Raw genomic sequence first — 288,358 nt, forward strand, 5'->3', positions numbered from 1 at the left:
TTATCTGTACCACAGCCTTTTGTTCCCATGCATAGCTACTTTATGGGAGAGCTTTAAAAACATGCCTTCGACTTTCATTCTGCTTTAATGTTTTTCCCCTAAGAAAGTTATAGGCTGTGTGTGTGACACAATGAAAGTCAGTGAAGATGATCCATACACAAAGTGGTTCTCATTAACCAAAAGTTGGCCTTGTTCGTGATCTGCAGCATATGTGGTTAGATGCCAGCTGATCTCAAAATCATCATGTGTTGTAGGAACTGCTTCAGACTAGGGTCAGAGATTTATGAAGGTGGAGGTAGTAATCCTGAACTGAACAACATGAGACTATTCTCAGGATGTCCGACTCTTGGGTCCTAAGGGGGTTACAATTTATAACCTTGAATACTTGGGACCTGGGCTGGTCAAATTCCCAGAAGGTAGACTTTGGTGTGTGTTTCATGGAGGAGGGTATAGAGGCTTCTCAAATCAGGCTTTGCCTCAGTTCACAGTCTGGTTGTCGTGTGGGCAGCAGGTCAGTTTCCATTTTAATACTGTGATATTTGTTCAGCTCTCAGGTTTCCTTTCCTCCTCCGCGTATTTACCTCCTCTGACTTGGTCTGCGTGCTGCACATGACACAGGTCAGCCCAGCCTTCTGTCATTCAGCTGTGGCTGCTGGCGTTCCACTCATTTCATGTGCTGCCATTATATTAGAGAGTAAACTAGGAGAGTCTAGTCCATTAGACAGTAGAGGACAAGACAGTTTTGCTACTTAAAGCCACAAAAGCAATGCAAGCTTTGCTCTGATCACTGATTGACTGGCTGCTTTTGCTATGCAACTGGAGTTTTTCCTATTTCAAGTTCATTGCTTTGGTCCCTGCTGGTATGAGAATTTAATCCAGAATCCTTACATACTCCTATCATGGGACTTAGAACCTACCTTTCCCTCCTCACTATCCAGGCTGAACAGCAACTCCCATTTCCCCGGGCACGTGATGGGTTCTGTTCTGAAAGAATGATGGCTTGCAATCCTGACCCAGTCCCCTCACCCACCTCACCTTGGCCGTGTACTGAAAATGAACCTTGCCTGGATTCTTTTGCTGTTGTGCTTCACCTGCTCCAGCCATCATTACCTACAGGTGCTCATTTGAATGGTAAGTGAATTTGTCACACTCTCCTGGAGACTGATTTTACTGGGTTTTGTCCATTTTCTTCTTCTCTGAAGGTACCTCCTCCTAGTTCTTCTTTTTCGTGTCTTCTCTCCTCTCCTAATTAACCCCTTGTTTAATTAGCCTGAATGATGATACTCTTCTTCGGTCTTGACCTTTTCTTTGGCTTCTATAAGGCTTTCCATTATTCTCATCAATCCAAATAGAAGAACACAAGAGCTTTGCATTGCCATTTGAGAAGAGAAGAGGACAAATGCCTAAGTAAATTTTAAAGCCAGATGCTGTGGAGCCCAACAGGTGTGGAATAGAAAGGGAAATAATGGAAAAGCAGGTGTCCAGCATTGATCAGGAGAAGCTAACAAGAAATAGGATCCACAACACTGCTTACAGTCTCAAGGGGCCTATATATTCCACAATTTACAGAACTGGGCAGTAAACAATACAAGCTTAAAACCTAATCTAAGGGTGTAAACGTGGTCTCACAGGCATTATTGAAACTTTGTAGCCTGGAACCGTGGTCATGGAACAATGTCTCCACTGCAAGCCAGTCTTGGTTTGGGTGGTGTCCCTAACTACCAATGTGACCCCCTTGATTTTCTCCTGAGAAAATTGATGCAACTGAATTTCCTTTCTTGATTTTCTTTGAGTTCTGACATTCTGTGATCATTTCCCACGGCTCAGTCATCAACACTGGAGCCACACATGGTGGGCCCAAACAGCTATTTCAGGATCTTTAAAGGTGTACCAGTGTCCAAGAAATGGAAGAAATGTTATAGTGGTTAGAAGATGATGGTACATGATACTAGTTGTGACATATTGGTCATTGTTGTGTAGGATTTAATTTCTCATTTCATAAGGATCATGGCATTTTGACATTCAGCTTCGACAGTGATAACACTATCCAGTGAATTTGTGCTTTCAGTCTTCACTCTGGGGAATTCAATTTTCCACGTGATGCTCTAGAAGGTTCTTCTAAGAGATATCTGAGAGAAAATTTTATTTTGCACAGAGGATATTGGCGAGCCCAATTCATGAATACAGAAGCATCCAGGATAAGAAGTTTTTTGCATTTTCTAGAGATAGAAATAGGGACCTTATCTCACCAGGAGTATGAGAGCAAGAGGCGTCAAGGGAGGAGGGGATCATTCCGTGCTGACACCCTGATGTCTGTAAGGTAGAATGCACGGTGCAGTCAGGTTTGTATTTGAATCCCAATTCTGCCTTAATGATTTTAAGTAGCTTAATGTCTCGTAATCTCTGTTTTCTCCTATGTAAATAGGAACAATATTATATAGACTTATTTTAAGACCTAAAAAAGTAACATGGAGCATCTTTTGTTACACAGAAAATATTACATGTCACTTTTATCATTGTTATTTATTTGTGAAGCACCCCAAATAGAGATTCTCTGTAGAGAATATATTCTCTGTAGAGAACTGGAATGAGTTTTTCACTTAACATTATACCATGTAAGTTCTTTTCTTCATTTAGATTTCACTATTTAGTATTATAAAAGCTTTAAAATTTCTTAAAATTTGTTTAAGAGGCAGAAAGATATGGGGGCTGGGAGAGAGAGAGAAAAAGAGAGAAAGAAAGAGAGAAACAAGAGCATTCTAACTTTTGGCCTATTTCCTAAAGAGTCCTCAACAGCCATGGCTGGGCCAGGCCAAAGCAGAAATCTAGAAATTTATTCTGGTGACAGAGTCCCAATTACTTGATCCATTACCTGCTGCCTCCCGTGGTGTGTGCTAGGAAGAAGCTGGAATCCGTGATAGAGCCAGGATTTGAATCCCAGTCACTTCTATGTGGATGCAGGTTTAACCAACAACTGGTAGCTTAACTTCTAAGCCAAATGCCTGCCCCATAATATTCTAAAATTTGACTTCTGAAAAGTTACAACCTGTGTAGTTCACAAATAAAATACAAGACTATCTCAGCATTCAAAGAATAATAATATTCAAAGAACCAAATAACTTAAATCATGTAAAACAGGCTGTGAAAATAAAATATTTTCATACCTTACTAGTATGAGAACTTCTCCGTTGCATATTCCAGATGTGGTATTATTTGTAAGATAACAACTAAACAGTTTCAGGGACATTTCTATTTAAGACATTTATCAAACAGTAAGTCACCATCAGAGACCTGGATTGACTTGGTTCCTGGCTTTGACCTGGCCCTATCCTGGCCACAGTGTTCATTTGGAGTAACTACCCATTGTGAGCTGTTTCTTTGTCTCTGCCTGTCCACCTGTCTGTCTGTTTCCCTGCCTCTCAAATTTGATAGATTATTTTTATAAAGAAAGTGAGGAAAGCTAAGTGGCATATGTGGAGTATTAAGAACTTGATAACAAAATACTTGGGTAGATTTTGTAATCTAAAGGGAGGGGAGAATAATGAAAATAATGAATTGGAATTATATTTTATTTGTATGTATTGGAGGTCAATAAACATATGTTTGCAGCTGTTTTAAAAACCATGTTTTTAAATGAATGCATGTACTGCTATCGAGTTTTCTTTCCAGAAATGATAAAATTAAGTAAAGGAGTAATTTTTTTTCTTTAAATATGCAAGTGATTTTTAATCTATATTAGTTTTTACTGGAAAAAGTATGTTCTTCAACATTTATTGAGAATTATAACAGCATAAATTATTATTAATTTTTGGTAAAAGTTTTCTGTGACAATCTACATCTGTGTTAGGCAGCACATCTGCCTATTTCCATATTCATCTCTACTCTGTTCATTTCTGTCATACTGTTTGTCAAATATTCCTTTGTTTCTCAAATGTTTGTCCGAAGTTCCTTGAAGGCAGGGGCTTCAGCAGTCCTGAACCACACTGTTACACTGTCATATGCCCCATATATTGGGTGTGACGATCTGTTGAAAAAATGAACTGAGCCAGTGTCTTGGGTGTGGAGTGGGAGTGGCATGCATGCTCCCAGAGGGACCGTTTGTAACAGCCATGAGATTAGAATTCCCATTTTCATGGGACTTATTGGGAAAGGATATAATTAAGAACCCTATCAGGCCAGTGCCGTGGCTCGCTAGGCTAATCCTCCGCCTGTGGCGCCGGCATCCCATATGGGTGCTGGGTTCTAGTCCCGGTTGCTCCTCTTCCAGTCCAGCTCTCTGCTGTGGCCCAGGAGTGCAGTGGAGGATGGTGCAGGTCCTTGGGCCCTGCACCCACATGGGAGACCAGGAGGAGTCTGGCTCCTGGCTTCGGATCGGTGCAGCGTGCCGGCTGCAACGCGCTGGCTGTAGCAGCCACTTAGGGGGTGAACCAACGGAAAAAGGAAGACTTTTCTCTCTCTCTCTCTCTCATTGTCTAACTCTGCCTGGCCAAAAAACAAACAAAAAACAACAAAACAAAACAAAACAACAAAAAACACCCTATCAGAACAGCTTGGGTTGGTTAGGATTTATCTTCCAATCCTGTTGAGGTTGATGTGGTCTGAGACATAAATGAGTTCAGTGGTTCTCAGTAAGGGAAGCACTGCCCCCTGGGGGGCATTCTGGAAATTGTAGGCATAATTTTTGGTGGTTAAATGATTGGGTAAGTGGTTACTGGTGGGGTGTATTTCCACTGTCATTTAATCAAATTGGAAACAGGGATTTGGGATGTCTTGTCATGCATGGAAGGGCCTGTAGAGAAAATAGATATCTTATATCCTTGGAAGTTTTCATATTATCTTAGGCTAAAAATGAATTCCATCTGATATAAAACCACAATATATATATAGTTTTACTGCACACATTATTTTCTAGGAAGTGCAATGACATGTCAATTGAGGGAAAAGTACAATATTTGGTTTTCATTGAAAATTTACCAAAAGGTATTCATCAGTTCAGAACATTCTGTCACTGACTGCAATGTTGGTAATGCAATTGAGTAGTTGACATGACACACCCATGTCAGTGTGCATCTGTGACAGTTTTCGTGTTTATTGGTAGTTTTAAGTATGAGTTCAGTGGTTCTCAGCAAGCATCCATTCAATACATCTACTGTAAGTCAGGTTCAAGTGCTAATATAATGTAATGTATGTGGTGTATTAGTTTGCTTGGGCTCCCATCACAAAATGCTAAAGTCTTGATGGCTTAAACAAGAAGAATTTATTTTCTTGCAGTTCTGGAGGCTTGAAGGCCAAAGTCAAGGTGCCTGCAGGGCTAGTTTCTTCTAAGACTTCTTTCTTCAACTTGTTGATGGCCACATTTTTGCCAGGTTGCATGGTCATCTCTCTGTGTGCAAATGTCTGGTGTGTCTGTCTGGGTCATTACCTCTTTTTAGAGAACACCAATCATATTGGATCAGTGCCCATCACAAAGATCCCCCAAGTCCCAATCTACAAACAAAGTCATTTCCTGGGATACATTCAGCCCATAACATGTGGTTTCTTATAAATTAGTATCGCTTTATTTCTTCTTCAGGCTAGAATGAGGGTGCTATATTATATTTGTGTTTTCAGGTAGTTCCAAAATTTCTTTCTAGAATCTGTTATTCAGAAGTGTCTTCAGGTTCTTTCATATTTGAGCAGAGTGAAAAAGTTTGCAAACCTACCCCCATGGAACCTATCAGTAAAACACAGGAGCACCCTGTAATAACCAACACATTGATTCACAAGTAGTTGGTAAAAGTAGAATAAGTTGCTGTCGCTCCCCCTCTTCGTGGAGGAACGACACAGGACCCTGCGCTGTTCTTTTGTCTGCTCGGCCCTCCCCGGGTTTGCTGCTGGTTCTTCCCGGGTTGGCTACCGTCCTTCCCGGGTTGGGTGCTGGTCCTTCCCGGGTTGGCTACCGTCCCTTCCACCTCCGTGGAAGGGCGGTTCCCCCTGCCACATTCCCCACTTCCGCGGGGGAGCGGCACACCGCCGGCCGGCTCTCTCGGGGGCTGCACAGGTGTTCCTTCAGATAGATGTTCCCTTTAGATGTTCCTGGTGCATGTTGTCTCTCTCCTCCTTTATAGTCCTCTTCCACCAATCCCAACTCTGCTACCCACACGCCGAGTACGCTGCCCTCCTCCAATCAGGAGCAGGTCCTGCTGTTTATTGGTTGAACTGGAGGCAGCTGTGTAGAAGCTGTTTCCCTTCTTAGCGCCATATTGTGGGAAAGCAGATGCATAGAATAAGTCTTAATTCCAGTAACTTAGTCTAGTCCGAGTTGCTCCCAGTTGCTCCCCACAAGTTGCCTCTATCAGTTCAGTCAGGAGATGCAGTCACTTGAGGTTTGGCATCACACTTAGGTAATAGTTCTCAATTTTTAGAACTTTGGACATTACAGTTGTGGAGAATAAACTGTGGAATGAATGTATTGTCTCTATGTAGATGGAATACACTATCTGTGCCTTTTGTTTCATGATAGCAAAAGGGGCATTTGATATAAAGGGGGATTTTAGCTATGATACAGGTAGGGAACATTGATACAGTGTAAGAAACTCAGACTTTTAAATAACCGTATGCAGTGAGTCATTGATTGAGTTATGACCTAGACGTAGAGTCTGAAATGGTTCTCTGAGGCTAAGCCCATTCATAAAATATTGAAGTGGACAAGCCAGGTTATTTATCTCTGCCTGTTTTTACAACAAGGGATTGCTCTCAGGGTCACTGGTGCTTGGAAGATGTGAGCATGTTATTTAGTCCTCTAAAAAATGAAACATAAAACAACCATCAAAAAAGCCAGATGAGCTCTCCAGATTGTCAAAAAGCGGTTTCGTCCTTTTCCATTTCCATAAAAGCCCAGCTGTGCCACCTTCTAAAATTGGAACTTATTCATGTGCACACCAGGTGCCAGGGCATAAAAATCGAAAGTGGAGAAAGCTGAAACAAGATATTTCACAAACAGTGGAAATGGGAACAGGGAAAGAGGTAAATGAAAAGGTAGAAAGGAAAGAAAAAATAAATAGCCATATGGAAACACTTTGATTGGGAAAGTACATATAGAATTTTATTAACAGAGTGAATTTATTGGATAAGCAATAATCATTAATCCACCTGGCTGTTTTAGTTGGGTTGGCTGCTCTTGGTTCACTCATTCAGATTCTTTGGCTTGTGTTTCTACATTCAGAAACATAGGCCCCAAAGCCAGTTAGTGGGGAAGTTTGGAATAAAGCCAGAACAAGCCATTCTGAGGGCAGGTTTCTTTTTTTCATGGAGGAGTTGGGATTAAATGGAAACTCTGAGATTGAGGAGAAAGGTCATACCTGCATGTTTAGAAGGGAGCATAAAGAATGTGGGTTTGGTGCCCATGAAGAGAGGAGGAGGAGAGGCTGGAGAGCCGCTTAGAAAAGGAGTACTATTGGCAGCAGTGGAAGTGACTGCAAAGAGGATAATGAGGAAGAATGAAGTGCTAAATGTTTTAGAGTCAGCTCACAGAATTGTACACCACTGGTGGTGACTGGTGAGCACATAGAAATAGCTGAAAAATCTTAACATGTCATTGGACCATCAATATATATTTTCTTTCATTTTCCAAAATCCCATACAGGATTGCATACAGGGTGCATACAGGATGCAGACATATTACAATTTTGGTTTTGGGATTTTTGGGCCCCAGAGAATATTAATAGGGGGAAAGAGCAATTTCTTCAATGAATTGTCCTCCGTGACTCAGGGGTTGTTGGTTGTAAGTGGAAAGCTACTCAACTTTAAATAAGCAGGGGTATTAACTGGAGGTTTACAGGATGGAACATAATGTCAGGCCTTACATGGGGCCAAGGTTTTAACATTCCAAAGAACCAGAGTAGTTGCTTTCTGTACCTTGTTCTCTCTTAACAGCTTATAGAATTCCTGTACTCTAATTTGATGTAATCTGATTGGGTCAAAGGACAGGGTTGTATGACCCACTGCCCACCTGGGAGAGCTGCTGGATCAGACACTGTGAAGAGACATAGCTATGGCAAGCAACTTGCAGATGCACCTGATAAATGCTATCAATGAGACAAGCACTCTGCTGAGTTTGTAGAGGGTGCTTGATACAGAACAAGATGGCAAAAATATTTCAAGATAACAAATTGGTGAAAACATCTTGCTTTGTTATAATGTTGAAACATTTTAAGAAAAGACTAAACATAGGCTTAGTTGGCTATATTTAGTATTATTTCAGTATATTGTTAAAACAAATATTAATATTTAGAAGAGAAATTTGTCTTATTCCTTAATTTTTTAATTTATGCAACAAACGTTTTTGGTACATGTCCCATGTGCTATTCCAAATGCTATTCCAATGCATTTATCAAAATTGTTTACGTCTGCTCTAGTACAACTTCCATTCTAGTGGGAGAAGGCAGATCATAAGAGACAAATAAATGTGAAATATGAAGGATAATAAGCTAGGTTAATGGAAACAATGGCAGTGAAATGAGATTTTATGAGTTGTTAGGGAAGGCGGCCTGGATATGTGTGGTGACTATATAATTTATTATCTAATGGCGGTACCTTGTAATTTATTATCTAATGGCGGTACCTTGAGTATGGAAGCAAGCACTATTTAGGCACTTTTTTCTAGGACAAAAGGCATCAGATGAGATTGTTCGAAGAAACCTAAGATGTATGGTCACCCTGCAGACAATATAGCTTTTGAACAGAGACCAGGAGAAATTGGAGAACAAGTAACACGTTTATCTGAGGCAAATGGTCTGGGAATAGGAAATGTTTGAACCACTGCGAAGAGTGGGCACTGGGCATTTGTAGTTTTATGATTTTTAAGGATTGGGCTGACTGTGGCATTAAGGACTAGCTTTCTCAGACTTGGCTGGCCTCCTAGGTCAGAACTGACCTCAGATGCAGGCAATTGTGTGAGGAGTAGAATCGTTGTTGGCCATCTGGCAGCCTGCTCCAGAGTGAAGGTGTGAAATGAAGCTACTTTGTCAATGGCAGGACTAAGTTGTGCCTCTACTTTGAGAAACACTTTCCATCTAGAGGTGGCTACAGAGGAACACTTCTGCCTCTCTCTTCTGGGTGTGCCCTTTGTTTCCCTCAGGAGCCCTCAAAGAGCTTGTTGCTTATGGCTAGCCCCATCCAGTCCATGGAGCGCCTGAAACTGCTGTCTTGTTTCCACCTGTGTCCTGCTCAGCTCGGTGGGATCATGTTCTATCAAGAAATTCACTCAGGTGTTAGGTGGCTCAGGAGCCTAGCAACTTGGGGAGGTCAGACCTCTTCTGCCTTATTAACTCCTCTTTTTCCTTCACATTATAAAGGACCTTTCGGTACAAGGACATGATGCTGGGGATCAAGGGCAATAGTACCTTAAGACTGATAGTCATTACTTACTGAGTGTACTTTTGCCAGGGAGTTAAAAGATTTAACTTACTCCTTAATCACCTGTGAGAAAGGTGTGATGTAGTAGGTGAGTTTGTGTGAAGTTACTTGCTTTTTCTTTTTGACCTAATGAATGAGTTTCATATAATTAGATCTAATATTTTACAGGCAAAGAAAGGGATATTCAGGGAGAAACCTGGGAAAGTTACCCACACCTTTACTCAAAGGCTGTATTTTAACACGAGAGTTGGCTCCTGTGTTCGTGGTCCTTCCATTTTTGCCTCATTGACTGTTGGATGCTGCATAAAGGAGATGAATTGGTTCTTTGTTCAGGCAACTTTTGGGCTAGAATACAGATACAGAGAAAGTATAGAGTCTATGGAATCCCATAATCCTGCAAAACATTGACCCAGAGCTGGGATATCTGGAGCAGAGGGTGAGACCCTAATATCCAAGCTTGCATTGCAAAGTCAGAAATGGAAAACACAGATGAACAAAAATCAGTCACCGGAGAGGGAGTCTGGATAGGAGCACTTGCAAGGACATTGCCATGGTCTGGGTGTGAAATAGGAGCTTGCTGAAAGCCAGCCTCATTCCCCAATGGGGGTTTCATAATCCCAGGTCTGGAAGAAACCTGGTAAGTGAGAAACTGAATTCTACTACCGTGGGTCTGGAATCAGTCATAGGAATGAGACCAGGAACTGAGGGCTACCTCTTTATCCTGAAGCTGCCCCACCAAATTCTGCCTCTGTTTTACTCTGGTAATCTAGATTTTCTTTGCCCATCTTTACAAACAGGTTCTCAGTTCTGTGTACATGGTGGAAAATTATCACTCCAAGAATGTTTTAGATTTGAATGCCCACAAGGACTGATGACAATCACTGCATCACAATTAGAAATTCCCTAGAGAGGTGAACTGATTGATTGGATTTGGGTGAAAGGTTCCTTGAGGTTCTGTGACCTAATGCTATACAGCAGGTGGTGTCTGAACCCTCTGAGGAGATGTCATACATTAGGCAAATTTACCTGATTGCTACAGTTGCCATCCAATCCAGTGAGGAAGCCAGAGATGTTTGCTTTCTTTTCTCATCAGGTGTGTGATGTGTGTGTCTGTACGTGTATGTGCATGTGTGCACTCAGTCTGGACTCTCCCCAGTCTGCTTCAATGCTTGGGTCTGCCTTCCCTCTTCCAAGCTGTTCCAAGCCACTGAAGGCTGTGCTCCCTGGGGATATTGATTTCAGAGAAAGGCCTGTTCTGATCTTAGGCAATGTGAGAAGGAATGGTTATAATCTGTGTCATTTTTAAAATGATTATGTGCATATAAATTTTTAAAGTTCCTTAATATTTGTAAGAAACTAAATATCTGGAGAGCTATTGCAGACTCAGTCATCCCTGTCTGTCCAAGACTGTCCCATTTTAGCAGTGACAAGCCTTGGTCCTGGAAAATTCCTTAATCTATGACAAACAAGAGCTGTTAATCACCTTGAAAGTCTGATGGTTGCCTTATTTAGTTCTCTAGAGTAGTGACTGAAGGTAAAGGAGCCCATTTTCCTTCTCATAAAGCAATCATGTGAATCCACATTGGTTACCTCTGCAAATACACACTAGCTAAAAAATAATAATGTGTATTTCTTGGAACAGAGGTTCAATAAACACTCAAATGAGGCAAATGTGAATTTACTCCAGCTTGGATATGCATAACAAAATGTTCCACTGCTGCACTTGCTACAGGCCAGCACTTCTGAGACTCCGATGGCATCTTGTTAAAAGGCGACCTTGATTCAATACATCTGGGTGGGGTCTGAGAGTCTGGTTCTACAGTTTAACAAGCTCTCAAGCCATGTGATGTTGATTATCTGAGTACCACATGTTGACTTAGAAATATTCAAAACCATAAAATCTGTTACTGGAACCCCCACATCCAAGTGCTGGAAACCTCACTTGGAGTATCACCGTGAGGTGTGTCTCTCTGGGCTTGTATAAGAAGGACTCCTTTGGTGATTGGAGAATGGAGGCTTGAGTCTTGCTTACAGTTTCCTGAAGCAGTGAGGACAAAAGAGGGATTGAGATTTTCACAAATTTTCCTGAAACACAAATGGATCTTTTAGATATCAAAATTGTGGCTCACACAAATTGATTGTTTTAGTTTAACATTTATTGTTTGAGGATGGAGAGTGAGAGAGCTCCCATCTGCTGGTTCACTTTCTGAGATTTCTGCAACGGCCAGGGCTGTGCTAGTGCTGACGTCAGGAACTCAGACCAGATTTCTCACATGGGTGGCAGGAACTCAATTACTTGAGCCATCGCCACTGCCTCCTTGAGACTGTGTCAGCAAGAAGCGAGGGTCTGTATTAGCAGGAGTCAGGGACCAAGACTGGAAATCAAACTCAGGTACTCTGATGTGGGAGGTAGGCATTTCAACCAGCGTCTTAACCACTAGGCCAAATGCATGCCCCTGTTTTAATTTTTAGACCTTGAGTTTGCTGTGATATCTGAGTATTATAGAGCTAGCTATGTTTTATTCAGACAATTAATGGAATATCAGATCTGTCAACATTACCACTTGATTCAAAATTAAATTTTTCTCTCACAAAGAAACTCTTTGGGTGATCATTTTGAAAACTGGATTCTTTTGGTCTCAACTTTACCACCCATCACAGTATATGAGAGCTGTTTGGAAATTAAAGCAGCAAATGAATACAAAATCTTCCCTTCACATGTTTACAGTGAGTTAAGTGCCACCTGGATAGCATAACAGAAAAATACCTTTTATTATGTTCATCTTAACTGCCCTTGACCATCTTGTGAATTACAGAAACTCCCTTGATAATCTGCAAATTCCTGATAGGAGTAAGAATTCTGATGAGGGAATAAACTTAAAGGTGATGGTCCATTTCTCGGACCTCTAAATGATGCTGCTTGGGTGGGGAGTGTGAACTGTGCGGGCTGAGGGTGGGCAGGCTTTGGTCTATTTTAAACAGATGCCTGTAACAAAATGTTAGCTGGGCTTTAGGGACAGATAATGTCTCCACAGGCTGCAGAGTGTTATTAAAGCTTGATTGCAATCTCTCAACGAGATAGAACTGAATGAAAGAACAGGAGCTGCCTGTTTGGCACTCTGAGGTCCATTGGAACACTCAGAGAAGGCACAAGCGTTAAGGAAGAAAGAATGCTGACAGAAGCTGGGCAGGCAGACAGGGCTATTTAATTTAAAGGGGTGGGTGTTAATTAATTTATTTTGGGTGAGGGAGATCTGATTTCTAAGCGAGACTACAAGCTGTTGCCAGTGTAGTCAGGGACAATGTCGCAGCAGCTGCAGGAATACCATCCATCGTCTGAGTGTCTGACCTCATCTCAGATCCATCTTCTCGTGTCCAGACTAACTGTGCTGTGTCGTTTGGGCATCAGCAGCTCATTTTTCTTATGCTTCAATGTCACTCTCATTGAATATGCCTGTCCTGTTGCTTGTCTTCGCTTCCAGCTTCTCAAAAACTCCCTTAGAGTTTTAAAATTCTCCATAGCAGACAGAAAGCAGGGGGCCATGAATGAATTGGAAATTGCCATTCCTATTGGAATGACATTATTTTAAACATGTAAAGTCTTGGTTTCCTTGACTTTTAAGAGGGTCAAATGCTACCCAGAAAAAAGATTCATCATTAAAATTCACCAAGGGAAATATCAGGCACATGGTATCCTGATTTCCTGTCTGGGACTCAGCTCTCACTGCCAGGAATTATTTTTCCTCAATTATTTTGTTTCATACAACAAAGGATATGTCTAAGGATGTCCTCCCACTTGCAGATTTATAGAGGCATTTATTATAGCTATTAATTTTTCAAGGCAAAAATGGTATAGTGTATTGTGGAACACAAAAAGGAATGAAAAAACAGTTTGAGTAATCTTTTTTTAAAAATATTCAACACTATTTTTTTAGGATAGGATGCTTTTTATAGAAAGCTTTTATTTAATAAATATAAATTCCATAAGTACAACTTTTGGATTATAGTGGTTCTTCCCCCCATACCCGCCCTCCCACCCCCAAACCATCTCCTGCTCCCTTTCCCATCCCATTCTTCATTAAGATTCATTTTTAATTATATACAGAAGATCAACTCTATACTAAGATTTCAACAATTTGCACCCACACAGACACACAAAGTATAAAGTACTGTTTAAAGACTAGTTTTACTGTTAATTCTTTAAAAGTATTTTGAGGTCAACATTGTGGTCCAAGAAGTTAAGTTACTACCTTGCAACATTGGCATCCCATATGAGTACTGGTTAAAGTCCTCATTGCTCTGTTTCCAATCCAGGTTCCTGTTAATGTGCCTGGAAAAGTAGCATAAGATGGCCCAAGTGCTTGTGCTCCTGCTACACATGTGAGAGACTCGGATGGAATTCTGGGCTCCTGCTTGGTGCTAGCCCAGCCCTAGCTGTTGCAGCTATTTAGAGAGTGAACTAGTATATGGAGAATCTCTCTCTCTCTCTCTCTTTTACATTTGTCTTTTCAAATAAAATCATATAAATATTTAAAATAAATACACAAGTAAAAGTGTTTTGCTGTCATGGGAAGAGCATTGAGTTTGGTACAGATCTGGCTGAAACAAGTCACTCAAAAATCTAAGTGCTGGCCAGTGCCATGGCTCACTTGGCTAATCCTCCACCTGCGGCGCCAGCACCCCAGGTTCTAGTCCCTGTCAGGGCACCGGTTCTGTCCCGGTTGCTCCTCTTTCAGTCCAGCTGTCTGCTGTGGCCCAGGACGGCAGTGGAGGATGGCCCAAGTGCCTGGGCCCTGCACCCACATGGGAGACCAGGAGAAGCACCTGGCTCCTGGCTTTGGATCAGCACAGCGCGCCAGCCGTGGCGGCCATTTGAGGGGTGAACGGATGGAAGGAAGACCTTCCTCCCTGTCACTCTCTCTCTCACTTTCTAACTCTGCCTGTCAAAAACAACAACAACAACAACAAAACAAAACAAAAAAATCTAAGTGCTATGTTCCTAAGTCTTTGTATATTAAATGCATGGAATTTGTTTATCTTAAATACATAAAATTATTTTTAAAAATCTAAGTAATCCTGTACAGTTAATTAAAATTCATCAATCAGTAGAATTAAAAGAGAAATTTTTAATTTATCAATGTTGACATTTCTATTTATCTGAGAGGTAATGAGAGAGGGAGGGAGAGAGAGAGAGAGAGAGAGAGAGAGACTTCCCATCATGCAAGTACTTGAGTCATCACCTGCTTTCTCCCATGGTACACATTAGCAACAAGTTGGAATAGAGAGCAGAACCAGGTCTGAAACATAGGCAGTTTGATATGCCATGTGAATCTGTTCTCTTTCTGTAATATTTTCTCCAATACTAATACTATGTATTACAGATAAATCTGGGCTATGTGTGAATTTAGTTTATTGATTGCAATTTCAACATGGATTTGCTAGGACTATTCTTTCCTGCTTCTGACAGTCCCACACAATATTGAGATAACTTGCCTTATACCAGTCCCCTCAAGGTGCTGTGGGACAGCTTCTCTGGTTATATACCTAGAGTGAGACTGCTGGGTCCTGGGATCTAGCCTATCACCCTCAGTGTACACACTTGGCAGTAATTTTGGGGGACTCTCCATTTTCTACATGTCCTCCATCATCCCTGTATCCAATTAGTTTTTTCTCTATATTCTCTTACTATATAAAATTATTTTACCATGGGCATTTCTTTATGCTTTAAAATAGCATTCCAATGTTTGTATTTAAAGCTAGACACTCATTATTGGACAGTTATTATTTCTTTAAGTTTTTTGTGATACACAGTTATATATGCTTCTAAAACAGCATATATACAAGCCTATAGTTAAAGCAGCATAGTTATCAACTCAGTGAATTAAATAACCCACTGATATTCAGAAATTAGTTGGGATCTAGTTCTCATCAACCATGGAGTGTTCTTATGTATTACTCTTTGGGTAGAGGAAGCTAATGAAAATTTGATGGCATTAAGAAAAATGATTCAATAAATTTTAAAGGTGATAAACTGGAAATCAATGGAAACTTGACTTCCAGAGAAATTTTTTATACAGTATTATATACTCTAGCCATCATGTTGTTTCATATGTGTGTAGTCAGTGGAAATAAAACACCATTATGGGATAAGCTGTACTTTGGAAATTTATATTCATTAAATAAAAGTTAAAAATAAAAAAAAAATCCAAAACAACAACAACAACACCATTATGGGGGCCAGGCATTGTTGTGCAGTGGCTTAACTGTTGCTTGGGATGCCCTCATTCCATATTCAAATGTCTTGGTTAGAGTCCTGCCTCTGCTTCTGATTCCAGCTTCTTGCTAATGCACATCCCGAGAGGCAGCTCATTATGGCTCAAATACTTGGGTCCCTGCCATATGAGAGGCCTGGACGGAGTTCCTGTCTCCTGGCTTTGGCCTGGCCAAAGTCCTGGCTGCTAAGGGCATTTAGGGGAATGAACTACCAAATGAAAGAGCTGTCTCTCTCTTTCTCCCCTTCTCCCGGTTGTCCTTTCAAATATGCTATAAAGCTAACTATGAGATGTCACGTCTCTTGTGTAGAGGAAGAACAATTGCAAATGCTTAGATTCATTAGCCAGAATTACCTTGATAGAATGTGATTTTAAATAATTCCTCCAGTTTTAGCAATATTTATTTTTCATATGCTAAACTTTCTTACAGTTTTCTTTATGAAATTTATGTTACATTTATGTTACATTCTGTAGTGATTCAATGTTTTCTGTGCACATTGATTGTTTCTCTACTCAATCATTTCTGATATAAATCTTCAAGTGCTAGAATGATATTTTCAGATCATTGATGATTTGTTAAAAATTGTCTTTGGAGAATTCATTATCAACAGGTTGAGCAAGATATCTGGTGTGTATAAATATATATTTATATATATATATCTACAAAATTAAATCAATCCATAGATTTAGATTAAAAAATCTTCTTTGAAAGTCTTTAGCTTTGAAAGTCAAAATTTTCAATATACAAAATGACTTAAAGGGATTTCAGAAGCCCAAGTACAAAAAAGGGGACTGATTATGATTACGATTTTTTTCTAATACATTTCTCTCTGCCTTTGTCTGAAATTTAGACTTCCATGGAGAATAGAACTTCTGGAAAAAGTGAAACAACATCCCACAAATTTTTTTTTTATGACAGGATGTCATTTGCTTATATATTATATATTGCATCAGGATAATAAGAGTTATTTATGAAAGACAAATATACTCCTTAATAAGGGAGCTAAGGCACAGAAAAATTAGGAAATGTCTGACTCTTTTCCTATGTACTTACTTGGAATAAAGAGAATTACTTTTTGTGAAGTAATACTATTTTTACTGTGTCACCCCTTTAAACAGAAATGATTTCAGGTATCCTGGGAACTTTCAGAGATTAGACTGTTCATGTACAAATGGGTCTGTGTTGGTATTTGAGCTGGAGATGACTTGAAGGGGAAGAAACATTGCAGGCCACTTTCTGTATGTGCAAGGGTTGGCCTTGTTCATATTTAATCAGGCAAGGCCAAGGGCAATGCAGAATACATGAAATGCATCTAACAAGTGTCTGCTGGGTAAATGAGTGGGTTGAGAAATTAAGCAATTACATTTGTAAGGGGAATGTGAAAGAATAAAGTTAGGGATTGATTTTCTTACTTTCTGAAAGGTTACTGGTGTTCAACTTCAATTCAATTGCTTCATTTATATAGGACATATAATGGTGGAATGAACAATAAGTAGGAACAAATTTACCTCATTGTGCCTTACTTGCTTCAGTCTGGAAGATGAATATATTCATATTTAGCTACTGTCTTTATTTTTCCTAAGCTCCCTTATCCCTAATTGTTTTATAACATATAATTTAGTCCATATTGTCATATAAATTGTCTTGCATATGCATTTCTTTTTTAATTTTATTTATTTATTTATTTGCTAGGTAGAGTTACAGACAGTGAGAGAGAGAGAGACAGAGAGAAAGGTCTTCCTTCCATTGGTTCACCTCCCAAATGGCCGCCGTGGCCTGCGCCACGCCGATCCAAAGCCAGGAGCCAGGTGCTTCCTCCTGGTCTCCCATGCGAGTGCAGGTGCCCAAGCACTTGGGCCTTCCTCCACTGCACTCCCAGGCCACAGCAGACAGCTGGACTGGAAGAGGAGCGCCCGGGACTAGAACTGGTGCCCATATGGGATGGTGGCGCCGCAGGCAGAGGATTAACCACATGAGCCATGGTGCTGGCCCCTGGCAAATCTATTTCTGTAACCTTTTAATTCTTTTCAGAATTGAGTAGACTGAATATAAATAATGATAGTTGTTTTGTTTTAGATTAATTAAGATCCTCTTTAAGTAAACCTTCATGAAATCTTTGTAAGTAGACATTTGTAGGCATCTGCGAGGGATTGCTGTTATTACTCACTCTGCTCGTTATTAAGTAAAATATAATGTTATTTCTTTCCTATGTAAGTCATAGCTAATGTGCTCCTATGGCATCTCATTTTATTTGTACATTTAAGAGTTAGTGCATAACTCAACCAGTTAGTCATAGCTTAACTATTTGTAAGATGGGTGTTTCACAACCTCCTATTCTCAGCCATGATATGAGTTTAATAAAGTGACAGCAATGTTCTCTGTTCTATCCACTCATTCCTTCCCTCATAGGATAATTTTCCCCTTTCTGGTGGGGATAATAAAACATCTGATAACAAAACATTGCATTTATGCTGTGAGATATGATCAGTATTGGCAAGTGGACATCCTGATGGTGGCAAATATGTTCCATTTTGAAATATCTCCAAGATCTGAGTTACGTCCTTTACAGGAGTGAGAGTAGCTTGACTCAGTGTCTTGACCCCACAAAGCGACAGCCAAATGGAACTGAGGCCTCCAGGGGATGGGTAGAGAAGTAGAAAAACAGTATAAGGGTAGCATGGAGATGGGTGTGAGGGGAAGAAAATCCTGGATGCCTCTCCCAGGCTGACTTTATTAGAAGGAAAGGTGGCCCTGTGGAGATAGCAAAGACACAAATGGCCCATCCTCTGGATCCCAGTGTGTTCTCAACTTACGGCTGGTAGGAATGTGCCCTTTATAGTAATGAAGATCTTCCTACCTGTCCCTCTGGATGCTGCATGGTATTAAATACAGGCAGTGTGTATGTAACTATTGTGGCCTATGCCCATAGTCCATTCTATCTAAGATGCTGTGGACTAGAAGATGCATCCTTATTTTATAAACCACTAAGAAAGAAGAAAACAGCCCTGTTAATTTACCCACAAAACAACATTTTATTGTCACTCAAAGTTAAATTTTAAATATATGGAAAAAGCTTTTATAGATAGATTTATGCATATATTTCTCTCCTCAATCATTCTTGAGCATAACTATAGAGTCAAATAGATGTAAAATAAATTGTCAGTATTCCTAAATGTATTCCTACCCAGAGCCTGTGTTTCCTCAATTATTTTGCTGCTCAGTTACTGATGTGTGTTTTCATATGATGTAGTTGGTCCTTCCTGCAGTCAAGGATGTTGATGCTGCCTCTTTTCTGTGCTTTGTATCATCTTTGGAAATTTCTTGCAAGACAATGACACCCGATCTGCAAGTTTTGATGCATTATTGCAGGCAATGATAACTGTCATGACTGTCGCTAGCTAACCTGAGGGTTAGATGCACACTAATTTCACTGCTATTAAAGTATGGAAAAAAATGTGTGCCTTAGAATTGACAAAAGTTGGTGATTAATGCTCAACAATGCTCAGATTCTCAGACTTCCCCTTTTACTACATACAGCAAACTAAGTTGTCTTTTACATTATGCACTGGGGCACATATGTTGCAGGCTTTCATAGCCTGGGGAAACAAATGATCTCTAAAGCACAACATGTCTCAGGAGAGATATTTTAGCTCAGCTGTTAAGGTGCCCAATTCCCATAATGAAATACCTGGTTTCTTTCCCTGGCTAGGAAGCAGATGATGGCTCAAGTATTTGAATGCTTGCCACCCATGTAGAGACCTTGGCTATATTCCCAGCTCCTGGCTTCAGTCTTGACTATCATGTGCATTTGTTTGCAAGCCAGTGGATAGGAGCTTTCTCTCTATCTAAAAAATTTTATAATGACTCTTAAGCTTCAACTGGTGGATGGCAGGCCCTCAGGTCCCCCAACTCCAAAACGTTCATAATTATTTCAGGGAAGGGGAATGCTGTAAGTCTCATGAATAATCACACATCGATCTGTGAGCTCCACCCCACGGGGCATGCTTTCCCTCTTTGTCTCATACTTATCAATACCCACTGTAACTGAAGCTACCTAGCTGTGGATGTAGCTGCTGCCACTGCCCCTTGTCCTTGCCTACCAGGTGTATCCATTCAGTGCCCTTGCAGATGGTATTGCCTTTTAATGTTTCAAGAATTGCTTATCTCTAGAGAGTCATACATGTAGAAGTTTCCCTGCAGGAGTGAGGACACTGGTCTCCAACTTCTTGTCCCATATTATCTCTGGTCTGCAAAGCAGCAAACTTATTCCAGGGTACGTAGTATCTTATAAGAGACTCCCAGCTTCCTCTGTCACTCATGCAATCTAAGGGCCTTAACCCATTTCAACATTCTGAGAGGAAGACAGATGCTACGAAATCATCTTCATTAGTCTGCTGCATCTTCCATCTAAAGTCTCCCATGGCTTCCCTTACAAAAATACAAAGAGTCTTCAATATGTGAATAGAAAACGTATATTATGAAAATATATGATAGGCTTCAGAATAAATTTATTTTTTAATTCTAATTTTCATGAACTTGAAGTACCCTTTTATAATAAATAATGCTGTTTCTGCCCTCCCTTCATAATGCTGGCTGATGTGCACATTTGGGGCAGTGAACTAACGGAAGATTCTCCCCCCACCGTGTGTGTGTGTGTGTGTGTGTGTGTGCATGTGTCTTTGCCTTTCAAATAAAAATAAATTTAAAAATTAATAAAATACTTCTTTTATATAGGAACCAAGAGTGATATCTGTGCATAACGTTTGTGAAAAATCAAGAGGCAGCACTGAGATGTATTGATCTGGAATCCTATCAGGCCAAGTTTAGTCCAACAGGAATGATCTTTTACTTCATTCATAGCAAATTTAAGATTATAAACTTCTTGAATAATAACTGTCTTCATACTTTGTGAATATTTTCCACTAAATGTTAGTCTCTGTTATATTCATCCCAGAAACAGTTCTGTTTGTAAACAGACATCAAAACCAAGTCAGCCAGATTATTTTGGAGCTCCAAGTTTACATGTGCAAAAGCTTTGGAAATGGCATGAACTCATTTTTCAAGAGATACTGCAGGGCACCAATACATTATGTTAGTGTCCTGCAGAAGTGCCCTTTTCAGTACGTGATGGAGACTCGGGGCAAGCTGGTTGAGCTACGTGATCTCCTGGGTCTAGTGTTCTTCCAGCCGCAGAGCTTAGGATCCATATTCCATCGCTCTTTCTGGTCGTGGAAATTTTCCTCTCATTGGCCTTTTCTATGCTCAATTAAAAAAAAAAACTTCCTAGTTTATTTGTGGACTTGAAACTACAGTCACAGCAGAAAAGGAACAGCATCTGTAGATTTCCAAATGAACACAGGTTTTCTCTGGCTTGCTAGGTGCCTGTTTTCTCTCCTCTACTCAGCATTACACAAACTCCATCTCAGACAGCAGAATCATCAGTCCCTTGTTACCTTGGCAACGATGATAGGATAATAGAATTAGAATGTCCTGGGGCGCCATTCTAGCATCATGCTCTTGGAAGAAAAGATAAACAACACCATTATGAAATAGAAGTTATAATACTTTAAAGGCACAGTATCCACTAATTTTAAATTTATGGCATTTATTGGTAATAGATAATGTATGTGAAACTTTCAATATTTAAAAAAATTAACCATAACAATACTCATAAGATGAGCAGCCTCTCTTAGGGTAAAGATTTATCTAATATGTATTCTTCACTCAGCTTTGCATGTTTCTTTCACCATTGTTTTTCATCAATTTAAAAGTAATGAGTAAATGAAATTTGTTAGCAGAGTAGTTTCTGAGGGTATTTCCATGTTATTTCAATAGACTGGAACATTCTTGAGTCTCTTATACTTTTTACAAGCACATTCATGCCATAGAAAGACAAATTCCCAAGTTTCACGTCTGGCACTGATATTCTCTGAAATCTGCTGCTCAGCTGCAATGCTGCTTTCACATTCCTGGGATTTCTAATACTATGATTCTACTTCCCTGTTCTTTTGTTTGTATACTGATTCTACAAAAATCTCAAAGATAAACCCAGGGCTTCATGATATACAGTAGGATAATTTTGAATATCTCTGGATCTGACTCCGTGTTTGGGTGCTTTTTTCATTAATTTTTTTTTTTTTTAATTTGAGAAACAGAGGATATGGTGGAGGAGGAGAAAGAAGAGAAGAGGGAAAGGAAATCTCTTATCTGCAGGCTTACTCCCAAAATGCCAGCAACAGTCCATGCTGGACCAGAGCTCGAATTATAATCCAGGTCTCCCACATGTGTTGCACAGTTTGAATTATTTGAGCTATCACTATGGCTTCTCAGGATCTGCATTGACAGGAAGCTGGAGTCAGAAGCCAAAGCTGGGAATCGAATTCTGGTACTCTAGTGCAAGGAACAGGTGTTTTAACCACTGGGCTAAGTGCTAAATGCAATCCTGATTTTTTTAAGGCTTTGTTAATTCATTTTTTCCTTTTTGCCACCCCACGGCAACTGGATTTGCTTTAGGTAAAGTACAGACTTTAAAGAGATAAACTTCCCATGTGGAGGATAAACACGTCTGTAACTTTATCCATTGATAATATCTTTATTTGTAACTATGATACATTGGATCCATACACTAATATCCTACAGTAATAATATAGTTACCTAAAAATCTTTTATAATAATACATTTATACGTAATCTATATGGTGATAATCTGATTGAAGTGCATAAAAATAATCACTTTCTCCTCCAGTTTGAAGAATCTTAGCCACTAAATGCCTTAGAAACTATCTATTCAAGGGGAAAATAGCAAAATTCTTATTTGATGCTTGAGAACTATGCCTAGGCTTATAGTTACTTGGTGCTAAGAGTATTAGATATTTGATTCACTCAAGGTAAACTTGACTTTTTGCTTTTTTATTTCCTCTGGGAGTTGGATGTGTGAGCAGAGTGCACCATTTGCTTTCTGGCATTCAGCAGTTTCTATGTAGTGTAGGTAGTGCCTTTATTAAGGCCAAGAGAATTATATGACTCAGAGTTTTTGCATTCCAAGTAAAGAAACATTATTATTCAAGTTCTATATGGACTTGGTGCAGGAAAGGGAGAAACTAATGTAATTATTTTTCTTCCTCCTAGATGTGAAGTCAGTTTGATTCTGATGTTATAATCAAACTTGGCTCATTTTAATTCACCAAACATTTCTCTCAGCACTGCTCTTATGTAAAACATTCTACAAAATACATTGTGGGATTAAAGGTAAAAATTGAATTGTTCAAGTGTGTTTTGTGAAGCTGTCTTTCAGGGGACTATTTATTGATCCTTCCTCACCAGTGGTTGTGTGCATTTTTGAGAATTTACATAATTATCTAATGTAAATGCTATTTGTTTGAGCCCACAGTTGAGCCATCTGTGGAGCCTGAGACAGTCTGTGCCCACTCAGGATCTACAGTGACAACATATTATTCCCCACCCCAGTACAGCTCTTCATAGAGTAAACACTCAGTGCAGAGGGTGCAGAGGTGTGTAGCATGGGTGAGGCTGCTGCCAATGAGAGCTGTTTTCTGGGTTCAGAGAGATGACAGATTGGATCAACCTTAAAGTTCTAGAATAAGACCAGAAATCAGATGGGATTGCCTTATTTACTGTCAGAGTTAGTCATGTTCACATAACTCCATCCCATATTTAGCTAGTTTTAGTAATTGATAGGAAGTATAGCTCTAAACTCATATTAAGCATCTTATATTCATCATTCTATGTAGTCCTTCCAAACACAATGTGGTAGGAACTATTATAGGACAGATGAGGAAGATGACGCCCTGCGAGGGATAGGCAATTTGGAATTTGGTCAAAGTCATTCTGAGGATGCAAATCAAAGATTCATACCCAGAATTATGTCCATGAGCAGTCTCCAATCTTTACCTTGGATGTAGAGGTGAAGAAATCACTCTTTTTAAAAAAAGTTATATGACAAAGGTTTGTTTCAAAAGAATACGTTCTTGAGTGCACGTCTCTTCTCTTCTGTTTAGAAAGTCTCTGCACTTCAAATCAACAGTTGAGCTTGTCAGTTTCAGTGTATGAATTCATGTTGTTTAAGAAAGGGTGGGAAGTATTATTATGCTCTTAAAATGGTATGTACATGCGATACATAAAATTTGTTCACTTTATATAAATTTTAAAAGTAAAAAAAGAGAAAATTTCAATATTCTATAAGTCAAAAAGTTTCAAGGATAAATGATTTTCCCAATTCTGATGGTGAGCAAATCTTACTCCACACTGCAATCACCAGTGTCATTAGAAATAAAAATTGATAGATTCTCTCCATCCAGATAGAAAACCTGAGAGTAGCACTTGGGTACTGAGTCAAAGTTTATTGTTTCTCCAGTGACAAGTGATGCTGGGGAAAAAAACAATTACTTTGTTGACTGGAAAAGTTTCTGCATCACTTTCAATGATTAATTTTCACTGTTTTTTAAGAGCAAAAATAAAACACTGGATGTGAAATCTATACAGTAGCAATAAATGGTGTCATGTTACATGCATTTATTATGATTCATGGGTTTTGAAAAATTATGCTCCAAAGCCAGGAAGGTTAAAATTCTTTTTCACCATGCAGTCATGATCGCACAGAGAAAAGCATTGGGATAACACTTTGGAGACAGGATGAATAGAAGAATAATTATATTTCTCTTCTCTACAAATAAGGGAGTAATCAGATGGTAGATAAAAATGACACCAATAAGGATAGTAAGGCCAAAGTTGAAGCTGTTAGATTACTGTTTCTACTGGAAATTGAATAAAGTATATTTTTAAATTATTTAATCTTTGAATTCATGATATGTAGTATTTTAAAATGTAGTCCTAATTTTATTAGTACTACTCTACACTCTAGAAATTTTCTGGAATCTTTAATTTAGTATCTTAAATAAAATAGGTGCTCACTGGTGTTAAAGCTATGAATATTTGAAATATTTCTGTGTCACTAACATGACTTACTGGTTTTCTGTTTCATGTTTTGAGGGGTTATATAAATTAAAGATAAAGTTAGGAAGGAAATGTCTTATTGGTCTTGTATTCTTTTTTGATGAGCTATGTAGAATGGAAGTCATTTTGATTAGGCTAATATCCATGCCATTCTCCCTTGAGGCTATGTATTCAGAAAGACCTGGAAATTTGGATATAAAATTGCATTACTTTTAATCTGTCCCAAATAGAATGGCCTCAATTAAACTCTCTTGATACGTACTGACTCTTTACTTCACTGAGTTAAAGCCACTTTATATTGTCACTTAGATTTAGATATATTTGGATATATATATCCCTTGGTGATAAATCAATCTGTCTCTCCCATCTAATCCCCTACTTTCCCTTCTCAACTATCATCCTGACCTCTTCCCTCTTTTCCCCTCCTCTCTCTGCTTTGCTCCTCTACTTCTGCCTCTGCTTCTCTGGACATTACATAGCATTCTCTATTATTTGATTTCCCATTTTGATTAACTTTGAGGGAGAGGTCCTCTTCTTTCTCCATTGTTTTCTTCAATGTGTGTTATATATGAAGAAAATATTCAGATTGAAAGTCATATTCACAGTTGGGAAAACTAACTTTGGCAATGTAAAAAATTTTAAAAATTGATAATATTCATTGTGGCACTGGAAAGAGTACAGTAAAATAGGCACTCACACATACTAGTAGATATTTGGGTTACACAACTTCTCTGAAAAAAATGCTAATTTGTATCAGAAGATTTACATTTTTAAAAATCCTTATATCACCAATTTTTTTTTGTACAGAAAATGCAGTATTTTTAAAAAAACATTTTGTTACAATACAGTATGCAGTATACATTCCAAGAAATGTAGAAGTGTAGAGATCAGTCAGGTTTTTTGTCATCTGATCACCCTTATAAACAACAACCAAATTAAGAAGAAAGCATTACTAGCACCATGAATCCTATTTGCCCCTATTTCTTTTTTGTCATTACATGATAAAATTCAGGAAAGCAATATTTATAATTGCATATCAAATTATCTGACTATCCACACTATTTTTATTTTCTCTTTATATAGTAACTATCACAATTAAAAGAAGCATGTGACATTTTTCTTCTTAGGTCTGGCTTATTTCACTTAGCATAATGATCTGCAGTTGTATCCATTTTTTTTGTAAATGTTAGGATTTCATTAATTTTTATGGTTGGGTATTATCCCATCACACACACACATTCACACACACACACACATATTACATTTTCTTTACGCAGTCATCAATTGATGGATATCAAGATTAGTTCCATATCTTAGCTATAGTAAATTGAGATGCTGTAAACATGAGAGTTCAGGTAACTTTCATATGCTGCTATCAATCCCTTTGAATATATTTCCAAGAGGGGGATAGCTGGGTTATATGGTAGATCTATTTTTAGTTTTCTGAGGAATCTCCATATTGTTTTCATTAATGCTGTACTGGTTTGCATTCCCACCAACAGTGTATCAGGGTATGTTTTTGTCCACGTCCTTACCAGCATCATTTGTTATTATTTTGGGTTTTGGATGATAGCCATTCTAACTGGGGTGAAGCAAAACTTCATTGTAGATTTTATCTGCATTTCCCTGATGTTTGTGATCCTAAGTATTTTTCATGTATGTTGTACATTTATATTTGTTCCTTTGAAAAATGTTCATATGCTTTTCAATTTCTTAACTGGGTTTTTTGTTTTATTGTTGTTGAATTTCTTGAGCTTCTTATTTATTGTGAATGTTAATCCTTTATTGGATTCAAGTTTGGACATATTTTCTCCCAATCTGTAGGTTGCCTCTTCAGTTTGTTGATTGTTTCCTTTGCTGTGCAGAAGCTTCTTAACCTGATGTAATTCCAATGGTCTGTTTTTTTGCTTTAATGCCTATGCTTCTGGGATCTTATCCAAGAAGTCTGTCTAGGCCAATTTCTTGCAGTATTTCTGGTATTTTCCTCTAATAATATGATGATTTTATGTTTATATCCTTGATCTACTGTGAGTTGATACTTGTATAGCATTTAAGGAAGGGGTCTAATTTCAAACTTTTCCATGTGAAAAGCCAGTTTTCCCAACACCATTTGTTGAAGAATGTTGACCTTTTTTCAGGGAGAAATTTTAGCTTATTTGTCAAAGACTTGTTGTAGATGTGTGGTTTAATTTCTGGAAATTCTATTCTGCTCCATTTGGATTCCATGTCTATTTTTATGCCAGTACTAGGCCTTATTGATTATAATAGCCCTGTAGTATGTTTTGAAATCTGATATTGTGATGTATTTGGCTTTGTTTTTATGAAGATTGCTTTGGCTATTTATTATCTTTTGTGTTTTTTCTGTCTGTGAAGTATTAAAAAGGTAAGTAAAAAACTCCTTGAAATGAATTAAAATGAAAACACAACGTATCAAAATTTATGGACTAGTTTAGGTGGTAAGCTTATAGTAGTAAGTGCCAAGCCCCCAAAATTTGAAAGGTAGCATATAAATGATATAAAAATGTATCTCATCTAAAGACTTAGAAAAAAGAAGAATAAACTAAACCCAAAATTAGTAGGATGATAGAAGCAATAAAAATTATAAAAAATAAGCAAAATAGAAATTGAAAAACTATACAAAATATCTATGAGGTAGAAAGATTTTTTATTGAAAAAATAAACAAATTGATAAATCATTGGCCCAACTAACCAAAAAAACAAAGGTAGAAAACCCAAATTGACAAAATCAGAGATAAAAAGGGGATGTTACAACTGATACCACAGATATATAAATCATTAAGAATGATTACAAACAGCTATATGCCAACAAATTGGAAAATATAGAAGAAATTAATAGATTTCTGGCCATGTGTAATTTATCAAAATTGAAGTATGAAGACATAGAACACTTGAATGGTCCAATAACCAAGAATGAGATCAAATCAGTAATAAAGAGTCTCCCAATGAAGAAAAGCCCAGGACCAAACTGCTTGATTGCTGAATTCTACCAAGCTTTTTCCGTAAGAGCTAATCCAAATTCTGCTTAAGTTATTCAAAATAATTGAAAGGGAGGGAACCTTCCAAAATAAATCTGTGAGGCTAGCAGTACCATAATTCCAGAATCAAAGAAAGACATAACAAAAAAGAGAACTATAGAAGAATATCCCTGATAAAAATAGATGCAAAAATCCTCAACAAAATGCTAGCAAATAGAATACAACAACACATCAAGAAGATCATCCACATGGACCAAGAGGGATTTGTCCAGGGACACAAGGATGGTTTGATATATGCAAATTAATAAATATACATCATATCAACAAAATGAAGGATAAAAATCATATGGTTATCTCAAAAGTAAAAAAGAAAACATTTGATAAAATACAACATCCTTATATGATAAAAAAAAACCTTAAAATTGGGTATAGAAGGAACATAACTCAATACAGTCAAGGCAATATATGACAAACCCACAGTTGGCATCATATTGAATGGGTAAAAGCTGGAGAAATTTCCATCAAGAGCCAGATGCAGACTTTTGTCACCACTACCATTCAATATAGTTCTGGAGGTTTTAGCCAGAGCTATTAGGGAAGAAAAATAATTCAAAGAGAGATCTATTGGAAAAGAGGAGGTCAAATTATCCCTGTTTGCAGATGACATGGTACTTTATAGAGGGGAACGAAATAACTCCACTAAGAGACTATTGGAGAGCCCACACCATGGTGTAGTGGATAAAGCTGCCGCCTGCAATGCAGGCATGCCATATGGGTACCAGTTCAATTCTTGGCTTTTCCACTTGTGATCCAGCTCTCTGCTATGGCCTGGGAAAGCTCTGAAGATGTCCCAAGTGCTTGGGTCCTTGCACCCACATGTGAGACTTGGAAGAAGCTCGAGGCTTCTGGCTTCAGATCAGTTCAACTCTGGCCACTGCAGCCATTTGGGGAGTGAACCAGCAGATGGAAGACCTCTCTCTCTCTCTCTGCCGCTGCCTCTGCTTCTCTGCAAGCTTTGCCTTTAAAATAAATAAATAAATAAATAAATAAATCTTTAAAAAGAGACTATTGGAAATCATAAGGAAACTCAGCAAGTTTGCAGGATACAAAATTAATGCATAAAAAGCAACAACATTCTTATACACCAACAATTCTCTGGATGAAAAATGATTTTTAACATCAGTCCCATTCACAATAGCTACAGAAAAGTTTAATACTTTGGGATCAATTTATCCAAGATGAGGAAGATCTCTACAATAAAAATTGTAAAACATTAATGAAAGAATCAAAAGAACACACACAAAGATATGGAAAAACCTTCCATGTGTGTGAACTGGAAAAATTATATAATCATAAATGTCCATATTATCAAAGTCAATTTACAGATATAATACGATCCTAATAAAAACACATCATTAATTTTAGCAAAAGAATTTATGCTAAAGAACCAATCAAGGGGCCAGCGTTGTGGTTCAGTGGGTTAAGCCACAATCTGCAAGGCTGGCATGCCATATGAGCACCAGTTGGAGTTCTGGCTGCTCTACTTTCAATCCAGCTTCCTGCTAATCAATGCATGTGAGAAAACATTAGAAGATGGCCAAGTCCTTTGGCCCCTGCAATCCATGTGGGAGACCTGGATGGAGGTGGTTTAGCCTCCTGGCTTCAGTCTAGTCCAGCCTTAGCCGTTATGGCCATTTGAGTAGTGAATCAGCAGTTGGAACATTCATTCATTCTCTCTCTCTCTTTTTCTCTCTCTCTCCCTCTCCCCTTCTCCTTCCATCATACTTTGTAACTCTGCTTTTCAAATAATTGTATACTTTTTAAATGAAGAACCAGATGCATGTACACTTTTTTGAGCAAGAAATTTAGTATAGTATTATTTTACTAAATATTGTAACTAATTAAACTTCTAGCAGAACTTCTAGCAATCCAGAAAAAAAGAAAATAAAATATGGCATGGCTAGTAGGAGGAGTTCTAATATACAATGTTCATAATTTTCAGCAATAATGATATAGGAAGTGACTTGCTATATAATGTTGAATGAAAAAGTAAGATCCTAAATAAATGTAATGTGCTTTTCTGTATGAGAGCATATTAGTCAGGTTCAGTTAATCATTACTGCTCTAACAAACAACTCTAAATTCTAATCTCCATTGCTTAACACAATGAAGGATCGGTTCTTGCTCATGACATAGTACAATTCTGAGTGGTGGTGGTTATGAATTTCTCTGAGACTCTTCCAGACTTTTCCAGGCTTCGGGATTGCTCTGGGGTCGTTCAGCTAGCAGATGAAGAAGAAGAGAGAGAGAGTGTGGACAGTTCACTGTCTAAACTGCCTTGGTCCATAAATGATGCATCACTTTTGTTCACATCCCATGGGCAAAAGATAGGCACCTGTTTCTTGTCTCCTTAATGGAAGAGATGGGACTATGCATTATTGTGAACATGGGAGCCCCTCTGCCATATATCATGGAAGAAAATATACAACATTATTAACATCTTTGGTGTGATGATCTATCACTACCATTTTCCATTTTGTGCTGCTGAGTATTTTTAGAATTTTTTGAACTAAATATAAATTAATTTCATAATCAGATCAAAATTATAAACACGAATTTATATAGCAGTGTGTAGGTCAGCTGCTTATCCTTCCTCTAGAAATGCAGATATCTTGGGGCACTCCTGTAGTATAGGTTTCTGTATAATCTTTTAATTAAAGAGGTTCCTCACCAAAGTGATAGGAAATACACCAAGGCCAGCCTGACAATCCTTCTCTATGCATGGGTGATTTGGATGTAATATTTGCTAACACTATCTCCTGGATTGCTTTGGCTGATCTGGCTCACTGGGAGGATTTTTCCATTCTTACCTCACTGTTCCATGTTTCCCTTCCAAGGCTTTCCCTATATCAAATAGAACAATCATTTCTGTGAGCTGAAATGAAACTACAATGAAGCAAAAGTTCTCTTTTTGAAGTCTCTTAAAAAGCAAATTTTTAGTAAATGACAACATGAAGACAGAGGTTGAATATTCATTTTATACTGTGTAGATCAAATGTAAGTGAAGATTTAGTAGGAACTAATATTGTTAGCTTTGTGCAAACATTTAGTATGTTCACTGCTCTCATGAGAAATCTCCCTATAAAAATGAAAGAATTAAAAACTGTTGGGGGAAGGCTATGACCCATTGCATAGTTGGAGTCCACATTGTTTCTCTGACTTCAACCCTAGACAATGTATTGCAGAGACTTTGCTGCTGCAAAGATCCTTTGCAGCACTCATCATTGGCTTCAAAGTTTGATTTTTCATTTCCTTATCCCATACTTACTTTCTGTTTCATTGCATGCCACTTTCTTGCACTTGTCCTGTTAAAGCGTCCACCATGGCCATTTAATATTTAAAGGCCTGGATCATTTTGCAGGTTTTAGTTTAAAGGTAACCATAGCACACACACACACATTCATTATTAATTGCAGAGATGCACTGTGAGTTCTTGGGAATCTTCTTTCCTTTCAACATTAGTTTCATAGGAGTGCTGCTGTCAGCAGAAGTAAGAAGTAGTAAGCTCTGATATTGCTATAGGGCAAGTGGACTAGTGCAGTGACAACCGATCCAGAATGCTGTAAACTGCTCGTATGGGTGGAGGGGACCATGCTAAAAAGGGAGATGAAGCCGGAAAATGACAGACCGCGGAGAGTCCGGTTTCGGATCGCATCATCTCACAGTGGGCGAGTTCTGAAGGAAGTGTATGAAGATGGACAACCCTCAGGCTCCCTGGATTCGGAATGTGCCAGTATCTGTGGGATAGATGGACTGAGTGATTCTGATGGACATCAAAATGGCCACATAGGATCCGAAGGTGACGAGCATGAGAATGACCAGGATAACTTACTGGTGTTAGCAAGGGCTGCCAGTGAGAAGGGCTTTGGTACAAGAAGAGTCAACATTTTAAGTAAAAATGGCACAGTGAGAGGCGTCAAATACAAAGTGAGTGCTGGGCAAGCCCTGTTTAACAATTTGACCAAAGTACTACAGGTAAGTCATTATACCCTCTTCCTCCTAAGCTTTGTTCCTTATTCCATTTCTGAGCACATCTCAATTCTCAATTTAAAGAAAGCCTCTTTTAATCATGATTCCTATATACCTCACAAGACACTCCACCATCTAAGATATTGTCTCCACAGCTGTTGATGAAATACAGGGTCATTATCTTGACAAATCAGTGTAACTTCTCAAAGCTGCATTACTACCATGTACGTGGACTTTCCTTCCCATGTGATAATGACAGCTCCGAATCTATTTCTTAGCTCAGAAGGAAGATAGACTGTTGTGATCAAAGCATCTGAGCAAAACAGAAGTTAATTTGTTCCCTCTTTATTATCCTCAAACACCAGTTTAGCGTTCATCATCACTTGTGTGTGTAATTTCAAACAGCAAAGGTTGAGTGCTTACGCTCAGTGAAGCTGGAATCGTTTGGAATGTTATCAAACTATAAAGGCTGACTTTGACTTCCTCCCAATCCTGAAGAGGTTTCATCTGAGGTCCATTTCTCCATTAATTTGCCCATAATCACTCTAGAGCAGCACTTGAAAAATTATTACTCTATGAATATATAGACCAAGATCCAGATTTTAGAGTAAAAAATTATCCTGTAAAGTGTGCCAAATTACATAATATAGGTATGTATGCATTATTCATATTCAGATGCCTTAGACAGAAGATCTAATGTCAAGAGAAGTTTTTGAAACTGCCTGGAATCAGTGGTAAAATGATTTTTTTTTACATCTAGATATCATTATCTCAGGAATGTAATTCATAATCATTACCTTTAAGGTAGCAGACAAATAGTTTTCTATATAATTTCATTTTCTATTATCCTCAATATTTAACTACAATGGCACATTTGATAAATTATTCAATGTTTTTCATAATATGAGAAAATGAGAATGGTGGACAGAAAGAACTTCAAAAAGATTACTTAATGTTTTTTTATTCCAGAGGAAATAGTTGAAAAAGATCACATCATGAGATTGAAAAATAATTTTAGTTTTTGTTAAAGAAAAACAAATTAGTTAAGATTATGTTCACATACAGAATTTACCTATGAAGTAATTTACAGATTAGGAGTAGAGATAAAAACCCAAAGTCAGAAACTGATGACTCTATATTATTTAGATTGGAAAGAGGCGTGCATAGATTTCTAGAGCTGTGACTATTAGGTTAAGAAAATCTTAGTGGTCTTGGAATTTTACCAGTGCAGAAATTACTGCTAAGGTGTAGCCCCCGACTTATTGTAACAATTAAGTTCTAAAATGCTGGCATTTATTGTGGTTAACTTTGCTTGTCATTATTTGAATTGCTTTGCAATTTGGAGAGTTGTTTGCAAAACTGATATACTAATTTTGGTACTCTGATTTGCACTTGTTTACTTAAATATTCCAAAAAAGTATCATGCATGAGCAAATATCTTAAATCTTTGAAATCGACAAGAGAAAAACTATTCTCCTTCTTATGTCTTTACCCTGACAGTGAAATAAGCTCAGAGACACAAAATAAAAAACAATTCAAAGCCAGCCTTTTATACCAGATTAGGTTATAGTCCTTACTAACATGTTTTCTACACGTAATTCCACCACCTTTTTGGAGAAAAAGTCTAGCAAAACTGTCTTTTTCTAGTAATTTAAAATCATTCAGTTTATTCTCAGCTTTAAAAGGAAAATGATGTTACTAGCAGAGGGGCCTCAAAGTTTTTGATATTTAATTACTTATTTCCCATCTCATTCTTCCTTCTTGTTAATCTAAGTAATGTAGTTTGCATATGGTAGGGAATTTCAACTTCTGGCTATCATCTTAAGTTTCATCATCATCATGAACATCAAGTGAATGCTCTCTGATCTCTCCAGGGGAAACCTTTAGTTACAGGAGCTCCTGCTCTTGGAGCAGGCCTGCCAGTCACATATTGACATCGTTGTGTGAAAAGAACCCCTGGTTTGTGTCCTATAGTCTGTGCAACATCTCACAGAGACCTGATTTAGGTGCTTGCCCCTTACTCAGAAAGTATCATATGGGGTGACACATGTCTTAGGCATACGTCTCAGGATAACTGAGTAGGTTCCCACAGGTATCCCACAATGCAGTAGCAGAGAAGGGCCAAGCTAAGAATTTGCCATTCAATTTCTCCTATACCCATGACCAGACATGACTTTTTCCCTGGATCTCCACATATTTTCCATATTGCTTGAAAAGTAAGCAGCAAACTTACCTGGAAATAATGGTAACTTAGCAGTTTTTCTCAAGGAGGAGAGAGTGAGCTTTCAGTATCCCAGATATCTGATGAAGGTTCCAATGCTTGGCCAATCTTACTGAACAAGGAACAGTGAATGAAGAAACAGTAAGATTTCTCTTCCTGTTTTAAGTTATAAAATCTTGAAGCACTCACTTTGGATCTTGAGAGGAAATTTTAAATATAAACAACATGAAATATAAACAATTTGAAAGGCTCCTAAATTATTTTGCTTCCTCTTTATTAATTTTCTACTCTGCCATTCCTGTCTCACAAAACAGTCACAGATGTGTTGCCATTGCATAGAGAATAGTCATTGAGATGATTTGCTTTAACACATTTTTACTTAGCAGTATTTATTTGGAAAGTTTTCAAAGGAACATTAGAACTGATTTCTATATCATATAACAATTTATCCTGGATAATTCTGGATAATTGAGGATATGTGATATTAATCAAGGTCCTTAAGAGTGGTAATGTGACCAGGAAGCAAATAAAGTTCATCTGGCTGATTTAGTGACCAAAGGGGCGACTCATTGATGAATCACTCAAGGATCTCCAACTGGTATAGATTATGACTTTTCACATTTAGGTTGAATTTCCTATCTCTCCCAAAGATAACAAGAATACAATGCTAAAGAGAGGCCAGTTTGGAATTATGAAAACCTAGAATCTAGTCATAGCCTAGACATATGTATTTACTACAAGCTTTTTCGGTTATTCCTAGAAGCACCAAGGTTTGAAAATCATTGATTTACAATTTATATGTGAAAATCATCCAGCTCTATAGGATAAACGAAAACATTCCTTAATTTCTTATGTCCTCAAGCAGTTAATGAAGAAAATGAGAAAGATGTGCACTGACAGATGATTTGTTCTTTTGATCAAGTTATATAAGGATTTTTCCCAAGTTAATGATGAGTAGAGATTATCCTGACATGTTTCCTATTGATGGCCTCATTTATTAATTAGTTTATTTGGGAACAGGAAGGACCAGAAATTTTATTTATTATTTCTATTTAGATAAATAGTTTGATTCCTAATTACTAGAAATTTTTAGAAAACAATATTTTTATTTTCTTTTAAAAATTAACCGCTGTTCTTTCTGCAAAACGAATTATAAAACCATTAGATAACTTGTAGCTATCATTACTCAGTTTACATGGTAGGGTTTGGGATATACCTTAGCAGCAATATATTTCTAAAGTCTCAGGGTGGATCAGTGTTGCAGATAATAAAGGGCATTCATTTTTGTTAATTTATTTTTATGGGATTAAGTTTCAGATAGAAATATTTTCCTGAATTCATCCTCAAACTGTGTGAGTACAATGTTATAATCTTCCATAATTTTAATTCCCTCTCCTCCAAAGTGAAAAACGTGGTATTAGAGAAAAATAGATGCAAAGAAGGAAAATAAGTACACCATATATCATAATTTGGCAGCTTCTTTTCAGAACTCAAACATATAAACCCTGTGTATGTATGCACATGAATATCTCTGGTTAGTGTGCTATTTGTAAATTAAAATAAATAATTTGCTTGCATAAAAGTTGCATTTTGCTCAGGGCTTTCACATATATTACTTTACTTAATTGTACCCAAAGTTTTGTGAAAATTATTGTTATAATATCTGCTTTTATAATGATCAGAGAAATCAAGTGACTAGCTAATAATACAAGAACTCTCCATTTTGCTACTTGACTTTTTAATTTTCAAAGGTATAACATCAAAGACAAAAATCCCAGATTTACCTTATAGAATGTTAAAGTGACAAATATGAATATTTATGATACTACTTATATCATGTTGGATATAATCTTATTTTTGAAGCTTCGGTATTTAATTGGCAAGTTATAAAATGCCATTTAACATTCGTCTTCATCTAGAGAAGATTTTTCATCAGTTAAGTAGCTTTCACTCAGTTTTAAGCAGTGCTTTGCAAATTTATCAAAACCCATTATTTCCATAACATCATTTGATTAACTTTATTTTTTTTAAGGTTTATTTATTTATTTGAAAGTCTGAGATACACAGAGACAGAGATAGGAGAGGTAGAGAGAGAGAGAGGTCCTCCATCCGGTGGTCCACTCCCCAGTTGGCTGCAACAGCTGGAGCTGTGCTGATCCGAAGCCAGGAGCCAGGAACCTCTTCTGGAACTCCCACGCAGGTGCAGGGGCCCAAGGACTTGGGCCATCTTCCCAGGCTATAGCAGAGAGCTGGATTGGAAGTGGAGCAGCCAGGTCTCGAACCGGCGCCCATATGGGATGCCAGCACTTCAGGTCAGGGCATTAACCCACTGTGCCACAGCGCTGGCCCCTGATTAACTTTCAAGAGATTCAAAGGGCTGATACTGAAAGAGGAAAGCTTGGTTACCACAAGTAAGACTCCTGCTCAGCATTGCTCACTAACTCAGGATAGATGTTATTATCAGAAGTTTCTGGCAGTATTTCTTATCCATCTCTAGTTCATTGAATCTAGCGCTGGTAACAGAATAATATTCCAAGAAAACAAGACAATATTCTCAGTGACTCTTTGGTCCTGATGGTTTATTTGGACCACTCTGGAAATACAATGAGAACAAAAATAGTTAGCACTGATTGAGTACTTACTGAATGTCAGGCAGGCACTGTTCACATTATTTTTGTGCATTGTTGCAATGTCATTATTAATAATTTGAGCTCCTTGCCGGCGCCGCGGCTCACTAGGCTAATCCTCCGCCTAGCGGCGCCGGCACACCGGGTTCTAGTCCCGGTCGGGGCGCTGGATTCTGTCCCGGTTGCCCCTCTTCCAGGCCAGCCCTCTGCTGTGGCCAGGGAGTGCAGTGGAGGATGGCCCAGGTGCTTGGGCCCTGCACCCCATGGGAGACCAGGAAAAGCACCTGGCTCCTGGCTCCTGCCATCGGATCAGCGTGGTGCGCCGGCCGCAGCGCGCCGGCCGCGGCGGCCATTGGAGGGTGAACCAACGGCAAAGGAAGACCTTTCTCTCTGTCTCTCTCTCTCACTGTCCACTCTGTCAAAAAAATAAAAAAAAAAAAAAAAAAAAGAAAAAAAATAATTTGAGCTCCTTATTTGTGTAAGAAACATTAAGTTATAGAATTTTTAAATATAAATTATCCACAGAAGTTTTTATATAGTTTTATAGCAAAAGAAGCATCTATTAATAGACACATTTCTGTTTTACTTACTAGAAAGCAGGCAAGTAACTCTAGGATTTTTGATACAATTGTAAATGATGCAGAAAACTACTCTCTCTCTCTCTCTCTCTTTCTTTCTTTCTTTTTTTTTTTTTGGACAGGCAGAGTGGACAGTGAGAGAGACAGAGAGAAAGGTCGCCCTTTTCTGTTGGTTCACCCTCCAATGGCCGCTGCGACCGGCACACTGCACTGATCCAAAGCCAAGAGCCAGGTGCTTCTCCTGGTCTCCCATGTGGGTGCAGGGCTCAAGCACTTGGGCCATCTCCACTGCCTTCCTGCGCCACAGCAGAGAGCTGGACTGGAAGAGGAGCGATGGGGACAGAATCTGGCGCCCCGACCAGGACTAGAACCTGCTGTGCTGGCGCCGCAGGTGGAGGATTAGCCTAGTGAGCCGTGGCGCCGGCCAAGAAACTACTCTTAAAAAATTAGATGCTTGACCTCCAAAAGTTAGGAAAGAAAATCACAAAGTTGTGTTTGGGTCTACAGCTATATTATTTATGTATAATGAAAGAATTTTAGAGTCCTTTGACCTCCTTCTACACACCAATCCTTAGCTACTCTTTGTCACAGCATTAGACACCAATACCGAGTAGGTCCTTGATATATGTTCTTTATCAGAATTAATGAATTAAGTGAAATTCCTTAGGTAGTGTTTATTTTATTCCATTTCTTTCTCTTTTGGATCTGAAGATTTCTCATGTTGCATAGGACTAGAGTTTGCATGGTGAAGTGTTCTGGGTTCATTCCATTTCATTCTTTCTCTTGTGGTTCATCTTCAATACTACTTCAATCTTCATCAGCCATTTATGGCATATGTACTATGGAGTGGATGCTATATTAGACAGTATGAGGAATAAGACCCACCTCCTGCACTCATAGAAATTTCAGTGATGTATGGGAGTGATCATGTAGAGCGATTCCTTGAATAATTGGGATACAAACTTGACTTTACTTCCTATTTCCAGAGAGCTCTCTCTCTCTCTCTCTCTCTCCCTCTCCTTATTGTCCAATAGGCTTTACTACTCATTCTTCACTTCTCCAGTGCTTTTCTCCCTTTTATCTTTCTCTTATTAGATCATTGTTATTGTATCATTTTCTTCAGTTCTCACTTGCTTTCTTTCTAATTAGTTCTGTCTCAAGAACCAAAAACTGAAAATAATCTGTATAATTAATTACACGTCTCTTCATCCTTCAAGTCCCCAGAAGTGAATTATAGTAACTCTCATCATGAACTGACTTATCCAAGTTCAATGAATCTTATTAAAACTTCTTTTCTCTCTAATTCAGCAAATATATAAGTAATACAAGTAAGATGGACTTTCACTGTCCTCTACACATATATCATCACAACATTTTAATTTGTGTAAACTTGGTTTTGATTGCCTGAACTTAATCTGTCTGAACTTTGTCTTCAGGACAACATGCTGAGAAAATTAATGGAAATTCAAGTTTATATGAAATTGCCTGATAAATTGTTATAGACAGCCCATAGTTAATGTATACTTAGGTAATTAGTACCTTATGTTTCCAAACTTCAAGTAGTTAATGTAAAAATGAACAGTTTTATTGAGATGCAATTCACAACATACAATTCACTCATTGAAAGTGTACAAACCAATGATAGTTAATATGTTTGCAGAATTGTGCAAAAGAACATTTTATCATCCAAAAAAGAAATGCCATAACCATTTATAACCATTTCCTGTTTGTCTCCCGTCTCACCACCTATCTTCTCCCCACAAGACTCTTGGCCCTAGGCAATCACTTATTAATCTTCTGTCTCCACATATTTTCCTAGTTTGCACATTAAAAAATCATCCTAATTGTATGCATATATCTTTTGACTAACATTTTCCCATTCTACCTTCTTTTCAAGCAACTTAAGTCTCTGGAAACCAGCATTTTTCTCTCTCCTGTGAAATCAAGTTTTCCGTATTTTGCATGTGAGTGAGATCACATGGTATTTGTCTTTCTGTGCTTGGCTCACTTCAGTTAATATAATGTTCTCCATAATTATCCATGTTGTCATAAATGACAGGATTTCCTACTTTTTAATGCCTGAATAGTATTCCATTTTCTATATAGATAACACATATTCTTTATGCATACATCCCATGATGGGGTGATTATACTGATTCCACGTTTGTGGCTACTGTGAATAGTACCTAATAAACATGGGAGTATAGACCTTTCTTTGTCTGAAGAATGTTCAGTAGGAGGTATTGAAATCCCCTGTTAGTATTCTATTTTATCTTATCTCTCCTTGCAGATTTCTTAATACTTGATTTGTATACATAGGTACTCTGGTATTTGGTCTATATATATTTACAATTGCTGCATCCTTTTTACTGTATTAACCCTTTCATTATATATATACATATATTTAGCTTCTTTTTAGTGTTTTACTTAAAGTTATTATCTAATTATGATTGTTCCTGCTCCCTTTTGCTTTCTATTTGCCTGTACTATCTTTTTCCATTCCTGAACTTTAAGTCTATGTATCTTTACTTGTCAAGTGAGTCTATCATACTCAGAAAATAGTCTGTCTTGCTTTTTTCCACCCATTCAGCCACTCCTTGTCTTTTGATTGGATACTTTAATACATTTACATTCAATATAATTATTTATAGGTAAGGACTAACTAATACCATGTTTTTCATTGCATTCTAGTTGTTTTGATATTTTCTTTCTTCCTATCCTACTGTAAGTGATTTTCTATCACAGTTTATTTCATGTTTTGCTTTTTGATTTATAATAGGTTGATCCATAATAGGTTTTATCTTGATATTACTATGAGACTTTCAAAAAACATCTTATGGTTGAAACTAATTATTTTAAGCTGATAATAGTTACGAACACACACACACGCGCACACACACAGTACTTTATTCTTTCACTCCACTGCTTCCTCCACATTTCAAATTGTTGATGTGACAATTTAAACTTTTAATGTGATATATTGCTTTAGAAATTATTGCAGTTATTTATAATAGCTTTGGATTTTGACCTTCATATTAGATACATAAGTGACTCACAAATCACCATTTTAATCCACTGAATTTTATACTTCTATATTTTCATATTACTTATTAGTAGTCTATTATTTTTGAAGACCTATCTTAACAATTTACTGTGAAACAGATTTGGTGGTAAATAATTTCATCAGCTTTGTTTATCTGAACAAATTTTATCTTTCCTTCATTGCTGAAGGATAGCTTTTCTGTTGTACAGTAATTTTGATGAGAGTTTTATATCTTCTTCAGCACATTGAATATATCTTCACACTCCCTTATGGTCTATAAGTTTCTGCTAAGAAGTCTGTTGCTAAGTGTATTGAAATTCTCTTATATGTTATTTGCTTATTTTCTTTCTGCTTTCAGGATTCTCCCTTAGTGTTAGATCATTAACAGTTGTATTGTAATGTGACATAGGGTATTTTTTTTTTTTTTTGTATTTTAAGTATGATTTATGGCCTTTGACTTTTCTATACAGGACATTTGTATCTTTCTCCATGTTTCAGAATTTTTCTGCCATTATTCCTTTAAATAAGCTTTCTCTATCTTTTTCTTTCTCTATTCACTCTTAAGTGCTAATAATGATTTATATAGTAGCTGTTTTGATGCTGTCTCTTAAATCTGATGAAGTTTCTTCATTCTTTTTCTTTCTTTTTTCCTTTATCTCCTCTGATTGGATAATCCCAAATGTTTGGGGTTGTAAACAGCCGACCCATCCAGAATCACAGGCTAGACTAAATAGTAAAGGTCATTCAACACCAAAGAACACCTGCAAGTATCAGAAGAAATCCCCATCTCATCAAATGTACAGGTATCAACATAAGGACCAAAGGATTCTGAAAAATCAGAGAAATATGACATCATCAAAAGAATCTAATAAAGCTACAGTTATGGACTCAGAAGAAAAGAAAATATATGAAATGACTGAAAATGAATTTAGAATAATTCTCTTAAAGAAGTTCAAGGAATTACAAGAAAACACAGATAGAAAGTTAAATGAAATCTGGAAAACAATTTATGGAAAACATGAGAAATTCGAAGAACAAATAGAAATTAAAAAAGTTCAAATAAGAATCCTAGATCTCAAGAGTGCAATAACCGAAATTAAAAGATCAATAGAATGCTTTAATGGAAGACTTGGTACAGCAGAAGAAAGAATTTGTGAACTTGAAGATTGGACTTTTGTTTCCAAACTTTAAAAAACAACGTAACAGCAGCACCAGACCAAAATTCCTTTAGTGGCTTGCTTATGTTTGTATAGTTTTTGTTATTTTCTCTGAAATCCAGTAATATAAACATTCAATAGTCTATAAACTGATACGCTATACAAATATATCAATTTTTCAATCACTGTTGCCTATAAAGGAAATATAGAATTATAAACCAAAAAATATCACTCAAAACTTTTCAATTAAGGAGTTTTCATTCATGTGTTCAAATATACTCAACTCAGCTTTAACATTTTTTTTGTTTGATTTGATTCACCGTTTTGCTGACAAAATATGCCTTAGAACACTTGATCAATATGGAAAAAGGAGATGTACATTTTGTTCTTTGTAACTCTCCAAAACTGTTAATAAAGTAAATAATAGAAGTATGCCTTATTTTTGTTGTCATAAACAGCAAAGTTAGGACATAAAAACTAAGTTGTTTTTTTTTTTTTTTGTATCTTTAATGTAATTGATGGCACGGATTGAAGATCTTTTCTATATGAGAATTCGATACAAACTTGACCTGTCCACAAAGGGAGTACTGCAATAAAAGACAAGGTTTTGGCTTGCAAGAGAGTTTTTTAAAGAAGTTAAACCTCTTGGGAATTAAGTTCAGTGGAAAGAGAATAGAGATAGAGTCAGAGTATCAAACTGGAAGGGACTATATGAATGCCACATTAATTAAGGGAAAGAAGGTGGATGGATTATGACCTCAGGGGAAGTTGGTGCATCTGGAGGTCGCTGGGGAGAGGCTTCAATGATTACATCAGAGGCAGCCAGGGGCAGCATGCAGAGTGCTAGTCAGCCCTCCTGCTCATGAGTGCCTCAGAATGGGACCGTCACAACTCAGAGCAGCTGTTCTTAGATTTTACCTTTGGTGGGAAAACATGTTTATGTACTCTCATGACTATCTCATGGGTGTCTTACTTTGACAGCTGTCAGAATAATGCTTGTGGAGCATCTGGCCGATGTGCTGCCTTCCCATGTCCTGTGATCTTGCTAAATTTCTTCCAACCTGTCCCAAGTAGACTCTTCCCTTTCTAGTTGCCCAGGTTTCATTATTTATCCGCTGAGTAAAGATCACAGTGTTTAACATTCAGATCATTCATGCTGTTCCTGTGAAAAAATCTAACCGACCCTATATTTAGGAGGGAGTGAACAATGATTACTACTTACTTGGTATATTCATTTTCTATTGCTGTGAACATAAATTGCCACCAACTTTAGTGGTTTAAAGCAACACTGTATATCAACACCATATATCAGTATTTCTTAATAGTTATACAGGTCAGAAACCTGAAATGAGTATAATGAGGTTAAAACCAAGGTTTTGGCAGCACTGGTTTCCCTCTGGAGCTTTTGGGGGGAGAACTTACTCCTTGCAATTTTTAACTTCTAGGGTTGTCCACATACCTTGGCTTATGACCCTGCATCACTCTCACCTCTGCTTCCATTATTACTCCTTCTCTAACTCTCTCCCTATTTCCCTTTTAAAGATCTTTGTCATTACATTGAATTTACCCAAATAAGCAAGGATAATCTTCCTATCTTGAGAAAGGAGTGCATGTCTGCAAAGTCCCTTACACTATATAAAGTGACACATTCACAAGTTGTGTGTATTAGGATCTGGACATTTTGAAATAACTATTATTCTATCTACCATACTTGATATTAAGTTGATTCTGTCCATAAGACTAGGGCTGTATGACAGATAAATTATTACCTCCATGACTTTTTGTGCTCCCTTATGGTAGTACAATACATTGATGTGCTTTTGCCATGGCCACCTTAGGGAAGTGTATACTTATAGAGTCCTTATAGAAGTCTTATGACTTCCCCTGTGGCCAATGAAGTGACAATAGATTCAGCAATACAGAGGCTGAAATGTGTGTGCATAACTGCGCTTGCCCTCATACACTCCTCTATCACCATGAGAAGGATGCAGCATCAGGCCCACGGGTCCCAGAAGAATGAGAGACACAAAGAACAGATATAGATGAAGCTATGAGTTTAAACCAAGCCCTGCCTGGCTCAGCCCAGATCTGTTGAATGCCAGCTGACCCTCAGATTCATGTGTGTGCAATAAATGCTTAATGTTGTATTCTATTCAGTTTGTGGTGTTTACTAAGCATCAAAAGAAAACTGGTACAAGTTTCCAGATATTGAGTAACTTACCCAGTGGTAGCCAATCGGTAAGTCGTGAAACTATCCATTCGTTTGTCTTCAAAGATTGAGCTCCTATCCACAAAACAACTAGTATCTGTAATTCCTCATATTCCTGTTCTCTACAGTTTCTCTGCCAAGGTCTTATCTAATCTTTGATGGAGATTTCTCAGGACAAAGGATTCAGGGTCCTTGTCAGGACTGACTAGAAATCCTATTAAAACTTCCTATGTTTAATTTGATGAATACGCGAGTAATATAAATAAGATGGACCAGCTGTCCAGCTGTCATTCTTCTTTATGCATCATAACTCTTGTATAATCATGCCATTTTAATTTGTGCAACCCTGGTTTTAATTACCTGAGATTAATCTATCTGAACTATTGACTTCAGAAGAATATGCTGAGAAAATCCAGGGATTCCACAAAATGACATGAAACTGCTCACTAAACTCTCAGACAGCTCATGCTTACCACATAATTTGAGAGAAGGTACCTGATGTTTCCAAACCTTATTTATTTATTTAAAAAGCAGTTTTTATTTATATACAATTCACTCATTGAAAGTTCACAATCCAATGATACTTAACATTTTTCAGAGTTGTGAAAAAATCTCCAAAATTAATGTAAGAACATTTGATCATCCAAAAAAGAAACTCCATAATCATTTGTAGTCATTCGCTGTTTCTCTCCCCTTTCACCACCTACCTTCTACCCACAGGGCCTGTGGCCCCAGGAAATCACTTATCAACCTCCTATCTCTTCATATTTTCCTATTTTGCACGTTGAAATAATTCCTTCTATCTAACTCTAATTAAATATCTTTTAACTGTTTTCCCATTCTCTCCACCTTCCAAACAACTTAAACCTCTGGTAATCACCATTCTATCCTTTCTTTCTATGAGATTAAGTTTTCCATACTCTGCATGTAAATCAGATTACCTTGTGTTTGTCTTTCTTTGCCTCACTTATTTCACCTAATATAATCTTTTCCATACATATCCATGTTGTCACAAATGATAGCATTTCATACATTTTTGTGTCTGTATTATTCATTGTTTCTATATACCACATATTCTTTATATATACATCCCTTGATAGATACTCATGTTGATTCCATGTTTTCATTAATGTGAATACTGCTGTAATGAACATGGGAATGTAGATATTTCTTCATCTGGGGAATGTTCCATGTGAATGTAATTGGGAAAAATGTGTATTCTGTGTCTGTTGGATGGAATGTTTATAAGTTTGATGTTTCCTTGTTGCTTTTCTATCTAGGTGATATGTCCATTGCTGAAAGTGGGGTCTTGAAATTCTCTACTATTATGTATTGTATTCTATTACTCCTTCAGATTATTAATAGCTACTTTAGATACTTAGGTGCTCTGATGTTACATCCATATATATTTACAATTGCTACATCCTTTTGCCAAATTGATCCTTATTATCCTTATACAATAACCCTTTGGTCTCTTTCTAGAGTTTTTGACTTAAAATTGTTTTATCTAAGTTGCTTATTCCTTCTCTCTTTTGCTTTGCATTTTTTCATCCCTTACCTTTCAGACTATGTATATCCTTATCTGTGAAGTGAAACTATGGCACACAGTAAATAGTTCTGTCTTACTTTTTCTACCCATTCAGCTGCTCCAGGCCTTTTGACTATAGAAATTAATCTATTTGTATTCATGAGAATTACCTATAAGTAAGGACTTGCTACTGCCATTTTGTTCATTGTATTCTTGCTGTCTTGTGATTAAATGATTTTCTCTTTTGGTATATCTTAATGACTTATGTTTTATTATTAATGTATCTGCAATAGCTTTTGCTTTGATGTTACTGAGACAGAAAACACAGTCAAAGCAGGATATTTTATGCTGATAACAGCCTACTTTTGATCTCACACACACACTTTACACTGTACTCCACTGCTTCTCCCACATTTTGAATTTTTGATATCACAACTTCATAACTTTTAAAATTACATATCCCTTAACAAATTATCTTATTTTTAATAGTTTTGATTTTAACCTCCATACTACAGATAATATGTTCTACACAACACCATTACAATATTAGAAAATTCAGTTTGTGTGTTTATGTTTACCAGTGAAGTTTATGCTCTCAGGTTTTTATGTTACTCATTAGCATCTTTTTCTGTTTTGAAAACCTGCATTTACTGATTCCCGTAACACAGGTCTGGTGCTAATGTACTTCTCAGCTTTGTTTGTTGGGGAAAGTTTTCTATTTCCTTCATTGCCGAAGAACAGCTTTGCTGGTGTGGGTATGGTATTCTTGATGGGAGTTTTATTTTTTCCTTCAGCACTTTGAAAGTACCATCTTGTTCCCTCTTTACTTGTAAAGGTTACTGCGGAGACGCCTGTTGCTGGCTGTATTGAAACTCATTCATATGTTCTTTGCTTATTTTCACATTCCACTTTCAGCATCCTTTCTTAGTTTTTTTGATATTTAACAATTTTATTATAATATGGTTTAAGACAATTTTTATATTTTTAAAACATGATTAATGTCTTTGGCTTTCCTCTAGATATATATTTGTGTCTTTCTCCAGAAAAGTTTTCTGCTATTATTTCTTTAAATAAAGTTTCTACCTTTTTTTATTTTTCTACTTCCTCTTAAGTGCTAATAATGACATGTAAATTTCTGTTTTGGTGCTATCCCGTAAATCCCATAAGTTTTCTACAATCTTTTTCTTTCTTTTTTATTATTTCAAATGTGGGGTTGTAAGCAGCCAGCCTGTCCAGAGTCTCAGACTAGACTAAATAGTAGAGGTCTGTCACCACCAAAGAACACCTGCAAATATCGGAAGAGGTCACCATCTCATCAAATGGGCATGCGTCAACTTAAGGACACAAGAATTATGAAAAATCAGAGAAATACAGCATCAGCAAAGGAAAATAATAGAAATCCAATGATGGACTCAGAAGAAAAGATCTATGAGATGACTGACAAAGAATTTAGAATAATTCTCTTAAAGAAAGTTAAGGAATTACAAGAACATATGGATAGAAAATTAAATGAAATTTGGAAGTCAATTCTTGGACAGCACGAAAAGTTTGACAAAGAAATAGAATTAAAAAAAATTCAAATAAGAATTCTGGAGATCAAAAATACAATAGCTGAAATGAGATATTCAATGGAACACTATGGTGGAATACTTGGTTAAGGAAAAGAAAGATTCTATGAGCTTGAAGAGTGGACATCTGTTTCCAAACCTTAAAAAAGCAATATAACAACAGGATAAGACCTGTCTTCTTTTGGAGACTTGCTTATGCTGGTAGAGTTTCTAATATTTTTTCTGAAATCCTGTAATGTAAACATTTAATAGTCTATAAACTGACACATTATATAAATACATCAATTTCTCAATCAGTATTGTCTGTAAAGGATATATAAAATTATAAACCAAATAAAATGTCATCCAGAAATTTTCAATTAAGAGAATTTTATTTACGTGTTCAAATACTTAACTATGATTTAAATCTCTGATTTTTAAATAATTCATTATATCAACTAATTGATGACAAATTATGCTTTAGAACATTTTATCAAGAGGGAAAAAATAGATTATATTTTCATTTTACAATACTCCCTAACATTTAATAAAGTACATGTTCGGAGTATTTGTTGTTTTATTGATTCACAAAAAAAAAAGTTAGGACATGAAAAGAATTAGGTTGCTTTTTTTCTATAACTTGTGTATAACTAATGGAATGGAAATAAGAATAGGGATTAAAGAGTACCAAACTGGTGCAGACTCCTCAAGTGTCATCTTAGTTTGGATGAGAAAAGAGTTGGATAGGCTATTTCCTTAGGGGAACATGGTGGGTGCTGAGATTGGGGGGAGGGGCTTCCTGGGTTTCCGCAGGTGCAGCATGGAGCAAGTGCCATCAGAGTAATGGTTGTGTATCATCTGGCAGAGTTCTTCCTTCCTACAGCATAAGGTCCTGCTGAATTCTTTCCAAACCGTCCCAAGTAAACACCTCCTTTTCTTGTGGTACAGGTCTCATTAACTTTCCCTGAATAAAGAACACAGGCTTTGGCATTCAGATTATTCAGGCTGTTCCTGTGAAAAATAAAGCCCACAATCTCTTTAGGAGGGTGTAGACAATGATTACTACTCATCTGGTATATTCATTTTCTGTTGCTGTTGAGAAAAATTACCACCAACTTAGTGGCTTAAAGCAAAACAAATTTTTTATGGTTCTGGAAATCAGAAGCCTGAGATGAATGTAATGCGCTAAAATCAATGTTCTGGCTTGGCTGATTTCCCTCTGGAAGCTTTAGGGGGGAATTTACTCCTTGCAATTTCTAGTTGCTAGTTTGTCCACATTCCTTGGCTTATGGCCCTGTATCACTCTCACATCTGCTTCCATTATTTCTTCTTTAATTCTCTCTAGTTATTTTTTTCTTTTCTCATTACATTTTTTGTCATTATATTGGACCCAAATAACCCAGGCTGGTCTTCCTATCTTGAGATTGGAAAGCAATCATGTCTGTGAACTCCTTTCTACTGTGTAAAGTAACACATTCATATGGGGAGTATAAGATGAACTTTTTGGGATAGCTGTTGTTCTTCCTACAATACTTGATATTAAACTTATTTTGTCTATTGGAAGACTAAGCCTCAGTGGCAGATTACATTATAGACTCCATGTTTTTCCCTATTCCCCGGTAGTACTATAATGCTTTGGCATGCCTCTGCCATGGCCACCTGAGGGGAGAGTGTATTTCTACATCCATTGACTATAGTCTTGGCATCATGCCTTCCTCTGCGCAATGGAATTGTAATAGGCATTTCACAAGCTGTGGCTTGAAATTTGCATACCTGGCTGAGCCAACCCTCATACACTCCTTTTATCACCATGAGAAGGACATGCTACCTGAGGACCCTGAGTTCTAGAAGCATGAGAGACCCAAAGAATAGATTATGAACCAAAGAGTTTTAAACCAAGCCCCACATAACATAGACCAGATAAGCCAAATGCCAGCTGACAATCTGATTCTTTTTTTTTTTTTTTTGACAGAGTTAGACAGTGAGAGAGAGAGAGACAGAGAGAAAGGTCTTCCTTCCGTTGGTTCACCCCCCAAATAGCTGCTACGGCCGGCGCTGCGCCGATCCAAAGCCAGAAGCCAGATGCTTCCTCCTGGTCTCCCACACGGTGCAGGGGCCCAAGCACTCGGGCTGTTTTCCACTGCCTTCCCGGGCCACAGCAGACAGCTGGACTGAAAGAGGAGCAACCGGGACTAGAACCTGGCACCCTTATGGGATGCTGGTGCCGCAGGCGGAGGATTAAACAAGTGAGCCACGGCGCCAGCCCCAATCTGATTCTTGTGTGTGCAAGAAGGGCTTAATGTTGTATTCTTACTTAGTTTGTGGTGTTTGCTTGTTAAGCAGCAGAAGCAGGTAGGTATAAGCTCCCAAAATTACATAGATGGTAAGTGACATAACCTTCCATGCATTTGTTTAAAAGTTTAATTCCCATCCACTAAGTGACTAATAGCCACCACTCTTCATGTGTTTCATTCTTCTCTACAATATCTCTGTCAAGGTCTTATTAAGCTTTTGGTGGAGATTTCTTTCCTTTCTAAATGACCCATACTCAGGTATTTAATTATAATGACAGAAAATGAAATTAGGCAGAAAATTGATCCGGAGAAGAGGGATTATTGCTATACCAATACCTGAAGATGTGGAAGTGGATTTGGACTAGCTTATGAGTAAAGACTGGGACAATTTGAAGTAAATGCTGGAAAAAAGCCTAGAATGCCATAAATTGAGAATTAATGGCAATTCTGGTGTGGGCTCAGAAAAAGACAAAAAGACTAGGGCTAATCTGGAACTTTTAGAGATTGCTTCAGTGGTCATGATCAGAGCATTAATGGAAATTGAAGAATAAAGGTCATTCTGATGTGATCTTAGATGGGAATGAGGAAAATCTGATGGGAACTAAGTGGAATAAGGGCCATTTTCATCTTAAAGATGCCAGTGGTTTTGCAGAACTGTGTCTGTGCCTGAGGGCTTTAGGAAAGACCAAACTAGAGAAGGACAAAACAGCATAGCTGGCAGAAGGAGTATCTGTGCAGTAAAGCAGTCAAGGAGCTGCTTCATTACTTTGAACTGCAAAACAAGAAAGGAAAGGAACTAATTGAAGACTGAATCAATTAAAGGGGAAGCAGAGAGCACAATTTTGGAAAAGGCACAGTGAAGCCTTGTAAGGGAAAAAAGCACCTTTGAGAAAACAAAACAAGGGTGTGGCTAAGTAATAGAAACATGAATGGAAGAGAGCCAGGTGCTAGTCACCAAGGCAATGGGAAAACGGCACTGAGGTGTTTCAGAGATCTTCCAGGGTATCCCTCTCTCTCACAGCTCCAGAGCTCTTGGAGGGCAGAATGCTTTCAGGGGACATTCCATGAACTCAGGACTGCCTTTGACTCTGTTCCCTACATTCCAGTGCAACATTGCTTGTCATTGGCCATGGCTCAGGTGGTCCCAGGTGTGGCTTTGGTTGCCAGTTTGGAGGGCACAAGCCATAGCAGGGCATGGCCGTATGGTGGTCATACTATAGATATATAGAATGCAACAGCTATGGAAGAATTCCTTTTTCCATGGGATTTCAAAAGATGTCACAGATGTTGTGGATTCAGGTAGAAGCCTGCCACAGAGGCAGAATAACCACAGATGGTCCCTGGCAGGCCAATGCCAACTGGAGCCACTATAGTGGGACCATTGTCCCTGAGACCCCAGAACAGTAGATCCTGCAGCAGCATTCAGTGCCCACCTGGGAATCCTGCTGGGTGCAACCCCCATCTGAGAGAGCATCAGTTGAACCCAGCAAAGCCACAAGAGTGTGGTTGCCCTGCTGTGTTCTGGAGGCAGACGTGGAGTGAAAGATTATCCTCCAGCTTTAAGACTTAATGCCTGCCCCCTTGGATTTAAGACTTGCTTGGGACTTATTACTCCCTTAATTTTTGTCTTTCTCCACCTTTTGGAACATGACTATGTGTCCTGTGCTAGTACTACTATTGTATTTTGCGAGTGGATAAATTGTTTTGATTTTCAGGCTCACTGCTGGAAGGAATGTGTCTTGAGTCTCAGGTGAGACTTTGGTCTTTAAGCCTTTGAGTTGATGTTAGAATGAGTTAAGACTTTGGGATTATTGGGAGAGAATGGATGTATTATACATTTTAATAAGAACATGAATTATGAGTCTTGTGTAGCATGCTATGTCCCCCAGAAACTGTATCCCCTAAAAGTTCATGTGTAGGAATACTAATTACTCAACGTGTAGCATCGTGAGGTGGGTCTCAGTGGGATTTATTTGGATTGTGGAAGTAGAGCCCTCATAGTTGGAGCAATGCCTTTATTGCAAAAGAGTGACTTCTCTTCCTCTCTTATATACACATACTCTCTTCCTATCTGACTTCTCCAATATTAAGTCACTGTATGAGATCCTCACCAGATGTACTCATCCAGTCTTGGAATTCCCAGCTCCACAACTTCTTTCTGTTATAAATTTTCCAGTCTCTGGACTAAAATGGCGCCAATTTCTATAATATGAGGTCAGTTACAAGATCTTTGTGAAGTACTTCTCTTGTTCTCATGACACAGATGTGTTAATTGTCGATAACAGTATTATGCTTTTAGAACTCATGCAATTTCATTTTCAATTCAAAGGAAACTGCAGGCACTTGATGGCTACAAGATTTGTCTCACAGAGTGCCTGGTAATTCAGGTATAGAAATATAGCTGTACACATTTTTTAATTAAATGGAGTATTGTAAAACCTGCAAGGATAGCAAATATAAACCAATTTCCTTTCCTGAGGATACCATTTCTCTTTCTAACTATACTAAAAACCATCCAAGGAAATTTAGGATACAGCTTCATAGATTCTCCTAGTTAATCATGACTTTTTAGATTCCTACACTGATTACATACATACATATATATCCAAAAATTTATGAAAAATATATATTATGAAAAAATATATGGTTTTCTTATATGTTTTTGCACCAGGATAAATTCATTCTATAAACTTGCTATGTCTGAACAGGATATAGTTTGAGGAATTCAGAATTTAAGATACCAGTTTAAAAAGAGGCCCTATCAGAGCAACATGAATTCTGCCAAAATTGAAGCAAGAGCAAACATCCAATTTGTGGTGAATCTTCAGTGGAAGAATGATACAATCATTGATGAATTATGAAATGTTATGATAACTATGCCTCCAATGAAATAAGCAATTTAAAAATGGATAATTTGTTTTAAGAGAGGTTGAGATGCTGTTTAAGATGTTGTTTGCAATAGAAGGCCATCCCAAACCATTTTCAAGGAAAAAGTTGATCTTGTACATCCTCTAATTGAAAAGGATCAACAATTAACATTGGAAACAATAACCAACACCATAGACATCTCAATGGTTCAGCTTACACAATTCTGGCCAAAAAATAAAAATGGAGCAAACTTTCTTCCTGATGGGTGCCAAAACGGTTTCATCCACATCAGCTACAGGCAAGAGCAAAGCTTTCAATGGAAATGCATAGGAAGTAGGATCAACATCCCTAGGCATTTCTTCCAGGAATTGGAGCAGGAGATGGAACATGACTTTACCAATATGATCATGAAGACAAAACACAATCAAAACAATGGCAACCAAGAGGTAGAAGTGGTCCAGGGAGAGCAAAAGATTGTTCAAGAGCAAAAGCCATGGTAGCAGTGTTTATGCTCAAAAAGTTTTTCTTCAGCTAATAAAATACAACAGGCTGCACTAACATGGTTAGATTCCTTGGACCCTCTGTTCGGAAGAGGCAGAATGAATGGCAGGTATCACTTACAAAATTATCTTGAACTTGATAGTGCTATGTTGAGAAATAAAGTTTATATTTTCAAATTCATCTTTTAATTCCCTTTATATGAAATTCTTGATGTCTTCTTGTATACATATACACACACACGTGTATGTATTTTACTCTAAATTGACGCTTACTTCAGCATTTACCAAGGACAATGATTTCTGCCTCAGTAACTTAGTTACAAGTTGATTTTCTCAGGTAGTGATTTTTGTTTTATATGATGGATTTCTGGAGATGAAATTATACCCCTCAACAAATGATGTTGTGGTGGGAGCTTCTGAGAACAGACCTGGAACCTGTGTTGGACATTAGATAGCTGCCTACTCAGCCTGAATCAGAATCCTTATCTTTTTCCTCTTTGTGTTGGAGGTGCTAATGTGACCTCCATCCAACTACTGCAGGAAATATCATTTGACTTGATTTTCTAAGGAAGATTAGAAGTGGCTTTTGTCTCCTAATTCAGAGTGGCCTGGAAAGTCTGTTTTAGTCAGCTTTCATGATCATTTACCTACTGATTGCTAACAGCAAGATACACAGGTAAGAGAGAGCCAGAAAAATCTATGGGCGGTCTTGGTCCGTGGATACATCTTCATCCCTGCTTTTCAGCTCCATGCGGCAGCACCGATGCTGCAGGCAACCCCTGAGACCCATCATCCTAGCCCTCTCCCAGGATGCCTGGCTTTTGCTTCGTACACCTCTTGAGACTATCCAACTCTATTACCTTTATTTCCACAAATGAGGGTATTTCAAAAATTCATGGGAAATGGAATTAAAAGGTAAGTTTTTTTTGGTTCCAAAGATATTTGACATCCATTCATATGAGGGTCTTCAAAAAGTTTGAACATGTATTATGAAAAAATTGTACAAAAATGTAAAGATTTTTTGAACCAAAATGCATTTATTTCATTTATTTTAAATTTTTTTAATTTATTTATTTGAAAGTCAGATTTACAAAGAGAGAGGGAGAGACAGAGAGACGAGATCTTTCATCTACTGATTCACTTCCCAGGTGGCTACAATGTCCAGGGCTGGGCCAGGCCAAAGCCAGGACCCAAAGATTTTCTTCGGGGCTTCCCATGAACACTTGGGTCTTCCTCTGCTGCTTTTTCTAGGCCATTAACAGGGACCTGAACTGGAAGTAGAACAGCTGGAACATGAACTGGCATCCATACGGATGCTGGTGTTGCAGGTGGTGGCTTTACCTGTTCTGCCACAAAACCAGCCCCCCAAATACATTTATTTTTAGTTTTGTTTTTCTGTGAACTTTTTGAAGTATCTTCAAGGCTGTATCAATGATTACAAGGAGCACCAGAAGACCCAATTCTTGGAATCAAAGCCCCACTTTCTTTGTGAGAGAAGGAAGAGAAAAATACAGTTTTTCTTTAGTAGTGTCTTAAATAGTGTGCTCACCTTCCCTCCATTGTTGGGTGAAAGATCTATTCTCTGGGAAGAGATGGCCTGGTTTCAAATTTAGTGTGCTCTTTCCTAGTTGTGTATGCCAGGAAAATAAATTTAATTCTGCAAACCTCATTTTCTTCATTAGTAAAGAGGCAATAATGACAGTGAATATCTCCTATGAAATAAATGTGCTCTTTATTGAGCATTTTGCCCAGTGCCTGGCACATTGTACATACTTAGTAAATACTGTTATTGTTTTCATTATCCATCTCCCAAGCAAATTGTGAGTCCTACTACTAAGTACTCCATTAGGCAATGAGGATATAAAGGCAAATGTATTATGATTTCTGTACTTAGAAAATTCTTATGCAAAACATATAAAATATGGTACATATTCAGGAGCTTATTGGGAAAAGATGAAGGGTATCTAACTCAATTCTGGAAATCTTAAAGAGGTTTTGTTCTCAAATATTGTCATTTAGATCTAAAACTGCTGCGGTGTCTTGAGCCACTCCTTGGAAGGCATTGTGATAATTGTGATACAGTAAGCTTCCTGCAAGCACTCATTTCACTTTAGTACATCTCAACTGCTGCTTCTAAACTTGGCTCAGGCCTTGGCACACAAACCCGTTTTCCTGAGGTCACTCTCTCTGTTGGAAATCCTTTCTTGGCTCCAGCTCCTATGTGAGCCTTTCTCTGGAATTCACCTATTTTAACCTCCCATGTCCACTTGGCCAAATATTCTCCAGCCTACCTCTCTTAACCCGGCTGCATACCCGTAAGCTCAGCCAGCCACCACCTGTCTTTGTGTCTGAGTGTCCCTAACATCAGTAATCCCGAAAGCCTTGCCTGCTATATCTGAGCAGAGGCCATCTTAATATCTTCTTTAGTATTGGCCTGGGTTGATTATCAAGCTTTTCAATACCAGTACTGGGAATTATTTGTCAGTGTGGGATGTGTTCTGCTACAAGTCATGGGGTGGACTAATTGGCATGGCTTAAAATACACAGTTATATACTATATCATTTAAGAAGAAGTTCTGAGAAGGCAGTTGCTGAGATTGGTGGCTTGATGATGTGAAAAAAGACCCAGACTTCTCCAATACCTTCTTTAGCTTGTTGGTGATGTCCCCTCTTGAAGTCAAAATGGCTGCTATAGCTTTATGACAGACCATAGTCAAACACAGGAAGGGAGGAACGGTTCCAGAAAACATGCCTTATGGATATGTCTCTTCTATCAAAAAGTAGTGATAGTTCCAGAATCTTCCCAGCAGCATTCTCCTATACTTTATATGGCCACTGCTTATTAAAATAAGAAGTCAGAAACATGTGTATGTGGTATTACCTCTTTGGTAGAAGATAGCATGGAAGGGTGCAGTTGGAAATAGTTGTTGGATAGGCAAGTTCCAGTGCCTGCCACATTATTAATCAATGACTTAGTAATGACTTAATTTGGTTCAAAGGGGATAATGTTACTTGAGCTACAAAATAATTTTAATAGTGATCTTGTTTTACAAGCTGTGTGTATTTCTTTGCCCCCCCCCTTTGGCTATCTTTTCATTTCTTCTTAAAATTTTTGCAGTATTTATTTTGATATCTGGTTTCCACCATTTTTCCCCCGGCACAGAGCTTTTATTCTGATGGCCTTAATTATTCTAACACTACAACTTCAACAATTTTTAAATGAACAAACAGCAGTGAAGGTGTTAGATAATGGTTATCTATTCTATTGATAGCTTTGGTTCTATTTATCTTTTACTATATTAGCCATCTCGTCTAGGTATTGTAGGGGGTTAATGGTGCAGTTTTAAAAAGGCACACAACACATTCTACCCAAGCTGAGTAATATAAAACAGAAAGGAACTTCCTCAAAACAGCACACATGGCTTTATCCTCCCCCTGCTTGCCTATAATAAATCAAAAGGAAAATAAAATACAAAATGAAATGACTGTAGAGTCACAGCGATCATTCCCATAGCTCATCCTTACTCTTCCTCTGCCTCAGGAGCCAGTCACCATAGGGGCTCTGCAGTCAGCCGGCTGGAACTCACTCATTTCACATTTGAGGAGCAGGATGATGGAATAGCTCTCCGTGTGCAGAGCAGGGCACACTCCCTCTCAGCAAGCCCTTGAGCAATGCCGCCTGGCTTTCCTGGTTCCGCTAGGCATAAGCAAACTTGTTTTTACTTCCCAATTGCTTAAAATTCCTAATTGCTTAGTGTTAGTAAAAAAAGCAATCCTTTATGGAATCTCTACTTGTGATGGAAATTAGTACATCCTTTATGGTTTTGTTCCTTTAATCCACACAGTAAATTTTCAAAGTGCATATTAATTCACTTTATATGGAATATGCTGACAACATGTCAAAGTAAGTTAAAAGAGAATGAAAAGATGTTTGTCCCCCAATATTTTGGCCTTTGTTTTGTTCTGCCACCTAAAATTCTTGTTATGGTTTTCCCTACTTCTCCATTACAGAGAACTCCTTTACCTTGAATTGAGTTCCTTAGAATCAAAAACAGACTGGATTCTTGAGAAAAGTGATTTATTAAGGGAGCACTCAGAAAAAAAGGGGTGAAGGCAGCAGGTCAGGACAGCGAGGACTGCTAAATGAGGTGGTCATGTTGCAGAAGCCACTGTCAGTCCCGCACTTAGGATGTGCGGGAATACAAGCTGCACCCAGATTTGGTCTCCCCTGAGGCAAGGGGCTATGCCAGGCTGTCATTGGCCACTGGCCGGGAGCTTTTAGCAGCCGATGTCCACCGAAGGGGACAGGGTCCACTGAAGTTGCCTGCTCGTGCTGTTCAGATTTACTGGCTTCCTTCCATTAAGTCCATCCCATCCAGCTCAGCCTTGTCAGTTGGTAAAAGAGTTATCAAAATAAAGTACAGTTCCTACACTGAAGCTGGCTTTAACGTGGTAACTGTTGCTTATTTTCTTCCTTTTTTATTACCCATTTTAGACCTCCCTCCTTTGAGCTAGCACTTCTGCTCATCTACATGGTTTATACATATGATTGGGAAACCAATCTCCTCAGATTCTGCAGAATTTGAGCTCTGCTCACCATATCCTTATCAGACAGTGGTTACTATATGTGTCCATTTACAGTTACACTCCTCTGAGCACCTAGGGAAACACCTGAGCTCCAAATATATTTCTCTCTGCACTATTTTGGAGGGGCAGTTCTACCTCTTTCAGACAACCAGAATCAATTACCCCTGCCAGTATGGTAACTCCAATAACTAGATTATTATCATGATGAGTCCAAAATGACCAGGTGTCAACAATGGCTGTAAGTAAGTTTATGGGGACTCTTTTTTTTTTAACTTTTATTTAATGAATATAAATTTCCAAAGTACAGAATATTGATTACAGTGGCTTCCCCCCCATAACGTCCCTCCAACCCGCAACCCTCCCCTTATCCACTCCCTCTCCCCTTCCATTCACATCAAGATTCACTTTCGATTCTCTTTATATACAGAAGATCAGTTTAGCATACATGAAGTAAAGATTTCAACAGTTTGCTCCTGCACAGAAACACAAAGTGAAAAATACTGTTTGAGTACTAGTTATAGCATTAAATCTCAATGTACAGCACACTAAGGACAAAGATCCTACATGAGGAGTAAGTGCACAGTGACTCCTGTTGTTGACTTAACAAATTGACACTCTTGTTTATGGCATCAGTAATCACCCTAGGCTCTTGTCATGAGCTGCCAAGGCTATGGAAGCCCCCTGAGTTCACTGACTCTGATCATATTTAGACCAGGCCATGGTCAAAGTGGAAGTTCTCTCCTCCCTTCAGAGAAAGGTACCTCCTTCTTTGATGACCCATTCTTTCCACTGGGATCTCACTCGTGGAGATCTTTCATTTAGGTTTTTTTTTTTTCCCCAGAGTGTCTTGGCTTTCCATGCCTGAAATACTCTCATGGGCATTTCAGCCAGATCCACATGCCTTAAGGGCTGATTCTGAGGCCAGAGTGCTGTTAGGACATTTGCCATTCTATGGGTCTGCTGTGTATCTCACTTTCCATGTTGGATCATTCTCTCTATGGGGACTCTTATTGAGTTCCTGGGAAGAGCTCTTTTCTGGTATCAAGGACTTAGACTAATAATGATTAAGATTGCTGGCTGGTGCCGTGGCTCAATAGGCTAATCCTCTGCCTGTGGCGCCGGCACCCAGGGTTCTAGTCCCGGTCAGGGCGCTGGATTCTGTCCCGGTTGCGCCTCTTCCATTCCTGCTCTCTGCTGTGGCCCAGGAGTGCAGTGGAGGATGGCGCAGGTGCTTGGGCCCTGCACCCGCATGGGAGACCAGGAGGAAGCACTTGGCTTCTGGCTTCGGATCAGTGCGGTGTGCCAGCTGCAGCGGCCATTGGGGGGGTGAACCAATGGAAAAAGGAAGACCTTTCTCTCTGTCTCTCTCTCTCTCACTGTCCACTCTGCCTGTCAAAAAAAAATTGTCCAACTGGAAGACTGCAAGTTATGGTGGATGGGCCATTCATACATCTTCCCACTCGTTCCTGTACATATGAATTCTAGCTATTGGCAACATAGCTCCATGTCGGCAGCATCCGAAGAATGATGCTCCCTTCTCACAGGTTATCATCTCCACACAGAATTATCAGCTTTACCTTAAGGATGTTACTCTAAAGTTCTCTCAAGTGGCAGATCCGGTTTTATTATGATGATGATATTAGTCTTAGAGGACCAATGTGAGGTGCTGGTGGTTGTCAGTTACTCACCGCCCCTCCTCTACTCTAATCTCCAGGATGAAGTGACTCTCATTTATTGGAGGAAGCCAGTACCTGTGTGGGGGTAAGGGCCACCGGAGGATGTTTAGCAGCTAACACAACAGCTGGGGGTGGTGCATCAGCCTGGTGAAGGGAAGAGGTGAGGAACTCGCCCCATCAAACCAAGACCCACTGTGAACATAAAATTACATTATATGGAGACAAGGGAGGAGGGATGGCAAGTGGAGAAGAGATCACCATTCAGGACACCAGGATCCCTCATTAGCACATTGCTTTGAGAAGTGGTGAAAGGCAGGTGCATTTTGATATAAAGGAGAGGAGAATATTGATTACCAGCAGTTCTGAGTACCCAGGGACATTTACTTGGGAGGAGGCAGTGGTGTGCTGGAGAGACACTGTTACATATTCCTTTATTAAACCCTTGGCAGTTTGAAATTGGCCATGTGGCAATGACATTCCATTGACATGTGTAAGTGCTATAAATTAGGGAATATTTCTCTAAGAGTAGTTTACTTTCACAGGATAGTGTTTTATTATAATTCCTCTGGAATTGAGGCTACCAACAAATTTCTGAAGAGAATGTCAAAACAGGAAGAGGTGACAAAACAAATGATATTAAAAACCCAGCAAATAAAGAAAACAAAACTTGAACAAACTCTACCTTATCTTTTATCCTAGGTCTAGAGCTGGTGCCTTTTCCTAAAATGCAATCAGAAAGTACCATCTGAATAGCCAAGTTTTAGAATCATCACTGGTATTTTCTCATTAAGAAATCCATTTACCCCTTGGGTTTGGTTAGTAACTTTATGATTCTGTTGCAGTAGATAAGGGAAAACTTCTGATTTCCTTCTCTAACCTATAGCCTTGCCTTTGACCTATTTCTCATACAATTGAAAATCTAATATTATTTCTCTGCTGAAAACAAACCAAGATTTCTCTGTAGCATTTACATATAAATCCAAACTTCACACTCTGGAGTATTAGCCTGAGTTCTTCTCAAAAGCAGAGTGTGAAATAAGGACTCGTGAATAGGTATTGGATCCGGGAGGTTACCTGGGGTAGGAGGGCATGATGGAGGAATGTGGCGGAGAGGAGGAAAAACCAATACAAAGGTGCACTGATGACTGTTACAGACAGCTAAGGTCTGATCCTGGATCCCACTGGGGCCTTCTGGAAGTATATAGAATGCCTATAAAACATGTACCACCAGAAATACCAAGGGGCAGCATTTATGGACTTTTTCTTCAATTTTCTTGAGAGTCACCCCAACAGATCTAAATCTGCTGCTTTTCTCTGCTACATATACCTCTAGGCTGAGCGGGCTTCCAGCAGTGCCCACATCAAGGAGTTGGAGAAAGCCTAGGGCAGAAAGCAAATGACACTGGGCACAAGCTCTCAGGGAGTTTCTGTCAGTTCCAGGTGATTTGAAGCTCACATGAGACTTCATTGAAATTGGGGCTGGAATACAACATAAAGCCTGGAAGGTGTGATGTGGAACAAAAAAGACAGCACACACACAAACACACACACATACAAACACACACACACACACAGCGTATAAAGTTCCCCTGGTTTTTCCATTCTGATCCCTTCAGTCTCATCTCTAGAAAAGTCCCCCTTACAGCCTGCATGTACCCACACAACCATCCCAACCTTACAAAGCCATTGTATATAGCTTGTTTAGTTTTTTAAAAAAATCTTTTTACATATGGATATCTTTTCTTGAAATTTACTCTTTTAAAGTTAATTCAATCTTTTACAGTAATCTCAGAAATGACTCAGCTGCAAGAGTCCATGGCTTGTCATGTTTAGTGTTCAATGTCTCCCTAGCTCCTATAATACCCATATTGGGGCTCTCCTAAAGCCCTTGTTACAATAGTCTGTGACTCTAACACATAAATCTGTTTACTACCCAGCCTTCTCATGTATGGTAGAGGTGTTTTATTTATTTTTTCTTTCTATATCCTTAGTGCCTAGCTTAGTGCTTGACTACCTAATGAATGTTCTATATATACCTGTAGAACAAATGAATCTATAAATTTGATACCACAATGGATGGCTAAGTATACTGTCAAAAGAAATCCAGTTTAATTTAAGGCCATTTCAAAGCAATTGAAGCACAGATATATTTTGAAAGACTGCTAGATGTTCAAATATACTTATGATACATGTAATCAACAAACCAATAATAACAGATGGGTAAGAAAATCAAGCAAAATTGATATTAACAAAGGACTCCTGCTAACATTAGATAGAAAGATATTAACATAAAATGATGATCAATAATAATAAAAGAGGGGGAAACAGACCAATTTATAAAAAATTACAAGATAGTATGGGAGAACAAGGAAATAATGAGCAGAAGCTGTGTTTGTTGTGTTTACTGTGTTATCAGAGGTTCTGAGATCTTCTGAGGATAAGAGGACTCAATGTGGGGCTGGCACTGTGGCTTAGAAGGTTAAGCCTTGGCTGGCATTCTATTTGGGTGCTGGCATCCCATATGGGAACCAGTTCAAGTCCTAGCTGCTTCATTTCCAGATTCCTGCTAATGCAATTGGGAAAGCAGCAGGGGATGACCAAGTCCTTGGGTCCCTGCACCCATGTGGGAGACCCTGAAGAAGCTCTTGGCCTTGGCCTGGCCCAGCCTTGGTCACTGTGGCCATTTGGGGAATGAACCAATGGATGGAAGATCTGTCTGTCTCTCCTCTCTCTGTGTAACTGTCTTTTAAGTAGATAAATAAATATTTTTTAAAGGTCTGGAGGTTTCTGAGCATTAGGTACCATCTGAATTAAGCAGCGCATATAGTAACTTACAGCAGTGACTGAAAAAAACTCCAAAGTTCAAATTTCTATGTTATATGTCATCCATTGACTGTGAAAAACTGGTTAAATTGTATTTGCCTCATCTATGAGTTGGAGATAGTACAGATACCTAATTCATGTGGTTATTGTGGGGATTTAATTTATTTTTCAGAGATTTATTTATTTATGTGAAAAGCAGAATGACAGAAAGGGAAAGGGAGAAGGAGACGTAAAGAGATATCTTCTGTCCTGTGGTTCATTCCCCCAACTGGCTACAATGGCTGGGGCTGGTTCTGGTATAAAACAGAAGCCAGGAACTCCATCTGGGTCTCCCACATGGGTGACAAAGGCCTAAGAACCTGGACCAATTTTTGCTGCCTTTCCAGGCACATTAGCAAGGAGCTGGATCAGAAGCAGAACAGCTGGAACTTGAACCAGCTCTCCAATATAGATTTCTGCGTTGTAGGCCATGGCACTGGCTCTGATTGTGAGGAAATTAGTTAATACACATAGGAAGGTTACATCATTTGGCATAGAGCATGGCTATTACATGTGATATAACTTAGATTAAAAAATGATTTGAGGGGTCCAGCACTGTGGCACAGCAGGTTAAGCCCCCTTCTGCAGCACTGGCATCCAACATGGGTGCCAGTTTGAATCCTGGCTGCTCCACTTCTGATCCAGCTCCTTGCTAATGATCCTGGGAAAGCAGAGGAGGATGGCCCAAGTGCTTGGGTCCCTGCATCCATGTGGGAGACTTGGAAGAAGCTCCTGACTTTCCCTCTCTTTCTCTTTCTCTGTAATTCTGACTTATAAATAAATAAAATAAATCTTAAAAAATGATTTGAGGCTATGAGGATGTGAAGTGGTATGGGAAGGTGTCTGATTCAGTCTTCTTTAGATTGTGCTAGCTTTTTTGTTTCACTTGTACTATTTCTATTGGAATTTATTTTCCTCATATATTTATACTTAGAATGTGCAGGGTTGTCTTGAATGGAAGGAGATTTCTCTCTTTCTCTTTTTAAAAATGTATTTGAGAGGTAGAGAGGAAGAGAGAGCCCTCATCCATGCATTCACTACCCCAAATGCTTGCAGTGGTTGACACTGAGCTGGGGCTAAAGCCTGGAGCTGGAAGCTCAACCCAAGACTCTCACATGGGTGACAGATCTCAACCATTTGAGCCATCACCATTGCCTCCCCAGGTCTGCATAAGAAGGAAGCTGGAACAAGGAGCTGGAGCTGGGAATTTTACACAAGTACTGTGATGTGGAACATGGTATTTTAATTGCTAGTTGAAACACCTGCCACCCTCTCTCTCTTTACCTCCTGTTTAGTAGCTTTCAGGGTCTCCACTCTGTCTGGAGCCAAATGTTAAATGGTGACTTAAGAGTTTCCTTCTGTGGTAATATTGGGTATGTTTTAGATCCAATTACAAGCATCTGAAAAGCTTGGCTCAGGTCCTGTTTAAAAGATTCTGTATCTTAACACATCTCATGTAAGCTGTATTTTTTTTTTCAGTAGCCACTGAGTTTATTTTCTTTGTTTCTGTAATAATTTGAGGAGTTCTAGCCTACTTGCATTTTAAACAATGAGTCTGGCTTCAGTCCATTGCGGTGGGAGCAATGTGGCTTCATCCTTGCCTACTATTTTGTTTCCATTCCATTTCTTGTCCTTGGCTTAAATATCATACTTTGATTTTTTGTAAAAATACAAAAATGCTTTATTTATTTGAGAAGGGGAGAGAGAGAGAGAGAATAAGAGAGAGGGATAACTCCCCCATACCCTATTTTTTTTTTTTTTTTTTTTTTTTTTACTCTCAGATTCCCACAAAATCCAGGGCTGGGTCAGGCTGAAGCAAGGAACCAGGAACTCAATCCAGATCTCTCATGCAGATGGCAGGAACTTGATTACTTGAGTCATTACCTGCTGCCTCCCAGTTCATGGATTATCTGAAATCTGGAAGCAGGATTCCAACCCAGTCACTGGTGTGAGATGCTGGCATCTCAAGTATTGGCTCAACCTGCTGGCATCCCAAGTGTGGGCAAATGCCTGCTTCCATATTTTTATTTTTTTAAGATTTTACTCTTATATTTTCATCTTTCACATGTACAACAGACTTGGAAATTAAGTTTGTTACATTAACTTTATAAAATTAATTTATAAAGTTTAATTTATAAATTAACTTTATTACATTAAAGTTGCAATGGCATTTAACTGGACATCTCTTGGAAAAGTGACATTGTATGGTTAATTCTACTCCTACCCAAACTACTAGTCAAGTATATGCATAAAAGATCAAAACTTTCCATATGGGCCAAGATCCAAGAGAAATCACATCATTTCAGGAGAAAAAAAATTATGCCTGCATGTACTTTTGTAACACTGAAAGTTTATGCCTCTGTGTACTTTTGCAACACAGAAAGTAACAAACCAGAAGATAGGATATGGAACTCAAGAATCGTGAGACTGGCTCTGGTAACTTTCTGACATGCCAACATCAGTTTTGAAAAATTATTTATTCATTTAAGAGAGAGGGGCACTGAGAGAGAGAGGGAGAAAGAGCAAGAGAGAGCGAGAGCGAGCGAGTGAGCTGATTGACTCCCCAAGTGCATGCAATGGCTGGGACTTGGCCAAAATTGGGATACAATGCAGGTCTCCCACATGGGAGTGGGGACACAATTACTTAAGGCATTGCCTCCTAGGGTCTACATCATCAGTATGTTGGAATCAGGAACCTGAGCTGAAAGTTGAATGCATGTGTTCTATTGTGTGATGTGGGTATCATAATTGCTAGGACAAACACTCCCTTCCCATCAGTCTTGAAAATCACATCTATACTTTTGAGACTACTTTGCTTATTTCCTGTGCATCCCAGCAACTGTACCTTTCTCCAAGTGTGGAATGATATTAGAAACCCAAATTCTGCATGAAAGGCTTACTCATCACTGGGGAGTAGCATTACTTGTGGGTCTTTGCAGTGTACAAAGCTAATGATGGTGGTACAGGGAGCTGGACATATGTGTTTTTTTCCTCTGCTCATTGTTGATCTTATGCTTATTTAGAATGATCTAGATTCAGAAGCCACCACTACTCTACAGCTGACCAGTACCTCTGAGATCCCAGGCCTTCTGCTGTCTTCTTTATCCAGGCTACCCTCTCCAGGAGAGTTAAAATTTAAATGGTGATTTTAAAGTAATTAATGTATGCATTGATGAAATATTTGATAATAGAAATTTATGTCCTCTCTCCCATCAATATTTCATTCTAATAGCATGTGGTTGCTTTAGGTGTAAAGAGGCAATCTGAGAGGAAACAACCAAGAACAGTCCCTCTGAAGGAAGGCTGATTGGAAGGATGGCATCTGTAATTTGCTTTTATTCATCATCTTCAGAGGTTACTGATGTTTTCCCAATACACTTGCAGTCATGTATCTCCAAATGTTCAGTCCTTGGCAGAAATGGAAATCTAATCTGAATTTATTGCTGAAAGCAGAAATATATGGAAGCAAAAAAAGTGTCCCATTTTTTCCAGTATTGCAAGCATAAATGAGAGCTAGTGTTTCATTCCAATGAAATTGTGGCTTTCATTAATCTCACACTCACAGCTGATGAATGAAAATTGTTTTGTCGTGCTAGGCAGACTGCTCCTGCCGGGTAATTAATCCCAGATGAAAGCTTGGAAAAACTGCGAATGTAAACGTTGTATATCTGCAGCTCAGCTGAGACTCAGCCGCGAGGGCTAAACTGGCAGCAGCTCATGACTTCATGATTACTCTCCCTTACACAGGGAGGGTGACAAATGGAGCCACTGATCCTGGTTTTAATTAAGTAGTCTCTGAAACAGGTGGCCAGTCAGGATGGAGGCACCGTTAGACGAAGGTTTCTTTGAGTGAATAAATTTCAGTGCAAAAAGAAGGAACTTTAGCGTTTTTGAGTGGAATAGGACCAACTGGAATTATTAAGAATAAACCATAGTTCATTGATTGGGAAACAAGATGAATCTTAGACACTTAATGTGACAGGAGGGAAGCCCTTGAAATATTCACCCCACTCTTTCATTTCTCAGTATCATGAGGTTTAACACAGAGCCTTACTGGTGGACAGGCATTTTAAGATTCCTCAACAGCAGTACCTACTGTAGCTGAGGTACTCACTATTATATGCACATAATACTTCTCAAAGCTTACCCTGGTGGATGCTGTCCTTGCTACACTTCAGGAAGGATCACACTCATGTATTTCTTGAGTTTTATTCCTAATGAGTATACAACAATTCTAGTTCTAGCAAAGTTTTGATTTTCCCCTGGAGCAGAATTCCTAGAATGAGGCAGGGCCTTGCTTCTCAGCAAGTCACAGGATCAGCATCACCAGAGAGCTCGTTAGCAATAGAAAATATTGACTCCACTTGGACCTACTGAGTTAGAATCTGCATTTTACAAGGTCCCTGAGTAATTACTCTGCAAATAAAAGTTTGAGAAGCACTGCTTGTGAGGACTAGACAGCTCCTTTGAGATTATAGTCCAATTTGAGCTGCCATAGCAGAATATCTGAGACAGGATAATTAACAGTCGGAATCTATCCTCACAGGTCCAGAGGCTGGGATGCCCGTGAACAAGGCGCAGGTAGTTTTGGTGCCTGGTGAGGGCCTGATCTGTGTTTCCAAGGTGGCACCTTGGACGATGCACCCTTCAGAAGACAGGAACGTTATTTTTCACATGGCAGAAGAGCAGAAGAGAGAGAACTCTCTGCCCAAAGCTATTCATGAGGTCTCATTAGATGCTGCATCTCAACACTGCTGCACTGGTGACGAAGTTTTCAACACAAGAGTTTTGGAGGGGATAAATATTAAAACCATAGCACTTAGTTTCATGGCATTCCTTCATTTTCTCCTCTCTGTTCCACCTCCGTATTCTGCCTCCCACTGTGGCTGATGCAAATCCTGCTGAACACCCACTACTGCTGCTTAATGTGCTGTCCTTGCAGGTGGCCATGTATTCCATGCTGAGGCTCCTTGTGCTTTGCTTTGAAGGAGCAGTGACAACACCAGAAATATTTGCTTCCATCTCTGCTGCCCTCCATTATCTTTGTAACACATTCTTGTGCTTTGACCATTTCCTTTTTAATACATGAGTTCTTTCCAAATAAGTGACTGGACCTACTCACAAGAATAAAGCTCTAGAAGAATCCCTGTGTTTTTCCATACTTGCTAATTCTTAGTGTGAAATCATCTTAGGCCCAAACTGAGAGTTCTCGCAGCTGTCATTTTATTATTTTTTTTTTACATTGTCTTTTTCCCCCCAGAAACTTTTTACTTAAAGTATATAAACTTCATGCATTTCATAATACAAATTTAGGCTAGCTTTCATTTTAATAATAGCTGGCAAAACAATTTAATAATAGGTTGGGTTAAATTTAGCCAGTATTTATTTTAAGGTAAAATATTTATATGATCTGAAGAGAAACCAGAATATATTGTGAATATTTTAAAATCAAGAAATCTTACATAGAATCTGGGTTAGTGGCATCTCTTGAAAAAATTAGCTAGCATGAGAAGTTGGGGCTGCCTTTCCTCGTACGATACCAACTGGATCTGCATATGGGCTGGCCCATCAAACGGGGTTCCACCACCACTGGCCCTACCCTTTTGTGGTTTCCCTAACTCCAAGTCTAAGGATCCATGGTGATTATTCTCACATATATATATTTTATTTTCTTATGCCTGGCCTACTTTTCTCCTGCATCAGTTGATTGTTTATCTCCTGTTGGCATTTGACTGTGAGGCCATGGGATATCTACCTTCCTGGATGTGGTATTTTTAAAGTGTGACATTTGCTTTGTTTTTCACTTTATAGTAGTGTGCTATAACATTTAATTCCTTCCAGGATAAATCTAGGGTGTTGTGATTTCAAACTGATAGTCTGAAGTCTTTCAGTTCAGTGACTTCATAGTTGAGAGCTCAACAGAACATGGAAGGAATATGTTTGGATGATAGAGAAACACACCGAGGCAAATTTTCTTAGTTGTTCTTGCTGTATACATTAGAATGCAATGTCTTCCAGTGGGTCAGTAGGAACAATGCCATTTCCAACAACATGTTACATGTTGGGGAAAAATATCAATTCCTGTATTCATTCTTTATTTTACATCTAGAGATGAAAATCTTAATTTCTAGAGAGGTAGATTTTTGTCATGGTCTTCTCCATTTATAGTATTTATTTGAAAATCTATCAATTTCTATTGTCTCTCAGTGTCCAGTGCATCTTCCTTTGTGGTTTACTGGGAAAAATGGAATATGTAGATTTGTTGTGTGTGTTTTCTGCGTGCCTGTGGAGGGTTTGCACTGTGTAAAGCATCGGGGCCTTTTTGGTTTATGGTGATAGGCCCCAGATCTCCAGGAGGGGAGCAGTAAGTTATGCTGCTGTCTCAGGAGCAGGCAGGGGATTTGACATTGCTGACTGTCCTTTGCAGAGCTTTCCTGCTTTGTGCTTCTTCAGCATCTCTGGCAGACAAGGTTTATTAAAGGGCAAGGGCCATACTGACCAATGGCTTCTACAACTGGCTGCCTCATTTGGAGTCAGCGTTTGTCTAGGTGAAAGGGGAGAGGAGGAGCAGCTCTGAGAACAGGCAGTGAGTCTGTATCAGTGAGCAATTACCTCTACTAAAGAGAACATTTTAACATTTTCAGTGATGTGCCTGCTCATTTAGTCAAGAAGGCTTTTATCTCACCGATTATGATGAACCAACATGAGCTATAATTTGCTACCCCTGCTACTATATCTAATGCACACATCAGGAAAAGCGGTGTTCAAAGCCAAATATGAATGTTATGATATATATGTTGGGACAGGTATCATGCAGAAAGATCAGGTAATACCATAATCTGTGATAAATATGCCAAGAGGAGGGGCAAGCTTGGAGAAATGTGTTGATGTGTTATGTGCAGAGCAACTCTGAGCAGGTGCAGAGGTCCTTCCATAGATCCTAGACCTGTGCAGTACATGCCAAGGGTCCCTTCTCCCATCTCAGGGATAAACCCTGCAGGGTATAAGCTTTCCTGCCCTCCATTCCTTCATTCCTTTTATTTCTTTTTATACAATTTCTTGAAAATAATTTTACATAAGTCCAATATGTTTCCTCTCCTCTCATTTCCCACAGACATGACATGAGCCCTGGTTAAATCCTTATTCTGGGGGCTGGCACCGTGGCTTACTTGGTTAATCCTCTGCCTGCGGTGCTGGCATCCCACATGGGTGCCAGGTTCTAGTCCCGGTTGCTCCTCTTCCAGTCCAGCTCTCTGTTGTGGCCCTGGAGGGCAGTGGAGGATGGCCCAAGTGCTTGGGCCCATGCACCCGCATGGGAGACTGGGAGGAAGCACCTGGCTCCTGGCTTCAGATTGGCATAGTCCTCTCTCAGCTGACATGGATTGACAACTGTGCAGATGCCTTTCCATTGCTTAGTCCTAATACCTAGGCCCTGAGTAAAAAAGAGGCTTAGCTTCCATATGTTTAAACATGAAGAAGTTACATACCAAGCTAAGAAAGTATTAAATAAGAGATATTCTCCACCCTAATCTGGTTGGATACATGCTTGTCATGACCTGCAAGGTCAGGTTGGAATTTAGAATTCTTGAACTCCTGGGAACTTTGTATGTTAACACAGTGGTATGAGATGAACTGTCTGCCCTGCCTTCTTCCTCACTGGGGATTCAAGGCCTACTTCTATACGTCCAGTCCTGGATCTGTCTCACTCTGGTGGCATCCTACACCAGTGTATAGTCATCCCAGCCAATAGGTTCAAACCTTTTTTTACTTACTGCCACTTGCTGCCAACAGCTACTCTTTGGCCACTCTTTGGTCCTGAAAGTTGTGCTCTTCAGGAGAATGCATCCAGGGAAGAAGCCCATGTAGACTGTGGAAGCAGATTGGGGCCATGTGGACAGAGAATTCTGGGGTACTGAGGACAAAGAATTATCTAGAAAAACAAGCATGCTTCAATGGACATGTCCACTTGTCTTGGTAGGGACAGTGACAGGCATGGCTGTTGGAGGGTAAGAAGTGGCTCCTCCAGAGAGAAGGGTAAGAGCAGCAGCCCCTTGTGCTCAGTTGTGAGGGACAGTACTACTGGTAAAAGTGAGTTCTTGAGATCCCACTAAATGGCTTCTGACTGTGAGGAATCCATTCTACCTTGCTGTTTTATTATCATGCTTAATATCTGTGCTAGGGAAGTCTCATCATGGGCCCTGACTGCCGGAATTCTCTCATGTGAAGACAAGTACTCTGAGAAGTGGTATCACCAAGATATCTGTGTGATGTTCACTTCATTTGTGAGATGCCCCCATGGTTCCCCCAGAGCTAAAAAGGAGGAGATCAGGCTGCTTTACTCCACCCATCCTTCACCCACGTTAGTTTTCAACTTGTCTGAAAGGGTCACTGAAGTCAGATCAGCTCATCAGTTGCCTAAGTGGATACCCAATCCCAAACCAGCTGCTAGTCTGCTTTCTCTTAAGTACCTCTCAATCCTGGTGAAGGATTCTCTTGAACCTCTGCTCGCTTGACTTGACCTTCCTCACCTCTTCATTAGGAGCAAAAGGAATAGACAAAGTCTAGCTCCCCCCTTGTGGGCTAACAGCTGCCTACCCCAATGGCCATCTGTGCCTCTATCTTCAATGATGTGAAGTAAGGATTGGCAGTAGAGTGGGCAGGTGGTCGGAAGAAAACTGATCTCATTTCCTAGTAGACCTGATGGGGGTGGGAGGCTGTTGGTCCACAATTATTAGGTAATTTATGCTCCTATGTTCTTAGCATACAGTCTCAGTAATCCATTCTAAAGTCAGTAAGAAAATTTCTTAATATCACAATAAGCATGCAAACAAAAATCTCTCTCCTACTAGAATAGGTAAATTTGCCAATAAATTAAACTATTTAGCCAAATATTTACCTTGACTTTTGCTTTTGTGGACAGAAATTTTTCTTTTACTTCACAGTTATACAAATAGCATACTTGCAATTTGGCTTTAAAATGTGCTTTGGCTTAAACATGCAAGTTACGAATTTATTCCCTTCCCTTCCTAGCCTCGCCCCATATTTCTATGCTTCCATCTGTCACAAGACAAGGAAGCATGCACACACACTATTCTCACAAACAAGTCCTCAATAATCTAAAAATGCTTCCATGTGTGTGTTTCCTTTTCTTCAGACAGAGGTTCACTTGCCATACATACATTATTTTTTTTGCCACACTGAAAGTGATACACAGATTCCAGTGTGGCCCCTTCACACCTTTCTCTCTCATGCCTGTGAGCGTGAATGTGAGTGAGCATGAAGAGATTAAAGGGATAACCTTGAGTTCCCTCTAGTTTCTATTAAAAGGTAAGCAACTCAAAAACATCATTGCTGTTATCAGTGAAGAATTACAGGCCACAGATTGCACAGACTGTGATGCTGAAATTGACAAGAAATTCCCTTTATGAACTAAAGTGGCAGAAACAAGACAGCAGGCTACTGCAGTGAGCAGAAAGGATCTGACTCCTGACAGTCCCCTAAGAGGGACTCTAAATGGTAGTGGCCCCAGACCAAGCCCTATAATTCACTTTAAAATGCAATAGGCACTTGTTAACTACTGTGTCTTTACATATTTATCATATTTACAAAAGTATTTATGTGAAATGAAGAATTGTATAATAAGCATGTGTGTGTGTTTGTATGATTATGGAAGTATGCATAATATACCAGGAATGATGACTGATAATTTAACCAATATTATCATTTTTCATATTCAGAACCATTCTGAAAGAGAGGTAACAGTAATTCTGATTCTAGAAAAGGAAACAGAGGATCAGAGAATTGACATAATCTGCCCAAATTTATACACTCAAGAATCAATGAGGCTGTTGTAAGTCAAAACCTAACTCTAACATTAGTTTTCCTAACCACTATTTCTTGCTCTCTGTTTTTTCTTTATTTCTTTTCTTTACTTAACAAACATGGCCAGTACACATGTTATATCTCTGGTATGTTTCTAGGTGCTATCTACACAGTTGGAAAATTTCAAAGTTCCTGTCTTGCTAGAGCTTGTATTCTATTTGAATAGGTAGTAGCAAGCAAGCAGATGTGTAACTACCTAAATACATAACAAACTGTCGGGTAGTGAAAAAAATTTGTGAAGGAAATTTTCAAAAAAGTGTCGCTCCCCCTCTTCGTGGAGGAACGACACAGGACCCTGCGCTGTTCTTTCGTCTGCTCGGCCCTCCCCGGGTTTGCTGCTGGTTCTTCCCGGGTTGGCTACTATCCCTTCCACCTCCGTGGAAGGGCAGTTCCCCCTGGCCGCATTCCCCACTTCCGCAGGGGAGCGGCACACCGCCGGCCGGTTCTCTCGGGGCTGCACGGGTTCCCTTAGATGTTCCCCATAGATGTTCCTGGTGCATGCCGTCTCTCTCCTCCTTTATAGTCCTCCTCCGCCAATCCCAACTCGGCTGAGTACGCTGCTCTCCAATCAGGAGCAAGTCCTACAGTTAATTGGTTGAACTGGAGGCAGCTGTGCGGAAGCTGTTTACTTCTCTCCCAGCGCCATATTGTGGGAGAGCAGATGCATAGAATAAGTCCTAATTCGAGCAACTTAGTCTAGTCCGGATTGCTCCCCACAGATCCCCCTTTCTTTTTATTTTTTGGCGTTGATACGCGCCTGTCTTCGGTGTCCCGCAGCACACACTCTGCTGTACTTGCTAGAGTTGCCACAGGCTCTTACAAGTCCTATCAATCAGGAAAACCGAATCCGGGTCCTCTCTTCGCCATGTTGTGAGGAGGTTTTTAGGCGCTGATGCGTGCCTGTGTTCGGTGCCCTGCAGCGCATGCTCTGCTCTGCTAGAACTGCCTGCAGGTGTTTACAAAACCTATCAGGCAAACCGAATCCAAGCCTTCTCATTGCCGTATTGTGGGGGAGACTTATTAGTGTTGGTTTGTGCCTATCTTCGGTGACCTGCAGCTCATACTCTGGTCGAGCTTTGCTGGCGCTTACCGCCTTAAATCAGGCAGACCGAATCCAAGCCTCCTAATTGTTGCATTGTGGGGAAGCTTTACTGATGTTAATTCGTGCCTGTCTTCGGTGACCTGCGGCTAGCCGCCCAGGTGCTCATCGCCTCACTAATCGGGCAGACCGAATCCAAGCCTTCTAATTGGCATGTTGAGGGGAGGCCTTATTTCTCTCTATTTCTCTATCTCCGGGCATTCCTACCTCTCCCATTTCACTTCTATCTTCCAACATTCCTATTTTTCTCACTTTACTTCTAAAACTTCTGTTTCTCTTATCCCTGCGGCTTTCCGGCACCTCGCCCCGCCGGCGGGTTCCCGGCTCTGCGCCGCTTCAGCCCGCGCGCCTCTCTCATCTGCGCAGCTTCCCGGCTTTGCGCGGCTCGACTTTGCGCGCTCCGCGGTCTCCACGCTTAACCCTTTCGCGTCTGAACCACGGCCTACGCCAGCGTTCCCTATCTATTCACGCCCCGTGCTCTCTCTGCACGCGGCGGCTTCCGCGAGTAACACAGCGTAGCTTGCGTCTCCGCCACTAGGATTCAATCTAAGTTCCCCGGGCTAGCCTGGCGAATTCAACCCAGCGTACGTCTCCGCCCCACGATTTGGCTTCCCGTCCTTTGCTCCCCGGGCTAATCAGACGGATCCCAATCTGGCTTACGTCTCAGCTTCTGGTTTCAACTTTTCGCCCCCTATTCCCGGGCTAACTTGAGAATCCCAAAGTGGCTTTCGTTTCCGCCTTGGCCTGCCCCCCGCGGCTTCAATTTCCCTAACAGTTTTCTCTACCCGGTATGTTTCCCCAAGCTTTCTTCCAACAATACTCCTCCCTCATTTCTCCTGGCCTCTCCCCACAGTCTGCATCCGAGTCTGTTTGTTCTAGCTTTCACTTTCGCTTTCGACCTTAGAGATTTCTCCCAGCTTCCCCCCGTAGTCCGTATCTGAGTCTATGCCTAGGCTTTCAATAGCTTCTTCCGGCACCCTTTTCGTCCGGCTTTTCCCTAGGCTGTTTGCTAGTCTCTCTCTCCGATATTTTCCCAATTCTTCCCGTTTCTTCCCTCCTAAGTTTGCTATCCGTCCTAGGTTTCCTATCCGAGCTAGGTTTCCTATCCGTCCTAAGTTTCCTATCCGAGTCACGGCACCATTATGTCGCTCCCCCTCTTCGTGGAGGAACGACACAGGACCCTGCGCTGTTCTTTCGTCTGCTCGGCCCTCCCCGGGTTTGCTGCTGGTTCTTCCCGGGTTGGCTACTATCCCTTCCACCTCCGTGGAAGGGCAGTTCCCCCTGGCCGCATTCCCCACTTCCGCAGGGGAGCGGCACACCGCCGGCCGGTTCTCTCGGGGCTGCACGGGTTCCCTTAGATGTTCCCCATAGATGTTCCTGGTGCATGCCGTCTCTCTCCTCCTTTATAGTCCTCCTCCGCCAATCCCAACTCGGCTGAGTACGCTGCTCTCCAATCAGGAGCAAGTCCTACAGTTAATTGGTTGAACTGGAGGCAGCTGTGCGGAAGCTGTTTACTTCTCTCCCAGCGCCATATTGTGGGAGAGCAGATGCATAGAATAAGTCCTAATTCGAGCAACTTAGTCTAGTCCGGATTGCTCCCCACAAAAAGGAAGTAGATTGAGAATGAGGGATGGGATGATTGGAAGGAGTAAAGGCAAGATGCTATTTTAGCTATGGGGGTCAGGGAAATCAAAAAACTGATGTGATTCCCAAGGCATTGGCAGCTTTACTGAAGTATCCAGGATCTACCATTGCTGTCTAAATAATTAACAGAAATTAGTTAACAGAAACCCTTAGCAGTTTTCTGTAATTTGTTTAAAGCTATGTCTTTGTTATATTGCAATGTACACACTATCTCTGAGTATCCGTATTTGGGGTGGGGGAGATTGTGAGATATTTAAAAAAAATCAGAAGATGTTTGAGTATATTTAAAGAAAATTTTAAGTCCATATGTTTCAAGTAGGTACAGAACCAATATTTAGTTGAATTATGCCTTAACCAGGACAAAGATGACATGTTTTAGAAGGAGGGACAAAATCAGCTGAAGAGAACATATCAGGGGGATTAGTAGAAACATTGCTAGTGGTCCCAGAATGTGAAACTCACAAATCCCCAAATGGAAGAACCCTCAACTTTGTTTTACCTAGAGCTCTAAAAATCTTAGAATAATTCAATTCTTGATGTAAATAAAATGTCCAGGTTCTTTACAAAGTACATGAAAACCTTGAGTCAGAGGCTGCATCCTTAGAATTGTATCTACAAACTATGTTGAATCTGTTCTCTTTGCATTAGAATTACATTAACATGAAAAAAATAAAAAAGAATAAATTGCAATAGACCAAGTAATGGGATTTTCCTAATTTAAAAGCCTGTTATTTTTCCAGTAGTTTAGTTATCATTGTGATTTATTTACTCAATTCCCTTCATAAACTTCTCAGAAAGACATTCTCAGTGAAAACTGTCTTTAAAAATATGCTGACTCTGTGTAGGTAAAGCATTTGTAGTATATTTTATCCTTTGCAGTTATAAATGATGTGGAAAGAAATGTGCCAGGGGATTCTAATACAATCCCATCAAGGTGGCATGTACCAATGCCATCACACTAGTCCAAGGGATCAATTTCAGTTCACAATTCATCACACTGATAGGTCTAAGAGTCAAAGGGATCACACAAACAAGACTAGTGTCTGCTAATACTAACTGATAGAATCAAAAAGGGAGAGAACAATCCGTCATGGGAAGCGGGATACACAGCAGACTCATAGAATGGCAGATGTCCTAAATAGCACTCTGGCCTCAGAATCAGCTCTTAAGGCATTCGGATATGGCTGAAGAGCCCATGAGAGTATTTAGGCATGGAAAGCCAAGACTCTCTGGAAAAAAAAAAAAAAAGAAGACCTAAATGAAAGATCTCTGTGAGATCCCAGTGAAAAGAATGGGGCCATCAAAGAAGGAGGTACCTTTCTCTGAAGGGAGGAGAGAACTTCCACTTGACTATGACTCTGTCGGAATAAGGTCGAAGTCGGCGAACTCAAAAGGCTTCTATGTCCTTGGCAACTCATGACTAGAGCCTAGGGAGATTACTGATGCCATAAACAAGAGTGTCAAATTGCTAAGTCAACAACAGGAGTCACCGTGTACTTACTCCTCATGTGGGATCTGTCCTTAGTGTGTTGTCCAATGTGAAGTAATGCTATAACTAGTACTGAAACAGTATTTTACACTTTGTGTTTCTGTGTGGGTGCAAACTGATGAAATCTTTACTTAATATATACTAAATTGATCTTATGTATATAAAGAGAATTGAAAATGAATCTTGATGTGAATGGAATGGGAGAGGGAGTGGGAGACGGGAGGGGTGTGAGTGGGAGGGAAATTATGGGGGGAAAGCCATTGTAATCCATAAACTGTACTTTGGAAATTTATATTTACTAAATAAAATATAAAAATAAAAAAAAATAAATAAATGATGTGGAATGACTTAGATTTATGGCCTTCCACTATCTTTGCAGGGGTAGAGAAAAAAGCAGAGTGGAGAGAAAGTGCTGACACGGATAGGGCCCAGATGTAGAGGAGCAGGGACTGAGAAATAGCTGATTCACTGAGTCCCACCCACCATTTTCACCTCCTCTGAAAGTCAGACCCTAAAGCTTAGTTCAACACCTCCTGGAAGTAAATGAGCAAGAATTTCAGTGGGTAGGAAGAGTTTGAGGTCTTCTGATTCATTAAAGACTTCGGTAAATACCACCAAGGTATAAACTCTTTGAGCATTTCAAATCTCTTTGAGAGAAGTGTTTTCATAAATTCAACTCATGCTTATTATTATTATTCAAACCTGCTAAGTTTTGCCTCACAGCCATCATGGCTGCCAGTGTAAAAGTGCAGTGGACTGGAATGTAGTTCATGGGAGACAGAAAAGAAAAACCATTCTTCAAATTACTATTAGTATTCTATGATTTTTTTTTCTTTATTTGTGTTCTGTTGACCATACCCTGGCATGGAATGGGACTTCTTAAAGAGTATTCATTAGTTCCAGGAAAGGCCAATTTTAATTTGCAGGGTAGGGGTAGTCTAGTCAGTAGTTTCATATCAGAACTCTGTGCAGTTGCCTAGGTTTTGTAGTAAATACACTGTGGTATATTTTGGGGATTTTTTTTTGCTGTGATCTGAGTACCAACACTAAGATAACCAAGACAAAGCCATAATGGCACCAAGATCTTGGGGCCAAATTTGAGGACAAAGAATTCTAAATCTCTTCCTAGACCTGGGCTTCTGCAAATATCTCTGAGGTTACCTCTTGAGAGTATTAATTTGCACATAAGAATTCGCTAAACATTTGTATAAAGATACTGAATTTTATATGCTAAATACTATGCAAAGTATTTCATGGAGGTAGGAAGATATTTAAAACTCAGTTCTAGAGGCAGGCTTTGTGGCACAGAGGGATAAACTACTACTTGGGATCCCTTAATTATCTATGGGAATGCCTGTGTCCCAATCCTGTCTTTGCCTCCATTTCAGCTTCCTGCTAATATGCTTAGGAGGCAGCAGATGATGGCTGAAGTGCTTGAGTCCCTGCCATCCACATTGGAGACATGGGTTGAGTTCCTGGCTCCTGGTTTTGGCCTGATTGAGCCCTGGCTGTTGTAGGTATTTGGAGAGTAAACTAGAATGTGGAAGATGTCTCCTTCTATTTCTCTGTGTCTCTCACTCTCTCTCTCCCTCTTTCCCTCCCTCTAACTTTGTTGTTCTACCTCTCAGATTAAGAAAAAAATTGAATAAATAGGGGCTGGTGTTGATATTGCAGGTAAAGCCATCGCCTGTGATGCCAGCATCTGATAATGGGCACCAATTCAGGTCTCAGCTACTCCACTTCCTGTCCAAATCCTCACTGATGGCCTGGGAAAAGAAACAGATCACCAAGTGCTAGGGCCCCTGTAACCCATGTGGGAGACATGGAAGAAGCTCATGGCTTCAGCCTGGCCCAGCACTGACCATTGTAGCCATTTAAGGAATGAGTCAGCAGATGAAGATCTCTCATCTTTCTCTGTCTCACCCTCTTTCCCTGTAACTGACTTTCAAATAAGTAAATAAATCTTTGAAAAATGAATACCAAAACACTGAATGCATCAAATTGCTTCTTCCAAATTCTTCACCTGGGAAAGACAGATAAATACATGTGAAACATGGCAATAGCAAAGTTGGTTTAAATGTCAGGACTCAAAGAAGAAAAGATGCTAGCAAACAAAGAAAGAGCAATTCTACTAAGATCTTTGGAAAGCTGTGGAGTTCTAAGATAACCTTACTTTGAAATTGAATAAATAGAAAATACACTAGAAATGTAGAGTTGGGAGGTGGGGATGGAAATTTTCCTCACTAAGGATAAATTAGGTTGGGTTCCTGGGACAGACTTGAGTGTTTGGGAACTGATCCAAGGAAGCCACAGTAGGAAAGCAGGGTTAGGCAGAGGGGAAGGAAACCAGCAGAGGGGGCTGTTGGGCAAGGTGCTGTCCTACAGTTTAGCATACATTTCTGAGGGACAAAGGACCTAATATTTGACATTTTACCTCCAACTCTCATTTGGCTGGAGCTTGCTCCCCAAGAACTTCCCAGTGTGAAGAAAGAGAGCTCCAGGTGCAGTTGCAATAGGATCACAGCACATCCTGTAACTCTGGACACCAGTGGGATACAAGCAGCTCCTACTTGTGGAAAGCATGCGTGGGTAAGGAGAAGCAACCTATAGAAGCCTCCAAGTTTGGCATAAATGCAGTATGACATTGAATTTATAAGAAGTTAGAGTTCACTATAACACATGGAAAGGATGCACACTCAACAGATGGCCCCAGAAGACATTAAGCCTGGGGGTGTTGAGCAAGAGCAGATCCTTCTGTCTTCATTTTCTCTGGAGAGATGTGAACATATGAGCAGTGATGGTCTTCTCTCTCCCTCGACTGAGGACCTGGTGTGCAGGGGCTCAATACAACCTTTATGCAAGCAATTACATTTATCATGCATAGGTATTCACCTTGCCACCCATCTGTGAGCAAGAGCCACTGTTTATCTCCTGGATGGTAAGGCCTGACAAGAATCCACCCCAGCAGCCAACACCTTCACAGATTTTCACAGTAGCCTACAACCATGTGTAGGGGACAGGGAAGACAGAGATCACGAAAGAGAAGAGCAGTTTCCTTTGGCATCAGTGAGTTTCAGCATCAGGGCCTTTGGTAACAGTAATCTCTTGGAGGTTTCTCAATAGAAACCCTGACAGCAGATAGGAGAGACAGAGAGGAAAGAAGAGAGGAGAAATGAAGCATATTCAGAGCAGTTACAGAGAAAATAGTTTTCACTAGCATTTGTGAGTTCTTAGAAGGGTGAGTTCCCTTCTCAAATTTAAATTAGTTTTGTGAGGATTTGAAGGATTTGTATTTTGGTTTGCTGGGGGGAGGTATTAGGTAGGTGTCACAAGGTAAAAGGCAGAGAAATACTATTTTTAGAGTATCATGTAGGCTATGTTTTCATGTAATATTCAAATAGTATGACTCAAATCCACATCCAGTGAACTGTGGGAGACCCAGTATTTCTCAAAAATAATCCTCAATATAATAATCATGAAAAAGCACCACTAACAACAAAAAGGTTCCATGCATTTTTGTAAGCTCTCTACATCTATTATCCTATAAATCTCACAATGAATCTCTCAAGCCAGTTCTATTACTATTTTCATTTTAGAGGCCAAGAACTAAAGTATAAAGAGGTCAAGTACTCTTCTAAGACATTAGTGTTTGTAGATGGTGGGACTGAGATATGAACCCAATAAATCTCTGCAGCCAGAACCTCTGTGCTCTGATTTTTGGCTTCCAGTTGCTCTCTCTGTCCATTCTAGAGTAACTTCTGTTCATCTGTTTGCTGTTCCTCATGTCGGCCATTACCCTTACAGATGCCATTAGCATCATATGCCGTTATGTGTAGGAGAACTGGGGAAGGTGTTTCCATGCTAATGTAGCAATGTGGAAGCACCAACTCAAGACTTATATTAGATACCACTGCACTAAAATCCATCAGCAGCTTTCCATCACAGGGAATTTCTCTAGACTATTTCCCTGAGTCAAGTTCTTTCCCCCTCTTTCTTTCTCTAGATTCTTCCTTGTAACAGATTAGCTCCTAACTTCTACTCCAAATCAAGCAGTGGACCCATCTTTACATAGCCAGAAGTTTAATTCAGGCATGTTGATTTTGAGGTAGTCTCATTACATTATATTCAAATTCTTTGTGTTTCCCATCTTTCCTCTGCTCTTACCTATCTTTAGAATTGTGTAGCCTGTGATTACATGCAGGTCATAGTGCTAATATTGATTCTCACTGATTAAACACGGAACCTAGTGGCTAAAATAGAGATTCATGTGTTTCATAGTCAGCTTTCTCTAATTGAAATATAATGGAGTCAGTGAAGTCTAAGTTAAAATTCCAGTTCTTCCATGTATTGGCCAGATAAGTGATTTATTACTTCTCTGGACCACAGACCCCTCCCTCTACATTGGACATAGGAATCAGAAAATATATGGGGAAATGTCTAACACAGCCCATGGCACATGGAAAAGCATCCCAGAATGTTAATTCTTCCCTTCCATTCTTCCATTTCTTTTCTTTTATCACAGCAATAATTAGAGGTTGATTAGGACAGCAGTTGCTCATGAATGGAAGATGTAAAGTTTGTCAGGTATAAAGCTTCAGGTAAACGGTCAACAGAAACAGTGACAAGTGTTTCATTTGAGAGCATATAGGCAAGGATAAAATTGCATGTTTACCAATATTTCTGAAAGACAAACTTTTTAAAATTTTTTTAGAAATGAAGCTTGAATCCCAGTACTCTTAACTATTATTTTTAAATGCAACGAGTACTTGACAGAGCTGGTGGAAGGCTGGTTTTCTAGGCTAGGAAAATTCATGACTGAATTTTCCAGCACCATCCCTTATCCTTGAGGATGTTTTTGAATCCAATAGAGTCTAAATATGGATTTTTTTCCAAAGATACTTCAGTATGCTCTTGGAGACTGCAATTAACACTCTCACCAATGTGCAGGCAATGTTCCGGGGAACTTTAAACTACAAATCTTTGAATCCATTATTGCGTCCATAATGGCCTGGAATACTCAAGAGGCAGGGGAAGCATCAGGAAGGCCTCATTCTGTTTCTTTCTTTTTAGCTTCTAGGCAAAGTTAAGACTTGCAGACAGCAGCTCGGGAAAGGTGAAAATGAGATGATGTCTGATTTCTTTTCCTCAGCACTCTCCTTGTCTATGTAACAAATGAATTGAATGAACTGCACTTGTTATAACGTGAGTCAGAAAATCCATACTCCTTTTCTCTGCTATTTTTCAAATTTATGGATTGTTTCTTCTGAAACTTAGAAACATTTTCAGGCAGGTTATACTGCTTATAACCTTTTAGAAAATAAAAATGCTTTTGTTTAGGTCCAAGCCAAACAATAAAATGTATTATCCAATATAATAAAAACTTGAACTTCAGTTAATTTCTTCTATCCCCCACTGGGGGTCTCTCCAGTTTGGAAGGCCTGAAGTGGGGAATGAAATGTGAGGGTTTTCCTTTCTATTTCCCCATCTTGTTCTTCTTCCCCCATTAGATTCCCTCTGTCTGCTTTGGGATTTTTGTTATTCAAGAGCACAAGTCTCTCATGGCTAGTCAAAGATAGTCTTGTGATGGTGTTTTCTGGGACTTTCACCTTCCCAAGACCAGTTCTTCTTCCCTTAGGACACATTTGTGAGTTTGTCTTTGAAACTTCATTGGGGTCTTTTTGTCTGCTGTCCTCTTTTTTTTTTTTTAATATATTTTTAATTGACAATTTAAAATTGTATATGTATATATATGGAGTAAACATGTTGTTTAGAAATATGTATACATTTAAAAAAAGCTAAATATGTTCAATCAACAAGTTTTTTTTAATCACTTTTTGTGTGATGAGAACACAAAATCTATTCTAACAGTTTTTAAGAATTCATCACACCGTCACTAACTACAGTCACTGTAACGTGCAGTGGGTGACGTGGACTTGTTGCTCCCATCTGGAGCTCCGATATCCTTCCGCCACCATCAGCGGCTGTCTTCTCGGTGTGTGGAATGCTGGTCTTCCTGCCAGGCCTCTGCAGACTCCGTCTTTGGCCCCTGGCATCAGGCTGTTTATGCCCCTTGCCTTGAGTGTGTTTTGCTAAAGCGGCACCTTGGACAGGATTCACAGCATCGTGTGGCGTCTCCTTGCCTCATGGGTCACATTTGGTGCCCAGAGAGAAAATACATTATCCCCCCAGAATTGGCTGATGTGCGGTTTGCTCTCCAATGCCATTTCTTTATTTTGCAGCCATGTTCTCTTAGCCAGCCTCTTTTCTGTGGACTTTTTCATAAATTACAAAAGAAATAATTCAGGCCAAACTCTCTCTTAGTGTTTCTTTTACAGCTTCTGTCTTGTCTCTAACTAGGTGAAGAACTGGAAAACATTTCTCTCCGACAACACATTGCAGAGAAATTCCCTCTTTTCCTTTCTGGCTTTAACCTATTATGCATTTCAGGCTGTAGTGGTTAGTGATGAAGCTAGCTCTCCCCCTTTTGCATATGCTATGCATGCAAACCTCTCAGGGATGCTGTTAACATGCAAGATCTGATTCAGTCAGTGTGTGCTGTGGTGTGAAAACGATCGTTTCTAACAAGCCCTCACAAGATGCTCTTGTTGCTGGTTCACGCATCACACTAGAGAACATCCTTTTAGGACATGAGGTCCTTCAGCACCTATTCATTTATTTTCACCTTTAAGTTACAGTCAAAACTAAGACAGAAAAATTCCTATCTCAATGTCCTGTCAAATGTCAAATGGTGGGACAAGGATGAGGAAACCCTTATAAGTAGGTTACTGTATTGGGTTTTAGTTTCTTGTTAAGTTACATTATCAGTCTGTCAGATAAATTTTACTGCATACATATTCTGAGTCAGCAAATCTTCTGGAAGGTAGGGGTACCTTTGTGTTTGAGACATCTACACAGGATTCTATTCTAACTATTCTTACTCTCTATTCCTTTTTGGAAACTCATTAGCAAATCCTAGGGCCTGGTGATCAACATCCTTCCTGATTCTGTATCACTAAATGTGGTTAAGGACAAAATTCATAATGCGAATTTAAACATGGTCCAAAAATAACTCACTGGCCTAAAAAGCATATACGGAAAGTTTATTGACATTTTCAGTAGGTGAGAATCCTCATGATGGCAAATACTGGGCTGCATTATATTACAGATCCGTGATAGAATGGCAGAACGGCAACCTATATAGAACCTGGTGCCCAGCAAGTCCTCAAAAAATATGAAACATCTCTGTCCTCATAGTGTTTATAGCTTGTTTATTGAAAGAAAATGCACTTCTTTTTTTCCCTTGGAATTACAGACAAGATCAAGGCTAAGTATAAAAGGAGTTGAATGTTTCTGAGTTTAGCAGAGTTCACAGTGGTTGGAGCTAACCACTCACCAAGATTTTATTGGGAGAATGGACTTACTGATCAACATCCTGTCCACTGAGATAGAGAGGGCATAGAGGATTTGGTACTGCTCTTTCCTATTTTAAGGAGGTAAGTAAGGGGCAATGCAGAAAGTGGTGAGAGAATCATCTATGATTCTACAGAGATGCAAAGGAGAGCATAAAGAAAGCTGTACTCAACCATTGGATTGCACTGCAAGAGAGAATCTGTGGATTTGTCAATATATCATTAAAACATAGGAAGAAAGCATCAGGGTGAGATGGCCTATTGGGAAATTACTAGGCACAGAGGAAGCCCAGACACAACCAATGTTCAGTTCTTAGTGTAAACAGGCAGGGAGGAGGTAGTCCCCACCCTTATATGCCAGGCTGTTGAGGGTAGTGATATAGGAGACAGTTTAGCATATACAAAGTGCTGTTTGAATTACAGACACAAATAAGAAATAAAAAACTGCAGAATAGATTCACTGAAAAATTTTACAATGAGAAAATGAAAATTCAGTTTAAAGCCTCTACACCCTCGCCACCACATACAAGACTCAGTCTCTTTAATTTCTGAACACATGGTCTAGCACTTCTTTTCATAGAGTTAATATAATTTCATGAGGATGCCAATTATCTATAGAAAAGATTTTGGATTGCATATAAAGGAACAAACTCTTTGTACATCTTAGCTAACAGGATACTAAATGCTTTTCCTTTCTTGTCCTTGCTCTGTTTTGCGATGGTTCTTTTTGTTTTAATTTGACTTCTATTTTACTTTTTACAATATATTTTCACTTTTCTGTTCCCCATGTTTGTTTAAATCTGATGTGTGAATAGACTTTTTAATAATAAGGGCCACATATATAACAGCTAAAATTATGCCTCATACAAATTTGTCCACAAGCAGGGGCTTAATCACAGCTGATTGGTGAGAATAAGACCACATTAGTGAGCTCAGAGAACTTTTTTTCCCCGGGTTTTTAGTCTGGGAGTGGGATTTTTGGATGGAGTCTTCAGTGAGGCCCTCAATAAGTCCTGGATTCTGATGAAGAGAGAATGATTCTTAAATAATTTTCTTGAATAACCAGATTATTTTCAGAATGCCTGAAATCCTGATTGCTCAGGATAATTTCATAGCAACAAGTTTAAGCAAGTACCATATGTTAAACATCAAGTGAAAGGTTTTCTGCTTTCAAAAAATTATAGACAAAGAGGAAAAGATCCTCACAGGCATTCACTGAGAGATGCAAACAATGAAAAATTATTAGGTTTCCCACTGAAATACCTTGAGTTCTACTACTAAAAGAAGGTCAGGAAAAAACAAAACCAAATAAAAGCTGAGTGGTCATGGAGTACAATTTGAAAAATATTGAGCAAAGTTTTTCAAGTAAGTATCATAAACAGAACTACAAGTAGGTGAGAGAATTATGGTCAGGAGATACCAAGGAAGGCTTGGTGTAATAGATATGGTTCATGCAACAATTAGAAAGATAGGTGAGATTTGGAGAGGAGGGAGGATAGAAAGAATGTCGAATGGTCTGATAGGCACAAAGTTTTAAGTAAGTCTCAGAAATGAAAGCGAGATCCAAATATGTAGAGAGAAATGTTGTAAGCATGGAGGTTCATGGTGAAGTCGTCCAAAATGTGGGCTGGGCAATGTCACAAAGGATCAATAGATTGTGTAATAGAGGAAGAAGTATCTAGCACAGTGAAGATGTACATTTTAAATTATTTACATTGAAGTTCTTCTTCTAATGATCTGAATGCACTATGTTCCTGGTGTTCCTTTAGACGTTAGTATGTGCCTTGTGAAATATTGCATAGTAGTCATAAAAAGTATGATCACTTCTCTTTACTCTAGGATGTCGCAATCTGCTACACTAAAGTCCTTCAAGGGGGAATGCAAATGAGATATTTTATAAAAGAGTCCCCATCCTACTTTCTCCCTCTGTGAAATACTCATTAGCATATGACATTTTATGAAATTCAATGTGGGAAATACCCTACCAGATATTTACCCGTTCTTCTTGGAGTTTGCAGACCTGACCAATCTTAATTTAGCCAAGGTAGAGGAACAGGTGAGAATTATCCTTCCTTGAAGTGACTTCATTTCTTTCTCAAATGACAGTAAAGTCAAAAAATAAGATATTCATTTAACTTTAAATATCAGTTGAATAAATGTTACATCAGACCTTAATTTGCTGATATTGGAGCCCATGTAGCAAATTGAAAAATTTGTCCTTCATGAAAAAACAACCTCTAATTCTCTAAATTTAATTAAAATTATCTGAGTTACATAACTCTATTGAGATTTTTATATTAATTTTTGAAATTTTCAAATAGTATTGGACTTTGTCACGTTTATTGGCCATTTGCTTTTAAAAAGTAAATGTTTTATTTTAGAACAGTTTCAGAGTTACAGAAAAATTGTAATGATGATACAAGGAGTCCCCTTTCCAGCAGTCAATATTCCCTTTTACTAAGATAGTAAAATTAGTGTGGTGTGTTTGTCACAGTTAGTTAATGAGCCGATATTTATACATTATTATTAATCAAGGTCATGATTTATGTAATATCTATTTAATTATTCCAGAATGTTCTAAAGTGTCATTTAGGACAGAATCCATTGGGGGATCTTCATACTTTTGTGGAGTCTAAAATAAAACATTCTCTGCTTGTGGTGTTCCCAATCCAGCTCTCGAAGTCCTCTTGACTATTATACCCACTCAGACAAGGCAGAAATATTAGAATGCCTGCAGCAGGTGCAGTGTGCTTTCTTTCATGGGACTAGAGCTCTGACAGTTTTTCCCCCGGCCTGAGAGCAGGCTTCCAGTGCATTGCACGGTAGTTACTCAACCCCTTCCCCTGCCAGAGCCACAGGAGGAGTCTTCCTGGTTTTCACTGTGAGAATCTGCTGAGATTTCTGCAGCTAGAACTTATGAAAACGTGGAGAACCTTCTAAGACACTTACCGCTTGTAGTTTCTCCATCTGATGCTGAGGTTTGATTTCCAGTAATTTTTCAAAATTGCTGCTTAAGTGTTACTAGCTGTTTCTGGCTTCAGTGACTTCTGCTACACATAGGCAGTTCTCAGGGGCATCTCTCTGAAAACAACTCTGTGGATTTTAGGGTGGCAATTTACTCTGCAGCCTCAGTGCTTTCATGGTCTCCAGGAAAGCTTTATGTTTCTGTTTGGTCCTGCTTTTCTAGTAAGGATGGGAGCAACACTCCCAAACTCTTTCATGTTGGAGCTGAAGGTGCAAATCCAGACAATTAAATGTTAATGATCGTGGGTTCTTTTGATATTTTGGATAAAAACAGTTGTCAATTTCTATGATTAGATTGCAACTATACTGTATTCCAATCAATGGATCAAGGAATGGTAGTAATTGACTTCTAGTAACCTCTTCTGGTTTTATTATTCTGATTCTATACTATATTAGCATTCAAATGACATTAATGACACTCTGATACTTTTAAATTTAAAAAACTATCAACTTTTGGACAATTAACTATAAAATGTATAAACCTCACTATTATTGCAATCCTCTAAGCATTCAACACTCCCTCAGTTATATGAAGACATCGAAGTAACTTTTATTATTTATAACTGTCAATGTAGAACATGAGATAATGTTGTTATATAAAATATTTATTAACTTTTCAGTATTACTATTATCTTGCATTAAATTTTTGATTAATGTTTATATTATGAATATATAATCAATAATGGAATTGTGTATTTTAATTTTAATTTTTTACAAAGATTTGTTTATTTATTTGAGAGGTAGGGTTGCAGAGAGGAAGAGACAGAGGCAGAGACAGAGAAGTCTTCCGTCTTCTGGTTTACTCCCCAAATGGCCACCATTGCCGGGTCTGGGCCAGAATGAAGGCAGGAGCCAAGAGCTTCATCTGAGTCTCCCATATGGGTGCAGGGCCCCAAGCTTCTTTCCTAGGCCATTAGCAGGGAGCTGGATTGAAATAGGAGCCACTGAGATTCAAACTGGCACCCATGTGGGATGCCAGCACTACAGGTGGTGGTTTACCCACTACACTATGATGCCAGTCCCTAATTACAGCTCTTATATGCACATAAATTTAAATGTCTGGACAATTATTAAATTGTCTATGCTCAATTTTTCCTCTGAGAAAGAGGAATTACTACAGCAAACATATCTCAGTGAGTTGTTGTAAGGATTAAAATGAATTACTGCAAGTCTAGATCAGAGGCCAGCATATAGTAAGTATTAAATAAATTAACCATTATTCTTATTTATTGTTACCTTTGGTGGTTTTAATTAGTACTATTTTGCTATTTGAGAAAAATAAATGTTCAAAACTAGAAGGTACTTGGTAAGGTATTAATTTGGGAATAATAAGTAGCCTGAAGGCTGAATTTGACTTTGGTTATAATCATGTTTTAAGATTATTTTTAATTCCAATCCTTTTAAAAGGCCTCAAATCCAGTTTCTTGTAGTCTCCATTACTCTGTTGAATTCTATTCTCATTTTGCTTCCTACCTTTGCTTTCTCTGCTTAGCTCCTGAAAGATCCACTCCTCTCATTTAGTAAAGAGGCACATGAGTACCAGAGGGATTATGTAGACGACCAAAGTTGTGACCAAACAAGAAGTAAGACCTGGGACTTCCGATTCCTGGGCCAACAGTATCCCCATTACACCATGGTGTCTGCTTTAGCTGGACTTGCTTAAATCAGGTTTCCTTTAATAAAAACAGACCCAAGGGCCTAAAATTGACCAATTGTCATTGGTGATAGCCTGTAAATCGTCATTGACCAATCGTCATTGGTGTCATTGGTGACAACCTGTAAACCCTTGAGGACAACTATCCTGTTGTGAAAACACAACAAACATACTGAGGTATGTGGAATATCTACCTCTCTCATTTTAAAAATAATATAAATAGGTCAAATTAGGAAATTAGTAAGAGGTTTTTCCTTATTAACTTGATATGTACTCATAACTAAACAACTTGAGAATATAATTTCGAAATCTTTTCAGGAGGGTTTCATTTCACAGCTTGTTCTTCTGCTGTCTTGAAGAGAAGGATTTAGACTAAAATCAGTTGTGTGGGACTCGAGCATTGTAATAGGATACTATTCTGGTAGTAGGCATGGTAACGCCAATGAAATAATTTCTACATATAATAAGAGGGAAAGAAATGATGTGATGAATTTTAATACTAGAACTGTGGTAAACTGAATGCAAGGTGAGGCATTTGCAGCTAGAAAAGATGTGGAAGTGAAGTTATTAAAAATGAATTTCTGTTTTAAAGATGAATTGGATTTTTAAAATAAGATTTCAATGTATTTCCTTCACAGGATCAAGAAAGGCAAAAAGACAATACAAATGCCCAAACCTGACTCCCCTTCAGGTTGGTCGGAGATTTTAAATAGGAACTTTTTTCTTAATAATGAGAAAATATTAAATGAAGGTGACAGTCATCCCTTGACACACAAATAGGCAAACTTCCTGTACCAGACTTGTTTACTCTCGACGTGGCACAAATAGAGCCTCCTAGAAAACTTTTGTCAATGACAACCGGGAAGCCAGGAGCAAGATTAGTTTAGGCAATCAAGTAGATATGTATTTCTGGGGAGTAAATTCATAGAATAAATATTGAAAGCTCAAAGATCAAGCCTTGGGAATGGCAATCATTAAGAAAATCACATATATACCTTTACAAAAAATATATTCATGTCATCCACTTATTTAGGGGCAGGGTAACATGGCTGTAGAGGTAGGTTTTACTTATTTTATGCATTTGGGAATTAGTTGGTTATAAATAAAGCCGTCTTACTACAGAGAACCAGAAATGGAATTCACAGCTTAGGTTGCCTCCCTCTGAGTTAGAATTCTTAATATCATGAGCAGCAGAAGTCAAGAGGGAGGAGAGCAGCCAGTCATCTGTGATATCCCTACTAATTGTAGTCAAGCCCAGGTGATATGTGAGTACAGAGATAGGCATGGGTCCAGACAAGTGAAAATAGCTACCTCTTTCCCTCCAGGCTGTTTCTGGAAAGGTTTTTATTTTTGGAAAACAAGAACTTAAGCAGTAAAGTTCACAGAATTTTCTGGAGTGCTGAGTATTGTATCAGTCTTGGTTAACACCATGGTCTGAATATGTGTATCCCTTCAAAATTCATTTGTTGAAAACTAATTCCCATGAAACTGCATTAGGAGTTGGGAATCTTCAGTAGGTGAGTATGTCACCTCCACTCTGCCCTCATGAATGAGATTAGTGTATTTTCAAAAGAGGCCAGTGGCAACTTCCACCTGTGAAGACATAGCAAGAAGGTGCCAGCTGTGAGGTGTGGCCCTCACCAGACACAGAATCCATCAGTGGTTTGATCTTGGACTTCCCAGCCTCCAAGACCATAAGAAATAAATTTCTGTTGTCACGAGCTACCCAGTCTATGGTATTTTGTTATATTGGGCCAAAAATCTGAAACAGTTGCTCATAACATAAATAGGGAAAACAAACAAAGCATGAAAAGGAATTTGTTCATCAATGCTTGTAAATAAGTCATGGTCATGGAAAGGAAGAAGTTGAATGAGTGTAGGAGTAATGTCAAGATCCCTTTTCACTATTGTCTTTGCCTCTTTCTTCCTTCTTCACTTTTGTGGGTGGTAAGAACGCCGTCTGGCATTTTGTATGCTTACACTCTCATAGCTTTGGAACCAGAGGAAAAGATGCTTTCTCCCTCCTAGGGCTGGCTTGAGAGGTGACTGTGGCAAACGGGTTTGGATTATAAATTGACCTCTACAGAGAGTACTTATTTTCTCAGAGACTTTTTATGTACCATTACAGCAGGTGCCACCAGATGGGTGATGATGAGAAAGGACACCAAGCTAGGATTTCCTGAGGCATGGTGAACATCTGCATGAGCATTAACCACACTTTATTGGAGAATAAAGGCTCCCCATTCTTCTGGAGAGGTGGCTAGCCTGTTTCTATCCCTGCTTATCCTGCTCACAGATACACATTTGTGAGCATCACCGCAGTCTTACTCTGTAGTATTTCTAAACTCATTGACTTGAATAACAATACAGATTTCATTTTAATTGTCAACATGTCTTTTGGCCTTTTTATTCTCTCTATATTATTAAAAGTGGTAAACTGAAGCCGAGGTAGAATCCCTTTTGAAGTCTATTTGAATGCACCGTGTTATCCGGGGTAAGCAGTTGGCTACCAAGCAATACTCAGCCTGCAGTGTTCTATCTGGTAATGTGATTTCAGCTCCATGAGGAGCAGGTCGCACAAAATCATCATGTTCAGAGCACTGTACACCTGCTGAATAGCCAGGCACAGCACCGGCTGCATGTGCTTCTCAGTATTTTTCTCAGAGCAAAGTTCTACGAACATTTTATTAATGAGAGAGGAAGAGAGAAATACCTACAACAAATGTTTCCTTAAGTGATCATTACTTCATGTTACACTTGTGAGGTGTCATTGGATAAAAAAACATGTTGAGAATTTTTCCTTTTTTCTTGAATTTTCATGACACCATGCCATATTGTGTTTTATACTGCGGTGGAACACGTATAACCTTTGGGATCAGGCAAACTCAGACTCAAATTTTGGTTTGTTCTTCCTTCAGTAAACACTGGCCTAGTGTCTGTCTTAGTGCATCAGGCTGCTATATCAAAATGCTTTCAACTGAATCATTTATAAACAACAGTAATTTATTTTTCACAGTTCTGTGGTTAGAAAGTCCAGGTTTAAGGTGACAGCAAACTTGGTGTCTAGAGAAAGCTTGTTTCTCATAGATGATGCCTTTGTGCTGTATTCTCACATGGTGGAAGGGACACACCAACTCCCCCTGTCTTTTTTCATAAGGGCACAGATCCAACCCATGCTACTTACTCCTCATCATCTAATCACCTTTTACTGCAGTTGCATTGTGGATTAGGTTTCTGCCTGTTAATTCTGCAGGGGACACACTAAGGAGAAAACAATGTGTGTGATCATATTATAGATATTGTATCAAGTCTAGAAGATGCAAAAATAAGTAACAGAAGTATTTGGTCACAGAATGTTCACAGTGGTGCAGAGTACAGAGTGGAAGATGGGCAGTACATCTCCACTGAAGGGAGGGGTGGGAAAGGCTACCTGAGGGGATGGATAGCTCCCTGTGATTCATTTTCTGTATCAGTGGAGAAGGCATAGTTATAATATCTTTGGCTTTGAGTATGAACAGATTTTAAAATGTTTACGGAAAATTGGAATTAAATTATTAAATTAATTTATTTAACTGCATAGCTTTTTCATAACATATTTTCATGAACTTTATGAAGGCCTCTTGTATGTTATTGTGAGGATAACAACAATAAATACATTCAATTTTTTAATGCCTGTGATATATGATTCATTCAATGGCTATTCCCTTTTTTTTTCATTGTTGATTAAATTATTAATAGAATTGTTAATCCACCTGCCACGTAATGAGTCTTACTATTTCACTCAATAATTAGTTAGATTCCTTTCTTAATCCCTGACTGTCCAGAATCTAATAATCAGCTCCAGTAAGAAGTTCTGACAACAAATCAAGTTGTCCAATAATTTTGTTTTCTTCTGTTTGGCAATGATACTGTGATCAATCTTGTTTGAAAACATTTACCTTCCTTTTCTATTTGAATATATGATCAATAGTAAGTATTAAACAGTAAATGATACAATTTTATTAAAAATACAACTTTTACTGTTTTGACCATTATTCTGCACATCTGCATGGAAAAGCTTCATGTACCTTATAACTTTGGTGTCTTCATTAAAGCAATCTAGCTAGGGACCAATGTTGTGGCTCACTGGGTAAAGTCACAGCTTGGAATGCTAGTCTGAGTCCCAACTGCTCTGCTTCTGGCCCAAATTCCTGCTAATGTGCCTGGGAAAGCAACACAAGATGGGCTAACTACCTGGATCCCTGTTGCTCATGTGGAAGACATGGATGGAATTCTAAGGTTCTGACTTGTGCCTGGCTGAGCCCTAGCCATTTCAGCTATTTGGGGAGTGAACCTGTGGATGAAATTCTCTCTCTCTTTCCTTCTGCTGTTCAAATAAATAAATCTTTTTTTTAAAAAAAACCCTAATTTGGGGGAAATTTCAGAAGAGATGGAAAGACAACATTTTCCTCCTTTGAAAATCCTACAGTTATTTGTTTTTTCTTAAAGCTGAGCTAAAAAATTACTTAGATTTCTTTGTGGAAAATATAGACAAATTCAACTTCTGACTTTATGCAGAAATTGCAACCATTTCATTCTTGTTTTTCTTTACGTTTAATGTAAATGCCTCCCTCATTTGGTCATGCTTAGTAACAGGTTTTCTCATAAATTTCTAAGGTTTATTGGAGCATTGGAGGCAAAGCACATTGTAACATCAGAGATAAAAAGAGAGGAAAAGGGAAATGAGAGATAAAAAGAGAGGAAAAGGGAAATGAGACATACCAAAAATGATTGAGAACAGGCAAATCCTTTCCCTCTAATGCACTTCTTCCTCTTAAAATCTTTCCATTTCGTGAGTAGCAACTTAGAGAAAATTCCTCCGCACAAGAAATGACAGGAAGGACATTGGAAGAGCAATGTGCTTCATGCTTACCTTACTAGAACTGCCCTCAGGTTGTCTTTCTGGAACAACCTGGTAAGCACACTGAAGATCTAGTCTGATAAGCAAGTTGCCATGTGTCTGTTCGAGTTGTAATGGATGATACCCAAGTGTCCTTTCTGTCTTAAGACTCTGTGACTTGATGTCCTTTTTTTCCTATGCCTATAATCCAGTCCTTTAAATCTATCTGTCTCTTTACTGGGCTGCTGAATACTAGCCAGCCTCCTACCCCTCACAACCTGCCCCACTGTCCCAAGCTGTCAATTTTGGGGCAAGCTTCGGCAAATTAGTTAACAAGCTGCTTGGGATGCCGGCGTCCCATATCAGAATGCAAGTCTGAGTCCTCATTCTGGTCCAGATTTCAGCTTCCTGTTATTACCTACCCTTGAAGGCATTAGGTATTGGCTCATGTGGTTAGGTGCCTGCCACCCAAATGAGAGACCTGGACTGAGTTCCTGGCAGCTGGCTTTGGCTTGACCCAACCCTGCCTATTATAGGCATTTGCAGAATGAACCAGCAAATGGGAGATCTCTGTGTGTTTGTCTCTGTCTCTGTTTCTGTGCCTTTCAAATAAATAAAATAAAAAATAAAATTGAATGAAACAGATGAAAGCAGACAAAATCTCCTAAGCCTGGGAGCCCTTGAGTTGTTTACCTCAGTAAAAAGGACTTTGTAGATGTAATTAAATTCAGGATCTTGAGATGGGAAAATTATTCTGGACTATTGGATGAGTCCAATGTAGTCACAAGGTTCATTGTGAAAGGGAGGCAGGCAGGGATTAGAACTGTGAGCTTTGAAAGCAGAGCGACCATCATCCAAGGAATGTAGGTAACCTCCGGAAGCTGAGCAAGCCAGGGAATGGAATCTTTCCTGAGCCTTGATTGGCAGTCTGGCCCTAAGTGCACTTCGATTGCTGCCCACTGAACCTCTTTTGGGACTTTGACCTCCAGAATTACTAGAATAAATTTGTATTGTTTTAAGCTGCCAAATTTTTGTAAATTTGCTTTTATTTAGAAATTTATTTAGAATTTCTTTATATTTATAAAACTTTAGGATTCAGAAATCCTGCATCAGTGTGTGTAACCTTGTACTTTCCCAAGTGAGGTAGAGTCAGGACATGACTAATAAAGTCATATAAAGATTGGAGTTCTGTAATATACTAAAATTAAATGTGAGTACTAGCTCCATCATCCCATCATTTGCGAGTTGTCAGTCTTCAGTATTGTCACATATTTTTGTGTCAGTTTTTTCATTTGTAAAGTTAATAAAGTCACAATACCTCTCTTATAGAATTAAAGTGCTCACCACTCACCAAAAACATCTTAGCTTCTTACCCCAACGTCCAGTCCAAGCATCCCATAAATGCTCTCCCGAAGTTACTTCTCCTGACTGCTCTGTTTAGAATCTGGGGAAGAGCATGTTTAAGCTGTCAAGGAACCATGATCAATAGTCTATTCAGAGGGAGATAAGATTACCTGCAGTTTGAGAAAGAGACAGGCATAAGGAATTTGCCTGAGGCTAGGTCCAATTTTCTCAACTTCTGACTTTTCATGGTTTTGTTCCTGTGGTATCAATTCTATTCTGGGAATCCCACAGGGACTGAGATCACTTCTCTTCATCACACTGAAGTTTATGAAAGCACCAAGCTGAAATGAGAAATGGATATTTCAGCCCATAAAGTAGATTTTTATCACATCCAAATCTACCCAAAGGGACTGGCTTCAGTTAGCTGATTATTCAGGCGTTTTCCTTGATGTAGAAAATCAAGGACAGTTGTAGTCTTTTATTGTTTGATATTTATTCATGATATGTATACATTTGGGAGAGGGGAAGAGAAAGGGCACTTTTCCTTTAAGAAGGAGCACCAGGGTTTTTGTGAAGCAGAAAGATGAAGGGTATTACAAAAATGGCTAATGCAGTGCTATCTAACCACTTATTATTCTGATGCTACTTTCAGTGTTTTAGCTCCTTTCTTCTGAATATTTCACAGGATGAGATGAAAAAACATATATATATTTTAAATATTTCCATTTGCAAGATTTTCCTGATTTCATTTGGTGCCTGGCTTTTCAATATTGTAAACCCATCACTTTGGGAATGGATGCTCCAGAGTATGCTGTTGGTAGCATTCACCTCAATATCAGTTTTATTTGCAAAGATGAATGGAATCTAACTTGTAAATAAATAATGCCTGTGGCAATTTCTATGAAAACCAAGGCATTCCTATTGGCAGAGAGTCACTTGTTTGGTGGGAAGGCAGTTTCCAGAAGTGATTTCTAACTCTGAGCCTTGTCCTGATTCTCCCAGCCATGTGACTTTGGTCAATAATCATAGCTGGCATGTGTGACTAAGCCAAGAAGATGTAAAGCCTTTCCATTTTCCAATTGACAAGATGTGGTATAACCATTCCCTCATTAAAGAGGAGAAAATATGATCCCATAAAAGCAACCTGATTTCCATACATGCATGCAGTTTCTGGGTCTGTGAGTTTCTCAGAGAAATGGCAACAATACTATATCTATATCTGCATCGCTCAACTGAGAGAGAGATCTATATCCAGGAAGAGATCTGTTATATGGTATCGGCCCCTGGGTTGATGGAGACTGAGAAGTCCCACCATGATCTGTACTTTGAAAGCTGGAAGTGCAGCAAGGCAGTGGTGTAGTTGGAAGAAGGTAAGGCTGGAAAGCTGATGCTGTAGATTCAAGTCCAGGCCTAAGGGCCTGAGAACCAGAAGCACTGAAGTCAGGAGAGCAATGTCTTTGCTCAAGGAGTCTTGCAGAGAGAGGGTCAATCCAAACTTCTTCTGCCCTTTATTCTATTCAACACCCACCCCTCCTCCCCAGTCCCCATCACCACCAGATTGGGTGGTCCTCCTTGAACTAGGGTGGGCTATCTGCTCTCAAATGTAAATTTCAATTCAAATGCTATTGTCTTTTAGAAACATCTTCCCAGACACACACAGAAATAATGTTCAATGAGATTATCTGGGCATCCCTTGGCCCAGTCAAATTGACAAATAAAATTAACCATCCTAGTAACTAAGTGTTAAAGCAATGGCTCAAGCTGGATTTTTCTTTCCATTGACTATGTTGTTTCCTAGAGAAAAGTTTAATTCAAATAATTAAACTCTGTGGATCTCAGCTTTTTCCCCTATAATGTGTTGACATGGGCACACCAGTCTATATGCCACATCACAAACATGAATCTAATAAGTGATGCAGATGGTGTTGGTGAATGAAATGTGGCATCAAGAGCCTTGTGCCACTCGGAGCTGCCAAGCTCTAATTGTTGATTCTGTTGAGGCATGAAAAAAATTAGTTTTGCTAGATTTCTTGCTGTTGAAAAGAAGATGAAAATCTAGATTTTTTCATGTAAAGTCTTCCTTTTAATTACATAATGCTGAACTGGCAGAACTGACACCCCCTTCTATGGTCTGCATGGTGAGAGGAGACAGATTAACTTCTGCTAACTCAGGTATACATAAAAGCATCATTGTCTCAAGTTAATTTTATTAAGAAAAAAGCAAACTTGTTTTTGGTGTGGAGGATTCATTAGGCTCATTGATGTTTCAGTTTATGTCTAGGCCAATTCATAACTAATTTGGACAAATAGGTAACCCCTAAATAAATAACTGAGATTAAAGCTCTCTCTGCAGAAATCCTTGCAGGCGAAGATGATGATCGTGCATTTTGTTTTCATGCCACAAAGGGAGCAACTATTGTTTTTACTCTCAGAATTGGTGTGTATACCAAACAAAGATAAATGGCAATTCATTTCAAAAGAGATTTCCTTTATGATATTTGTGAGGTTAAACTTTTTCATTCAAGTTTATGAGTGATGACAGTATGGATCTGGACATTTTCCTAGTAATAATAGTGGTGTTGGTACCACGTATCAATAACAATTGATAATGATAAATATGTTCCAAATAAAAAATACCATTCCCTGAATGTTACTTGTTCATCAGTACATGTTAAGGTGTTTCCATTCATTAAATCATTTAATTTTTGTGAATTCCCATGACGTAGGCATTAGTGTTCCTATTTTACAGATAAGAATTGAAACTTACAGAGGTTAAGTAACTGGTTCAAGACTATTCAGTCACTAATAGGGCAATTCAAACAAGGTTCTAATCAAATGTATGGGGGGAAAGGGCCAGACAATTTTAATAATTTTAATTGAGTACCTATTACATGTTAAGTTGTATTCTGGGTTCTTAGACTGAGTGACGTAAACTAAGCCTCTGCTTTAGTGGGGTTATATTTTATTGATAGGGTTAGACAGTGAATCAGTAAACATAATTTAATGTCCAGCAGTACCAGATACTGAACAGGAAAGACTCGGGTGAGAGGGTTGGGAAACTGTTTTACAGGGGTAATGCTGGAAGGTCTGCAGAGGGGAGTGGGTGACGTTTAATCAGAGATAAGAAAGCAGCAGAGGGGTGAGCAATGGAGTTTCTAGAATTGTCCATGTGACAGCTCCTTTCATGAAGGGACACACTGCTCAGTTCCAGAACAATGTGGGCCTTGGTTGTTTGTATCTAAGAGGGTTATACAATATCTTCCTGGGGAAAGAGCATAGAGTTAGGCAGGACCACATTCAGGTTCTACTGTTACTCAGTTTTCCAGAGTTATTTGAGCACCTTAAGTTTATATTCAAGCCATGATTTCCTCATCTTTAAAATCTAGATAGTGATTCTTATTGGCAATGATAATGAAAGTTGTTTTTAGTCCCTAGAGCTGCATATAAGTATGCAGTAATCATTCAATAAACATTATAATTATTTTGATCATTTGGTTTTACGGAGGGAATGGAGAAATTCCCCTCAAAGTTCCACACTTTCAGGTTGAAACAAACAATGTTTTGTGGTCAAAGTGTGAGAAGGAAACTGCTCATGGAGAATCACCATTCACCTTCAGGACCAAAAAGAGGTGTAGTGTGTGATTAGAATGGAAATAGAAGGGAAATAAGCTAAAGAAGAAAGCTGGGATGGATACAGTGCAAGAATGAGAATTCAAGAGGTGATCTGAGACCAAGGCAGACGCCTGTGCTCTGCAAAGGCCCACAGCCCTGCTTCTGCTGGCTTGTGCCTGCAATTAAAATCACTGTTCCTCGAGCCAGGTCGGCCTGTTGCTTAATCATCCAGTAATCTGGGCCTTGCCCCAGTGTGTCTCCTGACTTGGAGCCAATTGCTTTGTTTCTGCCTTTTGGGACAATTAAAAGAATCTCTATATCTTGCCCACCCCAAAAGAATCTTTTTTAGACTAAAAAAAAAAAAATAAAGTGTAAAGTGGCCCTTGTGTGAGGCAGCTTATTGCTAAGTGTGGGAGTGTAACTTGGTAAAGAGGCAAGCTTCTGAAATCACAGCGCTGTCTCAGTGGCAGTGAGTGTGGTCTATGGCTCTTTGTGATTTACCAACAACTTGATCCTGGGGATGGCGCAGCAAGACAACATTGTGCTTCAGAGTCTCAGCTTGGCTAAGGAGAGGGTAGACCGGAAGGGTGTGCTCCTGGGCTCTTGTTTTCTAGCTTTGTTGAATTTCAGCTCTGTCATCTTGTTGATGGCCCTGATCCTCTTGGAGCCTGGTTTCCCTGTCTGTACATACAGCAGGAATATCATGGAAGCTATGTGACAATTAAATGAATGTAAACTATTATGCAGCAGTATGTCTACTATGGACTGTTAAAAGTGTTTCTTTTTATTTATTTCACTAAAATTTTTGCTTAAAACAGGGATTCCTGGAGTTATTTGGTTCCTGATGATTTAGGAATACACCTGGGCCAGGGCACCATTTGAGGAGCCTCTGTCAAACCAGCGCCAGGCTGAACAATGAAGGGCCCGAATGGAAGCTGAGTAACTCACTGGCTTTGCTCCTGCTCAAGCGACTAAGCCTGCGCCGTGCTGACCCCGTGAGGGGACCAGTTTTTGGACTAATTCCAGGAATAGTTCCAGTGGCTGCACAGGCTCCAGAATTGTCCCAAGATGGGCAGGTGACTCAAGTGCTTACTGTTTCACTGCAGGGCCAGCCAGGACACAGGTTGGCTCTTTGTTGACCTGCTAGTCTCCTTTACAGCCACTCCCATCCCTTTCAAGAGCATTTGCATTTGCCACAGGCTGTTATGAGCCTTCCAGGCATCCCTAAGATGCACCTGTTAGTGCTCAGAGAGGAAAAATGGCCTTATTACTATCAAGGCCAGCACATAGGACCAGCTAGCAACAGATCCCAGTGGCTTCTCTGGGCTATCTGTGATGCTTCCATCCTTCATGACGTTATCCCCATGGTAACCCACAGGAAGGGAGAAGAGGGACAGTGAGACTGAGAGTCTATTTTTAGATTTCTGGCTGGATGCTTTAACAAATCTGTTGAAAGAAATAAATGAAGCAAATGTAGATTTTTTTTTTTTTTTTGCCAAGGGTAATACAATTTAGCATTCATAGTATAAAACTGGAAAACCCCTTGGAAAATAATCCTGCCTATCAGTACCTCTAGGAAGACCTACTTCCAAACCATAGCAAAAAATTGTGCAATCACATCTATTTTTTAAAGAATATTTTACTTAATAGCTTATTCTAATATATAACCAAATTTCCCATTATAAATTTGCCCTCAGTGAAATCTCAGGCCTCAGACCAAGGAAGCTGGCAATGATTCGGAGTATTATTGCTCAAAATATGAACTACATAACCCTGGGGGAACCATTTATTTAGACTGTACTACTAATGGCACTCCCTAGGCTTGTACAGTGTACATCTTGGACAAGTATGTGAACTGGCCTTTCGCCACCCATTTTTTTAAAGTGCAAAACTGATTCAGTAAAACTCCTCTCATCCTCCTTAAAAGCCTTGAGAGATTTCCCATTGCTCTTAGGTTAAAGGCCCTAGATCTTTGAAGTGGCTATAAAATACAACATGTATCAACCCTGCATACCTGTCCAGAATAATTTAGTACTGTTCTATGTTTCCCTCTTTGTATTTGAGGAAATGACCTTCAAAGACTTTCAAACATGCCCTCTTCCTCCCATCTCAAGGTCGTGGCACTTACATGTAATACTTCTATCATCTTTCTCTACCTAGTTAATTTTTTATTAACTCCTGCTTATCCTTTTAAATTGAACTCTAATTTCAGAAAATTCTTTCTTGACTTCTAAGACAAGAAGAAAAGATTCCTCTTAAACATGTTCTCCTAACTACTTGTACGTTTCTTCATAGTACCTAACAGTAATGCTATCCTTATTAAAATTTTTTGTTTTTTATTACTTCAAGCTATGAGCTCCATGTTGATAGAGAATTGTATTGTTTATACATTATTATAGTCCTATTGCCTTGTGTTGTGCTTGGCAAACATTCTAACGACTGAATGAATGACTAGCACTTATTTTGAAAAAAACATAAACCCTGTTTATCTTTCAAGCTGTCTATGCGATTACAATGGAGTTTCTCAAAATATAGTGTGCATACAGTACAACATCCTTTCATATAAAAATCTTTACAAGATACAATACCAAAGGAAATTTCTTAAGAATAATAAAGGCCATTCATGAAAAGCCCACAGCTAATATCATAGCTGGTATAAGCTGTCCACTGTTACAACTTTTAATATAACACAGTATTGGAAATCTTAGCCAGGACAATATATGAGAATGGAAAATAAAAGGTATCATACTTGTAAAGGAAGAAATAAAATTATCCCTGTTTGTAGATTACATAATCCTATATGTACAAAACTCTAAACACATAACTAAAAACATAACAACTAATAAACGTATTCATTACAACGACAATATATAAAATCAACAACAAAAATTGATTGTATTTCATTATGTTAATAATGGTTGATCAGTAAAAGAAATCAAGAAAGCAATTTCATTTATTATAGCATCAAAAAACCCTCAGAATTCTTAGGAGTAATTTAACTAAAGATATGAAAAATCTTCAGATGAAAAACTATAAAACATTGATGAAATAAATTAAACTTATAAATAAATAGGAAGATATGCCATGTTTGTGCAAAGGAAGAATCATTATTATTAAAATGTTCTTATTACCCAAAGCTATATATAGATATCTCTATCAAAATTCCAATGACAATTTTCACAGAAATAGAAAAACATTCTAAAAAATTCAAGTGGCACCACAACAGACTGTGAGCAGCCAAAACAACCTTTGAAAAACAAAACCTATTTGGAAACATTGCACTTCATTATTATTTCAAATTGTATCAGAAAACAGTACTGATCAAAACAGTGTGGTACTGGTAGAAGAACAGACACACAGGCCAACAGAATAGAATAGAGAGTAAAGACAAAGAAATCCTATATAGAACCATATGTGGCTGCTTTATTTTTGACAAGGACACTGAGAAGACGCAAAAGAGAATAGTAGTCTTCATAAAATGATTGGACCCTTATCTTATTAATATGCAATAACCAAATGAAAATGGGGGCCGGCACCGTGGCTCACTAGGCTAATCCTCCGCCTGAGCGCCGGAACCCGGGGTTCTAGTCCCAGTTGGGGCGCCGGGTACTAGTCCCATTTGCTCCTCTTCTAGTCCAGCTCTCTGCTGTGGCCTGGGAGGGCAGTGGAGGATGGCCCAAGTGCCTTGCACCCACATGGGAGACTGGGAGGAAGTACCCGGCTCCTAGCTTCGGATTGGCACAGTGCTGGCTGTAGCAGCCATTAGGGGAGTGAACCAATGGAAGGAAGACCTTTCTCTCTGTCTCTCTCTCACTGTCTATAACTCTCTCTGTCTCTCTCACTGTCTAACTCTGCCTGGCAAAAAACAAAACAAAACAAAACAAAACAAAAAAAACAAACAAACAAAAAAAACAAAAAAACAAAAAAACCCAAAAAAAAACAAAATGGGATAAAGCCTAAATTGAACACCAGAAATTGTAAAACTTCTTTTTTTTTTTTTTTTTTTGGCCAGGCAGAGTTAGACAGTGAGAGAGAGAGACAGAGAGAGTTATAGACAGTGAGAGAGAGACAGAGAGAAAGGTCTTCCTTCCATTGGTTCACCCTCCAAATGGCCACTACAGCTGGTGCACTGCGCCTATCGGAAGCCAGGAGCCAGGTGCTTCTTCCCGGTCTCCCATGTGGGTGCGGGGCCCAAGCACTTGGGCCATCCTCCACTGCCTTCCCGGGCCACAGCAGAGAGCTGGACTGGAAGAGGAGCAACTGGGACAGAATCCGACACCCCGACCGGGACTAGAACCTGGGGTGCCGGAGCCGCAGGCAGAGGATTAGCCTAGTGAGCTGAGGCACCGCCCCAAGAAATTGTAAAACTTCTAGAAAAAAATATAGGGGGAATGTCCTTGATATTGACCTTGCTTAACAAGGAATTTTTGGATAACTCACTGAAAGGTCAGCCAACAAAAGGAAAATTCAAAAAATTGGGTTATACCAAACTAAAAAGCTTTTGCACAGAAAAAGAAACAATCAACAAAATGTAGAAGCAGTCAGTGTATTGGGAGAAAATATTTATGAATCATATATTGGACGAAGGGTTAATATCCTAAGTACATAAAGAGCTCTCATAAATCAATGGCAAAGAAATTTGAATAACCCAATTGAAAAATGGTCAAAGAACCTGAATGGACATTTCTCCAAAGAAGACATATGAATAGCTCACAGGTATACAAAATAACACTAAAATCACTAATTATCAGGGAAATGAATATCAAAACCATAGTGAGATCATAAACATGCTAGAATCTCTACTATCAAAAAGATGAACAATTGGGGCAGTGCTATGGTAAAGTGCTATGGTTAAGCTGTCATCTGCAGCGCCGGCATCCCATGTGAGCACCGGCTTCAGTCCTGGTTGCTCCACTTCTCATCCAGCTCCCTTCTGATGTACCTGGGAAAGCAGCAGAATACTACCCAAGTGCTTAGGCCATTGCACCTTGCTCCTGGCTTCATCCTGGCCCAGCTCCAGCCATTGTGGCCATTTGGGGAGTGAACCAGTAGATGGAAGATATCTCTTCCTGTGTCTCCTTCTTTTTCTGTAATCCTGACTTTCAAATAAATAAATATTTTTTAAAAAGATGAAAGATAGCAGATCAGCAAGGATGTGAAGAAAAGGGAATGCTTATGCACAGTTTCTAGGATTGTAGATTGGTGCAGCCTTTATGGAAAACAGTATGTATGTCTCTAAAGTCTTGAAAAATTGAACAGCCATGATTTAATAATCACTCTTCTGGGAAATACCCAAAGGAAATGAAATAACCATTTTTTAAATAAATCTGCATCTGTATATTTATTAAGCATTATTCACATAGCCAAGATAAGGATGCAACCTAAGTGTCCGTTGACACATAAATGGGAAAGACATTATGGTATATAAAATAGAATATTACTCATCCCTAAAAAGGAAAGTAGCCTAAAAACACTACTTGTTATAACATGAATGAAGTTAGAGGGCATCATGCTAACTAAAATAATTGGAAATGCAAATAAAAATATGGTATGATCTCATATGTGGAATATAAAAAAACTTGAATATACAGAAATAAAGTAGAATGGTGGTTTCCAGTGGCAAGAGTGGTTGTTGGCGGGGATAGGGAGATCTTGGTCAAAGGGTGCAAAGTTACAGCTATATAGGATGAATATATTCAGATATCTAATGCACAGCATGAGGTTTAAATTAATAATATTGTGTTGCATACTAGAAATTTGCTAACAAGTAGGTTTTAGATGCTTTTATTACAAAAATATTAGCTGTGTGAAATGAATATGTTAATTTGCTTCACTGTAGTAATCATTTTACTAAATATATGTAAATGAAAACATTATATTGTATACCTTAAATATATATAATTAAAAATATATAGTGTGTATCCAAATTCCTGAGGGAATTTGATAAACTTGTTAAAATGCGAATTCTGCATCAGTGAATCTGATGAGGCCTAGGATTTTGCATTTCCAATCAGTAGCACAACTTGGCTGCACAATAGAATCATCATAGGAGCTTTAAAAAAAAATCCTAATTCTGAGGTCCTACCTCTGCTGATTCTCATTTAATTGGTAAACCCTTGCCATGGAATTTGGGAATTTTCAAAGGCTCTCGAATATATTTTAATACGCAGCATTCTCAGAGATCAGCTCATTCCAGGTAAAGCTCCTCTTCAAGAACAGATAAAGGGATGTCTTTGTTATGATACCTGAGATGGCATCCAGCAGGGCCACCTGATAGGAGTGTATCTTATTACTATGCTTTAAATGCATATGGCTTATAGACTTAGGGAAGTGGTGATAGGGTTGTTCTGTGATCAGAGAGAATCCCAAGTGAGGTGGTTAATGTGGCAACAGACTAGTCCAATAAAACTTTCCTATTTCTATGCAATGGGGAAGAAGTATTTTTATCAAATATTTCAAAAGTAAATGTAGCTGTTGAAAGAAGTAGAACATTCTGGTAGAACTAACTATGGCTAAAACAGCTTTTGCAGCCAAAGGAACTATATATAATTACACAGATAATATGATTAGAGAAAGGAGAACTCTGGCACTCTTCCAAAAGCTGTCACATCTGCAGTGAGTTGCTATGCCTTGCTGTGAACATGAAGAAGAGCCAGACTCCTGCAAATGTAGTTATTCCTCTAAAGATGAATTCTTATGAATCTAAAGCACAGTAAAAATTCTCTCTTCTGTCATTAATTACCCCAATTTTCTGACTTATATTTGTAGTTTTATCTTAAAAAATTCCATGATGTAAAGTGTAATATTTTTCTCTGTGTAAGTTAGAATAGTATTATGTTGTCAGTCTTACACTAACTGTTTTCACATTCACTCTTGCTTATTATCCTCAGTACACCATAAGGTAGCTATTATTATCACCTTTTACAGATGAGAAAACTGAAGTTTAGTAGCTTATTAACTTTCCAAAGATACCACATGTGGCCCTGGCAGAGGTCGGATATATCTGATATCCAAGCGCAGCTTCTCTCTATTTTAGTGGTGGTAAATTCGCAAGTTTATGTTATAATTAGCTTTCAGGACACATTGGTCCACTCTTTTAAAACATTTATAATGAGGTGCTACCATATAGAAATCAGAAACTCACCTATAAAAATACAGATCTTAGTCTGCTACATAAAATAATCATGTCTGACAACAATGGAGTCATATGCCTGCAAGCCAACCATTGCCTAAAGCTCTGTGAGGCTTTCCTCTCAGAGATGCTACTTTTGTTGCCTTTCCCAATATCTCCTTTACTCCTGACCTGCCTTAACATTTTTTGTACCTCTTGGTCATGCTAGGCCTCTTGTTTTCAAAAATCAACCTTTACACTGTGTTGAAGGAAGAATGATTCTTCCAACTGTTTCTTATTTTATCAAGGAACAATCACCCTCTCTTTGGAGAGGAGGCCATGCTCTTGACATGTTCATGGTGTATGTATTTCTCTCTATCTATTTGGCTTGCAACACAGTGGGCTGATTTCAATATAAAGCAATGAAGCTTAGTGCCCTACTCACTGTTTTTAACATTTACTTGCCTGGAATGGTTTCCAATCAGGGTTTGATGTCACAGGGAATTTAAAAATTGTGTGGTTGTGTTTTTAACTTCTACAACCCTTTGAAGAGCTTTGTCTTATGGTATTGTTGTGTCCCGTTCAATCTCCTTCAGGTAAGACTGGGATAAGGAAGAAGAGGAGCTTTCCTGTTGATGTCAGGACCTGTCTGGTGTGGTCTTTCATGCACACCTGTAGTGTTGGCCAGGACTTTCCAGGAAACCAGCGACTGATTTTGGATTTAGCAGAAAACATAGGAAAAGATTCTCACCACTTTCACCTTGGTTTTGACACTTCCCCAGTGTCTGATTTCTTGTTTCCTTTTTATGCTCACTTGGATGTTGGCTTCCATGAACTGCCATTCTAGGACAGTCCACCTTTTATTCCTTGTGGCAGAACCTACTCAGGGTATGCTGGATCTCTGTCATTCAACAATATACGTTGTGCTATCTGGAGCTCAGAAAAATCCTATGCTCTAGAGTTTGCTATTCCTGGGAAACTGTGGCTCTGAAGACATATTATTTGCTAAACTTATAAGTAGAAGAATTTTCAACTGGTTAAATACTCACCTTTACTATTGTACAGCTTATTTTACTTTGTGTTTAAGAGGCAGATACAGTAACTGAACAATGTCCACAAAATCAAAGAAAATATTTCAAACATTCATTATTTTACCACATGGCGTCCCATTTGAGACATCATTGATTTAAAGATATACCATTATTTGATATGCTACTGTGAAGGGAAAAAAATGCCATTTCAATTATACTGACTGTTAGCCTTATCCCAATTGCAGATGTTTTAACTTTAAAAAGACACATATTAGAATTGATAAATGAAGTGCTCATTCAACTTTCATTGCATGCATTTAATATATGACATTTGCTAAAACTCATTAGTTGCCTTAAAATAATGAGTAAAAAGGTAAAAGCAAATGTATTAACACTACAATGTTTTCTTTTCAGCAACCTTCGGCTGACCTAGAGTTTGACCGTGTAGTGATTTATACCACTTGCCTGCGTGTGGTAAGGACAACCTTCGAAAGATGTGAACTTGTTAGAAAGATCTTCCAAAACCATCGGGTAAAATTTGAAGAGAAAAACATTGCTCTGAATGGTGAATATGGAAAAGAGTTAGATGAGCGATGCCGTCGAGTCTCTGAAGCTCCTTCTCTCCCTGTTGTGTTCATTGATGGCCATTATCTCGGGGTGAGTACTCTGCTGTGGACGGCCTCCTCTTTCGTGAAACCTAACCGTTGCTGGCATAAATCTATAAGCCGTTATGATGTGGTAACTTGTACCATAACTACTGAGACACTATTTTTGGAGGCCAAATTAAAGAGAATGAAGCATTGATTCTTATCCCAAACAATGCCCTTCCGTAGGCCTCATCCTTGCTGAAGTGCAGTGGAGCATATTGGCATGAAACTCCTTTTCAAATACGAATCCCTTTTAAACATGTTCAGTTGACTTGAGTTTTGCCTAGTGAAGCTTGACACACAGAATAAAAACTGCTCTTTTTAGTACAAGGAAGAAAAATGGAATATTTATAAGACATACATTTGCGAATTCTTTTATAGCCCATTATCGAACAGTTTGTTTCCTACCTAATGAACCTAAGATGACAGTCTTGAAATGAAATCAATAAGACATGGGACCTGGAGCCAGCATTTTATCTATCTGTTGTTGAAAAGTTTTCTTGATTTTGGTAATGCAGCAGTATGAGACATAAATTCAGGCCAGAGTAAGCAGAGAGAAACCCCAGAACAGCAACAAAGCATGCCTGTTTCATGTCTCTTTGAATGATACTTTTGGTGTAATTAACCCCCATTGATCTATGCACATGCTTGGGAAAAAAGCCCAAGGAGAGGGCTCTGGAGAGTACACTTGGAAAGGGTGAGAGACAGGAGCCAAGGGGTCCCCTCAACCTGTTGATCTCTGGAGCTGCCCGCTTGATCACTTGCCACAGAACAAAGAGGCTGTCAAACAGCAGATAGATACTTGGAATTGTTTTGTTTAACCTTGGCCTTAACCGTCAGCTTTCAGGGGATGTTAGAAAAATCCATAGCATGAGATTCTCATGTTTTCTTTCAGGGGATCTGTGTTCTAATATCATATCTACAGCCATAGCTATTAGAGGAAGCCTGTCATCTCATGGAAAGATAAATGTGGAGAAGCTGTAAATTCAGTATCTATGTTGTTATGCAATCTTACATTTTGCCAGAGTTGGGCATAAGACTACATCCTGAAGTAAAGAAATTTGCAAATATTGATCCTCTTTTTACAGTATAGTTCAACATATACTCTGCATCTCACATCAGGGTGCCTGGGTTCCACCACAAGTTCCATCTCCTAATTGAAGCTTCTTGCTTGTGCAGATTCTGGGAGGGATTGGTGATGGCTTGAGTAATTGGGTTCCTGCCACTGACATGGGGGACTTGGATTGAATTCCGAGCCCCCTTCGTTGTCCATGCCCAGCCCAGACCATTGCTGGCATTAGCGAGTGAATCAGTAGATGGGCTTGTTCTTTTTGTTTCTTTGTTTTTTCTGTCTCTCTCTCAAAAGATCTACTTAAATACTCTTGGTTCTCAGAAAAGGACCACAACGACAGTATTAATAGAGATAACAATAATAATTGTAGTACTACTGTAGTGTGCTCTTAGCTTTACACTTGATGTCTCATCCTACACTCAGAATACCCATAGACATCAACTCTTGTAGGGCATACCAGTTGAGGCAAGCACTGGAGTCAGGTGGCCTTGTTTCAACCCCCTACTCTGGTAATTGTCATGTGCCTCTATGACTTGGTTTCCTTATTTGTAAAATAAGAATGAGACTGGAACTTAGCTCATAGGCTAACTGTGAGGATTTTACATAATAATACATGTTCCTGTGCCTGGAACAAGTCTTTTTTTAATAAATAGTAGCAATTATTATCTCTGTATTTCAAAACAGAAACTTTCATTTCTTTGCTCCAAGTGACAAAACTGGCTATTACAGAGGCAGGAGTCAAAGTTATGTCTGTTCCGACACCCCTGACCCTTGTTTTCTGGCACATCATCTTGAAGGGAGAGATCTTTTACTGTTTGCTGATGCAGTCTTTGCATTAAGAACAGGGCTTGGGACAAAGAATGTGCTCAAATAAATATGCATTGACTGGATATATGAGTTATGCTGTATTGCTTCATCTTCTTTGTCCCTCTCTTTCTAAAGAAAGGATCTGTGAAAGTCAACTACATTAAGGAGAACATGACTTGAATGACCATGCACATTTAGTTTTTAATTTGGAGAAAATTCTAACAATGTGAGATATTTCCCATTGTGAACTACCAATTTCTGTGAAACTGACAATTAAAATTATTGGGCCATTGCTTGCTCACAGAGGTATACGGTTAGCACCACATGACACATTTCTTTTAACCATGCTTTTCCCCATCCGTAAGCCAAACTGCTTATCTTCTTCCTACTTCTGAGACAATACAACAGGCTATGATACCTGTCCTATTATTTGTCTTTCAGTTGGAGGGATAGAAAGAGAGGACAACAGATAAATGAAGTAGGAGGCATGCTTCTTTCTCAATTGCTTCTTCTCTGTGATCACTTTCTTGGTAGCTTAGAAATGGTAGCTTAGGGAAGGAAGCATTGCACAGGTGCTGCCTTGCTGCTTCTGTAATTTGAAGGTAATGCTCCAAACTTGGAGAGAATCCAGAAAAAAGAATTTTCCCTTCTCTTTTTTTCTTATAGAATGAGAGTTACTTCTGAATCTGTAATTGAAAATGGCAAACACTCCAGAACAACTTATGTAACAAATTCCTCTCCCACTACAATAGCTCCTTTATTTAAATTCCAATCCACAATTATAAATGGAATACATTGTGGGAATTGTAGAGCCTTTTTCATGAACTATTCATGCATCTGAAATGGAAGGATGCCCTCTGCTGGGTTTTGGCACATGGTGAAACAATTTTTTAAGGCAGGAAAGAAGCTGATGTGGATAATTTCCTTAACATCTGTGGTATTTTAAAACAGTTGCATGAAAGCGATAGATTTAGTTTAAATTTAGATGGGTGAGAAACAAATCAAGATACACAAATCATCTGTGAAATACAGCTTTCTTTAAGAGGGAGACAGAGGAATAGAGAAACAGAATTGCTAGAAAATACAGTGGATGGAGACAGAAAGAGAGGCATATGGAGGCAGACTGGGGGAGACAAGGATATAGGGCAGGCACCAGCTGGAAGAATTCAGTTGTCTTCATTTAAGTGAAATAGAGTTTAACTGGCAAGACAGAAGAATTGAGAAGGAGATGATGCTCTGTTTCTTCATAATATCCTTCTCCAACCATGCGAAAGACTGAAGATGGAAGCAATGAAACAGTCAATGGAAAGAACTTACTTGAGAAGGCAATTCTATGTTACCCTGAGATGTTCCATTAGGTGGGAAAAAGATAAAATTCAGCGTGGGACTTAATGAAGGCAACTGTTCTTTTGACTTCAAAATTTTTATTCAGAAATATTGTGTTTTAATAATTTGGACATGAATGATTTTAGAAATTATAATAGGAAATAGGTTAGAAATATAATTTATCTACACCAACCATAAAACTCTACAGTGGGACTCCACAAACCACATTGGACTTGAGCTATGAAACATGGAAGGAATCTAAATGGAGTCTCTCACAAAGAGAGAGAATTAGAAGGACCGTAGATCTGGGTGGACTCAAACTAGCTGACTAGCTTGTATGGAGGTAAAACTGGTTGACAATTCAATATCTATTTAAAGTACTGTATTGTCCTTTTATTATTGAGCTCAGTTAGCTTATAGAAATACAGACGTTACGCACATCTCTAAGTTCTGCTCACAAAACTTCCCAGCAGAAATGGGCCCACAGGGGAGCTTCTGTCACAACCATGAAGCAGGTGACTCCAGACTCGCTGCTGTCTGTGTTCATACCATCAGGCAGCATCCTCTGTCCTTGGCCCTTCTTTCACCTTAATTCTGTTCCTAAGTAACATCTCAAGTGAGCGTCTATGATGAGTTATTACTTTAACCATGGGGAAGTGTGGAAAATGGACTTTTTCATTGTGTAGCATTTACAGTACAGGAAAACATTCTGGAAGGAAATTGGATTGCTGATTGTCTGAGCCCAATTACAGTAACCGTGGGATATGCTCTTTTTATTTTTTTCTTCAATCAAGGTATAATTGTACTCATTTGAATGATACTATTGAATGAGATTTGACAGTCATGAAAACATCAGCACATTCAACACATTTGGAATTTCCATAACCTCTAAAAGATGCTCAGCCATTTGGCAGTTAGCCACTTTCTCTATCCCAAGTCCCAACCGTTGATCTTTCTGCTACTACAGTTTTCTATTCTTGTACTTTTTGGTCTGATTTTGGTAGAAGGCTGATTTTTACTTCATACAATGAGTTTGGAAGTATTATATCCTCTGGAATTTTAATTTCTGGAGGTCTTTATTCCTTGGTTTATATCTCTATGTCTATATTATTTTTCTTTCATCTGAAAGTCTTCTTATACTTTATTTTGCAGTATAAGTTTGCTGTACATGAATTCTCTCATCTTCTATTTCTGAAAATTGTTTTACTTCATTTTTTTAAAATATATTTTTGATGGGTATAGAATGTTATGTTGAAAGTTTTTTCCTTTCAATAATTTAGAGCTACTCTTCTGTCTTCTTTCTTGCATTATTTCTGGTGAAAAATCTGCTGTCATTTTTTTTTATTAAAGATTTAATTATTTATTTGAAAGGCATAGTTTCAGAGAGGCAGAAAAGAGAGAGAGGTCTTCCATCTTCTGGTTTACTCCCCAAATGGCCATAATAGGCTAGAGTTGGGCCAATCTGAAGCCAGGAGCCAGGAACCTCCTCTGGAACTCCCATACAGGTGCAGAGGCCAAAGGACCTGGGATTTCCTCACTGCCCTCCCAGGCCACAGCAGAGAGTTGGATCTCAGGTGGAGCAGCCGGGATGGAATTGGTGCCCACATGGAACACTGGCACTGCAGATGCTGGCCTCACCCACTACACCACAGCTCAGACCCCTGCCCTCATCTTTATCTTTGTCCTACTGTATACAATGTCTCTTATATATGCCCCGTTGACTTGCTTTTAATAATTTTCTCTTTATTACTGGATTGGATTATCTTAAGTCTTGGTTTAGTTCTTTTTGTTTCTTGTGCTTAGTGTTCATTGAAGTTCTTGGATCAGTCGGTCTACAGTTTTTAATCAATTTTGGAAGCCTGTGTTTAATGTTACAAGCAACTGATAAACTTTCTCCCAAAGTTCCTGCAATGAATGAGATTTCCTGTTGTTCCACATCCCTAGTGATGTATGATGTTGTCAGTGTGCTGGATTTTCATCATCCTCATAGATGTGTGGTGGTTTCTCTTTGTTGTTTTAATTCACATTTCCCTAATAGCATACAATACAGAGCATCTTTTCATGTGCTTATTTGCCATGTGTGTATCCTATTTGATGAGATGTCTTTTAAGGGCTTTGGTCTAAATTTTAGAGGGGAGTTGTTTGTATTATTGTTAAATTTTAAAAGTTCTTTGTGTATTTTGGTTAGTAGTCTTTTATCAGATATTCTTGCATTCTGAACATCGGAATGATGCTGGCATAACAACTGTTTTTATGTCCTTAACTGACAGTTCTAATGTCTGTGTCAGTTGTAGGTTAGTTTTAATTCATTGGTTTTTCTTCATAATTATGAGTCATATTTTTCTATTTTTATTACTTACTTGGCAATTTTTTTATTGGTTGCTACTGTTTAAAATTTTACCTTTTTGGGAAAAAATGTTACCCTTAACCCTGAGGAACCAAACAGAGCTCTCTGGCCACACCCATCTCAAGCTTCTAAGGTGCCATCAAAAGCAGACAGTCCACTTAATACAGTCATATTATATCAAGAAACACCACAGCGAGGGAAGAAGAATCCAAAGAATATCTCCACAATGCCAAGCAACAAACACAGAAACCGAGGAAACAAGAACAAGGAAGACATTATGATGCCCCCAAATGAACAAGACACCCCAAGCCACGATTATGAGGATGATGAGATGGGAGAAATGCAAGATATGGATTTCAAAAAATTTATGATAAGAACATTTAGAAGTTTTCAAAAACAAATGCTTGAGCTATGGAAATCCTTACTGGATAGGATAGAAAATCTCTCTCGTGAAAATGAAATCTTAAGGAGGAATCAAAATGAAACGCAGAAACTAGTAGAACAGAAAAGTGTGATAGTGAAGAGAAACTGAAGTGAAGAACTCAATAGATCAAATGACAAACACATTAGAGAGCCTTAAAAACAGAGTCAGTGAAGCAGAAGAGAGAATATCGGACTTAGAAGACAGAGCACAGGAAAGGATACAGTCAAACCAAAGAAGAGAAGAGGAAATAAGAAATTTAAAAAATATTGTTGGGAATCTATAGGATACTATTAAAAAACCCAACGTTTGGGTTCTAGGAGTTCCTGAAGGCATGGGAGAGAGAAAGGATTAGAAGGCCTTGTTAGTGAGATACTAGCAAAGAACTTCCCGGGTTTGGAGAAGGACAGAGACATCCTAGTACAGGAAGCTCATAGAACCCCTAGTAAACATGACCAAAAGAGATCCTCACCACGACACGTTGTAATCAAACTCACTTGTTGGTTATTTTTGTAGTCCTGTAGGTATTCTTTTGACTTTTGATTAGATAAAATTATCTTGAAACAGTTTGATCTGTTTTTTTTTTTTAATTTTTTAAAATTTTTGACAGGCAGAGTGGACAGTGAGAGAGAGAGACAGAGAGAAAGGTCTTCCTTTGCCATTGGTTCACCCTCCAATGGCCGCCGCGGCGGGTGTGATGCAGCTGGTGCACCGTGCTGTTCCGAAGGCAGGAGCCGGGTACTTACCCTGGTCTCCCATGGGGTGCAGGGCCCAAGCACTTGGGCCATCCTCCACTGCACTCCCTGGCCACAGCAGAGAGCTGGCCTGGAAGAGGGGCAACCGGGACAGAATCCGGCACCCTGACCGGGACTAGAACCTGGTGTGCCAGCGCCGCAAGGTGGAGGATTAGCCTAGTGAGCCGCGGCACTGGCCCACAGGTTTTAAGATATTATAAACAGTGCCAGAGCAATGTTTAGTTTAATGCTAGTTGCTTTTCAGTTCAGTATCAAGAACTTGGGAGCACTTTATCCAGTACCCCAATAATTATAAATGTTTCAAGTCTTGTTGGTGCAGACAGGCACAATTTCAGGCCCTCTTCAGATACTGTCCTTTTTAATCCGTTCGGGTAGTTATTTTCTTGGTCTGGAGTAGCTTTCTCACATGAATGTACTCATCAGTGTTCTGCCGAGTGTCCATGCTTAGCCGTCTGCTTAGCTCTATGAGTTATCTCTGAAGCTCTTTCCTCTCTTGTACCCTGCTCTATGATCTCCAGCCATCTTGGCCTCCTGCTTGAAAGTTAGACCAGTTGTATTTCACCTTGATTAACAATCATTTTTAAATAAGTGTTTCCATAGTAATAGACAACAGTGAATTATAACCTCTGTGAGGCAAGGGAGAGATAAGGTGTGCTCTGTGGGTACCCATGCCTATTGTCATGAAAACTTTTCCAAGCTGCCTACTCCAAAATGGAACCCGAGCAGAGGCTGATAGACTCCATGAGTTGAGGAGCTAGATATGAGAGTCAGGGAGACCAAAAGGCTAGAGTTTACATAAATAATAAAAGTTAATTTTTTTTAGATTTTGAAACTATTATTTTAAATATCTTAAAAATATGTATTACTTACATGCCAAGAAGTGATTTTGAAGTTTTGGGGTCATATGGTTTGAAAATCTGATAAAAGGAATAGGCCATTTCATCATATATATGTATATTTCATTAAATATCAGAATGTTCTAAAAGTTTATCCCTAGATAACTCTCTCCCATTAAAAAGCTTACTTTGGAGATATTTCTAATGTAGTTACTCCCACTTAGTTGTCTTTGAAGATTTCATCCAGTATTGTGACCTACTTCATCATAAGTACTATCATAGCTAATTTTGAATTTTCTGCATTTAATTATGGATTTTATAAACTTTAGATTTTTCTCCTTTCTTCTTTTCTTCTTTGAACATTATCTTTGTTCTTTTTTGATTATTTCCTTGATCATTAGCAATTTGATCAGAGGTCCGGGTGGGAGGAGGGTACTCTGAACATTCAAATCTACCTCTAGAGTATTGATCTTATCTAATAATAGACCAGCTAAGTGTGTGACTGTAAGTGAAGTGGAGGCAGACAGGTCTCAGTTCAAGGGTTTTCTTTCTCTTACTGGTTATAGTCACTGAAGAAGTTTAATTTCTCTAGAGGAGAATAATATAATTCATATGACATTGGATACTTTGCAAATTAAATATGAAGTATAAAAACTCACAGCATCTACTCAGTAAACTTTTGTTGGTATAAAGATACAGCTAAATCTAGCTTGCTTGTAAGGGTTTTTGGATAGAAAGAGATGGAGAGTATAAAGAGAATTAGGAGGGGCTGCATCAATGAGTCAAGAGAGCATAAAAGGTATAGAGTAGGATTTTGAGCCCACCTTTAACCCCTAATGTCCATGTGATCTATTTCTGGGGCAGAATGATGTGCAGCATCTTAGCTTCTGGGTGATGGTAGTAATCTTAGTATCAAGCAGTAATGTAGGTAAAATTTCATTCAGTTTTATGTGAGCTGATATATGGATTATTAGAGATACTGTATCTCCAATCTTGCTAATTTGCCATGAATATTAAACCAGATTATTTTAATAGGGTTTTACTTTTTCATTTAAATGCTAGACACATTATTAATATTTCAGTTAATAATGCTAACATGTATTAATGAGAGCTTATAACAAATGAAATTTTAAAATAATTGACAAAAATACATATTTTCTTTTAACATGAAATAGCAGACTTAATTATAAGAAACTACACATTGACCAATTTTCCTTATAATTTAAAATCTTGATGCTTTTCTTTCCCAGTGATTCCAATTTTGCCTTTCAACCTTAGATGTAGTCTTTTATAACATTCCTCTAGGAACATGAATCCTTTCTACCACATTCCTGGCCGTGGATGAACAATCTTTGAACATATCTAGTTGCACCTATTTCACTACTGTTTAAACCATTTTATTGCCATACCCCTTTTAATATTGGAGAGGCCTGTCTTAAATTGAGAAAAAAAAAATCTCTAACTTCCTCTACGCATTAATATTATTTGTTCTGCTTGGAGAAATACAAGTGAAAAGCTGTTCCCTCATTCTTAGAACTAAAACTGCATATACAAAAACGTTGGCATGCTTCTTCATGATTTTCTTAAATCTTATGTTGCGGCTTTCTGGACCTCTATATTCTAATCATTTTCCTTAGGCCATGCAGACTCCAGAGCCAATCTGTCTGAAGAGCACCTCCATTCCTCTAATAATGGAGCATATATTTACTGTAAACATCTATATCATAATGGATTGAAGACCAGGTGAAGTTCTCATGTAATGTTCACACAAACTATTTTTTGAGTTAAATTCTTTATCGCCTTGATTTTCGATCCATTTTACTAGGATCTTACTTCATTGGTTACTGAGCATTAATTAAGACTTCAAATTAATAATTTTTTTTGCATGTGAAATACAGACTGTAACTCTTTCTGTAAGCAGTCTAATCTGGTGCTAGAATCATCCCTCAAGAAATAAAAAATATATTAGATGTCTCAAACTTCCATCTCCAAGGAAAGGTTGCCATGAACTTGAACAAACCTAGTCAAAGTTTGAGGTTTATGCTGGAAGTAGCTATATCAGCTAACTTTTTCTATATGACAAGCTCTCCCCACCACCACCACAAGGTTTAGTGGCTTAAAACAACAATTATTTAATAGATTGCAGTGTTGTCAGAGCTTGGCTGTTCTTTATGGTATTCTGGGGTCTTAACAAGAGCTGATACAGGATGACCTCAGAGACATATGTGCTGATTGGCTCCTCAGAGTTCTTCCAATGCTTCTATAGCAAGCTTTCTGGCACACTTTAAATATGGCAAAGGGGTTTATGGTAGCAAAACATGGTAAGCCTCAATGCCCAGATTTTTTAGCCTATGATTGTATCACATTTGCTTTTGTCCCCTTGACTAGAAGTCACATGATCAGATCCAGATTCAACTTGGAGAGAAACACACTCCACACTCTTGATGAGAGAACCAGTGATATCATGCTCTAGGGGTGGGTATACAACAATACACACATGGGTTATTGATGCCTGAAATAATCTAGCAAAGTGTAGAACTTTCAACTCATTGAATCATTACTTTTTACTTGAGTTAAATGGGCTCACTGATCTATAGCATTTTCATGTGGGATGATTGATATATTTTTCTTAGGAAAAATTAGAATTTTTAAAATTAATTTTTTTCTTTTTAATTTTTCAAATTATAATTTTAAGCATTTTATCACATTTACTTCAAATGTAGACTTATATACATACACACACGTATATATACACATGTGTATATATATACAAACTATTTTTTCTGGAAAATAAAAGCTTAATATTATAGGATGAGGGATTTATGAGAATGATAATAATATGATGAAAGAAGAGTGCATTGTCACTTATATGATAATTCAGAAGCAATATTTATAACTAAATGCCAAATGATAAGACATCTACATATTTTTTATACTTTGTATATTAACTTCTTTTTTTTTTTTTTTTTGACAGGCAGAGTGGACAGTGAGAGAGAGAGACAGAGAGAAAGGTCTTCCTTTTGCCGTTGGTTCACTCTCCAATGGCCACCGCGGCCGGCGCGCTGCGGCCGGCGCACCGCGCTGATCCGAAGGCAGGAGCCAGGTGCTTCTCCTGGTCTCCCATGGGGTGCAGGGCCCAAGCACTTGGGCCATCCTCCACTGTACTCCCAGGCCACAGCAGAGAGCTGGCCTGGAAGAGGGGCAACCGGGACAGAACCCGGCGCCCCGACCGGGACTAGAACCCGGTGTGCCAGCGCCGCAAGGCGGAGGATTAGCCTAGTGAGCCGCGGCGCTGGCTGTATATTAACTTCTACAAATAAGAAAAAGAAATGGTATTTGTCTTTCTCGATTTGGCTTATCCCAGCAAAATGATTTCCAGTTTTATCCATTTGGTTGCAAATGTCAGGATTTCACTCTTTTACAGTTGAGTAATATTCCATTGTGTATATATACAACATTTTTTTCCAGTCATCAGTTAATGAACTTATCAGTTGATTCCATATCTTAGCTATAGTAAGTTGTTTGTTATAAATGTGGGAGTTCAGATACCTCTTATGATGATTTCATTTCCTTTGGAATATGTTCCCAGGAGAGGGTTAGCTGAATTTTAGGATAGATCTATTTTTAGTTTTCTGAGGAATCTGCATCAGTATTTTCTTTCTTTTTTTTTTAACTTTTATTTAATGAATATAAATTTCCATAGTACAGTTTATGGATTACAATGGCTTCCCCCCCCCATAACTTCCCTCCCACCTGCAACCCTCCCCTCTGCCGCTCCCTCTCCCCTTCCATAAACATCAAGATTCATTTTCAATTATCTTTATATACAGAAGATCAATTTAGCATATGTTAAGTAAAGATTTATTTTTTTTATTTTTTTAATTTTTTTTTATTTTTTGACAGGCAGAGTGGACAGTGAGAGAGAGAGACAGAGAGAAAGGTCTTCCTTTGCCATTGGTTCACCCTCCAATGGCCACCGCGGCCAGCGTGGTGCCGCCGGCGCACCACGCTGATCCGATGGCAGGAGCCAGGTACTTATCCTGGTCTCCCATGGGGTGCAGGGCCCAAGCACTTGGGCCATCCTCCACTGCACTCCTGGCCACAGCAGAGAGCTGGCCTGGAAGAGGGGCAACCGGGACAGAACCCGGCGCCCTGACCGGGACTAGAACCCGGTGTGCCGGCGCTGCAAGGTGGAGGATTAGCCTAGTGAGCCGCGGTGCAGCTCTTTTTTTTTTTTTTTTTTTTTTTAAGTAAAGCTTTCAAGAGTTTGCACCCACACAGAAACACAAAGTGAAAAATACTGTTTGAGTACTAGTTATAGCATTAAATAACAATGTACAGCACATTAAGGACAGAGATCCTACATGAGGAGTAAGTGCACAGTGACTCCTGTTGTTGACTTAACAAATTGACATTCTTGTTTATGGCATCAGTAATCACCCTAGGCTCTTGTCATGAGTTGTCAAGGCTATGGAAGCATTTAGAGTTTGCCAACTCTGATCTTATTTAGACTAGGTCATAGTCAATGTGGAAGTTCTCTCCTCTCTTCAGAGAAAGGGGAGGTACCTCCTTTGATGGCCTGTTCTTTTCACTGGGATCTCACTTGCAGAGATCTTTCATTTAGGTAATTTTTTTTTTTTTTTTTGTCAGAGTGTCTTGGCTTTCCATGCTTGAAATACTCTCATGGGCTTTTCAGCCGGATCCACATGCCTCAAGGGCTGATTCTGAGGCCAGAGTGCTGTTTAGGACATCTGTCATTCTATGAGTCTGCTGTGTATCCCGCTTCCCATGTTGGATCATTCTCTCCCTTTTTTATTCTATCAGTTAGTATTAGCAGACACTAGTCTTGTTTATGTGATCCCTTTGACTCTTAGTCCTATCATTATGATCAGTTATGAACAGAAATTGATCACTTGGACCAGTGAGATGGCATTGGTAGATACACCTTGATGTGACTGAATTGGAATCCCATTGCACATTTCTAACTCTACCGTTTGGGGCAAGTCCAATTGAGCATGTCCCAAATTTTACATCTCTTCCTTTTCTTATTCCCACTCTTATGTTTAACAGGGATCACTTTTCAGTTAAGTTTCAACACTTAAGAATAATTCCATCAGTATTTTCCATATGGTTATACCAGTTTACATTCTCACCAACAGTGTATTAGTGTGGCTTTTTCTCCACAATCTCACAAGCATTTATGATTTTTTTTATTTTTATAATAGCTATTTAATAGCCATTCTAACTGGAGTGAGGTGATACCTCATTTTGGGATTTTTTCAACTTTTATTTAATAAATACAAATTTTCAAAGTATAACTTTTGAATTATAGTGGCTTTTGCCCCCATAACCTCCCTCCCACCCACAACCATCCCAAATACCACTCCCTCTCCCATCCTATTCTTCATCAAGATTCATTTTCAATTATCTTTATTTACAGAAGATCAACTTAGTATATACTAAGTAAAGATTTCAACAGACTGCACCCACAAAGACACACAAAGTATAGAGCACTGTTTGAGTAGTAGTTTTACAGTTAATTCACATAGTACAACACATTAAGGACAGAGATCCTACATGAGGAGTAAGTGCACCATGACTTCTGTTGTTGATTTAACAATTGACACTCTTATTTATGCCATCAGTAATCACTCGAGGCTCTAGTCATGAGCTGCCAAGGCTATGGAAGCCATCCCACTCCTTGGAATTTACCCAAAGGAATTTACCCAAAGGAAATTAAATTGGCAAATAAAAGAGCTGTCTACACCTCAATTTTTATTGCAGCTCAATTCACAATAGCTAAGACATGGAATCAACCTAAATGCCCATCAACAGAAGACTGGATAAATAAATTATGGGATATGTACTCTATAGAATACTATACAGCAATAAAAAATTAAATCCAGTCATTTGCAACAAAATGGAGGAATCTGGAAAACTTGCTGAGTGAAATAAGCCAGTCCCAGAGACAAATATCATATGTTCTCCCTGATCGGTGACAACTAACTGAGCACCTAAAAGGAAACCTGTTGAAGTGAAATGGACACTATGAGAAACAATGTCTTGATTAGCCCTTGTCCTTCTCTTCCTTTCAGAACTTCTAAGACTTGTACATTTGTTTTTTTTGATGGTATCCCATAAATCCTGAACACTATTTTCACTCTTTTTAATTTTTCTTTTTTTGTCTGATTGCAATATTTCAAAATACCTCTCTTCGAAATCATATTTTTTCTTCTTATTTACCAAGTTTATTGTTTAGACTTTCCACTGTATTTTTATTTGACTTATTTAATACTCCATTTCTGATATTTCTGTTTGGTTCTTTTTCAATATCTCTATCTCTTTGTTGAGTTTCTCATCCATGTCTTATGCTGATTTCCTAATTTCACTTAACTGTTTCTCTGTATTTTTGAGTAAACTTAAATCATTTTTTTTTTTGGACAGGCAGAGTTAGACAGTGAGAAAGAGAGACAGACAGAAAGGTCTTCCTTCTGTTGGTTCACCCTCCAAGTGGCCGCCACGGCCTGCGCGCTGCGCCTATCGGAAGCCAGGAGCCAGGTGCTTCCTCCTGGTCTCCCATGCGGGTGCAGTGCCCAAGCACCTGGGCCATCCTCCACTGCACTTCTGGGCCACAGCAGAGAGCTGGACTGGAAGAGGAGCAACTGGGACAGAATCTGGCGCTCTGACTGGGACTAGAACCTGGTGTGCCAGCGCTGCAGGCAGAGGATTAGCCTAGTGAGCCATAAATCATTCTTTTGAAATCTGATTCAGGCATTTCGCCAATCTTCCTTTGTTCATAGTACAACATTAATGTGTTACAGTGTTCCTTTCAGGGAGTAATATTGCCTTCCTTGTTCATGTTTCTTGTGTTTCTGTGTTGATTTCTGCACACCTGGTGAACCTCTTGTGTCTATCTCTTTTGGAGGATTTTTTTTTAATTGAAGGCTTTATTCCTGGAGATGTGCCTCTAGGGCTTGGTGGTGTGCCTAGGAATTACACTTTAGCTCCAGGGCTGTATAGAGGGTGGGGCCAGGGAGCTCAGGCCACCATTTGTGGGTGGGGCTAGAGTGCAGAGATATTTCTAAGATGGGTGTGATGGAGCACCTCTGGTTACAATGAGTATAGGGAAAGGATGTTGGAACTGACTGGTGTGCCCACAACCCCACCTTTCTTTGTGCCACGGTGAACCAGCTGCCTCAGCCCATAGTGAGCCCATGATGTCAGCACAGCCCACCCAGGAATATGCATTATCCAGTGCACTAGCTCACTCTGCTCTGTGTCCCCTCTCCTACTGTGAGATCCATCCTCAGTGTGCGGTGAGTGCCAAGTCTCCCCATTCAGGTCAGGTGTGTACATGGGAACCTGGCTTATGCCCAGAGCTCTCACAGTCACAGGATTTACGTGGTCTACTCTCTGTCCTGTACAGTGCCGTGGCTCCAGAGGCCTCTGGCAGCAGCAGGACTGCTTGTGGTTCCTCAAGTCAGAGCAGAGTCCTGTAGTGACTCAACCACAGCAAACTGAGACTGGTGCTTTGGTGAGGGGCCAGGAGTGGCAATGTGCTTCTGTTGTTAGAGAGAAGTATCAGTTCAGACCCCTGTCAACTCCCCAGGCTCTACTTGAAGTCACTGGGGACTGTGGAACTCTCCCTCAGTTAAAGCTGCTGGTGACAGGAGCTGAGGCACTTTCTTCCTACCTTATCTTGGCAAGATGTTTCCCAGCTGGGAGTGAGTTGCATAGATGCAGAAGTGTATGCCAGCAATGGCCAGTGGCAGTGGTATATAGCTTATTGTAGAATTTGATTAACTAAAGACATTGAATTTTTTAAATTACTTTTTATTTTATTTATCATTTATTTATTTATTTGACAGGTATATTTATAGAGAGTGAAAGGGAGAGACAGAGAGAAAGGTCTTCCATCTGCTGGTTCACTCCCCAAATGGCTGCAATGGCTGGTGCTAGGCCAATCCGAAGCCAGGAGCCAGGAGTCAGGAGCCAGGAGCTTCTTCTGGGTTCACACGCGGGTGCAGGGGTCCAAGAACATGGGCCATCTTCCACTGCTTTCCCAGGCTATAGCAGATGGATGGGAAGAAGAGCAGCCAGGAATAGAATAGGCTCCCATATGGTATGCTGGTACCACAAGAAGAGGATTAACCTACTGAGCCACAGCACTGGCCCCAAATTATTTTTTGACAACTCGTGTGCACCAATTTGTGACACACTTTGACTTTCAAACCACAGCAGTGTGGAACTAAATAAAAGCACCAAATACCTCTAAAATTTCCACTGTCATGCACTATCTTTTTATTTCTTCAGTAATCCTACAGCACACCGAGCAGTATCCTGTTATATTCTTGATTTCACTGAACACATCTTCACCAGCAGCTCCATATTTGTCACTCAAGTCTTGTCCTCAAGTCTTCACATAGATACAACACAGAATACTATAATTATAATTTTTCTCTTGTATTTTGAGTGCTATAGTTCCTTTTAAATTTAAAAGATTATTTGAAAGGCAGAGAGATGTGGGCGGAGGGGAGAGGGAGAGAGAAAGAGAGAGAGAGACAGAGAGCAATATCTCAAGTTTACTCTCCAAATGCTTGCAACAGCTGGGACTGAAGCCGAGAGTTAGGAAGCCAATTCAGGGCTCAACATGGGTGGCAGGGACCCCACTACTTGGGCCATCATCTACTTCCTCCCAGGAAGTAGGAACAGAAACCTGGCATGGTGAGTGGTGCTGGGACTTGACCCCAGGCACTTGGATTTGGGATGTGGACATCCCAAGTATATCTTAACCACTACACCAAATGCCTGCACCACACTGCAGCTAATTCAGTTATATGGATAATTATATAGCAGTAAGTACTTTAAAACCTATCAACACACAAATCAATTTTCACTCCAAAAACTTAGAACCAATTGAAGAGAGAGGACTTTTGAGGCATGCAGCAATGAAATATTCCTAAATTATATGTCCCGGGAAAAGCCTCACCCACAGTCTTTCATTAGTGTATTTTCTATCTTTATCATTTCACAGATTTAAATCCATTGTCATTTTGCTATTCTTAGTTTTGCTTGCTACAAATCTCTGTATAGCATGATACTTGTAAAGTGTCTGGATAGTATATTTTATAATGATTTTTCACAATCATTTTGCAAGTTGGCTGAAAGGACATAGGGCACAGTGCCAACAAAGTCTCAAGGAGCCTGTTTACCTATTTTTCAATTAAATGTGAGGGTAGCCCTTCTCAATCTGGCTGAAGAGAAGATGTGTTTCTAAATAGCCAGTGTTTCCTTATTAGGACTGAAAAAAATATGAAAGATGACTTTTTTTAAATCATAGAAAGTAAACAAAATAAGTAATACATCCAAATAAATAATGTGAAAGTTACTAAGCTTTACTAAATATCAATTGTCAAGTCAGTATGAAGTCAGTATCTTGGTAAGAAGAGTAGAGTTTTGGTTGGTAATGAACCCTTTCTGTTCTTAGGAGCATGGAGATTTTGTGTCTTTTCAACCACCAGAGGGCTCTCAGAATGTAAAGAGAAATCATTTGTGATGTGCCTTTCTTTAGAACTCAATTACAGTTAAATATCTTGAATATATCAATTATAAAAAAATTTCAAATCTGAATTTACTTTTAAGGAAAAAAATAAATGAGCAGAAACCATTTTAAATTGATTCTTCAAAAACTTGACACAAATATAATAATAAACATTTTATAGTTCAGAATCTGAATCAAACATTTATACTATTAATTTACCTTTTAAATGGAAAAGAAGCAAAGAAAAGTGCATATATTTTCTCCTAGGGCTTCTGTTCCCTAGGACCTATTTTCCATAACATCTAGTTTGTTACAGTAATGTTCCATATGATTACAACTGAGCAGACATCTCACACAGGGATTTCACAGAGTAGATAGCCTCTGAGCCAAGCTGTAGGCTTCCTTATGCCAAGGTAGTATTATGATACATTGTGCTGTGGTTTTGTTCTGTTTTTAATCACTCCTCAGACTCCCAGTTTGGTTGAGCTCAGCCCAAGGAGCCTCTCTCTCCAAAAACAAAAATTAAGCTGCAGACCTGACCATATGTTTGGTCCTGATGGTGTTTATTCTCTGGGTTAGATTCAAAGAATGAGTATAATGAATAAAATGGAGCAAACCACCTGCCCAGCAGCGAGCCCTGAAATGCTAAGTTCTCTTCCATTTGTTTCAACTTGCAGCACCTCTCTCTGACTCTTGTTGCCTGTCTGAAGCATGGAGGAGTCTGGGTTAGAATATGCAGTTTTCAGATTAATCTCAGTGCTGCCCTTTGACCTTTCTTTGAGGCCACCTTGTGGGTGATGAGTGGAATTTGAACCTCTCCTCTGAATGCATGTGATGCTACTCACTTTATTGTGTCCCACATGACTTCCCTTAGAAGAGTTACAATAAACAGAAAAATTCAGCTGAACGATTTGGGAAGCACTAAAAGATAGATGTCTAAAGTTCCTTTCATAATTTTATTTCATTTGGGTCTCCATGGAAATTGGACCATACCCTAATCTGGTGTGGGGAGTGGTGATCTGCTATCAGGCGGGGCAAGTCTCAATATGACTGTGCCCAGCTTAGGGGCTGTTGTAAAATGAGTTACCTTGAAAAGCCGAGAAGGAACTAACTGACGGGTTATTGGGCAAACATTGAGCACTCTCTGCTTATAAAAATACTGCAACATTTTGGAGAGTCAAATATTTTAAACACACAGTCCCTTCCATATCGGCTCAAATCTTAAAGTATATGTGTGTGTGTGTGTGTGTGTGTGTGCACTAGCTCTGAGGGACTTTCAGTGTACGCACCCATTACCTCACTCTGTGCTGTGCTAGTTGTACTGTGGGCTAAATTAATGGTAAAAGAATTATTTAGCAGCCTGTGCTGTGGCATAGCAGGTAAAGCCGCTGCCTGTGGTGCCAGCATCCCATATGGACACTGGTTTGAGTCCCAGCTGCTCCACTTCCAATCCAGCTCTCTGCTATGGCTTGGGAGAGCAACAGAAGATGACCCAAGTTTTTGGGCCTCTGTACCCACATGGGAGACCCAGAAGAATCTCCTGGCTCCTGGATTCAGATCGGCCCAACTGCAGCTGTTGTGGCCATTTGTGGAGTGAACCGGCGAATGGAAGACCTCTCTCTCTTTCTCACTCTCTGTGTGTGTGTGTGTGTGTGTGTGTGTCTACCATTCTCTGTAACTAGGTCTTTCAAACAGATAAATAAATATTTAAAAAAAAATTTAGAAGGAGGAGGGGAGAAAAACATACTTTGGCTAGAGCAATGAAAGTGAATTCTAACAAGAAAGTGGTGTGTGAGCTGTGCCTTGCAAAACACAAATATGAAACAAATCTTTGCTATAATAGACTTGTTTTTTTATTTTATTTTATTTTTTGACTTTTATTTAATGAATATAATTTCCAAAGTACAGCTTATGGATTACAATGGCTTCCCCCTCATAATGTCCCTCCCACCCCCTGCTCTCTCCCCTTCCATTCACATCAAGATTCATTTTCAATTCTCTTTATATACAGTAGATCAGTTTAGTATAGATTAAGTAAAGATTTCAACAGTTTGCACCCACACAGAAACACAAAGTGAAAAATACTGTTTGAGTACTAGTTATAGCATTAAATCTCAATGTACAGCACATTAAGGACAGAGATCCTACATGAGGAGTAAGTGCACAGTGACTCCTGTTGTTGACTTAACAAATTGACACTCTTGTTTATGGTGTCAGTAATTACCCTAGGCTCTTGTCATGATTTGCCAAGGCTATGGAAGCATTTAGAGTTTGCCAACTCTGATCATATTTAGACAAGGTCATAGTCAAAGTGGAGGTTCTCTCCTCCCTTCAGAGAAAGGTACCTCCTTCTTTGATGACCTGTTCTTTCCACTGGGATCTCACTCACAGAGATCTTTCATTTAAGTAATTTTATTTATTTATTTATTTATTTTGCCAGAGTGTCTTGGCTTTCCATGCCTGAAATACTCTCATGGGCTTTTCAGCCAGATCCAAAGGCCTCAAGGACTGATTCTGAGGCCAGAGTGCTGTTTAGGGCATCTGCCATTCTATGAGTCTGCTGTGTATCCTACTTCCCATGTTGGATCATTCTCCCCTTCTTAATTCTATCAGTTAGTATTAGCAGACACTAGTCTTGTTTATGTGATCCCTTTGACTCTTAATCCTATCATTATGATCAATTATGAACTGAAACTGATCACTTGGACTAGTGAGATGGCATTGGTACATGCCACCTTGCTGGGATTGAATTGGAATCCCCTGGTATGTTTCTAAGCTATAATAGACTTGTAAAGATTTTTGATTCTCTCTAATGTGGTATGATCCAGTTCAGTTTTGGGAAGGATCTAGGACAGGTGATGAATTAGAAGAGAGAAGAACTCTAGGGACTCAATGGGATTTTCCTGGAGAATTTTCAGATCTCTACAAGATATGAGTGCCAAAAGACAAAATTGTAAAAGGTTTTCCTGGTCTATAGCTCAACTGATTGTGACCAATACTTGCTATCTGCCTTTCCTTGTGGCTGCTGAATCAAAGGCTCAGAGGCGTTAGAGCAGACGGGACAGGGGAGTCCCTCCCTGGTCTCTTCACTGGGGCTCTCCTGGGTCATACACTTCCTGAGGGGCACCGCATACTGGAGCTGGTGATTGCCTATACTTGAGCTTTAATCTTTTTTTTCCTTTAGTGATTCAAGCAAGGTTGTACATACATTGTTCAGAATAGGCAGACCCATAGAGAGATAAAGTAGACAAGTAGTCAATGGGAGAGAGGGAAAGAAAATATGAGTGAAGAAGGGTAAAAAGGGAATGGTGACTAATTTTAAAAATATGTGATAATGTTCTGAAATCAGCTGTGGTGATGGTTGCACAACTCTGTGATTGCGCTGAGAACTGTTGAATTGCATACTTTAGACGGGTGAATTGCACGATATGTGATTTATGCTTATATAAAGCTGTTCATAAAGAAAGAGAGAAAGGATATGAGGAGGTGACCTGGAGGTCTGAGAGATGATTGCTGAGAATCCTGCCTCCTCCCTGTCTACTGTGTGTGTGTGTTGTCTCTGGGGAAAATAGGGCAAGACCTACATTTTGAGAGTTTTACAAGTCAAAATGAGAAATAAATAAATTCCCTTCTGTCACTGGCTGAGAGCATTGAGGCAGAATGACCCCAAATCACAGTCATTTCTAAGGCAAAAGGTGCAATAAAAATAAAAATGTGATCTGCCCTGAAGACTGCCACGTTCAGCGTGCTCTTTCTCTTTGGGCAGTACAGATCACTGTACCAAGGGTGGTTGTTTACAATAAATAATTTTTCAAGGTCACTCTTCTTACTAGATTCAAAAAACATATTTGAAAATGCACTCAATTAGTGCCATAAGAAATTATTAGTTCAGGATTCAAAATAGAATTAAATGTTTAGTTACAAACGCATCTTTCTTGTGTAGAAGAAATCTTGGTACATTTTGCTGAACTTCTCGCCATTGGATATTTTAATATCTTTGAAGTTATTGATGAAGGAAAGCCTGTTTTGGGCTGTGCTGCCTGGGCCATATAAGCTGTGCTCTTTACCACCAGAACCATGCACTAAACCGGGGAGATGAGACACATATATATATATGTGGTTTGTCAGTGTGCGATATAGTTTTTTTTCAGATATTATGTGGTATTATTCAAGGAGAAAGGAAATCAATGATTGATGAAATTATCAGGAAAGGCTTCTTGTAGGTAGTAGAATTCATTCTTTCCACTTCCACCTCTCCATAAATCTGATTTTCTGACTGTGATCTGTAGAATGTTAGTTAAGCCCCCTTTACGTCAGCTTTCGCATCTGCAACTGGGGAACAGTCAACAATCATAGGCTCTGCTCTTGTACATGAAGCTGGTCGGCTTGGCTTATGGGTTTCCTAAGTCAGACTGCAGTGGAAAAACATCAGAAAACATTACTTGTTTTTCCCACCAACGCTATCAATTGCCCTAAGAGGATTTTAGGGTCACCCTAAGAGTAAAATATTTATAATGATTCTATAATTTTGGGGGGGGGGATATGCACCATGTTTTTTCACCACTCTTTAAAGAGTTTAAGGCCATTGTTTTAGAAAATGTTGCAATAAACTTTTTGTGAATGCAATTTCTGTATTGTTAGACTGCATTTTTGCAGGAATTTTCAGGTGAGATACTTGAAGTCAAGAGCACAGGCATCTTCATGCAGTCCAGATGGGGAGGAGAGCATGAACGCTGTTGTGTAATGAGGACTTGAACTGTCGCTGTTCTCTGCCTTATCTTGGCTCTTTGATTTAGCTGAACTCATCTCTACTTTTTTGTATGTTATGTGTTTGTCATATAGGGATGCTATAACCAGCCTCTATAGACTGGGCGGCTTAAACCGCACCTGCAGATGCAGGTGTCAGAAGTTTGGGTTTCCCCCGAGGCCTCTCTCCTTGATTTGAAAATGGCCATCTTCCTTCTGCATTCTCCTCTGGACCTGGTACCTCTTCCTTCTTTTATAGAAACACCAACTCTTTGAAATGGAATGAAGGACCACACATGGCTTGTTCTGCTTCAGCCTCTGTAACAGGAAAGGAAGTTGTGCAAGTGAATTATCTCATTGAATGTGTGGCATTCACAATAAATGGACAGATTTTATTCTGATTTGTTCAACCTAATATCTTATCAAAACATTTCTCGTTAGTAGTTACAATTAAACTGAAGAATTTTTTATTATGTATCATCATGGTGACTCTTTTGAATTTGTTAAATCATTTTCATTTTTTGGAAATTAATAAATGTTTCCAGAGATGGGTTTGCTTTATAAATAATTTTGTGTATAGATATTTTTTTCCTGTTTAGTTGTGTTCCAAGAACAAAATCCCAGAAAGGTAAGTATGATGCCATGGTTATATTTTAGCAATATTCATCAATGCATTTTAGAATTTTTGCTTTGGACAATCTACAATGTACTTGCTTATTATAGTTTTAAACCTGTTTGTTTATGCATGTGTTTTCATTTGATGTGTGGGAGTGGTCAATTTAAAAACATTTCTAGGGGAAATTACTCTTATTTGGAAAGGAAAAAACAGTATATTATGTTTTTCTTCCCATTCTTTTGGACTTTGCTGGAAATAGATATTTGCACACTTACACATCAACCACTAGGAGTCACTAGTTTCCCACATCCTCGCAGCAGGGAGCTTATGCCTTTGCACATAGTTGAATTGGTTGGTGTTGCAGAAAGCCACATGTGTTGCAAGCTTATTAAAATGCCAACATATTTGCTGCCTTCTTGAACATGGAGAATATATGTGCCATTCTTTATGTCAATAAAATGAATTTGTAAATTAGACATTGACATTTAAAATTTTTAATGCTTCTTCCTTTTTAAGGAATGAACAATATGTCACATTCGTGTGGATTACCTTTACCATAACACATCATCAGAGCACCATCTCTGAAGAATTGCAAGCCCACATAACTCAGTAGAAGGTCTCACTGAGTCTGAGGTCTTAGAAATTTTTAAAAAGCAAAAACAGTGGTGTACTTTCTCAGGTCTAGTGTCAGGCAAAGGGCTGGCTTTCTACCCACTACCATGCGTCTTCACAGAGAACAACTCACATAGAAACATCCTCATGCTTTCAGACTCCGTTACTGTATGGCATCATAGGTAGCATTTAATCAGTAGAGTGATTTTTTTTTCAGATTTGTTACTGTAGAACCATGCAGAAAAAATATTTTTCAGTATGATTTAAAGATGAAATTTAGTCATCAACACGATTTTATTAGAAGCAAAATTATGTGAGTGAAGTCAAAATTTAATTTGACAAATCCTTCTTTCTATGTAGTTCCATAGGAATCTATCTCAAACATAAATAGAGCTGCAGTCATTTGCCCTTGTGACTTGTGGTTTGTTCTGCTATGGCTAATACTGTCTGATTAAAAATACACATCATGGCAGGGTAGCAATAGATTTGGTTACAAAATGACAGGGAACAGAGCAATGACAAAATTTACTGCACCCAGTGCTATTTTATGACCCTAATAAGTCATCTTTAATTTTGACCTAAAGTTACATAGGGAATACATCATCCCATTTAACCAAATTGTGCTTTTTGAGATTTGAAAGTTTTCATTTACACAATGAAGAATCTTGACTAAAAATCACTTTGAAGATGTATTATGTAATTCAAGTAAAACAATAGATTTGCCTGAGACCAAGTTTTATTTCAGAATGAATTTATACAACAATAGCAGAAATCTTGCAAGTTGAGATTTATTATAGAGTTTCATCTTTAATGATCGTGGTTTGAAGGTGACACTCATGTATCTTCAAAATTGCAACTATAAAATATGGTAAAAATTACAGGATAAGCATACAAACTCATAAATACTGTAAATCATTAGATTAATATTTTATGTCAATAAAACAAACATATTAATCAAATAAAATAGCTTAAAATATGTCTGCACATTCCTATGTGTCTCATCCCTCATAATGGAAAAGGCACCCTTGGTTATAATCCCCTTTGTCACCAAGTACTTTATATGGTACTTTGAGTATTGTTTACTTTTGTTCCTTTTCCCTTAATCTCCACTAACTTAATTTGAAATTGTTTTGTGGCATGTTTGTTGTAGCCATTTTGATAACTTGTTGAACAAATGAATTCATGTCTTTCTACATCACTTACAGATATTATAGTTGGTATGTTTGTATACTACATTGATATTCTATGTTAACAGGAGATTATTACCAATAGGTATGATATGTTTTGGGTAGCTAATGTCTTCAAATGGCTCATTTAAAATTGAAATTTGGATTATCTATATGCTTTATTTTCCATTTTAATTTTACCATCAGTGAGAAATTTCAAATATTCATTTGAGGTTATTATTGATCACAGAATAGATTGGCAAATTATGATTTTAATGAGCAGAAATATTATGTGTCTATTTACATAGGTGGTGTACTGGCTAATGTTCAAATGTTCAAATCTGTGTCAGAGAGAAAAATAAAAATGTGTAGCTGGATACTTATTAATCATGTCTTTTAAAATTTTCTGTGTGTTCTGATGCTTTCACATGGGAGCCTTTCAACACTAGAGAACTGCCCATCCCAAGGTTAGCTAATTCCTAGAACTGATATTGGAATTTGACCACTAAAATTGTATCAGAATGTGACCTCTTAAAGTTCTCCAGAAGTCGAGTCTCAACTAAGTCCTCTTAGCTTTAGAAGGTCAGTAATTTCTGATTCTGTTTTTCAATAAAGGGATGGCGGTTATGACAGGTTGAGGATTCTCCTATTTCCACAGCCAGGAAGTGCCTGAGCAAATTTAGAACAGAGTTCTCTGAGCTTAAGTCTCTACTCTCAGTTGCCAAGCTTGAATAGCCTTCCTAGTACATGGCTGTACTCCACCTGAAGTTAGCAAATTCATCCCCTTCATTGCCATTCGTACTTCTCATCTGCTGGCTGGTTGTTTTCATAGTATAAAAATAAACCTGAAGCTCCTATCCCATAAGTAGGGAGTTTCACATCTTTATTTTATGAGGGCAGCTCAAAAATTCATGGAAAATAAGCAATATGCAAAAACTATGCATGGATTTCAAAATTGTTTTTCACTAAAAAAATTGTTTTTTGAATTCCATTTTTCATGCTTTTTGGCATCCCTACATATAACAGTATGCTCTATTTACATGTAATTAAGTACATCTTTCAGAATCTCAACAATCTGCAAAAACTGAAAAATATGGAGATCATAATTTCTAAAGACAATGTTACTAAAAAACAAGTGAGTGATAAATTGAAAAACTGTAATGATCAAATAAAGGGAGAAAAGACTGTTGTTCGTGGCTCCTGATAAGACAAGTAGAAAATAGCAGGATTTGCCTTAGGGCAGACAAGCTTGAATTTCACATTTGTAGCATTTCCCAAGAGGGAATCATCTGTCCACACATTTGATGTGTCTGACTTCCCAGTAAAGCAGAGGCTCTTGTTTTAAGGAGCAATGACCTCTGAAAATGGAAAGTTAAACAAAAGAAGTGTTTTTCACTTTTTCATCTTTCTTTTTGACTATAATTATTTGTTGAAATTTTCTATGTCATAAATAAATTTTTATAACTGGTTTAAAAATGATAATTACTAGTAGATTTGACTTTCTCAATATGAAATACAGCTCATGTTATTGAACTGATTTGTGGTATCTACATTCTTGACTCTCAAAAAAACTATTTTAAATAACCATAAATTAGGAATAACTGACTTAATAGGAGAACAATGTAGGTGATAGCTGGGGCATGTGACTCTTGAGGATATGGGCAACATTAAACTGAGCCTTCAAACTGCATTCTTGCTTCATGTCCAAAATCCTTACCAAGATTTTCATAAATTCTTGAGAGGAAGAGATGATGAGGGTCACAAGACTTGCATTCATAGGGTCATTTCTACCTGGGTCTATTTCTTGTTTGTGCAGTTTTTCTCTGTACATGAAACCTACAAAGCACCTGTGATTGGAATTTACTTTACTTGAGACCTGAAGGCATGTGTGAGGGCAGACTTGCACTGTGTTAACAGGAACAACTTCTGATAAGACACGATGTGCTTCAGAGTCCTCTGGGATACACAGCTTCTCAGGTTGTGTCATCACTCTCTCACCCTCTTTGACCCACCAGCCTCTACTGCCTACGCCCTTTCTTTGGAAGAAAAAGCAAGGAATATTTTGGTCTTCTATAGAGCCTTGAGGCCATTCTCCTTTGAGGTCTTTGGGTTCCTAACTCTCTCCCAACCTTGGGCTCACTCTTCCCCCAAATAAGGGCATTACCCTCAAGTAGGTTTTCCATTAAAGATATTTTGTCTGGGGCAACTATTTAGGGTTTTTAAAAAATAATTTAAAGTTTATCATGTACTGTCTTAAGGAATAAAGAAAACAGCTTTAATTTACTAAGAACTCCTAAAAAGTAGACAAACCAAAGCACCCTAAAAAATGTCGTTGTCTGAATTGTTTATATGCATCAGTAAGCAGACAATAAGCCCATTAAATTATTAAGAAGGTTCCTTTTCAGATGGTTGCTGGAGTTTAGTTTCTTTTTTTTCAACATTTATTTAATAAATATAAATTTCCAAAGTACAACTTTTAGATTATAGTGGTCCCCCCCAATAACTTCCCTCCCACCCTCCCATCTCCCGCTCCCTCTCCCATTCCATTCACATCAAGATTCATTTTCAGTTATCTTTATATACAGAAGATTGATTTAGTATATATTAAGTAAAGATTTTAACATTTTGTACCCACACTGGAACACAAAGTGTAAAATACTGTTTGAGTACTAGTTATAGCATTAATTCACATTGTACAACACATTAAGGACAGAGATCCTACATGTGGAGTAAGTGCACAGTGACTCCTGTTGTGGACTTAGCAAATTCACACTCTTGTTTATGGCATCAGTAATCACCCTAGACTCTTGTCATGAGTTGCCAAAGCTATGGAAGCATTTTGAGTTCGCCAACTCCTAACTTATTTAAACGAGATCATAGTCAAGGTGAAAGTTCTCTCCTCCCTTCAGAGAAAGGTACCTCTGTCTTTGATGGACCGTTCTTTCACCTGGGATCTCACTCATGGAGATCTTTCATTTAGTTTTTTTTTTTTTTTTCCAGAGTGTTTTGGCTTTCCATGCCTGAAATACTCTCATGGGCTCTTCAGCCAGATCTGAATGCCTTAAGGGCTGATTCTGAGGCCAGAGTGCTGTTTAGGGCATCTGCCATTCTATGAGTCTGCTGTGTATCCTACTTCCCATGTTGGATCATTCTCCCCTTCTTAATTCTATCAGTTATTATTAGCAGACACTAGTCTTGTTTATGTGATCCCTTTGACTCTTAATCCTATCATTATGATCAATTATGAACTGAAACTGATCACTTGGACTAGTGAGATGGCATTGGTACATGCCATGTTGATGGGATTGAATTGGAATCCCCGGCAGGTTTCTAGCTCTACCAATAAGGGTAAGTCCGAGTGAGCATGTGCCAAACTGTACATCTCTTCCCTCTCTTATTCCCACCCTTATATTTAACAGAGATCACTTTTCAGTTAAATGTAAACACCTAAGAATAATTGTGTGTTAATTAAAGTGTTCAACCAATGGTATTAAGTAAAATAAAAAAATACTAAAAGGAATAAAGTAGTAAGTTATTCCTCGACAAGGGCTGATCAAGACATTGTTCTCATAGTGTCCATTTCACTTCAACAGGTTTCCTTTTAGGCGCACAGTTGGTTGTCACAGATCAGGGAGAATATATGATATTTGTCCCTTTGCGACTGGCTTATTTCACTCAGCATGATGTGTTCCAGATTCCTCCATTTTGTTACAGATGACCGGGTTTCATTTTTTTATTGCTATATAGTATTCTATACAGTACATATCCCATAATTTCTTTATCCAGTCTTCTGTTGATGGGCATTTAGGTTGATTCCATGTCTTAGCTATTGTGAATTGAGCTGCAATAAACATTGAGGTGCACAGAGCTCTTTTATTTGCCAATTAATTTCCACTGGGTAAATTCCAACTGTGGGATGGTTGGGTCATTTGGTAGGGCTATATTCAGGTTTCTGAGGACTCTCCAAACTGTCTTCCATAGTGGCTTTACCAGTTTGCATTCCTACCAACAGAGGATTAGTGTCCCTTTTTCCCCACATCCTTGCCATCATCTATTGTTAGTTGATTTCTGTATGTGAGCCATTCTAACCAGGGTGAGGTGGAACCTCATTGTGGTTTTGATTTGCATTTCCCTGATGGCTAGTGATCCAGCACATTTTTTCATGTGTCTGTTGGCCATTTGGATTTCCTCTTTTAAAAAATGTCTATTGAGGTCCTTGGCCCATCTCTTAAGTGGGTTGTTGGTTTTGTTGTTGTGGAGTTTCTTGATCTCTTTGTAGATTCTAGTTATTAACCCTTTATCGCTTGCATAGTTTGCTAATATTTTTTCCCATTCTGTTGGTTGCCTCTTCACTTTCCTGACTTAGTTTCTATTTAATGTGACACTTGCTATCCTTTGTGATAAATAAGAGAGGTTAAAAAATTCATGGAAAATCCATGTCATAAAAAACTATGCATTTGAAATTTCTTTTGCACAAAATAAACTTGTTCTTTAAGTCCATTTTGTGATTAGCTTTTAAAGTGCTCTTATATAAACCTACTTTATTTTTATTATTACTAAGTCATATGGGGAGGAGTAGTGAGGACTGTGTTACCAGTTCATCATCTTTTTATCATAAACTTGTACTATATGTATAGCTAATGGACTTTCCTGTTCATTCAATTAAACTTCTTCCTCTTTCTAAGAAATTATTGAATGCTTTTTAACTACAGCTACATTTTCCACCCCTGGTTAAAATTAGTTGGCTATGTTTACAGCAAAATTTGTTTTCAGTTGTCTCTACTTTTTTTTTGCTTATCTTAAATATGGTTGTATTATTATTTGCTAAATCACCTTGAGTAGTCCCTAAAACCTGTTAAACCTCGGTAGGTGGCAACTTGACATTCAGCTTGATACTAGACTTTGCAAAGGGTCAAGTTTGCTCTCTTGAGTTTTTAATTATTGGGAAATATCCAATTTAAAATGCTGAATCAGTAACAGCTATATATTTCTCCATTGTGAGGAACACTATCTGAATTTATGTGGTATTTTCCTGGAGGAATAATGTTTTTATTTGTACTCTTAATGTAAGTCTGTGGGGATGGGTTGTAAGCATAGCAGGTTAAGTTGCCGCCTGCAATGCCAGCATCACATATGGATGCTAGTTCAAGACCCGGTTTCTCTACTTCTAATCCAGTACCCTGCTAATGGCCCAGGAAAAGCAGTGGAAGATGGCCCAAATGCTTGGACCCTTCACCCATGTGGGAGACTTGGATGAAGCTCCTGGCTCCTGGCCCAGCACTGGCCATTGTGGCTGTTTAGGGAGTGACCCAGCAGATGGAAGATTATCTCTATCTCTCTCTCTCCCTCCCTCACTCACTGTTTCTATAACTCTGACTTTCAAATAATAAAATAATATCTAAAAATACATTCTCAGCAGTATATATATAGACATATATATGTGTGTGTGTTTATGTATGTATATACATATAATTTTTCAATTGTCTTGCTGTGGTTAGATGTGTGTGTGATATTTTCCCTGTATTTCAGTTGGTTTATGCCTGAATTCTGAACTGGATATCCAAATTACATGCTTTTTCCTGCTTCCTGACCCAGTAGGAAAGGGATGATACTTGATTTTGGAATCATAGACAAAGGAAGTAGTAAAAGTCCTGATATAGAAAGACTTGTATTGAACCAGAGTTTAGTTTCTAAGGTGTTTTCCATTTTAATGTCAAACTATCACTGTATGTTGAAGTAGCCTTTGAGAGGCTGGTTATGTTTTATTATTATTATTTTTAGCACATTTTTAGCTTTATTTTTTCTCAACTGATGTGTATTTATAAGTTTAATTATAACAAATTGCTGATGCTTGATCATCTTTGACAATGATAGCAATGCCATATTGTTCAGCCTTATGTTGTTCAAGAACAAAGTGCTACTGCAGCAAGGGAGACTGTGACCAGATTGCAGACTATAGCTATCAAGGGGCCAGCAGACAGACTGTACTCGCTTTACTGGGTTATAAGGTAGACAGATTACCTGAGTGGGGGGGCTGGATGTTGGTGAAGGACAGGGAGACCCAGCTTCCAGTGTCTATTCCTTAGGGCTGACTCCTAAACATTCTTGTCTGTTGGGGAAGCCAAACCTATAGCCTGTTATTTCGCTCATCAAATATTTAGAGAAACTGATGAGTCCAATCCTGTGCTAGGTGGAGTTATATTCAGTGTTAAATTAAATAGATGTTGTTTATGCTGTCATGAAGCTTACATTCTGGTGCTGACGGAGGGCAGCGGAGAAACAAGCAAATAGGTGCTCAGTTTCAGATTGAAGACTGCAATGAAGTTAGGTAAACCCATCTAAGATTGAGAACAATTAGGAAGATATATTAATTAATTTGGCGGTAAGAAAAGGTTTTATGAGGAACTGAGACTTGAAGGCAAGATTTGAAGCATCACAATGAGAGCATCCAAAGAGAACGGGGGATCCAGGCATTCTGACTGTAGAAATTTTGGACAGTGCTCTCAGGCAGCAAAGAGCTGGGCATAAAACTAAAAGACGTGGAAAGCAAGCCTGGTGAGAAGTTCATGAGAATGTGACAGAGAGGATGCTGTGAAGTGGGGTTAGAAACCTAGGGCCATGCCACATGGGATTCTGTAGACATATTTGGTTCTGATAGAAGTGAAAAGCAAAGGTATTCAGTGTTTTCTATCAGGAGAATAGCAAGTGAAGTATCAGTTATAAGTTTATCAACAGATCATCTGGCCTCTGCTTGAGGAAGAGACAGAAGCAAACAAGAATAAAACCAGGGAAAGGGTAGTCTTTTTTAGAAACTTTTTAAAAATTTATATAAAGGTAACAATTTTATGTATTTCATATATACTTTTTAAATTTATTTGACGGATAAGTTAGACAGTGAGAGAGGGAGAGAGAGAGAGAGAGAGACAGAGAGAAAGGTCTTCCTTCATTGGTTCACTCCCCAAATGGCCGCTACGGCCGGCACTTCACTGATCCAAAGCCAGGAGTCAGGTGCTTCCATCTGGTCTCCCATGCGGGTGCAGGCCCAAGCACTTGGGCCATCCTCCACTGCCTTCCCGGGCCACAGCAGAGAGCTGGACTGGGAGAAAAGCAACCGGGACTAGAACCTGGCACCCATATGGGATGCCTGTGCCACAGGCGGAGGATTAATTAAGTGAGCCATGGCCCTGGCCCTCATAGATACATTTTTAAGAGTGTATTGAAACTTTGCACCCGACCATCCCTCCCTCCCTTATTCCCACTCTCTATCCTCCATCTTTTCTTATTTTTCTTTTTATTTTTACAATGACATACTTTGAATTTACTTTATGATCACCAGTTTAACCCTCCACTAAATAAGAATTCAAAATTCAGTAAGTTGTAAGTAGAATCAGCATTTTGAGATTTGATTATTGTTTATAGCCCTGTCTGAACTCCTGAGGAATTCAGGGTGTTTGCAGTTGAGGTGATGGAGAAATGAATGCATTCTAAGTACAAGATGCAAGTGAATCAGCAAAAGTTATTGATGGATTGATGTGTGGTGATTAAAAGTAAGAAGTCATGGCCAACTGTTAGAATGCTGATTCGTGTAAGTAGAAGCACTGCGTTGCTATTTATAATTTGCAACTATGTGCCTTAGCTTCAGCAGTCCAAATCATTTCCATATGAGCATGTATGTTTCAAATCTTAGAGACTGCCTCATTTATACATCCAAATAAAAGTCTTTGACTTTTACTTTTATGCTTTGTAATATATTAACTGATTAACTTTATATTGTCAAATATTATGGTCACTTTATTTTAATTTTAAAATGTTTCTGAAGCTCTTTTTATCTTATTTTTCTTAGTCTGTTATAGCTTTGGTTATTATACCTTATTTCATTAATATGTTTCCCTGCCTTTTATTTACTTCATTTAATCTAGTTTTCATTACTTATATAAAATTTCATTTTATTCTTAAAATCTGCCTTTTAATTTTATCTTTCTGCTGCTTCAAGCATGTTTTTATTTCTTTTGTTTTTTTAATCTTTGTTTTGTAATATGGCATAGCATCTTCTAACTGTTGCTATGCTTTCTCTTATTAAATCACTGGTAAGATAAAAATACCTTTCTGCGGGCCCATCTTCTACATAAGAAGCATGTATCTTTACCCTATGGGTAGCCCTGATACAGACCTGCCTACATGCTTTAGCAACCAATCTCTATTTCCATCCATTTGTTTCTATGGTTCATGGGCAATAGGAAAGCAACAGTTCAGAACTTTTCTATAGCCTGTTGGCCTTCACTGGTGGCCTAAAGAAAACATGGAAAGACTCTATGAAGCACAAGAAATGCCAAGATCTCAAATCTGTATTCTTATTATTGACTTTTACTGTACATTTGACAGAATTTATAGTACTATCATGGTGAGTGACTATAATAACAATAGTAAGTAATAGTAATAGATACTCTTCATCAAGCACTTACTATGTTCTTTTATATTAGGCTGTGGTTTGACACATATTAATATCATGCTTATTCTCATACTATTCCTAAGAGGAAGACATTATTCCAAATATATTAATGAAAACCATAAATTTAAATAAAGAAAAGCAAAGACATTATAGGCAGGTAGACCTGTTTGAGTTATGACTCTACAATAGTAAACTGTGTGATCTTGAACAAGTACTATTGTAACATTTGTACTTTTATAATCTTTTGTAAAAGTGTCTCAGTTTCTTTATTTTTAAGACTGATGATTTTAAAACACAACTTAAAAGGATACATTGAAGATTAAATAAGTGATGCTTGTAGAACATCTTATCTAACTATCGGAAGCCTCTCCTATGAGTCTGCTATGTCATTATCCCAATGCCCCTCGCCCACTACTTAAGAAATCCTCCTGATATTGTCTTATAATTGAAACACTGGAGGACCTGGAGAGAGAAATCACAGAAGCTTTGTAACATTCAGAAAATCCAAAACTTGCTTTCTATGGAGACTACAAAGGACAAGACTAAAGGAGATTGCAAAAGAGGACCAGGCTTTAATCTCAAGCCAGATTTAGAAATTTAAGTTTAGTCCTACTTCTGACATGTAGAATTCCTGGAGAAATGAAGAGTATATTATTGCCAACAAAAATTTTTTTCAGACAAGGTTATTATTGCCACCCTATTTTACTAAACCTTATAGATTAAAAAAAAAAAAACACTTGATACCCAAGATTTCATGATGGCTCCAACTTTAATGCCATTCCTATCCTATCTCTCTCTATGAATGTATTCCTACCTGTGTGTAAATTAATTTGGATGCATACATGTACAGATAGATGGCTATGTCTTAACATATCATAAACTAAGTAGCCAAAAACAGAGATTTCTCATAGTTCTGAGACTGGAGGCTGGGAAGTCCAAGATCAAATTTGGTGAGGGCTCACTGCCCAGTTCACAAGTAGTCACCTTCTGGTACCCTTATGTGATGAAGGAGCAAGGGAATTCTTTGGAATTTCTTTGGTAAGAGTATTAACTCCATTCATGAGGCTCTGTCTTCACAACCCAATTACTTCCCAAAGCTTTATCTGAACGTTCAGTCTATAACAATCTCTTTCTTTCTCCAGATATATCAATTAATCAAAGATTTATATGAGTATCTGTTTATCTCTGCATGTATTTATTATCAATATGATTCATAGGCTATTGGTTCAGACAAGTGTAAATACGTATAATTATTTGTTTTGCGAGTAACCTTGAATTGGTAGTGGTCCAGTATAGATTTCTCTGTTCCATAAGTGATTTTTTTTTTATCTTGTTTCACCTTTGTTTAGGGTGAACCCTCATTCACAGTGAATACGGCTCAGCAACATCACACTTTTTCCACATTATTAATGGGTATAAAGAAGTTAAGGATGAGTAGCTTACTTTAGGAATGGCGTGGAAGCTGAATGCATTATTTCTGTTCACATCTCACTGGCAAATACTTAGTCATGTGACTATACCCAACCACACTTGCGAGGTTATAAATGGCAAGAGATTCGCTAACTAAAACAAAGGATGGATAGTGACTCTGTGTGTGTGTGTGTGTGTGTGTGTGTCGGGGGAGTGTTGATAATTATTATCCTGTTCTCATTATTAATAGAAGGAGCTCAGTTCTAAAAACAAAAGATCACTGCATTTGATTTTTAAACAGGAAGAAGATCACAATAAATTTTTCAGAAAGTTTCTTTGGAATTCAGCTCAATAGAAAATTCATTACTTATGTTTATCTTCTGAAACAAGTGCAATCCAGTTTTTTCTTGATACTAAGACTCTGTGTGTTTCAGGTACTGTGATAAGCACTCAACATGCGTTATCTCATTCTTCCTCCTAACCCTTCATGCTAGAAATATTTTTCTCTTTGAAAACTAAGAGTTTAAAGGACTAAGCAACTGCCCAAGCTCACACAGCCAATAAATAGAAGAGAGAGGATTTAATTTGTAGCAGAGTACATAGGTTTAACTCAGTGTTACAGCCTTCCTAACATATCCTGTTGCATGTACGATTTGCTTTCCTTTACCCCATGATCACAGGAAGGTTCTCACCACTCTTATTCTCTCATTTTGACAGCAATAATAAATAGACTCAAAAAGGGATTAGCCATGTAAACTGAAACCACAGGAGCCATTGCTGATGGTAACATTATTTTTTTCCCTTTACCCTCTTTTCTAGCTTTCTCTGAGTCTCAGGAAGGCAAAGACCATTTTACACAGGTGTCTTTGCCCTCTGACTTCTAGTTAAGAGGGAGGCTGAAGCAGGAAATCTGAATGAAGAATAGAGAGGCTGGGTGTTTAGATCCTCTCTTCCCTTCATCCAGGGGTATACTATGGCTGTTGCTGAATTCCTCCTACCCCTTTTCCATGGCTACATCTCTGGTTTTGTAGCGCCAGTCCTTTCCCATGAACTAAGAGTGGTGACAGCTAACCATTATGATAGACCCTGGGTACTTCATCAAGTCTGTTAGTTTAATTGACCTTGTCCACACTTCTGTAGTGGGCCCTTCATTCAACAATTTTTAATAAAATTTGTTGGGCTTACTTTGTGATTCCTGCTAATATCCTGAAAACCAACTAGGTTGTTACTGTAGTGAAGTTTTTCTTATTGGCAGCTGGGGGTGATGTCTTCATTCCTTTGGTCATTTAACTAAGATAGTAATATGAATAATAAGGAAATTTTTATTGGATGCATATGCCACGTAATGGATCTTTAATAGCCTATCCATATTAAACATCCTTGGGTTCTATCTGGGATGATAGCCCATTCAAGTTGGAACACCTTCCTATGAATGGAATTTTAATCAATTTACTTAATTTTGATTAAGTAAAATTTTTCACCAATTATTCGCACAATGTGAATTGTCCTCAAATATTTTTCCTGCTGACATTAAATATCCAGATTGTCCAAGAAAAATAATGAACTCAATTTTTAAGCAACATTGTTCATTAAATGTCCCCAGTCTTTTGGCTCTTTAGAGAGCCATAGCTTAAATCTAGAAAATCTCCCATTATAAAGAACACTTTAGCCATTTCTATACATTAGCTGAAAAAATCCTTAAATGTAATGCCACCTTTTCATTTTGATAGGTCAGAAAAATTGAATTTTTCTTCACAGTGTCTTATATGAGTAATTAGCAACTACTTCCTCTTCATGAGGAATTGAACCTAACCACTACATTTCTGTTTTTATCTATTATAGTTTCAATTTATGGTAACATAATCCTAAAGCAATGTAAGGCTCTTGTTGGTTTCCATTAATCTTTTATTTGATTCTAGACAGGAAATGCTTGTAGACTATGATTTTTTGTGGGCTCAAAATTGATTTTTAGTTATAAATGTTCTTAAGGGATTTACTGCTAATAATAAATAACTTGCTCATTGAAATCTTATTGTCAGTCATGCAATTTTCTCAATTCTTATATATCATCTCATATAATCCTTATAATAACCCTTTAGGCATTATATACATCTGTTTTACAAATGAGTCTTAGAAAATTTCAGTTATATGTCCAAGGTAATTTAACCTGTAAATAGAGAAGCTAGAATTAAGCCTGTGTCGTCTTCTTTTTTTAAAAAAGGATTTTTTGAAGATTTATTTATTTATTTGAAAGGCAGAGGTATAGAAAAGGGCAAGAGGGAAGAGAGGGAGAGATAGAAAGACTTCCATCAGTTGGTTCACTCCTCAAATGGCTGCAGTGACACAGCTGGGCCAGGCCAAAGCAGGAACCCAGAGCCTCCTTCAGGTCTCCTACATGTGTGCAGAGGACCAACACTCGAGCCATCTTCCACTGCTCTCCCAGGCACATTAGCAGAGAGCTGGTTTGGAAATGGAGCAGCCAGAAATCAAACCAGGACTATACAGGATGCTGGCACCACAGTCAGCAGCTTTTCACCATGACACAGTGCTGGCCCAGAGCCTGTGTCTTATCATTTAAAGAACCTTGGTGAACTTAACCTCTGTGTTCTTAAAATATCAGTTTATACAAAGAGAATTTGGGGACATGGCAGAAAATAATCTTAAATATATTAAACAGTATTCTGGCTCCTTCTAACTTCACCTCCAATCTTACATTTTCTAAAATTTAGTTTTCTGATATTTTTGTATAATTTTATATATTTTAAAAGGAATTATAGAGATAGTCTTTTGCTTTAGGCAAGTAAGTGTGCATCCCCATGATCACTTTTTTTATGATATAGATTTATATTTTTTTGAGTGTTAGGATTGACCTCTATGAAAATTGTTGTTTAGAACTACACTGTACAAAAAGTGGCTCAGTGCTAATTCCATAAAGCTAAAATCACTGTCTTTTGCATGCAATTTTCTGACGTTCAATAGTCAGTAACATATAATTACATAAAATAAATCAACTAGTATAGTTAATTTTGTAGTTAATTCTTCCTTCCAGCAACAAGGAAAACCATGTTCTTTTGAATCAGATTATCCATGGGAAACTTTACTGTGTTTGAAGAGCCTGGTGGGATACTGCTACTCCTGCTTTGAATGTTTTCCAGGGTTGTTTGGCATAGAGCTCCAGGGACTCAGTGGAATGTTCCTTTGCAGTGGAGAAGATCCAGAGCTGATTCCTGAAGTGAACTCTGATTTTCTCAACAGGACTTGAGTGGTCTATCTCTAGGCAGGGGTGATATGGTCGCTATTTCCAGTGGATATGGGAATCACGGCAACGAACATTTACTGGGCACATCTTTGGCAGGCATCATGCTAGGTTCTGGTTGAGCTCCTTCAATGCCAACCCTGCCATCTGTTCTCTTGATTACATAACACAAGTATGCTTTATCAGCCAGTACTAGAGATTCCTAGCTCCCAGGAATCTAGAAGTGTAACCAGAAAATGCACCCTTCAGGGGTTTACTGCCTAATCCCCGTCAAGTGCTCAGCTGGGAGAAGCGTTAGTTCAAGGAAAGTATTTGCACATTTTCATCCCTGTTCTCCTCTAGGTTATCTGGAATTCTATCATTTAAATAGATGCACCATAATTTAGTCTTCTCTTTATATAATAGCAGTCATAAGAAACAGCCATCAAACATCAATGCTGTATTTACTCCAGAAATGATGAAATATTAAAATAGCGAATACTTGAATATGTGTGGATTGTCTATGGTGTACCACACACACCTGTGTACTTGAGATCATAGTCCATGCAATTGCAATGGGGCTTGCTGTGCAGTGGGGTGAAATGTGGTCTGAGACAACAGTGAAAGGAATGGTTGATTTCTGTCTGGGGAAATCAAGGGAGCAGTCCTGACAAGAACACATGTCAGGTGGGTTTGGAAGGATAGATCAGAGTTCCCCAAGAGATGGTGGGGGAGAGGAATACAAGGGATTTCAGGCAAAGCATAGGGCATGTGCAAAAGCATAAAATCTTGTGAAAGGACATGAGATGTCCAGGAAGAGGACAGAGAAATTTAGGGTATCAGGAACTTATGGTTTCAAAAGACAGGGCTGGAAAGACTGATGCAACCAGCAGTGAAAGAATTTGTATTTGTAGGTCAAGCTAAGGAGCTTGGGTTTTACCTTCGTTGCTAGAAGACATGAAAGCAAGCAGGGTGGCATGTACAATATAAAAATAGAGAAATAAATGGCAGAGAGGTAGTTAAATGAGAGGGGAAACTTGCACTGGTTAGATTCAAGAGCCATTTCTTTTGTTTTTAAGATTTATTTACTTACTGAAGGGCAGAGTTGCAGAGAGAGAAGGAGATACACCCAGAGAGAAATCTTCTATCAGCTGGTTCACTCTTCAGATGGCCACAACAACCATGGCTGTGCCAGACTGAAGACAGGAGCCAAGAGCCAGAAGCTTCTTCTGCATCTCCCATGTGGATGCAGGGGCCCACGTATTTGGGCCATCTTCTGCTCCCTTTCCAGCTGCATTAGTAGGGAGCTGGATTGGAGGTGGAGCAGCCAGGACTTGAACTTGTACCCACATGGAATGCCACATCAGAGCTGGCAGCTTTTCCTGCTATGCCACAATGCCACCCCCTCAAGGGCCACTTCTCTAATAGCATTTACTTGGAGACAAAACTTTTATGGCTGATGAAGAAGCATGGATATTATTTGTTCAATTAGCCAGTGTATCTAAAATGTTACGTAATTATTGTTTAGACTACTGCCAAGAAAAGCTGTGTTTCATCTGAGAAGTTGGCTCAGAGTAAAATTTCAAGCCCAATCATATCTATCATCATGAGCATTATTTATGTTCTTAATTCCTATTCAATTTTTATTTTATTATACCATGGCTTGGATCCTTAACTATAAGTTACTTTCTTAGCAAGATAGAGTTGGTATATGAATAAATGAAAGTAAAAACATAATAAAACAACAGATATGTAGATATATGTGTATATATACATACATAGATATACATATATGCCTACATGCATATATATAGACCTACACACATATGTGGGTGTGTAGGTCCTATCATGGCATACACACGTATCCTAAATAACTGAATAAGACATAGTGCTATTATTAAAAAAATAACTGAAACTTTTAATGTTTCACTGACAATTTAGTCTGGTTGTGGATTTAGTGCCATGAAAAACTCCATTCACTTGAATTTCTTGGGTACTTGCTCAACAGTGAGTCCTGATCATAGTCCATCATATACCATATATTGAGAGTTATCTGGACTATTTGTCTCATTAATGAGGTTATTTTATATAAGTGGGCATAAAGCATGTGTGGCACAGTGAAAAGAATGTGGGTTTTGAAATCAACTCCTCCTGAATTCAAATCTGGTTGAATTGATTTACTGAAAGATTGGGCAAATTCTTATTCCCTTCTCACTTTCATGCTTTTATTTTAAAAACAAAAATGATGCTTACTTTGGATCAGAGATTAAAAGATCCCATGTTTCTAAAACACATTATTATAATTATTTTCAGGATTATATTAATTTTTTTAGAAAAAATGGATTCTGACTCAGTTACAATATATAAATATATACCATGAAAATTTCCAAGGTAATCTAGAAATCTTGATAAGCTGTTCCACTGGCATGGAACAGAATTGTGGATTTATACATAAAAAGTAAACAAAACAAAACAAAACCTCATGGTAATATTCTTAGCCAAATGCCAACAAGGAAAAAAAAAAAAAAAAGATTGTCCCCTAATAATGTCAATGATTAAGGAAATAACCTCCTTGTGTGGTAGGGTTTCTTCATAGCCAAGTGATTTTTGGAATACCTTTGATGAAAAAAGTGAAAGAGATTTTTGGATATGCAAATACAGTGAAGGATGGGGCAGATTGAGAGCTGCAAACCTCAGGACAGAGGGAGCTGTAATTTTTCCAAGATTTGCCAGTTGGGCTGAAAAATCCCTATTTTGTTGCAGCTGCAGTTATTAGGATCATTTGATTTCCTTGTATCCTGTAGGATCCTACACAGTTAGATTGCGCAATGACAGGTAGAGGACAGAGACATGGGACTTTGTGGGGAACAGGAAGCTTTGACTACTTTTACTGCTCCACATGAGGCACAGGGACCAGCAGGCTTCTTCAAGTAAACCGTCTGGGGCCCAGCCAGGTAGAAATGTGGAGGCCGTGTCCAGTACCCGCAGCAGAGAGGGAAAGAACTGTTCAGCTGCCTGTTCTCTGTTTCTGAGCAAACTTTTTCCAACCTTAAGCACTTGATACACCCCTAGCACCACTGACAAGAAAATCAGTGTACATTATGCCTTTAGGTCCGTTGCTTGCTGTGATCAAAGCCGGCATTGCTCCTGTATTGCACGATCTACTTCCGTAGTAGTAGTGCTGCTGGAACGATTTGCCTGAGGCCGAGAACATTTTACATATTTAAAGATAATGAGGTAGGTCCTTTTCTTGGCATAAGCACTGGATTCTGAACTGATTCAAGCATAATGCTGTGATAAGAAAAGAGCTGGGAAGCAGACATGTGATAGCTTTTCTGGTATGTTCATTTTGTTTGGAGTCACTGTGGCACATTTTATTTCATTTGGGAAAAGTGAGGCTTATATTTTCTATCCATGTGCCAAATTCCCCAGAGACTTTTCCCAAGTTAGTTCAGCTAACTCTTAAAAGAAATAGGATGTAGCAAAACTAAAATATTACCATTTGTTGCCAAGTTTTATGTTATAATGTTTTGCCATGGTATTTTCATTATCTTTGTTCTTACTTTAGGTGTGTGAAGAGCAGAAAAACTGCTAAAAAAATCAAATAATATAACCTGTCTCCTAGAGAGAGGTATATTGTTTGTAGCCCTGGGCTTTCATGCATAGTGAATTTTAATCTACCAGGTTGACATTTCTGATGGCAATTAAGATGATATGAGTTACAGAAGATATATTGAAGCAAAATGAAACCAAGGTCTAGTGGCCCCTACACTTTCCTACAAAAAGCCTACCTTTTCTTGGAAAATTCATCCGGTCTCAAGGTCCCCATCCAATGCCACCAACCCCAGAAAGTCTTCTCTGTTTTTAATATTGTCTAGCCTTATTAATAATTTCAGGTATTAATAATCCTGTGGGTTCTTGCCATCTATTCAGAGAAGAATTTTGAATATTGGCTCAAATAGACAGACAACATGGTAAGTTTCTAAGGATTTTCTTCAGTGAGAGAAATGCACAGGAAAGTGAGTGCTTTAATTATGGGAGAAAGAAGTCTGGAAGCTAAGTTGGATCCGTAACAGGCAGAGGGCAGACCAGGAGTGAGCCATGAGGAGTAAGCATGCAGGCAGGAAAGCGCAGGCAGGACGGAGGCTATACAAGGGAAGAGCCTGCCATGTTCCAGGCCCTTTATCTACTCCCTGGGCATCCAGGTGAGATCATTCAGGGGCATGAGATCACACAGAGGGGTGTGGCCTCCAGCTGACAAATCTAATCAACTTTATCCTATCTGCCTGCCTCCATCATTCCTTTCTCAGGGACTCCACCTTAATCTTAAGGGATGCTTAAGGACATAGAATCATCATATCTTCTGTAGCTGCTTCCTGCTTCTTAGGGGCGTTGCCAGGCCCTGCCTGTCTGGTCTCTGCCTATCTCATCTAACAAATATACTTTATGAGCTAGAGAATTTTCAGTCACCACCAATGGCTGTGTCCCCTGCATGGTCAGTTATTCTTAGAAGTCATTGAGTTCTGAAACATACAAGTTTATTATTTAGCATAGGCAAAAACAGAACAAAACCAATTGCAAGTTGTATGCCCCTGAAGATGGAAAGGACTTATCTTAGACTCCCAGATGGTGGTGATAGGCTACCCTTATATAGATTATAAGACCATTTAGCTTGAGCATAGAGAATTATAATAGAAGAACCCATTAAGGAGTTTATTGCCAACAACAGCTCTCAGAGAGAATCAAAAGAGGAAGCAGGTACAACACGTCTGCCTTAACGTCCAGCAGTCTTGATGTGATGAAAGTAAACACTTAACTTTTTTTTTTTGAAGAGGACCTAAGATCTTCAGTTGGCTCACAGAAGTAAGCAGGCATGTCTTTTGCATTCACCTGTGAAACTTAAGAGATAGAAGTTTAATCCTAATTTCACTGAGGTAGTCACGCTCAGTAGCACCTGGTAAGGTCACTTCCATTTGAGCTGCAACTGGTCTGAAGAGGATCTTTCTAGGAATGGCTTGCTCAGGAGTTCCTAATGTAGGGACTTCTGTTAAAAGCTCTTCAATTCTTTGGAACACCTTTTGTAGCTTCCCTGTCCAGCACAGTGTGTTTGTATCAGGGCCTTTTAAAGCTCCATATAAAGGATTGGAATCCAAATCCCATAGAGTCCTGCCATCTGGGAATCCCAATGTTGGAGCTTCTGTTAAAAGCTTCTCAATTCTTTGGAACAACTTTTGTAGCTACCCTGTCCAGTACAGTGTGTGTGTGTGTGTGTGTGTGTGTGTGTGGGTGTGGGTGCCTTTTAAAGCTTCATACAAAAGCCTGGGCCCCGAATCCTGGAATCCATATTTCATGGAACCCTGCCATTCCCAGAAATGTCTTTATCTGCTTTTTAGGTTTTTTGGTTACCTTATACATTGAATGGCTTCCTTTCTCTTGACTGATGAAAGGGCATGGTTTCCTGGAGTTAGAACATACCTCAGGTAATCTATCTCTTGTGTAGAACCTAAGCTTTGGCTGGTGAAATTCTGTATCTTCACTTTCCCAGATTATTGAAGTAACTGTCTCATAATAGCCCTGAGGCTTTGAACCATTATGTACTCTGTATTTGACCTTAAACCATACAAGATAGGAATATTGCAGGGAGACATAGATCCAAGGGTCCATGTTTGAGACACTTAGTTAACTTTAAATGAGCACCTAAGAATACAGGCAATGGAGTTTGACATTTAGACACAGCTGGAACTTATGACACATAATAATATAACACATTAGAACAAAGTAAATCTTTGGGAACAAGTTTTACCATTAATTCTAATGCTGTAAATCTTGGAGGACAGGGGCCCTGCATAGGAAGTTAGCACACAGTGACTCCTGTTGTTAATTTAACAACACTCTTATGTATGACATCCGTGATCACCCAAGGCTCTCTGCTTGAATTCCATTAGCACTAACAGCACATTCTCAAAGTAAGAAATAGCAAAAAAGAAGCCAATCCATGCATTTTCCAAAAGCCTTTTCTCTACTCCCAAAAGGGAGTAGTTACATAGTCTGTTTGGCAGGTGGGCACCCAGGTGAGATCAGGTAGAGACATGAGATCACACAGAGGGTGTGGTCTCTAGCTTACAAATCTAATCAGTTTTATCCTATCTGCCTGCCTGTATCAATTTGAATAAACAGAACTTTCTTCTCTACTGCTGTAATTTTTCTATCCTGTCTTTCCTCACCCCAAATCTCTCATCTAGTATTTATATTTCATGCTGCATTGTGGATTAGTTTTTTTTTCTGTGTATGTTCACACAAAAATATGTTGTAACTCTTCTAAGAACTAAGACTTTTTTTAAATGCGTGTTTGTGTTTTCCACCCTGCTTAGCACAAAAGAAATTAAAATAATATTTATTGTGTAATGATATTTCTCCCTGTTTTGTACATTAAAATGGATTCAATCCGGCCGGCGCCGCGGCTCACTAGGCTAATCCTCCACCTTGCGGCGCTGGCACACCGGGTTCTAGTCCTGGTCAGGGCGCCGGATTCTGTCCAGGTTGCCCCTCTTCCAGGCCAGCTCTCTGCTGTGGCCCGGGAGTGCAGTGGAGGATGGCCCAAGTGCTTGGGCCCTGCACCCCATGGGAGACCAGGAGAAGCACCTGGCTCCTGCCTTCGGATCAGCGTGGTGCGCCGGCTGCAGCACGCTGGCCGCGGCGGCCATTGGAGGGTGAACCAACGGCAAAAGGAAGACCTTTCTCTCTGTCTCTCTCTCTCACTGTCCACTCTGCCTGTCAAAAAATAAAAAAAATAAAAAAAAATGGATTCAATCCATAGTCTGAGCCATGCTCTGGACTAAGCACTGGGAGCATGATATGAACAAGGCAGATGCCATCTCTGCCTGTTATTAGAAATAATTACTTCAATCTTTCCTTTTTCCCTGTCTATGATTACATGTTGGGAAGCAGAATAGGACAAGAAGGGGTGGTAAGGCAGAGAAAGAAGGGATAGTTTGAAGTAGCATGATGAGTTTACTGGAAAGTGCACGTATCGCCCCATATCTCGCTTTCATGGTGAAGTTTTAGAAGTTAAAACACCAGCTCTGGAGTCCATCCCATGTTTGTGTTCATGTTCTCTTTTTTCTTCCACTCTGGATAGTCATAGGACTTTTGTTCAATCTCACTGAAGCTCAATTTGTGCTAATAATAACATCTACTTCATCAAATGGTATGCTGTGTAGTGGCCCACACACAACATGATCTTAGTATTGGTTGTTATGATGATTACTGTTATTATTATTATTATTAGCTGTTGCTATATTTCCATGTATAACTCTATTGGGGGCCATGTCCAGGACTACTTGGAGTTGGACAGAGACAATGCAGACTGGTAAATTGCCTCAAAGCCTCCTTTTCCAGACAGTAGAGCTGTTACTTGGCTCCTTGGACAACTCTGAAGGGTGAGATGGATTCTTCCAAGTCGGGGCTTAATGTAACAGCTGTAGGCTTCACAAAGCTCATCTCCTGCTGATAGCCTTGGCCTTGCCTGCGGTGAGTCTTATTGGATGGGAGGATATGTGGCACTAAAGAGACATTTCTCTTTGTTGCCCTACTGATTGTAAGTTTACTTAGATCTAAAGGGAAAAATCATGTTCAGTGCATTGTCAGTTAAACTTTAGTGGAGAAAATTTTGTTTTCTCAAATACTAACAATATAGTTTTCTTGTTCCTAGGGTGCTGAGAAAATTTTGTCAATGAATGAATCAGGAGAACTGCAAGACCTCTTAACCAAAATTGAGGTAATTGTGCTTTTTAGTTACTTTTATTCAGCAAAATGTTAAACACATTTACATTGTATTCAAGTTTTCTAACTGAACCTGCCCATCCTATGTTCTTATAAGTATACATGTGATGGCTTTTATTGGCTATTGCCTGCTGTAAGATTTGCTCCAGCTGGAATGGTTCTCATATTGGCTTGTAACAACCTCATACTATGAGGTAAAAATTCTGGCCATCTTTATTTGGGCCTAATTCTCTGTAATAGAGGTGTTGCTGAGATGTTACAAGTCTGGCAACTGTCTTGAAACCAATTAAAAAGTTTTCATTAAAACGACTTCATTTTTCCATGAACCAGCTCATCTTTTCTAAAGTTAACAGAAAAGGCCCTTTCTCTAATAAAGCACATTTTAATCTTTGTTCCTATATTTGTAACTACAGAATCAGAGAAATGTACTTGAAAATAAATCATGTATCAGATTATATGAAACAAGGAAGTCCAACACCCCTCTGTTACATTACTGTCTCATCTTGCTTCTCCCTACAAGTGAGGAGATCGAATACCTTATTTCCCAGACTGGTACACGTTGAGAGTGAAAAGTCTGCATTAGTAATTATTCAAGGACAACAAAACTGGAACAGGACTTTATCAGATAAACTCAGCCATATGTTCACCTGGTGCCTTTGTGCCAGCCAGTTCCTCTTGCTCTAGTTATCTTCTTTTCTAACCTATTTCTGACTCTATGATGCCTTTCACTTCACTCAAAAGAAAGAGCCATGAGGTTTCTTGTGCTTTCTTACTACTTTCATTCTTGCAAGCTATTCTGTCTGCTTCAAATGCCATCGTTCAAATTCCTCTTTTCCCTATACCAACTTCTATGCCCATCTACTGGTATCACTTCTTTCAAAAATCAAAAAATGTGATTGCTTCACATTTGAATTCCTGTAGCCTTCTTTTTGGGGGGCACTTATCAAAATCTTCCTTGCGTTATCTTCCTTTGGGAATTTGACTCATGTCTGAAATGATCAACATGGTCCTCCACTGTAAAATTTTATTTTACTATTAATGTTGTGATCTTGCCTAAATGGAAAACACAATGCATTCATTCAACAGTATTTTTGAATATCTACTGCTTAGCATCTTGCTAAGGAAGAAAATAGTAACCTCTTAAAGTACTGCTTGCACAGAGCAACTCAAAAAGTTTTGTGTTAGTTTCTGTCATAATACAAATAATAGTGCTATGTTTAGACACAGTGATCCAATGAGGCCCATGCCCATAGAGAAAGTGATTATGATGAAAGTTGTCTGAGCTTTATCAAATGAACTTACCATGATTGGATTGCTGAATTCGAAAGCCATAGGAAATACTGAGAGAGACAATCTGTTGTGAAAGAGTTGTTTGCATTCTCTTGGTTTCCCCGATTGATCATTTCTGAAGTATGTGTAGACCCAGAGACTTTAGCTCTATCCTCAGCTCCATTTATGATTCAGTGGTTTTTAATCTATTCTTTCACTTCTCAGGGTCTTGATCTCTACATCTATGAAATGAGGATGTGTTCTTGATAGGGTGAAACTCCTCTCACCTAAAATGTTGGTATGGATAGATTTCTTGTCTTCTATTTGTTTTTTTTTTTTTTAACCTAGAAACTTTTTATTTATACAAATTTTGGAACATAGTGATTCTTCCCACCCTACACTCCTTGATGCCCGCACTCCTACCATTCTTTCCCCTTCCTCTCCTATTCCTATTCAAAATTATTATAAAGATCTATTTGTGATTAACTTTATACTCATAAAATTAACCCTACACTAAGTAAAGAGTTCTACAAATAGTGTGAAAAGAAGTGTTCCTCAACAGTTGAGACAAGGGCTGCTAAAAATCATGGCATCTCAAAGTGTCAATTTTTCTTCTATATACTATATTTTAGGTGCTCTATTAGTTACCATTAGTAAGGTATTTGTATTTTTGGAGCTGTCTAATTTAACTAATTATAATGGTTTCCAGTTGTATCCATTTTGTTGCAAAAGACAGGATTATTTTTACTGCTGTGTAGTATTCCATGATGTACATATATCATAATTTCTGTTTCTAATCTTCTGTTGATAGACACTTGGGTTGATTCCATATCTTAGATATTGTAAATTGAGCTGCAACATACATGGGGGTACAGATAATATTTTCATATGCTGATTTCATTTCCATTGGGTAAATTCCCAGGAGTAGTCACATGGTAGGTCTATATTTAGATTTCTGATGTAAAATCTTCATAGTGTCTTCCACAGTGGCTATACCAGTTTACATTCCTACCAACAGTGGATTGGGGTATCTTTCTCCCCACATCATTACAGCATTTATTATTTGTTGATTTCTGTATGAGAGCCATTCTAACTTCAATGAGGTGAAACCTCTGTGGTTTTGATCAGCATTTCCTTGATGGTTAGTGATACTGAGAATTTTTTCATGTTTCTATCAGCAATTTGATTTAAGTACATGAGCTACTTTGAGTGGATTTTTGTGTAAGGTGAAAGATAGGGGTCTTGGCTGGTGCTGCGGCTCATTAGGATAATCCTCTGCCTGTGGCACCGGCACCCCGGGGTTCTAGTCCTGGTTGGGGTGCCAGATTCTGTCCCGGTTGCTCCTCTTCCAGTCCAGCTCTCTGATGTGGCCCGGGAAGGCAGTGGAGGATGGCCCAGGTTCTTGGAGTAAGCACCTGGCTCCTGGCTTCGGATCGGCCACAACATGCCGGCCTTAGTGGCCACTTGGGATTGAACCAATGGAAGGAAGACCTTTATCTCTGTCTCTCTCTCTCACACACTAACTCTGCCTGTCAAAAAAAAAAAAAAAAAAAAAAAAAAAAGGTAGGGGTCTTGCTTTCTTGCTTCATACTTCTGCATGTGGAGATCCAATGTTCCCAGCACCATTTGTTGAAGAGACTGTTCTTGCTCCAGGGATTAATTTTAGCTCCTTTGTCAAAGATAAGTAGGTAGATGTGTGGAATGATTTCTTAAGTCTCTATTCTATGTCATTGTTCTAGACGTCAGGTGTTTTTTGCGAGTACCAGGCTACTTTGATTATAACTGCCCTGTAGTATGTCTTGAAATCTGGTATTATGATACCTCTGGCTTTTTTTTTTTTAATTGTATAAGAATGAGTTAGTGGGGCAGACACTGTGGTGCAGGAGGTTAATGCCCAGGCCTGAAGTGCCGGCATCCCACAGGGGCACCGGTTCGATACCTGGCTGCTTCACATCTGATCCAGCTCTTTGCTATGGCCTGGGAAAGTAGTAGAAGATGGCCCAAAGTCATTGGGCCCCTGCACCCTTGTGGGAGACTCAAAAGAAGCTTCTGCCTCCTGGCTTCAGATCAGCTCAGCTCTGGCCGTTGCAGACAATTGGGGAGTGAACCATCAGATGGAAGACTTCTTTCTCTCTCTGCTTCTCCTCTCTCTGTGTAACTCTTTCAAATAAATAAAATAAATCTTTAAAAAAAAACCCGAATGAGTTAGCTATTTAGGGTCTCATGTGTTTTTATATGCATTTCAGCATTGATTTTTTTAGATCTTAGAAGAACATCCTTACTAATTTGATTGGAATCACATTAAATCTGTAGATTGCTTACATTAGTATGGACATTTTGATGATATTCTTTCTTCCAATCCATAAACACGGAAGATTTTTCTACTTTTTTATGTCTTCTTCTATTTCTTTCTTTAATATTTTGTAATTTTTATCAGAGATTTTGATGTCCTGGTTAAATTTATTCCAAAACATTTAATTCTTTTTGTAGCTATTGTGAATGCGATTGCTCTTAGAAGTTCTTTCTTGACCATGGTGTTGTCTGTGTATACAAAGGCTGTTGATTTTAGTGTGTTAATTTTATATCCTGTTACTTTACCAATCTCTTTCATGAATTCCAATAATCCTTAGTGGAATCTTTTGGATGCCTATATATAGAATCATGTCATCTGCAAATAGGGAGAGGTTGACTTCCTCCTTCTAAATTTGTATCCCTTTGATTTCTTTTTCTTGCCTAATATTTCTGGCTAAAAATTCCAGGATTATACTGAATAGTAATATTGAGAGTGGGAATCTTTGTCTGCTTCTGGATCTTAGTGGGAATGCTTTCAACCTTTCCTCATTCAATTAGATGCTGGTCATGCGTTTGTCATAAATTTCCTTGATTGTGTTGAGGAATGTTCCTTCTAAATCCAATTTGCTTAAGGTTTTCATCATAAAAGGATGTTGTATTTTATCAAATGCTTTCTCTGTACCATTGAGATAATCATTCTGTTGAGCTAATCTCTGTATTATTGAGTAATCATTTTTGTTCTTCAATTTGTTAATGTGATGTATCACATTTATTGATTTGTGAATGTTGAGCCACCTCTACATATCAGGATGAATCTCACTTCATCCAGGTGAATGATATTTCTGATACATTGTTAGATTTGAATGTTTAGTATTTTGTTGAGGGGTATTTTACCTATGTTCATCAAGGATATTGGTCTATACTTATCTTTCTGTGTTGAATCTTTTTCTGGTTTAGGAATTAAGGTGATGCTGGCTTCATAGAAGTTGTATGGGAGGATTCCCTCCCTTTCAAATGGATAGCTTAAGAAGAATTGGAACTAGTTCTTTATATGTCTGGTAGAATTCAGCAGTGAAACCATCTGATCCCGGACTTTTCTTTGTTGGGAGAGTCCTTATTACTGATTCAATCTTTCTCTTGATTATTGGTCTGTTTAGGTTTTCTATTTCTTCATGGCTCAGTTTTGGTAGATTATACATACAACCAGGAATCTATCCATTTCTTCTATATTTCCTAGTTTGTTGGCATATAGCTCTTTGTAGTAATCTCTGATGATTCTTTTTATTTCTGTGGCATCTGTTGTTACAGTTCCTTTTTCATCTCTGATTTTATTGATTTGAATCTTCTCCTTTTTTCGGTTAGTTAATACAATGGTATATCATTTTTTAAAAATTGTCTCAAAAAGCCATCTCTTCATTTCACTGATGTTTTGTATTTTTTTGCTTCAATTTTGTTTATTTCTTCTGTAAATTTAATTATTCCTTTCCTCCTACTAATTTGGGTTTTGGTTTGTTGTTGTTTTTCTAAGTCCTTAGATACATAAGCAGCTCATTTATTTGTAACTGTTCCAATTTCTTTTGTAAGCACCAATTGCTATAAACTTCCCACTTAATACTAGTCTTTCTGTATTACATAAGTTTTGATTGTTATATTGTCATCTTCATTCGTCTCCAGAAATTTTTTTTTCAATTTTGATTTCTTATAGGACACAATGCTTATATAAGAACAGTCTCTAAGCATTTACATATGTTCTAGAGATTCTTGAGTTGCTGATTTCCAGCTTCATTTTTTTTGTGGTCAAAGAATATGCTTGATATGATTTCATTTTTTTTAATTTCCTGAGACTTGCATTACTGAAACTTACATTATGGCCAAGCATGTGGTCTAGAAAAGAGTTACATGCATTGGTGAATAGAATGTGTATTCTGCAACTGTGGGATGTAAAGTTCTGTAAATATCAGTTAGATCCCTTTGTTTATTCGCTGATTGTCTAATGATCTGTCCATTGCAAAAGTGGGGTGTTGAAGTCCCCCATTACTATTTCTTTGGCATCTCTATCTCTATTTAGATCCATTAACATTTCTTTTAAATAGCCAAGTGGTTTGTATTTCAGTGTGTATGTATTTATTATAATTACATCTTCCTATTAAATTGAACCCTTAATCATTACATAGTGACTTTCTTTGTCTCTTTTATCAGTTTTTGTGTTAAAGTCTGTTTTGTCTGATATTAAAATGGTTACTTCTGTCCTTTTTTGGTTTCTGTTAGCATAGAATATCTTTTTCTATTCTTTCGCTTTCAGTCTATAGGTGTCTTTGTTGGTGAGATGTGTTTCTTGTAGTCAACAGCAACTAGATGGGTCTTGGTTTTTAATCCATTCAGTCATCCTGTATCTTTTAACTGGAGAGTTGAGATCATTTAAATTCAAGGTGACTATTGATAAATAACTACTTGGCCCTGCCATTGTTCCATAATTATTCTTATTGTCTACTTTGGATTTCTTTTGTGCTTTTACTGGGAGATTTTCTGCCTCTACCTTCTTTCATAGTGATGACTATGTTTCTGTGTGTCTGTGTGTAGCACATCCTCAAGCATCTTTTGTAAGGCTGGATGAGTGATGACAAAGTCTTTCAATTGCTGTTTGTTATGGAAGACATTTGTTTTACTTTCATTCAGTATAGTGTTCTGGGTTGACAGGTTTTTTTCTCTTCAGACTTGGACTATGTCTCTCAATTCTCTCCTAGTCTGTAGGGTTTTGATAAGAGATCACCTGTGAGTCTAATTGGAGATCCTCTGAAAGTAATCAAATATTTCTTTTGTGCACATTTTAGAATCTTTTCCTTGTGTTTTACTGTGGAGAGTTTGACTACAACCTGTCATGTTGACGATCTTTTCTGGTCACATCTATTAGGAGTTCTATGTGCTTCTTGTACTTGAGTGTCCCTTTCTCCCAATTAGGGAAGTTTACTGTAATTACTTCACTAAAAATGTCTTCTAATCTATTCTCTCTTCCCATGCCTTCAGGAACTCCTAAGACCCATATGTTGGGTTGTTTGATAGTTTCCCATAGAACTCCAATACTATTAGTTTTCTTTTTCTTTTTTTTTTTGACAGACAGAGTGGACAGTGAGAGAGAGAGACAGAGAGAAAGGTCTTCCTTTGCCGTTGGTTCACCCTCCAATGGCCGCCGCGGCCGGCGCACCGCACTGATCCGATGGCAGGAGCCAGGAGCCAGGTGCTTTTCCTGGTCTCCCATGGGGTGCAGGGCCCAAGCACCTGGGCCATCCTCCACTGCACTCCTGGGCCATAGCAGAGGGCTGGCTTGGAAGAAGGGCAACCGGGACAGAATCCGGCGCCCCAACCGGGACTAGAACCTGGTGTGCCGGCGCCGCTAGGCGGAGGATTAGCCTAGTGAGCCGCGGCGCCGGCCCTAGTTTTCTAATTTCTCCTCCTCCATCTTCTTGTTTTTGGTCTGACTGTAAAATTTCCAGAGATTTGTCCTCTAGCTCAGATATTCTTTCTTCTGGCTCACCAATCTGTTGTTAAGGCTTTCTACCACCTTTTTTTATTTGATCTATTGAATTTTTCATTTCTAATCTTTCATTATGATTTCTCTTTAAAATCTCAGTTTCATGGGAATTTTCATTCATGTCATGTGTGGATTTCTTTAATTTGTAGATTTGTTTCTGATTTCTTCTGAGTAATCCTATGAGTAATCTTTTGAATTCTTTTTCCAGCATTTCATCAATCTCTTCATCTTCACATTCTAATATTCAAGTTTTGTTGTGTTCCTTTGGGGGTATCATGTTATCTTCCTTACTCTTGTTCTAGAATTTCTGGATTTATTTTAGGCATTTGTGGAAATTCTTGTTGCTTTTTTTTTTTTTTTCCTCTGATGGCTTTTATCTTTGTACTATGGCTCTGTGGTTTGATAGAGTGTCTGCTCTTTCAGTGAACACCCTGAGGCATGTGCTGGGTGTGGACAGGGAGCTAAAATCAGTGCTGCAGTTTGGGGCAAGTATCTAGTGTGACACCCAAGTTGCATGTGATAGATCTCCTTTTTTTCTTTTTATCAGTGGGGAGGGTTTGATCATCTGTCTTGGCTTAGTCACACCCTCGCTTCCTCTCTTCCAAGGCAGTCAGTGCTCAGATGCTAGCCCACAATTGGTGCAGTACTCATCTGTGCTGCCAAAGGAACCACACAAAAGACTCATCTAGTCCTCAGTGTGGGCACAGATCCTGCTGCACTAAGGGAGCCCCAAGTGTGCAGAGCCACCCACAGTGACATCTCACAGACCCAGCCACACACTTCACACCCTCCCCCGACAGCCACAATATTTCCACAGTTCCAGCATAGAACACTGCCACAGTCATGGGGCGTAGAGGATCTACTCCGCCCCACAAGTCCAATCCCATCCCAGAGATGCAAAGACGCTCCCATATCCAACTGCCTCTGGGTGCTCGCCCAGGCATCCTGAGCCCTGGAGCCTATGATGTGTTGGAAGGCTGGGGGCACCTCACAGTTCTATGTGGGTGCCCAGCCTCCTATCAGTCCTCAAAACCAGATTCAGGTGTCTCCTCTCAGCTGGTTGCTGGACACGTATCCACAAGGTGGCACAGCTGTTGCGCATCTCCAAAATGGCACCCATCCTCTCTCAGCCAGTTGCAAGGTGCTGTATCTGGGAGGACAGGGAGAGAGAAACATGCCCCCTTTTTCCTCTTGATTGGCAGGTACCCTGCCCCACAGGGCTCTAGGCCAGACTTATGCCAGGCTTTCCCCACAGTTCTATTGCCAGTGCCTTGGGCAGCTGCAGTCTGGTTTCACCTCACTCTCCCAAGCTGGTGCTGAGGTTCTTAGCTGCTGGGGTCCTGTGTTGTGCCTGTGCTCATGCTGTGAGTCAACATTCTTCACACAGGCACAGTGCCCCTCTTCCTTCTGTGGAATTTCCACTGCAGTTTTATCCCTAACTCTTCCCTATGATTGCACTCTGTCCACTTTTTTTAAACTATCTTCCACAACCTAGAGCACTAAGCTCCCTCCCTATTCTGCCATCTTGGAAACCTCCTCCTTTTGTTTCTATAGGCTACCACAACCCCATGAACCATTAATTTAGGTGAATGACATCCTTGTATTTAAACAATTATCTTGCTTGTTAGTGTTATTTTCTGCCAACATTTTAATATTTTATAAATTGTGTTATGTAATATAATTTTGTTTTGAAATGTTTTCACTTGGCATATGTTTTTATGAACCATCTGTTTTGCTTTTCAAACATTTAATCCATTCTTCTAACTGCTGCATACATCTTATGGCCACACTGTCCATTAGGACTTTGATAATGGAAATGTTTTATATATGTACTCTGCAAAGTAGTAGCCATTGGCTGCTTATGATTATTGAGAATGTTAAATATGCCTTTAAGTGTGGTTGAGGACCCAATTTTAAGCTTTATTTAAATTTAAATAGTCACATGTGGCTGGTCGTTCCTGTTTAGGGCAGGGCAGCTATAGAGTGCTCACTCTTCCTTGTCTACCTCTTTTCCCACTGATGGGCACTGTTGTGTATGATAACTCTCTCAGTGCTGCAAGGAACAGCCATCAGTGCTGTCTCTAGTGGAGTTCTCTGAGACTAGAAATTGCGGTATCATAGCTTAGACATATACCTAGTTTTCTAGGTCAACTGTCTTGAAGCACCATGTTTCTTATACTTCCATATTCCTGACAGTAGCTACTTTGTCCTGTTCTCTAATTTTTTCTAATTTTTCCCCAGAGTAGTAGGAATTAAAATATACCACTTTATTATTTTAATTTGGATTTTTTTCTGATTACCACTGAGTTTGGCCACCTGATATTATACTAGTTAGGAGCTATAGATTTCCTCTTCTGTAAATTGGTTATTCTCAAACTTGAACATTAGAAATTAGGAATTGCCCATTCAATCATTCTATTTTTCAAGTTAATTTCTAGTGTGTTTAATTATTTTCTATACTTACTTTTCCACTTTTAATTTCTTTCATAGTGGACTTCATCTAACAGAAACCAACTATTATTATGTAATCAAAGCCATGATTTTTTTTTTTTTCATTTTGTTGTGCTTTTGAACTTTTACTTATGGACTACCCTCCTATCTTCAGATCTTAAAGATATTATCCTATGTTTTCTTTTAGCTTTGTAATTTTTTTTATTTGACAGGTAGAGTTATAGACAGTGAGAGAGAGAGACAGAGAAAGGTCTTCCTTCCATTTGTTCACTCCCCAAATGGCTGCCACAGCTGGCACTGTGCCGATCTGAAGCCAGGAGCCAGGTACTTCCTCCTGGTCTCCCATGTGGGTGCAGGCGCCCAAGCACTTAGACCATCCTCCACTGCCCTCCCAGGCCACAGCAGAGAGCTGGACTGGAAGAGAAACAGCTGGGACTAGAACCCGGCGCCCATATGGGATGCCGGTACCGCAGGCGGAGTAAGCCACGGCGCCAGCCCTTAGCTTTGTAATTTTTTACATCCCGGTCTTTAATCTGTAGGTGTTCTTCTGCTTTCGGAAATAGAGGGAGCTAGTTCTTCACCACATCTAATAACTAATCTACTATTTTTATTGTGCCAATTTTACATTATAATAAAAGCTCATGCATACTTGGGTCTTTCTTTAAGCTTTCCAGTTAGTTTCATTGATCTAGATTTTCCTTGTTGCATCAATATTGTGCTGCATTTATTTCTAACGTCTAAAAGCCTCTTTTAGAATCTTATAGTGTGAATGTCTGTCCTTACTTTTCTTTTTATGGATTGGTGATTGACTTAGCCATTTTAGGCTTTTATTCTTTTGAGTTTATAACTCTTTAATCCTGCAATTTCATTAACACCACCATGCTTAACATAACCTCTTTCTCTTCTTCAGCTCAATAAACCTCAGAAAGACATTTTTCTCTTCATTAGGTTTGTTTCAATCGTATAGATGACATAAAGGCTATTTCCAATGTTCAAAAGCAGTGTGTGGTAGTGGTTTCTACTGTTACAGAGGCTCTCAGGTGCTATAACTCTGTTGTACTGCTTTGCCCATATAATAAACTGGCAGAGACTCAGCAGCCATCCAAGACAGCCCAGACCTCTGCCTGGGAAAGGCTTAAGCTTCAGAATAACTAACCAGGTAAACATACTGGCTCTGGAGAAGCACTGAGAGAACAAAACAAAGTGGGTAAAGGTTCTATTGTTATCCAACCACATTTTACCAACAATGGAATGGAGGCACCAAGAGATTAACTTATTTATTCAAGACCGTATAGGGGTCTGGCACTGTGGCATAGAGGGCAAGACAATGCAGTGCTGACATTCCATATGAGTACTGGTTCAAGTCCTGGATGCTCTACTTCTGATCCAGATATATGCTATGACCTGGGAAACAGTAGAACATGGCTCAAGTGTTTGGGCCCCTGCACCTGCTTGGGAGACCCAGAAGAAGCTCCTGGCTTTGGATTGGCGCAGCTCTGGCCATTGCGGCCAATTGAGGAGTGAACCAGCATCTCTCTCTCTGCTGCCTCTGCCTTTCAAATAATAAATAAATATTTCTAAAATAAGATCTTATATATTTTAGTATTTAATTCATGATTCTAATCAGCTTGACTTAAAAGGCCACAGTGTTATCCATGCACCTATGAGGCCATGACTGTTATATTAAATGGCATGTAGGTATCTGGGAATTACAGCTGTATTGCTACAGGATTCAAGGCCTGGATGAGAAGTTTATTGAAAGTATTCAGAGCATTAGGTTCAGGGAATAGGTCAGATTTTATTACTAGAGGGGCGTCCTAGAAGATGGGCAAAAGGTAATAACTTTCGAGAGAAACAAGATAGATCCTATTAAGTTTAGTTTGTGGTTCCTTGAATATTACAAGGCGGTCTGTGACCTACCCTGGTCTTTGTAATTCAGGTCCCAGTTTTTAGCAGTTATCCAAAGTGATGGTGAGAAAAGAGGCTTAATATTTGTGATTGGGCCGACAAACATGGATTCAACAAATAATTTCAAATTTTCTGGCTCAAAAATCATAGTGTATGTCCTGCCCAAATAAAAATTGTTTTGGGAAGATGAATGGGTCTGACTTGTTGATGAATATTTTCAGTGGTTTCAAACATGAGAAACTGACTAAAGGCTGTATAAGCAAGTGAAGGGTTTAGTTATTATGGTGGCAAGGGCCAGCCATACCAATGGTATTTCTGTTCCAAAAATTATAGTTACAAGTTATCCTCCTAAAATATAAGCTCTATGTGAAGGCAGGTTCTCATCTATTTTATTATTTATCTCTCTAGTTCATAGAATATGGATTGGCATACAATAGGCCCTTGAATATTGAGTGGACAGATAAATGAATCATCTTTGAAACAAGGTATTTTGGAGGAGTTAAGCAGTTAAGCGATGAAAAGGAAGAAAAAATCACTACTTTGTGTAGTGAAATGAATGAATAAAAACACTTTTTAGTAAAATGTCTTTATTTATACATTTATGTGTTTGTTTATCTTAATCAACAAGTTAGAGAATAGAAGCAAAGAGGCATCTAATGATGCCCCAAAGGTGACAGCCAAGACAGGTAGTTGACCCTGTCGGTGTCCACATGGAGAGAGCCAGGGAAATACTGAGTGGTATTAACATTCCACTGGTCCTACCATACCCTGGATTAAAGATTTTGGATTGCAGAGGAGAGTTTAATAATATTTTCCTGGCATTTTTAAAAAATATAAGCAAATAGTTTTGTTATCATTTCTATAGAAATTGCCAATATAGTATCCATTTGCTCTCTCTTTTCTTGAAAGTACATGAGATATATTTAGTCTGATTCTCTCCTGATGAACACTTATTTGTTATAACTAAAGAACAGAGGAATGATTCCCAACAACGCACTGAGGGTGCTGGCAATGGCACAGGCTGTCTGTTCAAGGAATTGGAGCTGTCCAAGTCTGTCCTGAACCTCTCAGTGGTGGGCAATGGGCCCTTCAAGTGGGAGTGGACACACATGTTAAGAAGCTGCTACAGTTGATCACCTCCTACTCACTTGCAAGTCGAGTGGTGTCATCTGCCTCTCTGAGAAATACATATTTATTTAAGTATTTATGTTAGTCCACCCCATGTATGTCATGCATCAGACTCCTGCATTCAGGCATGCAACTTCAAGATTATTAACTGCATATTTTTTCTGTGTCTGTATTTTGTTTGGTGGTTTCTTTTCCAGCTCTGCAAATTGAGGATGATGTTGGAAATGTTCTGAAGATCAGAAAAGATTCTGTTTATTTTCATAGCAGCTTGATCAGGCAGAGAGGTGGTTAGCAGGCATTTGACGAGCATTTTCTGAATTAAACTGTTAAATCTAGTTTAAAACAAAATACACAGGAAGAGGTGAATCATTCAGAGATGGATCATATGCCAAGTGTGTGCCCTTTGACAGTTTGTTAATGTGGAGACCTCTCTATCATAGACAGTGTGGATAAGGTTTATATTCTCAGAGACTCCAGTAGATTACTTCTGTTAGTACGTTATTTAGGAGACTTTGAAGCTGTACCAGAATAGGATTAGATTGTCTGAGCCTCACAATAATAAGTGCTTCATTTCTTGATCTTGTAAAACACACAAAGACACTTTATCTTAGCCTCATGTTTCTATATTAGATAATCTGGGATAAATGTTATAAATTCCTGAAATTTGAGTTTGTGTTACAATTTAAATATAATGTGTGTTACAAAGAAATTCTATTTGACAATCACTTATCAACTCTGTCCTCAGAATATTTTGTATCTTTGTTCTGTTGATCTTTATTTTGAAACTTCAGGAGTCCTTGTTTGTATACTTTAATTTAGATGATTGCAGTGTGGAATGGGCATATTCATAAACATAAGGATGGGGCTGACAGCTACTATCAGAAGAACAAGAATGAGTCCAATTTCCTGTTGTATCTTTAGTGCCTTGCATGGTGCTAAGCTAATTGACATTCATGAGTATTTGTAGAAAGAATAAATAAATGAAAAGGTATCACCTCCTATTTTTTAAAAAGTACCTCACCAAGAATATATGATCAGAAAGAGTTTAAAGGGTAGATGATTTCTCACTTCTTTTTTGTTTAATTCCACCCTAATTCAGGGGCTTGTGTCAACTGAAGCCACCATTCACATATGAACAGTCTATAGATTTACTACTATGTGTTTTCTTGAACAAGTCTTGCATATGCTCTCATTTTGGTGGCAACCAGGTCCCTGAAAAGCTACCCAAATCCCTTACTTGCTTGAAAGCCAAAGTTTATGTTGTCAGACATTTGACTGAAAGCAGAAGTCTTTTGTTGATAAAAGAAATGAATTACTGTCAACCTCATTTATTCCTCCTTCCTTCCGTCTGAAATGTTGTCAGAGTTCTTTGGGTAATTTCGTAGCTGTTTTTCCACCATACCATAATGGCAAAACTATTTACTAAAGTGCTGGACTTCTTAGGACTCAGGATAATTTCTTATACAGCAGCTTGTTCTCTTTACAAGGAACATGATAAGGCCGGCGCCACGGCTCAATAGGCTAATCCTCCACCTGCAGCGCCGGCACACCGGGTTCTAGTCCCGGTTGGGGTGCCGGATTCTGTCCAGTTGTCCCTCTTCCAGGCCAGCTCTCTGCTATGGCCTGGGAGTGCAGTGGAGGATGGCCCAACTGCTTGGGCCCTGCACCCATGGGAGACCAGGAGAAGGCCGGCACCGCGGCTCACTAGGCTAATCCTCTGCCTTGTGGCGCTGGCACACCGGGTTCTAGTCCCGGTCGGGGCGCCGGATTCTGTCCCGGTTGCCCCTCTTCCAGGCCAGCTCTCTGCTGTGGCCAGGGAGTGCAGTGGAGGATGGCCCAAGTGCTTGGGCCCTGCACCCCATGGGAGACCAGGATAAGTACCTGGCTCCTGCCATCGGATCAGCGCGGTGTGCCGGCCGCAGCATGCTAGCTGCGGCGGCCATTGGAAGGTGAACCAACGGCAAAAGGAAGACCTTTCTCTCTGTCTCTCTCTCTCTCACTATCTACTCTGCCTGTCAAAAAATAAATAATTAAATTATTTAATTAATTAAAAAAAACAAGGAACATGATAAGTCAAAACCATAGTTACAGTATAACAAAAGTGATCTCTGAAGGAGGTGGATAGGAATGATCGGATTATGTGTTTTTATTAGAAGAACAAATGTCATGAATTGTGCTATGGGATTCCTGAAAATTGGTGTGGCACAGGAAAGCTTTGATGGATGTCCTCCAGAACCATCCCATCTGAAGTGATTTTCACTTTGGCTTTTATCCTTTTAATTATTTAAATAAATAATTTAAATTAATAACATAAAATAAATTATTATTTAATTTATCCTTTTAATTATTCTATGCTAATTATTCTATGCTTGGGAATCCCATAAATGTATCATTTAGGAAAAAAAAAATGAATGCAAATAAAAGTTGAAAACTACTATTGTGGCAGAAAAAGCATTAAGAGGCTTTGTTTCCTCATTGTAAACCATGCATGCATAGGAATGGACAGCATATGCTACAGAAGTCATCCCTCTCCTTTCCGGCGTCTGTGATTGAAATAGCTAGTTTTTCTGCAAAATCAAACTGACCTCAGGATTTTTCCAACATTGTGGCCCAGGATGTCAAACTTAGCACATGAGTTGAAACGTATTTACTTTCCCTTTCTCACAGTGGTAAGAATGTGAACCAGAAGGCTAAATATAGAATATGTGTTTAAATAACATTACTTTGAAAACATTAGAAAATGATTGTATCATGTGACCACAAGCAATTTCCCTTAAGGTAGCAGCTAAGAGAAACACCTTCAGCTAGAAATTTATTAATGAAATAAAGACTGACATTAACTTCCTGCTGTGTGCCAGGTAATGTCCTATTCGTTTTACAAGAACTAATTCACTGTTGTTGAGCATTCTCTCAACAAGCCTTTGAGAAAAGACAGATCTCATCATCCCATTGCATGGATTATGAGAACTCAGTTCTTTGTATATTATTTTTATTTGAGAAAATAAATTTCTGACTTTCAGATAAACTACGAAGAAACAGTAAACTCTGGCTATTAGTGGATTTACTATTTGGTATTTTGGCCTTTGGAAAACAATCTTACAAGTCATATTGTAGGCACATCATGAAAAATATGTTCTTCAATTGTTTGAGTACCATTTTAAATTCTGTGTGTGAACAGCCTGCTGTCTAGTGTGAAATAGACGCAGAAGGAACCTAAGAACCAGGAGTTGATTTTCATCCAGTGTGCACTGGTACAGTTGTACTGATTATTAAAATTATTGGTACATGTTTTTCTGGCTTTTAAGATATAGAAAAATTATACTGATTGGTAAATAGCTGTCATCGCAAGATGACCACAGACCTCTCCTCTCTTCTGACAGTTTCTACTCTCTAGGTTTGCCAGATGAAATATAGGATGTCTACTTGCATTTATATTTCAAATAAATTGCAAATAACTTTACAAGTTTAAGTGTGCCTCATGCAGTATTTGGCACACATTTACACAGAAAATATCTGCGATCTATCTTAAATTCAAATTTAGATGACCAACCTTTATTTTTATTTGCAAAAAAAAAGTTGATAAACCTAATATACTAAGTACACAGATCTATTCACAATTCACCACTAACAAATGAAGCCCTGCATTCAGGGGCTCTGCAGGTCTTTGCTCTAGCTTCTAGGCCAGCCCAAAATCTTTTCTGACCAGTTGGTGTACTTGTTATCTAAGTCATTAAATGTGTTAATACAACCTTCTGACATAGCTATGGTGAATGTCAAGGATCTATTTATATTATCATATTGTTTTTTTTTTTTTGACAGAGTGGACAGTGAGAGAGAGAGAGACAGAGAGAAAGGTCTTCCTTTGCCATTGGTTCACCCTCCAATGGCTGCCGCGGCTGGCGTGCTGCGGCCAGCGCACCACGCTGATCCGATGGCAGGAGCCAGGTGTTTATCCTGGTCTCCCATGGGGTGCAGGGCCCAAACACTTGGGCCATCCTCCACTGCCTTCCCTGGCCACAGCAGAGAGCTGGCCTGGAAGAGGGGCAACCAGGACAGAATCCGGCGCCCCGACCAGGACTAGAACCCGGTGTGCCGGCGCCGCAAGGTGGAAGATTAGCCTACTGAGCCACGGCGCTGGCCTATCATATTGTTTTCTAAAATTTATCAGAACATTACTGAATTATTTTTATACTGTACTGTTGAAGTATACATTTTTCACCACAGGGTATGTTTCCACTTAATTTTTTCCTATCTGAAAGTGGTTTGGAAATATATACATTTTAAAGCAATCATGTCCTTAATATTTGTTTCCCAAAGTATATTCCATAAGTTTCCAGTTACTAGAGAATTATATTTATTTCCAGGAGAAAAGTTCTCATGTGTTAGGGAAATGGTGGGTTAAATCCTCTTCATCCAGTTCTTTTCAATTATACATTTTTGGAAATCTTTGCATCTCCAGAGCAAAGCCTTATAGGTGGATGTGGAAGTATATTAATTGTCTTTGTCTGAGAGTGTATTTCACTGTTCTACTGTGTATGTGTGTATTTAAATTTATGTGTATATAGAGCACATTTCCTGACCTTATTTTAGAATTATTCTTTCCGAAGATTGCTGCCATTTAAGCTGGCTTGATGTAGTCACTCCTTTTCTCTTTTTGTTCATTCTGTAAATGGCTCCAGGTCTCCCTTAGCCCGATAGATGGCACTACTGGGCTCCAGCAAAGGTTACATGCTCAAAAAAGCAAATAGAAATGTGGATAACTGATTTTCTAAACCTGATTCTTAAGAAACTGCCTAGTTATTTTCAATCTACTATTAGAGTTACTTTATATTTATTCAAGACAGAAAGGTTGATAGCTTCTGTGGGAAGATTATGGATTTCTGTAGATGTCTCAAGATTTCTATGCCTGTTTTCCTAAATGCATAATGAGAATAATGTTGCTTGAATTATGTCTTCATTGAAAAAGACGCCTGTATGTGTGGAACTGTGAAATGGTGGAAGATTCTACCTGATAATGCATTTAAAAATCTTAGAAACCATTAAGTATTATTTAAGTTCACAATATAACAATGGATCTTCAATTCATAGTGGCTCCTCCACATTTCTGCTTTTAGTTTTCTGGCTTTACTGGCTCGCTATTAGTGAGACTATTCTGTAAACAAAGACATAACACTGCTAAAAGATACTAAAGGAAAAGTTAAATTGCTTCCCTTTAATGTAAATAACTAACTCCTGAATTATTTGCTTTAAAAATATGTGTTTTCATGTCAAAGATTTTCTTCAAGATATTTGCTTTTTGGCCTAAGATTTACCAGGCTTTACATCCCAAGCTGGTGCTGCAGATGGCCCTAAGTAGTGCAGTGAGGGAGAACCTTACCTCTTTTTCCCCCTGGATCTGATGCATATCGATGGCAGGAGATTTCAAGTGAGTAGCCATATCATGTCAGTATTTCTTTATGCTCGCTCACTGTACAGAAAGACGGCAAGACTGATGGAGCTGTTCGTGCTGACGCCTTTTCTCTCTCTCTTGTTCCCCTGCCGCCCCACACAGAGAGTGCAGCATCCACACGAGTGTCCCACTTGTGGAGGCTTTGGTTTCCTTCCCTGCTCCATGTGCCATGGGAGCAAGATGTCAGTGTTTCGAAACTGCTTTACCGACTCTTTCAAAGCCCTGAAGTGTACAGCTTGCAATGAGAATGGCCTTCAGCGTTGTAAGAACTGTGCTGGTTAGTTTTTACCAAGAAATCTCTGTTTTTATTAACCAAAGGCAATAACTTGGTTTATATGTTTTTTTTAAATCATGTTTATGTTTTAAACAATAAACTTTGTTTATTATAATGATTTTTATTTTGAATTTTTGCTGTGACCATTTTCACTGATATATTAAATAAATGTTGACTTAACAATTATTATGTGCCAAGCCCTGTGCTAGACCCTGATTTGCAATTTGAAGTGAGTATCCAAATACCACCCAAAGATATACAAAGTCTGATTTCCTAAGTGTGTTTGATTTTCTAAAGAAAAGACAAAATATACCTTTTATAATGCCACCCCATGATCAAGAGTGAATTAATGCAGTTCTTTGGATGCATAACCCATGTCTATGTGGTTCAGCTGTAGGGATGGGGAGAGCTCTCTGGGGGAAAACAATGATCATAATTATACTTACAAGCCTCAGGACTTATTTTAAAGCTGCAGAACAGTCTTGAAATTGATCTTAATGATCAATCATTAATGCTATCAAATCAATTTTTTTCTTCTGGAGAGGGGGTAACACAAATGCTGCCAGAGACTTGCTTGGAGTTATTTATTAAATATTTGCTTTTTGCCTTTGTCACTATAAGTGCTTTCAGAAAGGTGAGTCTTCATTATACTCCTGCACAGGACACAAGGACTCTGTAGTTTGAACACATGGTGGGTAACACTAGCAATGCATTCAACAAATTAATATCAGCAGATATGCCCTATCTACACCACAAGAGCTGCACAGTAAGCCATGGGAATGCAGATCAGGAACCAACTGACATGAGTTAGAAAATGGTTAGAAAAGACTTTGATGAGCAACTGATATTTAACCTGAGACATGAAGGGTATTTGAAAACCAGTTAGTCAAAGAGCAAGGGGTAGTGCTTTAAGTAGCAGGGCTGGGGAAACTTCTTTCTACCAAGGACCATTTGCATATTTATAACATCATTCATGGACCATATAAAATTATCAACTTAAAAGAGCCCCCTGTAGATTTCTTGAATTTGAATACCACCTGAAATTGCCTTGGTGGGGCCCAACCAGATGATTTCACAGACCCTTTACGTCTGGTGAGCTGCACATTCCCCACCCCTGAAAGAATAGCATGTATAGAAGCCTGAGGTCACAGAAAAGTTGTGCGATTGACTCCCAACCTATCTATGCTCAGGAAGGATGTGCCCAAGAGGCCAAAGAGTTAATTAGAGATTTCAGCGATGCCCATAGTGTGAAGGCAGAGTTTGCAGTTTCCTTGGAATCTCAAAGGGTCCCTTCGTTAGAGTAAGACCAAATAATAAAGTCTACATGTTAGCTCTAAGAGAAATTAAACAAAGCAAACTTTCCCTTAGAATGCTGAAAATCAATCCGTGGTTTCCTATCTATTAGTATTGAACTGCTAGAACAGAAATGAACATTCAGATTAGAAATAGAAAGGCATTCTTTGAATATAAAACATTATAGTTAATGAAAAAATATTGAATACTTTCCAATACTATCAAGAACAATAAATGAATGTTCAATTTCATTATTTCTTTTTTTTTTAATTTATTTATTTGACAAATAGAGTTAAACAGTGAGAGAGAGAGACAGAGAGAAAGGTCTTCTTTCCGTTGGTTCACCCCTCAAATGGCCGCCATGGCTAGTGCTGCACTGATCTGAAGCCCGGAGCCTCCTGGTCTCCCATGCGGGTACAGGAGCCCAAGAACTTGGGCCATCCTCCACTGCCCTCCCCAGCCACAGCAGAGAGCTGGACTGGAAGAGGAGTAACCGGGACTAGAACCTGGTGCCCATATGGGATGCTGGCACTGCAGGTGGAGGATTAACCAAGTGAGCCACGGCACTGGTCCCTCAATTTCATTATTTCTATTAATTTCTATTAATAAATTAGAAAAAATTAAGCTCATTATTTGTAAATAATGTTGTTAGGATGTAGAAAATCTAAAGGAATCTATAAACTACTGAACTAGGAAACAAAGCTAGCAAAATTGTTAGATTCAAAGTCATTCTACTAGAATTATAGACGTAATATGCAAGTGACAATTAGAAAATAAAGTAATATAATTGCAATAATATCAGAAAATGTGAAAACGTAATACACTTTTACAAGATTTGGTAATATTTAAACATTGAAAACTACAATGCAGGCCGGTGCCAAGGCTCACTAGGCTATTCCTCCATCTGTGGAGGAATATTTTCTAATATTTTTGTCATTCTCAGGTCTCTGAGAATTATTGCCTAGTGTTTTGTACAAAAGACACAAAGTAGAGATGCCAATCTAGCTTCTTCAAAGTGAAATGAAAACTTAAAGACCCTTTCAACAAGTGATCTGAATGTGACACAGTTTTAGATTTTGTGGTCATTTCTCCTGAACAATAGTAGTTGCTTCGTTCACAATTAATTTGATGGTAAGTTTTTCATGGTACTTGACTTCTAAAATGATTTTCAAGGCATTGAACTTGGTTTCATAGAATAAATAGCTTCCTTTCCCTTTACTTTTATATTGAATTCATCTACATAATATTTAGGCATCAAAAGCTATTGTATTTCATTATAATGAATACGTTATTTAGATAAGTATACTTATAAGTGCAGTTGTATGTTAATGGATTGGGGAAGAAAGAGCACCACTCTTAGAGTGTCTGTTTATTTGCTGGTAGCAGAAGTGTGCAGGTAGGAAAGGGGTGGTTCTCCGGGTTGCAAGCATTCAGGAGGCAGGAGGCATCAGGAAGAATGACAGAGGGAATAGGGCGCATCTGCCAACCTTGAACGCATGTGAAGTGAACGTTGGCTGAGAAGCATTAGCTAACTTCTGTGGCTGTGACAGTCACCGGGGGCATTGTTCCCAATATGCTCAAGGTTATTCGTCATCACCTTCACCAGCCTTCAGGCTCGTCAGCAGCCAGTATTGCTTAGGTACTAGCATTTCTTACACAGGCCATGTTTGGGCAATAAATTACTTTGGAAAATATGCTGCTCTTTGCAAAGGTGAAACAGTCCCATAGCTTCCTCATTTAGAAAGACAGTCTCACTGAACAGACTGTTGCAGCAGACTTTTGCTTTACTGCAAAAATGATTGTAATGGATTTCTATCACGAAGCACTGCTCTTCAGAGGACCACTGGCCTCCTTGGGAATTCTTTGAGAAGCTATTGTAATTCTACTCGCTCAGGAGAAAAATTTTATTGACTGTAGCAAAGTATCCATGTCTCACAATGCAATTCCTCTAGGAAAAGTAAGAACACTCCTTCTGATGAGAATGTTTGGGCTGGCTTGGCCCTATTCTGTACTTTCTGAATTCTCTCATTAAACCTAGCAGAGAACACACTGGGAAGTTCAAAATGCACAATTTGGTAGCAAGGTGACTTTGCACAGGAATATAACTTTCACAGGAGAATATATGATGCTTGCAAAGCATTGCTTATTTGTGTTAGAATTGGAGCCTAGTGTTAATATTTATTGATATCCAGAAGAAAATGCATATGGATTGGCTGCATGGCACAAGCCTCATTTAGCACACTGTGCCTTTAAGTCATTAACCTTTATTCTCTATATTTTTGTCACCTGGCCACCTTGTTAGAAGATTATCAGTATAAATGATATCTACATATCCAAAATAGAGGCATGCTAATCAGTTAGGAAGCAAAATGCTTGCATAATAATAATAAATTATGGTATGGTGCAATGATTTATCAAAATGAATGAAAGATGTTAAGACTACTGGAAAATAATTTCAAATTTTTTTGCTTATGAATTGCTGGTTGTTTTGATTTATGTTGTGCATATTAGTGTGCATCTGATGACTAAAGATTCTAGAAGGAGCACAGTATAAAAGTTAAGGTGTTTTCCTGGAAGACCAGATGTCATGTTATTGCTGTGAAGTTCACATGTTTGCTTTGAGTTTTTGTTTCCTCTGTATGCTTAGATTTTACCCAGAGACAAAATTATCAATATATTTTCTGTCATTTTTTTTTGTTTTCTGGCTAAGAAACATTGTAGCATGCCTTACTATGAGGAAAGAAAAATATAATTAATTTTCAGAATATTCGAATCAATAAGTTTGGCCCAAATGTTACGTCATCCAGGAGAGGTCCCTTAACTATCCCAGTGTTTGAGAGCTTTCTGTCTACTTGTCTGTCTCTCTCTCCGCCTCTCAAATTAAAAACAAACAAAAAACTTTTGTATAGTATTTTTTAAATAGCAACATAAGTATGATTGTGACATGCAATTTCAGATACTGGAGGCTACTTTCTTTATAATCCAGTTACTGAACAATATTCTATGTATTCATTTTTATCTCCAGAATATATGGACTAAGGCAGGAAGCTAGGTTGGGACTATGGAGCTGGAAGTCACACCCACACGCCCCCATCCCCTTAAATTCTATCTTCCTATTTGTCCATCAAACTACTTCACTGGTGGGGGAGGTGCCCTGGGAATAGCCACTCCCCATCTAACCTCGTAAAAGAGGCTGACAATGAAAGAGCTTTTTTTTTCTTTCATCGGAGACCAGCAGTGGAGGAGGCACTGAGGTGCTGTCCATCCCTCTACCTCCCCTCCTTCAGCCCTTTTCCCCTTCTTGCCCATTTCCTCCCTGTGTGCATGTGTGTGTCTATGTGTGTGTTCACTCCCTGACCTTCTGGATAACATTCAGTTTGTATATGCCAGCATTAGGAATTCCCTTCTTCATGAGTGGCAACGGCCTGGAATAAAAATTAAACCCCAATTCCTGCACTCCTCTGATACTGGGAATGTCAGTGCTGCTCAGTAGAGCTAGAACTTCCTGGAAGGCTCAAAATCTGCATGCCATAAACATGTATTGACAGCAAAATGGAATCATACAATATCTGAATTATTTTTGGAGTTTATTGTTGCCTAAGTTTGCTAACACTTTTCTCACTAGTACCTTTGATATTTGTCTAATACCAGGAATCTTCTAATCTATAATCCAGAGAGATAATGCAAATAATATAAAATATACTAATCACTATTTGAACTAAATAGAAAAATCTTAAAAAGAACTATAATGTTATCACTTTAATTTCTTCTAATATCTAATTGTGCTTAATAAAGTGACAGTGTTACCGGAGAATGGCAGGGTCCTTGTCTTTGTGCAAGAAAGAATTCAGGTGTGAGACAGAGAGTAAATGGAAAGCAAATAGCAAGGTTTATTAGAACAGGGACATCTGTAAGAACGGATGGGCATCTCTCCAGACAGAACCTGAGAGAGAGAGCCCAGTTGCTCAGACTGGGGAAGAGCAGGGTTACATGTTTGAGTGGAGGGAGTACATCTGGCCAGATCAGGTGGGTGGCTCAGCATAGAGGCAGAGGGCTGAACGTGCAGTCCAGTTGAGGCTGGGGGTTTTTAAGGGGATGGGTCTTGCCTCCCCACCTCTGCTCCTCCTGGAACAGGGACTTTTTGGATGTAAATACAAAAAATTCCTGAGTTTTCCCCCCTGAAGTTATCAGACAGGAGGAAGCCTGGCTGGCATCGCCCCAGTTAGAGGAAGGATGGGCAGGACCCCCTGGAGGATCAGGATCCGGAGCAAGATATTTGAAATGTAGATGCTGGACTGCACCTGAAGATTATCAGGCAGAAGGGGTGGGGACCCCCACCTGGCAGGTTATTGGGTAGAAGGGGCAAGGCAGGATGCAAATACTAAGCTGTCCCTGAAATGTTATCAGGATGACTTTGAGTTGCATATGCTGGACATAGATGTCTTCTTAGGCCTTTGTCACACACACATAAGCTCATATCTCACTTCCTACCTAACAACAGGAGATTTAGGCATTAATTGTAGATGGTATTAGTGTTAATATCTGATTTGGTGAAGCTAGACAACTAAAAAAGTATTTAAAGTTGAATCACATAATTATTTTAAATGATTTATGTATTTATTCGAAAGGCAGATCGATAGGGAGAGAGACAGAGAGAGAGGGAGAGAGAGATAGATCTTCCATCCACTGATACACTCTCCACATGCCTGCAACAGCCAGATCTGGAACAGGTCCACACCAGGAGCCAGAATCTTTGTTTAGGTCTCCCACATGGGTGGCATGAGCCCAACAACTTGGGCCAGCTTCCACTGCCTTCCTTGGTGCTTTAGCTAGAAGCTATATTAGAAACAAAGCAAGCCGGTGCCACGGCTCACTAGGCTAATCCTCCGCCTTGCAGCGCCGGCATATTGGGTTCTAGTCCTGGTCGGGGCACCAGATTCTGTCCCGGTTGCCCCTCTTCCAGGCCAGCTCTCTGCTGTGGCCAGGGAAGGCAGTGGAGGATGGCCCAAGTGCTTGGGCCCTGCACCCCATGGGAGACCAGGAGAAGTACCTGGCTCCTGCCATCGGATCAGTGTGGTGCGCCGGCCGCAGCGTGCTGGCCGCGGCTGCCATTGGAGGGTGAACCAATGGCAAAAGGAAGACCTTTCTCTCTGTCTCTCTCTCGCACTGTCCACTCTGCCTGTCAAAAAAAAAAAAAAAAAAAAAAAAAAAAAAAAAAGGAAACAAAGCAACTGTGACTTTAACAAGGATTCTGATATGGGATGTTGGCAGTGCAAGCAGCGGCTCACCCCAATGTACCACAATGCCAATTCCTGAATTATGCAATTTTTATGGGTTAAAAAGGATATGATTATAATAATCCAATTAATAAAGAGGGTAAAATTAACCTGAACAATTATTATTAACAACTGCTTCCACCCTGACTGCATTTGTATCAACTTCTCCAAATAATTCACCCAATTCTCTCTTGCATATGAAGTTTTAACAAAATCTGTGTTATCCCCATATTTTTTGTTTTGTGGTGGTGGTAGTGCTGCAATATAGATAATTTTCAGGATTTAGATGATTTTACCATCAAAACTGATGTCAAGTTTTTTGAAAGGTCTTTTTCTCAGAGATTTAATGTAGACTTTTTTAAAATCTTATTGTTTCTTATGTTCAGAGATTGTATAAAGCCTGAGGGATAAGATATTCTAACTCTTCTTTAAAGGATTTTCACTTTTATTTAATTATTTCTGAACAGTTAACAACCTCCTGAGATCATCATCCATTGTTTTGTTAGATTTTTCCTTCAATTTTTCTACCTTCTCAAACTTTTTTCATAAGGAAATCCAAGTAATAGAGTTGGATGATGTTTGAAAATACTTTTAAAATGTCTTAAATATTCCCTAGTCATTTAAGAAATAAATAAGATTTCTAAAAAGTTAAAATCTGAACTTTGATAAGTAAGAATACCTTAGAATTTATAGTATAATCTACTGGAGTTACTGGAAAAAAGTGATTAAAATAAAAACATATAATTAGGTTCATAACTTTATTTTTCAAAGCAGTGAACAGTGAGGTTAATCAACACATTGAAAATTGAATGTTACTGAAATAGCACTGTCCGTCTTTGTTTTTCAGCCTTACTGACATTTTTTCAAACTCTTGCTAACCTAGCAGATCTGGGTGAAATGTAGTGACATTTTTCATGGCCTCAAAGAGTTCTGGTGGCTGCTGGTGAAATATGTGCTACCACTTTTCACTGCTTAACATGTCACATCCTGAAAGTCTGCATTATTTTAATATAGACATTGCTTTGTGAAAAGAAAACAAATTATGTATATATACCACATTTTCTTTATATAAATTACTACCATTCTGAAAAAAATTCTCTTGAAATTACAGAACTGTAACTACCAACTGCTGGGTGTAAAATTCTGCTGACTTTCACATACTGAGTCTTTGATAATTATGAATCTACCCTCCCTAACATCTTATAGTTAACTATAAAGTGTATCGCATTACTTTCACGAACTCTATCCAAATCAATAGCAAATTATTCATCAACATTTAAATTTTTTTTTAGTTTTTAATTTATTTGAGAGGCAGAGAGACAGATGGAGAGACCTCCCATCCACTGGTTCCCTTTCCAAATGCTGGGCTGGAGACAAAAAGCAGGTGCCAGGAACTCAACCCAGGTCTCACATTGGCAGGAACTCAATTACTTAAACCACCACCACCATCTCCCAGGGGTCTGCATTGGCAGGAAGTTGGATTCTGGAGCCAGGGCCAGGTATTGAACTCAGATATTTAAATATAAGGTGGAATCTTAACCTGCATCTTGACTGACAGGACAAATTCCCATTCTAAGACAGGATCATTTTAACATGTAAAATTACAGTCAAAGCCTTTGGTTTCAAAGTGAAACAAGAATTCAACAGCTGAGTTGCAAAGACCATGCAAATCTGAGTTGGATGAGCCACTGAAGTGTGTATGAAAGACTTATTGCCTTTGGTCTGCTCATTTGGTACCTCTACTAGCTGTGAACATGGTCACCAAAGCCATTCATCTCATATTGAGTTTCCTGCAAACACACAAACACTTCTGTTCCATTGCACAGCCCAACTAATGCTTTATTCATTTGATTTGATTTATTTATACTGTTTCTATTTCTCCCAGTGCTCTGATGTGAACCTAATACGAATTCAATATCTAAGGCAAATCCAGAAGACAAAATTGGTTTTAATAAAAACAAATAGGTAGTTTCCAGGAAAGTATGAGAAGATGAGTCACATTGTAGACTCTAAAGACCCGATCAGCAGGATCAATGAGGGTTTTGAAGGAATTACGAAGGGAAAATAGTTTGCTTCTGAAACTTCTAGAGAACACAACTGGTTGCAGTCATCTCCAAAGTGGCATATAAAAGAGAAAGGTAGTAGCTTTTAAGAAATATTTATTTATTAATTTACTTGAAAGGGAGAGTGAGGAGAGAAAGAAATCTTTCATTTGGTAGCTTATTACACAAATGCCTATAACAGCCAGGACTAAGCCAGGAGCCAGGAACACCAAGCCAAGAGAAGCCAGGAGACAGGAACTCCATCTGGGTCTCCCATGTGGGAAGGGGGAATCCAAATACTTGAGCCACCATCTGCTGCCTCTCAGGTGCATTGGCCGGAAGGTGTGTTAGAAGAGGGGGTGGGACTTGACCTCAGGCACTCTGATAGGAGATGCAGGAGTCCCAAGCAGAGGCTTAACTCACTACATCAGAAAACCCAACTCCAAAGGCAGCAGTTTTGAAAGCAGCTGTTTGATAATGGCTAAACTCTCAGTCTTTGTTATAGCTTTGGCTAAATTTTATTCTGCAAGGATTCTGAATATTTTAAGGATAAATTATTGTAAGTATATACATATATATGATGTTATACTCTTCAAAAATATGAAGAATTGTGAGAATTCTGAGTCTTAATGCCTTTTAAAAGTTTGATGTCACTGTATGTGAAGTGCTCAGATTCCATGTCATAGAAGCAGAAACACTGAGATAAAAATGAAAATGAGAGAACCTTCACTTAATTTCAGGGTGATTAAGTGTGTAGACTCTGGAAAATGACACATTTTTAATTTTTAAAGCTTTCTAAATTTATTTGAAGCCAGCATCAAGGGAGAGGAGGGAAAGGGAAAGAGAAAGAGGGAAGGGGAGGAGGAAGGGGGAAGGGCGGGGGGGAGGGAGAGGGAGGAGAAGTTTTCTAACTGCTGTTTTCGCTCCCCAAGGTTGCAAGGCCAGGACTGGGCCAGGCTGAAGCCAGGATCCAGGAGCTTTTTCCAGGTCTCCTATGTGGATGTAGAGGCCAAATACTTGAGCCACCTTCCACTGCTTTTCCAGGCACATTTGCAAGGAGCTGGATTGCAAGTGAAGCAGCCAGGTCTCGAATCACATCCATATGGGATGCCGGTGTAAAGGCAGTGGCTTAACCCACTGTGCCACAATGCTGGCCCTGAACAGGTATATATTATAGCTTATGAAAAGCACATGACATTAATATTAAGAAAGATAAGTGAATTAAAGATTTATAAGCATATTGCATTTGCTAATTGATTAAGTTTCAGTTAATAAACAGGTAACGTACCACTGTATGACTGTTTATTAAAAATCTTTCCATAGACAACAGTCAACCAAGTTCTGCATGCTGTGTGAACTGAAGCCAGTCTACTGAGAAAGGCAAATGATAACAAAAGTACAGAGAGAATCAGACTTAGGAGACCTAGTGGGAGAGGTACAGCTTTCCAACTCTCCATCTTTGGGGACATGGAATTCTTACCCTCTTGTTGTATGAAGTAGTGCTTTGTCTATCTAGTAAATTCTATCTCTACAGCACTTCTAAGATTTTTATTTATATTTTCCTTAAAGTGCAGATAGATGCTCATTGACTCTCAATGGAGTTATGAGCTGATAAACTCATCATGTGATGAAAATACAGTAGCCCTGGGGCTGGCACTGTGGCGTAGCGGGTAAAGCTGCCACCAGCAGTGCCGGTGAGTCCCGGCTACTCCACTTCAATCCAGCTCTCTGCTATGGCCGGGGAAAGCAGTAGAAGATGACTCATTTTTGGGCCCCTGTGCCCGCGTGGGAGACCTGGAAGAGGCTCCTGGCTCCTGGCTTTGGATCCGCGCAGCTCTGGCCGTTGTGGCCATCTGGGGAGTGAACCAGCAGATGGGGGACCTCTCTCTCTCTCTCTCTCTCTCTCTCTCTCTTTGCCTCTTTGTAACTCTGCCTTTCAAATAAAATAAACACATCTTTAAAAAAAAAAGAAAAGAAAATACAGTAACCCCACTTCATCTATGGTTTTGCTTTCCATGGTTTCAGTTACCCTTGATCAACCATAGTCTGAAAATATTACTAAAGTGCCATAAGAAATTAAGATATTGCGAGAGACCATATTTACATAACTTTTATTATTGTATGTTGTTGTAATTGTTCTATTTTACCATATGATATAGGTAAAAAAACAGTACCTGAGGATACTTCAAAAAGTTAATTAGAATGTGATAAGATAGTATGAGGAGCCTGCACTGTAGCTTAGTGGGTAAAGCTGCCTGAAATGCTGATATTGCATATAGGTGCTGGTTCAAGTCCCACTGCTCCACTTCCAATTCAGCTCCCTGCTAATGGCCTAGGAAAAGCAGTGGAAGATGGTGCAAATACTAGGTCCCTGCAGCCTACGTGGGAGACAGAGATGAAGCTCCTGGCTGCTGACTTCAGCCAGCCATATGGGGAGTGAGCAAGTGGATGGAAGTTTCATTTCTTTCTCTCTCTGCCACTCTCATAAATAAATAAATAAATAAAATCTTTGAAAGTACTAATATGCATCTTCTATAAAGTTTTTAAGTACCCTCATGGCTAGAATTTGGTATTATTTGTGATTTCCGGCATTCACTGGGAGTCTTTGAAAATATCCCCCAGGGGATTTGTGAGAACTACTGAAACACATCTCAAAAATGCATTTGCTCCACCTCACCTCCACAGAGCCTGGTTGAGCAACACAGCACACTGTTGCGTGTCCTTTGCTTTCCATGGGAATGCCTCACTGATTGGGAGCTGTAGCTACAGCAGCTCCCCAGCATCCTGCCTGAGGATGGCACTGCATATTACTAGTGCTGGGAAAAGATCCAATTTCAGAATTCAAAGTACAATTTGAAAGTGTTCACTTTCTCTCCACCATGAAGTCAAAAAGTGAACCCATCATAAGTTAGGGACTCTCTGCCTCTTGAGTTAGCTTCGATTATTTGCAACCATAAAGCTCTGAAAAGGATCGCATTACATTAAAATAGTATTCAATTCTGAGTAATCCCATATATTCAATATAATGTCTCTTGAACAAAATATTCCCGTTGTTTATTTTTCTCTTTCTGAATCATTTAGTCAACAAGCTTATTTTTCTTCTGGCCCTGTGATTTTGGAACTTTTAACTGCCCCCCTCCTCCTATCTCCCACTTCTCAAACTGACATGAACATGCCAAGAGAAATAAAATCTGAAATTCAAATCATATGTCATGGAATTAAAGCACCAATCAACAAGAAAATATATGTAATCACAAAAAGGGTTCTAGGAAGACTTCAAAGTAGTCTGCTCCTAACCAGGGGGGGAAATGAAGCACAATATTATCTTTTAGCAATGTAATCACAGGTATGCTCCAGAGAGAGCCCTCTGGATTTCCCATCAAATGACAGATTGTCACCTTTTCTTCAGCATGGTAATCAGCCACATCAGTAAGTATATTATTGCCAACAGAAAATATTGTAATAGGTATGGAAACCTGAGCTAGTAACAGTAGATTTAGAAGTACCTTTAAAAATTGGCAGAGGAACATTTATTGAAATTGGCTTTTAAGCAAGATACAAGAAACATACACATACACACACACAGAGAATAATTTTTTTATTGGTGCAATGCTTTACTAAAAAAAAAAGCATATTATTGCCAATATCTACTCCATGAATTTCATAAGTATAAAACAATGGCAGTCACTCCATGTATTATTTCTAGCTATTGTTTCGTATTATTGCATTAATTTTATTCACTTAGGCCAAGACACAAAATGTGACCACAAAAGCATTCAATAGGAAACATTTATGACCTAAATAATTCAGGCAGCAGAAGAATTTAGATTGCTTAGTTTCCTTTAAATAATTTAGAGATGGCACTTAAGGGCACTGAATAATCCACCCATGAACAGAAGAGGAAAATTATGGTGCATAATCTTTGATATTTAAATCTTAGAGGACTTTTCTCTTTTATTCCAGCATAATGAGTCTGAAAAAGAATTGTTTTAAAAGAAATGGATTATGTATCAGTTCTTGCAGCTCATCGGTGTTCTTTGGAATGAGTGCTCTGCAAAGAGCAAAGATGATACTCCAGGATGAGGCCCAGGTGTAATGAGCCCTTGCTGTGCTTTTCCTGCACAGCTCAGGAAACATAAATCATTTTCCTGTTTTAGGAACCATATATTTCTTTTGTAAAGATGAACCATTGTTCCCAAGAATATTAGGTATATTGCTCTTAAAACACACTACCCCTGTAGTAATGCAAAATGCTCTCAGTTTTAGAAGAATAAGATACAGTGTGTGCAGGTAAACTATCCATCACAATACTTTTGGTATTAAACATTTAAAATATTCTAGTGGATATGTGGGTAGTGAAGTCATGGTGTTCTTCTGATTGGCCAAGCTAATGAGGATATTTGCTAGCATAGTTATGCTAATTGAATTGTTTGGTTTGAAAACAAACAACACTATTTTAACAAAATATAATTAAGATAAGTTTAAGCTATGAGGATAAAGAACACATTAAATCAGCAAATTTACATAATAAAGTGGTTTGGTTAAGATATTTTTATAATAAGATTTTATTAAATACATAAAATTAAAAATAAGAGATAAGTAAATTAAATGCTTATAAGCCTATTACAGTTGTGAGCTGATTAAGTTTCAGTAAACTGATATTTTACCATTTCATGACTCCTTATTAGAAATACTTTCAGAAAGGCCGGCACCGCGGCTCACTAGGCTAATCCTCCACCTGTGATGCCGACACCCTGGGTTCTAGTCCTGGTTGGGGCACGGGATCCTGTCCCTGTGGCTCCTCTTCCAGTCCAGCTCTCTGCTGTGGCCCGGGAGTACAGTGGAGGATGGCCCAAGTGCTTGGGCCTTGCACCTGCATGGGAGACCAGAAGCACCTGGCTCCTGGCTTCAGATCAGCACAGTGTACCAGCCGCAGCACGCCAGCAGCAGCGGCCATTGGAAGGTGAACCAATGGAAATGGAAGACCTTTATCTCTGTCTCTCTCTCACTGTCCACTCTGCCTGTCAAAAAAAAAAAAAAAAAAAAAAAAAAGGAAAAAGAAATACTTCCAGAGAGAACAGTTCCACAGTTACAATCTTTTTTAAAAAATGTTTTTTGTGATAATTTTCTCGCTCTGTATTTCCTTCATTTCCACTTTTTTCTATTACCAGTGATGTTTTATTTTAAAATCAGTTTAGCAGCTATAATTTACATAAGCTAAATTCACTTTTTTTAAAAGATTTATTTATTTTACTTGAAAGTCAGAGTTATACAGAGAGAGAAGGAGAGGCAGAGAGAGAGAGGTCTTCCATCTGTTGGGTCACTATCCAATTGATGCAATGGCTGGAGCTTCGAAGCCAGGAGCCAGGAGTTTCCTCTGGGTCTTCCACATGTGTGCAGGAGCCCAAGGGCTTGGACCATCTTCTACTGCTTTCCCAGGCTATAGCAGAGAGCTGGATCGGAAGTGGAGCAGCTGGGACATGAACCAGCGCCTATATGGGATACTGGCACTGCAGGAGGCAGCTTTACAGGCTACACCACAGTGCTGGCCCCAAGTCACATGTTTTAAAAGGGTAGACAGGAGTATGCACCTGCCTAGCAGTCAACCCAGTGCATACAGCACATCTCCATCATCCCCAAAATTTCCCCTGTACCATTTTGCAACCAGTCTGCTTTGACTCTTATCCTGCCAAGCCAGGTATGTACAGGTCTAATTTCTCTTATTATGGATACACTGTGTTTGTTCTAGAATTTCTTACCACAAAATTACACAGTAATTATTTTTGTGTCTGTATTATTTCATTAAACATAAGGCCTTTGAGATTCATCGATGTGATTGTACGCATCAGTAGTTTGTTCCATTTAGTTTCCAAGTTGCATTATGTTCTATGATTACACTACAATTTGGCTGTTCATGTTTTGGTGAAAATTTCCACTGTTTCTAGCTTTCGTGATATTTTATAATAAGATTATTTTAATTTTGAACTAATTCCAAACTTAAGGTGAGAAAAAGTTACAAGAACAAGAAAAAGATTAGATTTTTCTCTTAATTATTTAAGGATCAGTTGACAAGATGATATATCATCTGCCCAAATACTTTGATGTATAAAACTTATAAACAAGGACCTTCCCGTACAAAAGAAGAAAATAAGGGGTTTTCAAAAAGTTCATGGAAAATGTATACTGTGAAGAAACTATGTATAGATTTATAATTTTTTCCAAAAATTGAAAAAATTACCTTGAAACTTTTGTTTGTTTATTTCAGTGACAGACAGACTGAAAAAGATAGATGCCTACAGTAGTGGCGTGGGCCAGGCTGAAGACGGGAGCCAGGAACTCAATCTGGGTCTTCCACTTGGGTATCAAGGACCTAAGAACCTGAACCATCATCTGTTACCTACCAGTATGTGCATTAGCAGGAATCTGGATTCCTCAGCAGAGCCAGAACTCAATCACAGGCACTCTGACACATGTCATGGACATCTCAATTGCCCTTTTAACTGATAGGCCAAACCTATAAATTCCTCTCTTAGATTTTTCAAGATATCCCCAGAATTCAAACCAGAATTGCTGTTGCAATCTCTTTGTTGCACAATCAGAAAGAGTTCTTCAGCATTTTCTTTCCTTTGCTGATTTTAATATTTTTGAAGATTATAACCAATTATCTGGCAGATTTTCCCTCAGTTGAGATTTACCTGATTTTTTTCATGATTACATTTGTGAGATTTCATTAAATTGGTCTAAATTGGCTTTTGTGCATATGTAAAGTGTAACTTAAAGGTTTCTCTTACAGAGTGAAATGTAACACAATTTGAGATGTTAACAGACATCTCTTACTAAGCCTACTCTTAGAATAAGTATCTCAGTCTCAGCCAATCACCGCAACTGACTCGGTAGACAGCTTTTCAAACCACATTGCAGTGAGGCAAACCAACCTAGCTGTCTTGTTTTTTTTTAGATCTTTTTTTTGTCTATAAAGGAAATCCAACTGCAAAGTGGCAACCATAAAGTGGAACTGAATGTACTCTGGTTCTAAATGTTGTTGGATTCACAGATTGTTCCTTGCCCAGTTAAAATCTCTTGAACATTTTTTTCGTTCCTTAAAAATAATATATTTTTTGATTTTCAAAAAAATGTTGAGTTTAATGTGTCTAAAGTTTTATTTTTAATATATTCAGTTATGCATTTTGGCAAGAGCATCAGAAAAGTGATGTTGTATTCTTTTCATTATATCCTAGTAGGTGATACACAATTTAAATTTATCACTGGGGCCGGTGCTGTGGTGCAGTAGGTCAATCATCCGCCTGCGGCGCTGGCATCCCATATGGGCACTGGGTTCTAGTCCCAGATGTTCCTCTTCCAATCCAGCTCTCTGCTGTGGCCTGGAAAAGCAGTAGAAGATGGCCTAAGTCCTTGGGCCCCTGCACCCACATGGGAGACCAGGAGGAAGCACCTGGCTCCTGGCTTCGGATCAGCAAGGCGCAGGCTGTAGCGGCCATTTGGGGGGTGAACTAATGGACAGAAGACCTTTCTATCTGTTTCTCCCTCTCACTGTCTGTAACTCTATCTCTCAAATAAATAATAAATAATAAAAAAACTTATCACACTGGTCACATTGACTTTGATCATCTGATGAAGGTGGCAGCTGCTATGCCTATCCACAGAAAAATTACTCATATGTCCTTTTGTGATTAATAATATTTGGTATGGAGGTACTTTGAGACTATGTAAATTTCATTTCTCATCAAATTATCTACTCAAATTTAGTATCACCTGATATGTCTTGACTAAATTACTATGCCAAAATGTATTTTTCCCAATCTATTTTATATTTTACATTTATTGGTTGCCATCATTATATCTAAAAGAAATGCCTTCTCTTATCTGTAACTATGTATTTTTATTTTGTTATTTTTAATTGCTTTTTAAGTACTTATTTATTTACTTGAAAGGCAGTGTTACAGAGAGGCAGAGGCAGAGAGAGAGAGAGAAGTCTTCCATCCTCTGGTTCACTCCCCAGATGGCTGCAATGGCCAGAGCTGGGCTGACCCAAAGCCTGGAACCAGGAACCAGGAGATTCTTCTGGGTCTCCTATGTAGGTGCAGGGGCCTAAAAACTTAGGCCATCTTCTGCTGCTTTCCCAGGCCATAGTAGAGAGAAGGATCGGAGGAGGAGCAGCTGGGACTTGAACCAGAACCCATATGGGATGCTGGCACTCTAGGCAGTGGTTTTACCCTCTATGCTACTGCCGGTCCCGATTTATTTAGAACTTCTTATTGGTATATTACAGTAAGAAAAGTAACAGCAAAGAGGTTAGCCTATGTAATCATTCATATGTCCTGGACTCTAAATGCCTTCTACTGTGCTAGACAGCCTCCATATTTTGAGCGCAGCCCATGCATCAGTTAGCATTATTCAAATTGGCTTAATTAAATGAGAATTTCTTGGTTCATATATTTGATAGTCCAGTTTCAGCTGCAGCCTGATCAGCCCATGACATCAAACTAAAATCTCGATCCATGATATGTTTTCTCTATTTCATGGCTCAGCTCTGCTCTGAGCATGTTGTCATCTTTCTCTGACTCCATGAGGGGTAAGTCAGTTATAGTAGGAACAAGCTAATTCAGTCAAACTTGAAGCCAACAGGAAGTGGTGGGGTCCTTCTTTCTCGGATTCCTAGTCATGCTACCTTGTGATTCACTGAGTAAGTCATGTGTCCCTCCCTCCACTGACACCTGCAGCCAAGAAAAACTTTCTGCTGAAGCCAAATCCCCCAAAATGCTATGGTGTGGCAACAAAAGAGGTGTAAAGTTGTTTTCCATAGGAAATTATGAGCATTCCTTTGTATGAAGACTGCCAAAATAGACTGGATCACAGAGAATTATTATCAAGTAGATTCCATCATAGTTGCTATCCCTCATCTATAATCCAAGGGCTTCTATCCAGAACACAATGTTGTCTTGATTGTGCCCTAGTTTTTGCGGTTACATCATGGTCAGAACATGGGTGTCTTGGGCCTCAGAAAAGGGTAAGAGTGTTAGACTGTTGTTTCACCAGGATCTGACTCTGAAATCTGCCACATTCTGTAAGTAACTGGGTAACAGACTGTCATCAACCTTCCAACCCCTGAATCTTCCTCCATCCTTGGACTTCACATTTAGCGTCTTCTTCCTTTTGGAATCTGCCTTCAGTTAGCTCCTGATTTTTACCACCTTTTTAAAATCTTCCCTCTCTTAATCAGAGAATGAAATTTCAGAAGTAAAAGAAATGGCAAGTTCATACATTAAGCTTCATACTTCACATTACTTCTCTTTTGGATATTTTCGTAAGTACAAGGCATATTGTGTCCAAGAATAATGTAGTTTATCTTTCATTAAGCAAATATTTGGCATATGCTTCAAGGGTAGATTCTATTGTATAAACTCTTGCATAGTTCTCAGGATGGATGGTTTGGGCCTAATCAATAGTACAGAAAGTAGTAAATGCTGATTTTCTTGCAAATTGAGGGAGATAGATGATAGATGATAGATAAATAGATGGTAGATAGATGACAGATAGATAGATAGATAGATAGACAGACAGATAGATAGATAGAGCCCAATCATTTATTCATGCCTCAAATACCCACAAAAACCATGGCTGGGCCCAGACTGGAGTCAGGACCCATGAACTCAAAGTCTCCCACTTTGGGTGGCAGAGAGCTACTTACTTCAGCCATTAGCTGTTGCTTCCCAGCATCTGTACTGGTGAGGAGCTGGAATAAGGAGTTGGGGTTATGTGGGATGCAGGTAACTTGACTTCTAATGTAGGAGTTGGAGTTCCTAGCTTGCTAAATGACAGTTTCTCTTCTGTACTCTTGCTTGCTTGCTTGCCAGCTGTAAGGCCATGACAGGCCTCATTCTGGACCTGGAAGGAGGTAGGCCGGGTCCTTGAGAACAAAGAAAGGAAGCTCCCCTGGATTTTATGACCTCTGCCCCCCACCAGCTCCCCTGGAATTTATGGCCCAGTGCTTTCTGCCAGTTCCTCCCCATGCCATCTCCTTTGTTTGGCCTTCCCACCACATAACGTATATAATCTTTATGTTTAAATGAACCAATGAACATGTTAGGTCCTAATACCTTGCCATATAGAGAATAAGAAGATAACCTATGCAGGAGATGACGAGCACCCTTGTAAGTGTGAGGCTATAAAAACCTCTCTTATGCAAACGAGAGGGCCTTTTGCCTGTGCACTGCTAAAGGGCTTTGTGCCAGTAAGGGCTCCCAGCTGGCTGGTAACAAATAAACCTCTACTTTTGCATCCACAACTGTGCCTTGTGCATTGATTGAGAAATTTGAACTCAACACTAAGACAAGCACCTACCCAATAGCAAATGTTTTAGTGTAAAATTCATTTTTATGCCTTACTTAACATCAAAGAAATTAATTATATCAAGATTGAATTAAAGAATACTAAATTGAGTTATTTGCCCATAGATTCACCTCATGTTAGTTTTTGAGCCCAATATTTTTAATATGTTGCTATTAATTCAAGAACACATTACCTGTATCTGATTCAATTTTAGATCATCTCTCCTTCAGTCAAAACTTTTTTTTCTTTAATGATTATTTCTCTGATGGTTAAAATTCACTGACTTTTGCCAGATACAAGGGTCTGATAGTAATTTTTTTAATCCCATAGTGCAGTGAATCTTTGAGGAATTAGGAGTCACCTATGGGCCGTGTGGCTTACTTGACCACTGGTGTGTGGACTGTCTGAATCTTAGCCAGAGTTACTTTTACCTATTCTGCATATGGAAACCAATAGTCTGTGATTTCAATCATCTATTCATTTGTGCCTTTCTGTCATACTAATAGCAGATCAATAATGGACTCTTATTAAAGCAGAATATGTAATCACATATATTTATGGCATTTAATTGTTTTTTGTCACAATGCATATCTTGACCATAGATGTTAGGAGATATAACAATGTCTATAGCACCCATTAATAATCGATTGATATTGTTTGAATTTATTACCAAAATACCAAAGGTGAATATTTTCACCTTGTAATTATCAAATTAGTAGTTAATTTCAAATAATTATTTATAATTAATTACCATATATAGGGGCATTTAAGGATCCATGATAATATGTTCTGGAGATTAGTAAAAAGAATAGACACTTTATTTTAGGATGAATTACTTACTATATGCTGTTATTCTGGGGGCAGAAGTAAGAGTTAAACTACAAAGTAACTAAAAAGGTTTAGAAGAGTGTGACCAACTAAAGAAATGATCTAACGATATCCTGGAAGAAACTCTTAAAGAGAAGTTTATGTCTACCTCATGAAGCCTGTTATAGGGTACCAAATTATATCTTCCATTTACCACTCTAAAGTATAGGAATGCGAATGTTCTTTTCTAAAAACAAGCCAATTATATATAGCTTGCAAAGTCAGTAAAATGTCATAACTATAAACAGCAAGAGCTTTTTCAAATTAAGGCCATGTTACTAAGCCAAATTGAATCAAAGTCTTGTAACAGCCTAGAAAGCATTAATAATAATTATTGAAGAGAAATTCGTGATATACACATTGCATAAAGATACAATTTCATTAGTTTCATGGTGTGTGAAGAGCAATTGGTGTTATTGTGGCTACCTGTGAGCTATTGCTGGGTATCTGTCTACAACTTGAGCATATTTTTGAATCATAACTGAATAATGCCTTATGTTGGTGTCAGATTATATAGCAGAAATTCTGCTAGTTTATGGAATATATCCATCAGTGTCTAATGCATTGCTTGGCACATAGAAGTTGCTTTATTCATGTTTATTTAGTTGGATCAGTAACTACCTCATATTAAAGTTCTTATTTCACTGTACTGTGATGCCTTATTTACTTTTAATTACCTCATTAATTATTGAAGCAATTGACAATATGTTCCTATCTTTTCAATACCAGAGCTTTAGAATCCTCAGAATTAAGCTATAGGCATTGTGTTTTCTAAGAATTCAATAAATATTTTCCAACACATGAATAGAAGTTAAATTAATTATGATGCTCTTGCAAAACACTAGAGGAAAATGTCCTTTAATGTAAGAGATGAAATAATTGAAACCAGGAGTCTATGAAGGATTTTTCTTAAAGGCAGAAAACAAATGACAGAGATTGAATTGGACATTACCTTTTTATTAGGGTGGTTTAAGAATCATATACATAGACCTGTTTTGCCTATTATTTTGAAGTCAGAACTGCTTAATCCTTTACAAACAGCTATTGCTGAGGAAGGAATCACTATTCCTCCACTGTTGATTGTGTCAGAATATTTTTCTACATGGAAAGAACACAAACCCATTTCCCCTTAGTAATATGTCCTAATAAACTAGGAAATATTGAAAGATGTTTTATCACTGAAAGAGTTTCTTTCATATTATTTAAATCCTTATTGTTTTTCCATTTATTTATCTATCTTTTGGGATTTGGATTGTTTCTTGGCAAAAAAAATATTTTTTTAGGCTGTAAGATGTCTTTCATAGTTTTCTGAGTGTGAATAAACAGTTGCAGCTTTTTCTGATTTTCCTATGAACAATCTGTTTAGGCCTTTGACGGTGAGGGGCTGCTACTGCACAAGACCTGCTTGTTTGTATTGGTTCTTATCGGAAACCACCAGCAGTTTTCCCATCTCTGGAGATTCCCCATGTCTCATTGGTAGGTTTGTACTGCATCGTGGCCCATGATGACACACGCTTACCACTGAAGTCATGCCCAGCAAAAGAGAAGCATGTGTGATTTTCAACTTCGCCATCACAGGGATAAGATTATATTTGGGGAAATGGAAGAGTGAAGAGAAATAAATGGCTTGACATCTCCAGATGCTTTTTGAATACATTATATATTGGGGAAATAGGCAGCTACTTCCCAAAGTCCATGGAAAATGCACATAATCTCTTAATTTGTTTTCCATGAGCTTTCTGAAGACTCATTGTATGATAAAAAGAAAAATAGACTCCCAATCCATAAATCCTCCCCATAAGGGCAGCAGAAAAAAGAAACAGTTTTGTTAATTTCGAATAAGCAGTAAACTAGAATGTGATGAGTATCACAGGAAATACAGTAAGTTGACTCTAAGACAGAAAAAGATCTCACCCTTATGAGAACCACCCGAAACAACCCATTGTGTACATGTTTTCAAGGTACAGGGTAGCTAGTGCTCAAGTAAGCATCTTGGCAATGCCATAGTAAGAGGCTCATGCCACAAATAGTTCCTACTAAGTTTGCCTGGTCATATGGTGGTGACCATCTCCCTTCGAGCATGGCTTTTCCCTGGAGGAAGAACCATCTTGTCCTTTCTTTATGACAGAGCAAGGACCCCAGAGATGTCAGGCTCTCACCCTCACACAGGGACTGGGGTGCTGTCTCCCTGACACTTAGGTTTTGAAGAGCTACCTCCCAGGTCCTCCAAGGAAGAGTTTCCCAAATCTTCACACTGACAAAAGACCTAGCTAGCTTTCAAAGCACTTTATATTTGCTTCAAAGAGGCGAAAGCACTGAGAGTCACAAGTGTTCTAAAAGTAAATGTTTGGAGAAAAGGGATGGGAGGAGAATTTTTTTTTCAGTCTCATTTTTATTCAGTCTCATTTTACATTTTGATTTGCCCTTGCTCTCTTTGAACATTTGCCAGCTTCTAATTAATATGGATTTCATTTTTAATCCTTCTACCATGATCACAGACACTGCCAGGGTCCTTTCCTTAGCCTCTCAGTCTTACTTCCACCTCCACTCCACACATAGAGAACGCTGCTAACTGTGAACACCTTTGTAACTTGGTTTGAGGGCACTGCCTAAGCTTCCTGAATACTCTTGGTTCTGGAGGAAGGTGAGCTGAAAGTGCTAGAAATTTACTGACTCGGGAATGGATATTCTAGTTTCCTTGCTTCTTGTATAACTCTGCAGTTAGTTTGCCTGTCTACTTCCTCAGGGGAGTAATTCAGAGGTAACTGGATTAATACTGCTTCTTTTCGGCTCCCTTTGGCTCCCTTCACGTCGCTGGTTTGCTAACTACACATGGTGGGTGCTTCCTTGGATTGCCTCCTAAGTAAACTAGTTGTGCTTCAGTCCTTGCCTCAGGGCCTGCTTCTGATGGAAACCATAGCCCAGTTTATACTGAATAAACTGAGAGTGGAAATTCCGGTTGCTACATCACACATAGAGCGCACTTGCACAGAGCTGTCACCAAAGCCAGTGGAATGACCAGCATTGAATCCATTTTCATAGTAATGAATGTTGCTTTTTACAGAGATTGGCATGCGATATTAGACGTACTTCCAAGAGTCTTAGAGACATGCTCTTAAGGATTAGGTATCTCTTGACTTAGTGTGTAGTAACCTCTGCTTGAAAGCCCTCTCCTACTCTTCCTCTGTTTCATCATCCTAATCATGTTTGTTTTAGGTGTCTGCAGAGATTTCCTGCCCTCCACAGTCTCTGTCTAACACCAGAGGCCTGAGTTAGATGCTACGGTGTGTTGATGATGGTCAGAGCATGTATGACAGTACTTCTTTCAGGATATAAGATAGGCATTTAAAATATGCACCTTGGGGCTGGCACTGTGATGCAACAGATTAAACTGCCTCTTGCAATGCTGACATCTCACATGGGTGCCAGTTTGGGTCTTGGCTGCTCTTCTTCTGATCCAGTTTCCTGTTAATGTGCCTTGGAAAGCAGTGGAAGCTGGTCCAAGTGCTTGGATCTCTGCACCCATGTGGGAGACTTGGATGAAGTTCTAGGTTCCTGACTTCAGCATGGTCCAACCCCAGATGTTAGATCAATATTTCTGTTTCTCTCTCTGTCAACTCTGCCTTTCAAATAAATATGTAACCTTTAACATAAATTTAAAAAAATAAAGAATGCATCCTATTTAGTTCCACTTTGACAAAAGGTCCAGGTCGGAAGAAACTGGCAATGTCCTCTCCCTGTCTCTTAAAACATTTTCACTTGAAGTCCTGAAACTCATATAGAAATCCTACTACAGTAACCATATTCTTAGGATGCCCAACTTAGTGACCTGGAGAGGGTGAAAAAGAGAAAGACACACACACACACACACACACACACACACACACACAGGATTTTTGCTAACCTATTCTAGTCCTCAGAACCTCTAATCAATCCAAATAATGCTCTTGGGCAACACAGAGAGCAGAGACCAGCCGTTCCCTTTTTGCTCAGTTCAGATTGCTGATCCACAGAAACATGAGAAGGAACAGAACGAATTGTTCTTTCCCTTAAATTTTGGGATAATTTATAACACAACAATACATATCTGGAATTGGTATCCTTTTTTATATACTTCCATTTGATATTTTTTATATAAGACTATGGGAAATAAAATATTTTCTGTCATTTTATTAATAATAAGTTTTTTGACTTTTTCTTGAAAGATCCCTGTTATCCTTTTCATTTTTTTTTCATCAGACATTATGTTTATTTCAGACATTATGGATGTTCATTGGAAACGTAATGGGAAACAAGAGAATCTTAGCTCTTATATTTGTGGAGTAAAGTTCATAATTTTATAAAAGAGACAACCAAAAATATAATTATAATTATATTTGGTGATAATCTATGGTTGAATCAGAGCATCTATCAGGGAGTGGTAAGTAAGCTTGAGGTCTGGAATATTTGTCTGAGGAAGTGCCTTTTAAACTGAGACTTGAAAAATAATCAGAAGAAAAATTCATCAGTTATAGAATTGGGGATGGACTGCAATGGAACTTTTCTTTAATTTTCTTTTTCTTTCTTTCTTTCTTTCTTTCTTTCTTTCTTTCTTTCTTTCTTTCTTTCTAATTTTTTTCTTTAAGATTTATTTATTTATTTGAAAGGCAGAGTTAGAGAGAGAGAGAGAGAGGCAGAGACAGAGATCTTTCTATCAGCTGTTTCACTGCTCAAATGGCTACAATAGCAGGGGCCAGGCGCTTCATCTGGGTCTCCCACATGGGTGCATGGGCCCAAAGACTTGGGCTATCTTCCACTACTTTCCCAGTTGCATTAGGTTCCAAACTGGATCATAAGTGGAATAAACTGGTGCCCATAAGGGATACTGGCATTGCAAGTGGTAGCTTAACCTACTGTACTACAGTTCCCACCCCTGTAATTAACTTTCTAAGCAGACTTATGGGAAATCTCTGTGGGGGCAAATATCTGTGCTTTTAAGGATCTGGAAGGGATCTGAACCTTAAGTTTCCTTTAGTTTTCAACGTTCTAGAAAACATGACTTTCCTTGTTACAGCAACAGGTTTTTCCTGTACCATCTTATAATTCATTTTTCACAATCAGAGACCTCTTGTTCACCTTGAGGAATGAAAGATTTTCTTAAAGTATAAAAGTCTTAATAAAATAAAATTAGTTCTAGGTGACTCACTTAGAGGTAATTATTCAAAAGTTCTTAGACTTAAATATTCTTTTGTGAGCTCAACTTTAATTTCAGGGGTTTTAGAGAAAGAATAATTATATGCTGATTCTGATCTTGAAATGTCACTGAGAATAATTAACTAGAAAAGAAAGAAGTATTGTATTTAAATATTTTGTGCCAGAATAAAAGAAAAAAATGGCTTTTATTCTTTTGGATTTTGAGCATCATCTATAAATGTCCCTGTTTGCATTGCTTAATGTTTCTAAATATTTAAATAAAATTTACTGAGATTCAGGATTTGTTCACTATATACAATATAATTCATATTATTTTATTGATGTAGGGTATTACTGAAATATTTACCAACTTATCATGTAAATATTTGTGAGATAATAAGGCTGACATATTAGAAATGGTTTGTTGTTACTCCTAAATAAAAGTGATGAGTTTATAGTTTTCTCTTTTTTAATTTGTAGTTACTTGCTAAAATACTCGATCATTAAATTAAATGTGAGAATCCATATAAAGTACTTAGAGGAGTACTCAGCATATAGTAAGCATCAATTTTTTTCATCTTTATCAGTTTGCCCCATGCCTTCTCAAAGTTTTTTTTCAAGTCTACTTCACTCTCATCTGCTTATAAGAACCTTTGGTAGGCTCTGATATGCAAGCAACATGCTATTTACTACTGATTATGAAAGAAGATTAACCTTAAAAATACAATGGTCCTAAAGTCTCTCCCCTGAGGAAGCAGATTCAGTAGCTATGTCAAAATACAATAAATTGCCCCACTGTTTCTGAGTCATTCATTTCCAAAAATACACCAAATATTTCTCACTGTTCCCTGCTATTATTTCTAAAATCAGCCTATTTTACGAACTTTAGTCATGGAATAGTTGATAACTTCAGCACTGTGGTGCAAAGGTGCCCCTCATTTCTATGTCTGCAGAGAGAGATGTATTTTCTTGTTCATTTCACCATTCCTTCTTACAATTTGGGTTCTCAGGGCTTTGGATGGTCATGATTCCTGCACTAGGATGCATAAAGGTGTAGGATCCATTCTCCTAAATCAGACCGTAGAACAGACAAAAATCTCACCTACTAATACACAGTTGAAGGACTTGATGGTGGAGAAAAACGTAGAAGAATTCAGTTACACAACTCTAGAATTCCATCCTTGGGAATACCTGGTATGTACATTCCCTTGGGGAGTAAAAAATAAAAATTGATTTTGAATTTTGGATCAGGTTAGAGCATGATGAAATTTGGTTAAATACATCTTTCTGTCTTTATTTTCTGCATTGAATATTAACTGAAGCCTCAGACTTCTATGTATGTATGTTCTACTTTTTCATGATAGATTGAAAAGATCATCAGCTGAATAAAAAGGTGGGTTAGGAGTTCTGAGCATCTGTGAACAAATTACTTTCCTGCAGGGTTAAGGTGTGAAGTTTGAGAAGGATAGGAGTGAATGATGGAGGGTTTCAAGGATGGTAGAAGGAAGTCTGAGTGGCACCGAGCGTCAGGAGGAAGACTGGCAGGGGTCAAATTAAGTATAAGATCCCCAAAATGGATCATGACTTAGAGATGCTCAAATCTGTCCACAAGGTAGTACTTTAAAAGTAGAGATGGAGGTCAGTTCCAGTGAAGAAGTCACTAAACTGGATGGGGAACTGTCTGAGAGGCAAATATTGCAGATAACACAAGGATACCAAGGAATTGTTTAGAGATGGGGATCGTGAGCTTGGGGTTTAACATATCTAAGAAGATATAAATGGGTCCATTTTATAATTGGATTGAAAAAGCATACAGAATTCACCTAGGACAGTAATAAAAAGTAGAATGGTGTGGTCGAAAGAACGTTGAATAAAGAAGCTAAATCAGAGTTTCCAATGTTATACAGAATAGTGGAGTGACAAGAGTTGGAAGTTATCTATTATATATTTTATGAGTAAGTGGAGAAAAGGCACTCCAAGGCTCCAATCACAAAGTAATGCCAAAGAAGAGAAATGCTGGTCAGCTGATTAGATCAGCAAATATTGTGTACATGTATTAAAATGTCACATTGCTGCCCATATATATGTGCCATTATTATTAATTTCAAAATTTTAAAGTAAAATATGCAAGGGCTTGGATTTCAGTCTCCGTTCACTTTCTTACTATCATGTGACCTTGGACATCACAATATTCTATCTATCAATATTCCATCTCATTTTCCATCTTCACAGATGGAGATTTTATTGGCTGGCCTACTTTACAGACCTATTGAGGGTATCAAATAAAAAATAATCTATGGCAACACATTCAGTTCCATTTAAATTTTTATTTAAGAGTGTTAGTTGAGGCTATAATACCCCTAAGTAAGAGTGTAATCTGTCTGGCAGGGGTAAGGAATCCAGAGGTGGAACACTGCCCATAATCCTTGCCATGTGAATGCCTGCTCCAAATGGATTTCCACCTTGATCAAAGTTTCTGTGTCTCTCTTCTCATGAATGAGTTAGAAAATTCAGTAAAAGGCAAAGCAAAGAGAACAGACAATTTTCACCCCTGCTAGGATTTTAACCCAGCAGAACTGGACCCACAGCTTGGACCCACAGCTTGATAGTGGATCAAGGCCACTCTTCCTTTTACAAATGTCCTAATCATTTTTGGCTACAGATAACACTCGTGCAATCATTAAACTTGTATATCTCCTAAAATGGTTGGGGTTTATAAAAGTAATGAGTATAGCCCACAATGAAAGGTGCTGGGTCTGTGGCCAGACTCCGGAGGATCAAATTCTATCTTCTCATGAGTTTTCTTTGTGCCTCAGGGTATTCATCAGTAAAATGTGGACAATAAAGGAATCAAGTTCATAGGGGTATTGTAAGGATTAAGAGAGCTATTATATGTGAGACGCTTGGAAAAGTGTCTGGCATAAAAATGGTTAGTGAATGTAAGCTATTATAATTTCATTGTTCTTTATTATTACCGATGAAAGAATTCTGGTACATGATGTATACTGGAAACTAGCCTGAAGAACTAAATTTTTTAAAAGATGTCTTTACTTATTAAGAATTGAAGGAAGAGTGACAGAATGAGGGAGATTTCTATCTTCTGGCTCACTTCCCAAATGCTGGTGACAGCTGGTGTTAGATCAAGCCAGAACCAAGGGTTAAGAACTATACTGGGGTCTCCCAGATGAGTGACAGGGACCTATGCACTTGGGCCATCACCTGGTGCTTCCTTAAGCATATTAGCAGGAAGCTGGATTGGAAGCAATGTAGCTGGGGCATGAATGGGCAGTCTGACAGGGGATGGCATCGCAAGCAATGGCTTTAACCTACATTTGCTACAACATTCAAAATAAGGGAAATCTGGTATTGTGTATGGCTAGATGCTACATTCTGGGGCACAAATAATGTTCCTACATCAATCAATCTCAGACTCTCCTCCCCACCACCGTTCTTTCTTATTTTCTTGGCATCACTCTTTAATTTGGATTGATTGTTGAAGTGGTGACCTTTGGGTGGGTCTCTGTGTCCATTTAACCAACTTTTATACAGCCCCAGTAGAAGAAATGGTCTTTTCTGCGACAAAGCTAGCAAGAGTTCCCAAACACATGCTGGAACCTGTGACTGACTACCATTGGCTGCATTAAAACTACATGGTGGGCCGGTGCCGCGGGCTCAATAGGCTAATCCGCTGGCACCCTGGGTTCTAGTCCTGGTTGGGGTTCCGGATTCTGTACTGGTTGCTCCTCTTCCAGTCCAGCTCTCTGCTGTGGCCTGGGAAGGCAGTGGAGGATGGCCCAAGTCTCTAGGCCCTGCACCTGCATGGGAGATCAGGAGAAGCACCTGGCTCCTGGCTTTGGATCAGTGCAGCCTGCTGGCCGCAACGCGCCGGCCATAGCAGCCACTTGGTGGGTGAACCAATGGAAGGAAGACCTTTCTCTCTCTCTCTCTCTCTCTCTCTCTCTCTCTCTCTAACACTGCCTGTCAAAAACAAACAAACAAACAAAACAAAACAAAACTACATGGTGAAAGAGAGGGAGAATGGTGACTTTCTCAACAACATTAGGGTATTATTTTCAGAAAACATAAGAGATGCTATGCACACGAGAAACAACAGGTGTTCACTATAGATCCAGCTGTGAAATTTGCTAGCTATATGACCCTGGGCAGATGATCCAAACTTTCTGAATTATGCTGCACAATGGATGTTAAATCCTGCTCTATCTGCCTTATCGCATCGAGAGGATGCTTAACTGACAGAATGTGGAAGTCCTTTGTAAACAGCCCCATAAGAGCATAAAGAAGCCACATTATCTTCTGGTTGACTTCCCCTGGGTTTCAAACATCTGTCACTTCCACTATGACTTATTCATTTAAATTGATGTGCTTGAAAAATATCTCCTTCTTGAATCCATTCAGGAAAATATTAAGCCAAATAAAAGGCAGCCTGGGTTTCTATAGATTCTATTAATCACATCACCCCGAGGTAGCACACCGTCATTCATCATTACTCTTTGTTGATTATGCATCAGCCAGTCTTCAATCCGTTTCATGGGATCTCCGTGAATGTTAATTCTTTCTAATCAGCAAGGCTGTGTGGTAGAGCAGCAGACATTTGCCCAAGCCCATTTTCCCTCACAGGATAGCAATTTCTTTTCTTATTTTTGTCCATTCTGCTGGCTGTACTTAAAATGACTCTAAAGTTTCAATGTCACAATATGCTTTGCTACTCATAGCAAAGCACAGGTAAAAGTCACCTTTTAATTTTTTCCTTCAAAAAAAAATTTCATGGTTTTCTTAAAAATGGAAATGGCATGAGCACCTGGGTGTCAGAAAGGTCTTCATTTACATTTAAAGGATGTTCTAAGTATATATAGTATCAAAAACATTGTATACGAATTAAATTGACATCTTGAGATTTGATTATTGTTTATAACTTTCATTTATATTCTTGCTGAACAGTGTTGAACTCCTTGTTTTGCAGAGCATTAAGCCTATGACTATAAAGTAAATTAAAATAGGTTATTGCAAAAATTAAAAAAGAAGGACAGAGAAACAAAGAAAGGAAGGAAGGAAGGTAAGAAGGAAGGAAGGAAAGGGGAAGGCGGGAGGGAAATAGTGTTCTAATATTAGACTTTTACCAGTGAACTGCATGAAATCTATTCTATTTATATTGGTAAAAAATCATTAAACAATTTTTGAGAAACTGAATTATAGTATTATCTACAAAAGTTAAGCATATGACTGCTTCAGGAAGTTTGGAAAAAATGGAACTAAAAGATAAGGTTTTTTGGCACTAAAAGAAAGATGTTCTACAATCAGAGACCAGCAGCCCCTTTGTAGATTGTAGACTAATAATGTTGCAACATTAATCACATATGAGCAGTGCTTTTTGTGAAAAATTGATTTTGCATAACATCTCTCACAGAATCCTCATCTAACAGCCCTTTCAGAGTACCACTCAGTGGATAAGAAAAAGGAGATGCAGAGAATAAAAGTACTTAGCATGGATATTCAGATTTTCAAAAATTATTTTGGATTCTTAGGAATTTCTTTGTGAATTTGAGTCAGCTAATCAATTCTTTAAAATACCCTGATGGAATTTTGCTTTGGATACTGTAGAATCTTTAAAGAAGCCTGAGGATATTTGACATCTTTATAATATTGAGTAATATTGAAATAATATAATATTTCATAGACAAAGTATGTCTATTTATTTAGGTCTTTAATTTCTTTCAGTACTACTTTATAGTTAGATTTTTTATCTCTTTTGTTAGATTACCCATAAGTATGATTAACATTTTGGAATTATTAATGTTGTTTTTTTGAAAACATCAACTTGAATTTATGCAGTTCTCATATGGAAATGCAATTGATTTTTGTACATATATCCTATTTTGGAAACTTTTTCTTATCTTCTTGACCACTATATTTCTTTTGTTTTCTATTTTAAATTTTAAAAATTAAGAATTATTTCATTTATATGAAAGGAACAAATATATATTTTATAAAATAGTTTTAAGTGCTTACAGATATTTCCTGCCCAACCCTCCTTCCCTTGCTTCCTGCCTCCCTCTCCCATCTTCTTATTTTTCTTTTATTTTTTTACAATGACATACTTTCAATTTACTTTCTAATCACAAGCTTAACCCTTCACTAAATAAAGAATTCAACAAGTAGTAAGTAGAAAAACCACTGTTCCTCAAGAGTATAGACAAAACTATAAACAAAAATCAGATCTCAAAATGTCAGTTTCACTCATATACATTACATTTTTTTGTACTCTGTGTATGTTAACACAAATCAGGGAGATCATATGAAACCTAATCCAATCTGTAGCTTTTTGTATATCCTATGGGAGTTTCTAAGTAGAATTAATGTTTGTGTGGCTAAGAATAGCTTTATTCTTTCCTTTCTCATATGCTATTATTTACTTATTTAATCATTTATATTTGGTTTTTGCTATTCATAGTGATCGTGTTTTGTAAAGGCTCTGTGAACACTGAATTAGCGGTTACTGAACCATTGCACACCAATGAAATAGAAGGTTAGGGTTCCATGAACCTCTGGTCACAGCATTGTCATCAATCAATCAACACGCAACCTGGTTTTATGTGTGTTTCTGCTCAAACACACCTTATTTAACATGTATTATTGATTTATGAACAGTGAATGCACAGACAAAGGTACCATAACTCATGTCTGAAAAATGCTTGTCTGCTACACAAGTTTTCTCTGTAGGGTCTTTTAAGTGTTCTACTTAGGAATATTAGCAGAGCTTCAGCACATGCTTAGAGGTCATTTTAAACAAGGAAACATCAAGAAAAAACACGGAAGTGGGAAAACATGGCACTAAATAAAACTAAATTTTTTCACACTAAGTATATTTATGAATAAGCTGTTAAGTATTTGGTGGTTACAGAGTAAATTATTTTCTACTCTGATATTATTATGATTTTTCTACTTTGCATTTCATAAGTTCTTCTTTCCCAGGTTACTTTTTAAAAAATTTTAATCCCCTTCCCCTAAACCTCTCAGTTTCTTAATGAAGAAGCAGAGGTCACTGATATGAGACACATTTTTTATATGGCACGGATATTTAGTGATAAAAGTTTCCCTCTAAATATTGATTTAACAGCATTCTACAAATTTTCGTATGCTGTATGTTCATTTTCATCTACTTCAAAGTACTTCCTAATTTTTATTTTTATATATTATTTGATTCATGGATTATGTATTTTTAAAAAGTTCTATTTATTTTTTATTTGGCTGGCAGACAGACTGGAGGAGGTGATAGGAAGTGGGGAGGGGAGGGGAGAGAGAGAGAGAGAGAGAGAAAGAGAGAAGAGAAAGCCCATATCTGCTGGTTCACTCTTTTAAATGCCCGCAAAGCCACAAAGGTCATAGGTCATGGCTGGCGCGGGGCCAGAGCCAGGAACTGGGATGCAATCCAGGTCTCATATGTAGATGACAGGTACCCAATATCCTCATTCATCATCTGAATTGTCAGGAAGCTGGATCAGGAGGTGGAACAGGTGTCAAATCCAGGACGTCAGTGTGGGATGCAGGTGTCCTAGCTTAGCTGAAACACTTGTTCCCATGAATCACTTAGAAGTGTGTTACTTAGCTTCAGAATATCTTTGGTTATTATGCAGGGATCTTTCTGTTTTTTGACTTCTAATATCTTACTTTCACTAGAAGACATTTTATATTTTATATTACTTGAATTATTTGTAAATTTATTGATTCTTATTTTATGGTCCATAATATGTTTTATTTTGGTGAATTTTCCGAATTTATTTGAAAATAATGTTTCCAATTTTTATGTGGATTCTGCTGTTACTGGGTTCTGTAAATGTCATTTTAGAAGAATTTTTTTGTTAATGTTCTCTTATCTTTCACTCCTAAATTTTTCATATTTTTAACATTCACCGGGGCGGGGGAAGCTAAAATGTCCAACTACAATTATAGATTTTCTTTTATATATTTTCTGTTTTATTGCCTTTTTCTTCATGTCATTCAGAACACTCTTATTAGTCACCTAAATATACAGAATTGATGAATTGTTCACTTTATCATTATCATCAAGAATAGTATATTTTACCCATGGCAATGTTCTTTGCTCTAAAATTCACTTTGTTGGTATTAATACAGCAATATTGGATCTTTTGGATTCATTTGTGTTTTTTGCATTTTTCCTACTCATATATTTCAAGGTATTTATTAATATATTAGATTCTCAGGGTCACAGCAAATGCATGATAAATACTGAAGCACATTTCAATTATCATTTTAATGTGCTTTACAAAAATTGAACAGATTCAATGTTGTTCATAGATGTAATTCTAAGAATATAATGATACTTCGCTTGCTCTCTCTCTCCTCCCTCCCTCTTTTCCTTCTTTCTCCTTCCTTCCTTCCTTCCTTCCTTCCTTCCTTCCTTCCTTCCTTCCTTCTTCCTTCCTTCTTCCTTCCTTCTTTATATCCTTTATTTTTCTTTCAAGAAGAGTCCCCCTCACTGCTCTAGTGCACTTAGCCCCAGATGCACAGAGGTAACTATGCTGAGAGCCGTATCTCTAGCTGGCTTCCTTCAGGAATGTATTTCCATTTATGTTCCCAAGGACATTTCTCTAAGATAAAAACATATATGAAGCACTCCCAATTTCCAAATTAAGGTATGAGTACAAAGAAGTAGGATTTTAAAGACATGTCCTCAAATTGGCTTTGTTATGCGTAGACCTCCATGCACTTTAAGTTTTTAACAGGATTGTAGTTGCTGCAGTTGTGGGTGTTTGGAAACCAGGAGTATTTCTTCATATTCAGAGTCAAGAAATCTAAAAAAGGCATGAAAGGTCCTGGTCTCAACTCACCTCAAGGCTTTTGAAACCTTGAATTGTGCCATTGGAGTTCAATGGTTACAGAAAATTTATTCTGATCTGATCCTTTGAGATATTGGCTATCATTCTGAGAAGAGGTGGCTATTTTGGCAATAACCGGACTCTCAGAGTTATTGATGCTAAACTGTGTAGTTGTCCTTTCTGTGGACAGATGTGAACCACATGGAAGAAAGATCTTGTCTGCAGCCATTCATTATCAGGCCCCAGAGTCCTGGTGAGAGGCTGGGTGGCCCTCCTGATAGAGTGCAACACCCCTCAGGACTCTGCAGTGAGACATTTTAGCAGCTAGAAATAGCTTGGGAGCAATGCCTCCAGAAAATCTACAAAGAACCTCTTAAAAGGGACAAAGTCAGATTGAACGTGCGTCCTAGCCAGTGAAGCCAGATTATCCCAACTCTATCACGGTAGGTCCTGATCTGTTCTTTCTCCAGGGTCAGCCCCCGGCAGAGACAGAACCTCAGCTAATGATGTGTGGGTGAGAGATTTCAGGTCAGGAGGGAAACTAAGAAGCCAGGCATGCAGCCCTCTTCCTGCGCAGGCTGCCAACTTTAAGCAGGGCAGAACTTGAGGAGAAAAGGTTTACATTTGACTGTTATTTGGAGTTTCAGCTACTATATGAAAATGGACATTTCACTTATTAAAAACAGACTGTTTTGGTGATTAATATGGCTGGACAAACTTTTAACATCTGGGAGTGATCAAAAGCATTGTGGACATAGCTTCATTTCTCCTGTTTGAATACCAGGAGTGAAATTGCAATATCATGTTTGTTTAACTTTTTAATCTGTTTTCCAGAGTGATGATATAACAATGTTAACGTCCGCCAGCAGTGTGTGAGAGTTCCTTTAACTGCACAACCGCTTCAAAACCTGGCATGATCCGTTTTCCTAATTTTAGACATTTCAATAATTATTTATTAATGTCTCTTTGTGCTTTCAGTTTAAATTTCCTTAATACTAATGGCATTAAGCATCTTTTAATGTGTTTATTTACCAATCCTCTCTCTCTTTCTCTCTTTTGATCCCTCTCTCTCCACCCATCTCCCCGTTGTTGCTCTCTCCCTCTGGCCTGTTGGGTTTCCTGTACCTGACAATAAGCCTCTCCTTTAAAAAAAATTTAAAAAATTAAAAAAAAACTTGACAGGAAAGTGTATACACACATATACAAATATATTCAAATTTGTAAAATGGATTATGTATACTCTTGGTTGTTTTTTTTTTAACCTCTAATGGTTCTGTCAAATTGGATAACGTGATTACCCACTGGTTGGATAGCAAGGAAATAAGTTACACTGAAGCATAATTGCAGACTGTATAAATATGATGACAGCACATGGTTTTTCTCTGATATTATGTGGCAGTTTGGTCACAAATCTGAAGCAGTTTTGCAGAGATATATGAAGAAAATAGAGCTGAGATACATATTACATGGTAGAAAATAGGGCAATTTTGGAGGGGTGGTAATTAAAATGTACTTCCCACACCACTACACAGTTTGACAGCACAGGAGAAATTATGGATCAAAAGAGTACAAAGATCAAAGGAGTACAAAGCTGGACAAAACTAATTAATGGTGTTTGAGTTTGACTAACATCATTGAGTAAACAATATCCCACAAAACTGAGGGTATTATTAATGACATTTTTATTTTTGCAATAAGCTAGAATCAACTTGATTCCCTTACCTTTGTGATTGACAGGGCACTAATATCACGTTCTTGAGGTTCCTCATTCTGGCATGATTAAGATCTCAAAGATAATTCAAAAGGAAGATTCTTGTGATTTGTCTTTCCAGCTGGACAAACCCTAACATTCCTCTGTCCACCACTGCTATTTGTATCTTTGGTACTATTGGATATTTTTTTAAAGATTTATTTATTTATTTGAAAGTCAGAGTTATACAAAGAGAAGGGCAGAGAGAGAGAGAGAGAGAGAGGTCTTCCATCCACTGGTTCACTCCCCAATTGGCAGTGACGGCCGGAGCTGCGCTGATCCGAAGCCAGGAGCCAGGAGCTTCTTCAGGGTCTCCCAGTGGAAGATGGCCCAATCCACTGCTTTCCCAGGCCATAGCAGAGAGCTGGATCGGAAATGGAGCATCCAGGAAGAGAACCGTTGCCTGTATGGGATGCCAGCACTGCAGGCAATCACCTTACCTGCTATGCCTCAGTGCTGGCCCTGATACTATTGGATCTTAAACCTGCTAATCCAATACTCCCCATTCTGGACAGAACTGGTGCTCCGGAGCGAAGCAAAGTTTCCTTTTTGGACTGCATATTCCAGGAAGGAAGCAACGCAAATTCCTGTATTTCCTCTGCCTGTTCTGGCCTTGGCCCCCATGGGCCAAGAGCTTAAGAGTCCCTCTTGGCAGGTACTTCCACAGCCACTTCCATTCAAATCCTCACCCCCAAAGGATAATGACCCATTCAAATTGCTCACCTTGTGAAACCAGCAGAAACTGAGACCTTGTTGGGGTTAATATAACTTGTTTTCAATTTTCTGAAACATAATTTTTTTTCCTAGAACTAAGAACATTTTTTAAAAACTAGTTTTTATGAATGTATTTGAAAAAGAGAGAGAGAGAGAGAGAGCTCCCATTATCCTGGGCTACGCTATCCATGAGCCAGGTATACAATCTAGGTCTCCCATGTGGGTGACGGGATCCAATTACTTGGGCCATTACTTTCTGCCTCCTAGGGTCTGCACTAGTAGAACTGGGAGTGGAGCCAGGACTCAAACACAGACACTTTGACATGAGATGTGGGGGTCCCAAGCTGCATCTTAACATTTATACCCCTCACACACTCCCAACTTTTGTATCCAAACAACACCTCCGAATATGCCAAGAAGAAAAGCTTATATTATGAAAATAACAATGCCTGTTACCAGGAAGTGAAAGCACAGGATATAGTCTTAAACTCCTTTTCTGCTCCTCACCCCTCCCCTCCACTCTGTCTTTTCTTGCTTCATCATAAAACTATAGACTTTTTAAAGAGCCTGGCTCTATATTCAATCTCATACTTAAAACACAAAAGTTAAAAAATTTATTAGAAAGCACCCAACTACATCTAAGTGGTAGAGAAAGAATTTTAAATTATGCCTGAACAATAAAATAAGAGGAGTTACGCAATTATACCAGCAGAAAAGGGCTTAAGCCACTCTCTCCTGAACTGACTTGGAGACTGACAGCTTTGGCAGCTGCAGCAGACAGAAATGAATGTATGCTTCCTGGGCGTTGTTCAAGTTCAGGGACTTAAGTGAGTAATGAGCCTAGTGCAGATTTTTCTATCCCAAGTGAAAAAAACTGAATAAGATGAAAATGTATTTTTGAATGTTGGTTTTCGTCTACTGAGGCATACCTTCCTTCTAGTAGTTGAAAAATGTGTAATCTATCTTTTATGTTCAGGCTTCAGTATCTCCAGGAAATTTGCTGTAATTGACAATGAGCATCTTGTTCTAATTGGATTACCAGGGAGTCAGCTAGGTTTATTTGATTACTTGCTCCAGCTAAATGGCATTCTGGCCGTTACAGATCTTTGGGAGCAAAGCCATGATTCTTCCGAGCCATGCTTAGACATTCCCTTATCCATTCCTGTTTCTTTCTCTCCCCATGTCTGACCAGAGCTTCCTCCTAAACTGTGTGGATGGTGGCGGGGGTCAGAGAGTTTACCATGGGTTGGAGGAAAGAAAGAAATGTGGACGTTTTCTTCAGCCTTTCTGAGGAGCTGTTTAATTTGAGGTTTACCGGAGGTAGGTAACATGGTTATTACATAATAAATGAATCAAACAGCTATGCAATTTTGCATATTATTTTATGTTTGCCTCTAATTCTTCACTTGAGTGTATTTAGTTAGAGGCAATTTGAACTTAAAAGAGGACAAATTAACCCAGGTAATGGTGAGTGGACATTTGTGGATTCAGGTAAAGTACTGCTTTTCGGGGAAGAAGGGGAGCAGAGTTAAGTGAAGGATAAGGTACACCGAGTGCTCATAATTGAAGGAAGTTACCATCTTCACGCCATTTTCTCTGAGCAAAGTCTGTGCAAGACATAGTGTTCTACACATTTTGCATGTGAGGGAACGGACCCTCAGTGAAGTGACTGTACCATGTCAGAAGCAGGGATTCTGGGATTTGAATCTGCATGTTCTCAGCTCCAAAAACACAGGCTGCTTTCAGATATTAAAAAATGTGATTGGAAAGAGGATAAAGAAAGTTTGGAAAAATGAGAGTAGAGGAAAGAAAGACGGAGAGATTCAGTGAAACTTCAGCCAACCAAAAACAGCCTTAATATCATTCAACTTTTGGTGAGAAGAGAAATTAAAAAGCATTTTCTCTCTGACACTGATGGTATTTATAAAAAATGAAGCAACATATATTCATATACCTATTTCTTAAGAGGATTTCTATGTCATGTAATGTCTTTATCTCAAAATTTTTTAGTTTTTATTTTGATGAAAAACATCACATTTCATACAGTGTTGTATAAACTGTGGTAGTATTAAACATGATATAAATACTACAGCATTTTTTACACAGAACAACATGTGCTGGCCCATACACCTAGAAGTGTCCATTGACTGTCATTTCATTTTTACTTCACTTCACGTTGCCAGCCATATTTGGTTTCTGTCCACAGGAATATCAGGAATCTTAAGGGAAAATATTCAGATTGCCTTCATGCTGAGTTCTTACTAATCATAAGCTTAAACATGAGGCAATGGCAAATGAGGCTTTTAATTCTCACACACAATATTTTATTCTAGTAACTCTTGTTTGAATCTAAAGACTAAAATTTTTAAATATTTCCTGTTCAATTTAGACATGGGTTCATTTTTTTGCTATGAAATTTGGCATCTAGTTATATATGTATGTAGTCCAAAGTAAATGCAATGTCTTAGCTTGTGTGTGTGTGTGTGTGTGAGTGTGTCCCTTGAGAATGAATTTACACCACAGCTCTTCTAGTAGTATATTTTTGGAACTTAAGTCACATGTAAAAGATTTGGATGATTAACCAAGGTTGGCCTTTTTTGGTTAAAATCACATTTGACAGTGAAGAAAATGTGAAGAGTATGGAGTATGGTCTATTATTAAATACAAAGTAGAATTCTATCAGCCTGTCAAACTGAAATAAAGAAAAAACTTCGAGAACCCAAAGGAATTAAAGGCAGAGTCAAATTTAGTGGTGAGGCAGTCCAGGAATGAGTGTTAGCAGAGACCTGGATCACCTCCAGAGAGAGGAAAGGATGCTATTAGAATCCAAGGGCCAAGGCCAGGTCCCCAGCCTCACCAACGAGGACACCATGGAGGAAAGATGGGGACAGAAAGAAATACCCTGGCTTCTCTCATCTCTGCATCTTCCAGAGGCCTCCCCTTGTGGAACCCATTTGGATGCCTGCTGGCAAGAACCTGCAGGCATCAGGTCCCCTGGGACAGTGCGCAAAGCAGAGGAAGTGGAAGGAATGGATTTGAGAACAGACAGATCTGGGATCAACACAGGAGGAAAGGAAGGTAATACACTGACATCTGTTAATAAGGAAGATATGGAAGATACTTTAATAAGAAATGAGACTGAGAGTCAAACGGAGATAATAATACTGCTTTTCTATATATATATGAAAATAAAATAATACAAAGTATAGATTTGAAAAAATTAAATGATGCATGTAAAAGGAAATAGACAAAATAATTGACTCAAGTGACAAAAACCAGCAAAAAGAATACCATGTGTTGAATTCTAGGAAGGGTGGAATTGCTGAGGTTATGTGCTGTTGTGACAGCTTCTCATTACAGAATTAAGAGAGAAAAGAAGAAACTTGAGAGGAAAACTGATTCCTTCAGATGACAGTGTAGCAAATATCTTATGTAAAGGGTAGCATTAAATATTTCAGCTTTCTTTGGCCACACAGTCTCCATGACAACTCTTCAATCATGCCATTGTAATGTTGGCACAGCCACAGAAAAGATGGGAATGGATGAGTATGGGTATGTTCATTACAATTTTATTGAAAACACCCAGACAGCTGGAATTCACTCATGGGCTAGCTTGCCCACTCTGCTTTAGAAAAGCTTCTGCTATCAAAAACATGATTTCTCCTTTCAGTAGTTAATATATAAACAGAAAAATTCTCATGTTTGGGCTATATTTCAGACTACTTAAGCCTGACCTCCAACTCTAGTGTTTACTGCCAGGTAGAGTTTAGCAAGTTACTTAACTTCTGTGACAGATGAGGTTCAGGATGGCCTCTCACAAACACATCTTCTCATCTTTCAATTCACTTTCCATTTCAATACTGAATCTCTCTAGACTCTAATTATGCAATTTTAATCTTCCAGAGAAATTGACTTATCTTGTCCTGTTACCTCATGTAAGAGGTTTGTAATGTCAGTTCAGCCAGACTGGTTTAACTTCTTCTCTCCAAGAACCCATGCCTACTACCTAACAGTATAGAGCTATGGAGACAATGACATTCTATTCAGTTGGTTGATACATGATTGTGCATGATTGCACATGACTGTTTATGACTGCCCATTACTATATGGGATGCTGTATGCCTAAAGCATCATCATGAACTTCAAGCTCAATTCTAGAATCATCATGCAGGTAACCTATTTTTCTAAGTATTTATTTATTTGAGAGGTAGAGTTACAGAGAGAGAGAGAGGGAGAGACAGAGAGAAAGGTCTTCTATCCGCTGGTTCACTCTCCAAATGGCTGATCCGAAGCCAGGAGCCTGGAGCTATTTCTGTGTCTCCCATGCATGCAGGAGCCCAGGCTTGGGCCATCTCCTACTGCTTTCCCAGGCAGCAGCTGAGAGCTGGATCAGAACTGGAGCAGCTGGAACTCAAACTGGTGCCCATATGGGAGGCCAGCACTGCAGGTAGTGGCTTTACCCACTATGCCACAGCCACAGTGTCACCCTGGCTATTGAATTTTAAAGGGAATTTAATTCTCCATTTTATAAAAGCCTCTATGGTCCTTATTCAACACCTTTCAGCACAGCTTACACTAACTGGGAGACATATTTCATTATGCTAAATAAAGAATCATCTAATGTAAAGTGTGCTACTATAATTCCCATTGAAACCCCGTTAAGCAAAGAAAAGCTGTCAAGTATAAAATCTGCTGATCCCTAGGGATGACTTGGAGGACATTTTTCCTTTAATGGCTTCCTGCTTTGCCAACCCATAACTCACTTATATTTCATTCAACAGCTTCATCATTGTATGTGTTTGACTTTTCTGAAAATGACATGATGGCTACTTTTCTTATTATGCAAGGTTATTGCCTTGAAACTTTCACGTGGGACAGTGAAAGCTTTTAGTCACCTGTGCTATGAATGAAGACATTATAAAACTTAGCTGTTATGTCTCAATAAACTCTGTAGCTTCATTAGCAACCTCAGGGATGAACTAGACAGTATAACATGACTGATTTTATTCATCAAAAACTAAAGAAATTTTGCTAGAGTGCTTTACTTAGGTTGCCTTTGTAGCATTAGGGAAATGAATGTAATAATATAAAGTGGAGTAGGGTGTGTGTGTTGTAGTGCAGTGAGTTAAGCTACTGTTTGGCACACCCTCATACCGTATCAGACTTCCGGGGTTCAGATCTGGGCTCTACCTGCAATCCAGCTTCCTGCTAAAGTGCATCTTCAGAGGAAGCTGATGATGGCTCAAGTGATTGGGTCCTTTCTACCCACATGGAAGACATAAGTGGAGTTCATGCCTACTGACTTCAGCCAGGACCAGCTTAGCTATTGAGGGTATTTGGGGAATGAACCAGCAGATTGAAGATCTCTCTCTTTCTCTCTCTCTCGCTCTGCCTTTCGAAAAAAAAGTAGGTCTTCATTGTTAACACAATAGTTAAATTGCTGAAACAAGAAGAGAAATAAAGGGACTAGATTTGTTATTTATTTATTTGAAAATCAGAGTTACAGAGAAGCAGAAGAAGAAGGGGAAAGAGAGGGAGAGAGATCTTCCATTAACTGGTTCATTACTCAAATGGCCACAACAGCCACAGCTGGGCAAATCTGAAGCCAGGAGCTTCTTCTAGGTCTCCCATGTGGGTGCAAGGACCCAGGGACTTGGGCTATCTTCCCTTGCTTTCCCAGGCACATTAGCAGGGAGCTGGATCAGAAGGAGAGCAGCCAGGACTCAAACTGGCACCCATATGGTACTCTGGCCCTGAAGGAAGTGGCTTTACCTGCTATACCATGGGGCTGGCTCATGCTGTTATTTATTTTTAACCTTTCCAAATAATTCAGAAGATACTGAAGTTATGTTACATGATGCCTACTTAGAAAAGTGAAAGAAATAGCTTCCTATTTCAGTACAGCGTGGACGTCCACTAGCATGTAATTTAGATATTTATATATAAAATACTTTACAAAATGAACACAAGTGTATGTTTCTATGTATGTATTTATATGTATATATGTGTGAGTATACTTATATCTGTATAGATACATATGAATATGGGTATGTTGGCATATAAACCAAAAGAGTACACAAACACACCTGTTTATATGTTTATCTAAAGGGAAAAGGCAGCAACTACCACTACCTTTGGGGCATATAAAGAGTTTATGATTTATACTAACTTTTTGTATTAGGACTTAGTGGGATGGAATGCTACTCAAACTAGAGTTTGGAAATCCGTGCCATGACTCTTACCCAGATGGCGATGATTTAGAGTGTGACATTGTATGCTTCTTGCTGTCAGTTTTAGAATCTCCTAGTTTTTTTTTTCTTTAAAGACTTATTCTCAAAAAGAGCTGAAAGCCTGAATTAGAGGACTACAAGAGTATTTCAAACACAATTTGGACTGAAAGAGAATGGAGAACAGTTGCAGAGCAGAGGTTGAGGAAGGAAATGGCTGGCTTGTCAGTGATTTATAGAAATTGTAGGGTCCAGGGCTAGTGCTGTGTGGCACAGTAGGTTAAGCCTCTGCCTGAAGCCCTGGCATCCCATATGCATGTTGGTTAGTCTCCCAGCTGCTCCTCTTCTGATCCAGCTCTCTGCTATGGCCTGGGAAAGCAGTAGAAGATGGCCCAAGTGCTTGGGCCGCTGCACCAGCATGGAGGACCCAGAGGAGGCTCCTGGTTCCTGGATTTGGATCAGCCTGGCTCCAGCCATTGTGGCCATTTGAGGAGTGAACAAAGGGATGAAAGATCTTTCTCTCTCTCTCCCCCTCTTTCTGTAAATAAATAAATCTTAAAAAAAAAAAAAGAAATTGCAGTGGATTTATGGGGTCCAAGGATGAAATGATGTATTTAGAACATTAGAAGCTACCACTGAAGTGGCAGGAGAAACTGAAGTGATTCTATACTGCCTGATGGCTCCATTTTCACCCCTAACCCCGCATCTCCCACCCTTCCCCCAGTCATGTGACCACTCCAGGACTTTCAGAAACCCAGGAATCCTGTTTGGCAGCATATTTAGCACCTGCAACTGTTCTTTATTGCACTTGCAATTGTTTTGTAAGACAATGATGGCCAAATGTTACCTCCTTGTGAAATCGGAAAAGACCCCCTAAATTTTATACTGAAATGTGGCCCCTTAAAGTTCCCTAGAAATGCTATCCAGGGTGCCACATCTGCTACTGGAATTTGGGGTGCCTTACGATTTAACCATGGGCTTATTACTAAATCCCCAATATTAATAAGCCCAAGAGGGTTCTTGCCTAATATTTAGAGAAGAATTCTAAATACCGGTACAGATAAACGAGGCAGCATGGTACATTTTAAGCTTTCATTTAGTGAGAAAGATGCATAGGAGAGTGAGAGTGAGAGCTATATTCAAGAGAGAGAAGTGAATGGGGGTTCATACTGAGCACCAGGAACCAGCCACGTGGAAGAGCATCTAGGCCAGGAAGCCTAGAGCACATGGCCCGAAGGCCATGCACCCTGGAGGCGCAGGGCTACAGCAAGCCCCTTCCTAGCAAGAAGCCAGGGAAAAAGAGCCGGCTGGGCTACACCGTGTCCCAGCTTTTAATCCACTTCCAAAGGGGAGTGGTTAATTAACCTGATTGGCTGGTGGGCACCCAGTTATGGCCAGGTAGGGGAATGAGGCCACACAGGGGCATGGCAAAGGCATCAGGTAGGGTCATGAGGTCACACAGGGGCGTGGCGAAGGCATGGTCTTCCAGTTCACAAGTCCAATCAATTTTAACCTGTTTGCCTGCCTACTTCATTCCCCCCTCAGAGACCCCAGACCTTAATCTTAAGGGGATGTTGATGGGTATCGAGTCACCATCTTCTGTAGCCACTTCCTGCTGATTAGGAGCATAGACCCTGCCTGTTCTCGGTCTGGAAGTCTCTGCCTATCTCATCTAATGAGTTCACTTCACGAGCTGGATCTCTTTCAGTCACCGCCATCCTCAGTGTCTCCTGCATGGTCATCATTATTCTCAGAAGCTGCTGGGTTCTTCAGGGTTATTTTAGATATAAATGAAGGTCCATTTTCACTCTGGAGTGACCGTGGGAGTCCAAAGCATGGCACGATGTCTTTCAACATGGCTTTAAGTACCTCGTGTGCTTTCTCCGTTCGGGTCAAAAAGGCCTCTATCCATCCTGTAAAAGTAACAATAAAGACTGGAAGGTACCTATAATTGCTTGTTGAGAGCATATTGGTAAAATCAACCTGCCAATCTACACCTGTTTATGTTCCCCTCCTCTGCACAGGAGTCAACAGGGGAGGTGGCCTTGCATGGTGAGGGTTATTCTGTAAACATAGAGGCCAAGAGCGGGTCACTTCCTTTATGACCATATTTAGTCCCTTTCCTCCAAAAGCTCGGGAGACCAGTTGTACTAAGGCATCTCTTCCCAAGTGGGTGGAATTGTGTATCTACTTAATAATTTTCCATTGAGTGGCCATTGGTAGCATAATTCTCTGATTTAGCATCCACCATCCATTTGCATTTTTAGTATAGCCTCGCTGTTGGGGCATTCATTCTCAGGCTCCATATAGTGAGGTTCCTTAGCCACTTCCACAGATTGAGTTACAAGAACCATTTCCAAACTTTCCTGTGTAGCTGCTCTATCTGCTAACTCATTTCTTTGGTTAACATCATTTTCTCCCTTCCCTGCCTACTTCGCTTGTACCTTCTTCCCATTTGCTCCTCCCCAAATGCGATTGCGTGGTCAAGAAATCTGGAGGCATGAGCCTGCTAATAAAGGACTCATTCCAAGTGTGTGATGCTTCTGACTTGCTTCAGGTACAATACCACCACCAAACTGTGCTACAACCCAGGGACCATGAGAACACCCAGATGGGACATTTTCTATGGAAAGTAGACTCTGAAATTGTCATATTGCCAAAAGTATGTATTTCTACAGATAGAAAAAGTGTCTCACTTTTGTGCAATGTGTGGTTTCTAAACTACAAAGCCTCATACAGGGATTCACATGGATTTGTTTTTCTGAGAGGAATGAGAGAATCAGAGCAGGGCAGAGGAATCAGCTTAGGAATGATGTGGTGTCAACAGGGCTCTTGCCTCTGGATGGTCTGACAGCAAGTTCAAGTTCTGGAGATTGGATTACAGAGTTGGTCCAGCCTTCAAACAAGGGGCAGTCAGCTTTCAAACAAGGGGCAGTCTTTTAAATTGCTCTATCAATTGATCCTTGGCTTTAGGCTTTAGGCTGAGACTGGGATTGTGAAAAAAAGCAGAAAGGAAGGAGGCATAATCTCGCTGGTAAGGTAGATCCTAATACTATTCTCCAGAGAAAGACACAACTATGAACTATTAGCAGCCAACTGCAAAAGGGGGGCTGAGCAGGTCAAAAGCACACACAACTCTTCTCTATTAAGGCACATGACATTAGCTGGGCAGTGAAAGGCCATAACTCTCTTAATTCTCATATTTCCTAAATGCTTTGGTAGCTTTTATTTTGATACAGGTTTATTAACTTCTCTGTTCAAGCTTTTTTTGAAATTATTTATTTATTTTTTTAAAATTCCAGTTTCATTCTGTTTCTCCATTGTGGAATAACTTTCAGCCCATGTAGAAAAATAAAGACTTTCTTTATCCTGTTCTTCTCCCAGCAGCCTGCTGATCACTTATCTGAATATGTGTTTCTTCTCAACATCACTGACTTTCAGTGTTTTCCTGTGCAATTATTAGTTTAAGAAAGTGAAGATCAGAAGATTTTCTTAACAAGTATGACACATCTGGATACTTACTGAAATAAGACAATCTGATAATCATTTTAATTTATAATCTGATATTATTTTAGAATTTGGTGTAGAGCCGGCACCGCGGCTCAATAGGCTAATCCTCCGCCTTGCGGCGCCGGCAGCCGGGGTTCTAGTCTTGGTCGGGGCACCGGAGTCTATCCTGGTTGCCCCTCTTCCAGGCCAGCTCTCTTGCTGTGGCCTGGGAGTGCAATGGACGATGGCCCAAGTGCTTGGGCCCTGCACCCGCATGGGAGACCAGGAGAAGCACCTGGCTCCCAGTTTCAGATCAGCGCGGTGCGCTGGCCACAGTGTGCTGGCTGCAGTGGCCATTGGAGGGTGAATCAATGGTAAAGGAAGACCTTTCTCTCTTCTCTCTCTCTCTCACTGTCCACTCTGCCTGTCAAAAATAAAATAAATAAATAAATAGAATTTGGTGTAGAGGATCCTAAGGACTGAAATTATGTTGAAGATCAGAGCTTCTTTAGATATTTATGGAAGAAAGGATAATATGGATCCAGCTGGATCCTAAGCAGAGTAGCCTAGACTCAAACCTGCAACCTGCACTCCAATATGGGATGCAAGAATCCCATTTAGAATTTTATTGTGCAAGGATGTTGAATTTTGCCAAATGCTTTTTCTACATCTATTGAGACGGTCATGTGAATTTTGTTCTTCATTCCACATTTATTGATTTGCATGAGTTGAAACATCCTTTCATTCTGGGATAAATCCTATTTGATCATTGTGCCTGATCCCTTCAGTGTGCTGTTGAATTTTGTTGACTAGTATTTTCGTTAAGGCCTTTTGCATCTATATTTATCAGGGATATTGAGCTGTAATTTTCTTTTCTTAGAGTATCTGGCTTTTGCATCACAGTAATACTGCCTCATAAGATCGGTTTAAAAGTATTTCTTCCTCTTTAGGTTTTTTTCAAAAGTCTGAGAAGAAATGCTATTACTTTAAAAACAAACTTTTGGTAGAATTTAGCAGCAGAGCTGTTGTGTCATGGTGTTTCTTTGTTAGGAGGTTGTTAAATACTTCTAAAATCCCCTTCCCTGTTATCTGTCTGTTACAATTTTTCTACTTCTTAATGATATAGTCTTGATAGATTGTGTAGTTCTACTATTTTATCTGTTTCTTCTAAGCTAATCAATATAGTTGGTAAAGTATTTTTCGTATCATTCCATTAAGATCCTTTGCATTTCTGTGGTATTGGTTTTAACCACAAAACACCCTGAGAATCCAAAGCAAATCCAAAGCACATTCTGAACAAAAAGAACAAATCTGGAGGCATCAATTTACATGGTCTCAAACTCTACTACTAAGCTACAATAATCAAAATACCATGGGACTTGCAGAATGACAGGCCAATGGAATATCTATCTATCTATCTATCTATGGGGAGCAACTCGGACTAGACTGTTACTCGAATTAAGACTTATTCTATGCATCTGCTCTCCCACAATATGGCGCTGGGAGAGGAGGAAACAGCTTCTACTCAGCTGCCTCCAGTTCAACCAATAAACTGTAGGACCTGCTCCTGATTGGAGGAGAGCAGCGTACTCGGCATGTGGGCAGCCGAGTTGGGATTGGCAGAGGAGGACTATAAAGGAGGAGAGAGACAACATGCACCAGGAACATCTAAGGGAAACATCTATCTGAAGGAACACCTGAGCAGCCCCCGAGAGAGCCGGCCGGCGGGGTGCCGCTCCCCCGCAGAAGTGGGGAAAGTGGCAGGGGGCACCGCCCTTCCACGGAGGTGGAGGGTCGGTAGCCAACCCGGGAAGAACCAGCAGCAAACCCGGGGAGGGCCGAGCAGACAAAAGAACAACGCAGGGTCCTGTGTCGTTCCTCTGCGAAGAGGGGAGCGACATCTATCTATCTCTATATTTATATCTATCTTCTTGAAATAAATCCATTATCAATGCTAAAATCATGTTTTACAAAGATTAAGAAAACAAAAAAACACAATCAGAGGCTGCCATTGTGGTGCAGTGGCTTTAGCCCCGACTTGATACGCTGGCATCCTGTATCAGAGAGCTGGTTGAAATGCCAACTGCTCTGCTTCTGATCTCATTTCCTGCTAATGCACCTGAGAAACCAGCTGATGATTATGGCCCAAGTACTTGGGTCCCTACCACACACGCGGGTGATCTGGATAGAGTTCCTAACTCTTGGTTTTGGCCTGGCTCAGCTCTGGCTCTTGCAGCAATAGGGGAGTGAACCAGTGAATGAAAGGTCTTTAGCACTCTCTTTCTCTTTCTCATTATCCACTCCCTTTAGAAAAAAGGACTAAATCTTAAATATACACACACATACACAAACACACACAATGAAGGAAGGGCACTCTTTACAATAAATGGTGTTGAAAAAAACTGGTTAGTCAAATGCATAGGAATGAAATTTGACCTTTTCTTGCTTTATATATAAAAATCAACTAAAAATGTATTAAAAATTTAAGACCTGAAACTGTAAAACTACTAGCAGAAAACAGCAGAATCTTTTTTAAATTAGTCTTGGTAAGTATTTTTCTTTTTCTTTTTTATTTGACAGGTAGAGTTATAGACAGTGAGAGAGAGACAGAGAGAAAGGTCTTCCTTCCGTTGGTTCACTTCCCAAGTGGCTGCTATGGGCGGGTGCTGTGCCTATCTGAAGCCAGGAGCCGGGTACTTCCTCCTGTTCTCCCATGCAGGTGCAGGGACCCAAAGCACTTGGGTGATCCTCCACTGCCCTCCTGGGCCACAGCAGAGAGCAGGACGGGAAGAGGAGCAACCGGGACTTGTACCCGGTGCCCCAACCAGGACTAGAACCCAGGGTGCCGGCGCCGCAGAAGGAGGATTAGCCAATTGAGCCACGGCACTGGCCTTGGTAAGTATTTGTCAGACATGACCCCAGAACACAGGAAATAAAAGTCAAAGCAAAATAAAATAAAGACAAGTGGAATTATATGAAACTGAAAAGCTCTAGACAGCGAAAAAAAAAATCTATATAGTGAACAGAGAGCCTATGATTTGATCGAAAATGTTTGCAAATCACACAGCCAATAAGGACTTAAAATCCAAACTATAAAAATTAAAATAACTGAACACCAATAAAGTAAATAATGTGATATTAAAAATGAGCAAAATAGTTAGCATTGTGATTCAGTGGGTTCATGCACTCCTTGAGATTCCAGCATCCCTTCTTGGAGTGCCAGTTTGAGTTCTGGCTGCTCCTATTCTGATCCATCTTCCTACTAATGAACCTATGAAAGAGTAGACGAGGGTCCAAGTGGACTCATGCCACCCATATGAGAGACCAGGATGGAGTTCCTGTCTCCTGGCTTCAGGCTATCCCAGACTTGGCTGTTGTAGCCATTTGAAGCATGAACCAGCAGATGGAAGATCTCTTTCTTCTGTGTCTCTCCATCTCTGTCAATCTGCCTTTCAAATAAATAAAGAAATCTAGTTTTATTTTTAAAAGATTTATATATATGTAAATTATATATTATTCACATATATTATATAATTTATTTATGTATACAAATCTTTAAAAATGAAGACAGAGAAAATGTTGAATAAAATTTTCTTAAAAGAGGTTATGCAAATAACCAACAGGTGTATGAGTGCATGCTTAGTTTCACTAACAATCAAGTAAATGTAAATTAAAACCATGACAAGAAATCATTTAAAACTTTTTAGAGTAGTTTTTGCTTAAAAGACAAATGATAACAAATGACCACAAGGCTGTGGGGAAGAAGGAAACCTCATGTACTGTTGGTGGGAATTTAAACTAGCCATTTTGGAAAGCAATATGGAGGTTACTCAAAAAACTAAAAATATAACTACCGCATGAACTAGCAATCACACTACTCAATAAATAGTCAAAGGATATAGAATTAATTTCATCAAAGGAATATCTACACTCCCAGCTTCATAGCAGCAGTACTCAGAGTAGCTGAAGTATGGAATTCACCTGTCCTCATAAGATGAATAGATAAAATGCCCATTACTGGATGTATGGATAAATGAAAAGGTGGTATATGCACACATCTTCACCCATAAAAGGAAGAAGTCACATTGTGGATGGACCTGAATAATATGCTACATGAAATAATCCAGGCAGAGAAAGGAAAATACAGCATGATGCTCACTTACCTAGTTTTTAAATTAGTTACTTATTTATTTGTTGAAAAGTAGGAAAACAGAGAAATAGAGATAGAAATGATGATAGAGATAGAGATGATAGAGGTAGAGGTAGAGAGAGATAGAGGTAGAGAGAGATAGAGATAGAGAGAGAGAGAGAGAGAGAGAGAGAGAGAGAGATAGAGAGATGATAGAGGGCACTCTCATCAGCTGGTTCACTCTCCAAAGCTCACAGTGACCTGCAGCGTGCAAGGCAGAAGCCTGGAGTCTGGAACCCAATCAGGAACCCAAGCACTTGAGCCATTACTGTTGTATTCAGGGAGCACATTAGCAGGAACCTAGAACTGGGAATGGAGCAGGAGCTCAAACTCTGTCACTCCTATGTGGGATGAAGGCGTTCCAAGCAATGTCTTTACTGCAGCCCCAAAAGCCTGTCCCTATTCACTATTTTTATTACCTACCTATGCCACAAGAATGTATGTCCCTCAGAGCATGGCTATGTTGAACTTGCTCAGTATTGCACCTTTACTGCATGGAATAGTGGTGCTTCGATGGTGACAAGAATTCTCTGATATCATTGGTTCAACCAATGCACCCTTAAGACATACTGAAGCAGAAACTGACATTCAGTGTAAGAGAAATATTTGGTCATTGGTTTGTTTTGAAAGGCAGAATCTATAAATTTTTTTTTAGGTTTATTTATTTATTTGAAAGGCAGCGCTACAGAGAGAGAGGGAGACAGAGAGAAAGGTCTTCTATCCACTGGTTCACTCCCCAGATGGCCACAATGGCCTGGGCGAGGCCAGACTGAAGCCAGGAGCCAGGAGCCTTCTTCAGTTCTCCCAAATAAGTAGCAGAGGTCCAAGCAGGTGGGCCGTCCTCCACTGCCCTTCCCAGACCACCAGCAGGGAGCTGGATCAGAAGTAGAGCAGCCAGGACGCTAACTGGTGTGGCAATGCAGGAGTCAGTCCCATCCAACATGCCACAGTGCCAGCTCCAGAATCTGCTTTTAAAGAGTAGATAGAATGGAATCAATGAAAAAAACTGAAGTGCAGAAAGGAAGGGGAATGTGACAGAAATGTTAGGCAGGAAGTTAGAAATTAGCCTATGTGAGAAGAGCCTATGGAAACTGACTTCTACAGCAGTCCAGCACCTGCATTTCAAAGTCACCCTGGTGACCTTCCAGGTGCAGTTCAGTGGCTGCATTTCGAAGTCCTGTGCAGCCTCTGATAACCTTCTAGACGGCCCCGCCCCTCTGACCTGGCCTGGTAAACAACCTTCCTCTACAGCCGGCCCCCTAGAGAGAAGTCCCTTGGCCAAAGCCAGTCAGGATTCCCCCGTATGACCACCTCAGTGGTAAAGCTGGAAGGGAATTTTTCATATTTACACCCAACAAGTCCTTTGTTCTGGAGGTGAAGGAGAAGGGGAGAAGAGAAAAGGCGGGAAGGCAAGACCCATCCTCTCAATAACCTCAGCCCAAATGTTAACTAGGTACTTTCCCAGGTTCTGTCTAGAGAGGTGCCCATCCATTCCTACTCTAATAAACCTTGCTACTTTGCTTTCTACTGCACTGTCTCACACCTGAATTCTTCCTTCTGTGAAGATGAGAGCAAGTACCCACAGCTTTCTTCCAGGTGACAGGAGAAGTGGGACTCAACAACATGTTGAATAAGTAATTGAATCCTCCGAGGGAGAAGGGAAATGTTTTCCACTCAGAATCAAATAGAATGGATGCAGAGATGAGCTGCTTCCAGTTTTAATTAGCCCATGTTTAGACATTTCCTCATCTTTTGACAATTTGCTGTTTATCAGGCATAGATAATGATAAATCAGAAAATGGATAAACTTCTTTTGGATAAGAATTTGATCTTTAGCTAGTTCTTTTCTGAAAACTTGCTAAAGACAAAAAAGCCAAGTACATTACGAGGCAACACTGTTTATGGTTTAAATCCTCTTTATTGGTAAATTACAGTTGAAATAGGAAAAATATGCATAACCTATAAATACTTGAAGACAATGCCATATTTTGAATTTTCTCTGTGTGGAGAACTCCTACAACACCTGTGCCTATGGAATTGATACAGAGGAAAAAAGGCTCTGACAATTGCCAAGGTGAGCATCATTCCTCTGTACTTGAATGAGGCGGAAAGGATACATTTGACATAGTTATTTGGTCTGCTGCATACAACTGTAAGATTTACCCACACAAAGGAAACACTGAATGCTGTCCTTCTGATATTGGAATACAGGGTGCCGTACGATATCACCATGTGCTTATTAATAAATTTCCAATTTCTTTTTTTTTCTTTTTGACAAGCAGAGTAGACAATGAGAGAGAGAGACAGAGAGAAAGGTCTTCCTTTTGCCATTGGTTCGCCCTCCAATGGCCGCTGTGGCCGGTACACTGCGGCCAGCGCACCGTGCTGATCTGAAGCCAGGAGCCAGGTGCTTCTCCTGGTCTCCCATGCGGGTGCAGGGCCCAAGGACCTGGGCCATCCTCCACTGCACTCCCGGGCCACAGCAGAGAGCTGGACTGGAAGAGGGGCAACTGGGATAGAATCCGGCACCCCGACCGGGACTAGAACCCGGTGTGCTGGCGCCGCAGGTGGAGGATTAGCCTATTGAGCCATGGCGCCGGCAAATTCCCAATTTTTAAGCCTATGTGGGTTCTTGCCCACATAGAGAAGAATTTCTGAATACCGGCATAAATAAATGAGGCAGCATGATAAGTTTTAAGCTTGTTATTCAGTGAGAGGAATGCATAGGAGAGTGAGGGCCCTATCTAAAAGAGAGAGAAATCTGGATTCATACCAAGTTCCAGGAGTCAGCCACATGGAGCAGCATGTAGGCCAGGAAGCATGGGGTGGGTGGCCCAAAGGCCATGCACCCTGGAGGCTCAGGGCAGCACCGGCCCACAATAGCAAAAGGCCAAAGAAAGGCTGTGCCAGGCTGTCCCAGGCCTTTAATCCACTTTCAAAGGAGAGTGGTTAATTAATCTGATTGGCTGGTGGGCACTCAGGTGTGGTCAGATAGAGACACGCAGGGGCGTGGTGAAGGCATGGTCATCCAGCTCACAAACCTGATCAGTTTTATCCTGTATGCCTGCCTACATCACTTCTGCACAACCAGCATAAAGAGAGGAAGGAGGAGGAAGGGTGGGAGCAGGGCTGGAAGGAGGATAGGATGGGAAGTATCACTATGTTCCTAAATCTGTATGCATGAAATTTGTATTTCTTAATTAAAATTAAAATATAAATCATCAAAAAAAAAAAAACTACATTTTCTGATTGTGGGGAATCCCACAGAAGTCCCAAAAGAATTATGGAGCATTGCTAACCCAAAAAGAAAGAGAAAAACAAAATGGAGTTATTTAGGCTAAGGCCACACTAAGCACCAGGAAGTGCCCAGACCATCTGTCAGAACAGACACAGGTGCTGAGGCCTGATAAGGACTGGGGGACATTATATCATAAGAAGAAGCCAACCAGCTGGCTACTGCATTACTTCCCCCTCACTACTGCACCACGATGGCCACACCCGGAAGACCCCCAATACACCATTGATTACACCCAAACACCAGCAGCTGGTTGGTGACATACAAAAAGATGAGCTTGTGATTGGTGACACCCTAGAACACACTCTCCACTCACCTACCCCAGTGAGGGCATAGAAAGGCAAGTCTCACCACTGCTCTTCATCCCTTGGGGGACCATGGCTCAGTGCAAGTGAAACTCTGCCTGAGTTTTCACTGACTGAAGCTCTGCTCGCCACTCTACTGGAGCTGACCTCACCTGGACGTCCCAGCTGCTGCCAGAGCTGACATCGGAGCTGACCTCCAAGGTGATCTCTCCAACCCTTCTTCTTGTCATCCATCTTGGAACTTTGAGCCTTCTGCCCCTCTGGGGCAGCCATCCCATGACTCCTGCCTGTAAGTGACTGTTCTGGGATCTGTCTCTTTGAGCGGTAACTAGACTCTAGACTTTGACTTTTTCGTGATACGAACCTTGAGAATGCAACATTCATATTGCATCCTTAGCCATGAGTGTTTAGACTGGTTATGCTTTTATGCTTTGTATGTGATATACTTATTACTATTGCTGGATGTTTCCAGAAGTTGTCTTACTCCTAAATGTGTGTTATGACCTGTGGACAAATGCCATTTTGAGTGGCATTGACCTTTAAATGTGTGCATTAAATATATATATATATATATATAGAGAGAGAGAGAGAGAGTGATATTGAACAATAAATTATATTGAAAAGGATATCACGATTCTGTGTGATTCTTCCCCATGCTCCAACATGTCAAATTAGCCTTGTTGAGGTGTGTGACAAGTGGTGCTCGCGACAGCAATCAATTGGAGGGTCATGAAATCTACTTTGTGGGTTGCAGCCTAGGTTTGTTTAAGCAAATAATGTAAGTAGAATGTAAAAGAAAATATCAGATAATGTAGCAAACAGAAAGGGTAAGTAATTTAATTTATTTAGCCATGTAGTACACACTTATGGACTGAATTTGTTTCACCCATGTTCACATGTTTTAGCTCTAATCCCAAGTACCTTCAAATGTGACTGTATTAAGAGACAGAAACTTTAAAGAGGGAATGAAGGTTAAATGAGTTTACAAGTGTAAGCCCTGATCCAGTAGAACAGGTGTCCTTATAAATTGAGGAAGAGACACCAGGGATGTGAGAACACAGAAAAGTGGTCATGTGAAGATCCAGCAAGAAGTGACCAAGCCAAGGGGAGAGACCTCAGGAGAAACCAGACCTGTGAACAGCTGTGCTTGACTTCTAGTCTCCACAACTGTAGAGAATAAATCTGTTGTACAAGACACCTCATCTGAGGTATTTTGTTATGACAACCCTGACAAACTGATATACACATGCTTATGTTGCTCACTGGGCCACGTTAAGTGCTTTTTTTTCAGAAGTAGGTTGTGGTAAAAGGTGTTTTTAAAAACTCCTGACCTAGGCCTAGGTCAAGTCAACCACGAAGTTGTATTTCATGCTAAACTCAATAACGATGATGACTTAATATCTATTTTATCCAATTCTGTTTATTATTCTTATTTTGACTAAGATTGTGTTGACAGAATGCTCCCATATGTTGGTTCTAATATGTTAACTTTTCTAATATGTTAACTTATAGATTTTATATCTCATTTTATATCTCAAATACAATAAGCCCAGAGGGGCAAAGGGTTAGGCACTAGAAGATATGAAGTGGCTCCCTTGTGTTTTATGTCTTCACCTATTTAAACATTATCCTTTGTTTATGTATATAAGGCAATTCCTGCTTACTGAGATAAGGCCTCTTTCAGTATTTCTTGCCTCAGGGGGTAGTTGCAGAATTCTGCAAATATCTCTCTAACATACAGATGAACCTCTCTTGAGAATTGAGTGTCATAATTTAGAAATGATGTGTTTGTGCTTATGTCTCTTATGTGAAAAAGGGTGTGCTAATTTAAGCAGGAATAAAACCTTTCTAAATGTATTTGTAAACAAAATCTGGCATGGTTCACAGGCAGGTAAATGATACAAGTGTCGGAGATTTCGCCTGTTTTCCTGCCTGTGATCCCATCATGAAGGAGGACATTTTGCTGCCAGAACATTCAATAGTTCACCTATCTTAGCTCCACTATCCCACCAGCTGTTTCCTTTAATCAACTCCATAAGTGGAATCCTGCCTGGATAGACCTTGAATTAAGTGCTCTTTTTTGTTTTTGTTTTTGTTTTTGTTTTTGTTTTTTTTTTTATTTAAAGGCGAGACCCTTTTCTCCCCTCGAATTTGAGGTCAGATTGTGAAATAGCCAGACTAATCCTCAAGTCTGTTTCTTCTTTAAGTATTGCTAGGTGTGAGGTTTCGAGTAAATGTGTTAAATAATGAGTTTTAGGAAAGCTATTCTGCTTTTGATCTCTGTTAATATATTGAGATTTCTTTTAAGGTTTGTTTTTGTTTTTTCTTCATACTATTTGTTGAACCCTCTATTCAGTGTAGAGTTAATCTTATGAGTATGAAGTTAACTGAAAATATATCTTCATAAAAAATAAGAATGGGATTGGGAGAGGGAGGAGGAAGCAGTGTGGGAGTGCAGGCAGTAGGGAGGTAGGGTGGGAAGAAGAACCACTATGAAATGCATGAAGTTTGTATTCCTTAAATAGAATTTAAAAAAAAGAATAACATTATTATAAGTTTTGTTGATGGTTTCTCAGCCTTCAAACTATGGACTGGAAAGATGTGAGTTAATTTGCATGAGCAAACCTCTACTCTTGGCTGCTAAGTGCAGCATTTCAGTCCCACTGTGAGGGCCAAAACAGAGAAGGATGTTCTCAGAGATTATCGTTATGTGGAATGGCATAGAATTGTAGCCCTCTCAAGTCCCAGATATTTTTTCTTTTAAAGTGATTGCATCCTTATGATTTGGATACATTTATTCTGATAGAGAAAAAGCAGGAAAATGCTTGTGATATACATTTAACAATAAATTAGAAGAAAAAGATGAAGATTAATATCTAGCAATAGAAAACTGTATTGTAGCTACTATAAGATAAAGTTTATCATTTTGGCATAGGTTTTAGTTTATCATTTTGATATGGGTCTTAATAGCTGTGTAGAACAGGTAAATGGATTGTTCAATCAATTCAACCTAACAAGCAACAACGCTTAAAATCAGAAGTTCCCTTAGATGCATCCCACACTTAAGGCCTTAGCTTTAATTGAGGATCTCTGAAAGAAAACCGTATTCTAGAGACCTGGGGGTTTTCCAGGTTCTTTCTATTCCTTATTTAGATATTAGTATGAGAAAATGTTTAGAAACCTTTTTCTAGGAATAGCTTTGTTTTTGCCAAGAAATTGCAAGTGTTTCTTTACAAAAGATGAAAAGCTTGTGCCAGGGGTCTAGACATATTATCTTTTTCACTTTCATGGTCAGGAATCTCAGAACTCAGTTTCTAGCCCTGATTTTGAAATGTGCTTTTCATTAAGTGTATGTACCCATCTAAAATGTATATTGTGATACATTGTATATTTTATTAACATATAATAATATGCTCTAGGATTATATATACTCAGTCTTATTTCACTTTCCCAATTTTTATTTTCTTCTGATTTTATACACATTCGTGTGAACATGTTCATCTTACAGTTTTACAGTCTATAATTTGTGCAGTCATGTGTTAATTAAGGGAAACAGTTAATAACATAACCTAGTGCTAAATTATCTGGTAAATATTTATTGAATGACTCTGTATGAATAGCTTAAAATCTAGGTGCAAAACACCTGCACTACATAATCCTTGATTACAACACCTTACAATCTAATAGGAAGAAGCAAATACGAAACAGATGAGTGAATATGCAATATAGATAAATGACTGTGCTGACATAAAAATTGATGTGCAGGTTATAAGTTGTGCAGGTGATCAGAAGAAAGATTATTAAATGAAATCTAAACTTTTCTGGAAAAGAAACCTTGTTGTTAGATTTATTGCATATGTTTTTATTTTCAAGTGCTATAAATAAGTTTTTGCTGCAATTGAGTAAAAAATATACTTTAAAAGCATATACTAAAGTGGTTTTATTTCTCATTCATAAACTACTGCATGGCTTCTGCTGCACACATGTTCTGCTGTTGTTCACTAAATATTTCTAAATATTTGTTCTGAAGATTAACTTTTTTTTTTTTTTTTTGACAGGCAGAGTGGATAGTGAGAGAGAGAGACAGAGAGAAAGGTCTTCCTTTTTGCCGTTGGTTCACCCTCTAATGGCCGCCGCGGCTGGCGCACTGCGCCGGCGCACCGTGCTGATCCGATGGCAGGAGCCAGGTGCTTCTCCTGGTCTCCCATGGGATGCAGGGCCCAAGCACTTGGGCCATCCTCCACTGCACTCCCGGGCCACAGCAGTGAGCTGGCCTGGAAGAGGGGCAACCGGGACAGAATCCGGCGCCCCGACCGGAACTAGAACCCGGTGTGCTGGCACCGCTAGGTGGAAGATTAGCCTATTGAGCCACGGCGCCGGCAAGATTAACTTTTTAACTCAAATGTATTAGCAATACTAATTAATGAAGGAAATTGTGAAAAGAGTATTACAACAAAAATATAAAATAAAATTTACAAAATTAAAGAGAATAACTATAGCATATAAGTATTATTGATTTTAATACATTTTGTAAAAAAATTTTCCCTTGAATATATTGAAAAGTAAGGGAAAAAGACTATGTTCAGTTTAAAATGACAGGATATTCTGATTGATTAGTTTGAAATGAAAATAAGGTTTTTAAACAACAACGGATTATTCTATGTTTTAGTTTGAATGGAAATCATGCCCAAATGGCACAGATAGTTAAAAAGAACTAAAGATGTCAAATTGGTTTTCTTTCAGGATATAATATTGGTAATTAATTTCCAAAGAAAATGATACAAGTGACTGGTATTTTGATAGGAATTGCATTGAATATGTCAATTGCTTCAGGTAGTATAGACATTTTAATTATATTACTGCTTCCAATCCATGAGCAAAAAATACCTTTCAGTTTTTTGTGTCCTTGATGATTTCTTTCATCATTAATGTTTTATAATTGTCATTGTAGAGATTAGTTCTTTGGCTACATTTATTCTTAAATATTTGATTTTTTTGTGTGGCTATTGTGAATGGGATTTTTTTTCTTGATTTCTCTTCTGGTAGTTTATTATTGCTGTATAAATACTCTTCTTTTTTATATGCAGATTTTGGCCACAATGCTTGGATCTGCACCGATCTGAAGCCAGGAGCCAGGAGCTTCTTCAGGGTCTTCCACGTGGGTGCAGGGGTCCAAAGACTTGGGCCATCTTCTACTGCTTTCCCAGGCCACAGCAGAGAGCTGGATCGGAAGTGGAGCAGCCAGGACTCCAACTGGTGCCCAAATGGGATGCCAGCACTGCAGGCGGCAGCTTTACCTGCTATGCCACAGCACCGGCCCCACATATGTCGATTTTTGCAACCTGCTTCTTTACTGAATTGAGTTGTCAGTTCTAACAGCTTTTTGGTAGAATGTTTAGAGTTGTCCATGTATAACATCATGTCATCTACAAAGATGAATATTTTGACTTTCTCCTTTCCTATTTTGTTTCCCTTTTTTCCTTCTCCTCTAGTATTGCTCTTATGAATACTCCCAAAACTATTGAATTAAGAGTGGTGAAAGTGGACATCCTCATCTTGATTAGAGGGGAAATACTATTTAGTATGATATTGGCTGTTGGTTTGTCATATATTACCTTTATGATTTTGAGGAATGTTCCCTCCATACCTAGTTTTTGTAGGATTTTCATTTTCAAGGGATGTTTAATCTTATCAAATGCTTTCTTGTGTATATTGAGATGACCATATGTTGTTGCTCATCATTCTATTGATGTGATTTATGATGTTTACTGACTTGAGAATGTTAAACCACCCTTGCATCTCTGGGATAAATCCCACTCGATCATGATTTATCATGATTTACGATCTTTTTGATATAGTGTTGGATTCAGTTTGATAATATTATGTTGAGCATTTTTGCATCTACATTCATCAAGGAGATTGATCTGTAGTTTTCTTTTTGTGCTGTGTCTTTGGTTTTGGTAACAGGGTGTTTCTGGCCTCATGAAAAGAGATTGGGAAAGTTCCATTCTTTTCAATAATTTGGAATGATTAGAAAATTTTTGTAGTTACTTCTTCTTTAAATGTTTTACATAATTCAGTAGTAATGAGTTACTTTTTAAAATATTTTTGCATAATTCAGTAGAAAAGTCCTGGACTTTTCTTTGATGAGAGATAATTATGGTTTCAGTCTTACTTTTTATGTATCTGTTCAGATTTTCTATTGTATTTTTGATTTAATCTTGTAAGTTGTATGTAGATAGGAGTTTATACATTACTATGAGGTTTTTTTAATTTGTTAACTTATAAGGGTTCATAGTAGTTTAATTTGATGCTGTATTCTGTGGTATTGGTTGAAATGATTCCTTTTTAATTTCTAATTTTATTTATTTGTGGCTTTTCTTTATTTCTTTGTTACTCTAGCTAAAAATTTGTGTATTTCTTTATCTTCTTTAAAACACTTTTCATCCTGCTGACTTTTTGAATTTTTTCTTTTTTTTTTTCGTCTATTTCGTCTATTTTGGCTCTAATTCCTTGCCTTCTGCTAATTTGGGGTTTGGTTTGCTCTTGTTTTTCTAAGTCCTTGAGATGCATTAATTTGAAAGGCAGAGTTACAAAGAAAGAAATGCGAAAGGGAGAGAGAGAGAGAGAGAGAGAATTGAATTTCCATCTACTGATTCACTCCCCAAATGGCAGCAATGCCATCCCATGTCTGCTATTTCTTTTTCAACTTTCTGAAAGTGAGGTGTTAAATTTACCTACTATTACTCTAAAGAAGTCTATCTCTCCCTTTAGGTGTGTTAATATTTGCTTTATGTTTTGGGGTATTCTGATATTGGGTATACATATATTTACAAGTATTATTTTCTCTTGCTGGATTAAATCTTTTGTCATTATGTAGTGACCTTTCTTGTCTCTTTATTGCTTTTGGTTTTAAAAACCTATCTTATCTAAAAAAAAAATGGGGCTAATTCTCCTTTCTTTTGGATCCTATTTTCATGGATATCTTATTCCATTCTTTGATTTTAAATATGTATGTCCTTAGAGATGAAGTGAGTTTTTTGTAAGTTGCATATAGCTAGCTCTTGATTTTTAATCCATATGGCCACTCTGCCTTTAATTTGGAGACCTTAATCCATTTGCATTTAAGGTAATGTTTGATAGGTAAGGTCTTACTATTGCCATTTTGATTCTTGTTTTCTACTTTTATTATAATTTCTTTTTCCCTCCCTTTGTTACTAGCTTCCTCTGTGAGTAATAATTTTTTTAGTTGTATGTTTTGGTCCCTTTCTGTTATTTTTGGTACATCTATTATAGATTTTTTTCCTTGTGGTTTTTACTATAAATCTTATGACAATCATCTTTTCATTATAATGAGCTATTTTAAAATGTTAATGACTTGATATTGATTATGAACAAAATAAAATAAAAAAGAAAGAAGTAAAAAAAAAACTAAATAAGACCTCTGTTCCTCCCCACACTTTGACATTTTGATGTCCCATTTCACCTCTTTGTGTGTTGTTTGTCCCAACATTTTAATGTCATCATTATTTTTATCCCTAGTAAAGGTGTTAATCACTTATGTACCATGTCTACAATATTATAGCATCCTGAATGTGTCTGTACAGTTGCTTATAGCAGCCAAGTCTCCACTTTCAGTTATTCTGATTTTTTTCTCTTTAATATCTCTCTCAGCTGGAATAACTTCCTTTAGCATCTCTAGTTAGACAAGTCTGATGGTGATATTTTCTCAGCTGTAGCTTGTCTGAGAATGTCTGACTCCTTCACGTCAAAGAACAGTCTTGTTGGGTAGATTAGGCTTGGGTGACAAATTTTTTCCTCCAATATTGTCAAAACCTCATCTCATTCCCACCTCAAATGTAAGGTTTGTGTTGAAAAGTCTGCATTTAAGAGAATTGGGACACCATATGTGTTGTTTCTTTTTTCTTGCAGCTTTACCAATCTTTGCTTTAGATTTAGTCATAGAGAGCTTGATTATAGCACATCTTGAGATGGACTTATTTGGATTGAACCTGACTGGTGATAGTTGACCTTCCTGTGCTTGGATAACTGTACTTTCTTCAGGGTTAGGATGTTTTCTGCTATTATTGCTTTGATTTTCTATCAATTTGACATTCTCTAGTCCCTCTTGAGCGCAGATATTTTTCCTTTTTATGCTCTTCCAATATTCCCATAAGCTTTCTTCATTCTTAATTTTTTCCCTTTCCTCCCCTTCCAACTATATGTTTTGAAATAATCTATCATTGAAATCACTGATTCTTTCTTTCGTTTGATCTATTCTGCTATGGATGCATTCTATAACGTTTAAAACTTTGTTTATTTGAGAGACAAAGTTAGAAAAATCTCCAATCCACTGGTTCACTCTCCAAATGTCTGTACCAACCCTTGTTGGGGCAATCTGAAGCTGGGAGTCAGAATCTCCATCCAGGTCTCCAATGTAGGTGGCAGGGGTCCCAGCTGCTTGAGCCATTACTTGCTGCCTTCTAGCATCTGTATTAGCAGAAAGCCAAAATTGGTAGCAAAGCTAGGACTCACACTTGGGCACTCTGATATGGGGAGCAGGTGTCTTAACCATTAAGCCGATTTCCTTCCTCTTCTATAGCATTTTAAATCTTACTTAGTGTACTTGTCAATAGAAGTGTTTCTGTTTGATTTATTTTAATTACTTCATTTCTCTATCAATTCTCCTTGTTAGAATTTTTTTAAAGATTTATTTACTTAATTATTTGAAAGGCAGAGTTTACAGAGAGGCAGAGGCAGAGAGAAAGAGAGAGAGAGAGAGAGAGAGAGAGAGAGGTCTTCCATCCACTGGTTCACTCCCCCAGATGATTGCAATGGCAGGAGCTGTGCCAATTCAAAGCCAGGAGCCAGGAGCTTCTTCCATGTCTCCCACATGGGAGCAGAAGCCCAAGGACTTGGGCCATCTTCTATTGCTTTCCCAGGCCACATCAGAGAGCTGGATCGGAAGTGGAGCATCTGGGGCTTGAACCTGCAACCATATGGGATGCCGGCACTGCAGGCAGTGACCTTAGCCGCTATGACACAGTGCCGGCCCCTTTGAGAGAATTTAAAATCAGTTCCCAGTGTTCCCCTGAAGTTCACAGAGTTTCCTTAGAAACTTATTTTGAACTCTACGTCTGAGCATTTGAAAATTGCAATTTCCAGTTGGTTGGTTTCTGGTACCTTATTTTGCTTGTTAGGTGAGTTCATGGTTACCTGAACATTCTTGGTGCTTGACATCGTCTACACACTGAGGATTATTTATAATAATATGGCTTTATATGGGTCTATTCCCCTAGAAAGTCTAAGCGGTCTTTTATTTTCTCTGAAACTGTGGGCACTTTCGTTATTCCAGCACTAGATGGTGCTCTAATTGAGGTGTCCTGCAAGCGCACTGTTCATTTGTTTGCATTGTTTTGGTCCTGAACTATGCCCCATGCTCAGATTTGTTCCAAATACATAGTTGGTGTGTTGTTCAGAATGGCTGGGGAAGTTTCTAAAAAGGGATAATATGTCCCTCTAAGAGCCTCTTCCTGGGGCTGTAGTAGATTCATATACTTAGCCTTGTGGCCACCAATGCCACAATACTAGATTAGACCACAACTCCCAGCCTGCAAATTCCTGGAGTTGAGACCAAGGCCTACTCTGGTCTGTCTGCTGTTGAAGTGGACTCATAATCTAAAGCTGTTCATACCAATCAGTGGTTGTGCTATCTGGGTTGTAAAACCAATTATAAGGGGGCAGAATCTCAGATGGCTTGAAAGCAGGTCCAGAAGTTGTATCTGCAGGTACTGGCCTGGGGACAGAGGCTGTTAGGATATGCTCAGTGTTAGGGTTTTCCAGCATGGCAAGCAGTCCAGATGTAGACACGTGGTTTTTTGCTGTTTGGCCAAGGTTGGATGTGTAGTGATAGAGGCAACCCCTGAGATGCCCAGACAGGTACTTTTGGGTCACACCTGTATCACCCAGTCACCAGATCTTGTATAACCTTGAATTGCATGCCAGATTTACGTGGGATTAACAGTGATGCATGCTGTAACAAGTCCATCCCACTAGGGCTATGTCTCTGCTTGAAACAGGAATAAGTCCAGAAGCCTATGCATGGGGGTCATCAAGGTCTGCCCACCAATCTGGCATTTAGCCCCAAAAAACAGTCCTATGGTGTCTTTCTATCCACCCAAAGTTGGTGGAGGGTGATAGAGAAAGCCCTTTGGCTACCCAGACTGACATTAAGCTGGAACACTCTCCAGTTCCATAGTCATCGGGCCCTCTGATATCAGCGATGCATGGCAGGCCCACTTGAAGGTGACAGTGATACATGCTGAAGTGAGTCTGAACCCCTACGAAGGACTTACCTTGATTCTAGGGCAAGTCCATAGAGGTGTGTCCATGAGCATTGGCTGAGTATAGAGGTCTTTGGGCTTTTTCAGGTGCTGGTTCTCATGACTGTGGGCCTGGCTGTCAATTGCAAGACAAGGTCTTAAGCTCCTTCTGCCCTCCACTGAGCAACAGGCATTTGCTCTGCTTTCTACCAGAGGTAGGACAGTGGTGTCGGAGGCTGCCTGGGTATGGATCCTGCAAACACTCAGTCTGTAGGAATGGGTCTGGGAACAGGGACTATGGGGGCTCTGTTCAATTCTGAATTCTTTTTTTTTTTTTTTAACAGTGGGCCAGAGTTCTTACACTGAGATTCAAGTGTAAGAACTAGACAATTTCCTCTCCCTCTTACAAGTGGAAGGTGTCCTTCTTCATGCTGACCCAGGTGGAACTAGGGGAGCGATGATGTCGCGACCCTTTCCATTCTGCCTTCTTCAATACAACTTTTTATTGTGCTAAAACCAGGCACTTTGACCCCCAAATCTGCCTTCAGTAACTCTTGTAAAGGGGACTTGGTTTATCCACAGCTGTTCAAATTAGTGTCATTGTAGGGAGGTGGTTACCAGAGCATCTTAGTCAAGCTACCATCCTGCTTCAACTTTGTATCTGTTTAATTTCTGAATAGGCCAAGTTCTGAAAAATAATTTGCAAAGTTTTCATTAACTGCTGTCATCTGGTTTGGAAAACATTTTCATTTTCATTTATACAATATTATTCCATTTGTAGACCACTTTTAAAAATTTCAAATGCTTTAATAAAATGTTCATAATATATTTAGTGTATTATTCAGATGAGTTCATTAGCAAGTCATTATTTAGGCACCAAAGATCCAAGCCAGCTCAGTAAAGTGGTGTTCTCCAATAAGTCTAGTTTCTCTATTATTCCAGTTACTTGGTCTTGCACACAGAATGCTGATGCAAACCACGCTTGTGAGAATAACAGTAAGTTGTTCAAATGGGCAATATGTCTGTGCTATATGCACACTAGCAAATCAATGCCAGTCATGCAAAGCACCCTGCAGCTGACAGTTTCCTCCAGACATACTTGCTTTTTACAATTCAAACAGATGAATTAAAGTGCTTTTACATAAAAGCCAATGAGCCTCAGTATAAAGCAGTAACTTGTATTGACTGTCTTTCTCTTCACAAAGCTGAGAAACAGCTTGAGATAAGTAATCCATGCTAAAATTGAGTGAGGATTTTACTAGGGTTATTGAATATAGCCTATGGACCTCGTGTGAGTTTGAATAGCAGATCTCGGGAGACATGTCCTGTCTTAGGAGCAAGGTTAACTTGGACGAGTTAATATGTCTGTGCTTAAGTCATCTCTATCAATACTGGTGATTATCATGCCGTCTCAAAGACTTCTTGTGAGGACTGAATATATTGATAAATATTAAACTTCCAAAATATCTGGGATATAGTGAGTGATATAAAGTATTTGCAGTTGTTGTCTTTTATGATTATTTTACTTACTGCTAAAATTCCGTATGTTATGAACTAAATTGTTCCTCCTCCCAAAATTCTTATTCTGAAGTTTTAATTCCCAGTGTAACTGCAATTTGGAAACAGAGCCTTTACAAGGGTAATTAAGTTTAAATAAGGACGGGGTCCTAATCTTATTTTTGTGTTGTGGTTATGTGTTTTTTTACTTTTATTTTGTCTATCTTATAACATTTTATCGAATAACAGATTGGTGAAGAGAGATTACATTTACATACACTTGCTACAAGTCATTGATTTATTTGAGATTACAGAAAATTAACAACAGCCAAATTGAAGCAGTAGCTGAGAATTTCATGGCTCAGCTTTTTTTCTGGCACTTTAGGTTACTAATCATGTACATATCTTCTGGTGAGTCTCTCTGCAAATATAGGGTCATTTTAGGATGGAGCAAACCGCTAAATTCTTCCTATGCCAAAAGGCATTGATACTTAGGCCTTACTCCATGACATGTTGGAGTCAGATCATTCCGGCTTTAGGGAGGCTATTATTACATTTCAAGAAGTTTCTAAACTATAAAGACAGCCATTATTAAATATACATACGTATGTATAAGTTACATTAATTTTTTCCTTAATGGGAAGCAGATACATATTTATGAAATAAATACAGATAAAATTAGTGACTGCTTCATAACTTATTTGATACGACAGATTTTAATAATGATGAATTCAAAATATCACGTCTTAAAGTCATTATATGAATTATTACCTGTGTGTTTTATTCAGTGTATAAAGAGAGCCATGGTAGTCTATTTGCTGCCTTTGAAAAACAGCAAGTGTTTTCTCTAACATCTGTTTGAAGATAACTTTTTTTTGTTTTAATCTAATGACAAAAACGACATGAGTATTGAAAATCAATATACCAAATTACTGATAAAAGCTCATTTCTAGAATTCAATATATATATTCACAATGCTCTTTTTGCATTGTTTATATGGAAATTTACTTCAAACTCTTTATACCCGATTTCACAATAGTTTGGAATGGAAGAGACACAGTTGTCATCAAAAGTTACCATTGCCCAGTCTGCCTCACTCACAAACAGTATTTGAAATCGAGATTCCAACTCCACAACTTAACATTATATGTCCTTTTTATTTTCTTCTTTTTTCAAAGATTATTTATTTATTTTAAAGGCAGAATTATGAAGAGAGAGGAAAGGAGGGAGAAGGTGGGGGAGAGGGACCGAGAGCGAGAGATCGAGAGAGTGCTTCCATCTGCTGGGTCACTCTCCAAATAGCCACAATTGCCAGATGTGGGCCTGGCCGAAGCCAGGAGCTCCATCCTGGTCTCCCACATGGGTGTCAGGGACCCTAGTACTTGGCCCATCTTACGCTGCCTTCCAGGCACATTAGCACAGGAAGCTGGATGGGAAGTGGAGTAGCTGTGACTGAAAGCAGCACTCTGATATGGGTTGTCAGTTTCGCAATTGGCAGCTTTACCTGCTATGCCAGCATGCTGGAATCTATGCATTCTTTTTTTTTGAAATATATATAAAAGGAAAGAGATTTTGAATGTTTATAGAATTTTAATAAATTATTTTAAAAGTGATTTTTTTAACTTTTATTTAATGAATATAAATTTCCAAAGTACGACTTATGGATCACAATGGCTTCCCCCCCATACCATCCCTCCCACCCACAACACTCCCCTTTCCCACTCCCTCTCCCCTTCCATTCACATCAAGATTCATTTTCGATTATCTTAATATACAGAAGATCAGCTTAGTATACATTAAGTAAGGATTTCAACAGTTTGCTCCCACACAGAAACATAAAGTGAAAAATAATAGATGATTTTTTTAAATGATGATGAAATCAGATCAGACCTATTGTCATGTTTAATCCCAGTGAGAGTCAAGTTGGGAATTGATAATTTTTTTTTTTTACAGAAGATCAGTTTAGTATGCATTAAGTAAAGATTTCAACAGTTTGCACCCCCATAGAAACACATTATCCCTCTTAGTGGTTTTTTTTATCTGTTCTACTTAATATGACTGGTTTAATTCTGTAATTAATACACAGTTATTCTTAAGTGTTGAAAATTAACTGAAATGTGATCCCTGTTAAACATAAGAGTGGGAATAAGAGAGGGAAGAGATGTATAATTTGGGACATGCTCAAGCTGACTTGCCCCAAATGGTAGAGTTAGAAACATACCAGGGGATTCCAATTCAATCCCATCAATGTGGCATGTACCAATGCCATCTCACTATTCCAAGTGATCAATTTCAGTTCACAATTGATCATAATGAAAGGACTAAGAGTCAAAGGGAGCACATAAACAAGTCTAGTACCTGCTAACACTAACCCATAGAATAAATAAAGGGGAGAGTGATCCAACATGGGAAGTGAGATACTCAGCAGACTCATAGAATGGCAGATGTCCTAAATAGCACTCTGGCCTCAGAATCAGCCCTAAAGGCATTCGGATCTGGCTGAAAAGCCCATGAGAGTATTTCAGGCATGGAAAGCCAAGACACTCTGGCAAAAGATCTCTGTGAGTGAGATCCCAGTGGAAAGAACAGGTCATCAAAGAAGGAGGTACCTTTCTCTGAAGGGAGGAGAGAAGCTCCACTTTGACTATGACCTTGTCTAAACAAGATAAGAGTCGGAGAACTCAGAGGGCTTCCATAGCCTTGGAAACTCATGACTGGAGCATAGGGAGATTACTGATGCCATAAACAAGAGTGTGAATTTGTTAAGTCAACAACAGGAGTCACTGTGCACTTACTCCTCATGTAGGATCTCTGTCCTTAATGTGCTGTGCATTGAGATTTAATGCTATAATGAGTACTGAAACAATGTATTTCACTTTGTGTTTCTATGGGGGTGCAAACTGTTGAAATCTTTACTTAATGCATACTAAACTGATCTTCTGTAAAAGTGATTTTTAAATGAATATTTTGAACTACATATTCATTTGGAAGAGAAAGGGTTATAGCTTTCTTGTCAAGGTGAAGAAGGAGTATTGTGAATGCGAGAATATTCCTGGTTAGATGAGCCTTTTTTAAAAGATTTATTTATTTACTTGAAAGAGTTACACAGAGAGAGGAGAGGCAGAGAGAGAGAGAGAGAGAGAGAGAGAGAGGTCTTCCATCCACTGGTTCACTCCCCAGTTGGCCACAATGGCCTGAGCTGTGCTGATCTGAAGCCAGGGGCCAGGAGCGTCCTCCAGGTCTCCCATGCAGGTGCATGGGCCCAAGGACTTGGGCCATCTTCTACTGCTTTCCCAGGCCATAGCAGAATTGGACAGGAATTGAAGCAGCCGGGACTAGAACCAGTGCCCATATGGGATGCTGGACTGCAGGCGGTGGCTTTACCTGCTACACCACAGTACCAGCCCCCTAGATGAACTTTTATAAAAACAAATTATAAAAGTTGAAGATTTGAAAAAAGAATTTAAAACCAATCTGTCAATAAGAGAGTTACAGCTGTCATAGTTTGAGCTCCACTGATGTAGTGGACCTCTGCTGGACATTGCAGCTCTGGGCATTTGGTTCCAATCTTGAAGTCCCTGTTGAGACAGATCTGAACCAGGAGTCTCCTGATCTGTGGACTGGCTTGATTTTCTGAGGTCTCTCACTCAGCACTCCAAGCAACTGATATGAACAGACTCACTTACCTTTTTTTTCTTATTCCATCAATCACTCTCGTGCCATATTGGATGTGGTACAAAGCGTAAGTCGGCATTCTTCTAATGACTTTTTCATTCTTCCCTCCTACTGTGCTGCAATGACAAGGCTCTAGCTCTTTCTTTGCATTTCCATACACATATGAAGAACATTCTTTAATGTACAGCCTGAAATGCATTTTATGCAGTTTCTGGGATAGAAAAAGAAGATTTAATATTTTCCCTATCAAGAATTATAGTCTAGACTTTATAGAAAGCAATAGAAACTGGGACATATGAGGTATTTAATAACTATTTCCTAAGTAATTGCTTGGATCCATAAAAATGATCTGATTTCAATATTGAAGTAATAGGCAGAATCTCATTTATCATTCTTCATTATAAATGGACTATCATAATGGCTTTAAAGACTACTGATTCGGGACCAGTGCTGTGATGCAGCTGGTAACGCCACCGCCTGAGGTGCTGCTGTCCCATGTGGATGCCAGTTGGAGTCCCAGCTGCTCTGCTTCCAATCCAGCTCTCTGCTGTGGCCTGGGAAAGCAGTGGAGAATGGTCCACATCCTTGGATCCCTGCACTCACTTGGGAGATCTGGAAGAAGCTTCTGGCTCCTGGCTTCGGATCAGCGCAACTCCGGCCATTGCGGCCAGTTGGGGAGTGAACCAGCTAATGGAAGACCTCTCTCTCTCTCTCTCTTTCTCTCTCTCTCTCTCCATCTCTCCGTCTCTCTGTCTCTCTGTCTCTCTCTCTTTCACTGCCTTTGCCTCTCTGTGGCTCTACCTTCAAATAAATCTTTAAAAAAACACTACTGATTAAATTAAAGATTCAAGCTCTGTTAGTCAAAATATAAATGGACTTTCAGTGATGTCATGACAAAATAGTGTTTTCCACCTGACTCACCAGCAAGAAGGCCTGTGTATGGAAATTCAAGAGGCAAGCACAGTAACATGTTTCAAAAGTTTCCATAATTATATATGAGTTATTTATCAATTAGCTATTTTACTTTCTACATTTAAAGAAGTTACTTCATGTTTATTTTGGCATTTCAAGCAAAACATGATAAAATTAGAAATCTGCTACTTTCCGAATATTTTGCGGCTATGCTAAGGGCACCACCATCCATCCAATTTTTCTGTTCACGGAAGAAACTTTTCTTGATTCCTTTGTCCTTCATCTCTCAATGGTGATAAATTGGTAATTTAAACCTGTCATTTCTACCTCTACACAAACGTGGGATTGCACTCTAGTTTTGATCATCTCTTCACTACTGAGCATAAATCCAAGTCATCATAGACAGCAGTACTGTTTTCCTCAATAGGCTGTCAACTAGACAGTTCACACCTGTTTACTCTTCATCCTATTGCCCATTACCCTTTATTACATTCTTTATAGTGCTGGTCATGCTCTTCAATATATCAGTATATGTACTTTCTCTAGTTGTTTATTATTTTTGTTTCATTACAGTTTCAGCTCCATGAGATCAGCACCTTGTCTGTGTTGTTCACTCTTGTCCCCTTGTTGTCAGTAACAGGGCCTGACACATGGTGAGCATCCAAGATGTAACTTTGGAATGAGCAAGTAACTAGAAACAAGTAAGATATTTGTGACAAAAAGAAAAAAAAATTAAAGTGTTTTGAAGAGAGTAATGATATGATCAAATGAATCAGTGTTGATGGGTTATTCTGACAATAAAAGGATTGCAGGTGGGAGGCAGATTTAAAATTTTAGTGCCTCAGGCAAGAAATGTTGATGGTCTTATCTAAGGGAACAACATGGAAATTGAAAGGTGGGAGCAGATTTATGGTATGTTTATGGAGCAGGGTTAATGTGGCTTGATGAATGTCTTGATGTAGCCCATTTAGGGAAAGGGATGACGTTAGGAAATCTGCTATGTGTTTAACTCAGGGGACCTGGTGTTGCTGATTACTGAGATACATACTGCAAAGGGGAATATAAAGGTGGTAAAGTTGGGGAAACTTTTGTACAGACATTGTATCTGCTATATTTCTATATTTCTAGGCTATATTATTAGAAATATTTAGAAACTAGCTGGAACGAAAACTTCTGATAGACGTAAGGAGAATGGTTATGACTGGGGAGTCAGCTTTATGAGTCATTTCCTTAAGTTTGGATGTTGAAATCACATCAGCAGAGCAGAGAGGACAGGAAGGAAAGACTAAATCCTAAAGGCCATCAACGCTGAAGGAGTGGGTGAGCGTGGTGACTTAGAAAAGGATATCGCGTCTGTATTTTCTCTCAACGACATTTTAAATTATTCCTTTCCATGTACTCCTTATTCCATTCAAAACAAACCTTTCTGAGTATTTCTTGTGTTTTATCGATCACACACTTCTGTTTACAATGCCCTTTCTACTAGAAATGCTTCCCCCCACTAGTTTCCACCCAATTAAATAGTGTCTGTTCTTGGGGCTGGCACCGTGGCGTAGCGGGTAAAGCTGTTGCCTGAAGTGCCAGCATCCCATATGGCCGCTTGTTTGAGTCCCGGCTGCTCCACTTCCAATTCAGCTCTCTGCTATGGCCTGGGAAAGCAGTAGAAGATGGCCCAAGTCCTTGGGCCCCTGCACCCAACTTGGAAACCTGGAGGAAGCTCCTGGCTCCTGGCTTCGGATTGGCACAGCTCTGGCTGTTGTGGCCAACTGGGGAGTGAACCATTGGATGGAAGACCTCTCTATCTCTGCCTCACCTTCTCTTATCTCTGTGTAACTCTGACTTACAAATAAATAAATTAATTTTAAAAATAGTGTCTGTTCTTTAATACTCAGTGTAAATTGTTCCTTATGAAGCCTTTATACTTACTCAGACTTCTTTTAGACTGCAGATTCCCTGAGACAAAAAGGAAGATTATTGGATGCAGCACGTTTCAGTAAATATTTAATGACGAAATCTGTAGTAATTGAATTAATATCTTAGATTTTCCATCCCTTTTATATCCACACCCATTGGCATGTAATTTGTCATGCCTTCTCACTCCAAGGTGGGGCTCACCCTTGTGAATCTCTCAGCTCAACATTAGGTAAAAGTAATGAAATGCCTATTTCTCAAGAAAGAATTTACATTTATCTGCTTGTCCCCTGTTTTGACCATTCTTCTGAGAAGGCTATGCCTAGGCTTAACTGTTAATCTCAGGAAAACAATGTGGAAAAATGTTGAGTCACTCTAGCAAGGCTGGCACAGATCAACTGAATGCGCAAAGCAAGAGAAATGAATATTCCTTATTGTATGCCATGGAAGTGTCATGAATTTTAGGCAATGATTTTGTGGTCATAATTTTATTTTATGTGTAAAATAATTTTAATTTTATTTTGAGTGTAAAATAAGTCAAAACACATTTGACACTTACTTGGCGATGCAAACAGAAAATAGGGAAAGTTGAGCAGTATTCTTCGGCCTGATTATTGTCCTTTTCTCAAGACTGTTTTAAAAATTTTTCCAGTTTTTTAAATAGTTTTATTGGGGCATAATTGTTATTTTAAAAGTAACAATACCATCTATTTATTAATTTAATATTCACTTTGATGAATTTGTTCATATACAGAAACTATCACCAAAGAGTAATCATATCATTGCCTTCACAGATTTCCTCAGCTCCCTTTGTTTTGTTTAATTGTTTGTGGTAAGATCTGCACCCTAAATTTTTAAATGCACAGCATTGTTCACTATGGGTACCATGTTGTAAGCAGATTTCCAGAATTTATTCTTATTGCATAATTGGATTATATCCATTGATCAGTAAATTCCTATTTTTCCTACCACTATCCATTTAGCAACATTATTCTACACTTTGCTTACGAGTTTGATTATTGAGGCTTGCATTTAGGCATATGGGTAAAGCCACCGCCTGTGCTGCTGCCATCTTATATGGGTACTATTTCACATCCTGGCTTCTCCACTTCTCATCCAGCTCCCTGTTAATGAGCCTGGGAAAACAACAGAAAATGGCCCAAGTCCTTAGGCCACTGTCACTCATGTAGGAGACCTGTAAGAACCTCCTGATTCCTGGGTTTGGCCAGCCCCAGTTCAGGCCACTGCTGGCATTTGGTAAGTCAACGTGCAGATGGAAAATTCTTTATCTGTCTCTCCCTCTTCTTTTCCCTCTCCCTCTCCCTCTCCCTCTCTCTCTCTCTCTCTCTCTCTAACTCTTCCTTTCACATAAACAAATAAACTTTTTTAAAAAAGAATTTGATTATTTTACCTACTTTATATAGGTAGACTCATGCAGTATTTATCCTTTTGTGCTTCGCTTACATCACTTAGCATAATGTCCTCTGGGTTCATCTATGTTGTCACATATGCTGGGATTTCCTTCTTTTATAAGGCCAAATAAGATTCCAGTGTATACATATGCCACACTTTCTTATTCATTCATCTGTTGATAGACATTTAGTAGGTTCCTTGTCTTGGCTATTGTCAATAAACTATAATGAACATGCAAATGTGGATATATCTTTGATAGTTTGATCTATCCAAAATTGATGGATCATTATGGAGTTCTATTTTTAACTTTGAAGGCCCTTAATACTGTATTCAGAAAACATAGAAGAAAAGCTCTTGACTTCTTAGACATGGCACCCAAAGGATGGACTACAAATGCAAAAATAATAGAGACTACAGTAAATTAAAAAGCTCCTGGACAGTAAACAATCAATGATGTGAAGAGACAATCTTTAGAATGGGGAGAATATTTGCAAATATGATAAGAGATTAATATTCAAAATAAGTAATGAGCTCATAAACTCAGTATCAAAAAATGAAAAAAAAGAAAAGGACTTGAACTGACAATTCTCTTTACATATGTTGATACTTCAAAAAGTTCATGGAAAATAGAATTGAAAGCTGTACATTTAGGGTGGATATTTTGTGTTGCTGTTAAGATGCAGCTTGTGACATCTGCTTCCTGAATCTCTGTGCCTGGGTGCAGGGCCTGGACCCGTTTCCCATTCCAGCCTGTTGATGCGCATCCTGGGAGGCAGTAGGTGTTTGCTTATATACTTGAGTCCCCACCACCCATGTGGGAGCCTTTGATTGAGTTCCAGGATCCTGAATTTAGCCTGGCACAGCTCTCTTTGGAATTTGGGGAGTGAACCAAAGGATGGAACCATTGCTTTGAATTATAGTAATAAAAGAAAACAAAACAAAGCAGGAAACCAAATCATTATCATTTCTTTTAGTCTCTGTGGGAGGGTAGAGGTTTAACTCCTTGGCAAGCATAGCATATTCACAGTGACCAACCACCCCACGAAGGTCCTGCCATACTTGCTTGGCCTGTGCCCTTTGGTTTCAGCAGAGTTGAGTTCCATCCTCTCCTTTTGTGCAACAGTCCTGAGTAAAATTTTCCTTTCATGTTTAACTCTGTGTGCATTTCTTCAAAATGCAAGAAAAACTAAGTCAGTTTTCTTGAAATAAATCAAACCCAGGATATTTACCTTTCTTTTTTTTTTTTTTAAAAAAAAGCTATAACCAAAACCAATAGGAAAAGTAAAGTGGAAGCGATTTCATGCCAATTTTTAACTGAGGAGCTCTTAAAATCAATATCTCTGTGCTACCTTCATTTCTTTTGAGAGTTTTATGGTTAGACATTTACTAAAACACCAAACTGGCACTTTAAGATTTGAAGGCACATATTTTTCAAGGAATTAACTTTATTTTCCTTTTAAATAATATCGCTAAATTTTACAAATCTTGAAGTAACATTCTCTTTTCATGGAAGCTTAGGATGCAGAGAAGTGAAATACATGAATTTTTCTAATACACCTCTAACATATAGGACATTTAGAATTCCCTTTCAGTAGATGTCACAGAATATTCCAGAGCTGATATACTAGGCATGGGCAATTACGTTCCTTTAAAAGATCTCTTTTAAGATGCCATAATCAATCATCATCGTCATCAACAACAACAAAAACAAGTGAGAAAAAATACCTATGCTAACTGGAGGACATTGTGAGACTTTTTGGAAGAAATTTGAAGATCCTAAAGGTTCTTTCAACTGAGTATATTTTGATAAATACTTTAGGATGCCTTTAAAATATTTCCAGGGGTTTCTTAATAGTTTCCTTTTAGAGGTCAGCTTTGAAAAAATATCATGATGAAGAGAATGGTAATTTTTCTGGACTTAATAAGAACTGAAGAAAGAAATGAAATTGACATTTAAGAAAATTTACCTTCACAAAATAGGAAAAATACTTATGTATAATGATAATAACTTTCTTGGACTTGAAGATAGAATAAAAAGGTCACCACCTTTGTGCAAACACACAGAGACAAGGCATGGAAGAAGAGTGAGAGAAGAATTTCCTGCTTTTAATGGGCCTTCATATTCTGTGGATTTTGTTGTTTTTTTTTTGTTTGTTTGTTTTGTTTTTGAGCACAGAAGTGAAGCCTTCCATACTACTCACTAGGGATGAGAACTTCTATATTCAAATCATATGTTGGGATAATTGTCCTGGAAATTAAAAATCCATGCAAAGAGTATAGTAATATAAACTATACATATTGAGGCTGATCTTGAAATATTTTTTGCTATCATTATTTCTGTTGGGCTAAGATTTAGTTACTATGTTAGGGCATCACAAAGACAAAAAATGTTAGGTGTAATTGCCATAGTATTGGAGAGAAATCAGGGACTGAGGAAAAATATGGGTGGTAAATAATAAAATTATAAGGAAACTTCCTCCATAGAAGACAACAAATAGTGCACAACTTGGATATATGAATCAAATCTCAGAAAAGTTTATTTTTATGGAATAAAAAATATTTTTTCCTTATTATAAAAATAACCTTTCTGGTATCCTATTGCACAATAGGGTAAAATAGCTAACAAAAACATATTGCATTTTTCTAAAAAGCTATAAGAGGCCGGCTCCGCGGCTCACTAGGCTAATCTTCCACCTTGCGGTGCCGGCACACCGGGTTCTAGTCCCGGTTGGGGTGCCGGATTCTGTCCCGGTTGCCCCTCTTCCAGGACAGCTCTCTGCTGTGGCCAAGGAAGTGCAGTGGAGGATGGCCCAAGTCTTTGGGCCCTGCAACCCATGGGAGACCAGGATAAGTACTTGGCTCCTGCCATTGGATCAGCGCGGTGCGCCGGCCGCAGCTTGCCAGCCGCGGCAGCCATTGGAGGGTGAACCAACGGCAAAGGAAGACCTTTCTCTGTATCTCTCTCACTGTCCACTCTGCCTGTCAAAAATAAAAATAAAAATTAAAATTAAAAAAAAGCTATAAGAAAGACTTTTGAAGGTCTCACTACGAAGAAATCTTGAATATATGAAGTGATGGATACTAAATATCCTAATTTATCATCAAAATCTATATGTTCTTGAAATGTCACATTGTACTCCATAAATATGTACAATTATTATGTGTCAATAAAGATAAATAATCTAATAAAAAAGAAAATAGTAACCAGGGTTTAATTATGTAGTTTTTAATAGTGGTAATAATAATAATAATCACACACCTAGATAGAAGACTAGAACATCATTCTTCATTTGATAAAAATGAGGATAGATGGAAAATGGTCATGAGCCACTAAAGGAATGAATAGATTAAAGGTAAATGTGGGGCCTGATGCAAAAACATAGTGTTTTCCTGCCTTCCATGTGGCAGGAGAAGGGAGTTCTGCTTGAGCCAGGAGTGCCACAAATATGTACAAGATGGAGAAAACCAATAGGAAGAGTTTTAATTTTCAAGCCATTCCTCACAAAAGATTAAAATCCCTTAGAATACAGTGCACCTGATTAAAAATACCCTGGAATTCAGGATCCTGGCATAATGGATGAACTGGTATCCACGCAGTCTCTCCCAATCACAGAAAGGGGATGAAGCATTCTTAGATCAAGGGAAAGGAGAGACTATATGCACTTCTCACTTCATGTCTACATAATAAGGATGATGTAAATGATGTTAAGGCATAGAAACTCATCAGAAGAATGGCTGAGACTCAATGAATCTTAGATCCTAGCTTTACCTGTCTTTCAAATGCTGACCATATTACTTCTAGGGAAAATTCAGAAATAAAGATTATTTCTACCACATTAAAAAAAAAAAGTCTCTGCAAGCTTTTCATGGCAGTTTCAGCAGGTGGCGCTGGTATGCTTCTAATGGGTAATGAAGTGCATTGCAGAAATTGAGATTTGATTGGTTTTACAGATGTACTGTTCTCTCTAGAGTTGTAAGGATGAAAAGATGTTAAGTACATTAAAGATCTGAGATATGTAACTTATATATATATATATTTATTAAACACATGAAAATATGGATGAAAATTTTCATTTGTAATTAACAAACATAGTCATGAGTTATTTCTAAAGAATAGTGGCAAATAGCCAAGATGCATTTGAAATTAATCAACATAAGTGTTAAAAGTTTTTTACTTCTCAGTTTTAATATATTTCTTTTTAAGTTTTAGACTAATTCACTTAATAAGGGCTACATTACTTTGTAGGTGGATAATTAAGAAACCTGTCAATGTGTGCAAGACCTTGACTTAGGGAAAGACTTCTGGAGAAGACTCAAGAAACACAGGCAATAAAAATATAAATTAGAAGCTTCTGCACAGCCAAGGAAACACTCAACAAAGTGAAGAGGCAGCTGACAGAACAGGAGAAAATATTTACAAACTATACATATGATAAAGAATTAATATTCACAATATGTAAGGAGCTCAAGAAACCCAATGACAACAAAACAAACAATCCCATTAAGACATAGGCTAAGTATTTTAACAGGCATTTTCAAAGGATGAGATACAAATATCTAGTAGACATATAAAAAGATTCTCAAGATCACCAGCCATGAGGGAAATGCAAAAAAAAAAAAAAAAACAAAAACAAAAACAAAAACAACCACAATGAGGTTTCACCTCACCCAGTTAGAATGGGTATCATCTAAAAATAAAAAATAATCAGTGTTAGCAAGCAGATGGGGAAAATGGTATCCCAATACACCATTGGTGGGAATGTAAGCTAGTACAATCATTATGGAAAACAGTATGGAGATTCCTCAGAAAAGTGAAAATAGATCTAGCATATGACCCAGCCATTCTGCTCCTTGGAATTTACTCAAATGCAACTAAATCAACATATGAAACAGTTATCTGTATTCCATGTTTATAGCAGCTTAACTAATATTAACTAAGATATGGAATCAACCCAAATATCTATCAACTGATGACTGGATAAGGAAATTGTGATTTATATGCACATTGGAATATTACTCAGCCATAAAAAAGGAATTGAATTCTGTCTTTTACAACAAAATGTACTTAACAAGAGGCTGTTATTCTTAGTGAAATAAGCCAGTCCCAAAAAGATAAAGATCATATGTTTTCTGTGATTTGTGGCAACTAGTACATAGAGTACAAAATATGTAGTGTGTATGAGTCTGTACTCTGGAAGAAAAGTGATCTTTTTACTTAATACTTGTTGCATTTTTTATTTAGTGGAAGGTTAAGCTTGTGATTATAAAGTAAATTGAAATATGTATTTGTAAAATTTATAAGAAAAATAAGAAAGGATGAGGAGGGAGGGAATGTGGGAAGCATCCTTATGTTATTAAAACTGTATTAAATACATGAAATCTGTCCTTTATATAAATAAATCAAAAAGAAAAATAATAAATTACAAAGAAGAAGCTAAAAAATAAAAAGAAGAGGGGGAATGGAGAAAGGTTGATTAATGGGTGCTAAATTACAGTTATATAGGTGAAAGACTTTTTGGTATTTTAGTGCATGGTAGAGTGAATATAGATAATGAGTTGTACTTTAAAAAGAAGTTAGAAAAAATATTTTGAGCATTTACATAAAAAATAAATTATAACATTTTGAGAAAAAAAGGTATAATTAAAAATATTTATGCTGAGATGTTTGGGGTAAACTACTTAAGTCTGCACTTTGGAATGCATCAAAAATAAGAATCTAGCAATGGATATGTGAAAAAGTTAGTAGAGTAAAATGTTAATATGAAATCCAGGTGGTGGATTTTTGTTTATTGCACAATTCTTTCAACTTTTCTGTATATTTTAACAACTTTCATAAAAATGTTAGAAGCAGCAAAAACAGAAGAAACTTGGCTGCGTGCTCTAGAACAGTGCTTCTCAAATTGCAATGTGATGTGAGTTTCTAAGGATCTCTCGCTATATGGATTTTGATTCAATATTTCTGTGTGTGGCCCAAGATTGTGCCCTTCTGTCAGGCTTTCTGATGATGTCAATTTGGAAGTCTGTTTTACATTTTCAGAAGATAGGTCTTGGATTAATTAATATAAAGCTTACCTTCTAGCTTTGGTAATCTTTACATAGCTATGTGACTTTGGTAAGGTCATTTCATCTCTTTAATTCTCTGATAATGAAATAAAAAAGAAAAATAAAGTTTATTTTACATGTTTATATGTTTACAGCAACCATCCTAAGATACTTTAAAGTTCTAAATTATCATCAAATAAAAATATGTATTCAAATGATAAGGTGAGCACATTATCTTGGACATCTTAGACTGGTTGACATACAAAAATAGAGGCTGGTGCCGTAGCTCAATAAGCTAATCCTCTGCCTTGCGGCACTGGCACACTGGGTTCTAGTCCCGGTTGGGGCGCTGGATTCTGTCCCGGTTGCCCCTCTTCCAGGCCAGCTCTCTGCTGTGGCCCGGGAAGGCAGTGGACAGGATGGCCCAAGTCCTTGGGCCCTGCACCCTATGGGAGACCAGGAGAAGCACCTGGCTCCTGACTTCGGATCAGCACGATGCACCGGTCGCAGCGCGCCAGCAGCAGCAGCAGCGATTAGAGGGTGAACCAATGGCAAAAAGGAAGACCTTTCTCTCTGTCTCTCTCTCTCTCACTGTTCACTCTGCCTGTCAAAAAAAAAAAAAATAGAATTATTAACTAAATGTGAAAAGTTTACTTAATTCATATTTTATTTTTTGGACTGTCTTAACAACAAAGAGGTCCATAAAACTTGAGTCAATAAAAAATAAGTTTCCTGAATAAAAGTATTGACAGCAAATCTAATTACTATGTAGAAATACTTTAATGAAAGAAAGAATGAGACTGCAATTTCGAATCACATAATTAGGTCATTATGATTTTAAAATAACTGCTTGAAAAGAAATGAGAAAACAATTGTGAATCATTTAATTATGTGGCTCTTCTAATAAGTTAATATCCCAGTGGGGATGTGGAAATCAACTAAAAGCACCTGGCTGACTGCCTGTGTGTGTTGTGCAAGTGGGAGGGTAGAGCTGGATGGGACTGACAAAGGCCCTTCCTGTAAATCAGGTCTGGCTGCTCATTTGATTCCTGGTTCTGTTTGAAACCAGTTAAAGTTTCCCAGGACATACTGTTTGTCCATATGTGTCTCAGCAGTGGAACACCAACTAACAGCAGTTTTATTGGATTGGACATTTGTTACCTTCGCAGTTAATGCCTGAATGTTCAGCAACCAGGTAGTTCCAATAAATGACTACTCAGATGTGCAGGCAAATTGAAGCAAGATACACAGGCTTCCATACAGAAGTGCTGTATTTAGTTGCTAAGTCATTTGAGTGCTCTTTTAGTGCTACTTTGGCGGAGTATCACTGCCTAATATCCTAATTCAGCTCCAGAATTCAATAATTGTTAGTTGGACAAATTGCTCAACCTCTCTGAGCCTTAGTTCCTTCATTTATGAAATATGATTATTAGCAGAATCTAGCTTTAGGAGATTAAATGAGATACAATAGAAGGACATACAGTTCTGGTGAATGGTAGGCCATAAATGAATGAATGTTTGCTGCTGGTATTGCAATTGTTATGATGGTCATGGTTATTTCTGGTATCTTGAAGATGTAGGTTCTAGCTCATTCGCCGGATTCTTAGATTGTTGTTATACTGGGATTACGTTGATACTCAGAATTCAATTTTTGACTAAGAGCTGTTGGTGCAATTTCACTTTTTCAGCCTTATTTTAAAATCATGTAATTCCTATACTATTTTAATTTTTGGCAAAGTTGTAATCCTTTCTTGACATGAAATTGTGTTAACTGATTAATTATCATAACTCTTCAGGTAACTGTAAATCTTTGTAATATTTTAAATAATTCCTATTATTAATGCAAGGTCTCTGGTGCATAACAAATCTTCCCAGGCAGACGAATTAATTAATTCACAGGCAGGCCGGCGCCACGGCTCACTAGGCTAATCCTCCGCCTTGCGGCGCCGGCACACCGGGTTCTAGTCCCGGTCGGGGCGCCGGATTCTGTCCCGGTTGCCCCTCTTCCAGGCCAGCCCTCTACTGTGGCCCGGGAGTGCAATGGAGGATGGCCCAGGTGCTTGGGCCCTGCACCCCATGGGAGACCAGGAAAAGCACCTGGCTCCTGGCTCCTGCCATCGGATCAGCGTGGTGCGCCGGTCGCATCGCGCTGGCCGCGGCGGCCATTGGAGGGTGAACCAACGGCAAAGGAAGACCTTTCTCTCTGTCTCTCTCTCTCTCACTGTCCACTCTGCCTGTCAAAAAAAAATAAATAAATAAAAATAAAAAAATAAATAAATAAAATTAATTCACAGGCTTTTATTGGGGTTCCGCTCCCGGGCGAGGTTCCCCGGTCCCAACAGAGCAACAGAGCAGGGGCCGGGGAAGTCACGTGTCAGAGATTGGGAGAGCTCCTTTTATAGATTCAGGGTATGGGGGTTAAAGGTTGAGGCGGGTCTGATCCTCATTGGTTGACCTTTAAGCACCTGCAGTGACCTTGACAAGGACTTTTCTTCCCCAGAAGTACAGGTAGGAACTTTTCATTCCCGGAAGTATAGGCCTTTCCTCCATGCGGATCCCAAAGCTACCAATTAATAATTTCAATCTTTTTAAAAATTAAATACAATAACCATATCTTTGAATGTGTCATATAAACCTTTGAAAAAAATGCAAGCTGAAATTTTCTCAAGATGAATTCTCTGAAAGGCGAGCCTAAATATTCAAATGCAATTACATTTCATACATGCTGTGCGCTTTGGTAGAGTTATCTTCTTTAAGGTTCACAGAAATAGTGTGAGGTAGATAGGCAGAATTCATTGGGTTTTCACAGATGAGGTATCATATTTAAAGTATTAATTCAGCTCTTTTCCCACAGTCACTCAACTTACAAGTGATAGAGGGATTTCAAATCCAGGCTCCATTATTCCAAATTTAGTACTCTTTTCAAAGCCATAAAGAGTCTTTGGCTTTAACAATGAGTTCTGGGAGTTTGCTGAAGGAGGCTGCTGAGTTCAGCTCTGTGAGTAAGAATTAAGATTCTGTGGTACTGAAGTATACTAGAGACATACAATGTCTATACTTCATTTGACAAGTATGTCCATCAGGAAACCAAACCCTTTCTTACTAAACAGTCTATGGGTTTGGCATGCAGTGATTTTTGCTATTGCCTTCATAAATGCAAACCAATTATGTTGAATAACAGTTCAGCTTGGACCTCAACTCTTACCTATTACATGCATACATAATCTGACTCATTCATTCAGCACATATTTTCTGAGTACCTACTATTTGAAGGAAGAGCATGGGGCAGAAGTACAGGTAGATGGATAGGAACAAGCAGCTAATTGCAAATTGTTAAAATTATAAATATGAAAAGTCAATGAAGGGTACAGCAGGCTGTGGGTACAGTTGGTGAATTGGGGGTAAAAGTGGATGGTTAAAGAAGGGCTCTCATGATGAAGCATGGTGAAAATTGCTAAGGCAGGTGGTAGATGGGCCAACACTAGGACCTATGTCTCCTTACTCTAAGACCAGGCTTTATAGATGCTGTTTTCTTGTAAATTAGTGTTTTTGAGTGAGCTAGTAGGTTTTAAAGTTGAGTGAATATTTTTCTCAGGTATTTGTAGCACTGGTAATATAGGTATTAAAAGAAGGAAATTTTTCCCTCATGAAAAGGCATTGCAAATAAGTAAAATATGCTGTACTAAATTGAGATTTCTTTTGTAATTATATATGAACATATTTTGGCATGGATTTCAAAGATCTGTGCACCCAAAGAAAATTTTAATTTTATTTTTCTACAAACTTTTTGAATATATTCATACATCTTTTCTATAAATACATCTATCTAGTTAAATCAATAAATAGGCCTTAGTTACATAAAATTAAAACCACCTAATGAGAGACTGTTATTAAAGTTCTGCCTGATATGAGGAGTATACTCAAATTAGAAATCACAGGCTGTGCCCAAGACACCTAAAATAAGAACTGCATGGAAAATAGCCCTGGAAAAAAGTGATCAAGATAATAATGTAGTTTTGAGAAACTGTATCTTCTATTGACATCAACAACAGTAAGTATTGTTCTCAAGGAACCTGAGAGTAAAATGCCATCTGTAACACTACTGAACTGCAGAAGTCACTCATCAAAAGCTAAATATGGAAGTTTAGAATTGTTAGGAGGGTGAAGTTAATTTCACAGCTAAAGTGCACAGTGTAGCACCTTCATAGAGAATTTAATGGCATTCAGGTCTGGATGGCAGATTGTTCACTTAGGGAGAATAGAAGAAAGAATTAGATGCATTGGGCCAGTCATCAGGGCTGGTCTGTAAACCTGCACCTCAAATTTAGGATTGGTAGGAATGCTCTTTTAGTCCTACCCCTTTTGTCTCCCATAATATAGGCCTCTAATACATGGGACTGAAACAGTGATGTCTATTTAATATGGGAGGGTGTGGTGGTATATTTCTTGGGGCCTTTGAAGACTGAATATCTGCGTGTGGGTAACTCTTCTGTATTGCAAAGTGTCCTTGAGATCATGTGGCTGAGTCTTTAGGGAGAGTCCCCAGAGTTGAGAACTCTTTTCCTGATGTCATGAGATTAACTTTCCATATTTCCAACTCCAAGAACTTCTTTTCCATGATTTTTTTCCTATGGACTCTAAGATCAGATGTTTTTCACCACATTGTACTAATCACGTGTAAATAATTGTCACATGTTTATTAGTCAGATGTATAAAATCACCAAGAAAAACTTCTGATTACTCTAAGCTGACTAGTGATACCATGTTGTCATCCTTTTAGCCAAACGAAACAAATAGAGTAAAACCAAAACTTATTGTTTTGCACAACATGTAAGGTTCAAAGTAAAAGTAGTTTCAAATTTTTGTTGTTGAAATGTTGAATTTAGCATGCCATTGTTATCAGGGATGTCTCTGGTTAGAAATCACTGGCTTACATTGTTTGATTTCTCTTTCTCTCTCTCTCTCTCTCCCTATTTTTTCTCTTTCTTTCCTAACCCATGAAAGTAGACACGTAAATGTTTAATGAATATAAATTATACATGTACATATATACACATGCATGACCTCACTGTAGCAGAGTTCAGAAGAGAACAGAATTCTTTCCAAATAACTTATTCTAAAAAATTAAGCAAAGGAACAAGAGGAGTTGTGAGCATGGTTAGTGGAATCAGAAAAGGATGTTGAGGCACTCAGAGACTAGCAAGAGTCAGAACAGGGAAGCTACAATCAAAACACCCTTGTGTGGACAAAAAAAAAATAGACATGTAGACCACTGGAACAGAATAGAAACTCCAGAAAGCAATGCATGCATTTACAACCAATTTACCTTTGACAGAGGAGCTAAAGTCAATTCCTGCAACATAAAATGGTGCTGGGGAAACTGGATCCATTTATATATACCATATATTTTCTTTATATACATATACCATATATATATATATATATCATAATTTCTTTGGTAACTAATAGAGTACCTAATATGTAATCTGTAGGAGTGAAATTGACACACTGAGATGCAATGATTTTGAATAGCTCTTGTCTTGACTGTTGAGGAACAGTGTTGTTTCTCTTTTTATTCATACTATTTGTTGAACTCTTTACTCAGTGTAGTGTTAATATTATGAGTATAAAGTTAACTAGTTTGTAAAAACTTGTTTAACTTGCTAACTTGTTTGTAAAAAACAAGAATGGGAATGGGAAGGGTGGAAGAAGGGTGGGAGTGCAGACAGGAGTGATTATAGGGTGGGAAGAATCACTATGTTCCTAAATTTATATATATGAAATGTATGAAGTTTGTATACTCTAGATAAAATTTAAAAACAAAAAGAAAACCAAAAAACCCCCAAATATTTGTTACTATTATTTTTTTCTTGTTCACCTAATGTAATAGCCAATATCTCTATAATATAAAAATATTGCTTTCATGAAGATGTGTGCAAGCAACTACCAAGAATAATGATGAATTAGAACCTGGAGCTGGGATATATCAAACATAAGTTATCAAAGAATATCAGGAGAATCAACTATCAGAAGACAACAGTACACAGTTCACTAAGGAAGAGAAAATCTTTTCTTCAGAGTCTAATCATAAACCACTGAAAATAGAAATGGGAGATAGGTGTTATGAGGTGAGACGATCAGGAGGTCAAAAATGGAAACTTCTTTACCTTTGTATATTTGGTCACAGCCTTACAAATATGTCTGTATTAAACCCTACTCTCTGACCTTCACAGTTATTTTGTAATGCTCAAAAATGTTAACTTGGAAATATGTGTTATGGCAACTGGGAATCAGCCAATGGCCTTAAATAAAGGATTCTCTGTAGTGAGGAGCCTGCTGAGTTTTCATAACTTGCCACACACCAATGTTTCTTTTTTTTAACTTTTATTTAATGAATATAAATTTCCAAAGTACAGCTTATGGATTACAACGGCTTCCCCACCATAACGTCCCTCCCACCTCCAACCCTCCCCTTTCACACTCCCTCTCCCCTTCCATTCACATCAAGATTCATTTTTGATTCTCTTTATATACAGAAGATCAGTTTAGCATACATTAAGTAAAGATTTTAACAGTTTGCTCCCACACAGAAACATAAAGTGAAAAATACTGTTTGAGTACTAGTTATAGCATTAAATCTCAATGTACAGCACATTAAGGACAGAGATCCTATATGAGGAGTAAGTGCACAGTGACTCCTGTTGTTGACTTAACAAATTGACACTCTTGTTTATGGCATCAGTAATCACCCTAGGCTCTTGTCATGAGCTGCCAAGACTATGGAAGCCCCCTGAGTTCACTGACTCTGATCATATTTAGACAAGGCCATGGTCAAAGTGGAAGTTCTCTCCTCCCTTCAGAGAAAGGAACCTCCTTCTTTGATGACCCATTCTTTCCACTGGGATCTCACTCGCGGAGATCTTTCATTTAGTTTTTTTTTTTTTTCCCCCAGAGTGTCTTGGCTTTCCATGCCTGAAATACTCTCATGGGCATTTCAGCCAGATCCGCATGCCTTAAGGGCTGATTCTGAGGCCAGAGTGCTGTTTAGGACATCTGCTATTCTATGGGTCTGCTGTGTATCTCACTTCCCATGTTGGATCATTCTCTCCCTTTTTGATTCTATCAGCTAGTATTAGCAGACACTATTCTTGTTTATGTGATACCTTTGGTTCTTAGTCCTATCGTTATGATCAATTGTGAACAGAAATTGATCACTGGGACTAGTGAGATGGCATTGGTACATGCCACCTTGATGGGATTGAATTGGAATCCCCTGGTATATTTCTAACTGTACCATTTGAGGTAAGTGAGCTTGAGCATGTCCCGAATTGCACATCTCTTCCCTCTCTTATTCCCACTCTTATATTTAACAGTGATCACTTTTCAGTTAAGTTTCAGCACTTAAGAAGAATTGTGTATTGATTAGAGTATTAGGTAGAACAAACAAAAAAAATACTAAGAGAGATAACATATTAAGTTGCTCATTAACAGTCAGGGTGAGGGATGATCGAGTCACCGTTTCTCATAGTGTTCATTTCACTTTAACAGGTTTCCTTTTTGGTGCTCAGTTAGTTGTCACCTATCAAGGAGAACAAGTGGTATTTCTCCCATTGGGATTGGCTTATTTCACTCAGCATAATGTTTTCCAAATTCCTAACAGGGATCACTTTTCAGTTAAAATTTAAACACCTAATAATAATTGTGTGTTAATTACAGAGTTCAACCAATGGTACTAGAACAAAAAAAGTCATTGCCGGTACCTATATCTTGGAGGGTTTTTCCAATGCTCTCTAATAATTTGATGGAGTCAGGTCATAGATTTAAGGCTTTAATCCATGTTGAGTGAATTTTTGTGTAAGATGAAAGGTAGGGTTCTTGCTTCATGATTCTGCACGTGGAAATCCAATTTTCCCAGCACCATCTATTGAATAGACTGCCCTTACTCCAGGGATTGGTTTTGGATCCTTGATGAAATATGAGCTGGCTGTACATGTTTAGATTGATTTCTGGTGTTTCAATTCTGTTCCATTGGTCTATCCATCTGTTTCTGTACCAGTACCATGCTGTTTTGATTACAACTGCCCTGTAGTATGTCCTGAAATCTGGTATTGTGATGCCTCCAGCTTTGTTTTTGTTCTACAAGATTTCTTTAGCTATTCGAGGTCTCCTGTGTCTCCATATGAATTTCAGCATCATTTTTTCCAGATCTGAGAAGAAGGTCTTTGGTATCTTGATTGGTATTGCATTGAATCTATAAATTGCTTTTGGGAGAATGGACATTTTGATGATGTTGATTCCTCCAATCCATGAGCATGGAAGATTTTTCCATTTCTTGGTATCCTCTTCTATTTCTTTCTTTAAGGTTTTGTAATTTTCATCATAGAGATCCTTAACGTCCTTGGTTAAGTTTATTCCTAGGTATTTGATTGTTTTTGTAGCTATTGTGAATGGGATTGATTTTAGAAGTTCTTCCTCAGCCATGGCATTGCCTGTGTATACAAAGGCTGTTGATTTTTGTGCATTGATTCTATACCCTGCTACTTTGCCAAAATCTTCTATGATTTCCAATAATCTCTTAGTAGAGTTATTTGGGTCCCCTAAATAAAGAATCATATCATCTGCAAAGAGGGATAGTTTGAGTTCTTCCTTCCCAATTTGTATCCCTTTAATTTCTTTTTCTTGCCTACTAGCTCTGGCTAGAACTTCCAGAACTATATTGAATAGCAGTGGTGAGAGTGGGCATCCCTGTCTGGTGCCCGATCTCAGTGGAAATGCTTCCAACTTTTTCCCATTCAATAGGATGTTGGCTGTGGGTTTTTCATAGATTGCTTTGATTGTATTGAGGAATGTTCCTTCCAAACCCAGTTTGCTTAGAGTTTTCATCATGAACGGGTGTTGTATTTTACCAAATGCTTTCTTGGCGTCTATTGAGATAATCATATGGTTTTTCTTCTGCAGTCTGTTAATGTGGTGTATCACATTGATTGTTTTGCACACATTAAACCATCCCTGCATACCAGGGATAAATCCCACTTGGTCTGGGTGGATGATCTTTCTGATGTGTTGTTGCAATCTATTGGCGAGAATTTTATTGAGGATTTTTGCATCTATGTTCATCAGGGATATTGGTCTGTAATTCTCTTTCAGTGCTGCATCTTTCTCTGCTTAGAGATTAAGGTGATGCTGGCTTCATAGAAAGAATTTGGGAGGACTCCCTCTTTTTCGCTTGTTCTGAAGAGTTTGAGAAGAATTGGACTCAGTTCTTCTTTAAATGTCTGGTAGAATTCAGCAGTGAATCCATCTGGTCCTGGGCTTTTCTTTGTTGGGTGGGCCTTTATTACTGTTTCAATTTCTGTCTCAGTTATGGGTCTGTTTAGGTTTTCGATGTCTTCCTGGTTCAATTTAGGTAGGTTGCATGTGTGCAGGAATCTATCCATTTCTGATAGGTTTCCCTGTTTGCTGGCATACAAGCCCTTGTAGTAATTTCTGATGATTCTTTTTATTTCTACGGTGTCTATTGTTACGTTTCCTTTTTCATCTCTGATTTTATTGATTTGGGTCTTTTCTCTTCTTTTTTTAGTTAGTTGGGCCCATGGGGTGTCAATTTTGTTTATTTTTTCAAAAAACCAGCTCCTCGTTTGGCTGATTTTTTGTAACTTTTTTTTTTTTTTTGGATTCAATCCTGTTGATTTCTTTTCTGATTGTAATTATTTCTCTTCTCCTACTAGATTTGGGTCTGGTTTGCTGTGATTTTCTAGATCCTTGAGGTGAATTGAAAGCTCATCTATTTGTTGCCTTTCCAATTTCTTGATGTAGGCACCTATTGATATAAACTTTCCTCTTAACACTGCTTTTTCTGTGTCCCTTAAGTTTGAGTATGTTGTGCTGTTATCCTCATTTACTTCCAGAAAAATTTTGAATTCTCTTTCAATTTCTTCTATGACCCATTCAGGAGCATGTTGTTCAATCTCCATGTGTTTGCGTATGCTCTAGGGATTCCTGAGTTGCTAATTTCCAACTTCATTCCTTTATGGTCTGAGAAGCTGCATGGTATGATTCTAATTCTTTTGAATGTGCTGAGACTTGCTTTATGGCCTAGTATGTGGTCAATCCTAGAGAAGGTTCCATGTACTGCTGAGAAGAATGTAAAATCTTTCACTGTAGGATTGAAAATTCTGTAGATATCTGTTAGATCCATTTGGGCTCTAGTGTCATTTAAATCTACTGTATCCTTGTTGATCTTCTGTCCTGTTGATCTGTCTATTTCTGAGAGTGGAGTATTGAAGTCCCCCAGTACTATTGTATTGGGGTCTAAGTCTCCCTTTAAGTCCCTTAACAAATCTTTTAAATAAACTTGTGCCCTGTAGTTAGGTGCATATACATTGATAATTGTTATATCTTCCTGTTGAATTGAACCCTTAATCATTATATAGTGTCCCTCTTTGTCTCTCTTAACAGTTTTTTGGTAAAGTTTATGTTGTCCGATATTAAGATGGCTATGCCTGCTCTTTTTTCATTTCTGTTGGCATGGCATATCTTTTTCCAGCCTTTCACTTTCAGTCTGTATGCATCTTTGTTGGAAAGATGTGTTTCTTGTAAGCAGCAAATAGATGGGTTTTGTTCCTTAAGCCAGTCAGCCAATCAGTGTCTTTTAACTGGACAGTTCAGGCCATCAATGTTCAATGTGACTAATGAAAAGTGATAACTGCCCTGCCATTTGCCAAAGGTAAGTTCTAATATATGCTTTGAATTCCCTGTGATCTTTTGCTGTGAGGTTTCCTTCCTTTACCTTCTTTCATATTGATGACCATGTTTCTGTGTTTCTGTGTGCAACACATCTTTAAGCATCTTTTGCAGGGCTGGATGAGTGGTGACAAATTCTTTCAGTTTCTGTTTGCTATGAAAAGTCTTTATTTCACCTTCATTCACAAATGATAGCTTTGCAGGATATAATATTCTGGGCTGGCAGTTTTTCTCTCTTAGTACCTGGGCTCTATCTCGCCATTCCCTCCTAGCTTGTAGGGTTTCTTATGAGAAGTCAGCTGTGAGTCTGATTGGAGATCCTCTGAGAGTAATCTGACGTTTCTCTCTTGCACATTTTAGGATCTTTTCTTTGTGTTTCACTGTGGAGAGTTTAATTACAACGTGTCGTAGACACACCAATATTTCTATTATGATAATGGTATTCATTATCTTATACATTGCTTCAACAAATATTTGGTAGGTAGCTAATAAATGCTAGGCAAACCATTAGATTCTTGTTATACAGGGATTCAAAATAGTACAGTTTCTTTCTTCAAATATTTCATAATTCATTAGGAAAGATAGTTGGTATAACAAAAAAGATGATAATAATCTACCTAATAGGAATTAGGTAATTATGTGCATATCTGAAAAACCACAGTTTACTGACAATTTATTCTTGGTCAGATATTCATACCTGCTAATCCTTGTACCTGCTCTCCCCATTTGCAGGTTGGGAAAATGACAGTAAGACTAAGTGCCTTAACTAAGATCATGTAGCTACAAAGATGTCAAGCTCAGATTTTATTTTTTGCTTTGTTTTTTTGTCATGCTCAATTTTATTTTATTTTTAATTTTGTATGGTAAACAAATATCATGTATTTCATATATACAGATTTAGGAACAGAGTGATACCTCCTACCCTATTCTCTCTCCTGTCCACACTCCCACCCTTCTGTCTCATTCCTCTCTTATTCGCTCTCTTAATTTTTACAGTGATCTACCTTCAGTTCATGTTGTACATAAGATTAACCGTACATAAAGTAATGTGTTCAACAAATAGTAAGAAGAAAAAAAAAAAACCACTTTTCCTCAACAGTAGAGAGGGCTGTAAAAAATCAGATTTTTATTGTATCCTTTCATGTTACTTGACTCTAACATATATGAATTTTTCTCAGATGATAGACATTGGACACTATAGGACTAATGATTTAGGATACAAAAGATGGATGGTTTCCAAGTGAATGAGAATAAGGCATTGTCCACCAGAAGGAACAGGATGTTCATAAGAACACGAGACAGCAATATATGTAGGTAATGTATTGAATAGTTACTATTACTAGATATAAATTCAGAAGTGAGATTGGCAAAAGATACTGTGAAGATAGGCAGGGGACATGAAATTAAAAAGCCTTGTATGCTGCCATACTTACTTTAAAATAAGACATTATTGAATTAAGGTTTATTACCTTTAGTAAAAAATACATACTTACTTTGCCAAAATACTGGCTTTTTGGCAGTTCGGATTCTGGACTAGTAAGGGAAAGACTGGAAGGCTAATAATAAGGAAATTCAAGGATGAGACAACAGGGACCTGAACAAGCACAGGGTCATATGGAGAGTAAGGTGGATCTTGGATGCTGACTATATGGAATCCCCTGTAGGTAGCAAGTGGTTAAGTCTAAGAAATGTGGGGAGATGAAGAGTGCCTGTCATCTAGAAGCAGAATGAATTTAGAGTGACTTGTTTCTCAGATTTTGGAAAAAAGTTGTCCTCAACAGAAAATTGTAAATATGTAAGGAAGAACAGCAGATTTTTTGATGAGAGTGAAAAGAGAGGTAGGATGGGAAAGTAAATGAGATGTTATTTTTGGACATGTCTTACAGGTATTAATCAGATATGTAGGTGCAATGTACAGTTATATATTGTTGTTAAAGGTTACTACAGAGACTGTAGTGGAGTCACATTTAACAATTTTATATACTTTTAGTATATAAAATTTTTAACACTTAGAACCAAAGGCTATGATTTTATGAATTTGTTTTATGTGCCAGGCATGGTATTAAATATCTTATGTACCTATTCATATTCATCCCTCATTATTAATCTATAGTATCCATCTCATACCTGCTTGGCACAGTCATAAAATTAAAATATTTAATAAATGATATTTACCTATTGAAAGAGAGAAAGAAAATGAATATGGTGAAAGGAAAAGTGATAAATAAATATTCCCTGAGTACCACCAAACATCTACAGTCAACCGAAAAGAGACTGAAATAAAGTAATGAGGTGGAAGAGAAGCCAGATTAGCAGGTCATGAGAAGCTAAGTGTAGAGCCTGTCCAAGATTTTATAATGTCAAATACTGCAGAAAGGCAAGTACAGGTATTACTCAGTCTTTTTGCATCTAGTCATTGGCAGATGAGTGGAGCTTCCTGCCAACATGATGGAGGCAGATATCACACTGTTCTAGCTTAAAGAAACAAGTAGCATCAGAATACTCAATTTGCTGAAAAATGTTGATTGAGGAAAGATGATGAATAACAAGGGCCAATGAGGCTATAGACATTCAAAAAATTTTTCTAATTACAGAGATGATTGAGCCTAAGCACACTGAGCAGGGACTAAAGGCATTTGGTGGAGATAATCAGGAAGAGTGGCTGAAGGATTGCAGACACTGGCTATGAGAAGGACAATGATGTAAAACTAAAAGGCAGGAGTTTTCCCCATTCTGCAAGTTGTCTCCTCACTCTACTACTTTCTTCGTTTTGGCTAAATATCCACAACCTATGTATATGTTGGCTGATAAATGGATAAAGAAAGTATGGCACATATACACAATAAAATATTCAGTTATTAAAAGAATGATTCCTGTCATTTGCAGCTATGTGGATGGAAATAGAGGACTCATGTGAAATGACATAAGTCAGGTCCAGGAAAATTAAAATGTCACATGTTCTGATTCATTTGTAGAAGATAAAAAGTCAATTCATAGAATAAGAAAAAACAGTGCTTAGTAGAGACAGGCAGGGTAGGATGAGTAGACAGAGGTTAGATGATGGGGACCAGAATACAGTTAGTTAGGAGGAATTACTTCTGATGTTCTATAGCCCTGTAGGATGACTACAGTCTACAATAATTTATAATGTATTTAAAAATAATTGGAAAAGAAGAGATGAAGTTTTTCCAACAGACAGACCTGATGAATATTTGAGGAGATAGATAGGCTTATTTTATCAATACCTACTGTATATATGTATTGATTTGTTGTATCATAAACCTTCAATTTAAACAAATTCTTTTGGCAATTAAATATAAAATTAAAAGAACAGAATTCATGATTTTGCTAAGGAAGCTAAGGTAGTGGTTTGGATATGGAACTGGGAATTGGGAATCAAAACATTCTGACCATGTCTCCCAAATCTGTGCCATGAAAGATATGGAGAGCGACCAATTTCATAGAAAATTCCAAGGAATGGGTTCTCAAGGTTAGGTTGTTTCTTGTAGGGGAAAGAGGGAGTTGGAGCATCTGTGAAGAGACCTGAGTTTATACGGTCATGTATTTCTAATGGAACTAGTATCACAGAAGGGATGGTGTGAAGAGGAGCTGAGGGGGATGAATTTGTTATTGAGATGGTAATGATTACTGTGCAGTGCAATACTGCATAGGCAGAGGTAAATCAGGGAGTAGAACTGTTGCAAACTCACCTTCAAACTGACTTTTAGGGTGATATGAATTGATATGGATCCAGGAAACATCTGGTCCCAGGCTCTCTTGGTACAGATAATGTAAATGAAACATTTAGAAAAGAGATACAGCCAGGGCTTGGGCTTGATTTCCTAACCAACATCTTATCTTCCCCTGTCTCCTCCCTTTCTCTATTTTGCTCCTTTTATTTTCTATTATTGTTTTTTTCCCTCCTTCCTTGATCATTCTCTCCTTCCTTCCTTCCTTCCTTCCTTCCTTCCTTCCTTCCTTCCTTCCTTCCTTCCTTCCTTCTCTGCTATTCCTCACTTGTTTTATTTCTAACAGTGAATATGGATATTAATGAATATTTTCAGGTACTTAATACCAATAAAAACCTGCATCTCTTGCTCTATTCTATGTTGAACATATTCTCTGGGGTAAAGAATAAGGTGCCTTAAATTTCAGGCTGCTTTAATTCTATTCTCAATGACCAGCTTGACTCAGGCCATGACTCAGCAGGAGTTGAAATAAGAGATGGATGTACTAGTTTACAATCCCACCAGCAAGTGTATTAGGAGAGCATGGGTGGGAGGGAATGTAAGATGGGGCATCATTATTCTCTTAAGTCTGTATATATGAAATACATGAAATTTCTTCACCTTATATAAGTAAAAATTAGAAAAATAAATAACAGATGGAATATGTCTGAACTTGATTCACAGCATTTCACAACTACCTTGACTTTCTAAATGCATATTGGAAAAATAACTTACTTTGACTGAAATAATACCAAGAGAACAAAATGCATGATAATGAGGTCCGAGACATCATGGTGATTTGGTCTCAGTGACAGCATGTGCCATGATTTCATTTAAGCTTCCTGTCTATTACAAACACTTTTTGTGGATGTCTTATCAATTAATAGAATTATCATTACAATTCCTACTCTCTATGCCCCACATTCAACACTATGTTATAAGGAACTTTGTGTCCCAGTAGAATAATAATATACATGGAATCAAGATATCCCGTGACTTTGCTTGTAAGATCAGCAATATCGTGGCTGGTATAATTCAACTATACTATTCTCTATGGAAATTTCAAGAAGAAACATCAATTTATTTACTCACTGAATTGACTAACAATTTCTTCTTTTATTTTCTTTTTAAATTGATGTTTCACTGCATTGATTGGCACATCCACAAGCTGAGATATTGCTCATAAAACAGGAATAGGCAATACACATGCTAAACTAATTTATTTAGGGTACAAATAACTTCTTTAGGAAAAGAAAATTTTTTTGTTAAATGGCAGTTTCTATAACCTCTTCCAAAACTAAGATCCCTTTAGGGAGAAACAAATCGTGAAAATAGAGTTTTCATCTCTCTGTGCTGGATTATAAAAATAGAAAATAAGTTCATATGGCTTGTGTTGCATAACAAATGAGGCTTATGTAACCCAAATGTTGTCTGGCCTGACCACTTTATGATAGCCACACATCATCACAAGTAACTCTAAATATCCAAATTACCAAAGCATTGTCTCTATGTGCTTGAGTGACAGAAATCAGCATATCAACATGTCCTCCAGCTATTTGTAAGTCCCATAGATAGCTGTCACATGAGTGCTCAGAAATAAGCCTCCCACATTCCTCTGCCACAGAGTCCAGATGTGATGTCTCGGTGCCGGTCTTGCAGAGGCTGTCTGCTGTTGTGTCACCCCTCTGCTCAGGATGACCATCCATTACTAATGACTGCAGCCTTCTGACTGCCACACTGGCCTTGCAAAAGGAGACCAGGCTCTTCTTTTTTTGCTGCTAATCAGAAACCTGGAGTGATGGATTCACAATATCACACAGAAACATAAAATCCAAGCTCTACTTTCCATTTGACTTCACCGACTGTTCAGAATATTAGAAAAGGTATAAGATTTACAATGCATATATGGATGTGCTTAGAGATTATCAGTATATTCCTTTTCCAGGGAAATTTTACTAATGTACTAGCATCTGGTTTTGCTTTTGGCACTACCGTTAACTCCAGATTAAACATAACATGGTTTTTAAAGTCCCAATTATGTGTTCTGTTAATATGAATGTGAGGACCATTGAGAACACAGTTCAAATTATGTTCTTTTGAGCTCAGACTCCTTGGTTGGCACAATCTTTGGATATGGAACTGGGAATTGGGAATCAATTGTTTTTGAAATTATGTCTAATTTTATTGATGTTATTCAGATTTTTATAAGTTTGAAATATAAAGAATAAAGAGTCATCTTTTTCCCCCTGAGATGTCATTGCAATTATGAGGTGGTCACTGGGAAATCACTGTGTCTGGTATCAGAGGCTCAGAGCACACTGACAGCTTGGGGTGGGTCATTATAGAGGGTTCTGTGCTTACTGAGGGTCACACAGATTCTTTGTGTGGTTCATGTGCCTGCGTGGGTGGGGGCTGTATCACCCTGGAAGAGAGGAGGTGAGATTATAATTACACTAATTAATAAAAAAGAATCATCAGGAATTATTACAAACAGCTAGAAGAAATAGATAGATTCCTGGATAAATATAATCTAATAAAATTGAGTCATGAAGACATGGAAAACTTAAACAGATCAATAACCAAGCTGGTGACTGAATCCATAATAAAGATCCTCCCAACAAAGAAAAGCCCATGATTGGATGGCTTTATGCTGAATTCTACCAGACTTTTAAAGAATAACGGATTATAATTCATCTCAAGCTATTCAAAACAATTGTGAGGGAATCCTCTCAAACTCCTGCCATGATGCCAGTGTCATATTAATTCCAAAACTAGAAAAAGATGCAACAAAGAAAGAGAACTATAGAACAATATTCCTGATGAATATAGATGCAAAAATCCTCAACAAAAATATTAGCTAATCAAATCCAACAACATATCAGAAAGATTATTCACCCGGATCAAGTGGGATTTGTCCCAGGGACACAGGGATGGTTCAACATACACAAATCAATAAACGTGATATAAAACATTAATAAACTAAAGAATAAAAACTATAGGATTATCTCAGTAGATGCAGAGAAATCATTTGATAAAATGCAACATTCTTTCATGATAAAAGCCTTAGCAAAATTTGGTACATAAGGAACATTCCTCAATACAGTCAAGGCAATATATGACAAACCCACAGCCACAATCAACATCATATTGAATGGGAGAATTTGGAAGAATTTCTGTTATGATCTGGAGCCATATAAGGATGCCCACTTTCACCATTGCTATTCAGTATAGTTCTGGAAGGTTTATCCAGAGACGTTAGGCAAGAATAACAAATCAAAGAGATACAATTTGGAAAGGAAGAAGTCAAATTATCCCTCTTTGCAAATGACATGATTCTTTCTATATGTAGTAGAACCAGAAGACACCACTGAGAGACTACTAGAACTCATAAGAATGAGTTTGGTAAAGTTTCAGGATACAACATCAACAGATAAAAATCAATAGCAGCTTTTGTATACAGAGACAATGCCATGGCTGAGAAAGAACTTTTAAGATCAGTCCCTTTCACAATAGCTTCACAGAATTTAAATGCCTAGGAATAGATTTAACCAAGGAGGTAAAAGATATCTGCAATAATAATTACAAAACATTAAATAAAGACATTGAAGAAGGCATAAATAATGTAAAAATTTTCCATGTGTGTTGATTGAAAGAATTAATATTATCAAAATGCCCATACTACTGAAAGCAATTTATCAATTCAATGCAATTCCAATCAAAATACCAACAACATTCTTCTCAGATGTAGAAAAATAAGATGTTACAATTTATGTGGAATGACAAGCAACTCTGAATAGCTAAAACAATCTTAAGCAACAAAAAAAAATCTTGAAGAATCACAATACCAGATTTCAAGAAATACTACAGGGCAGTTAGAATCAAAAGAGCCTAGAACTGGCACAAAAACACAAAAATAGAAATATAGAACAGTGGAACAGAACAGAAACTCCTTAAGTCAATCGATGCATTTACAACCAACTAATCTTTGAAAAAAGAGTTAAAATCAATAAAAGGACAGTCTCTTCAACAACAAATGGTGTTGGAAAAATTGGATTTCCATATGCAGAAGTTGGATAAAAGATCCTTACTTTATAGCCTATACAAAAACAACTCACTATAGATCAAAGATTTAAATATATGCCTTGAAGCCATCAAAATATTAAAGGAAAACATAGAGGAAATACTACCAAACATTGACCTAGGCAAAGATTCTTGGATAAGACAAAGAAGCACAACCAATTAAAGAAAAAAATAGACAAGTGGGATTGCATTATGCTTAGAAACATCTCCACACAAAATAAATCATTAATGAAGTGAAGAAGCAACCAACAGAATGGGAGAAATGTCTGTAAACTATGCATCTAATAAATGATTAATATCCAAAATCTATAAGGAGCACAAGAGCTGAGTAAAAACAAAACAAACAATTCAGTTAAGAAATGGGCAAAGGATGTGAGCAGTCATTTTTCAAAAGAGGAAATCCAAATGGCCAACAGATACAAGAAAAATTACTCAGGATCACTAGCCATTGGGGAAATGCAAGCCAAAACCACAATGAGGTTTCACCTCACCCCAGTTAGAATGACTATCATACAGAAATCACCAAACAATAATTGTTGGTGAGGATGTGGGGAAAGAGGTACCCTAGTACCCTGTTTGTGTAAACCAGTACGGCCATTGTGGAAGACAGTATGGAGATTCCTCGGAAAGTGAAAATGTATCTACTGTATGATCCAGCCATCTCACTTCTGGGAATTTACCAAAACAAAATGAAATCAGTAAATGGAAGAGTTATCTGTACCCTGTGTTTATTTACTGTAGCTTAATTTACAATAGCTATGATATGAAATCAACCCAAATGTCCATCAACCAATGACTGGATAGAGAACATGTAGTAAATATACACTACAGAATACTACGCAGCCATAAAAATGAATGAAATCCTGTCTTTTGCAACACAGTGTAAGCAACTGGAAACCCTTATACTTAGAGAAATAAGCCAGTCCCCAAAAGACAAATATCATAGGTTTGCTCTGATCTGTGGTGACTAATAGACCATAATAATATAACGTATATGAGCAAAATTGACATTTTGATATTATTGTGTACAGCCCTTGTCTCTACTGTTAAGGACCCATTTTTTTTTCTTCTTACCATTTGTGAATTATTTACTTGGTGGAGGGTTAAACTTATGATTATAAAATAAGCTGAAATTCTGCTATTGTAAAAATTAAAAGAAAGAATAAGAAATGAAGGAGCAAGGAGGTTGACAGCATGAAATACATGAAATTTGTTCACCTTATATAAATAAAAATATTTAACATTAAGAAAATACTACATGTATAATGTAATTGCAACAAAAACATAATTGGAAAACATGGGACTCAGCTTCTGAAACCTCCTCTGTTCTGAAGTTAAGGAACTTTATTAATCACCATTTGATACTTGGGAGTCTCGAATTAGGAGGAAAGCCAATCTTGATGCTTGTTACAAGTGAGTTTGTGTTTTTCACAGGTGTATTATCAAAGCTTTTGCTATAACTAATTTTGCATATGTGGAAAGAATAATTTCTTGCTCAAATAAGTTTTTGCTCAAAACTGTCTTTTCCCTAGGGAACCATTAGCCTTGGATAGCACATAATGCTTACCCACCAGAGCTATCTCGGTTTACATTTGCATGAAGAATACACGGCTACATCTTTTTTATTTATTTGCAAACTTACTTAGAAAACAGATTTGCAGTTATATCCCTCAATCTTACCTTTTCCAGAAAGAAAATGAATAGTTAGCTTTTCCAACTTTTTTTTTTTTTTTTTTACTAAATGATAAGTGCTATTTGTCAATTTATTTAGAACCTGGCTGTGGAGGAAGGGTAATGTGGGCTCCATCTTAGATATTATTTTGTGTAACTCATGATGTTATGTATATGCACTGTTGACTATCTCCATTTGTCCCATCCTTTTCTGTGTAGATAACCTTTGGAGTATGAATATTTTGGATTCCATTAACAGGGTATCAGATTGCTAGGCTCCCAGCTGAAGTCTTCCAATATGGTTGCCTATAAGAGACTGGAGGGAAATAATGGAATAGAAGCAGAGTATTCCTCCCCATGTGATCTCCAGCTGTCTGTGTCTCCACTGAAAGCACCGGCTGCTGTCAAAGCACCTACCTACATGACTCTGTTCTTTTATCCAGTAACTATTCCCTCTCTTTCTCTGGTTGAGTCAACAATAGCAGGAGTTTGGTAACTACTTTGAAATATTGTAATATACCTTGTGGCTGTCCATTTTTGAAAATTTTCCTTTTGTTAATATACTTCTGGTTATCATGCTTTGCCTGCATGATATATACATTTAGATGTGTTTCTTTGCGTAGATATATCTATACATGTGCATGTGTATCCAGTCATGTATTCATTTATTCATGTGTGTATTCAAGGAGCCCTTCCTGAGTCTCTCCTGTCTTTGGCACTAGAAGTACAGATCTCTGTATTTGTGGAGCTCACACTATAAGGATAAGAGAAAACAGACAAGTAATTAATAACAGCACGAGAAGATTAGTACACTAAGAGTTGAAAAAAATGGTGTGGCAGCACACAAAGGTATTAATGATATGCCTGGAAATATTGTCAAGTGCTTCACTAAGGAACCACTATTTGAGAGGGGTTTTGAAGGATGAATGTGAGTTTTCTCTAGGTGATGCTTAAAGAAATAATCTTTAAAACAGTATATAATAATGAAGAAAGGCTCAGAAAATTTAGTGTGTAGGAGCCCCAGTACGTTTATTAGGGATTGAGGTGGGGACAGAAATAAGGCTGGAAAGGTAGATGAGATATACTTGAAGATCTCTGGGTGCCATGAAAGGAATTTCAGTTTTGTTTTATTGACAAAAGAAAAATCATCAAATATTTTAGGCAGAAAAGTTGGGGAAAGGTTCACTTTTTATATCTCCATTCTAGTAACAACCAATTATGAGATGCATCTTGAAGAAATTAGTATTAGGAAGTTAGAGAAGGCTTTTGTTATGAATCAGTTCTGAGATGAGTAAAGCTTTAAAAATAACAAAGTGGACTGGCTGAGTGTGGTTTAACAATGCTTTTAATTTGCCACTGGATAACACTTGGAAAACCTTCACAATATTTTTGCTTTTTTTGGGGGGGGAGTGGTGGGGATAAGCCTTATTTATCAATCAGTTTTATACTGGTTAAAAAATCTGTTCAAGGGAAAGATTGTATTTAAAAAAATAAATGTGGAGAGTAGAGTGTTATGTTATAATGAAGTAAAACGGAATACAGACAATTAAGCTTGCTTTAAGTTTTTAAAACAGTGAAGTTCACCTTTTAAGTAAATATCATAAATATCTTATTTCCATATGTACCCCAACTTCATACATTACACTTAGATATATTATTTTCATATTCTCATTGAATCTTAATTTTTGAGTTTTAGTTTCATTCTTTATACAGTTTCCTTGCCAGACCTAACTTGAACAACACCAAAGACAGCTATTACTCAGAGTATTGTGTTTTAAAACATAATTCATGTCTGGCTGAATATCATTGATAAATGAGAGTTACTTATCAGCATTTACCACATAGTGAAATATGAAATTGAGTGGTACAATTTTTCAAAAGCAATTAGTTGTCCAAGTTGAAGATAAAGGATTATGTACAAACTATTTTTAAAGTCAACAAAGGTAAATTAAACATTGCAAATTTAAAACTTTAAATGTAATACATTCAAGCTAACATCATCTCGCAATGTGGTGATGAATGTCACTATGCTCTTCTGGGTACACAGAGGAAGTTCAGTGTTACCCTGACAGCTACAGATCTTTAATAATTACCTTAAAACATTGTATAATAAAATATACCAGTTGTTCAGCATGTGTTTGCTGCATGTATAAGAAAGTACAGCATGCAAGGTCTACATAATCTGTACCAAAATAACTATGGAATGTCAAAAAATCAAAAGACTATTAAGTTTTGCCTCTGAATGACAGAGTTCTTCAATTAGAATAAATGTACACTTTATCATGAGAAACCAATTCAATAATTAAGTATTCTTGGCATGAACTCCGTGCTTTCGTTCATAAATTCTATTTCTTAACTCCAATAATAATTTTTACTGATTTTACTACTGGTTTATATCACCAAAAAGCAACATTCTTTTTTGCTTCATATTTGTAGAATTATTTTTTTAATTTTTATTTAGTAAATATAATTTTCCAAAGTACAGTTTATGGATTACAATGGCTTCCCCCTCGAAACTTCCCTCCCACCTGCACCCCTCACATCTCCCGCTCCCTCTCCCATTCCATTCACATCAAGATTCATTTTCAATTATCTTTATACACAGAGATCTATTTAGTATATATTAAGTAAAGATTTCATCAGTTTGCACCCACACAGAACATAAAGTGTAAAATACTGTTTCAGTACTAGTTACAGCATTACTTCGCATTGGACAACACATTAAAGACAGAGATCCCACATAAGGAGTGAGTACACAGTGACTCCTGTGTTGACTTAACAATCTTAACAATTTGACACTCTTGTTTATGGCATCAGGAATCTCCTTAGGCTCTAGTCATGAGTTGCCAAGGCTATGGAAGCCTTTTGAGTTTGCCGACTTTGATCTAATTCCAACAGGGTCATAATCAAAGTGGAAGTTCTCTCCTCCCTTCAGAGAAAGGTACCTCCTTCTTTGATGGCCTGTTCTTTCTACTGGGATCTCACTCACAGAGGACTTTCATCTAGGGTTTTGTTTTTCTTTTTTTTTTTTTTCCCCCAGAGTGTCTTGGCTTTCCATGCCTGAAATACTCTCATGGGCATTTCAGCCAGATCCGCATGCCTTAAGGGCTGATTCTGAGGCCAGAGTGCTGTTTAGCACATCTGCCATTCTATGGGTCTGCTGTGTATCTCACTTCCCATGTTGGATCATTCTCTCCCTTTTTTATTCTATCAGCTAGTATTTGCAGACACTATTCTTGTTTATGTGATACCTTTGGTTCTTAGTCCTATCATTAGGATCAATTGTGAACAGAAATTGATCACTGGGACTAGTGAGATGGCATTGGTACATGCAATCTTCATGGGATTGAATTGGAATCCCCTGGCAAATTTCTAACTCCACCATTCGGGGCAAGACCGATTGAGCATGTCCCAAATTGTACATCTCCTCCCTCTCTTATTCCCACTCTTATATTTAACAGGGATCACTTTTCAGTTAAATTTCAACACTTAAAAATAAATGTGTGTTGATTACAGATTTTAACCAATATTATTAACTAGAACAACAAAAAATACTAAAAGGGATAAAGTATTAAACTGTACATCAACAGTCAGGACAAGGGCTGATCAAGTCATTGTTTCTCATAGTGTTCATTTCACTTCAACAAGTTTCCTTTTTTGTGGTTGGTTAGTTGTCACCGATCAGGGAGAACATATGATATTTGTCCCTTTGGGACTGGCTTAATTCACTCAGCATGATGTTTTCCAAATTCCTCCATTTTGTTGCAAATGACCGGGTTTCATTGTTTTTGACTGCTGTATAGTATTCTATAGAGTACATGTCCCATAATTTCTTTATCCAGTCTACTGTTGATGGGCATTTGGGTTGACTACAGGTCTAAGCTATTGTGAATTGAGCTGCAATAAACATTAATGTGCAGATAGCTTGTTTGCCAATTTCATTTCCTTTGGGTAAATTCCAAGGAGTGGGATGGCTGGGTTGAATGGTAGGGTTATATTCAGGTTTCTGAGGAATCTCCAGACTGACTTCCATAGTGGCTTGACCAGTTTGCATTCCCACCAACAGTGGGTTAGTGTCCCTTTTTCCCCACATCCTCGCCAGCATCTGTTGTTGGTAGATTTCTGTATGTGAGCCATTCTAACCGGGGTGAGGTGAAACCTCATTGTGGTTTTGATTTGCATTTCCCTGATTGCTAATGACCTTGAACATTTTTTCATGTGCCTGTTGGCCATTTGGATTTCCTCTTTTGAAAAATGTCTACTGAGGTTCTTGGCCCATCTCTCTTTTTTTTATTTATTTTTTTGACAGGCAGAGTGGACAGTGAAAGAGACAGACAGAGATAAAGGTCTTCCTTTCGCCGTTGGTTCACTCTCCAATGGCCACCGTGGCTGGTGCACCGTGCTGATTGATGGCAGGAGTCAGGTACTTATCCTGGTCTCCCATGGGGTGCAGGCCATCCTCCAATGCACTCCCTGGCCACAGCAGAGAGCTGGACTGGAAGAGGGGCAACTGGAACAGAATCCGGCACCCTGACCGGGACTAGAACCGGTGTGCCGAGGCCGCAAGGCCGAGGATTAGCCTAGTGAGCCATGGCGCTGGCCTTGGCCCATCTCTTAAGTGGGTTGTTTGTTATGATGTTGTGGAGTTTCTTGATCTCTTCGTAGATTCTGGTTATTAATCCTTTATCTGTTGCATAGTTTGCAAATATGTTTTCCCATTCTTTCAGTTGCCTCTTCACTTTCCTGACTGTTTCTTTTGCAGTACAGAAACTTCTCAATTTGATGCATTCCCAATAGTTAATTTTGGCTTTGACTGCCTGTGCCTCTGAGGTCTTTTCCAAGAAGTCTTTGCCAGTGCCAATATCTTGTAGTGTTTCTTCAATGTTCTCTAATAATTTGATGCTGTTGGGTGCTAGATTTAGATCTTTAATCTATGTTGAGTGGATTTTTGAGTAAGGTGAAAGGTAGGGGTCTTGCTTCATACTTCTGCATGTGGAAATCCAGTTTTCCCAGCACCATTTATTGAATAGACTGTCATTGCCCCAGGAATTGGTTTTAGAAGCTTGATCAAATATAAGTTGGGTGTAGATGTTTGGATTTATTTCTGGTGTTTCTATTCTGTTCCATTGGTCTATCCATCTGTTTCTGTACCAGTACCATGACGTTTTGATTACAACTGCCCTGTAGTATGTCATGTCCTGAAATCTGGTATTGTGATGCCTCCGGCTTTGTTTTTGTTGTACAAGATTGCTATAGCTATTCAAGGTCTCTTGCGTCTCCGTATGAATTTCAACATCATTTTTTCTAGATCTGTGAAGAATGTCTTTGGTATCTTGATTGGTATTGCATTGAATTTATAAATTGCTTTTGGGAAAATGGACATTTTGATGAGGTTGATTCCTCCAATCCATGAGCATGGAAGATTTTTCCATTTTTTGGTATTCTCTTCTATTTCTTTCTTTAAGATTTTGTAATTCACATCGTAGAGATCTTTAACGTCCTTGGTTAAGTTTATTCCAAGGTTTTTGATTGTTTTTGTAGCTATTGTGAGTAGGATTGATTTTAGCAGTTCTTTCTCAGCCGTGCCATTGCCTGTGTATACAAAGGCTGTTGATTTTTATGCATTGATTTTATATCCTGCTACTTTGCCAAAATCTTCTATGATTTCCAATAATCTCTTAGTAGAGTTATTTGGGTCCCCTAAATAAAGAATCATATCATCTGCAAAGAGGGATAGTTTGAGTTCTTCCTTCCCAATTTGTATTCCTTTAATTTCTTTTTCTTGCCTACTAGCTCTGGCTAGAACTTCCAGAACTATATTGAATAGCAGTGGTGAGAGTGGGCATCCCTGTCTGGTGCCAGATCTCAGTGGGAATGCTTCCAACTTTTCCCCATTCAGTAGGATGCTGGCCATGTGTTTTTCATAAATTGCTTTGATTGTATTGAGGAATGTTCCTTCCAAACCCAGTTTGCTTAGAGTTTTCATCATGAAAGGGTGTTGGATTTTATCGAATGCTTTCTCGGCATCTATTGAGATAATCATATGGTTTTTCTTCTGCAGTCTGTTAATGTGGTGTATCACATTGATTGTTTTGTGCACATTAAACCATCCCTGCATACCAGGGATATATCCCACTTGGTCTGGGTGGATGATATTTCTGATGTGTTGTTGCAATCTATTGGCGAGAATTTTATTGAGGATTTTTGCATCTATGTTCATCAGGGATATTGGTCTGTAATTCTCTTTCAATGCTGCATCTTTCTCTGGCTTAGGGATTAAGGTGATGCTGGCTTCATAGAAAGTATTTGGGAGGATTCCTTCTTTTTCGATTATTCTGAATAGTTTGAGGAGAATTGGAGTTAGTTCTTCTTTAAATGTCTGGTAGAATTCAGCAGTGAATCCATCTGGTCCTGGGCTTTTCTTTGTTGGGAGGGCCTTTATTACTGTTTCAATTTCTGTCTCAGTTATGGGTCTGTTTAGGTTTTCGATGTCTTCCTGGTTCAATTTAGGTAGGTTGCATGTGTGCAGGAATCTATCCATTTCTGATAGGTTTCCCTGTTTGCTGGCATACAAGTCCTTGTAGTAATTTCTGATGATTCTTTTTATTTCTGTGGTGTCTGTTGTTACATTTCCTTTTTCATCTCTGATTTTATTGATTTGGGTCTTTTCTCTTCTTTTTTTAGTTAGTTGGGCCAATAGGGTGTCAATTTTGTTTATTTTTTTGAAAAACCAGTTCCTTGTTTTATTGATTTTTTGTAATTTTTTTTAGATTCAATCCTATTGATTTCTTCTCTGATTTTAATTATTCCTCTTCTCCTACTAGATTTGGGTCTGGTTTGCTGCAGTTTTTTTAGATCCTTGAGATGAATTGAAAGCTCATTTATTTGGTGCCTTTCCAATTTCTTGATGTAAGTACCTATTGATATAAACTTTCCTCTTAGCACTGCTTTTGCTGAATCCCATAAGTTTTGGTATGTTGTTGGTATGTTGTTATCTTCATTTACTTCCAGAAAGTTTTTGATTTCTCTTTTAATTTCTTCTATGACCCATTGTTCATTCAGGAGCATGTTGTTCAATCTCCATGTGTTTGCGTATGCTCTAGGGATTCCTGAGTTGCTAATTTCCAACTTAATTCTTCTATGGTCAGAGAAGCTGTGTCGTATGATTCTAATTCTTTTGAATGTGCTGAGACTTGCTTTATGGCCTAGTATGTGGTCAATCCTAGAGAAGGTTCCATGTACTGCTGAGAAGAATGTAAAATATTTAGCTGTAGGATTGAAAGTTCTGTAGATATCTGTTAAATCCATTTGGGCTATAGTGTCATTTAAATCTACTGTCTTCTTGTTGATCTTCTGTCCTGTTGATCTGTCTATTTCTGAGAGTGGAGTACTGAAGTCCCCCAATACTATTGTATTGGAGTCTAAGTCTGTAGAAATCATGATGTATCAATCAGATTCATAAAAATTTTTTTTCAATGTCACTTTGTGGTATATATTGTGACAATACCACTGCCTTATGAAGTAAGCTGAAGTAACAGAACAGTACACTAGTAACTATAATTGTTTGTCTGCATGGTATGTTAACATCATGCTGCCCAAAAGAAGTACTAAAGAGAAGTATATAGCATTCAGAGAAAGAGGTAATATCTATTTCAATATTAGCATACACTTTCCATATAGACACAAACTTGAAAGCCTTCTAGAGCAGAATGTACAAAATTTGGGAAGACATAGTAATGGCTGAGCATATAATGAGAAGTGAATTGCCATCCTGGGTGATGGAACATTTAGTTGGTAAAACGAGAAGTATTCAAGCACTAGGTAACAAAGGACCTTGCCTGCAAAATTCGGGCAACTCATCTTTTAGGTAACAGGAAGTCAATAACTTTTTCAACAGAGTAGTGTCTTGACCAGTTTTTGTTTTTAGAATGATCTTTTTCTATAGGCAGTTTGGAGAATGGAACTTACTGGTGGTCAGTACTCCATGAGAGCAGTTAGCTCATCATGGGAGCATTCCACACATGTAGGTTGTGTTGATTGGTTAGGTGCAGAGTTGTGAGACACGGAGATCCTGTGGGTAGCAAATACATTCTATGCTTGAATTATTGGGTTGTCACATCAGCTTCTGGGATAGGTAATACAGGGGGTTTTCTTGAGAACAGACAACGAGTTGCTTAATTGAATTGAGGGCAGAGGTAAATTTTTCCCTGCAGATTTTGAACATATTAGTATATGTATCACTGCTATAATCTTCAGCATTGTCACATTTATTTGAAGATAACATTTAGAGTACAAAGAAGAGTGCAATCATTGAGGATTCTTATGCTGAAGGAATAGGCAGAGGAGTACATAATCAAGAAAGCACAGAAAGAATAACAAAAAAAAAATACAGGGATCAAAACCAAGAAAAGAAACATGAAAAGAGGGGTGTGGAAGTTTTCCAAATGATACAAAACACTCAGCTGTAACAATAAATATAAAGCATAAAAGGATTAATGACTATTCAGAGAGCAACTTCAACAGAAATGTAGAGACAGAAATCAAATTACTGTAAGAAGACTGAATGTGATATGAAAAGTGATAAGAGATAGGGTTATACATAGATAGGGTTATACATGGATAGGGTTATAAGAAATCACAGTCTTTTTTTTTTTTTTTTCCGACAGGCAGAGTGGACAGTGAGAAAGAGAGAGAGACAGAGAGAAAGGTCTTCCTTTTCCGTTGGTTCACCCCACAATGGCTGCTGCGTCCGGCGCACCGCGCTGATCTGAAGCCAGGAGACAGGTGCTTCTCCTTGTCTCCCATGTGGGTGCAGGGCCCAAGCACTTGGGGCCATCCTCCACTGCCTTCCCGGGCCACAGCAGAGAGCTGGACTGGAAGAGGAGCAACCGGGACAGAATCCGGCGCCCCTACCGGGACTAGAACCCAGTGTGCCAGCGGCGCAGGCAGAGGATTAGTCTATTGAGTTGCGGTGCCGGCCAAGATGTCACAGTCTTAAGAGTTTTATCATTGTAGAAATAGCATTAAATACAAAGTCTATTATTGTATCAGTTTGTTAGAGATTTCTTAAATTTCTACTTTTAAATATTTCATATTCTAAATAAGTATAGAAAAAGTAAGTATTATTAGACATGCTCTTTTTTTAACTTTTATTTAATGAATATAAATTTCCAAAGTACAGCTTATGGATTACAATGGCTTCACCCCCCCATAATGTCCCTCCCACCCGCAACCCTCCCCTTTCCCTCTCCCTCCCCCCTTCCATTCACATCAAGATTCATTTTCAATTCTCTTTATATACAGAAGATCAGTTTAGCATATATTAAGTAAAGATTTCAACAGTTTGCACCCACATAGAAACACAAAGTGAAAAATACTGTTTGAGTACTAGTTATAGCATTAAATCACAATGTACAGCACACTAAGGATAGAGATCCTACATGAGGAGTAAGTGCACAGTGACTCCTGTTGTTGACTTAACAAATTGACACTCTTGTTTATGGCATCAGTAATCACCCTAGGCTCTTGTCATGAGTCACCAAGGCTATGGAAGCCTTTTGAGTTCACTGACTCCGATCATATTTAGACACGGTCATAGTCAAAGTGGAAGTTCTCTCCTCCCTTCAGAGAAAGGTACCTCCTTCTTTGATGACCCGTTCTATCCATTGGGATCTCACTCGCGGAGATCTTTCATTTAGGGTTTTTTTTTTTTTTTTTTTTTTTTTTTTTTTTTTTTTTTTCCCCCCCAGAGTGTCTTGGCTTTCCATGCCTGAAATACTCTCATGGGATTTTCAGCCAGATCTGCATGCCTTAAGGGCTGATTCTGAGGCCAGAGTGCTGTTTAGGACATCTGCCATTCTATGGGTCTGCTGTGTATCTCGCTTCCCATGTTGGATCATTCTCTCCCTTTTTTATTCTATCAGCTAGTATTTGCAGACACTAGTCTTGTCACATTAGCTTAGAAATGGAACAATGAGGAAGTTAAGACCAAAGATTCTGGAATCATACTGCATCTTTCAAAACTATTCTAACTAGTTTGATTCCACTAAGTAACTCAATTCTGAATAATGTGAGGATAGGATTATGTGAAGAATAACTGAACTAATAAATACACACACATTTAGAAAAGGTCCTTGACACATAAATCTTTAATAAGTGTTACCTATTATTATCCTTCTAGTAAAGAATCTTAAAATATGTGTAAGCCACGGAAGATTTTACCTAACCCCATAAGAGATTCAGAAAATCTAATACATGATAGCAAATTCTTGCTATATTTTTCTTCCCTAATTTCCTCTTTTCTTACCCACAGATGGCTATTAGTAACCATATATTTCAAGAAGGTGTCAAACAATACTAATATCTTTAATAACTTTGAAATATTGCATTCTATTTTTATCATATCTAAATTAAAACATGATGGTGTTAAATTTATTTTTTTTTTTTAGCTGAGCTTTCAGGTACATGACTGGAGCAAAATACTTTAACTGTGGAAATTTTATTTTATATTCCAGGGAAAATGAAAACTGAAGTTCCATGTCTTCTTCAACTCAAGTCTGCAGTCTGCTCTGTACAGTAGTAGCATCACAGTGAGAAGGATTTTAGAACATAAGGTACACCACCATTGAAAGGGGGTACTTATTCTTCATTGATCGATATTTTGAGGGAATTAAAACAAACTTCCAGCAGACCCATAGAATGGCAGATGTCCTAAACAGCACTCTGGCCTCAGAATCAGTCCTTAAGGCATGTGGATCCGGCTGAAAAGCCCATGAGAGTATTTCAGGCATGGAAAGCCAAGACACTCTGGGGGGAAAAAAAAAAAAAAAAAAAAAAAAAACCTAAATGAAAGATCTCCGCGAGTGAGATCCCAATGGATAGAACGGGTCATCAAAGAAGGAGGTACCTTTCTCTGAAGGGAGGAGAGAACTTCCACTTTGACTATGACCGTGTCTAAATATGATCGGAGTCAGTGAACTCAAAAGGCTTCCATAGCCTTGGCGACTCATGACAAGAGCCTACTGATGCCATAAACAAGAGTGTCAATTTGTGAAGTCAACAACAGGAGTCACTGTGCACTTACTCCTCATGTAGGATCTCTGTCCTTAGTGTGCTGTACATTGTGATTTAATGCTACAACTAGTACTCAAACAGTATTTTTCACTTTGTGTTTCTATGTGGGTGCAAACTGTTGAAATCTTTACTTAATATATGCTAAACTGATCTGTATATAAAGAGAATTGAAAATGAATCTTGATGTGAATGGAAGGGGGGAGGGAGAGGGAAAGGGGAGGGTTGCGGGTGGGAGGGACGTTATGGGGGGGTGAAGCCATTGTAATCCATAAGCTGTACTTTGGAAATTTATATTCATTAAATAAAAGTTTAAAAAAAAACAAACTTCCAAATATCATAAGTTCACTAATCTATTATGGATTTGAAAGCTCTTTAATTGTTCTATAACATGTGATTTTTGAGACCTTCAGAATAGATAGGAAACTTTAAAATGAGTGGAAACAATTCACACATAACCTAGAGATCTTCAATGGATGTAATCCTATGTTAATTTCCTTATGAATTGGTCATTAAAAGGTTTCACAATATGGTTTATAATAGGAAAAATTATATTTGTCTATTATAGTAGGGAAACATTTTATAGTAAACATTTTATAATAAACACTTTACCATAAAGGGAATGCATCTATATTTGGACCTATGAGAAATATTCAAAATCATCAGTGATCAAAGAGATACAAGTTAAATCAACAAGGATAAGGCATGTTAAATTTGTATACATGAAAAGTCTATTAAATTTGTAAACATGTGTGTTTTGAAACAATTTGTTATTATAGTTATTTTTTGAATAAGGCAATTTATAGGCAATCAAATGGGGCATCCCCTTAAAATCAGTTTCATGGCACCATTTCTAAGAAACTTATTGGCTTCATATGGTGGGAACTTCTGAAATGCCTTATTTTCTTTATATGACATGGTAGAAGTCTATCTAGTGTTTTATCTACTCTTATTTGATTTCATTCTATTGATAGTTTTTCAACTTTTTCTCACTATGTAAGATATAATATTCTGTATTCAATTGCATCATGAGTCATTTTTTCAACAACTCTGTCATAAATGCAATATCACTGGTTAAATGCTCATGAAGTCAAATTACATTCTTGGATTAAGAGATTAAGACTTGAGTGATTTCTTATTACCAGAAGCGTTAAAGCTAAGTGAACTCATCTCTAAAAATACAGATAGCTATTTAGCATTTACTGTTTGTTGCGTATTATCCAAGGTATTGGTATGTATCTTGTGTAATCTTCCCCAAAATATCATGAAGAGGTAGAGTGATGGGGCTGAAACCTCTGGGAAAGAATGCCTGTTTTTTCACTTTATCACATTGCTGTGCTTACCTCATTGACCACTTCATACAAAAAACAAGTGGAAAAGATGGAAAATAAAAGAATTTTATTAAATTAAATTAGCTTTGGACCTTATATACATTCATAGTTTCCTCATGGGTGTTCTAAATTCCAATCCATAATTCAATCTATTATATCACTCTTAGACTTGTTTTTTTCACCCTGAAATCTCACAGGAATGGAATTATGCTGGACTCATCTCATAAATTTTTCAGATATTGTCTAATTCAAAATTATATAAATCTGTACATATATATGCCATATGTGTATCCATATACATCATAGACTCTTAACCTGGAAACTGATATATTTCATGTACCATTGAAACTAGAAGTGAAATACTGTGTTCTATAAGAGCATTCTGGAATAAGTAACAAAAAAATCAATCTTGTCATTTATTCTAGTTTATTCAGGTGAAATAATTTGTTTATATTCAATACTATTTGTGTAAAATTTCAGTAGAAACAACTACTGGTAAACAATTACTGTTGCTTTACTTTGAAGGAATGATAAAGAAGATGACAAAACAATCCTTTGCAGAAATATATTTTTAAATTAATCTTTTCCAAAATATCCTGGTGGCAATATTCCTTCAGCATAATCTCTTTTCCATTTCCCTCCACTCAACAATAATGACTGTACAAAAGAGGACACTGATTGCTGAACCAAAGAATATTTACTCTGTACTTATTTTGCAGAACTTAGGCAAACATCATTTTTAACATCCTACACTTGCTGTAAGTTGTTATAAAGATACAACTTAAGGTTCATTTTATTGCTATTAATTGTTTTTTACATATACAAACACATTTCACTTGTGTTAAAGTTTGCAACAAATTTAAAAGCTCATACCTCTGATTTATGGTAGAAGCTACAGGTTCAGAGTGGGAAATCTTTTTTCTGTTAAGAGCCATTTGGATATTTATAGCTTCATTTGTGGGCCACACAAAATTATCAGCTTAAAAATGCTCCTGCTACAGATTTATTGAGTTTTGAATTCTGCTTGCAGTAACCTTGGAAGGACCAGGCCTGATTATTTAGCAGACCTTCTAAGGCCTATAAGCTGGATGTTCTCTACCCTTGAATTCTAGCAGAAAGTTTCCTTTATACTTAGAGAACATGACCAAATGTAATGGAAGGAAGTAAGTAAAGAAATGGGTCAATAAGAGTTCTAAGAACACATATCAAAATAGGAAATATTTGAGGAAGAATTGTGTCCTGAAATTTATAGCTTGAAGAATGCATAATATCAAGGGAAAATGGAATAGAAACATATTTTAACTTCATGATCATATGGAACATGGAAGTGTTCATATATTTTATTATTTTAATTAAGTGTTCAAGAATTTAAATAGAGTCCCTGAAGAAACTGATGTCAAAATGATATATCGTATTACTGTTTAATAACATTTAAAGCAAGAGGAAATAATATTTCTAAGAGTATGAGATTAATTTGAATACTCTTTACATTCAAAAATATGTTCGCTCATATTCTAAAAAAAGTTCACATTGTATTACAACTAGCTTTATGAAAAGATTGGTTTTTCAGGTAGCAGAATGACACACATGCTGCCATGGCTTGTGAGTATAGACTAATGAGCTCTGAAGTCATTTTCATAACTCCTATACTTTATTTGTGAAAAAATGGACATAAAACTGTATCACTAAGGCATTACAAATATTATGACTTGATATCTTTCAGTGATGCTATTTTTGTTTGAAAAAAATTGGTATTTTTCTGTAATGAGGGTTGGGAGGGCAAGGGATACATACATATAAACAAATGTTATGGTGATCACATTACTGGTCCTCATTCTTTTTTTTTTTTTTTTTTTTTTTTTTTTTTGACAGGCAGAGTTAGAGAGAGAGACAGAGAGAAAGGTCTTCCTTTTCCGTTGGTTCACCCCGCAAATGGCTGCCACAGCCTGTGCGCTGTGCCGATCTGAAGCCAGGAGCTAGGTGCTTCCGCCTGGTCTCCCATATGGGTGCAGGGCCCAAGCACTTGGGCCATCCTCCACTGCCTTCCCGGGCCACAGCAGAGAGCTGGACTGGAAGAGGAGCCACAGGGACAGAACCCAGTACCCCGACCGGGACTAGAACCCGGTGTGCCGGCGCTGCAGGTGGAGGGTTAGCCTAGTGAGCCATGGCGCAGGCTGGTCCTCATTCTTTACCATTCTTTGGATCGATTGTCTTTACTATGGCTTCATGCTGTGGGCTTTATTTTCTGCTTGCTGATTTAAAGTTTAGCTATTTGATTCCTTTTGGCCAGTGGAATGAGGTGGATGTGATGACAGCCAGCTCTAAGCCAAGAAATCAAGAGGTCCTTTTTTCTTCTATTTGCTCTATTGCACTTTTTCTATCACCATGGAAAAAGCCTACCTTTGCATACTTACTGGTTACAGAAGGGTGATGAAATCCGAGTGAAATACAGTCACCCACCAACTGAACCAAGTTAAGACAGGCAACCTCCTCACTGTGAGTAATGGCTGCGACCAGTGAAATCAGTTTAGGTAGACCAAATGCCCAGATGACTTATCAGCTTGAGAATCAAAAAAATTAATATATTTATATTGCTGATATACTCATATTATGGAATTTGCTATGCAGAATGATCATAACTTTAGTAAACTTAACATTAAGACCTCTTCAAGAAGTTTGTAGTAAGTTGAGAATGGCCTGGTGTGATAGACATCACCTTGCAGGCTATGGCGGTGGTCATGTCTTCAGTGGTGTGGAGCAGCCAGAAGAGATTAGAGTGACAAGAAAATGATCATTGCAGAAAGATGACTCAAAGGTTTCCCAGGTCTCTTCATGAAGTCTGTATTCCTTAAATAAAAAGTTTCCTTGGCGGGGGGGGGGGGGGGGAGGATAGCAATAATTGCCATAAGTGTTTTGTGGTACATTAGTAAGTTTTCAACTTCATTTGTGAAAGTTTTCAAATTGAGGAATACTTCGAAAATGAAAGGAAATGTTGTTGATTAACAAAATGTTAATGACACCTTTGATTATAAAAAGAAATTCCTTTACCAAAATGCCTATAGGATTCTACTTTGTTGAGACATCTAACTACCTTCTTGGTAATTTCTCCAACTCTTCAGAAGCAAACTAATAGCACAACAATATTAGAGCGCAAACTTTCTGTGTTTTCTAGTGGATATGAGAGATCTGAGGTTCATTTATCAGGGCAAGGAATATACTGATATTTGTTGAAAGAATTTCTGTTTTTTAAGTAATTTTCCATAACAAAAGTAACTTCAAATAAAATGGCAAATTGTGATTTTAATTATGTGCATATTTTAATGAAGTTCATTATGTTGAGAAATATAACTTTTATTTAACTAGTTATAAATAAACTTCTTAATTGACGTTATTAGATATCTTATTCCTTTTTTTCCTCATAAATTCAGCTACCTTACATCATGTTGGCAAATATAGAAAAATTAGGTGCCATGTTTTCTTTTTTAAAAAGATTTATTTATTTATTTGAAAGAGTTACAGAGAGGCAAAGGCAGAGGCAGAAGCAGAGGCAGAGACACAGAGAGAGGATTTTCATCCCTGGTTCACTCCCCAAACGGCCACAATGGCCAGAGCTGGGCCGATCCAAAGCCAGGAGCCAGGAGCTTTCTCCAGGTCTCCCATGTGGGTGCAGATGCCCAAGGACTAGGGCCATCTTCCACTGCCTTCCCAGGCCATATCAGAGAGCTGGACCAGAAGGGGAACAGCTGGACCTTGAACCGGCACCCATATGGGATGCCAGCACTGTAGGCCACAGCTTTACCTGCTACGCCACAGCACCTGCCACACAATATTTTTTTTTAACTGTCAAACAATTTAGCTCAGGAAATGATGGTTTCTGATATTTCATGAAAAGATTGTTAATCTCAAAGAAAGGAAAGGAAGACAGAAAAACACTTCTTTAACATTTCCTATCTGCCAAGAAATTTGTAGACATTTAATTTTTCATATTTCATTTGATTCTGACACATGTTTAAGTAGGGCATTAATATTATAAGTCCACAATTGAATTTGGAGAAGTAAATATTTTGGTGTGAATTAGTAAACAGCTATTGATAGAAGACAAAAAAATAATACGAACTCAATCAAAGAATGAAGCCAGGTATAGAATAAACAGCATTTAACAGAACATAGCATAGATGACTCTCAGGAGTGGCTATATGATATATGGGAGTCAGTATGAAAACGCAAAGCTGCCATATTCTGTGTGATTAAAAATTTTAAAACAGTGGGTGCAGAGCATTAGACCAAACACAAGACCCACCTACATAAAAGCTCTGACTGTATAGGTTTCATAACCACAAAACCTGCTGTGTTAGTGCAGCTTCTATAACAAAAATACCACACTATTAGTGAGTTAAACAACAAAGAAGAGAACATTTCTCATTGTCCTGCAGTTGGACAAGTCCAAGTCAGGGCCAGCATAGCTGGGTGTCTGGGAAGAGTCCTCTTCTGGTTTTCAGATGGATGTCTCCTATTAGTAGCCTCACACGGCAAAGAGCAGAGAGGGGAGGCAAGCTCTCTTGTATCCCTTCCTCTGTGGGCACTAACCCTATCCTAAGGAATCTGTTCTTATGACTTGATTACCTTCCAAAGACCACACCTTCAAGTAATACCACTTTGATGATTAAGATTTCAACATGTGCATTTTGAGGGACATATGCATTCAGTCCACGTGACTTACACTATAATAAAAACGCCATGCACTGGATAACTGAACTAGCCCACTTTGTAGATTAGATAAGGAACTGGATGATGTGCCCTTTAAATTCTCTTCCCGGACTTGTTGAGATGCTATCATTGTTATGGATGATATGTACGAATTAACTCATGTTGTCCAATCCACCAAGTGTTATGGAGGCTCTAAGGTTCACGTAGTACATTAGAATCTAGTAGACAGTTTACTCATCAAAGAAAATGCCAGCGCAGGAATCAAGGTCTCCAGAGTGTTGTGATTATTGCCATTTTTTACCACATCAGGCTGCCTGTATAAAGTAGGAAGAAACTGTTCAGTCTTAGTCCTTCAAGCAGAGATCATAAATGACAGGAGGCAAAGGAGGCTTTCTCATCGCTTCTTGACCTTTTGGCTAAGATCACCTGTAGGAGGCTTTATCCAGCACTGGCTGGATAAAGTGCTCAAAGGTGCTTTGTCTACCTAGGTATGTTTTATCATTATTAAAGTAAACATTATAATAGTCTACCTCAAAATCTGGATTTTCCTTTTCCTTTGAATAATCAGACCATGTTAGATGTGTATTCCATGCCTGATGTACAAAGGTGGTACCTGACACCAGGACCCTCTTAACGCTCCAGCCTCTCCTCAGCCAAGAGGATTGAAGTTCTGCAGTGGAATACAGCTTCAGCCTCTCCACATATTTCCTATAAAGATTGTTTTCTCCTTTATGCTGTCTGCCTATGTTGGCATCAATTATATTTTTTTTCTGCTGTAGAAAATAAACCTTAAGCTCCCGCTTAGCTGAGATTGTATCTTCTTAAAAATAAGTAGTTTACAGTTCCACATAGCATAGGAATAGACAATACAATGTCTGTACTGATGTAATGGTTTTGTGTAATTAGATGTATTATATTAAGCTAGTCTTGTGATATTTGGTAAGTAGGCTGTTATCAAAGCATGACTGTTAGCTCCCTTACATTTACATTGTGGCTGTGTGTGTAGAAAAGAACTCACCTGGCTGTTTTAAAGGGGATTGTCCAAATGTCTGTTCCCTAGGGAATGACTGTAGCTGTAATCTTAGGCCATAATAATTTCCAAATTCTTGAACATTCTCCTGGCCTCTCTTCCTGCACCCATTCCCATTTTGAGAGTGAGAATATGGAGATACCTAATTGAATGTCTGAGAATATTCCTGTTTATACTAATGCACAAGTCCCCAAGGTTTTTCTCTAACACTGTCCTGCAAGCAACACATATTTAGCAGAGGCATATCCTGTCTCGCTGCTGTAATCAACTCTCCAGAGAAATTTAATTTTTAATTAAGTGAAGCGGAATGTTTACTTTTACTCTAGAGCTGATTAATCAGAACTTTGTTATTTGTGTTGTAAAAAGGAGGGTAAATTAACTGTACCTTTAATTAGATGAGGGGGAATTTACTTTCTCTGACTTTCATCTAGTGATAGCAAAAGCAGATTCCCTGAAATGAAACTAGAGGGTGCTTAAAGTATTCACAGTAAGTAGTGCAGAGGTCAAACTTTTTGATAATGAACATGTTAACTGGTTAAATCTGGACCATGAATTTTGGACAGTGAGTTCTTTATCTTATTAGGACAGTTTTCTTAATTGTTATTTTAACGTTCATGCATTTTTTTTTTTTTTTTTACTGAACTTGCTTCCACTGACCTGATGAAATCAAGTTCCCTTCCTCATCATACTAGTCAATGAGGACTGGCATAAAACCAAATACCACTTGCTCAGCGATCTAAAGGATGGGAATCATATCTCACAGTTGAAGAGACTAGGAAGTCCAACTCCAAGC

General features: G+C 38.4%; 1 protein-coding gene across 1 annotated transcript; it reads left to right on the top strand.

Annotated features, from left to right (window-relative positions):
* Positions 1–31,179: 31,179 nt before the first annotated feature.
* On the top strand, positions 31,180–169,795 carry GRXCR1 (glutaredoxin and cysteine rich domain containing 1). The gene is made up of 4 exons (XM_008248370.4): positions 31,180–31,672; positions 105,956–106,198; positions 151,239–151,304; positions 169,438–169,795. The coding sequence occupies exons 1-4, from the start codon at positions 31,289–31,291 to the stop codon at positions 169,615–169,617; spliced, it is 873 nt and encodes a 290-aa protein (XP_008246592.1). The 5' UTR covers positions 31,180–31,288; the 3' UTR covers positions 169,618–169,795.
* The last annotated feature ends 118,563 nt before the right edge of the window (positions 169,796–288,358 follow it).

Source organism: Oryctolagus cuniculus, chromosome 2, assembly GCF_964237555.1.
Source record: "Oryctolagus cuniculus chromosome 2, mOryCun1.1, whole genome shotgun sequence".
Classification (NCBI taxonomy): domain Eukaryota; kingdom Metazoa; phylum Chordata; class Mammalia; order Lagomorpha; family Leporidae; genus Oryctolagus; species Oryctolagus cuniculus.

What these genes read in the sequence shown, in the direction of transcription:
- GRXCR1 (XM_008248370.4), top strand. Translation starts at nt 31,289, where the DNA reads ATGCTAAAAAGGGAGATGAAGCCGGAAAATGACAGACCGCGGAGAGTC. An exon ending in TTGATGGCCATTATCTCGGG is followed by an intron (nt 106,199 to 151,238) that starts GTGAGTACTCTG and finishes TCTTGTTCCTAG; the next exon opens with GGTGCTGAGAAAATTTTGTC. An exon ending in ACCTCTTAACCAAAATTGAG is followed by an intron (nt 151,305 to 169,437) that starts GTAATTGTGCTT and finishes CGCCCCACACAG; the next exon opens with AGAGTGCAGCATCCACACGA.